This window comes from Podarcis filfolensis (assembly GCF_964270895.1).
Source record: "Podarcis filfolensis genome assembly, chromosome: 3".
NCBI lineage: Eukaryota > Metazoa > Chordata > Lepidosauria > Squamata > Lacertidae > Podarcis > Podarcis filfolensis.
In genome coordinates this window covers 49,788,024-50,016,638 of record NC_139606.1, presented here as the reverse complement: position 1 = coordinate 50,016,638, position 228,615 = coordinate 49,788,024, and the positions used below count along the sequence as shown (strand labels likewise).

Sequence of the window (228,615 nt, the reverse complement as noted above, 5' to 3'; positions counted from 1 at the left end):
GACCAGGCAGTCTACTCTACCCATTACCACTGCCAGTCAAACACTCAATGAGCAACTTTTCCTTGCAGGTCTGTAGCCTGGACACAGAACAAGCTATCCCTTCGCCACCGCCCCCCCAAAAAAAGATCCAGCGCAACCCCTAAGGGGAAAGGGAGAAATATGCTGACAGTTACTGTGGTTTCCTCCTCCAAAACTGCACCACGTTTATCTCCACAATTTGAGACATCATCTCCATGACATCACCACACTGGATATGATTGGTGGGCACTGGCAGTGTTGCCATGGACATGGGGTGAGAGGTTGTAGCTGTTGCCACTCAGCTTTTCAGAGCACTGTGACTTCCCCCACCTGTTCTGGGCTGGATGTGTGTAGGATATGGCAGCCATATTGATAGAATATCTCTCCCCTTGATGTACTGGGGTATTGGAGTGCGTGCCTGTTGCCCACCAGCTAAAAATAAGACTTCCTCCTTTTGTGAGGAATGATTATGCATTGACTGCCAGAATAGATACAATAATGCTGTGAAACAATCAACCTTAGAGCACCATTTGATCTAAAGCTGACAACAATACAACTGTGGTTTACAAGCAACTTCATTTTTATATACTGACACGATCCTTTTCTCTGCAAAATCTCAGATGTTTATCTCCATGGAAAATCTAGACCTTTCATATTTTATCTCAAAAGAAAGAAATGGATTGTTAGATCTTAATATTCAAATTTTTGGAGTATGATACTGTCTCTGGAACATCCAGGTCACTCACTAACCTCTCTAAGAAAACCAGAAAGTCACGAAATATGTTAGTGATCCAAGATACGCTACCACAAAGCACATATACAACTCTTTAACACCCAGTCCACCATCACTTATCTTGCCTTGTGACATGGTAAGGTTCTCTTTACCATTTGGTAAAAAAATTTTTTTACCATTTGGCATGATTTTTAAAAAGCCTCCAGTGGGGTCAAGGAGTTTGCTCTGGGACCAAAGGTGGGCAAACTACCCCAGAAGGAACATGGTCTCCCCGCCCCCACCAGAGCCACTGCCCCTCCCCTAGCACCTTCATACACCTCAAACAGTCATATCATAAAAACAACACTAGAAGCAGGAAACCAGCTAGGGAGGCAGTTGGATGACAAAAGAGTGAAAAGTGTGCTAAAAGAAAAGGAAATTGCCAAAATGACTACATTAATTGCTGTGTCGGTTTTGTCCTCTGGCCCTGCCCACACCAGCACGTCTCCCTCAGAAGGGAATGTGGTCACTGGGCTGAATGATGTTCCCCCACCCCTGACTTACAAAGTAGTCATTCCGTGCCTGCTGCTCTTAAGTTACCATTTGACAAATGGTGATCTCTAGCACATCCAGGCCAGCCAGCTGTGAAGAGCATTAGCCATTTGTCTTGCTACTTTACCACAAACTGAGGGAGCTTTTCAGAATGTCAGCTGGCAACACTTAAATGAAGAACAGCGCTTTCTACTTCATTACCCTTTTTACATTACTTCCTAGCATGAGCCAACTTGTCATATCGGTAGCAAATAACAAATGCTGTTTTAATGGGGTGGTGAAGATGTGTCCTTTTCTCTCCCTCCACCCCAGCATTTCCTCTCTAAAGCAACTGCCTGATATTGACGGAGTTACACTCCCTCTGAAGGAGCAGGTTCATAGCTTGAAGGGGCGGCTTCTGGATCCTTTGCTGTCAGGTGGCCTCAGTGGAACAGAGTGCCTTCCATCAGCTTTGGTTGGTGGCCCAGTTGTGCCCCTATCTGGACAGGGATCTATAAAGCCTTAAACGGTTCTTCTTAACCTAAAGAGTCCTAAATGTGCATTGGGAAGATGGAAATGGTTGTTGTTGTTGTTGTTAATAATAATAATAATTTATTTTAATTAGAGAGATTTAAATATTATTCAGAAATGCTTTTAAGTGGTATACAAAAATGCAACATAAAAACCAGTAAAGACATATTATAAAAACAGAAATGCAAGTGACAATCTTACATGTCAGAGAAATAGGTGGTGATTAGTAATAAACAACTTAGTATAATTGTGTAACTGCTATTAAACTTTAAAAACACCTTTCTTATGTGGAGGAAGCTTGGCGTGCATGAAAAACACCTGGAAATTGCGAGAACTCGGTTTATTTCTTTGCTTTTACATTTACATTCCACCTTTTCATGTGGAAAATGGGCTGACATACATGTGCTCCCATGATATTCAGGGACCAAGGCACTGTGGTGCCAAGGCAGCTTCCTTCTTGCAGCACCATGGAGAGCTCCTTGTGGGCCATGTGCTCCAAAAATGGTTTGATATGAAATAAGGTAGTTTGAGCCTCTGGCTCCCATTCACCTCTCCTATGCCCCACCTCCTTTTGAAAAACTTATTAAAGGATCAACTGTCTGACATGTCGACCATCACTTCTGTTGTGTTACCTGGCCTCCCACCTGGTGCATCCACCGTGCCATTGGAATGATGAGGTAGTATGGAGGCCCTCAGTTCCTTAGGCCCAGGGAAAGGTGCTCTTGGTCTTTGTTCTGGTCCTACATTACTCAATGCTGCAGAATTTAGTTCAATAGGTTACTGCTTGCTGGCTTCATATTTGGTGTCCTCTTCTCACCAAGACTCAGAACAAGAAACCCAGTCTGACCTGTGACATGACAGATGCCAGTTCAGTGTCCTGATCACTGCTGGACCAGCAGTGTCCAAAAGAATAAACACCATGAGAAGAATTTTTGACACTGCAGCCCACGTGGGAAAACTGCTTGTTTTTATTTTATTTATTTGTTGAATTTATATACTACCGTATACCCAGAGGTCTCAGGACGGTTCACAAAATAAAATCAAAATATAAAACCACAAATGCATAATCAAAATAAAAACAACCCAATAGCAGCATTTTAAAAGGGCATATGTTGTCAATCAAATCAACCAAAGGCCTGATTAAAAAGGAACGCTTTTGCCTGGCGTCTAAAGGTGTATAATGAAGGTGCCAGGCGAACTTCCCTGGGGAGAGCATTCCACAGATGGGGAGCCACGGCAGAGAAGGCTCGTTCTTGTATTGCCACTTCCGGACCTCTCATGGAGGAGGCACACGAAGAAGTCCCTCAGAAGATGATCTCAGAGTCCAGGTAGGTTCATATGGAGAGAAGCAGCTTGTTGCTGGCAGATCCATTCACACAATGCTTCTGTTGTCCGGTTAACAAGATATCCAAGAGTTAATAGGAACAGGCTAGTTCCTAAGCCCACTCATCCATTTTTCTATAGTCAATAAAATGCTTCTCAGATTATGGAATGTATGGAGACCAAGAGGGTTCCCCCTGTTTCTCTTCAACAGAAAGCCTGCCCACGATCCAGTCCTCAGAGCAATTTCTTTTAAGGGAATGTTTGATGGCTGACAGTAGTAGTGTGCCATTGTGCATGCCTGAGAGACGCCAGGGGGTATGATTGTCTTTTCAAGTTGGCTGCTCTGATAAGCTGTTCTCTCTCCGCTTCCTCCTTACAAAAAATAATACACCATAAGGTTCAGAGAAAGAAATACGCTCCAAGGAAAAGCTGACAACTCTTGTGTTCACTCTGAATCATATTCCCATTCACGCACAAGCCTTTTGTGTATTCATGATTGACTCTGAGTGGGAAGCCGGTTTCTCTGATGCAGACATTTTAAAACAAGTCAGTCCAAGCTGCCAGCAAAAACATAGGAAGCTGCTTTAAATGAGGTGATGCTCTTTCTTCTTCTAGCCTGGTACTGTTTTCTTTGATGGGTGGTGGGTCTCAGACAGAGAGCTCTTTCCTTCTACTGGACATGCTAAAAACAGAACCTGGAACCTGGAACATGTATTCACATCATGTTCCCTGTCTCCAAGTTATCTACCTCTTCATGGTTTTAGTATAGCTCTCCAAAACAATATGACACAGAGGTTTTGTTGCTGATTGGGGATCAGTGTTGTACACACAAGATGCACTGAATGTTCAACATGAAGCTTGGATTTGGAAGGCACTGAGTCACCAGGCCGGCTAGCTAGAAGGGGGGATGCCAGCTTGTTTAAGATAGGATACTAACAGAATGGACCAGAGCACTCCTGGACCTTAAATTGTTTGAACTGGGATAGCCATGGCTCTCTCACGTATCTAGTTTGTCCTTGAATGGTGTTGGGGGAAAGAGCAATGTTTCTCTGACACATGCAGTGCTACAATTCAGGGTCATGTAATGAACTGGAGAGCCAGGATTGCATAGGGGTTAGAGTGTTAAACTAGGGTTGGAGAGACCCAAGATCAAATCCTTAACTCAGCCATGAACCTCACCTTGGGACAGCCACTATCTCAGCCTAATAAGTCCCCCAGGGATGTTGTGAAGATAAAAAAGTGGGGGGGGGGTCATGAGCACTACCTAGAGTTTCCTGGAGGAAAGGCAATATAGAAATATAATAAATAACATTGGATTGCCAGCAGCCAAAAGAATATATTCTTCACATATTGCATAATTAACTGCATATATAGTGGTGTTGTCTATTAGCTTGGAAAGCCATTAGTAGAGCAATGGTGCCTAAGTTAAAAAAAGTTAAAGGACCCTGACAGTTAAGTCCAGTCGCGAACGACTCTGGGGTTGTGGCTCTCGCTTTACTGGCCGAGGGAGCCGATGTTTTTCCGCAGACAGTTTTTCCAGGTCATGTGGCCAGCATGACTAAGCTGCTTCTGGCGAAACCAGAGCAGCGCACGGAAATGCCGTTTACCTTCCCGCCAGAGCAGTACCTATTTATCTACTTGCACTTTGACGTGCTTTCGAACTGCTAGGTTGGCAGGAGCTGGAACCAAACAAGAGCTCACCCCGTTGCGGGGATTCGAACCGCCAACCTTCTGATCAGCAAACCCCATGCTCAGTGGTTTACACCACAGCGCCACCCATGTCTCGGTGCCTAAGTTAATCTACCCTGTTTTAAATTCTGCCTAAATTTGTCTATCCCATGATGGTTAGATAGAACTTCTATGTAAAATTGCAGCACACCTCTTAATACCAGGTAGCGAGGACAGGTTCTGTTGTAGGCAGAGCTTGAAGTCATCTGGTTGGCCAAGATTGTACACCAAATGCTGGACAAGATAACACTTGGTTCAAATCCAGAAGAGATGGATTTTTCTCTTCCCACCCCCTTCCCCTGCAGCACCTCATGACACTTTCCTCCTTGTTCTGGAGAGTCCTCTAGCACACTGGAACACATTTCTGGGAATGATGGGAGCTGGAATCAGCAAATACACCTCCCATCTTCTTCCAGTAGTGGACACCTCCGTTAGATAGAAAGCCTTCCTGTGAGTGCAAGGGTACCAACTGGACTCCACAATGTTGTTTTTAATGTTAACATTTAAATTAGTCGCTGCATGAGCTTGGCATTACTGCACTTTCCACATTGCTGCCCAAGGCATTGCTCAAAGAATCAATTGTTCTAAAGAATTCTTCTCATTTTCAAATCTCACGAATGACCAAAGGTTTGGGGTTATCACACAATATATCTCTTAATTAACATCTCAAGAGGTCTCATCTCTCTCTCTGGATGGAGATATTCCTGTAAGCACTTCACCAAAAATAAAAAAGCACCACGATCCTGCTTTTTTCCAAGTCATGCATATTCCCCAGTGTTATTTAACTTCATTTCTCACATTCTATCATTAGCCTTACCTGATTGTTTGAATCGACCTGTAGAAAAACAGGCAGTAAGTGTGCTGTTGTAAGCTATTTTGAGCTCAACAAATTGCCCTCCTTCACTTTCTCTCTCATTTGTTTTTACAACATTATCTGCTCTAATTTGTCATTCTAGTCTTCTAGCTGTTTTCACCTTGTATACACCTTGAATTATTGAGATAATTAGCACCCTGAATTTTAGAGTAGTAACTTCTTCAGATTAACCTTCTTTCACAATACATTTCTCAGTTTCCTCTTCCTTCTTCCTCATATTAGTAATTCACATATTACAATGGCAACTTCATTAACCCCAAGGCAATGTATCTATCCAGCTGTAGTAGTCAACAAAGCTGGTTTTTTTATATATCAGGATTTATCAGTGCTTTTTAATACACTTTCTTTTTCTCCTACTTTCAGTCATCTCTATGTCTTAGGGTACATTGAGATGTGGGGAATATTCTGTTAGTTTTCCTGCTTATACTGCTAGTGCTTCTCTTCAGTGCTATTTTTCCAGAAAAGGAGGTGCCGGAATTCACAATGAACGCCTCCCTTGTTGTCTTAGAATGGCAATGGTGCCCACCTGAGAGGTGCCGCAAAAAACCCTAATTCTCTCCCATTTTCTCCCATGTTCCTTTCAAACTGCAGTACCTGTTGTGTTATGAATGCTGACACTTTGACCAATATCCTAGCATGTCAAATTTCATTCACACCTTATTATTTCTGAAATTCTTAAAAACAAAAACACCCTTGTTTTTGGTTTTATCAGTCTTCATAATGCTGTTTTGCTGGGGGAGGGAAGTTAAAATACTTGTTTATTGTTTTATATTATTTTTGTACCCTGCATAGGGATTAAACATGGGGCCCTCAAGTCCTTTCTCTCTGGCCCTTGAAATTCTCCCATAGCCCACGCCCCCTCACTGACCCTGCTCCATGCCTTCTCCAAGTGCTTTCCCCATCTGGAATGTAGTCACCTGTACCAAAAGCCACAGCTATTACTCCACCCATTTTTTTGCCTCTGCCCTCCACTGGCGTGTGGCCTAAGCAAGATCACTCAGGAGAGAATGCAACCCTCAGGCTGGAAAAGGTTTGCCACCTTCGATTTAAAAGAAATGACGATCAGCTAACATGTTTAATAACACCTAAGTGATCTTCCCTGTAGATGTTTGGCTGGACTTGCAGGATTGTAAAATCATACAAGATTTGCAGGCACCTGCTACTTGGAACCTCCTGGCTTGTTTAATTCCTCTTGGCTCCTTGAGTTGGAACTAATAGTGATTTAGCTTCCTTGGCTGTCTTTTGTCATTATAATTACTTTGGCCATGGAGGCCTCTAATCTACTATGTAAACTCCTTCATTACTGCATTATCTGCAGGGACAAACAGCATTGTTTTCTATTACTTCACTTCCCACCCCCCCCCAGACAAATGAACAAAGTTTGGATCCAGCATTGATTTGGTCTCCACAACTACTAATTATCGTCATTTTTTGCTTCAGATGTGTGAAACCACCAAAATAGCCTATTGTGGGTTTCTCAATTATGCATAACTCTCTGTAGTCCTCATTATCACCTCCTTTCCAGCTGCAAAATAGAATAAATTGGCCTGATTTCTCTTTCTTAGCATCTCCCCCCACCCCACCAACAGTGGATGAATTTTTAGTCAAAGAAATATTGAATATACACTATACCAGTTTTGGTGGTACAAAACGAGTACAAAATTTTGGCATCAGTTTGGAAGGGATTCCAAATTTCAGGGTTCCTATTTAATAAAGCTCACTATACTATCAACTAATCACTAAGAGCTAACAATCACAGTGTTTCTCTTACAGTAAAAGAAATAAATACTATAGCAGCTGTGGTTTAGCAAAGGGTAATTACAGGTGACATAAGGACACAGTCAGACATCAAGGGGCTTCCAGATGGAGGCTTTGCCAAGTGACAGGCATGCTGAATCAACAGAACTGATACTGTCACTGCTTCAGTGAGCAGTGCTGAACATCAGTACCCCAAAGAGATGGGTGGGAGCAGACTAGATGACACAGCATCTGAGAGAGAGAAATAGCAGCTGTAGCATCTTACCCATGGACTAGTTGGCACCTGCTGTGGAAAGTGTTTTGGAGAGGAGCAACACACTAAAAACGCTCTTTGCGCAACACCTGCATGATCAGGAGCAGATGGTAAATGTATTGCAGAGTTCTCTCTGGATGCGACTGCCCTCTGGCATAAAAACCACTGGACATCTTATCCTGAAATTGAGGAAACGTATTTAATACAGAACTCAACTGTAACGAAACAAAAGAACAGTATTTCTCTTCTTCTGTTACTATTTAATAATGTTCTTTGATTTTCGTTGTTGGCATCTGCCTATCTCAAGAGACCATGTAATGCGCCTTCAGGGGTGAAGTCAAACTGCTGTGTTACCAGCACCAAAGTGACCTCCCCAGGGCACAAACCTGGACAGTGTGTATGGAGATGCTGAGCTGTCCAGACAACAACACTGCTCCATTTGATATGGTCCAAAGGATGGAAGATAAATATGTTTGGCACTAGCTTGGCTGCAGGAGTTGCTGGAAGGAGGCATACAAGGCACCATCCATCTTAGTGACTCCACTCCAGATTTGTGTGGGGTTTACTCCTTAGACTTTTCTTCTCCCAAAAAACATCCCACAAGGCAGTAGAGTTTTAGGATAAAAGTTTTCCTTCTCCCAGATGGGCTACCTTCCCAGGTTGATGAGATCCATCTGTCCCTCACTTCCCTCTACAGCACATGCAGAAACTGCCTTCTTGACTGTTAGACCCACTATTGGTCTCATCTGCTCAATCCCCTGGAGCCTATCTTCACAGGGGAAGTCCCTAACTCACCAAGGGTTTGAGATTCATTGGCTAACCTCAACTGGTTTAGCCGGCCAGTCAAAGCCATTACCGGGGTGTCACCACTGTCACATGCTGACAGTTTCTAGGAGCCTCAGGTGAGAGCTGAGTGCATGGTGGGGACCAAAGGTGGACAAGCTATCTCAGAAGGAGCATTATGGATCCTCTATCAGAGGTACTACCAATCCCCATACATCCCATATACCTCTTCTTTGAATAAGCTTATGTTTTTGGCTTGGGCATGATGATCATAGACAACTAGGGACTCAAACGATTAACTAATGCAACATCCTTCTGCCAACCTGGACCATTCACATACCTGCACAAGCATGTGCATGCAAGTAATCACAACATCAGACCAGGAGCATGCTCACTACAGAATATCCACAAATGATGCAAGCAACTACACCCAATCTACAAGATATGAGGCAGGTAGAAAAATTGAAATCTCACACCTATCTTACCTAACAAGCAGACAAATTAATGGAAGTTAAGACTATGAATGGCTGCTAGTCAGGGTCAGAAGTTGCATGCCTCTGAATTCTAGTCGTTGGGAAACAATCATGGATGAGAGCTGTTGCCCTCATGCCCAGCTTGTACTTTGCTTCTGTGAGAAACAAGATGCTGGATTGAAACACACCTTTCTTCTAATCGAACAGAACTGCCCTTATGTTTATATTTGTCCCGAACCCTGGCCTACCTGGTGGCAAGTCAGTATGTCAAGTCCCCATCGAGGGTCAATCCACATGTCCAAAATCCAAACCAAAGCACAGTCCCACAAACATGCTGGAGATGTCAAGCTGAGGTCTTCCAACGTGGGCAGCTGAGCAGACCTAGCCCCTCAGCTCTGTTTCCCTTTTATACTTTGCATGCTGATTGCAGCATTGGGGCTTGATGAGGCATATGACCCACACCTGTTCTGAACCTACTCCAGCTGAAGAATCACACCTTCTCCCAGAGCTAGAGAGCTGGACTGTGGGCTTCTACTCGACTTCTAGTCGAGTTTTCAATATACTACTAGGAGAAGGTCATTGCCTGTTATGCTTACAAATGAATTTTCCACCTTAAAAGCTTGCAGTAGCTCCATCAAATGAGAGGACAGCTGTCTTCCTGAAAATCATAAATTATTCCCAACTGGATATTTCAAATCCACTTACAAGTCAGTGTATATACATTGTATTTCTTTATGCTTTCAAATGTGCATGCCTGCAAGGAGTTATGAGCTTTAATGGATAATTGTATTGGTTTAAAAATAGTTACAATTTCTTCTCACATTTATGTTTTTAAGCATTAGAATGAGACTAGAGTACCCCACTCGCCTCATAGTCTGCTGTGTTCATGGAGACAAGGGCCTCTCTGGCTCTGGTGACGGGTGCTACTGCTCTGGTTCCTGTGCACTGAACTCCATCCCCTCATCATCCTCCATCACCACGTGAGTATTGCCTACACCAAACTCTCCTTCCCCATCCCCAGCTTGCCCCGGTGTGACCTAGTCCTAGCTACACCCCTCACTGGGATTCTCTTCCTGCCCATTGTCCTGCCAGTTCATGACAATATTATTTAATCTGCCTGCCCTATCCATTGGCCCTTCTGGCTGAGATTGACGGGACTTGAAACCTAAGAACATCTGGAGGGCTATAGGTTCCCACCTCTGCCCTAGATTTCAGATGTGAAGTATTTTGATAGCCCTGAATAGGTTTTGTTATGGAAATTGTTCCTGTATTCTCAGCCTATGATTTATTCCCATCATAATACTGCTAGAATCATAATATTGCCAGAGTTATATAAGCTTATGCCTGAATTACCGCATGCTTAATCAATGTCACTTAGAAGACTCTTACCAGAACCTTTGCACTCAAGATTGAAGATGCTCTCCTAAACTTCATACATAATAAATGGAAGTGCATTGACAAGGGAAGGTGGGGTGACAGTTTTAGAGGGGCCAGAGATTTCTCCAATGCTTTGCTTAGCTTGAATTCAGCTGCCATCCTATATTATGAGCATATCTAAGTGCCAGAACAGGAATACTTTCGAGCCCCAAGTTTATGGAATCGTAAATTTGCAAAGGCTCTTGATGAACTGTTCTATTACCTCTTGCACTGATTCAGCAAGGGTGATCCATGTACACACATGCTCCCATTCCCTCCTTGATCTCCATGTTCAAAAGAATAATTCCCGGTATGCCTTCTTGCTGGATCCCTGCATCCAGTACTCACAGATGCATGGATAGTTGTCATGGGTGGTGTGAGACTGTGCATAGTTTGAACACCCTCTTTGATGTGTGTGGTCGAGTTGATCCTTGCATGCAAAAGCTGTTGATTCAGAATCTATGGGTAGAAGCAAAAAGTTAGCTGAATTTTGTTCCTATTGAAATTAATGAGTCTTAACTTAAACCCTGACTTACTTGTCAAATTCATTTGAGTGAGACCTAAGTTCAGCTGATTAAGTCTGGATTTCCCTTGGCTTCTTCCTTGGAACTGCAAATTCTCTGGTGATTCTTGTTTTTTTATATTTGTATGTAAGCTGAAGACCAAAAATAGTTTTTAAAGAGTTCTGAACATAGTGTGAGAGAATAATTACTTTACAAAAGGTACGCAGGTTTGTTTGTTTTTGTTCCACTGACTAGTGTCTCTGTTTCAAAAACCTGCAAAATCAATTTACCAATTTCCAAACCTTCAAAATTCTGTTTTTTAAAATTTATAACATGAATCTTATGCTTATAAAAATCTGGCTCTCTTTTTGCAGGTGTATTGCTATCATAAAACTGACCATCAAGCACTGCCCTGTTTGTAAGCAATAAATATTTAATAGAGTGGAGAAATTCCATTTCAGATTGTTCCATACATATTATACTTTCTATTGAGCTTTGCTTGCCTCCCAACCCTAGTTCTGAAAATGGTTATGTACTTCATAATATGCCACAGTTGGAAGAAAAACTGCCCTACATAATTCTAGTCGAGTTTTCAATATACTACTAGGAGAAGGTCATTGCCTGTTATGCTTACAAATGAATTTTCCACCTTAAAAGCTTGCAGTAGCTCCATCAAATGGGAGGACAGCTGTCTTCCTGAAAATCATAAATTATTCCCAACTGGATATTTCAAATCCACTTACAAGTCAGTGTATATACATTGTATTTCTTTATGCTTTCAAATGTGCATGCCTGCAAGGAGTTATGAGCTTTAATGGATAATTGTATTGGTTTAAAAATAGTTACAATTTCTTCTCACATTTATGTTTTTAAGCATTAGAATGAGACTGGGTTTACCTGGGATTTAAATGCACATGACATTTCACCAAATAATGGATTGCGTGCTTAATTTATCAACCCAACCATCAACATCTGACCAGAAATTATTATGCAATCAGTGTGTGAGCTCAGTGGGTTTATTCTTTATATGATATATTATCTAAATATATTGTTATAGGTGATCCAGTTATCTGATGGGGCAGAAGGTCCAGGGATGCAGCGCTTATCTGGTTTTTGGTAAGTGCCGAGATCACTAGAGACCAAGGACAGATTCACAACTTGGATATTAAGGAACATCAAACATACATTGAAAGCCCATGACTTCCCCCAAAGAATCCTTGGAACTGTAATTTCCCCCTAAAAGAGCTATAATTCCCAATACCCTTAACAAACTACAGTTCCCAGGAATCTTTGGGGCCATGTGCATTGGATATGCTTTAAATGTATAGTGTGGATCTATCCTTACAAAATAATCCTACCCCCTAAGTGGGAGAGATCTGCAGTGATGTGGCAGAGCTTTTATGCTTTCTTCCTTGCCATTTTTTAAATTTTAAATCTCTCCCATTGAAGCATCCAATGGGGGAAGAATCCAGTTTCTGCTCCTGCAGAGAAGGAATTCCACAGTACCCTGAGAGCTAAGGTTTGCTCCATTATGGTGTGTTGGAATATTTGAGTTTGTTTACAAATAAAAAGGCTGTGCACAGGTGGAGGAAGAATGCTCAAATGCTCCCGCAGTCAAATCCACTGGCCAACGTCCCAGGCAAGCCCTGAGGATCAGATGGCCTCCCTCTCCCCATTCCAAGTACAGAAACTGAAACAGTTCTCAAATTACCAGTCATCCTGTGTCAGCAAGTGAAGTGCATCCAAGTGTGAACTACCATTCAATAACCAAAAGCTGAAAGTACCACAGATTCTATTGAAAAATGATGCGTCGGAAGTGCTCTGAAAGTTTCATCAGTGGTAGGCAGGGACCCACAGATTTTGGGTACAGGATGCAGTTTGTCTTCTGTGAATTTTCCATGGTGTTAATATTGCAAACTTAATAAAAACAAGGTCTATAATTTAAAATAATTGATAGGATTTAAGTGGCATTATTATGATGTTAAAATATGCATGAATTGGTAGTTGTACTTTTTGTGGGATTTTTATTGATGGCAATATTTAATTCCTTGCAGAAGGTTGCCTTTTCTTGCCTCACACCGTCACAGAGTGATGGTGAAAGTGAGGATGTGCACTGTCTCAATTTGCTGGGACTTTCTGTCAGCTGATGAGTGTGCTTCCAAATCATCTTGTGGACCAGGATGCAATCTGACCAGATATTTTGGATTGAAGTACATGCATAGTTGCTGTCTGAACTTGGGGCTGCCACCTCTTATCCCAGAGATCAGGTAACTCTAGCAGATGCAGGAGAAAAGGCTGTTGCAGTTTATTCCATTCTTTACCTTCACCGTCCTATAATCTGTCACCTGCATCAGTTGCAGTGTGGCCCACCTGGAATCCACAGGTGAGGAAAGAAATGGATGGCAGAACCATAGAGGGGAAGGGTGGGAAGAATAAAAATTATCTCCAGTTAGAAATGTAAATGACAATGTGGGGGTAAAAGGTGGCAACCCAATTCACACCTGAGTTAACTTCAGGTAGTTCAACACAGGCTCTGGCTGTCAAGAGTAGTGTTCCCAGGATACCAACCATACTGTTCAATCATCTTATCTAATAGATACACATCTTTTCATATCCCTAGATACTGCACTTCTTAGCTGTAGGACTACATAGTGAAAGTACAGGGCTATTTCACACAACAGACAGCAGCAAATCCTGATTTTACACCAAGTGTATTGTTAGATGTATACCTAAAGAAAATTCATCTGTGAAGAAGAACAGAAGACTTAACAGCTGCCACACAGTTTCTCAGATTCAGAATACAATTACAGAACCTCAGCCAATATTATATTAGCAGCAACCAGTTCCTGTCCTGATCTGCATATTGTACTTTTACTCTGAGGTTTTCCTCACAGCTGTGCTGATGGGCTATTTGCCTGCTCAATCTGCATTGGAGTGAACTGGGGGCTTTAGATTTTGGTTCCCTTCCAAACAATTAAACAGGAAAATAGATCCTTTATGAAGCGAACAGCTCACATCGGTGATATAGCTATGCAAGTGACAGATGTGTGGAGCATTATTGCCATGTTTTTGCACTATGTAAGTATTGCAAGGAAGGCCTTTTTGGATTCAATAATTTATTTAAAAATAAAGTACTGTATTTTTCGCTCTATAAGACGCACCAGACCACAAGACACACCTAAGTTTTTGGAGGAGGAAAACAAGAAAAAAAAAATCTGAATCTCAGAAGCCAGAACAGCAAGAGGGATTGCTGCGCAGCGAAAGCAGCAATCCCTCTTGCTGTTCTGGCTTCTGGGATAGCTGCGGAGCCTGCATTCGCTCCATAAGACGCACACACATTTCCCCTTACTTTTTAGGAGGGGAAAAGTGAGTCTTATAGAGCAAAAAATCCGGTAAATCCGGTCTTTAAAGCAAAGCATCTGGGGTCCAGGAATACAAAGTAATGCCTCTTTCTGCATCTGCCTATCTGGGTCCTTAGATTTAGAGCAAGGTCTTCTCACTGTACCATCACTAGGGGACTTTCATCAGGTGGTGACATGGAACAGGGCCTTCTAGGTGGTGACACTCCTTTTATAGACACGCCTTCCTCTGAGAATATGACTGGTGCGCTTAAGCTCCATCCCAATGGCAACCTGAGCTCTGGTTAACCCTTTCATGAACATATTAACTATATATTACAACAATATAAAGGACTGAACGCATGGAGACTATTTTGAACTATATGGTTTCATGAATGTTAGAGAAAATATGTTGACTAGACTTCCCATTCTCCTAAGCCTTAACTCTGCTATGCCTGGTATCTTAGTTTTGTAGCTAACCTGCTTGCTGGAACTAAGATGTTTACTATTGTTTTCAACTACCACAATGTGTGTCTAGAAACAGCTGTGAATGGAAGAAAATACATCACTGTGCCAGCTACATACAGCTCATGAGGCACCTTGTTTGGGAGTTCTCAAAAAATCACAAATCATCTTTATCATTATTTAGCTTTTTAAAAAAGCGTTATTGAAATTCAAAGGGAAAGTTTCTCAGCAGGTAAATTCATAGACATGAAAAATTCTGCTTCTTTTAAGAAGACATCCCTTCTGCTTTCTACTGATGCTTTTAAAAGATAAACTAAAAAAGATTTGTAAACTTCAAGCAAGATGCCTTATCGGCTCTATCAGCTATATATACTTGGCACTCTGGGATATTTCCTTATATCCACAACTGCTTTTTTCTGCAACCATCTGTCCCACAAGTATCAGCATGCCGAGATATTTATTCTCCATACATTTTGCAGCATCAATATTGTCATCATGAATATAAATTAAAATGCTCTCATGCTTGCTGCTCTTCACCTTCTTCCTTATGCTTCCAGATGCTCACACATAGATAATGATTATGCAGCTTGATACAGTTTACGGCAAAATGTAATTACATCAGCTTCCACTTTCCTGCATAAACAAATACCTGAAAGGATGTATCAAGAATAGTTGGGGGGGGTATGATACACTTCTGCAAAGAGAATTTATATATTTAGAATGTAACTTACCTATATAGCACAGATTGTAGAGAACACTAAATACCTTGTAAAAAATAATTGTGATGTTTGCTGCTTGATTGCTGCGAGTGTGTTTCTAACTGTGGTTTTCCCTAAAGTGATGCCTGATTGCGCTCAGGGATTCAACAAAAGAATGTTAATGTTCTCAAGGCATATAGCTAGCTCCTTGAACTTGCAATTCACATACAGAAGCGGGATCTCAGACTGGTGCTCTAGAGCAGGCTTCCTCAACCTCGGCCCTCCAGATGTTTTTGGCCTACAACTCCCATGATCCCTAGCTAGCAGGACCAGTGGTCAGGGATGATGGGGATTGTAGTCTCAAAACATCTGGAGGGCCGAGGCTGAGGAAGCCTGCTCTAGAGAGTATGGGCAGGATGTGTGTGTGAAAGAGAAGGGGGTTCTGAAGTTTTGAAATAGAGACAGATGGGCTAAGAATCATGACAATGTATAGATATATCTCCAGTCAACTCCCCCTTAAGAGAAACAGAAAGGGGAAAATTCAGTGGGGGAAAGTGAGAGGAAGCAAAAGCATGGTGCTCCATGTATTAGACTCCAACTTCCCTAGTCCTGTCAGCATGGCAGGGATGATGGGAGTTGTAGTCCAATATTATCTTGGAGGGCCACAGGTTGCACCAACCCCTGCCCTACCCTGTGGCCCTGGTCCAGTCCTCTCCCCGTCATGCCCTCACTCTGCTGCTAATAGCTGCTACAGCAGCACAGTGATTTTTCAATGAGCAATCAGTACAGGGACAAAAGGTGAAATCTCCCCTTCCACTGCGCCACAACCCTGATTCAGAATTGTTCTGCTGGCTGCCGACAATGTAAAAATAACACACACAGTGTCTCCGATATAACATCTAGTTTAACCTTGAGAGATTAGAGCAGAGGCAGCGGCAGACCTTGGGGTCTCAAATTTCAGCGCCCCCTGCCTCTTGCTCTCCATCCTAAAGAATAGTTGTGACCCCCTGAGGCTCTGCACCCAGTGAGATCGAACCAGTCATGCTTCCCTCAATCCACCTCTGGCAGAGGTGGGAAACCTTTGTCCCTCCAGGTGTTGTGAAGGACAGCTCACATCAGCCCCAGCAAGCATGGCCAATTGTAGTTCAGCAACATCTGGAGGTCTAAATGTCCCCCACTCTGGAATAAGGTTTCTAGCTAGAGATAGAAAGATGCCATGTGCATACAGCCTTGCCCTGAGGTGGGGGCTGTACAAATCGTTATTTGGAAATATGGTGCAGGCTGTGCTGCTTATAGCAGTGTATTTCCCTTCACTTGTCTCTGCTTTTATATCTGAAAACAAAGCATTTATTACAGTGTGACAATGTGTGTCCAGTGCTTTCGCATTGGAAGGAATCTAAACCCTAAACTTTGGACTATAGCCCCTGGAATTTCTCACTGATATCAGGATGACAACAGTCTGCCTATCCATGATTTTAGCTTACCAAGGATGTTGCATATTTGGTTGCTTCTATCTAATTTCTGGGATGCGGGTGGCGCTGTGGGTTAAACCACAGGGCCTAGGGCTTGCCAATCAGAAGGTCGGCGGTTCAAATCCCAGCGATGGGGTGAGCTCCCGTTGCTCGGTCCCTGCTCCTGCCAACCTAGCAGTTCAAAAGCATGTCAAAGTGCAAGCAGATAAATAGGTACCGCTCTGGCAGGAAGGTAAATGGCGTTTCCGTGCACTGCTCTGGTTCGCCAGAAGCGGCTTAGTCATGCTGGCCACATGACCCGGAAGCTGCACGCCGGCTCCCTCAGTTAATAAAGCGAGATGAGCGCCGCAACCCCAGAGTCGGCCACAACTGGACCTAACGGTCAGGGGTCCCTTTACCCTTTACCTTTATCTAATTTATATATCTAACCATCTACACCAGTGCATTACCATATTGTGGAGCTGAGGTTTGAGGTTTTTTACTCAGGTGGTGCTTTTTTGTTCAGATGATTACAATGAATGACCAAGAAAAGAAAAGGCCACTAGATTGTGTAGGAGAAATATAGAATATAGAAAACAATTATGTCTGGATTTCTAGAGGGGCAGCCATATAATCTGTTGCAATTTGTTGCAACCAAAATAGGAAAGAGTTTTGCACCTTAAAATTTATCATCAGTTTTGTGGACCGCAGTCCATTTCATCATAAGCAGGAACTTCATATGCAGGAAGTGTAACCATAAATTAATTGACAAGTGTGTGTAAACATGATTGGCATGTGTTTGTGTGCATGTTGTAGAGTGAGGTGAAACACAAAATGGACAGAGAGTGATAATTACGGTACATAAAAGCAATATTACTACAGTGGCCAATTTAAAAGGGAGTGTTGGTGATCCTGGCATCGCTAAGAAAATCAACACATATAGTATGATGACAATCTGTAAACTCAACTCAAGTCACAGGTGGCAAAACTGTCTATGAAAAGTTATAATAATTATCCCACTATTGTGCAGGATATCACATCAGTCTAAGGCTGACAGAACATGAAGAGAGAAAATCAACCATATTCCAGAACATATGTCTGATCCTATAAGATTTGGTACTGAGGCAGCGGCTCAAAGGCTCAAGTGTGCAGGATCCAGCACTAGCAGAAGAAGAAAACTCTCCCCTCCCCTCCAGCATAGGGCTCCACCAGATCAGATACAGCAATAGACACTGATGCTTCCTGTGAAATCTTTATCAAGGCAAGAAAGGGTAAAACTTAGAAGTCAGGAGGGTCAGGGATGACTTCTAACATGGAATCCTACTATATACAATTACCTCAATTCAATGCTTCATGCCCAACTAATTTCCATGTAGCTCATTTCAAAATAAGCTGAGCTGTCATCTGTGGAATTAAACTTTCGAATAAATGCCTGTATAGTGGTACCTCGGGTTAAGTACTTAATTCATTCCGGAGGTCCGTTCTTAACCTGAAACTGTTCTTAACCTGAAGCACCACTTTAGCTAATGGGGCCTCCTGCTGCCGCCATGCCGCCGGAGCACAATTTCTGTTCTCATTCTGAAGCAAAGTTCCTAACCTGAAGCACTATTTCTGGGTTAGCGGAGTCTGTAACCTGAAGCGTATGTAACCTGAAGCGTATTTAACCCGAGGTATAGGATTTGGGCAGGGCAGGGGGATGATATGATAGCATATATTTGCTGTCACAACCTCAGAATTATAAACAAGGATGGAGACTCTGAGAAAGGATGTGGAATACAACTGCTTTTTATAAGGTCAAATGCAGCTTTGGACTGCACTCACAAACGAATCATATCAAAATCAATAAGATATCGGCCAACATACTGTTCCAATGAAGGGGAGAGTTAGGGTTATATATTTACGAATTGATTAATGCACCACTTAATGCTATTAAAATAAGATTTAAAATAAAAAATGCACAATTAAAATATAATAAAATACAAGCTATAATAAATATAATAAAATATACAACAAACAATCCCATTAACAGAAATTTCCAGGTTCAATATCTGGCATCTCCAGTTAAAAAGAATCTAACTTGTCCTGCAGAGCCACTGCCAGAGTATATGGTAGAAGGCTGTTCATGTTCCTTCAGTGTTTCCAGAGAAACATGAGTCATAGCATCTCTTCAAGAAACAGTACTGTGCAACTCTGACTGGGGAATATTAAGGACCTTACTCTTCCTAGGGGTTGTAAATAAGTGCATATGTTTGGAGAGGATTGACTTCAACAGCATGAGCTAGATTGCTAGGGGTTTGCACTCATATCTATAGATCAAATACGTATACAGCTGAATTTGTAGCGCATGCAGTGAAAAGGATTCACAGTGTACAGATTGTGATTTCTATCAATGACCCTCGTTAGAAGAAGAGTTTGGATTTGATATCCCGCTTTATCACTACCCAAAGGAGTCTCAAAGCAGCTAACATTCTCTTTTCCCTTCCTCCCCCACAACAAACACTCTGTGAAGTGAGTGAGGCTGAGAGACTTCAAAGAAGTGTGACTAGCCCAAGGTCACCCAGCAGCTGCATGTGGGGGAGCGGAGACGCGAACCCGGTTCACCAGATTACAAGTCTACCGCTCTTAACTGCTACACCACTACTTTTAATCAGGGATGATGGGAATGCATAGCCCACAGCATCTGGACATCACTGCATGGGCTAACTGTTCTCTACAAAGAGTATTTTCCATCACCTCGTACCTGATCATTTTTACCTAAGGATCAAATGTCAGACCTTCTGCATTCAAAAGATGTGCTCTTCATCTGAAGTATGGTCCCTCTCCCTTCTTCATAATCCCCATTGTGCGGTGGAATCAGTCATTCTTACTCTGGGACACTATCACCTCTTCTTCATATGTTCTATGGCTGAGTTCTGAGGCTGAAATCAAACACCAGGACTGAGCTCCACCACAGTTTAACTTTTGGAGTTGCACCAACAAGCCTAATGCACATCAGCAGGTGCAGTTATAACCTCCCTTCCCCCAGTTTTTGAGACATGCAATAGTTTTGTACGAGACTGATATGGGGCACACGGCTGTTTCCAGAGGAGTAGCCCCAGTCAACAGTAGCCCCAAACAACAGAGCACTATTGTACTGGCACAGAAAACCTCAGTCAATCTGCAGTGCAACACGATATGATGTCACTTTGCCGGCACAGTAATATGGTATACCATCCTCCAAATGCATCTCACAGGATTAAGATGTTTAAATCTTCGGCACCGTCAGTGTTTTCCAAAATTGTAACACAAACTACTCCATCAGACAATAGCTTAAAGAAAAAAAGACTATAAAAGGGATCTGATGCTTGAATGTTCCTCTAACAAAAGTGTTTTTATTTTGCGTCTCAGAACAGAAGCAAAGCAGAAAATTAATCAGTAACATAGCAAGCACATTGTCTAAGAGTGATTCATTATAAAGCAGTCTCAAAGCTGTTCATTGTCTCAAAGTTAATAAATTTTATTGTTCATTAGCAGCATAATAAACCTGGTGGGCTCTTAAATGGGCTGTGTTCCTGTTTTCAGACCATTAAATTAAACACAACAATGCCATTGCTACCTGTGGATTTGTTTCCAAACTAATCTTGGGTGTTAGCTGACATTTGTGAATGCCAAAGCAATGGTGGTGTATGCACTTACTGCAAACAGCAGTCATATGTTCCAATCCAGTGAGAGTAATGAACCATGTGGAAAAAATTGAGGACCAAGCACACACATGGATCCTGCACTCATAGCTTCCAACAGTGGGCCTCTGGGTCAAGCACTGGTTACTCTTTGTGCATTGTTGTGCAGATGGAGAGGTTTTAATTCCATGCCATGGAGATATTGCAGGAGAAAAATTGCGTGAATACAGAAAACGGCACATGCTACAGTAAGAAAGAAGATTAACTCACATGTAATACACAGCAGTCCATACAAACAAGGTCCATACAAACAGTCCTGGACAGTAAAGTTCAATTCCTTTACAATCACACTTGGAATATTGTGTACAGTTCAGGTTGCTGCACTTCAAAAAGGCTATTGTAGAAGGAAGAGAATATGGCAACCAAGTGATCAATGGGCTGGAACACCTTTCTGATGGATAAAGACATTTGGGGTGTTTCTTGTTTGATTAATAGAATATACTGCCATGAGATAGCTCAGTTGGTAAAGCATGAGACTCAGAGTCATAGGTTTGAGCCCCACATTGGGCAAAACATTACAGGGGGTTGGACTAGATGACTCTTGTTTTCCCTTCCAAATCTAGGATTCTGTGATGTTGTGAAGCTTAGTTGAATTTAAGAGGGTATTCGACAAACTCATGAAGTATGTATACACCTATCAACAGCTAGTAGTCACAGTGGCTATATGGAAACTCCAGGTTTCAGGCTCAGTGTGCCTCTGAATACCCATTATTTGGGTATAACTGTAAGGAAGGGGAATTTCCACCTGTTGTGCATTGCCAAGTGCATTGTGGGAAATAGGATACTTCTGTTCCAGCAGGGCTCTTCTTATGTTCAGAACATTTACAAGAATCCTCTGAATAGTCAACTTTTGTTGAGGCTTCAGCATGATTTAAAAATGAATTATTGTGGAAATCCTCCCTTTAGAAAGAGCTGATAATACTTCCTTACAAACTGGAGCTTCATTTTAATTCCTGTCTGAAAAGGTTGAAAGGATCTGAAGAAGCCTGCAAGTCAAGGACAGGTGCCTGTTTCATACATTGTAGGATCAAAATATCATTACAAAAAAAGGGGGGCGAAGAAGCTATCTACCTCTCCACAAGCCTTCCAAGGAAATGTTTAATTTCGGAAGAAAAGAAAATGCCATCAGTTTGAGCAAGTGTGACAGCTGCTGTCGTAAAGCAGATTAGGTGTGCTAGGTTCATAATCTAAAAGATGCGAGTCAATAACAAGTGGGAACTTGGGGGACTTTGAAGAGACATAAAAGAAATAAAATGAAAATAATCATATGTTTCAAATACAGGATTAAGAATGAAATGAAAAAGAAAAAAATGAACATCTAAATAATAAAAATAGAGTAAGGATGTCAACTTTTTAGCTGTGCTTTAACAATATAGTTTCATCAGCTGTTGATTTGTTGCTTTAAATAGTTGTTTGGATTTTATCCTTTGTCAGAATACTTTGAGCAAGCAGCCTAGGAAATCCTTTAGTGAACACCTTATTCCAGTCTCCATCTGTAATGGGATTTGAGATACATATATGTATGTGTGTGTGTATATATAATTGTTAATTGCTTCAGAATAGTGATTGGACTACTGCAATGTGCTTTACGTGGGGCTACCTTTGAAGGTGACCTGGAAACTACAACTAATCCAGAATGTGGCAGCTATACTGGTGACTGGGAGCGGCCACAGATACCACATAACACCGGTCTTGAAAGACCTACATTGGCTTCCAGTACATTTCCGAGCACAATTCAAAGTGCTGTGCTGACCTTTAGAGCCCTAGGCCTAAATGGCCTGAAGGAGCGTCTCCACCCCCATCGTTCTACCCAGACACTGAGGTCCAGCGCCGAGGGCCTTCTGGCGGTTCCCTCCCTGTGAGAAGCGAAGTTACAGGGAACCAGGCAGAGGGCCTTCTCGGTAGTGGCGCCCGCCCTGTGGAACACCCTCCCATCAGATGTCAAGGCAATAAACAACTCTATGACATTTAGAAGACATCTGAAGGCTGTTTAGGGAAGTTTTTAATGATTGTTGTTTTAATGTATTTTTAATCTTTTGTTGGAAGCCACCCAGAGTGGCTGGGGAAACCATTCTGTATAAATAATATAATAATAATAATAATAATAATAATAATAATAATAATAATAATAATAGAAACCCTTAATAAAATATTGTGGAATTCCTGTATATTCCAGCTGCATGTGTGTGTGGCGGTCAAAAATGGTATTACAGAGGGGGGAAAGCATTCTGCATATGCTCCTGGGCACTCCCGTGTCCTTTCCCACTTGCCATCAACCCCACAACAGGCTTCCCGCGTCAGGCAGCCCTCCCTCCCAGTGAGGCAGTCCTCCATAGGCAGCTGCTGGGCCTTCTGGCCAATCCCCGCTCCGCGTGCATCGACGGCGCCGTCCCAGTGGCAGCAGAAGGAGCCGCCACATGCCCGGGCAGGGGCCGCCCAAGAAGTCTCCCGGCAGCAGCAGCCGTAGAAGTTGTGTCAGGAAGCCTGCGCGCTGGGGGTCGCTCTTCTCCTCAGGCGCCGCCCGCAGCCCGTCTCGTGGCGGTTCCCTCGCTGCCTATTTTAGTCAAAGCCTCGGCTTGCCTCTCTCAGCGGCGGCAGCGCTGCCAGGCGCGCGGCGGGACGGGGCTGAGGAAGGGACGGGGGCGCGTCGCCGGCGTTGGCGGGCAAACTTGGTGGCAAGGTAAGGGGACGAGAGAGGGGGAAAGGACGCGCGGAGGGATTTTCCAGACGAGGGAAGGAAACGCGAGGCGGCTCTCTCTGCGCGTGTGTCTTCGGGGTTCACTGGCGCTTCTCGGCAGAGGCGAGGAGCCTGGCGCGCTGCTTCTTCGGTCCCCTCGGCGGGTGGGTCTCGCTTGCCAGCCCAGAGCTGTAATGTGGGAAAGGCGGCCGAGGCGCGAGGCTCCCGGGAAGCCCCACCCTCTGAACTTGGCTCGCCCGAGTTCGCGCGCTGCTCTGGGACCGAGTCCCCTGGGAGGGTTTGCGGTCGCCGCCTTGAGCGCCTCAGGCGTCGAGCTCCTGCGTCCGACCTGCGGGCGAGCGCACTTTGAGGACGCCGGCGCAGCTGCCCGCTCGGCCTTTTGCCCCGGAGCGGGAAGAGGCACTGATCGGCCCCTTCCGTCTGCCGCGGGGAGATAAGAGAGCAAGGCAGTCCAGGAGCGAAGGGAAAGGAAGTGTAAGCGCGGAGGGACGGTTTTGCCCAGCTTAGGGCAGGGGATAGCACGGAGCAGGCGTTACTTTGCATGTAATGCTATTTGATAATATTTTGAAGGGGGAACAATTAAGATTCATGGGTGCCACTTCTGAGTTCACCCGGCATCTTAAATGATCCCAATCCCTATTTCTAAAATGAGGAGTGCTGGACCACAGGCCTTCCTTGAAATGATAATTTGTGCCTGCTCAACAAGGCTGAAATGGGGAGTTGAACTATCAGGGTTTCCCAAACTTGGGTCTCCAGCAGTTTTTGGACTACAACTCCCATGCTCCCTAGCTAGCAGCACCAGTGGGTCAGGGATGGTGGGAACCGTAGTCCAAAAACTGCCGGAGACCCTAGTTTGGGAAACCTTGGATTAGAAGATCTCGGAGATCCCTTCCAAGTCTAGAACTATGGTTCTGTCGCACTAACCTGACAATTACAAATTAGTGCACACCAAAAATAGTCTTTGGGCATTCCCAAATCATAACACTAAAATTTCTGTGTACCTAGTCCAAGAGCCAAACCAGCCTTTTCGCACACACTTTTGTTACTAAGACGTTTTCCTGCCACAGTTTAGAGAGGGCTTGTTGTGTTAATTTGCAGCAGGAACCACAGCCTTGCGGCACTTTTCAAAACTAACATAAGCTTCAGTGGACTAGATTCAACAAAGGTCTAGTGCAGTAATACATTTGTTAGTTTTTTAAAGTGCTAGAAGACTTTTTGTGGATTTTATTCTTTTCTTGGCCTTCTTTGACAAAGCCAAGGAGGCTCACATTAAAACAAACAGATTGTGTTGTGTTTTTGTTGAGCCATGGCCTAGATAAGAGTCACTTGCAGCCATGGGCCTAGCCAGGATTTATGTTAGGCGGGTCAGAACTAAGCCATCTGCAACATGATGGGTCAATTAGTTAAATATTTTTATTTATTTACTTGATTTGGATGGCAGCTGTCCCCTGTCCCCCTCCTTGGCTACACCCATGCTTGCAGCCCAATCTTATGCCACTCTGAAGTACCATAAGTCCCACAGAGTCCAATAGGGACTTAGAAGGAAGGGCATGGTCTGAAGGCATATGACACGCAATCAGCTGTCTGCAGCGGAGTTCCTCAGTGTGAGATCACCTGGGAAACTCATGCACACACTTGCTTGAGCTCTATGATGGAAGAAAGTCAGAATATAAATGTAGCAAATAAATAATAAGAAGCATGGCCATGTTTTCATTTTGTAGGTTGGAAGCCAACCATGAGGTAGAAATACTTACTTAGTTACTGCATTCATATCCAATCCTTTTCTCAGAGGAGCACAAGATAGAATACATGGTTCACCCCCTCCTTAATCCCCACAGCAACCCTTTGAGGTAAGTTAGTGACTGACCCAAGATCACCCAGTGAGCTTCATGGCTGAGTAGAGATCTGAACCCTAGTCTCCTGGTCTTCACCACTACACAACAGTGGCTATAATTATTTGCCCCATTGATATAAGAAAGGACTTGGGATTTTCAATTCAACTCTTTGCAGATCCGGTTCAGTTTCGTACACGGTTTATTTACAGTGGGGATAGGGAATCTGTGACCATTCAGAATTTTGTTGCCTGCGAATCCCATCATTGGCCATGCTGGTTGGGGCTGATGGGAGTTAACCACAGATTCACCACTTCCTTCAGCAAGTGGGTACAAGTGGGTAACAAGAGACAGAATAGCATTAAATGTTGCAGGGACACTGGAAACACTTGCCCATTCTCCAGGGTATGCAGAGTCTGGTTGTGGTCTAGTGAGAGAAATGTACTCTTACATAAGAACAGAGGCATTCTTTGCATCATGAATGGGTGTTGGCAATGGAAAAGGTTCTTAAGTGTCAGTGAACATGGAAAGCCCTTGGGTAGGATGCTAGCCCATAATAATAATAAATTAAATTTGTATACCAACCTGCATAGAGGGATAAAACAAGTATTTGTTTTTCTCCAAAATGTATGAACAGCTCTGAAGATACGTAACATTGTAAAACTTGGCAGGAAAATGATACATTTGATGCACCAGTGCTTTTTACTTGTTTATTTTTTTCACTTGCCACAGTTTGCTTGCTTGTAGGTTAGAAAACAAAACAAAGCACACATTCAACAGGGGAGTCTTTATAATACTGAATTCAGATCCACTTGGTAATGCTGTAAAGATGTCTGTCACTAGAGAAACCTGGGGTGCCAGCATTCTTGCGATAATGTTGATGGGATGGCAGTTGACTTGCATATGGATTCCAGGAGAGGTGTATGATTTATTTGGTTTAATAGCAGAGAGGAAGCCAGCTCCTTGCAGAGGTTATCTGCAATAGCCAAAAAAAATATCATAAAGTTTGGGTTATTGCTTTATGATGTGACAGTGGTGCATATAACATCTCCAGTCCAGCTGGATTCTTTTCAGAAAAAAAAGCTTTATGAATGGGTGTCACTAGCACATCGAGCTGAGAGAGCACAGGGCAGGGCAAGTAGTTGCCTTTTGGCTCTGCATTTCACCTGCTCCTTCTTGGGAAGCTGGAGCAGCCAAGATTTGAACTCATCGCTCCACATTACTATCCATCCTACATTGCATCCTTTCAGTTGTAGGAAATAGGTTGTGTAAATAGCTACATTTCCAGTGGTACATAGATGTGCATTTCAAGCCACCCCTTAAGCCAAGATCTAAGTCATGGGTAGGCAAACTAAGGCCCGGGGGCCAGATCCGGCCCAATCGCCTTCTAAATCTGGCCCACGAACGGTCCTGGAATCAGCATGTTTTTACATGAATAGAATGTGTCCTTTTATTTAAAATGCATCTCTGGGTTATTTGTGGGGCATAGGAATTCATTCATTTCCCCCCTTCAAAATATAGTCCAGCCCCCCACAAGGTCTGAGGGACAGTGGACTGGCCCCCTGATGAACCCTGATCTAAGTTATAATACTTCTTAGAACCATGTTGAGTTTCTGTACCAAATTTCACTAATCCTACACTCCAACGCATTCTCTCTTATCCAGACACACTGTCAGTGCAATCCTATTCATGTTTATCCAGAGGTAAACCCCACTGAGTGGGACTTACTCTCAGATAATTGTTAAAACCTCAGAAGAAAAATCATGCAGTTCCTCTTGCTATCACATGTTCACAGATTAAATCAGATGTTTGTGTTTCAATTTTTTCTGATTAGGTTTTTTTCTTTTTGGTCAGGTTTAATGCAGCATAGCAAAACTGCAAACAAAAAACATTCAGGCTTATATTATTACAGTGTTTGTCTGCTTTTTAAAAAAAGCCTTTATCTCACATGGTGAAATCTAGTTATGGTGTTCTACTTGCAAACAAGACCTACCCTTTCTCTCCTCCACACTGCGGCCCCCATGCACCTCCAAAACCTGTTCCTGAGGTGGGGGAACCCTCTGAAGCAGATTGAGGCCTGAGGGCTGCAAAAGGAAGGGGGAGAAGGCAAGTCCCATCACATCCATTGATGATATTTATTTTAAAATAATATAAGAATGCCTTTACAAAACTGATAAAAGGAAAATCTCAAGTGACTTTGCATCACATACTTTTCTTTTTTTTTAAAAAAACCCACTTTTCTTCAATAACTCAAAAGTACTTGCTTTAGAATGAATGCCATATTTTCAACGCAAACTGGGTGATTCATCACCACCACCTTTATGGATCTTCCGAGGTCACAACTGTAAGCTTCTGAGACATTTCACTTTGTTAGATCCAAGGCTGTGTGGCAGTTGCTTAAGTTACTTTGTTTGGAAGCATGAAGGCTTTAAGAACAGGGCTCTGGGAGACTAATGGACACATTTTGGAAATACTTGCTTTTTGGAAAATCTACAAGTTAAGCATGGGAGTAGAGAGAGCAGACAGGCAGCCAGTCAGGTGGTGCTCATGTGCAAACCATAGAATCGTAGAATTGTAGAGTTGGAAGGGAACCCAAGGGTCATCTAGCGCAACCCCCTGCAATGCAGGAATCTCAACAAAAGCATCCATGACAGATGGCCATTCAACCTCTGCTAAAAACATTAAAAACCTCCAAGAAAGGAGAATCCTCTTGTGGGAGTCCATTCCACTTCTAAACAGTTCTTACTGTCAGAATTTTCTTCATTATATTTAGTTGGAATCTCCTTTCTTGTAACTTGAATCCATTGGTTCAGGTCCTAGCCTCTGAAGCAGGAAGAAAACCAAGCTTGCTCCATCCTTGTGACAGCCCTTCAGATATTTGAAGATGGCTATCATATCTCCTCTGAGTTTCCTCTTTACCACGCTAAACATACCAGCTCTCTCAAGGCTTGGTTTACAGACCCTTAATCATCTTGGTCCCCTTCTCTGCATGCCAAAGCACCATCAGTTCACAAAACCAACAACCTACTCTTTCTAGTCAGCAACAGAACTCACTGGAAGGTATTCAGCATTATCTCTCCCAATGAGGAACCCAATGAAGTTAATAGACATGACTAACTTTTGTTCATTTCTTCACTTCAGTGGGTTTACTCTGAGTAGGACTTAGCTGCATTCAACCTTGAGCAGTCACTGATAGCCACCAAACACAAATGTCATTAAGCAAGCCCTTTAAACTAACAGCTGTACAGAAGACTTGAGGAAACATCATTTTGCATATCTAGAGGATGATCGTAAGAGTATCTGACACATTCTACCAAATGATTCTGAAGACGTCCTGATCAGTTTTCAAAAGTGGACTATTTCTGGGGTTCCTACCTCCTGTTTCACAGTATTTTTTAAATCTCTTTAAAAACTACCAGCTTTTTCTGTGCAATTCACATGAATATTAAACCTATTAGTTATAACTAGCATGTATATGACAGAACACAGAACACTTTTCTGTTATTTAACTTCTACTTTCCCCTGTTTTGATTAAGGCTACAGCACTATGCAAACTTACCAAACAGCAACTGTCATTGAACTCAATGTATCTTATATCTGAATAGGCATGTGTAGGATTGAACTGTAAAACATTTACAACAAACTCATACTCTACAAAGTAAACCCATCACCCACAAATTAGAATAAGAAAAGCTCCTCGTCTCTAGTTTAGAAACAGAAAAGCTTCCTGAACTTAATTTGTTGGTAAGCAAATTGCCTGGAGGAACATCATGTGGTTATGCAACATACCAGCAAAGTTATACTGTATTGAATTTACAAGGTTCAATCACAGTTCATTAGCTGACAAGCAGCTTTTAATCTTTTAATGTGTGCCAGCATGTTAAAAAAACTAAACATTACATTTGAGACATAGAGTAGTTCCTGGCAAGTTGGGGGTTGGTTTTCTTTAAAATGTAATTAAATATATATTTGCACCTATGCCATTTGAGCCAGTTAAATAAACATGATTACTTATCCCAAAAGGGATTAAATTTTATAAAGGGCTGGATAAAGGTGTGGGATGCGGGTGGAGCTGTGGGTTAAACCACAGAGCCTAGGACTTGCTGATCAGAAGGTTGGCGGTTCGAATCCCTGTGATGGGGTGAGCTCCCGTTGCTCGGTCCCTGCTCCTGCCAACCTAGCAGTTTGAAAGCATGTCAAAGTGCAAGTAGATAAATAGGTACCGCTCCGGCAGGAAGGTAAACGGTGTTTCCATGTGCTGTCTGGTTCTCCAGAAGTGGCTTAGTCATCCTGGCCACATGACCCGGAAGCTGTACGCTGGCTCCCTCGGCCAATAAAGCGAGATGAGCACTGCAACCCCAGAGTCGGTCACAACTGGACCTAATGGTCAGGGGTCCCTTTACCTTTAGATAAAGGTGTAGAAAATACCTTGCCATAATAGAAATGGGGATTTTTTGTTTTTGTTTTAAAAAATAAACCAAGTTTCCAAGGAAAGTTCAAATCATGTAATAGGACAAAGAACAGAAACAAGAAGTGGTAGAAAAAATATAAGATTGGGAATAGGAAACAGAGGTTGTGAATAGGAAGCAGGTCTGTATTCTGTTAATGCTATTTATTCTATGATAAATGAAATAATGTGTGTACAATTGAATTAGAAAACACATAATGGAAAAAGGTAATGTGTAAGTGCACTTTCTCATAATTCACTGCCATAATATGACTATATGAACCTAATGGTGGTATCCAATAGTGTCTGTCGACTGATGGAAGGAAATGGTAACAGGGAGGCAATTTTCTGCAATTCTCTATCTCTCCCTGTAGCAAGCAAACAATTCATGGACAAACTGGATGTGGCTGTTACAATTCTAGAATTACGCTATTAAAATAATTTGGAATGGATTGCAGTGCTAAAATAAATTTCAAATATTTAAGGATTTAGTCCTAAACTTGTATATGCCTGGCCCATGAAAAAGATTGCTAGCATGTTGCTATTAATTAATTCATCCTGTAAGTTTAAGAAATGCTGATCATTTCTTACATACACAGAACATTTCATACACAGAACATTTTTCATCTTACTGTTTAATATGAAAGTATATTATTGTGACCTTACTACAGATATACAAAAATGGGGTTTTGTTCTAGTAATGTTAATTTGTGCTTGATGTAGAGTATATATGTGTCAGGGAACTGTCATCGGAAGAACCGGAGGTGCAAGGGCTCCCAGAGGTTGGGAGAGACTTATCAGCGGAGGAGGGAACCAGCAGGGGGAGAGAAAGAGCTCCAAGGGAAAGTGAGTCAGAAGGATGGCTCAGAGACAATTCCAGCGAGAACAGTGGGGAGGTTTCAGGACCTCCTATAGGGACACCCACTCCTCGCCGGAAACTGTCACGCGGAGAGTCCAGAAGGCGTGTTTCCGTTAAGGAGCTTTTATGCTGGAAGAAATTCCGTAAACGCCCACTGTCGGATTCTGCCAGTGACTGACGGAGCCATGCTGATGGAGCTCCGTTACCGACAGGGGTTTGTGGACTTAGCCAAACCCTGAGGGACTAGAAACTTTACGCACAAGCAGCTCATCATCCCATCACAATATGCATGCAACTTGCACTGGTATTCAACATCTATTTAATCTTGTGAATTGCCCTGTGATCTTCGGATGAAGGGCAGTATATAAATTTAATTAATAAATAAGCAATTTGTGTTTGGTAGACTAGAGCAGCACCACAACTTATCAAATATCAGAATATCTGTGTTGAGTTTGAGCAGTACTTTCAATAAATCTCATGAAAATCAATTGTGGGGGGGTTTTCTGCAGCAAGTACCTTGAGATCTGTTCTTCATCTGACTTCACTGTTTGATTTAAGTAAAGGAAAATGGCACAAGAATTATATAACCATATTTTTATTACATTTCAGAAGTCTTTTATTTTAAAAAAAACTGTGTCAGGCTGGCAATTAACACTAGGAAAACATCATAGCTGAAATGTTCCATTGAGGTATACAGGCGAGCTCTATATATGAAAAGGAACTTGTGTTAAAAGTTGCCATGCTTTCTGGATTTTGTGAGCTGTGCAGGCAGAAACATTTTTCTGTGTTTATAAAAATACTCCTGGTACAATTAATGGGTTGTTGCGCCAGAAAATTGTAATAATTGGATAAAGATTCTAGGAAGAAATGGCTGAAACATTTATGTTATCTCTTGTTGGACAAAAGTGATTCTAATTCAGTACTGGAGGAGACAGCTGTAAATTGTTAAACTCTACTGTTAGATGTAAACCATTTAAATTAGATTGCAGCAAATTACTGGATTGGGATTTGCTTGTGCAAGTGATAGTGCAAGCAATTCAGCAGAACACTTCTCTGTCTCTCCCCCCCCATCCTGTCTATTGATTAAAAAACTCTTCAAAGCATACAAGCCCCATCCAGAGAAGTTAATCTTTCTTCAATCCTTTTAAAAGTCAGTTGGAACTAGCATGTCTTGTGAATTTCAACCTGGTCTGAGTGCAACTCAATTTCTCTGGACAAGGACAGTGCTGTTTACCATCAGCAGTACGTTGATTTCTGTACTGTGCCACATTTGATTTCCCAGAGCATACTCTACTTATGCTGACAGGAGTTGTGTTTAGATTTTTTGTTCTGAATGAAGCAATAATAAATTCTTAGCTTGCAAATTCAACTCCCAAGAACTGGGCTCCCCTTTGTGTACATTATGTCAATTATGCAGTTGGCACATGCCTCAAAATAACAAATAGTCAACACAGACAAGACCACTAAATCCATATTTCTCGCAAGCTCTGAATAATTTGGCATTCTCTCTATATATTATGGGCTTCTGTTGATTAACTGCTAGATTATTTTGTACTCTGGGAAACTGCTTAATGTGTCCTGTTTTAATCTGTTCATGGATTTCATGAGTAACTTGAGAATCTTGGGTATTTCCTCAAAATAATGCAAGAGCATCCAAGGTTTTGCTAATCAGAATATGCATTCCTGGGGATGAAAACATGTTTCATACAGCTGCTTCTCAGAAAAATGAATATAAATATATAAAAACAAAAAATACAGTACAGAGAGAAACTATGGTACGGTAATTTATATGAGCTATGAAGCTCATCAGTGTTATGATCTGCAGTGATGCCCACCACTAGGGAGGAGTGATGCCCCCCCCAAAGGGAAGGTCAGTAGTTCCTTGTTGCCCGGGCAGGCAGGATGGCAAAGCTTGGCAAAGTCTGTCCCTTGGAGGAAGAAAGAAGATGCGGTTCAGGACCACAAATAGTGCTCCTGTAGCTGAGGCAAAACATTGAACTTGTTCTGGAGCAGCTAGTTAAGTTTTATAGTAATACTAGGTAGTCATTAACTAGAGACCCCAGCTCTGAGTGCTGCACCCTGGTGAGTTAAATGGCTGGTGTATTCTGCAGACATAGTTTCCTTTGAGGTCCTGAGGTACCTGGCTGTGGGGGATCTCTTCTCAGGGCTCTCTTGATCCCCTGAGGAGTCTGTGGACTATCTATCAGAGTCTGATGGCAGATGTGGCTCATCAGGATCCAAGGGCATGAAGTTGTGCCTGTGAATGCACATGGGAAAGCCCATGGTGTGGATCCATCTCCTTCTCAGAGCTGCAGTTACCAGAGGTCTCCACCTCTGAAGGGTCCTGGTCTGCGACTATGACTCAGCCACTCGCTGTCTCTCAGTCTAACCAACATGACAGGATCATTGTGACATTAAAATGAAGGCGCAGAGTGAGAATAATTTGCACCGCCTTCAGCTCCTCGGAAGAAAGGGAGGATCTAAACGTAATAAACAAAATAATGGATAAATCACATAGTAGGATGCATCTAAGCAGGTGTAATGAATGGAAGCTAGACTCTACCTACTTTTGCTTCTGGCCCCTCACCATTAGCATGTGGCCCTTAGAATGTGGCCCAGAAATAAATGTGACACTCGGGCTGAAAATTTTGCTTCATAATACCTGTTGCTGGAAACCACAGGAGGGGAGAGTGTTATTGTGCTCAAGTCCTGTTTGAGGGCTACCATAGTGAATACAAGATGCTGCAGGCTCTTACATTCCTAAAAAAATGTTCCCTGCTCCTGGTCCAGTTTGGCCTTCAAAATGCGGCTAAGTTTTAACCATTCTAAACTTTTGTGTAACGTGCATTGGATTAAGAGCATCAGGCAACACTTGTGCAGTGTTTTTCCACTTTGAATTCTGCTAGTGGTTTAGGTTCCCACCTTAACTATCATTCTTTGATTAGTACTTGGCTGTTTTGTGATAGGACCTCTGAGATGAATACACTGAATCTGCAAAAACTGTAATAAGGAGCCTGTAAAGTATGATGAAGGATGCAATTAAAACAGACTGTTCTGGAGGCATTAACCATTTATAATGCTCTTAAAAGCTCCTCTTAGGTTTGGTCCAGTTGCTTAAAATACCTTGGTGGTCAAAAGGGATATTTGCTGATGCAGTAAGGACAGGTTTAGGTCATCCCTCTTGAAATGCACAAAATGGTGGTGGTGGGAGAATCTGATCTCATAAGATTCTATTTTCATTAAACTGAGGCTCCATGATTTAGAGGCTGGGACTACCATCAGCCACAGCCAGCATGGTCAACATCTGGAGTATCTCAGGTTACCCACCCCTCTTCTAAAGGATGGCTAGGTACACTTTAGGTATCCTTTGTAACATATATTGACTGGTCTGAACAATTCTTTATCTCTTGAATTGTTGTATACTTCCTGTGGTGTTTCCCTTTCCATAATTATTTTGTGCATTGTATTTTGAAGCAGTTTATATTTTACTCCACATTATCAAGATGCCTCCGTGCCTTTATTCTTCTGCTCTACATCCAAACTATTTGCAACACAAGCTGAAGCAGAACTGAACTCTTTGTTACACAGAGACTCTGCTTGTGTGAACATAAGCCTAGCAACAGCTTGTTCAGATCGTGCTATGAATGGTCTCTTGAGAAGCCCATAAAAGAATTAAAACATATCACCTGAGAAATGTGATATTGATAATTTTCCATGCCCTGCTTGAGCTTCTGTTTGCATTCACCACAGCAATGGCACTTCTGAAGTGCTGAATCCTCTCAGCATTCAGAGAGCAAAGTGATTGAGTGTCTGAGGAAAAATAAGCTCCATTGATTCCCCATGGAAGATAATGATTGGATGATTGGTTTCTTTAACACAGAAAAGCACTGACATTTAAAACTGCTCTATTTTCGGGGGTTTTGATGGTAATTATTTCAAAGGCAAATTGTAATTTTTGCTTTCCTGCTGTGCCTGCAGCTTGATGTCATTTTGCACAGGTGAATTTTACTCTTAGAACTGAGTCAAAGCCAGTGGGGCTTTACACTTTCAACAGAACAAGAAGAAAAACCTCAGACATTCAGCAGCTGCTCCTGAAAACTATATTTTAAAAGTATAAGAAGACTGTTGAGGTGCATGTAAATTTACAACACTGTTTATATTAAAATTTAATTCATTTGCTATACCATCCTGATGTTCTTCCAAAACAGGCAGAGAGTCTTAGATATTGTTTTCAACTACCATCCTGGCAGACAATAGGGCCAGAAACCTGCTCGACTTCAACAGCTGACTTGTTTTCATAGAACCACAGAATTGTAGAGTTGGAAGGGACCACAAGGGCCATCAGGTCCAACCTCCCTGGGTTTCACCCAATGTGCTTTGCATGCCTTCAGACTTTTGGGGAGGGGATCCCTTTGGAAAACTCCACTCACTTTTTTTCACATGCCCTGTATATTAGAACTGCCATTATTTATTGGGTTGGATCCAGTCCTTGGTTCTGCTGATAGAGCAGGGTGGGGCAGAGGGAAGGCAACTTTTGCAATTCTCCCCCTCCTTAAAAAACAAAAAAGGTCATTGGGAGCTGCAGGGGGAGGTGGATATCTGCAAAAGTCACATCTACTCTTATTTGCTTATTCGCCTATTCACTTCCATGGGCAGAAAGAGCCCCTTGGTCCAAGGAAGATAAAGTCTGGATTCAAGCCATTGTGCTTCCTTTTAATATTTACTTAACCACCTCATCGCGGGTGGCACTGTGGGTTAAACCACAGAGCTTAGGACTTGCCGATCAGAAGGTCGGCGGTTCAAATCCCCATGACGGGGTGAGCTCCTGTTGCTCGGTCCCAGCTCCTGCCCACCTAGCAGTTCGAAAGCACGTCAAAGTGCAAGTAGATAAGTAGGTACCACTCCGGCGGGAAGGTAAACGGCATTTCTGTGTGCTGCTCTGGTTTGCCAGAAGCGGCTTAGTCATCCTGGCCACATGACCGGGAAGCTGTATGCCGGCTCCCTCGGCCAATAAAGTGAGATGAGCGCTGCAACCCCAGAGTCGGTCACGACTGAACCTAATGGTCAGGGGTCCCTTTACCTTTACCTCAGGCTGGGACAAATAAGAACAATTAAAGAATAGTATTGAAGGTTGTGTACAACACTGGGACCAAGTTATTGTTGTTACCATTAACTTAAGGATGACCTGTAAATGTTGCCCACTTTGGCAGTTTTTAGCTTGCTTTAAAAAACAAATAAATAAAATACTGCTACTTATGTTGTCAGATAAGAGAGAACCAGAGTGGAGCAGTGTTAGAATGTCATACCAGGACCTGGAAGACCAGGGTTCAGATCCCTACCCATCCATGAAGATTGCTGGGTGACCCTGGGCCAGTCACTGCTTCCCAGCTTAACCTACCCCACAGGGTGATTGTAAGGATTAACTAAGAAGGGGGAGAACCATGTTTGCCACCTTCAGTCAGCTTCCTATACTTTGGATTCTTCTGTTACTTGGGAACAAGCCTCATTGAACTTGCTGATCCTTTCTTCTCTGAGTAATCATGCACAGGATTCAACAGTGAAAATACTATACAAATGAATAATAATATTGTATTGAATAAAGGCCTGTACTGAGCCTTGGAAATACATAGTTTGAGCTAAGCAAACTTTTTTTGTGGCTTAATATCAAAACAGTTGCATAAATGCTCCTTTCTGTGTTTATACTTTCCCTTCCTCTTTATTCTTTCTCTTGGACAGATCAGTCACATCATGAGCCAAGCACACGAGGAAGTCTCAGGACACAACTTGGAACAGTATGGATGTCTAAGAAGACTGTTTCCCTAGCTGAGTAACTTTGCATCTCTTTAAGCTATAAAATGCATGGACATTATGGTGACCAGCTAACGAAGGCAAAGTTGGAGAAATGATGGGCTGTTATTCAGTCAGAACCTTATTTTTTTAACAGAGTTTTTGAAATCGCAGAGACAGACGATGACAATCAATACCGATCAGTTGGATGTTCCAGCCATGGAAGACAACTCAAGTTTTTGGGACAGTTTGATATATGCACACCCAATCTGTGTCAACTGGAAGTCGGAAGCAGAAGGATCAATCTATCATTTGGCCAGCATCTTGTTCGTTGTTGGCTACATGGGTGGAAGTGGCATTTTTGGCCTGCTCTACGTCTTCTTTTTGCTTGGACTAGGTTTTCTCTGCTCGTCTGTCTGGTCATGGCTGGATGTCTGTGCAGCTGACATTTTCTCTTGGAATTTTATACTGTTTGTGATATGCTTTGTACAGTTCATTTATGTGGCCTACCAAGTCCGGAGTGTTGCCTTTGACAAAGAATTCCAGGAGCTTTACCTTGCTATGTTCCGGCCCCTGGGGATTTCAATGACAATTTTTAGAAAGATCATCCTGTGCTGTGATGAAGAAGTAGTTACACTGGAGAAGGAGCACTGTTATGCCATGCAAGGCAAAACACCAATTGATAAGCTCTCCTTGCTTCTGTCAGGAAGGTTTGTATCATTCTTACACCCTGCTTGTAAATTTAGAAATATAACAATAATCAAGAATGCTGTATTTTATTTTTTTCCCCTTTTGTTCCTGTTTAAACTGAATGCAGTAGGCTCAGCATTTCTGACACTTTAAACTTGAGTGCAAAAACATTTCTACTACCAAAGATGCCACAGCTTAAGGAGGGGAAGAAGGGTGTGTTTTAATTATCACTTGTAGTCTACAAATCTATGCAAGTGCCAAAAAACATTAACTCTGCAGCTTCTGGTAAGACTTAGCTTCCCTGGAAGAATAGCTTTCATAATTATTCTTTCTTTCTTTTTTCTATAAAAAGCACCTATATAAATAAAAAATGTAAAGAGAAATGACTGCTTGGAAGTGTGAATTGAGTTTTAGAAAATAGGATTACCAGGCAGTGTGTGTTTCTCTTTCCCCTCTTCATAGCAGATTCCCTTTTTACATTGCTCTGCCTCCCTCCTTGCCCTCAGCCATGCTTTCTGCTATGTAATGTAAAGTCTAAAAATTAACTTGGATATTTCTGAACACTAAATTCAGTAACCTTGTTCACCACTATGTATTCTCTAAAACCATTCTGCTTTACGAGTGTGCAAGGTAATGGAGGAGAGCACTGCTGCCTATGTGACCAGTTTCATCTCTTTGAAGATCTGGGAATTGAGGCATCTTTTTTTAAAAAAATTAATCCTTAAATTGGTGTGTGAGTTGTGCCTAATGTGCCACCAATCTAGGGGAAGCTCCATCTGTCACATTGTAGATAGAAAATATGGCACATTTTCTGGTCCCTGTGTGTCAGCAGGGATCTGCTGCCTGTACGTGGGAGCCCTTCTGAAACTGGCAAATGCCAATCAAGGCCACCATTTTGTTTCCAGCAGTGGTCAGCCAAGTACCTTTGGAAATTCATAAGCAGTGCTTGAAGGCGAGTCCTCTCCTGTTTGCTCATAGGCATTCTGACTCTGAATACTGGTTTCATTTATATGTTGGCCAATAGCAATGGATTGACCTACCTTCCATAATGTTGAATAATCCTTTTAAAAAAGGTTTTCTAAGCAAGCATGGTGCCACCACATCTTGATGGTAACAACATCCATCAGTTAACACCCAATGCATGAAATATATGTCCCCTCTTTGCTGCCTCCATATATAGTCGGTATCCATGCTCAGATACATATTTGGATGTGCATTCGATTCCTGATCCAGTAACTGATCTGTGAACACATCTCTTAGTTGGATCAGAGTGCGAAAACACATAATGGTTCACTTTTGTGCAGTTTTGGAAAACTTCACCAAAGGAAGGGGGATCTCAGTTATAAAATGATAAATGATAAAATGATAAAAAGGCTGGGTTAGTCCTGAAGACACATTATTCCACAATGCAGCTCCCTTAACCCTCTGGCGCTGTAGCTTATGAGTCAGGCTTATCTTTTGGGATGGATGACTCTGTTTTATACATTTTTGTGTTCTGAAAAACTCAGTGCAAAGGAGATTCAGGAACTCTTTAAGAAGACATGAATTGGAATTATTTTTTGTTCCTTGCATGTGCAAATGGTATTATTAATATATTGTCACTTGCTGCTTATAACATTTGAAAGATGAACATTTAATGTATGAAATTTATTATGCAACTTCCCAACATAATTTGGCATAAAAATGGAAAACTTTGAACTGTGTGAGATAACGTTTAATATCTGCTCTCTTTGATATCCTGCAGTATGTCTGGTATGCACCCAAAATGAAAATGAAGCTCTTTTGATTGTTATGAAATCTGTGGAAACTAAATTTTATCCATACCCAGCCGTTGCTTTTTTTAAAGAACTAATCTAATTCCTTTTCTCTGTGCTAACAATATTAATACACTGCTCTGTTTTGTTAGGATCAGAGTGACAGTGGATGGGGAATTTCTGCATTATATTTTCCCCCTCCAGTTTCTGGATTCGCCTGAATGGGATTCACTAAGACCCACAGAAGAAGGCATTTTTCAGGTAGGGGGATTTTGCAGATATGATGGATAATCTAACATCCTCTCTTTCGCAGAATCCAAGATGCAGAGACTCCAGCAACTGCTCAGCCAAAATTAAAGCTTGCTTGGGGACAAAGGTCCTTTCTAATGATGTAGAGCATTCAAACTGGAGTAAACATTTGAGGATGTTATGGATTTAGATCTTTTTTATTTCCTTCTTCCATCCAGCAGCAGTGAAATCACAGGTGCTTACAGGCAGAAACACTCAACATGAGAATTTCTGTAAATACTCGTATCTGGGATAGCTTGTAATGCCAACCAGTGAGGTTTCCCTGATATTGAGGCTCGCTCTACACAGGTGCTACAAATTCAAAGAGCCAAGCATTCTGTTACTAACATAGTGAGGCCTTTTAAAAAAATGATGATGGAAGTAAAAAGATTTCCAGATCCAGAGAGAACATTTTGAAAGCTTTCCTCTTGCTCCTCATTCCACTGTATAAGCCCATTTCTTAAGCTGATATAAATGGAAACAGATCTATTGATTTGCCATTTGTACAGAACACATGCTCCTCCTCCTGTCTGTACATGCACAGCATTCTTTAAACCAATGGTTTTCAACCAGTGTGCCGTGGCACCCTGCGGTGCCTTGGATGATGGTCAGGGGTGCTGCGGGCAACACTGTCCCTCTTTCTTTCCCTCCCTCCTCTGATGCCCCTCTTGCATCTCTGCCTCCCAGAGACTTGCACAGCTGTTTGTTGCAGCAGCCCTGGCTACAAGCTCCCCAGGTGAATGGTGCCTCTGGGGCTGGCCAGGAGGTACTTTCCAGGCCCCTGTGGGGCAGTGGGAGGAAGCACCTTTCTTTGGGGCAAGGGGGACAGCTCAGAGATCAGCGGTGGCAGCAGCCTAGAGGACTCCCAAGGAGAGGGAGAGGAGGCTGAGGGAACACTCCACAAGGGAGGGGGTTTGTAAAAGGGTGAGAGGCGGCTAGCTCTGCAAGCAAGGGGTGACTTAATTGGGTTCCTGAGCCCCACAGGGGTGCCACAGAAAGAATTTAGTCAAGGGAGACGTGAACTCAAAAAGGTTGAAAACTTCTGCTTCAAACTGTAATAATGGATCCTCTCCACAGTATAAAATGTTACAGAGTAGGGTGGAGAGTGTATGCCCTGAATTTGTCTCTCAAAAGATGTCCCCACTTGCTGCCCCCATATATAGTCGGTATCCACGCTCAGATACATATTTGGATGTGCATTCAGTTCCTGATCCAATAACTGATCTGGGAACACATCTCTTCGTTGCATCAGAATGAGAAAACACATAATGGTCCACTTTCCTTCACCAAAGGAAGGAGGATCTCAGTTATAAAGGCATCAGTGCACGGATATAATTTAAACTTTCTGTGTTCTCTCTCTCTCCCCTTCCCTCTCCCTCTCCCAATGTTTCTTTCAGGTAACCCTCACAGCAGAAACAGACTGTCGATACGTGGCCTGGAGGAGGAAAAAAATGTATTTACTCTTTGCTAAACACCGATTCATCTCACGGATATTTTCGATTCTAATTGGGAATGACATTGCCGATAAGCTCTATGCTCTGAATGACAGAGTGAACCTGGGGAAAGGATTCCGATGTGACATCCGCTTACCAAACTTCTATCATGTGTCCATTCCAGAGGCACCCAAAATGCAACCTGTAAACCAGATTCAGCAGAGTTCAAGACAACATTAACCAATATTGTAAAATGTGACTGTGTTTCAGCATGATGCATTTTGCCTTCATTGCACCTGGAATGAACTGTAGCAGTTTCATAAAAAAACAAATGGAAGATTCTCATTAAGGCAACTTTAAAATAAAAGCGATTTTTTTCCAGCGGAAAGGAAGAGAAAAAACTAGCTCAGCTCCTTTCACCGTGTCTAAGCTAGCAAGCTGCCCATTTTGACTGATCGTGCGTTATGATTAGTTTCTGTTTACTCCTTCTGCTCATCTTACTATGTTGCGGGGGATGGGGGCGCAGATATAAATTATTATGGGATAAAGCTTTGTTGTAATTGTGGTGCCTTGGATATTGTGGCCTCAAAAATGACATTTGCACAGAGCTCTTCATGTTTATTGAGGCCTCCTTGTCATCATGAATTATGCAAGCAGTTTTATCTTAGAGAACAGCAACATGCAGACCATCTCTAAAAAGTAATCTTGACTCACTTGTTACTTGGTAATTACAATGCATAAATTTGGTCTCATTGTGCAGTGCCTTTCAGAAGATGACACATGAAACAGGAAACTGCACAGCCTGTAAAACCTGAAAGAAGGCTAACAATAATTTCTTTCTTGGATACATTCATGAAGTGATGACTTGAGATTTCTCTCAGGATATTGCAGAGAGGCTATACATGAAAACAAAAGGCACTAATGTAATTACTTTGAGTACAAAGTATGTGCCAGTCACTTTAATTGCTGCAACATATGTAGCAGGGAAAGAATATTCAGGTATTTTAATTGAAAGTAGAGCAGCAGGTACCCTAGCTGTGGAGAGAGAGCAGTTTTCTAAGAATGGTAGTAGTATGATAAATGCAACATTCCCCATGGTATATACATTCATTTCTGTTGACCCACTATTGCCTCTAGTCAAATGGGTTTTGCAGGTTTTTAAGCACTGCAAAAACCTGCTGAACCTGTGAACTGAAATAGCAACATTGCTCTGTGGGCAATTACTACCATGCTACCACAAGCTCTTAGAGAGAGAGAAATACCATCAGCTTCCATGTCTATAAAGAAGATACAAAAGCAAGCCATCAGATCATATAGCAGATTTGTGAATATTCATATAAAACATGTGATGCAGGGAGACATGGTTTAGATTATAACTCCTCATCCCTACAACAGCTTTGTTTGTTATTTCCATTTGACAGAAATATCAGATTGTGATTTTCCCCAAGGTTTGAATCCAGATCCAAGCACCGCTAATGTCATTATCATATGGTACATTATAAATACTGAATGTTATCATATCAAGGGTAACTACCCCAGTTCCATGGTTATGTCATCAGGTGTGGCCACTTTGGTTAAATGGTGATAGTAAGATGGCTTGAATGCCTGTTGCCCATATGTAACGCTTTATACATCAGAGTGTTGAATGAAACAGCAAAACACTTCTGCTTGTATGCCAGAAGAGAGTCCTGCTCACCTATCTTTATGCAGGAAATCAGTGACCTAATATGGATAGTTATACCAACGCAGCAAGTGAGATTTCTGATGCAGCTGATGGTGGTGGTTTTAGTGCCTACTGATGGAAAAAATTGGTGGAGATGGGCATACTTTTCAAGGGACAGAAGATGCACTTAACTAACTAAGCCCAAATGGAAAGGCATATGATGAGCTCTTTTGAGTGCACCTAGAAGATTTGGGAGTCTAGTGGAATGTTTTACTTTGAACAGTATGCCTTCTTCCCATGCAATTTTAATTGTTTATGAAATGGTCCTCAGTTCGAAAACTTGGTGGTTGACATGGGGAATGGGGCTACTGCTTGAGAAACTGAAGTCCCAAGCCCTCTTTGTCGTGCCAAACTAGTTTGCTGCTTGTTCATTAGAACCTGGTTTACATTTATTTTTTTATAAAGATGCCACATTTTATTTTTACCATTTTATATAAAAGATCAAGGAGGAAGACAACTCCACAATATTTTATACTATAAACTTTATAGTAATGAAAAGAGAAACAATCGCATAAACATTAAGTATGTGTGAAATGACTTGATCTTATTAATGTTATGGAGCTGGATGATCTATTGTGTATGTTACTGCTCAGTTCATCCTGTAGTTACTTTTCTTTTAAGGAGGAAAAGGTGTAAAGGCTTTTCTACTTACATGTCTGATACACCAAAAAGAATGACTAGTTTTTGTGGAGCAATACTGAAGAGTCTATAATGAGAAATGCCATAATTTCTTTAACCCTGTCAGAAAGCTGGAGACTGTTTGGTGAAGGTCTGCCCCTGTAAACATTTTGAGCCAAGGCTCTTTGGAAATGAAAAAAGTGCACCATCCTGGATCTGCCTGGCACCTGGCTGTTATATGCAATTTAAATTGTTTAGTTCGTTCATGATTATTGGTTGTATCCAGTGTTAATCTCACTGAGAGATTGGTTGTATCCAGTGTTATTCCCACTAAGAGTCTACCCATTGAAATTAGTGTACATGGCTGAATTAGGTTCATTAATTTCAACGCATCTACTATGACTATATCTTAGTAGGATACAACACTCTTTTTACATTCCAACCTGTACCTTCAAGCCATATTTTTGAAAGCACTGCTGTGCCAGATCTGGATTGTCTTATTTTGTCCACACTCTTGCTTCTTGTTAGGAACTGAATTTTCTTATTAATTCAAATCAAACCCAATATACTGGACTAGGAGTAATCCAAATGGAATCACTTCCAGTGGTATAATATACCTGGTGAGATCCAGATTTGCACTCAGCACAGTCCCACTTGTGCCAGAGAAAGGAGATAGAGGAGTTATTTTATGGGAGAGTTGGTGAAGGAAGTGTTGAGGATGGTGGGGTTTGGTAAATATCTACCACTACTTCTGGTGGGAAACATCTGCCAGATCTCAGGGTCTTCTGTGACTGTCTTCAGATTCCTTGACAGATGGGACAATCTTTGGTTTGTAGTATTACGGATTTTGTTGCATTTTTTTGTTCATACTCAGGGGAAGTCAGAAATAGGCAAAGGTAATTTTATATATGTTATCAGCTTTAAATAAAATGTTCCGGTGTTTGACTTTTCTGTACTGAACTTGTTTGACCAAGATTGTAAAAATACATATTTTACAGATGTTGGGATATAATGTTCAGTGAGAATACCTTATTTTCTTAACAGTCCAGAATAGTTTTACATCATGTACTTTATATAATATGTGGCGGTGGAAAGTTTCAGAAGTAGTTTCGCAGTAACTTTATATTTCAGACCTTTAATATAAGGCAGGTCTGTTCTGCACCTATGCTATTGCCTGCACAAAATAAGTCAGATTATTTAGAACATCACTTTGAAATTTTAAGATAATAGCCATCGTGGTTGTGGTAGAGCATTTAAATCTGAAGACTAGCTATTGATTAAACTTGGTGTTTTCATTTGAACTTAGTGTGAGGACTTTGTTGACTGGGCAGTTGGGTGGTCAACAAAATAAATGTCTGGCCCACATATGCAGAAGCATCTTCCCTACATGAACTGTGTGGACAGATGATTCTTCTGTAATTCCTAATGCACAGGAACATAGGAAGCTGCCTTATTCCAAGTCAGGCCATTGGTCCATCTAGTTCAGTATTGTCTACACTGACTGGCAGCAGCTCTCCAGGGTTTCAGGTACGTGACACTTCCAACCCTACTACCTAGAAGTTTCAGGGATTGAAGCTGGGAACTTCTGCATATGTTTTGCCACCTCCCTGTGGCCCTTTCCAACATGCTGCAGCAGCTGGGTTTGTCAGTACAGTGGTACCTCGGGTTACATATGCTTCAGGTTACAGACGGTTCAGGTTACACACTCCACTAAGCCAGAAATAGTGCTTCAGGTTAAGAACTTTGCTTCAGGATGAGAACAGAAATTGTGCTCCGGCGGCAGCAGGAGGCCCCATTAGCTAAAGTGGTGCTTCAGGTTAAGAACAGTTTCAGGTTAAGTACAGACCTCCGGAACGAATTAAGTACTTAACCTGTGTTACCACTGTATTGGGTTTGTCCAAGAGACATCAGTAAATTTATCCGCAACCACTTCCATGAGGAAGTAGACGAAGATTCTCTCTTATACATTCACTATTATATATGATGTGAAATAATGTATTTTCATCTTTTGGTAGAAGACGAGATGAACAGCAAGATGCTCAGAAACGTTAGAAGAAAAATGAGCAATTGCTATAAATATTTTAATAGCTATGAAGACATAATACTTTCAAATGGTTGTTCCTTGGCTTTGAATTAATGAGATACATTGATCCTTTCTCTAGATGTATTTTTGATGCATAGCATGAATAACTATTTATTGTACACTGCTTTCCCTGGTGTAGATTTACAATTTCAATAGTTTCATGCCTGCCATTGCCTTTACAGACACTCCCGATTATTTAGAGAGTAGGGGAAAATGGAAACACCTCCCACATTTATGGGAATTACAAAATATTATTTATTATTACAGTTTAATCTAAAACATGTATACCCATTTCCTTCCTCCAAAGCATTTAAATCAGATTATTATTTTATTAGCATGTATTTAGATAGATGAGAATTGATTGAAAGTGAGAAGAGGCAATCGAGTACGTACATTGTAAGAAATGGGAAGAAGAGTAAGAAAAAATCTAGATACAATTATAGGGGGAATGAGAGAGAGGGAGCGTGGAAGCAGTGGCGTAGCATGGGGGTGCAGGGGGGGGCCGGCGGCACCGGGCGCAACATCGGGGGGGGGCGCTCGCACTCGAATGCTAAAATCCACGGGTTAGGGGGCGCAAATTACTTGCCTTGCCCCGGGTGCTGACAACCCACGCTACGCCACTGGGTGGAAGAGAAAGACATAAGGCTAGACACATGTGAACAATCAAGGAAAGGCCCTTGCAAACATCACTGGGGAGAGGGCAAAACTCTGCAAGGTTGTCTGGAACACCCCCTCTTCTTGCTCAAACTGGGCAAGAGGGAGATGTTCTGGAGAGGTTCAGTGTTGGCTGCCCTCCACTGCAAGGTGGAGGGACACTAGCACCAAAGTACAGCTGCTCTGGTGATGTCTGAAGTGGTGGGGAAGACAGGATGCTGCCTCTTGCATTTCTGCCGCCTGAAGTGGCTGCTTCACCCCGTCTCACCTGCAGGCCAGCTCTGCTGCCTAACTACTTCATCATATTTCACAGGGACATAGTAAACCATGTCAGACCATGTCCATGGGCATAGCCAGGGAGGTGCGGTGGGGGCAGCTGCTCCCCCAGTCAAGTAAATAAATAGAAATGCTTAACTGACCAATTGTGTGGCAGATAACTTGGTTCTGCACCTCCCCTAATAAATCCTGGCTACTCCCAGGGGCCCATCTACCTCAGTGTGGCCTGCACTCATTGGCAGTGGCTAGTCTTGGTTTCAGGACAGGTGTGTCTCCTAGCCTTACCTGCAGGTGCTAGGGATGGAATCTGGGACCTTTTGGAGCTACAGCCTTTCCACTTTCCTCATCGCATCCAAATCCTGCTCCCTTATCTGGGAATTGGGAGTAGGACATCTAGTCTGAGAATACGGATACCTGGTAAATGTGGGACTCATCTCGTTCTTTAATTCGTAGCTCCTCCCTCACCTGAGAAATTAGCAGGCTATTTTACACCTGTCGTGCTACTCGGGTGGCCATCGGTTCCAGAACCAAAGCACAGCAGCCTAGTACCCTCTGCAATAGAAGCATTAATTAAACCTTGTTTGATTTGATTGGTCTTTTGGGGAGGAGGAGGAGGAGGAACTGGGACCTAATATATTCTCTGCTACTCAGTGCGGAAAAGAAACACTCAACCCATGTTCAGAGGCACTCCGAATCTCGTTTCAAACGCTTCCCGACGGCGGGAGCCACAGAGCAGTTTGCATCTGCCTGAGTCCTCGCCGTCCAACAGCCGGCGAAGGGAGGGAAGGGCCCGCCTGCCCGGGGCTGTGCCTTCGCCTTCCCGGCGCTTGCGCGCTGCGTCCGCCGCCGCCGCCGCGGCTCTCGAGAGGTCGCAGCAGGCGGCGTGCTAAGGGAGAGCTGGCGCCGCCCGCAACTTGGTGGCGGCTGCCGCCCGCTGCCTATTTTAGTCAAAACCTCCGCCCCGGGGGCTCGCGCGTGCTTCGCCTCGACTCCTTCAGCAAGAGAGGGCGCCCTCGGAGGAGCTGCCGCTGGAGGAGACCCACGGCGGGACGGAGGCGCCTCAGAAGCGAGCGGCAGGTAAGGCTGCAGCCCCGACGGGAGAAGTTGGGTGAGGCGGCGGCGGCCAGCGCGCGAAACGGGAGGCGGGACGCTGCAGTTACTGTTACTCGCAAGTCCGCCGACTAACCAGCTGCGGATGCGGGAGAGGCTCCCGCGAGGGGTTTTCTCGGCAGCCTGGTGGCCCTTCGGGCTCGCCTCCCCTTGCTCAGGAGAAAGTTTCCCCGGGAGTCGGGCGCCCCTCTCGAGCGCAAGCAAACCCCCTTCGAAGAACGGCAGGAATTCCAGGCCGAGTTTCTGGAGGGGCGGCAGAAATGCACTTTGCGCCTGCTCAGAGACGCAGCTGAATCCGTTTCCCGCGCTTCCTCAGTAGAGCGCAAGGCACATAGCAGTCCCTTCTTTCCCAGACCTGGGTCAGCTTAGCAAGGTCACCTACCTGCCTAGTCTGTGCCATAGAGACAACTTAATGGAATTGGAGTGTTGGAAGGGACCCCAAGTGTCATCTAGTCCAACCCCCTGCAATGCAGGAATCTTTTGCCCAATGTGGGGCTGGAACCCACAACCCCGAGATTTTAAATGTCCCATGCTCTACTGACTGAGCTATCCCAGGGTCAATTTCATAGGCTGCCAGAGGTGAGCTCAAAGTGTGACAAGTGCAAAATAATATTTTGGTTCCCTCAATAAGTACTCAGTCATCCCTTTCTTTCTCTCTCTCTCTCTCTCTCTCTCTCTCTCTCTCTCACACACACACACACACACACACACACACACACTCTGCTGCAGTTTAAGAGTTGGAGTGTAGAGCCTCTTGCTTCCTTTCCTTGAGAGAGGCAGTCTTCACATGCTTAATTGTTCCTGCTTATTACTCCTGCAGCACCTTCTTGAATGAGTCCTGATGCTTGAAATTCAGGGGAAGCCCTAAGCTTTTCTGAGGCCTGGCTCCATTTAAGCTGAGCACCTGTTGTTTTCCCCAGCCAGGGCCTTCCTGCTTTCTGGTCCGCTTGTGCGCAAAGCTCTGTCACAGCCTGGAATGTCAAGGGACATTTCAGTGGAGACACCCCCAAGTGGTGGTCTGCTTATCTCTTTACAGCGGTCCTTTGTGAGGAGAGCCTGCTGTAATTTGGCAGTCAGGCTATATGGGCTTATCTGCCACCCGTTTCCTTGGATGCCTTCAGTCGCTTACTGAGGAGACGACTCCTGCTGTTGCTCCTTGCTTTGCTCCTTTTCATTTCAAATATATTCTTTAATAAGTATCTGCTCACAGGTATATGAAAGGTGGTGTACTTTATATTTGAAGTCCAGCAAATATAGGATGCAAAATAAATGCAAACTGAATTAATTTATACAAATAGATGCAGTCACGATCTGCTTGAAATAACCCTGCCAAATGTTTATTGTTATGATTTACAAGAGCATACTGCAAAACTGCATTAACAATAAAATGTGTTTTCATTTTGAGTCAAGAGTTTGGCTACTGTCTTTTTCTTTTTTTTAAGAATAAGTGGAATTAATGCATTACTTTGTCTGATTGCAGGTCACCAGCTATTTATAAGGACACTTGTTCTGAAGCAGCACAAAGCCAGGTGATTCAGAAAACACAGTGGTATCCCATGGGGAATTTCCCCAACAGTTTGTTTATCTGTGATGCTGTGCAGGGATCAGTATTGCATGATACCAAAAGTTCAGAGTTTATCTCTTTCCCACTCCTTCCCACTTCACACAGTTGCCCTCCATGAGTTGGAGGGCAAAGCAGAGTGGAGCTTGTGTGTGGGCTTTTCATGCTTGCAGTGTGCCCGGATAGAGCTTAGGATTTGTGTGTGTGTGTGTGGTGTGTTATATATAGCTTGCCTCTTCTCAGTGACTTGTGCTAGTGTGCAAAAATACCCTACTACTTGCAGCCCAAGCCTAGGCATGAAATTCAGTGGGATTTATTCTCTAGTAAGCACTGCAACCTTAAAGGTGTATTTCATCCTGTACTGAGCAATTTGTGTCATGTGTAAATGTTTATATGCATAAATAATCCTAATAAATTAATAGCAATAAATAAATAAGAATAAAATATTAGTGCAGGATAAAATGCAGGTGATAATAAGATTTTACATTCTAGCCCATGCCAGGTTTTACAGTAACATTGAAGGTAAAGAAGTTTGGATTCTGATATGCTTATAATGTTGAAAGCTTTTTCAATGTCTTGTTGAACGCCTGTGCTTTTAAAATTCAAAATCTAATGTGGGCCTGACTTTCAACAAATTAATTTTGATGTGCTTTCTTGCATAGTTAACGGCCACCCCACCTTTGTGCTTGCATGGTAATTTTACATATAGTTCTTGCAACTTAAAATGTTAGAATATGCAGAACTTTCAGGTTTAACCCACAGAATAAGAGCGCAAGAAGAATGTATATTTAAAGAAGAGTAAAAAATATTTATTGAATATATGGGAAATAATTGTACACAGCTGAAAACACTGGCAGCATTAAGATAAATTCAACAGAGCAAACAATATTTGATTGATGTGAAAGTGGAAAATTGATTTGAATGGTTATTGTAAAATATGCAAGAAAGTATGAGATGTAATATGAACCATGGAAGGAGAAGAAGGGAAGTCATTGGATATTTTAAAGTTTGTAAAATGTTTAATTTGAAATGTAGGAAAATGAAAACTCAATTCAAATTATTTAAAAAAGGAAATATGACTTAAGGTAAAAAATATTCCACCCTGTAAGTTGTTACATTTGTGTTCTTTTCCTTCACTGTCTTGTATGTGTTGGTGGTATTTTGACATTATTATTACCAGGCAATAAAAAGTACTTGGCTCAAGTTGAAAAGCATGAATACAAACCAGAAAAAATAATTAAAACTGAATAGGAACTGCCAAGAAAGCTACTGTTAAATCTAAACAGTGCAGAGAAGCAAACAGTTATGCCCCTGTTAAGAAGTTTTCAACTTCAATACTAGGGGCTGGTTGTGTATCTAATTAAGAAGTGCCCCTTGCTGATGCCCATGCAGGGACAGTTCTGCTCCGTGGTCAGATGCATTATCTGCCCTTCTGTCGTGTTTGGAGATAAAGTAAACCTGTTTCTGCTGCACTTAAAATTGGCTGTCAGAAAAATTGTGCAGCCTTTTGCCTCTCAAGCGTTGTAAAGTGCTATATTTAGTAGAACTATTTAATGTCGCTGCCACATGACAGTTTGATAGGTGTGGGATAGATAAGGGAGACTCACTTTATTTTTAAGCATCCCATGCCAATACTGATCTAAAGCATAGAAGCCACCTTTGGCATACACTTCATGCATGCAGAAAGCTGATACTTTGCCGTGGATAGCAAAACAGTTTGGAGCAGCTTGGATACATATGTTGTCTTTTGTTCTTATTTAAAAATAGAGTGATAGTCACACACACACACACACACACACACACACAAAAACTTTTCGGAATGTTAAATATAAGAGTTTTTAACATCTGTGAATATGGTCTCCAGTACTTTTGTATCTGTTGAAAAAGACATTGATTCAAGCTGCAAGTGTGAAACTATGTGTTGTATTTTCCAATTCTTATTTTTATGTTTTGTTGTTGTTGTTTTAAAAAAACATTTTAACAGGCAACTTCAAGATGAATCCTACAGAAGCAAATTCAATCATGGTGACCTCTTTGAGTTTCAACCCAGATGTCAACAATCCCATCTCTATGCCTTTGAATGAAACTCTTTGTGAAAACTGGAGAGAGATTCACCATCTCGTGTTTCATTTGGCCAATATTTGTTTTGCTGTTGGATTGGTTATTCCAACCACTTTTCATCTTCATATGATTGTCCTACGAGCCATGGTAATAATAGGTAGGACAAACAAATATTTAGGAATATGCAAAAGCTTTTATATGCCAAATAGATTTTCTTCTTATTGCATACTAGTACCCGCTCCCCTTCTTCCATACCACAACACAAACTGTTTTTGAAATACAAAAGTAATTTGCAGTTCAGAACAGGATTCTACAGTTTAGTATGGCATGGAAGAGTTAAAGCCAGAAGAGGTAACTCTGGCTCATACACGACTGCTCTGTTGTCATAGTGAGGGAGCATTGATTTAGAGTGTATCTGATCTATTGGGTGTCCCCACTAGTAAGGTTACACTTGGCCTCCTCAGTGGTGGCACCCAGCTTGTAGAATGCTCTCTGACAGGTTCAGGAAACACTAACACTATTGTCATTTTACATAGCTTTTAGTAATTATGTGTTTTTGTGTATATGACTTAATTGAATTCCTAATACTGCTATACTGATTGCATTAATGCATCTTTTTTTTAATTCTCTGTCTTAAATTAATGTTTTTAGTTGTCTCTGATATTGTAGTATTTTTTGTAAACTACTTTAGATATTATTTTAATAGAAAGGTGGCCTGTACATACAAACAGCTGTATGGTTCCAGTATACCTCCAGTGTACTTAGTGACACACATACATGTAAACGGCATGCACAGCGACCTTCTGCCAGCCATTATGTTTTCTGGGATTTTTTTTTAGTGTGAAGAGCTTTGCTTATTGTCCACACATGCTTATGACTGTGGCACACATTATATTGTAGTTGCAGTGGAATGCATTTGCATTCATTGCCTACGAAGGGCCAGTGTATGACTTGCAGCTTAATTGCCCTAAGGAGGAGCATTATTATTAATAATAATATTATTTGGAAGTAAACTAAACAGAATATTTTTATTCTTGGGATACATAACTGAGGAGGCTGGGAAAAACCAATTGCAGTATTCTGTTGGAATCATAGTTCTTTGGACATGTGTGTGTGTATACATAGTCATTTGACACACTTTGTTTTTGGCAGGATGTACACTATTCATCATCTGGGCAACACTATTCCGTTGTGCTGTGGATATAATGATCTGGAATACAACATTCCTTGTTATCAACCTTTTGCATTTTATATACTTGCTATATAAGAGAAGACCGGTATGTACATCAACACTAAACTATTGATAAAATGTCTAAGGTGCTACTTTAAAAGGACGATTCTCTTCCATCTTGATTCTAATAAGTCTATACTGGGCTTGTTGACTAACTTGAATACATGAATTATCATTTCTATAACTCTCAAGAGCTTTGCTTTAAGTATTTGTTTTAAACATAAAAATCCTTCGTACAGAGGCCTTTAATTCTTTATGAATTCCTATTTTTTTTAATTTATTTTTTAGTATACAGCCACCAAATTTCCATTTGTGCAACCTACCATCTTGGTTCAACTTGAATCCAATGTGCACATTATGGTGGTGGTGGTTGTTTTTCAGTTTTCAGGACACTTGATTCTTTATGATGTAGGGCATCTGGCTCATTATGACTAGGGACAAGTCTTTGAGTATTTCTTCCACTCATCTGTTAAACCAGTTACCCCGGCAGGAAAAATAGATTGGTTTAAACCAAAGTTTGTGCTGGTGACCAGTAATCACTGAACTGTATGACCTTTTTGTTGTATCAAATATTAATTTTTTTTCTGTGTAATACTGTAACCAGTTTTACAAGATACGATTGAAAGGCATCAATCAAGCAATAAGCAGGAAAATTCCTTGTACATGATTAAGGCTATGAACATTTCTTTGAGAGTAAGCCCTGTTGGAAGATACAATGCTGCAAGTCATTCAAAGTTATCTTGAGCCATCAACAAATAATTTCTTTCTTTATAGTACAGTGCAAAATTTCAGTTACTATAGATCAGTGACTTACCGTTAATTCTATAAAAGGGGATGGGTGTGCCTTGTTTCCTCAGCTATTTTGTTTTCGAGGGCAACTGTGCATCTTTCAGTGCCTAGCAATATAACCTATCAGCCCCTACTGAAGCTGTTCTCCAGCCTCTTAAGATTTTTTAAACTGATTCTGTGTTGTTCAGTATTGACTTTCCCTTTAAGTGTTGCACCTGCGCTGATGTTTTGCTGCTTTGTCATGTATGAAACTAAAAAGCTGGTTTGGCCCTCTCTTGCTACCTATGCCACATGTAAAAATGAATGTCTAATATAGGCTTTACATTCTTCATACAGCTCCTTTTAACTGTAGCCTATTTCTTAAGAACATGCTGGTTCAGAGCTCCCCGCCCCCCAACTAAAAATCTGAGACATTTTAGCCTTTTGTCATAGGGAAAGTGCTCCAGCTCCCTGCCTCCTTTGGCACCATATGTTACAGTAATACATGTGTGGTTTTCTTTTCTGGGATTGTCTGAACAAAAGCAGATTGCTGGGTGGGAAGGGGCGTGCACACTGCAGATTATTGTCCCATTCCAAATTGTTCTTGTAAACCTGCTTGTGCTCCACTTGTTGGATCCTAAACACATGTTTGATTGAGCAGCCCACATCTGGAACATGAGGTGGGTGAAGGAACCATCTTGAATGATTTGGACTGGGAAAGTTTAAGCCCTTCCTTTCTCCATCATGTTGCGCATTGGTGAAGTTGCTTTAATAAAAAAAAAGGAAAAGGAGTTTGCTTTTGGGGAGGGCAGAGGGAGGAGGGCCATGTTTTCATGGAATGAAATTTTATAGGGTTTTGTTCCATGTTGCATTTACTGTGATTGTTTGAATTGGTATATTTGGAGCATAGAATCATGGAATTGTAGAGTTGGAAGGGATCCCGAGGGTCTAACCCGCTGCAATACAGAAATCTCAACTAAAGCATCCCTGACAGACAGCCATCCAACCAACCTCTGCTTAAAAAAAACCTTCAAGGAGAGTCCACCGCCTTTTGAGGGAATCCTTTCCATTGTCAAACAACACTTACCTTCACAAAGTTCTTCCTAGTGTTTAGTCGGAATCTCCTTCCTTATAACTTGAGTCCATTTGTTTGGATCCTACCCTCTGGAGCAGGAGAAAGCAAGCTTGATCCATCCTCCATGTGACAGCCCTTTAGCTATTTGAAGGTAGCTATCATATCTCCTATCAGTGTTCTCGTATCCAGGCTAAACATAGCCAATTTCCTCAACTGTTCCTGGTCATCTTGGTCACCCTCCACTGCACACATTCCAGCATATCAATATCCTTCTTAAATTGTGGCACTCAGAACTGGACTCAGTACTCCAGATGTGGTCTGACAAAGGCACAATAGAGTGAGGCTATTACTTCCCTTGGTTAGGGTACTGTACTTTTGTTGATGCAGCCTAGAATAGCATTTTTTTTTGCTGCTGCATCACACTGTTGACTCATGTTAAGTTTGTGGTCTGCTAAGACCCTAGAACCTTTTCACATGTAAAGGTAAAGGGACCCTTGACCATTAGGTCCAGTCGCGGAAGACTCTGGGGTTGTGTGCTCATCTCACTCTATAGGCCGAGGGAGCCGGCGTTTGTCTGCAGACAGCTTCCGGGTCATGTGGCCAGCATGGCTAAGCCGCTTCTGGTGAATCAGAGCAGTGCACGGAAACGCCGTTTACCTTCCCGCCGGAGCGGTACCTATTTATCTACTTGCACTTTGATGTGCTTTCGAACTGCTAGGTTGGCAGGAGCTCACGTTGCGGGGATTCGAACTGCCGACCTTCTGGTCGGCAAGCCCTAGGCTCTGTGGTTTAACCCACAGCGCCACCCGTTTTCATATGTACTACTGTCTAATTCAGGTGTCCCTCTATCTGGTTATTGCTGCCTATATATCCCTATTAAAATTCATTTTGTTAGTTTGGGCCCAGTTCTCCAAACTGTTAAGGTCACCTTGAATCCCAATTTTGTCTTCTGTGGCATCAGCTACCCCTCCCAGTTTGGTGTCATCTGCAAATTTGATGAGCCCCTCCTCAAGTCTGTTATCCAAGTGGTTTATAAAGGCATAGAACAACAATGGGCCCAGGACAGAATCCAGTGGCGCCCCACTTGTAACTTTTTTCCAGAATGATGAACTATTAGTTCCTTTGGGCACTCTTTGGGTTCAGCCAGCCAACCAGCTACAAATCCATCTAACAGTTCCTTTATCTACAAGAATATCTTACTGAAATCAAGATACACTACGTCCACATCTTTCCCCTGATCCACCAAACTTGTAACGAGAGAGAGAGAGATTCATCTGGCATGACTTGTTTTTGAGAAACCCATGCTGGATCTTAGTAATCACAGCATCCTTTCCCAAGGGCTCGCAGACCGACCATTTATAATTATCTGTTCTAGGACCTTTTCTGGTATTAGTGTCAAGTTGACTGGTTGGTAGTTACCTGGGTATTCTTCCCCCCACTTTTGTTTTGAAGATAGGGAACAACATTTGCCTGCCTGCAGTCTGCAGGAACCTCCCCTGTTCTCCAAGAATTCTCAAAGATTATAGACAGAGGCTCTGACACTATATCTGCAAGCTTCTTTAGTTCCCTTGGGTACAGCTCACCAGGCCCTGGAGATTTGAATTCATTTAGAGTAGCTAGGTGTTCCTTTACCACCTCTTTTCCTATCTTGGGCTGCAGCTCCCTCCTTGAAATGTTGGCACGAAATATTGAAGCCACTTCTCAAAAGACTGAAGTGACTGTGATTGCTTGCCTGTTTTAGACAGTGGATTTGCTTTCTGGCTATCAATATTGTTCCTGTCTGTCTTGCTGTGTGTGTGTGTATAACTCAATAGCTCATCTGCTTTCCAATATCCTTCACAGTTTGGTTATTCATGATGAATATAAAACCCACATCAAAATTGAAATATTAAGAGTGTTTCATTTAATCCAGTTAGATTTGATTTAATATATAAATAAAAAATGAAAACAGCACAGCAAGCTAGATGACTCATTCTTACAGTCATTGCACAAAAACTTAAAATGTTTCAGGCTTTTCTCTTCCCTCCTAAGCTGAATATGTCAACAGCAGAACACCAATGCAACTGAAAGCTTTGGCATGGGAAAACAGGAACTTGATGTGCAGTTTATTAGAAGCCTTTAAAAGGCAGCCTTTAATGTTGAGTAGGGATGGTCAAATCTGTCGCTTTTGTTTCTCATTTTCCTAATACTCAGTTCTCAACATTTCCTTGCCAGTATGCATTTCTTTTTTTTAAATTCACCAGCATTTTAGTGTTAATTTCTCCTAATACACACAATTATATGCTATTTTGCACAATTTTTGCAGTGCTATCTCTCCATATATATGCACACTTAGCTTTAATTTATGCATTTTTACTTGGCTGAAGAATTGCATAGCAAAATTAAGAGAAATTCAAATTTCAAAGCATGGTTGTGTTTTGATTCAGATATTGTTTGAAAAGTGCAAGTTACATAGGTTTTATTTCCTGCTAATAAAGTCATTCTAGTTCTGCGATACATTGCATATGGGCACAGTTTATATGGAGATCCACATGATATTTGCTGCTTTACTGCTGAATAATTTTCATCTAGAGTAGTCCTCTCACACTGCACTTTCTACAGCTGTTCTGTAGCATCTGTTCACTGTGGCATGAGTGAACAGTATGAAAATGAAGCATGAAATAACACTTTGACCTAAATGAACTGAAAGGATAAGGGAGAAAATCCTCTATGTGGTTTTTACTTGGCAAAAAATTGAGAACGCAGAACAGCTTGCAAGACTCCTAGCATCTTTATGACAAATGAATACTCACATTTCTCTTTAAACCCAAGGGCAAAGCTCTTTTCCCCACAGAGCACACACCTCTTTTTCCTTTCTTATTTATTAGCAAGAAATAATCTAAACTACAGACAAACTCTCTTTCCTTGAATTATGCCTCTGTTATGCCTCCGATACTTATTTGTCTAGTGCTGAAGCCTTTCCTGTTTTTGCTCTTCATGACACCCACTTTCTCCTCTCTTTGCAAACCAATTTGGTCTCTGCTCAATCTGCTAATGTTTTTAGATACGGTAGGACACTGTGTCCTGGGTAGTAACTCTATTGATTCAGGAGCACAGCTAGATATGAGCCAGTTTTTTTCTCACCCTGTTTCCTGTTTTGGTGCATAAATGAGTGTAGAATGCTACAGATAGGTAGCTGTGTTGGTCTGCCATAGTCAAAACAAAAAAATTTTTTTCCTTCCAGTAGCACCTTAAAGACCAACTAAGTTAGTTCTTGGTATGAGCTTTTGTGTGCATGCACACTTCTTCAGACACTGTTTTCTCTTTCCTACAGCATCTTATAATGGACTGGCTTTTGCAAGCCTTTAGAGTTGTTTTCAGGGCTCTCTGGCCATCTTCCGCATCTTAGCAAAGAACCAAAATAATTATATTAGTACTTTGCTGTTGAGCATTACCTGTAGAGTGCTCAAAGTGCTTCACATAACTTGCTTTTCTCACTCTAGCCCTGTGACATTTTTTTACCCCCTTATTGCAGTTGGGAGTGTGTGGAGATATAAGGAGACATGTTGAAGGTCACCTAGCTATTTCACAGCCAAATTGAGATTTGACCTGAATGCATCCTGATTTGTAGGTCAGTCTCTTCGGCTATAAACATCTAGATGGAAGCAAGTTTCATTGAACTCAGATGCAGGTCCCACTGAGGAAACGTTTAGAGGACTGTACTCTTAGTCACTGTGCTTCACCAGCTCTATGCTACAACAGGTAGAGAAATAACTGGGAAAATAAGGAAAGATCTGATTACCTATTTTATTAGAATATAATTCTATTGCCATTTATATCTGTATTGCTGCATTGGTTACATCTGCTTGTAGCCATGAGTGTGATATCACTTTCTGGGTCATGTGGCCAGCAGGACTAAACCACATCTGGCACAACAGAGCACTGTGATGAAAGCCAGAGCACACGGAAATGCCGTTTACCTTCCTGCCGCAGCGGTACCTATTTATCTACTTGCACTGGTGTGCTTTTGAACTGCTCTGTTGGCAGAAGCTGGGACAAAGCAATGGGAGCTTACCTATCACGTGGATTCAAACTGCTGACCTTCCAATCAGCAAGCCCAAGAGGCTCCGTGGTTTAGACCACAGTGCCACCCGTGCCCTTTGAAACATTTTAAACTGTATAGGCACTTCCTAGCTTAAATGTAGGCTGGAAGAAACTGGTATTTCCACACAGAGAAAAATACAATGCAACTTCTAACTCTGATATTATTATTTAAATTTCTATGGCAAAAGTACATCTGTTTATATGTATAACTATAGTGTTAGATGTATCCCATTTGTCAGTTTCTTTGATGCTACATTGGAATAAAGTTGTCACTGGTTTGTATGTTTATGTGTTTTGGGTAAAAAGTATATTTTAGAGTCAATGCTGAGAAATACTTACTTTCTGTGTTATAGATAAAGATAGACAAGGAGCTCAACAGTCTGTATAAGAGAATGTTTGAACCACTCCATGTGCCTCCAGAGTTGTTCCAAAGACTGACAGGACAATTCTGCAACATTCAGACACTAAAAACAGGTCAAGCGTATGCTGCAGAGGACAAAACATCAGTGGATGATCGATTAAGCATCCTGTTAAAAGGAAAGTACGTGCTTGAAAAAGTTTGAACCAGGAGTAGTCCTTTTCATGGCATAATTGAAGTGTGGAAAAGTGGAAATGAAAATGGAAAGGGACTGCAATATACAATAACTTGTGTCCTCTTTTATACATAACATTAGTTTTGAATAATTTGAATGTATGCAGTAGCAATTCAATGCTGCTTTCCTCCATTGCTTTAAGATACTGCTTTGAGGTAGCAGTAACCTTTACTGATCTCTACAGTGCTTGAGCCAATTGCTTCTTGGCATCTCACCTACTTTTTTGGTGTCAGTGAGCTGTAGCACTCTCTCATGCCACCGTGATTCCTAAGTTGTTGATTCACTTTGTTTAACTATACCTTAGTGTTAAATCAGAGTTCTACCCACACAACACATTTAAAGCAATATTATACCACTTTAACAATCATAGAGAATCATGGGGAATGTTATTTGTTAAGGGTGTTGCTCTGTGACCTTTAATGAAATAGAGTTCCCATAATTCTCCATGTCTAGTTTGTTTCTACCCCACTTCATGATATGCAAGTCTACCTTCTGAAGTGAGAATCCTGCTATATTCAAAAACATATCTGTTTTTGAATCCCAACTTTCCAGGGTTCTAAACATAATAAATTATTGTATGAATTGAATTGTTGTGCCTCTGGTATTTTCATATGTTTTTCATATTTTTATCATCAGAATGAAGGTCTCCTATCGAGGGCATTTTCTGCATAATATTTACCCCTGTGCCTTTATAGATTCTCCTGAATTTCGATCAACTCAGATGCATCGAGGTGAGAAGTTCCAGGTATGGAACTGTTCTGTTGGGTGTGAATGTAATTCTTGATGAAAAAAATATGTGGTGCTATAGAGTTAACTTTTTCATATGGCCTTTTCAGATGTTAATGTTGGAGAATATAATCGTTATCATTCTAGATGCAAAAGTGGCAGTGTTGTGTTGCTTGTTGAGAGCTGTAAAATTATATAGTTTCTCTCTTTGGATTCTAAAGGTTTAACGCAAGTACCATAATAAATATTGGATAAAATATTCATATGAATCTGTTGTGGGACTAAGAAAACATAGAACTGTAGCGTTGGAAGGGACCCTGCAGGAATGCACAGCTGTCCCATATTGGGATTGAACCTGCAACCTTGGTGTTATAAGTACCACATTCTCGCCAAGTGAGCTATCCAGGATTATGCATAATGTTAATCTGAACACTAATCTACTTCAAAAGAAGCACTGAAGATAAATACGGGCAGCAATAGTACTTCCATATTCTAAAATGATTTTGAACTCCAAGGCCCCTGTTTTTTTTAATAAAAAGATGACAATTGTAAATAAAAATTTCACTACCCCTCCCCCCTTTTCTTGCTGACCTTAAACTGTACTCAACACTAAAATGTCTCGTAACAAATGTAACTGATCTGTAGAAAAGACTGTATAACCTGAAAAAAGAGATGAGGCATGTACTTTTGTAAACCAAGAAAATCTCTCTCCCTCCCTCCCTCTCTCTCACACACACACAATATACAGTGGTACCTCGGGTTAAGTACTTAACCTGAAACTGTTCTTAACCTGAAGCACCACTTTAGCTAATGGGGCCTCCAGCTGCTGCTGCGCAGCCGGAGCACGATTTCTGTTCTCATTCTAAAGCAAAGTTCTTAACCTGAAGCACTATTTCTGGGTTAGCGGAGTCTTCAACCTGAAGCGTATGTAACCTGAAGTGTATGTAACCCGAGGTACCACTGTATATATATATATGCTGACAATTGTCCATCTCCTAAGTAAAAGGGGAGGCCAGAGGAATAGTGGCTGCTCAATGGGAAAGGAAGCAGAGTAGGTATTGGCTTGAGAAGTAGGGACTTGATTCGATGGTAAGTAGATGTGTTAAAGATAGGAAACGAGGGAGGGGAGTTGAGAGAAAACCCTCCCACCTGTGGGTGTTGTATACTTTTGGTAGGAAGGCAGTATCTCAGAATGTGATATTTGGAGGCAAAGTCACTGTACATCTGGAAGTTAAGTTGTGAAGATACCTCAGTTTCCCCAAAGGTGGCTACTGTGAAGTGGGCAAGCTGAATTTCACGCATAAAATTGTACCAAGTGTTGGGAAATTCAAGCCCTTCTCATGAGAAGCTGGCAGCAATCCCAGGCACCCGGCTTGATTCCCTGTTGACCTCCCTGGCTGCATTCCCCAGCCAGGCGCAGGCAAGGTCTCGATCGGCGATTCTTCTCAAACGTGAGAAGAACACACCCCCTCTTCCCCTGGCAGGGGAAAGAGATAGACAGAAACGTATTTACATGCTTTTATTTCTGTCTTTGCAGCGTTACAAAAAAACATGACTGCTCTCTCCAAACTCCAGCAGTGTTATAACAAACACTTCCTGTACAGCTCATATTACACTCTGAGGTAATTCTGGTGCTTCGCACTGTGAAATGACTGCCCCTCTGTTCCCACAGACAGTCCCAACATTCCCATCATGTTTACTCTTCAAGCTAGGACTTTGCAGCAGCATTGCTTCATTATCGTAACACCAAGCACCCAGTTTTGGGGCTGCAGATCTTTAGTGAGTTCTTGTTTTTAACTATGACTATGCAGTATCTACTTGACCTGACTAAGCCAGGACAGAGGGTTGATACAGTGTCTAAAACTGGTAATTGATGTAATATGTTCCAGTCAAGAACTGGGCATAAAGCCAAAACGAGGTAGCTGTCAGGATATATTCATCTCTGCACTGGAAGGAAGTTATGGGATTGTTGTTTAGTTGTTTAGTTGTGTCCGACTCTTTGTGACTCCATGGACCAGAGCACGCCAGTTATGGGATACTTAACACTATTCCTAATAGATTATTTTTGGTCATTGATTTGTTCTGAGCTGAGAGGAAACCACCTAATTTTAAAGGAGTAGTTCTTTGCATCTCTCTTATTTAGATCAGGCTTTGCATTTTTTTTTTTTTACACGAAATGAAAAATGTTCATTTTATGACTGACGGGCACACATTTCCAAATTTCTGTTTCTAAATATATGCAGGGATGGAAATTGTATTGTTGTAGCCCACCAGAAGATGCTTACTTGGCAGGTGGTATATGAATAGTTTAACTAAATATGTACACCCAAGTAAAAACTGGTTCATGCTCCTGGCATGCTTTTATATTGGGCACAGATCATTTTGCTTTAACATATTTTGGGAGACAGCACATTCATAATTCACTTCCCTGTCAGGATCACTGATCATTTCTTCCCTACGAGTCTGGGGTGGGCTTTGGCTTCTGGTCTTTCTTTCTTTCGTAGTACACTGGTGCCATCTGCTGGACACATGTCAACCTTCGCAAACTAGCTACCTTTTGCTTTTACTGGATGGTGTATGTGTGAATCATCCCTTAGAACTGACCTGCAATCCTACACACATGCATCTCAATCTCATCAGTAGGGTTCCATCAGACTTCTGCATTCATACTGGTTCAGTTGTATCATTTGTCGCACTATTGATAAACTGATGTTGTTCGTTCGTTTTTAAATTTGTCGGTGCTGTCTTTCTCTAAGCCATAAAGATGGTGTGCAACAGATCGAGAGAATTAAACATTGTAATGTTTTAATATTTTATTGTCGATTTCAAACAGCAGCACTAGTAAAAAAAGAGGTCAAAAAAAGGTGATATTAATGTATTAGTTCATTTAATTTTTTTATTTTAATGTTTTCTCTTTTTTAACATTCTGTATATTATTATTGTTGGTATATATCGAGAGTAAAAATAATAATTGGTTGCTATTTTTAAATATTGCATTAGTGCATATATTTTTGTTGTTGTTGATATGACCACGACGGTAGAAGCAGCAAGACCACATACAACAGCAAAATTTTGGGCCTGCATATAGCGTGTTAATCTATGTTCCTTTATTCAAATTTGGCCTATTTAATCCCAGACATTGGTGTCCATCTTTTTCATTCCTTTTATGCAATAGATTTGTTCACATGCTGCTTTTAATTAAATGGATTTGGAAGGCAAGTTTTCAAAACGTCAGAAGAATTTTCCTTGCAAATTTCTGTGAAATTTTGGGAACCCATTGGCCATGATCTATCTATTAAGCACATTCTGTGTCAGACTGTGGATGTAGTGTTTGAAGGACAAACCACTATTGATACATTTTGTGTTAAGTCTCTTTCTGCTGAACATCCAAACTAAAATGCATTGTGGTCAGTGGCTCCCATTAAAGCAGTCCTAATTCTATGAATATACTTAATTTGCAGGTCTCCATTACTGCTGATGATAACTGCAAATTTTTATGCTGGTCCAGGGAGAGACTTACCTTTTTTCTGGAATCTGAACCATTCCTCTTTGAAATATTTAAGTACCTTATTGGAAAAGATATTACAAACAAGTTGTACTCATTAAATGATCCAACACTAAATGATAAGGTAAGGATTTCATCTCTGCTGTTGGAAACTGTGTAGCTGTTGTCCTCAATTCTTAAAAACGCATCTCCCCTTTCTATGCTACCTCTTTTTTTACATATTTGTTACATTTTGAATAATAGTATCATAGAATTGTAGAGTTGGAAAGGCCCCCAACCCCTTCAATGCAGTAATTTCAACTAGATCATTCACGACTGTCCTGAACTCTAGGCCCAAAGAAGGGCTTGTGGGAATGGTTGGGTGGAGTTTTGCTGGAGGAGGATGCCAAAAACATCAGAATGGCCAGTTCTAGTGCTTTATTAAGAAAAGTATAGACTTATGGCAAAGCAGCCTGCCAGTTTGGGTTTATGGTTCAGAACAATGATGCTCATCCAACCCCTACTTAAAAACCTCCAATGAAGGAGAGCCCACCACCTTTCAAGGGAGTGCATCTTCCCTGTGACAGCCCTTTAAATATTTGAAGATGGCTATCATCTTCTCTTATCCAGGCTAAATGTGCCCAACTACCTCAGCTTAAGACTTGGTTTCCAGACCTTTGATCATCTCGATCATCGTCCTCTGCATACATTCCAGCCCGTTAATATCCTCCTTAAATTGTGGTGCCCAGAGCTGGACACAGCATTCAAGGTGTGGTCTGACCAAGACAGAATAAAGCAAAACTATTACTTCCCTTGATCTCGACACTATAATTCTGTTGATGCAGCCTAGAGTAGTATTAGCTCTCTCTTTTTTTGCTATTGCATCACACTGTTGACTCTTGTTAAGCATGCAGTTTACTAAGAGCACAGTGATGACTGTCGTACCATTTTGAAGTGTCCGGGAAAACGGCATTTAGCATACAAATGTAGAAAGTAAGAATTCCACAAATAATTATCTCTAAAGGCCTCTTACTAGCAGAGCATCTCAAAAAATCATCTATCCAAACCATCCAATTCCTGCCCTCAGAGTGTGTGTGTGTGTGTGTGTGTGCGCGTGCACGCACACACACACACACACACACACACACACACACACACTATAAATACACTATAAATCGAGCCTGGGGGGATCTACTTAAATGAGCCCTGCTAATAGCTGATCCCAGTTCCCTGGAAAAGGTATGTATGGCCTATCACATATATGGCAAGCTCCAGTGATGTAGCAGAGTGTCAGACTTGGATCAGGAGGAAGCAATTTCAAATCCTCACAGAGCCATGGAGCTCATCAGGTGATCCTGGGATCATTCTCCAGTTCTTAGCCTAGCCCAGCTAATGGCACCAGGTGAAAATATTCCTCTTTAACCTGGCCTTTGGCTGATTGACATCTGATGCCCTTTTAAAATGTGTTGTGGAAGGGGGGTTTATTGTGTTGTCTTTATTGTGTATTTTGTTTTTTATATTGTGAACCACCCTGAGATCTATGGGTATAGGGTGGCATACAAACTATAATTGCTTTTGTGAGCAAAATTGGTGAGAATGGAAGAAATGTCTGCCATTCTGAGCTCCTTGGAGGAAGCAAGATTGGTACTGAAATGCAAATAAATATATGTTCAGGTTGATTAATGATGAATTTTTTGGTATAACTTGTTTCTCTACAGACATCCCAGAAAATAGATCGACAGCCCAGTTTGTGCTCACAACTTTCTGTGATGCAAATGAGAAACAGCATGGCTAGTTCAAGTGATGGCGAAGATGGCTTGCAACATTTTCTCCGTGGGACTTCCACTGCCTCAACCCTTCGTGAGTCATTAACCTACATTTCCAGCTAGTCAATCGCAAGTGTCATGAGGATGTGTTGTGGGGTGAAATACTTTAGCACAAGGGGAAATACCATTACACTCAGACATTAGTCTGTGGGTTCAGGCCATGATTTTTTTAAAAAAATTATGTTCTCACATTCATGCTCCTTGTGCAGTGACTGCAATCAAGCAATGATTTTCATGTGTGAATGGGACATTGCAGTTCAGACTTCACAGGCTCGTCATTCATATCTTGTATCTCATCTTTCTCAATGTGCCACAGTTTCTACATTCGGTCGCAAATTATCAAGTGCTATGCAGGTTTTACTTTAATTATTAAACTTCTATACCACCCTTTATCTGAGGATCACAGGGTGGTTTACAATATAGAAACACAAAAATACATAACATGCTAACTAATGAAAACAGTATCCCCCCCAATGTAGTTTAAAGGGCCACGAATTGTAATATTTATTGCAAGCTTTCATGCTGTGCCCCATTGTGTTAGGTGCTGATCTGAGCAAGAACTACTGTTGATTAGAGAGTACAGATTTTTTTTATAATTGAATGAATAAAGTAACACTAGCTGCTATGGATTTCATAATTCTGCTTTTTTGCATTCAGCTTTACTTTCAAACTGAATTGATAATGCTTTGTTTTTGTATGCTTGCAGCCTTTTAAGGTATTCCGCCCCCCCCCCCGAAATGTTCCTATTACATGCATTTTAGATTCCAAAAGACTGAGAAAGTGCTCACATCCTTAATAGTACTGCTCAAGATGGGGAGCAATACTGAAAATGAACTACAGATGGCACTGTTTTTTATTGTTTGCCTGGCTGGCACCAGTATTCCCTCTAAACCAGCATGTTCAGATTTAAACCGAAACACTCAATTTCCTTGAAAGGACACATACCTTCTTACTTAGAATATGGGTGGTAGTGGTGGGAGGAGTGCTGGTTTTTGTTTCCTTTTTGAAGTGTAATAATTTATTTTTAAGTTATTTCCTTTTTTCACGGTTGACAGGTCAGCCATCTCCTTGTCTAAGAACATCAGCAAAAATGAAACCAATTGAAGAAAGTGTGGAAGATGATGTCTTTCATCCCCCATCAGTCAAATCAACTAAAGTTTAGTAGTGATCTTGCTGAGCGGAATTTCAGTGAACTACTACAAGTGTGGCAGACACAGAAAACTTGCTAAACCACATAAGGTTATTTTTTGATTTTTTAAAATACATATGTATATTTGGCTACACACAGAGATGCCAGAAAAAAGACTGTGACTGAACCCCTTAACCATATTACCTGAAAAATAAATAATGCTGGTTTTAGTGGGACTTGAAGCCCCATTCTGGAGCTTTGTGTGATTAGAGGAGTAGAATGCCCTGTTTGAAGCAATAGTGTAGAAAGGTCTGTGCTTGTAATGGAACCGTCTGCACAGGAATGGCTTCTCCTTTGAAGTGAATGGGAAAATCCTCACAGCTTCGGTGGATTCTTGGACTGGAGCAAATGTGTCTGGAAATGGGGTTTTAAACAAGGTGTCAAACTTTGGTTTTCAGTTTATGTTCCAACAAATCAAATTGATTAATTTGCAAAGCTTTGCCATTAAAAACTGGTTTTAGGTTTGGCTTTTAAGCCAATCAATGCAGTACTAATACACAGATAAGCTTGACACCTGAGCCTTCTTTTGACCTCACATTTGTGGGACTTGGAAGCGCAAGAATCGGCTGTTGCTGCTACACTTGCAGTGGTGCAGGCTCCTTCCCTGCCTAGGCCACCTGTTGAGTCAGTAGGGGGAAAGCAGTCATCTGGGCTGAGGCCACTCCCATCTTCACCAGCCCTGCCTAATAATAAGACTGAGCACAGTCAAAGCTGAAATATGTAATCAATCTATTGTGTTATGTGTCACAATCACACTATATGTCTATTTGTAGGAGGGATACAGGAGTTGCTCCACATTCTCCTAGCTCCCATTTTGTGCTGATGTGCAGGTTTGGCACTCAGACATTTTGGCTCCCGAACGCTGCAAACCCGGAAGTGAGTGTTCTGGTTTGCGAACGTTCTTTGGAATCCAAATGTCAGACAGGGCTTCCGCAGCCAATCGGAAGCCACGCTTTGGAAGTCAAATGGACTTCTGGAACAGATTCTGTTTGACTTCCAAAGTATGACTGTATTCTTAATCATGGCACATGCTTTGTGAACTGGTACAAATAATATTGCAATCATAAAGATAACTTAATTGTAACCACCTTTTTTTCCCTTTCAGCCATGTGTAATGTTTATGAATGGTTCTATAATGTGATGTCTATTATAACTGGACACAAAACCTGAAGTATTAGGAGTTCAAAATACTTTTGCAACAAAATTGATTTGCGGTGTACTGTTGGGTAAATGCACCAGCATTTCATGTGGTAGGGCAGAGTCACAGTGCTTTAATTAGTCTCAAATCATTAAAATGAGTGGGCGTTTGCCATTGACCTCAGTGGGATGTTGGCCAGTGGTGGGGAATCTGTTCCCCTGCACATTGTTGTTGAACAACAATTCCCCATTATATAGCACATTTACCACACTAAGGCAAATTTGTTCTCCAATATCTGGAGGCCCACAAAGTTTTCTATCACTGCTGTAGGTTGTACTTCATTATGTGCATCAATGTTTGATATGTGCTTACATTACACTCCTTTTCTAAGAATAGAATACATCCAATGTTGCTTTTCCATTGGGCTTTGCATAAACATAGAATTATTGGCAGTAATGGTAAATTGTAATCTGTGGCATAAATGCTGATGGAGAGAATAACACAATGCCTTTTTTATTTCGATTCCAGCTGCATCGGATATGTATTTATGGTAATACAGAGATTTCTTCATCCCAAATTAAACACTTCCATAGATTAAAACTGGAAAATTTAAGGATGTGCTTAACTACCAATGAAATAATGGAAGTATATAATTTTAGCTAATTTGTTGAATGTCATCTCTGTGGTTTTTCTAAGCTGGCTGTTGCAAACATTTGTTAATTGCAAGCATCATAATGAAAAGGCTACAAGAGTGGGATGTCATTAGCAGAAGTCTCTGGAAAGAGAACCTCATTTAAATAGCAAAGAACTCTTACATGGGAGGGGAGAAGTAGTTGTCATGGTGGGCAAACCACAGTCCTGCTGGACTTCTGCCAGCAGGAAATGAAGGAGTCCTTTCCCCACCCCCCTTGCTGGCATGTTTTTGGTTTTTTAAAAATCCATACCCATTAGTCCCAGTAGGAAGACAATAACCATACTAGCCCTAGGCACGGCTGTCAAACTTTCAGCTCTATTTCAGAAATGGATCCAGAAAACAGCAGCGTTTTGCATCCAGCAGATCCCAAACTACCTCCAATCCTCCCTCATAACATTTTTTTTTTTTTTGCCTTTAGCTATTGGAACACAGGCAATGATTGAATAATATTCCTTGGTCCCAGAGACCACCCACCCAGGGACTATAGGACTGCACCATACAGATATTTACTAGACTATATATCCCTTACGTAACTGAAGATTTTGAGGGCTAGGAAGTGCAGCATTGAGATCTCTTCTCCAGTTTTTCAAATAACCCCATGGTCATCAGGAGCTGGCTTAAGGATCTGGCTTATTCACACTTGTAGGTGTTTCCCTTTATGTAAAGTAGCTAGAATTGCACCTTTGCTGGATTTATCCTTCAGAGAAATACTGCTTTCCAGTATAGTTGTTATTGATGTTTTAAAAAATGAATATGACTGGACTAGACTATACAAGTTTATAGTGTGATGCAGCTATAATTCACTGCTATATTGACGCTGCACATATGGCACAATGTTACTAACTGGAATAAAGCTTTTTGAAAAGCGTATATGAGAGAGATTTAATTTTTCTGTACAATAATACAATAAATACATATTACATACCTGCATTTCTTTAGACCTCTTCTTTATCCGCCAGCTAATATGAAATACTAGCAGCATAGGGAATTTGTTATGTCCTGTTGTAATGTACAACCACATTCTTAGGCATCCTCAACAGTATCCTTGACTTATTAATGACCTGATGCTGAGATTTGAAGACTTAATCTTCTGTAGGACTTGTACCTTCCATGAGGAGGTGCCCTGAGGGGATCTTTTTGGGTTCTAACTCTGCAGCCCCAACCAGCATAGCCAATTTCTCTGGGAGTTGTTACCTGCCTGAACAGCAACATATTCCACCCCCATGCCTAAGGGGTTTTGTGGCAAGCATGGAACTGCCCCACTTCATTGCGAGACCTGCAAAGTAGTCCCAAACAATGAAAAGAGGCGTCTAGTGGTCCTTTATTACCAAATTGTGGTCACCAGGCTATGGTATGAAATCTAGTTGAGAAGTTTTCCCAATATGCTTATCAAATTTTATATATTTGTGTGGATCATGCACATTTCATATTTTAAAGCCCGCCCCCCCAATAAGTATCATGCAAGTTGGTTTCAAAATATTAGTCATAAGAAGCATGAGTTGGATTGAATCAAATGCTTTTTCTGACTTTCATATCATGCTAGTCACAGCTGTGAAAAGGAATGGACTTGTGCTCCTGAAAAAGTTAATAGGGAAAATAAAACAATTTCAGCTTTCTGACAGAAGAATTATTACAGATGTCAGATTGGAAATAATTGGGGGGGGGCAGATACTACCCTACATTTAAACATTTTAATAGCTTTCTTTCAGAATAGGAAAAGTTACAAAGAGTCATACTAGTTCAAGTATTCAGTAAATATACTATTTTATATAAAAGGTAACAAATTTAGCTGTATTTATTATGGTTAAAATATGCCTGAAATGCCTAACTTTGCAAATTATCAGATTACTTTTATGTCATCTGGCATCCAAAATTCTTGCCCGCCTATCTGCATTTGGCATTCTTTTTTACACTGGAATAGAAAGCTGTCAGAACATGCACTGGAAATGGAAATATTAATCCTACAACAACAATGAATTTTCCTAAGCAGTAGGTAAGCCTCCTTCAAAAGCTTCAAGGCTACTAAGGATACAGAGACAGAAGCATTTCTTCCGTTGTAAGAATTGGGCAGTAAAAGTGCACTTGGGAAAATCTTGTATGTACTAGAACCTCCCCCACAAACAAGCTTATAAGCAGAGTATTCTGCTAAATACCATCCGGTTCTAGTAACTGAGCACTTATGCCTCTCCTTAATTTCCTCCTTGGAGATTAATAAAATATTAAGACCACATCCTGCTTTCCTGTACAAACTACTCTTGGGACATGAATTCCCCTTCATCCTCTATAGTAAAAGGTGATGCAGAAATGAAATTTCAGCTACTGATTGACTTAAGCTAAAACAATCAGCCCAGCCACCTATGACACAAAAAGCATGCAAAGCAGAGGTTGCTCTGTTCACAGACATTGCTACACTTAAAAAAAGGTAGATAAAATATATAGACAATATTCTTCTTGAAAATACTCTAGTCACCAGCCCAGACCTGGCAACTGAGCAAGGAGCCTGTACATTATGAACAATATTATACAGAGCCACCAACATTAAATCAAAGTGTTAATGCATCTGTATGTGTAAAACAAATGCAGTAATCCCATTGAGTACATGCATTAATATCTGAGAGATGGGATTTCATTACTCCCTGTAATTAAACTAGAAAAAGGCCATTGGTCTGCTGCATCCCACTTACTCAAAACTAAAGGCATAGAAGTTGATCACTAATCCAGTATCTGCTTGCTATTGCCGCTCAACTGTGCCTTCTGTTTGCAAAGCAGATTTGGATACTATGCACCCCAAACACTGAACAGACAAGCCACTAAAAGGTGCTTTAAGAGAGAGTGGAGAACTGGACCATTAAGTACCCATCTGAAAAATTGAGTAAAAGGCAATATTTGGTCAGAGGCTTCTCTGATCACTGCAGCATGGGGTTGTCTTTGATTTCTATGCAATTCTTCAAAATGACAGATATTACTTAAGAGTTTGGAGTCTGCAGCGCTAGTTCCAAATGACACCACATGCATTTTTTTTTAAGTGTCTAATTCAGGGGCAGGTGACCTGAAGACCTCTGACCTCTTGCTCTCCAGGCAACCATGTGGAGAAAACTTCCTCTTCCATATTGTGTGTGACAGAGTGAAGGAGAGAGAAGACATGGTTGCTACATGATGAAACCATTAAAAAAAGGGGGTGGCTCACCCACTTTTGGATGCTCCTCCATCCACAGCAAGTATGCAACTGCCAACAGATTTCCCCTGAAAGAATGCAGCCCTTGATTGGGGGGAGCAGGGAGAGAACGGTTCTTGATCCACATTCCTGGTCTAAAACATCATTCTGAATGCTGAAGATCTGAGAGCAGAAAAATCACAGGAAGTTAATTCCACGTATTACATGTACAGCGAATTGTGGGATTTGGGGGGGGGGGGTTGATTACAGTTTCAATGAGTTTTATGGGATTTGTTCCTATGCATAAGATTGGGGCGTTACTGCTGAGTGCATAGGATTAGACGGTAAATCCCATTGAGTTCAGTGATGTTCATTCTCTTTATCCTGCCTTTTGACAAAGGAGCTGTGTGTTTGTGTTAAAAAACCAAGGCAGAAGGAGTGGGGATACTTTTTGAGTTCAAACAGTAAAAATCATTCAATGTATTCTTTGTACATGGGGCGTTTTGCATCAGTACTCAAAACAGAATAAACCACTGAATCAAAGACCAAGCTAGCATGCTGTTAACTGCTGTGCTTGCCTGCATCTATTGGGGATCAAACAGTAATAGAGTATCAAGGACCACTATAAAATAGTCACAGGTATTGCACGCCAGTTTCAGGAGTACCAGTGCATGAGCAGTTAACACCTTAGTGACTAAAAAGGCCATTGACAGTAGATTCTAGTGGGAACCTGAAATTATAGGTATAAAGCATATAACATCAAACCTCAGTTTGTTCCATTAACTGGATCTTTTATTTCAGGGTAGAGAGGTTACCTTTTTAAAAAATATGGAAGGACTCCTCAGTAGCTATGTGATTTTAACAGTTGCATTCGTGGGAAAGCTTCCTCTATGGAACCTCTGCCTGTCACGGATGTTAAAGGCACAGGAATCTTGCTTGTAATTGGAGAAATTATTTGTTTCATTTCATTTATGAATCATTTCCCCTGAAACAATAAAAAAGAGAAAAGCATCAACAATAAAAACAACAATATGTAACAACAATTCCAAATTGATATTAGTCTAATCATGTATAGTAGCAGTGGGTTTTTCTGGGGGGGGGTACTCAAGGGTACGCAGTACTTCAATTTCCCCATCTAAGATGCATCTGTTACTTGCCCAGAAGCTATCCGCAATTTGTAGTATTTGTATATTTGTATTGTCAGGACCAAACTGCGGGAGGCAGTGGAAGACAGGAGTGCCTGGCATGCTCTGGTCCATGGGGTCACGAAGAGTCGGACATGACTAAACGACTAAACAACAACAAATTGTCAGGGCTGGGCCATGGGCAACAGTGTTGCATGAGCCAACGGTCATGGGACAGGCTAGTAGTCAAGACCTAAGCGTAAAAGCAGAGGAATGCAGGGGGTCGGGGCTAAGAAATAAGCCAAGATTGATGAGCAGGTTCCCACCAGCTGAATCATACGCATAACCCCCTTGTTGCACAAGCAAGGCTCAACAGGAAGCCCTCTTACAACTCTTTTCTGGTCAGGAAGATACAACGGCCACGTTGTGTGGGCAGAGTTGGTCTAGGCTAGGGTCTGGAGATCCTTTTCTGAGAAGCTGCCACCTACAGCTCCATGAAGGAGAACTCAACAAATTTCAGCGGCCTCTCATACTCCATTCTACAGCATTGTTGTGGCACCCCCCTGTGGCTGAACTGGTCATGGTACCCTAAAACCATATCTGGCATGGTCAATAAACAGGTCATCTGGAAGCACCTTTAGCCTAGGCAATAAGAAGCTGGGTAGAACAGCAACACAGAATCAACATGAATCTCATATTATATTATTATTATTATTATTATTATTATTATTATTAGAATTTATACACAGCCCTATACCCAGGGGTTTCAGGGCGATTCACAGAATAAAATCAAGATATAAAACCACAATCAAATGTAGTGTAAAACTCTGAAGCTCAGTGTATTATACAGCAGGCAGGTGGAAAATTGTCCATCTCATAATTGCTACACACCCAGTCTAATTTAAGAATCATCCCACCATCGTAGGGCACCATTTCTGGTTGGAGAGACTAAATGAATCCCCAGCACCTTCAACTAAGCAGTGCTTTTGCACTGAAGTTATTGCCACTGTCTGCCAACACTATACTGCAAACCTATTGTGCAGGGCTGTCCTTGTAGCTATTGTGAACTGGGCTTAGTTTCTTAGGCATTCGCAAATGAAATATTGGGCGAGATTCAGTTGTGGCAGCTTGCTTGCGCAATGGAAGGTTTACTTGTGGAACTTTCAGAGTCCCCTCTCTCTTCCACCTTTGCACAGCCTGAAAATCTGCCCTGGACCACTGGGGCATATTGAGGGGGGGGGGCCTGTATGGTGGTGATGGTGGCAGGGCTGCTACAGGGAGAAGAAAAATAAGACAGCTGCTATGCTTATAACCACACAAAAAAAATTATTAGTACTTTTAAAAGACTAGAATCAGAGTGAGCCATACAGTGGGGTGTATGACAGTCAACAGATTTGGACAGCTGACTAAATGGTCGTGCTACATTTTTGCTCTTATTTTAAAAAAGCTATTGTTGTTGCTGAATTGGCACGCTACATTTTTGCTCTTATGAAGTTACTTTGTGTTATGAATGGTTTATGCTACATCCCTGCATTGAAGTCACAACTACTCTGTTAAGATAACAATAAATTTATTTTATGGATGCCAGAACAATTAGATTGGCATATACACAAGCATAAATTTGTCATGTAGAGGTAAGCACATAGGAAAGCAGCTCCCGTCCGGAACAGATCACTAACTGTGCCTTAGAATCGGGTGAGGATTCCAGAGAGTCACACACGCCTTGGATTAGAGTAGCCATTATAGCTGAAGATATATGAACTACCCCTTATTTGTAGTGTGACTTGACATGCGGATAAACTGATTATTTCTCTGCCTCACCCCCATTATTTCAGATCTCCTTTTTAAAGCCATTTGCAGTGATGTGAAGAAGCCATTTATCAATTTGATTAGCCCTGCACATGAATGACTCTCCAGGTGGCAATATTCATCCCAGGGACTGCTTTATGTGGTTCCTCTGTGCACACAAACAGCGGCACTGTAGACCTCTTTATGGCTTTTAAGCAGAGAACAAGCATTATTGCTTAACCAATGAGAATTGATAAGGTAAGAGGAAACCTGCTTATGAAATTCACATCACTGGAAGAACTCTATTTTCTTCTGCTGAAACGGATAATCTTTAATTCTTAGTATTTAAAAGACTTGTCATTCTTATCTCCTTTTGCAACTACTGGAATTGCAATTTAGGAAACTCACCCTATTTTTAATAAATATGCTTTGTTTTGTTGTTGCTGGCATCTGTCGGTCTTCAGAGACAATGGAGTGCACCTCTGGAGGTGAAGTCAAACAGTTGTGTTTGCAGCAGTGACGTGACCTCCCCAGGTCACAAGCCTGGGCAGTGTGTATGGAGGTCCTGGACTGGCTAGACAATAAGACTCAGCCTCATTCATGTGGCCCAAAGGAAAGCAGACCAATACATTTGGCGCAAATCTGTTAAGGATGAGAAAAATATTGTGGCACATTATCCTTGAAATTCACATTCAAATGACAAGATCCGATGGTCTCTGAATTGCTTTGGTGATCTTTCCTCTTTTTTTTCTTTTTCTTTTTCTTTTTTTTTTTGAACCAATAAGACTTTGATATGAGAGAAGATATCAGAACAGATTAAGGAGGAGTTTGTTTGTAAGCCTCTTCATAAGAAGGCCAGCATTTGAAAATTTTAGCATGGGTCTGTCAGAAATAAATCCTGCCAGACTAACCTTTATCTCTTTTGTCTGGGTTACTAGCTTATTGGATTGTGGAAAAGCCAGAGACAAAAATTATCACAATTTCAGCAAAGCATTGGCTAAAAGTCCCCCATGGTATTTTGGTTTGCAAATCTGTTAAGTGAGGGAAAATGATAGTAACATCAGGTCAATTCACAGCTGACTGGAACACAGTACTCAAGATGTTCATCAAGGTTGTTCTCATCAACTGGAGGGAGATTTTCAGTGGGATGCCACCCGTGGCAGATACTTTTCAATATTTTAATCAATGACTAAGATAGGGATGGCTCGCTTTCTTTAGCCGAGGGTCACACTCACCTATTGTCAACTCTTTGGGGGCTACATATCAAAGTGGGCATGAGCAAAATGTAAAAGTGGCCAAGGGCTTCTTTTTTAAAAAGTCATGTTTGGTTGCGGGGGGGGGGGGTCTTGTGTTGCAAAACATTTGGGGATCACAGCACAGGACTTGGTCAGTAAGACAAAAAGTATTTTATTTAAAAACCAGACACTGGAGAGAATCTCAAATTTGCAGAGAACACAAAACACAAATAGACAACCAACATTTCAGAAGACAGTAATATAATTCAAATTGACCTTGATAGACAGGAAAACTGGGCTGAGAACAAGAATATATATATTTTTAGGAAAGACAATTGCAAAGTCTTGCTCTTATGTGCACGTACACCCCCCCCCAAATGCACAGTATTGGATAAGGAATACCTGGCTTGGCAGCAGTATATGTGGAAATGATATTGAGACTGCGGATGATCACAAGTCTAATCTGCAAGGTAATGCATACAACTGCCCAAAAATGTTAATGCAGTTGTAGGCTACATTTCATACATTATTTAAAGTGTATACTCGATTTATTAAGCAATTATAATGTATGCATATGCTTTTAAATAATAATAATAATGCCACCCATCTGACTGGGTTGCCCCAGTCACTCTGGGCAGCTCCCAACAAAAAGAGTAAAACATAATACAACACAACATTGTGCTCACCTCCTCACCGTTGCTTCTTCTCCAAGCCTTTGGCAGCCAGAGACACCCAAGCAGCTCCCAGCTCTCGTACCAGCCTCACCGCTAGCTTTTCCTCCCCACTGGAGTCCAGGAGAGGAAAAACTGGAACAAGACTTCTGGCACTTGTCTGGGTCCAAAAGCACTGTGCTGGGCCCCACACCTTGTTGGGGAATGTGCAGAGTGCCCATTCAACACGCCTGCAGAGTGTGCCAATGGAACAGAAAAACTCCAGACAGTTCTAGGTAAGGTCGGTCCCTTTACTGACTGTCTAGAGCAGTTCCACAGATTGTAGGTTACCTATAGCTGTAATATAGTGCCCTTCCACAGCAGCATACAGTCTCTTTGCATTGTTCCAACACAGACTAGGCTAAGGGCAGGGGCCAAGTGCAAGCTTGCTTCAAACACAGGTGTAGTTATACTTGAGATTGTACTGACTCACTCTCACATGCTTAACTAGCTGCAGGTGCAGGAAAAACACACCCAAAATGAACCAGCAGTGCCCATCTAACTTAACCCTTTCATGTCCCTTTCCTTCTGCATGCACAAACCTTTGTCCATTAACGAGTGATCAGTTTTGGACTGGGACCTGGGAGGCCAGCCAGCATTCAAATCCCCACTGAGCCATGAACTGGGTGATCTTAGGTCAGTCACTGCCCTTCAGCCTAACCTATCTCACAGGGTGGAGAGACAGAACCATGTACACCACCTGGTGTTCCACGAAGGAAAAGATGGGACATAAATGTAATAATAAAGAAAATAAGAAGCCACAGTGGTTCATCCAAGCACTCATTTTTCTTTTTCTCTTAACATCCCTTGGTTACTATTTCCTTACCGTTCTCAAAGCCAAAGCATTCAATTAGTATTTCTAAAGTGTTAACCATCTCAAACTTGCTTTGTCTTTCCTCTAGTTAACTGAGCGTTAAGGAGGATGAATTCACATCAAGAAAATCTTCAGAAAACACAGGGAATTTAAGATAATGCAAATGTTTTTTTTAAAAAAAGAGATAAACACGCTCTCTCTTTCCCATCCTTCATGCACGTCATAACAAAATTTCAGAAACTATTGGTAAATGCCAACGTTATATGTTTTATTTTTCATCATGTAATCTTTTTAAACCTCAGTCACAAATCGATGATTGATAGAAATAATAACAGTAGGCAATAGGCATTAAACAAAAATATATAAAATACAGGATATGTAGAAAGGCAATCAGTGCTTCAGTCCAATGAGACAGAGACAGTAAACATGTGAAAAATGGCCTTTAAAAAATCAACAACTCCCTGTCTTTTCTTTTAAAAGACTCAAACGATTCAAGTGATTTTTTTTAAAAAAATTATACCTTGTAAACAAAATATGAATCAAAATGGACCATAAGGTAATCTATATACTACAGAGGATAGTTTTAAAAACACTAGATAAAAAGACAATATTCAAGACGCATAGATATCTGTGTTCACTTTGGTCTCTGGCTATGGGTTTACCATTAGCAACATACAGATTCAAGCTACTCTGGTAATACTTGTGAAACCAGTTTGTTAGTTAAAAAGTAGTAAAATGCAAGAGGTAGTCAAAACCATCATCATGTTCTTCCTTAGTTAGTCTGCCCATTTTAGGTTAGCAACAATTGTAGCAAGTGTCCAAATACTTTCTAATATGCAGTTTATTGTAGTGGCTGTATCCTCAAAATGAACGTCAGAAAAGCCTAGTTGGCAACTAGTTTTATTCAAGGGGCACCAAGTGGATTAGGGCACCCTCAAAATGTTCAGTTGTTAGGCCCTGATGCTACTGAATCTGCTCCTCCACACCCCAGGTTTGTGTCTGGGCTTGGCAGTTGGGGGGCGGCAGAGACAGATCCTACTACCTCCAGGTGGCTGAATTTGGCCAAGGGATTGCAAATTGTTTTCCCCAACAAATACTGCTTAACAGAGCCACTGAACTACACACAGCTCCATGATCACAATAAAGACTTTCCAGTGCCAACATCTTGTTACTAACCAGTCATGATGACAGAAGTAACACAACCAGGCTGTTCATATAAAACAGAAAAAAGACACATTTAACAAGTCTTCAAAAGCGAGCAAAGACAAAATAATCAAATCTCATTAAAGACATCTAGTAAAATTAAATTCAGTGCATCCGCACACACTTACACCTTTTCCCAAATTACTTTTATAACCATAACGCATGGGGAAGAAAAACACACACACATATATTTTTATGATAAACATTTCTTAGAGATAAATTAATTTAAATTAGCTTTAAGACTTAATGAGATCTTCCCATGTTCTTTATCATTTTTCTTACAAAGAAGGTCACAAGGTCTATAAACACTTTCATAGGTCTCCATCCACAAAACTACATACTAGAAGTAACTTTGGGATAGCACTAGCACAAATGAAAGAAAGTTTTAAAAAATTGAGTAGCCTTTATTTGGCAAAATATCACATTTTTAGAGCCAATTTTAGTGCCCAAAGAGCACATAAGTGATCATCCTGTTGTCTTTTCCCTTCCAGAATGGTCTTTCCAAGAGATGCCATGCAAGTGTGCACATAGTATTTGGGGTCAGTCAGTGACACGACCCCTGCTGACTTCAATCTTGTGTCTGGAGAGGCTCTCTGGGTCTATCTATCACTTTATCGAAGATCAATTATGATATGTTTGTGGAGGGGAGGAGGGGCTCCATTCCTGGGGTCAGGGGAGACATGTGCTGGTTGGGAGCCCCACTTCATCTAATTTGACAAGCTTGTTGCTTGAAACATTGGCCCAGGGGTGCTGTTCAAAGTTCATGCTGTTTAATGAAGTGGAATTTCAACAGAAGCTCAGGATACCATCCAGAATGAGAGTACAATAGATTTCCTTAACATGATACTCAAATGGAAAACTGACCATTTGAATTTTGCACATAAATATTTCAGGATGTTGACACCAATCTTAAGATCATTATTTTGGCCTGATTCAGATGCAACAGTCATGGTCCAAGAACAAGCCTTGCCCCTTCCCACCATGAGACCAGCTTCAAAGAAGATATTAGCCCTGTTTGTCAGTGCATTTGGGAAGAATGCTCAAGCACATGAGAGGGAGAGCAGGTCATTGTCTGCTGGCCATGCTCCTGTGCTGCCATCCAGAGAGGTGAGGTCTGAAGAAGGAAGTGCACTCTATATATGCAAGCTTCCCTTCAGGATTTAAAATCCAGATTGCACAGGGTTCTCAGTCAAAAGGGGAACCAACAGATGTAGAACCTACATATGGAAGCTACATACGTACATAGAACCAGTGCTTATATTCCTCAAAGATGTTTAGGGATGCTCTCATTTTCCTACTCATATTGAAATACTGTCCCTTAATGAGGCCAAACTTAAGAGTCACAAAATGTTTAGGGGTATGCGTACCCCAGAAAATAAGGACTGCATAGAACCTACACAGGGTTGGCAGTGGCTACAACCAATGTTAGAAATTAGCCAGCTGCAAGGAATGTTTTGTGACTGGTGTGGGTCCAATTGTGACCACGTGGAGATCTCTGGATGCCAAGCTGGCAACTGGGGAAAGCAAACTATCAGTTAGAGAAGGATCTAGATTTTTTCCCTTGAAGCTTGATTTTGTTTTATTCTGGATTGTTTTATTTGACGTTTTAATGTTTTGTAAACCACTTTGAGATATTGGTCTAGATATTAAATTAATAATGATAATGATAATGATAATAAACTCCATTACAAAAACAGGGAGAAAGGCACCTAGACATTGCTTTGTGGTGACTGTAACATAGGTTTAAAGTGCCAATTGGTGATTAGATTATATATCTGAGTTTCTAGCACTGGCTACAACAGGAGCTGTAGCTACAGTCTTGCTCTTCCACTCTATGCAGCCATAACTGTATGAAACAGAATGTTTGAATGGGGCTAATGTGGTTTCTTAAACCAGTCTCTTAGTTAAAGCACTGCTTATAAACAAAGATCTGATCCTGGTTTGATCTTTAAACCAGTTTCCTGGTTCAACAAATCATGGTATCTTCTTCAAAGCTGAGCATAAAAGTGGAAGAGGGAAGGGAGAGTACAGGGACAAGGTTCATTCTCAAGTCTGACAAAACATGGCCTATTTGTCTGAAATTGTTATGTTTAAAGCTGGTTATTCAGATCTGGACCAGGTACTGACTGCTTACTTGGGCTTGCCCATAGTCAAAATACTAAAAGCCAGGAGTGCATATTTTCAAGAGTTGCTTCAAAGCAACTAGAATTTTTGGTGTGGCACAGCTGGGTGGCAAATTACTTCACCAACTGAAGTGGGGTATGAGTGGAAATGTAATATTCCTTACATTTAGGAGTACGCCCAAGTGTTGTGTGTGTGTGTGTATGCTGCTATATTTATTTAAAGCAGATAATTTGAGTAATTGTTGGCCCAAACCAACAACAACATGTTTGTAATTTAATTGTAATCCAGGGATACTCAATTAATTGCCACATGTTGTTTCTTCCCCAGAAAATCAGTTACCTTCACATGTGGCGTTTGTGTGTGAAACAGCCCCCTTTCCCCTTTGAGGCAGAAAAGCAAATCTAAACGTTAGACTCTCACATCATTTCAAATGGACACATCGTGTTTAAATCACATACATATTTGCCCTAACATTTTGTAGTGAAAGCTGTATTAATTGCAGAATAATTTCAAAAACAACAACTGGTATGTACCATAGGATCAACAGCCACCTTTAAGTCCTAAACAGCATAAAGGTGTTGCTTCTGTGGCAAGTATGAGGTAGTTGTTTGCTTGTAAACAGAATAACTTTACTATCCCCAATGCAAACAATGTGGCTTGGAATTTCAGAAATGGTGAGAAGCTGCTCTGCTCACAATTCTGAAAGTCAGCTGCACTTGTGAATGCCAAGTCACAAACGTTCACTTAAAAACAGGAATACCACTGTACTTCTGTTTTAACGGGAAAGCATAATGCAAAAGGTTGATATTTTGAGTTATCAGAAACTCCTTTATATGTAAACAGAGGTAGCTACTATCATCAGCACATAACATGTATATATTATAAAAGGTCTCTTTTTGGTTTGTTTTGAGCAAGCAAGTAAAAGCAAGTGATCTGTAAAACAAAAATAAAAGAAGATTAACATGGCATTTTCCCTGAGCAAGGTCCTTTGTCCTGAGAAGGCTATTTTGTAATAATGACCATCCTCCGATATATAAAAATAAAATGTAAACTTTTTAATAATAAGATAGGTTTGATAGGCTCTCAGCAATTCGGTCTGTGGCTGCTAGAATTTATTCATTTCATATTAATTTCTGGTCTGGAATTTTAAAGTATGTAAACAGAGGAATGGCCAGTTTTCAAATCCACCATTTCCATCTTACTATATGCAATGGTCAAGGAACTTTGGTTTACATTTTCAAAGTGACCTAAGTTTAGCATTGTTGCTGTTTAACCCAGTTATCATACCTGCTAAAAGGTTATGCAATGCCACTTTGATTTGTCTACATAACTTAAATAAGTTTACAATCCTTACATAAGGCAAGGAAGTACTCCTCTATACATATAATCACATTCAGTATCGTCAAAAAAACAAACAAAAAACTTTTCATCGTAGCAAACCAATAACTTCAGTATAAACCATTGAGATTCCCGCCCTCCCCCTCAAACACTGTCATGGAATTCAAGCAAAGGGACATAGGTTTTGTGCCTGTTACTGAGGTCACTGAAACATATACATTTTCTGCGGTGAGGTGAGGGGCGGGGAGAGAGGTGGCAGCAGCAGCAGCAGCAGCAGGAGGAATAATTCAGGGTTTGGGTCCTCCAGCAAGCAACAAATGTCTTCTCTGCGTAACTCCGATGCAGCGAATGGAGTTACATCAGACTTGACTGGAGGCCTATCAAAACAAGTCATATTGCTGTCAGTGAAACAACAGATAAAACAGTGCTTGGAAGATTCTGGTCAAAGCATTTCACAGCGCAATCCTACACAGGTCTAATCACAAGGAAGTCCCACTGAGTTTGCATGGGCTTACTCTCAGGCAGGTGAGCAATGGGTTGAGGGAAAATGTTCCGGAAAGATTTTCATGGGAATTATTTTACACACAACCAAGGTTTCATTGGATTGCTCCTACAGCAGCTGCCACTGTCTAGGAGGCAAATAACTTAAAAAGAAAAAACAACAACATGCTTGCATCTTTCAGAATGGCAAAAAATGCAGCAAACACCTCAAAGAAAATGCTGGCAGTGCACATGGTACCTTTATGCATAATGATGTGTGACAATTTAGTAATGTGGCTTTATAGAAACCAAACTCCAGCTAGTTACAAGCACTGGCTACAGGTCCAAGGTCATTAACCGTGAGTAGCCTTAATGAATATTCCAGAGCCCATATGTCTATTAATATTAACACAGGGGATTGGTTGCAAAGTATTTAAAAAGAACACTTTATGTTCAATAGGATAAAGAAATATTCTAATGATCAACAGTTGAGTAGAAGAAACATATCTATGATGGACACAGGATTATTTTGGGGTTAGTAATGAAATAATAGGCAGTTGATTGATTGGCTTTCTAATCTCACTATAAATTGGGGTTTTCAACATCAAATCAGTTTGGCAACTCCTTAAGAAACTGCTAATAATCTAGTGTGCATGAAGATTACAATTTTAGTATTAATAAATTTTGAATTTTTAAAAAGGCTGCATTGCTACGCTCAATTTCCATGAGAGTAGGCCCCACTGAACTCAATGCAACTTACTTCTAAATAAACCTGCTTCAAAAATCCCATTGCACTGTAAATATTAAAGCTTGACATTTGTAACATTAAAAGGCCAAGTGGTCTGAGTCCAGTCTCTCAAAATAGAATCAAGACGCAAAAAGGAAATCTTACCTGTGTTCACTTTTCAAAAGATGTAAAAATCTATTCACTTATATAGCATGTAATTAGTAAAAATGGAGTCAGAAGAAAATGCTAATTGCTACTGCTGCCTTCATAACGCCTCAAGATTTGCACAAAATAAAGATTCAAGGTGTTATCTCAATACAACTCTAAACAATCATATCAATGTATACATTCTGCCTCAAAGTCACCTCACCTGCATTTAAACCATATTAATTTAATACAATATTTGAGATACCAGCACAGAAAACTACACATTCATAGTCTTTGGGGGAGGGGAAAGAGAGGGGAATACCTTTATTCTTTAAACATTTGTAGCAATTCTGAGGGTTATTTAAACCAAGTCATTACCCTTCCAAGGTGAGAAGTTTATAAAAAGCAATGCTATCCTGGATAATGGGAGCAAGAAATTATTATTTTTCAAAAGCCTTACCCTGAACCCTACAGGGATGTCTTAATATCTTCAGTACCATGACCATGGCAATGGCAATTTTAAGTAGCAAAAATTCTTTGGGCTTCCATGAAATAACAGTTGTGATCTCTTCCCCACCCTTTCTTTTTCTTCCATAATAGCAATGACACATTAAAGAAAAATTCCAGGAATGCCTATTCAAAAATTATTCAGACTATTGCTTTCCAATGGGTATCCAAGGAAACAGAGTGTTGCATGTATACATTCAAGACATGCACAGAGTCAGAGATGGTTTATGAGGACAGAAATGAACTGCAGGTTGCCTGCATCTCCCACCCCCACCTCCCCTTCTGGCAAGGCTGCAATTCTAATGTTTGATTAACTCCAGGTTCAGCTGTATGTCCTGTGGTTTAAACTTGTACTATTTATAATCTTTTGTTCTGCTTGTAAGCGGCTTTGAATGGGCATTCGCCCATAAATGCAGTCGAAAAACATTTTAAATTACAAAAAAAATAAACAAATGGCGGTTAATCTTAACTATGGTTTACTGAAATTAGCAGCTCATAACCCTCAATCTGAATTTGTTTCATTTCAAACAAGCCAGTTAAGATTAACCCCAGTTTGTCAGTGTGGACAAAACATCAAGCTGCAAATAATCAAGAAGAAAACCAGAAGCTTCCCAGCTCCTTGCAGCTGTGCTGGACAGGGAGGGAGGTCGCAGGGAATTGGGGGAAGTGTGTGATCCTAAGGCTTGCTGCAGCTTAGCCTCATCACAGTAAGTCATGGTTTCTTGTGGCGTCTGAAGCAGCTGAATAATATAGAGGAAACTCAGTTCAAATGAAGTTTGCTTGGAGTGATTGGTCTGGTTGTTTTCAGAATGACCACCGTTTTCTCAGCAGTAGTGAAAAGTTGAAGTGGGTTGCATGATATGTGGAATTATTCTCCTTGTGCTTGAATGAGGTAGACGTCCCAAGAGGGTAAAGGAGATGAAAGACAAAAGCTCTAAGTCTTTTTCCTTTTTTGAACAGAAGGCCCCTTCCGGCTCTGTTCTTCGGGCGATGGAGATAATTTACTCGATGCTCCAGCTTCTTGCGGTGACCTGCCTGAGCGTTCTAAGACATCTGCTCTTCCCTCCTGAGAATAGGATGGAGATGTGTAGCCATAAGCCCCGGAGGGCTGGGGATCTGCTTCGTATCTTCCCTGATAACTAGTGGGCTGCTGCAGAACAGTTTTATGTGGGCAGTTCGCCACCATGTGCATGATACTCTGACAGTAATGGCACTTCTTTGGCTGTGGAGGTAGTGTACATTCCTTAGCATGATGATCGAGGCCACCACAATTGTAGCATCTGCAAAAGATAAATATTTTCTTAAACCATAAGAGGCTTAACAGGTGCATTTTTTTGCTCTATGCATCAAAAAATGGGGGAGGGGGATGCCTTATCTGCAATTGTTCGGGTGACCCAAGATGTTTAAGAATTATTTTAGAAAGGAAATGATTTCTTCGTTATTCAAAGGTGTCCTCAAATAAAAAAAAAAGGCTTTATGGGTCATTGTACATGCTTGTGCAATTTGGGAGTAGAATGAGAACGACCAGCGCAGGCCCTGCGCTTCATGCCACCAAAGAGATTTCGATAACTCTCACACATCTGTGGCTTGTTCTAATTACTCATAATCTGGTAAGAAGTGTGCCACTTTCCTGCTCCTTTCCAATACAAACAAAAGTGACCTGCACAGCTAGGTAGATGTCCATTACAGTTGCAGGTGAACAGCCAGGCACTGTCTGCTGAGTGTGTTTGAGGCTGACATATGTGAGCATACATTCATACAAGAATCCTACTGGATCAAACCAAAGTCCCATCTATTCCAGCATCCTTTCCTCACAGTGGCCTATGAGAAGACTGAAAGCAGGACATGAACAGGACCAGCAACTGGTATTCAAAGACATGCCATCTCCAATCTACCAGAGCAATGTCTGTCAATGGAGATTTGCCAATTCTCTTAGTGTTTACCTTAGTCCATAAGAAACAAGCCAATGACATAATGAATTAAATGAAGAACTGGCAGTAACTAACTCTTTACAAAGTCCCAATTCAAAGATACTGTCAAGAAAACCACCTCACGGTCTACAAATAATATAAAATTCAGAATATACAATGAATCATGAAATGGATGGTGGTCAGCAAAGAACCGTAGGCATATTAGAAAAATGAACTGATCAATGAAGTTTATCTTTCCTACATGTTATTTTACAGACCAATATGGGCAGGGGAAGAAGCGTAGAAGATTCAAGCAACATTTTAACTGAGCTAGGCAGGGAAAGACAAATGACAGAGGAGCAAGGAAGGGACCAGCAAAGATAAGATTGGGGAGGGGGGGGAAGGAGAGGGAAAGATAACAAGGGTTCATGGGAGCAAATGATACTACAAGTATTGAGTCTTTTAATTGTTTATTTCTTTACACTATCTGTATGCATCATCAGGAAGGAGAAGATCAATGTACCAGCAGGAATGCTGGAATGGCTCCACTGGTGTGTTTGCACTGCACTTCACGGCCCGCTGTTTCACCTCTCCCCCTTCCCCTCTCCATCCTGGTATTCAGCAGCAACCCAAGTGACTGGAGGTCAGATGAGCACTGCTGCCTCCCTGTGCTGCCATCTGTATGCCACCAACAATCTCATACTCTGGATAGCTTCCAACAGTGAAACATTGAAACAGCACAAAAGTCAGCAATTGTCAAAAGCAGCAAAGATTTCAGCAGCAGCAGCAAATTAAAACAGTATCACCTAAAGCACAAAGATCATATAAAAGTCAATGGATTAAAAGTATCTTGTGGACCACCCTGAAACCTGTGGGTATAAGGGAGGCGTATAAATTTAATTAATTAATAACAGATGTATCTAAAAAGCATGAGGATATAAAAAGGTCTTCGCTTGGTGTGTGGGGAAAAATAAAGTTTCTAGAGAGCCTGCCTAGGGAGGGTGATAACCCAGGTAGGTGCCACCACAGAAAAGCCTCTTTCTCCTGTTGTTACACTTCACCTGGCTGGGGCACCCAGAGTAGAGCTTCCTAAAATAAAGGGATAGGTACATGTGGGAGAAGACTATCCTTCCAGTTCCCTGGTCCCAATCCATTAGGACTTTTAAGGTCAAAATTGGAACTATGAATTGAGCTTGGAAATGGGCAAAGGACTTGTACAGATGATAAACCACTAGCATATGTCTAGATCATCTGGTCCCCAATGATAAAATTGCTATAATAATACTGTTCTGGACCACTTGAAATTTATGGGCAACCCAATGTATACAGCAGTTCCAAACAGGAACAAACAGTTACTGCCACTGAGCAATTGCCATAGTATAATGTATAATGCTTTGTTAAAGCATCCAATATACTGCAATAATTTTGAAACAAACTATACCAAAGGAACTTTGCACGAACAGCACTAAGTTATAGGATAACAATAATGCCAGTATAAACTCTCACACAAATGTATTAAACAATGTTACACATTGTATTGCATTATACATTCAAATAATTTTGAGTGTGAATAGGCCTCCACTGAACAAGAGAAAGTGCACCAGGGGGTCAGAAATAAAAGAAACAACGGAAATCTTTGGCCAGAAGTTACTGAGATAAAGATACTTTATGTGTTTAATCTTTTTGAATGTTTAAACATACTCCACTAGAGGGCAGCAAGAATCTAAACAATTGCCTCTCTTGCAGTTTTAAAATCATCATTATAGTATTGGCACACGTTGGAGGGTTCGGATTAATTTTATCTATTCATATGCTTGTTCAGTGATTTAAAATATGCCTAGGCCACTCTGCTAGAGAGCAAGTGGTGGAAATATCACACCAAAGCTTTCCAAACATTGGTTGGAGCACATATACAGTAATTATTCCCAGCACCTTACAGTGAAGGCATCGTTTGCTGCCTGCGTTGCATCTGTTGCTAGCAGTCCAGCGGAGTTCTTCAGAGTGGTTTGGAGGTTACTGGCCCCCAAGGGAGTAAAGTTTTTGGAAGCATTCTAGGGTAAAATTGCTGGGCACTGTGATACCATAGCTAGTGCATAACCACATGAGAGGTCAACCCACATTTAACCAAGTTTTATGGGAACAATCTCTTGGTAGCTCGGTCGGCAGAGCATGAGACTCTTAATTGCAGGGTCATTGAGCCCCATGTTGGACAAAAGATTCCTGCATTGCACGGGGTTGGACTAGATGACCCTTGTGGTCCATTCCAACTCTACAATTATGTGATTCTATGACAAGCTGCTTGTGACTATGCATCTGACCACATGCCTGTTTCTTATGGTTAATATAAACTATCAAGCAGAGCATGACTAGATGAGTCCAAAGTGTTAATTTATCATTATTCGATGGAGTGGTGCCTTCTGCTTTGAATCCACTAGTATGTGATAGTTGGGTTTTCACTGGTTACTAATATGCATTTTCTTGGGAAGGAGACTGAGAGCGCTGGAGCAGCTGCAATCCTTCCTACTTGAAACTGATTATCTAGACCTATTTCAGTGGCTTGAATTGCCTTTGTTGCCATGGGTGTAGCCAAGGTGGCCAGAGGGGCAGCTTCCCCCCTGAATCAAGTAAATTAATAAAAATACTTGACAGAGGTTCTGCCTCCCCAACACGAAGTCTGCCCCCCTAACATAACCCCTGGCTATGCCTATGTTTGTTGCCTTTGTCTTTCCTTCATCGGGAGAGGGACGAGGGGAGTGAGACCTTGCTTCTATTCAGTCTCTCCATGTTTTGATACCATTGACCATGGTATCCTCTTGAACTAGCTCTACAGGATGGGCGTCCAGGGCACTGTTTTTATATTGATTCCAATCTTACATGGAGAGTCTGTTCCAGAGAACAGCATTGAGGAAATGATCTTTGGCTCCCTGGTATCTGCGTTATGGGTTGCGTCAGGACACTATTTTGTCTCCGATGCTACTTAATATCTATATGAAGCCACTGATCATTAAAGGATTTAGAGCAAAGTGTCACTTGTATGCGGATGATACGCCACTCTCTTTCTCTGTAAGCACCACCCCACTGTGTAATGATAAATTCATCCTAGTTCTGCAGCAATAAAACTGCTAGCACATTTGCAAAGGAAAGCATGGTCTGGCATGGCTTCAATCTGATTGGGGGATTGCATGTGGAGGGGGGTTGGGCTAGATGACTCTGCTTAGCTTTGCAAATGTGCTAGCAGTTTTAATGCTGTACCACCTGCTTAACAACACTACTCCTCTGACAGGGTTCGTACTACAAGCCAGGCTTTTAGTGTTACAGCTCCAGCCCCCTGGAATCAGTTGCCAGCTGAAATTAGACAGACAATTAACATCCTGTTGTTTAGACAGCTACTGAAAATATTTGTTTATAGTCTTTCCCTGAACTGTGAAACACTTAATAGGTTTATAAAATAAACAGAAAAGATAGAAGGACAAGAAGTGCAACCGTCCCACACATTTTGATTAGCATAGTGGTGTTATAGTAGCATCATGTGATTGACAAGTGGGTTGATCCACCCACCTGCCCAAGTTGGCCCATGGGATGGGGCCAAGCCAAAAAAGTTCCCCACCCCGGGCTATAACATGGTTAGGAGCCCTCTTTAAATTGGATTTAGTAGCTGTCCCCTACTGAACATGCCGAGTCCTACTGATCCATTAAGAAAACCAGAACTGAAGATAAGTCTACCTTCTCTGATAGATGTTCCCCTTCAATTTCAGTAAATTTGTTAAGCTTCCTTCACCTTTTAATGAACAAAGGCAGAGAGATTAAATTTCTGCTCAGCAAAGGAACCCAAGATCTCTCTGCAATTAGAAGTAGTTTTGGAGTTGTTTCTCAAGGCTTGCTTTTTGTACTGACCACATTGCCCTACTGGGGAACTTAGCAGCTGGTGGGGGGCATTTCCTTTTCACAGAAGGAACAAACCTTATCATAACACTTAGACAACTGTTGCAATCTTCATATGATGCAGAGTTGCATGGTCCACTTTGTCAGGAGGGACCATTGCTAACTTCATACAGTTTTATACATTCTTGAGGGAAACTGAATTTGTAAAGGGAGGAATGGATAACTAGTCCAATCCAATTAAACTTTTTATTGCACTAGCCATAGGCCATGGCACCATTCAGAAGGAGAACAACAACAGAAAACAACAACAATAACCATAAAAATCATAGGGCACCACACATACAATAAAACCACATACAATAAAACCATGTCTACTAAAATTATTTGTTGCATTAAATAGAATAGAGTAGCAAAAGATTCTCAGGTAAGATGTGGACAACTACAGTAGTACCTCGGGTTACGTACTTAATTAAAGCCTGATCTATTTCAGCTGCTCAAATTAAACCAATGCCACTGTTATCAATTACAGTAGTCCTTATTTTAAATGGGGGGGATTTATACCAGATATTTTGGAAGGACTACTCTGAAGAACTTTCTTTTTTTTTTTTTTTTTTTTTTTTTTGAGGAATCATGCAACACAAATATATGCTTGTACACATGTGTGTGTGGGAGAGAGATTGAGCTTGGGGAAGATGAGAGATGGAGAATCAAAATACTGACACTTTCCACATGGCAAGTAGCACTCTTTACATGACAAGTGGGGCATTAACTATCCATTATGCTGCCTGTTGGCCTTTGTTATGTAACAGAACAAGGACTTTGGTGGTGTGGTGAGCCACCCACTTCCCTCCCTCCCTTTTTCAGACTTCCAAAGGTTTTTGGGAACATATAGATGCCTGGCTCACTGTGTAGCGAGAGACCATGTACCTTCTATGCAGCCCCACAACTCTCTGTGTAGTGAGGAATTTTAGGATCAGAGTTGCACCTCCAAACAGGAGGGAATTTAGTCAGTTGCCATATTGTAGTAGGCTCCCTGGTGGCTATAATACTTTCAGAAAGCCTTGTCGATAAAATTGTCCTCAATCCTGCTCTCCAAACCACCAAGATTTCACAATGCACAACAAACTTGAAGTAATGCTGTGGAATAACACCTTATAGACTAGTGTGAACCAAATTGCATATTTGTCTGCCTAGAAGCTCATGAGCTAAGGCAATAAATCTACTTTATATGACATAGCAGAATTTTTTTTGATGTGATACAGGAACTGAATTTGGCAGACCATGGTCCTTTTGCTTAATAAAATAAAATAAAACCACATTCACCTGTGCATATTCAAAGTAATCCATATTCTGTGTTACTGCTTCCCAACTAATATTTGCTCAAAATCTTTGTTTTCCAAATACTAGAAACCAAATAAATAACTGCTCTTTGAGTTTGGAGTGGAACCCAAAATAGGCAAAATTCATTTCTAGACTATACCATTTTAAATTTGCTCATATATCTTTACTCCATGCAGCATTAATATCTAAGTAAATATATTTGCTAGATTTTCCTCAGTAATTTCATTTGTTTGTTTAAATAAGGATTCATGCCTGCCCTCCCTGCTTTCTCAACCAAACATTCAGCTATTACTTGGGCTTCTGTGTCTATTTGGTTACAGCGAGACAACTTAAAACCATCCGCTTCACCCCAGCAAACAGACCCATTTCTTAAGGGTTGTTAAGGTAGGAAATATAAACGTCTAGGTTGAAATGTACGAGGAAAGAATTAGTTCAGTCAATATCATTACCCTCATTTTTCTTCCTGTGCTAGAGAAGATGGGACTCAAAGTATTACCTTTACTAGGGAAGCAAATTCATTCTGAAAAATCTATAAACTCCAGTTAAATGACAAAATAAAGTTAACATTTTTATGAGAACACATATTTAGGTCAGCTGCTTTTGTTTAGGTTCATATACACCCAGAAGCACAGTACAGCCCCCACTCTTTTCTTTGAGAGTTCTAAAGTAGGCTAAAGTGTTTCAGCAGCAGAAAAGAGGTAGGCAGCAGCCATGGACAAATCAATTTAATCAGTCACTATGGTATGTACTGCCGTTATCCAATTCACTGAACCATTTCACCTTCCCAATTGGCCAGCTGTCAGGGCTCTTGATTCTACTCAAGGGGGCCTCATCAACCTTTGCAGATCACATGGGTTTACCCTTGACAGATAAATAAAAATAAAGTTTGAGGTGTAGGGGTTTATTTATCATTTGCAAATATATGCAGCTTGAATTTTAGACTCTCCACTTCCCTTCTAGATAAAACACTTTGTAATTAAGATTCAGTACTTCTTGTTTGTCACTTAGCAAACATACTTTGTGGTTGAAAGCCTGCATTGTGTCACACATTCACCAATTTAAAGACGTTAGGATGTATTTTCCTATCAGTTCACAGCCATTTCCTGAAATATCTCCATTCTCTAGGAATTTAACCAAAATGAAAATGGGTAACTGCTTTGAATGCACAAGTGATGCATCATAGCATCACCTGTGAATTAATAAAATTGGGCAAGGGTGGAAATAAAGGTTCAAAACAACTGAACTCTTTTTAGACAGTGTTCCTTAACTATATACACTGCAGCTTCAGAAACTTACTCTGTTGCAGCACATAAAATACTCAGTTTAACTTTTCATGTGGTATATACAAGGTTATATTGAGTATTTTATGCACTATAATGGGACTGACATGTGTAGAAACATCAGAGTAAACCCTGCTCTTAAAAATAGCAATTTAATGGTTTATGTAGCAGAGAAACTCAAAGTCATTTGACTTGTATTTTACACTAAACGTTTCTAAAATAAAAAGGGGGAAATTATTTCTCTTATTGTTTCACTGGGAGAAAAAACTCCAGCTAAGAGATGCAGCCCTTTTCCCCAAAACATTCAGAATATAAAGTATACAAAGAGATGGCAGGTATCTTAAAAAGCATTTAAAAACTGGTTCATCAGACCTAAAGCCATGACCCTAATTCAAAGTTGCCTTTCATATCCAAAGAAAATACTGCAGAAAATGAACAGAACCACTCATATATTTACACTGTTGCTGATTTGCCCCAGATCTCTAAATATATCCCTTCAAAATGTACCTATTAGTGTATACAAAGAAGTGAATACAGTACTAGTTTGTTTTCTTTGACACAAAAATTAACATGTTGGCTGATTCTGAATGCTACAATGAGGCATCTTCATTATTTGTATAAATAATTGCAAGTAAATGTAAAAGATATCCATATTTCAAAGTGGAGAGGAACAGGTTCTATTTTCTTTCTTTCTTTTATTATTATTTTATTATTTAGTTATTATTTTCGATTATAACAAAAAAAAAATTCACAAGTCATTCAACAGTAATTCTAACATTTTGAACCACGACTTCCCTCCCCCTCTTTCTGAGGTTCCTTAAAATTGTTTTCATCTTTCCCTGCATAAGAACAGGTTGAATTTTCTGTCCTCAGTACATGACTGTGAGCTACTGAATCCAAACATTTAAGGAATTCTTACACACAACAATAAAAAAGTTCTCAATAATTTTCATATCACAGAACTCATCATATCTCCAGTTCCTAGAGATAATAGAATTGATACACATTTTGAAACTATTTTAAAACCATTTTGAAACTTGTCAACCACTGGACCAAAGAAGTTGCTTGTCTATCAAGTCAGGTAAGAAAAACGAATTCATTCATGAAATGTGATAAAGTTTTATGCTGTTGAGCTGGGAAGATGCTTCTATTTCCTACCCTGAGCTGTTGACAATTGGGCAGTGGAAAATTTAAGAGAAAGCAAAGTCAATATAAATTATTACGAAAAAGCTGAACTTGAAGCTGAAAGTGGATTGCACATAGCTAACATTTGTTTCCAGCATAAAGATGACATTTATTTTGTCTTTTACATCACCTCTGGCCTATATTTTCCAGTGCAAAGGGACTTGTAAATAGTTGGCTTTAATTACTGCTCAGCTGATTTAAGCAACAAGGAAAGCAAGCACTATAGTCTTTTTCAAGCTGATCTATAATACGATTTGGACCATTAATCCAATATACATGGCAAACAGCCTTATCATTTGTGTGGTTTTACAATACTATTTGTTGCCAGATTTATTTATTTTTGCCAGAATTATCCACTAGTGACAGTATGCAGACAGCTTTGAATTACTCACTTAATAGTGTTCTCCAACAAAAACTCTTTTCTCCTCTTTAAATGCTAGCAGATCACAAAATGGAATCTGGGGGAACTGATCTGTAAAAAGTTTCTGCTGTTAAGAGTTTTAAAAGCTTTGTCAAAATGTGTATAAGGAGTACAAATTGGATGTTCAGAAAATGTGTCATGTGTTCTAAAAAGCTGGGGGAAATTAAGAAGTTGAATAAATTAAAAACTAAAAAGAAAGTTACTATCCTATGCACACTTATTCAGGAGTAACTAATAAAAATAAAGATATGTGTTAAGCCACCAACTCCACAATTTCATCTGAAGGAAATTTAGTGTTTGAGAAAGCAAAACACAGGAACATTTATATAATTATCCTCTTCTGGTTCCAGACATACATTACTAAAGATGGAATGACAAAATAGATTATAATATTAAAAACAACAACAACAGCCATTAGTGTGTTCAGTGTTGCTTAGAAGTAAAAATTTAGGTAAGCAAATTTCATAAATAACAGTGTATCTCTGTCGAATGTAATCAGTTAGCACCAAAAACAACTTTGTTTTTCATTTTTTAAAAAGAAATGCTACTGTGCAAGTATCGCTAATATGACATTTGATAATATTAAGATGATTACAGCTTAGTTAATGGGGTTCTCAATAAAAAAAACACTGGAAAATAACACCCACACACTATGATCTTTTAAATCAGGAAATCTGACATGCAGTTTCCTGGACCTGCACCTTAACACATTATACAAAAACAAAACTCTTTGTTATAATGAGAAGGCAAGTTTATGCTTTAAAGAAATTGATCGTTTTAATTGCTTATATTAGGAAATAACTTTTAGTATTATGGCCCATGCCTCTTAATCTAAAAGACACAAAGTACATGTAACAGAGCCTTAAAAAAATTGTTCTGCATATTTACATAATTGTTTTAATTGTAAATCCCATTTGCATTTAGAGCAAGTGCAATGGGGATTAATATTAATAGTTCAAACACTACAACACTGAAAAAGAAAATCTGAAAGCCAGTTTTACAACAAGCAGAAAACAGACAAATGCTGCTACTTAAGCACAAATACTTTTTGTCGGTTCCCCCCACCCCCAAGTAAACAAAACAAGTTTTATGTGAACAATTGAGAAGCCTCAGAAGAGACACGCATGATGGAACCTTACAATGAGATGGGGGAAGGGGGAAGAAAAGAGAGGAATTCATGTTGGCTCCAGATTCTGTATGACATTCAGTTTGGCTTCTTTATCTTCCTCCTTTTCCATAAAGACATTTAGAATACTATAAAGGAAAGTGGTGTTGTTGTTGTTGTTTAAAAACGCCCTTTAAGAAAGTGTAATGCATTTCACAAGAAACAATTGTATAAAATACTGCCTTCACCTGTATTTAAAAAGAACACAGGGATTTTGAAAAATAGAAATTCAAGAGACATGAAGCTTGTTTGCAGTTAATCAGGATTATTCCCATGTTTTCTTAAACAGAAAACTGAATTGTTTTAACCATTATAATAGTTGAATATATAATTGATGCAACAAATAAAAGAACTGAAGTGAACACTAATCATCTCTGTTTTATTGATTTACACCTAGGCAAAAACACTTGAGTGAAGAATGTTCAGATATCTTAGCATCTTAATTTGTTGTTAACATGCAGATTACCTCTGCTAAAGTTTGTCATCAATTTCTATATTGCTTTGGTTGTCAACTGCACATGACAAGTTCAAATAAAATGTTGCATGTGCCTACAAGCCTTTTGCCTTTCATTCACAAGGTGCACAAGTTTCTGGATGTGGAATTGCAAACTAGAGGCTTTCAATGACCCCCCCCCCTCAAAGTAAATATAAGGGACTTCATTTCATACATATTTCCTCAGACATTTCCACCATACACACATCTTATAATCCTTCTTTGCATTTTAATAATATTGGATGACATTAAATCATATCATAATAGTGCCAAATTCCATTTTAATTAAAATTATGCATGTGCCAAGTGTTTTTTTGATAATAGCCATTCAGTGGAACACATGCATTGGCTGAAGATATAGCCATCTTTATGTTCTTCTGGGAAATGGCTTCTTGGTGATATACTCATGGTGTCTACATGGAAACATGCTGGTAAATAAAGTTTTAAAGATATGCAAAGAAGAAGAGAGATTCAGCACCTGAGTCAATGATTGAATTTATGAAGCATCTGTATGGCAGTTGGGAAGAAATACAATTGCAGGAAGAAAAAGCAAGTGAAAGAAGATGGCTTCTCTACTATTAAAAGAGTTGGGGCAAAAAATAAAAATCTGCATGTTTTAGTATTACTTTTCTGTCACTATGCAGAAACAACTACTATGTTAGAAGAAATTGTTACAATAGCAGCATGAAATGTCTGTTTTCTAGTTTTAAAAGTTTTTTACATTAAGGTTTTTTTAAAAATAGTAAGCAGTATTCTTACACTGCTTTCTATTACAAATAAATTCCAAAGCAGTTTACAGAGAAAAATATATTATAATCATTTCAATAAAGAAATGAAGACAGTTCTCTCTGTATTAAATAATGAGAGATAGGACCTTACAAAGACAGAATAAAGAACCTATTTTATTTGCTGATAAACAGTTTGTGAATAACACTCAATGATATTTTGTCATCTTCTGTAACCTTTTATGAGAAAGGAGGCACACACGTGAAAAAAGTTTGTTTTCCCGGTGAGAATTTGAAAAATAAGCATTATACATGTAAAGATGTGATAACCCTATGAAATAGGTGATGGAAAATAATAACTCTAGTATTTTATAGTAAAAAGGGGATAGCTTTTAGGGCAACACATTTTATAAAGATTTGTTTCCTAATATAGATATGTTAATTCATATAAATTATTATTATGTATTTTTGTGTTGGAGTAATGTGAGAAAGAGCAACAAGCCTGACTTAGCGCATCTGATAACCCAGTTTTATTTTGAACCTTTGGGAACTCCCTCCCTTTTCATGTGAATTGGTGCAGCTCTCTTGTTTTCTGGTATTCAGAAAACAGCACTTGGCATCACAGAATTGTAGCACTGGAAGGGACCACAAGGATCATCTAGTCCAACCCCCTACAATGCAGGAATCTTTTACCAAACGTGGGGCTTGAATCCATGAAGAGTCTCACACTCTAGGAACTGAGCTTTACCAGCACTTCCCATTTGCCAACACTTCCAGGGGCTCAAAGAACTGCACATGCATTCTTTAGTTTTAATGCTTGTATACAACCATGCAAATTTGTATAATCAGTTATTACTTTTCCCCACATTGCAGATGGGAAAGTCGGAGAGGGTGGCTTGCCTAATGCCATCCAGTGATCCTGTTCCTGTAAAAACACTAAGCCAAGCCAGGATTTGGCATGAATGAATGTATAGGTTCCTGGACAGAAAACTGTTACTCCTCCATCAGTCCAGCTACTGTGAGCTAGGGCTACCTAGTCAGTTCATAGCAGAGGTGAGATTTAAACCTGCAACTTCCTGATTTGTAACCTGGCCTCTAAGCCACTGTGTTACACTAGCGCTCATAAAACAAAAAGGTTGAAGGGGTCATTTCATATACATCTTTGTACAAATCTTTGAACTATACACAATTTTTTGAAGCTTGAAAATTAAATCGCATTGTTTTTGAAAGGGATGGTTAAGAAACCATAATAAACGCAGATAACAAAAGCACCCGTGTTTATATCTCTTCAAATTCTAACAACAAAACGTAGTATTTTCCTATAGTCCTTAGTTCTTAAATGGCTCTTAAATGGAACTGAGATGAAGGCTGTGAAGTAGCCACAGAAAATGAAGTTACAATTTGGAATGTAAGCTTGGATTTTATGTAAAGTATAAGATGAAAAAGGCAATTACTTTAAATCAGGCATGGCCAAACTTGGCCCTCCAGATGTTTTTGGGACTAGAACTCCCATCATCCCTAGCTAACAGGACCAGTGGTCAGGGATGATGGGAATTGTAGTCCCAAACATCTGGAGGGCCGAGTTTGACCATGCCTGCTTTAAATCAATGACTGTATGAAAAGGTGCTTTCATACAAGAGGAAAGCATTCCTCTAAGGCAGGTCTCCCAATTTCACTCTCTATCTATTGAACTCCCTGCACGACCTCCCAGAATTACAGAGAATCCTACAAATCTTAAGAGCAGTTGAAGGCTTCTAGTGTGTAGGAGAGGGCTGATGAACAACTGCTAGACTTCCATGAACAGAAGGTATCTTTCAATTCAACCTAGCATTCAGCTAATATTCAGTTTAAAATTTGTAGGAATGACTACACATTAGTCAGTTTAATACTAATAATGATTACTGACCACTGGAAAAGAAATGATGATTGTTTTGAACAGTTGTAAAGCGTTTGCAACATTTTGGACTGTCTGAACTGGCACAATTACAATTACCAGTATTTAAGGTATGGCATTATTCTTCCATTAGGATCTAATTTTCAGTTCAGCTGTACTGAAACAACTGCATCAAGAAAAACGATACATGAATAAGGGCGGGTGTTGACTTAATTTCTATATATTTGGGCTTGGATCCAGAGTTCCTATGTGCAGAATCCCACTTGTGCAATAGCAGGAAGGGGGGGGAGCGGAACAGTGTGAGAGGTGGTATGGAGAGGAGAAGTGAATGAAAATTGCCTCTCATGATCACAGTTCCTTCTGCAAATGAAAGAAGCCCTTCCATTCACAGAAGGAACATTCTGAATTTTATATATCTATATAAAATGTCATCATGACAGCAGGCCACACGAATAACTGTCAGTACTTCACAGGCCACCAAGAAGAGTTTGAAGCACTTTCCAATATTAAAATTAAAGCCACAGGACATCAACATTAGTCCAAAATACAACAACACTACCATAAATAAATAAATAAGCAAGCAAACAAGCAAGCAAGCAAGCATGCATCCCACAACAGATCTACTGGTCTTGGATATTAATATAATCTAATGCAGCATGAAAATGATGCGAATTTGATTCACAATTACCTAATCCAACCCTAGGCATGTGCAACTAGTTATATATAATGGCAGCTTCATATGCATCAAAGCAGCACAACTGGACTCATGTGAGCACTGCAGTGCAGGTGAACATGCATTTAAGATACACACCCATGTGCCTTTTGTACACAGAATTCTGCTTCTCCTGGTTGCCTCACATAATGGGTTCGGGGAGATAATGTTAAATACATGAAACAACAACATAAGTTTAAGTAGGCTACGCTTGGGTAGCTATCTTGCCAAGTTAAAAGGTCTACTGTTCTCCTCATTTTTATCAATGACTATCAAATGTCACCACTGAAGCAAGAAACTGAATGTTATTGTGATGCCAAAACCTTATTCCAGCCTTGCAATAAGGCAGTTGCCTGTCTGGTCACCTGCTCAGTCTTGCACCTGCTGCTTCTCAGTTACCTCAATTTATCCTGGGATTAGACCAATACAAGTAAGGATAGGGCAGCCGCAGCTGCCACACCATACATGCATGTATATTCAGGCAAAAGTGAAATAAAGTATTCGTGTAAATCAATGACGCCTCCTGATCTTTTCATGCATCCTTGCCACCATTGCGTAAGTGCATTCACACAGGTGGGACAGCCACAGCAATAAGACCTAATAGCCAGAGAAAGTAGCAGGCAGGTAACCCCATCTCAATCCTTATCTGCAGGCTGCTTTATTCAATGACCATAGAAATAAACACATCTTTCTAGCCTATGTGCCCAGAACTGTGGTAGATTCAGCTACTGTTGCATTTAAGCCATAAATATGTGCAAAACTTCTAAACATTTTTTTTAAAACAAAGTGACAACCAGGTAGCTGCTTTTAAACTGAAACAGTATCTCAATCAGTTTTATTTTACCAAAACATTTAATGAATAATAGCATAAGGAAAAGACAAGCTTTAGAAATTCTGAAAATTATTCCTTTGTTTCTAATTTCAAGAATCAATGCAACTGGTTTCTTTTAAACTTTTGCTACTTTTTTATGTCTGAGAGATTAAAATGGGCTTGGAACCAGTTGCAACAAAAAATTAAGGCTGCACAACTGGTTTGCAGGATAGGTAGGTCAGTTGTGTCTTAGCTATAATCGCTGCAAGCACCCCTCTTCTTACAGCTCCCAGATTGGAGGTGATTTGGTATAAGGAATAATGGACTGTAGCCAATGGCTCCATGGTGCCTCCCTCTTTGCACAGGGCTGGTTAGAGAACTCTGCCAGAGTTTAGCGTTACTGAACTCTGAATCAGCATTACATTCAACCCAGGGGTCCTGGTTTAAAAAAAACCTCAACACAGTGGGTTAATTTAATAAGCTAGTTTCATAATAACACATGTTATCTCCTTGTTATGAAACTTAAGAGAGTTTGCTGTATAAACCAGGGTCCCTGGAACACAAAAGTGAAACTAAGCTCTGAAACAGTACTCCTCCCAGCCTTGCAGGAGAATCAGAGGAATGAAATTCTTGAAATTTAAGTGTGTTAACTGGCTTGTTCTTCCTTATCACAGAATTGGAAGGGACCCTAAAGATCTCATCTAGTCCAACCTCCTGCAATGCAGGAATATGTAGCTGTCCCTTTACAGGGATTGAACCTGCAACCTTGGCGTTATCAGCACCATACTCTAACCAACTGAGCTAAACGGATGTCACTTTGATAATCAAACTAGTAAGAATATATTGAATTTGGGAGCGTCTGGCCTTGATCTAAATATAAGAGTAGGCAACAGTGTGTGTGTGTGTGTGTGTGTGTGTGTGTGTGTGTAATCTTGTGAAAATAGATTAGCTAAATGAAATAAAAACTTAATAGTAAGGATTTTGGCATAGATCCCCCAAAACAGCTAAACATGCACCCAACTGATGGGCATCTCTCTCTCTCTCTCTCTCTCTCTGTCACACACACACGCAGCATGCAAGCCTCTGCTATCTAAACAGGTTGTACAAATGCTGCCCTTGCTAAAAGGTTGAGCAATCCCTTTTCTCATGAATGTTTTTCTCCAAAAAAAAAAAATTTCTACCCACAAACTAGTGGATGTTCATAAATTAACCGATCTTGTGGTAACCACATAATGAAGGCAGGCTGACTTTAAGCGAGTGGGTTTTAAAACCTGTCTATAAACCAGAATATTCCTAAGAGAAAATGGCTTTATTACTTTGACTGTAGTAAAACTTGGAAGAAAGAGAGAAAAGGGTTTGGGAACAGACTTGGAATCAAAAGGCTGGCCAAAAGGTAGGAACAGCAGCCCTGACTGTGGTGCAGAGCATTATCTGAGGCACCTCGAGGGGACCAAAATGTGAAAGACAGATGCTGGCCTGCTCAAGCTGATTCTGGAGGATTAGTTTCTGGGTGTTTTAAGTGGAAGCAGCTGGGATCCTCTGCAGGAGACTCCCTTGAACGGAAAATGCAGTTTGCAGAATGACAAGTCGATCTTGAATGTTGGCGAGACAGAGAGGCCAATGCCAATAAATTGGAGAGAATAAGCAGCACGGAAAGGTGGGGGGCAGGGTGGAAATGCTGCTTGCCACAGGTTTCCTGAACACATAATGAATAGCCAGCATCTATAAATGGCAGGGCAAGGAATCCTGAAACAATGGTGAACAGAGGAGTGCAGCTATCCTATAGGCAACACGACCAACAGAAGGCTTGGTGAGATCCCATCAGGAAACAGAGGACAAGATTTCAGGGACCCAAGAAGAATTCCATCTTTCATATTTAAAGACAGACACAAGAGTAAATTTAAAAACCATTTGACTGCTTTCTCCATTATCTCCCTTCTTCCAGAAACATTTATGTACTATCTGGAAAGTGACCAATGGGTTGTCAAAGAATAGTGTATTTTAATTCTGTTCTGCCAACTTGACAATACAAGGGTGGCAATAATGGGTTTCCTGATGGGATCTCACCAAGCCTTCTGTTGGTCGTGTTGCCTATAGGATAGCTGCACTCCTCTGTTCACCATTGTTTCAGGATTCCTTGCCCTGCCATTTATAGATGCTGGCTATTCATTATGTGTTCAGGAAACCTGTGAAGATGATACAACTGGCTGCAAAGCAATTACGCATGCCAAGTTCTATAATCCTCAAAGACTGCCTCTCCCCATATGAACCAACCTGGAGCCTGCACAACCATCATCTGAGGTCCTTCTTCGTGAGCTTTCTCTGTGAGAGGTCCTGAGGGTGACAACATGAGAACAGGCCTTTTCTGTGATGGTTCCCCAAATGTGGGGTGCTCACCCAAAGTAAGGCTTGCTGGCTTTTGCAAGTCAAAATGCACCACCGACAGCTTTCTATACACTTAGATATTATATACTTTAAAATAATATTTGTTTCTGTAATATAAAATAACTTCTGATTTTAACAAATCTTGATGTAGGCATAGGAATAATGTCAGGAAGGGATAAGTTCTATCCACCTGCTTGGTTTGAGGTTTGTTTATTTATTGGTTACCTGTGTCATGCTTTTCAAACTAGTTTCCATAAACATGCTGGTTCGAAGCTGTTTTTAAAAGTTCAAAAATAAGAACAATTAGTTTCTGGATACCAATGACAATTTGTAGTAGGACAGAGAGATGCTAGTGCGAACCAGCCATCTATGCATGCTACAACTAGCCAGAGTTTCTCTTTTGCAACCACAAGACACCTATATATGTACCAAACACACACACAAAGCTGTGGTTCTTGAAGGAGCTATTATTATAGGATAGTGCACAACAGTTTTAATGGGACAATGATTTAATGAAATAACATGAAATTATATTATTACCATCAGCAAAATAGTGTGGTTCTTTTAAAGAGCAAGCAATAGATGAATAGCTAAACTTATGAAACTGATCAAATTTAAGTAAAATGCTCTCAAGTTCTCTCAAGAATTCGAGTTCTTCATCTTTTCAACCATCCCAGCATCCTTATACATCAAATAAAATATATGTTGTTGAAAGCAATGCTTTGGTTTCACATAGCAGTTGCTAAAAAGGACTCATATTTACTATTTTAATTATATGCCACCTTTCTCCCAAAGGAGCCCAGGACAGCAAACATGTAAGTGATAAAACAAAATACCTAAAATGTTTCTGAAATTGATGTGTGTGGGAACACCAGTCTTATTTTAATAAATTTTCCTTTTTCATATATTCTACTAAGCATTTGGCAAATCTTGGTTTCCCTATATTTACTAACTTGTTTTCAGTAAGTGCTGTTACCATTACATCCAAAGAAAACATCTGAATAATCTCTCTCAGGATACTAGTGGTGAGTCAGACTGAACCACCAAGAGTCACTCATTGTTCAAGCTTTGCCTTTTTCCATAATGTTGGGATATAGGTCCATAGGGCATCATGAATTCTCATCCCTTGAATATATTGTTTGTCTGAAAAGGATCAAGCTCTGTTCTCTGACAAACTGGCTTTTTATCTTTCTTGAATGGTTGTAAGCAGCAATATTTTTCCTCACCTGCATCTGATGAGAACAACCTTTTACAGCATCTTGTCAATCACATAGTAAGTCAAATACTTTTGTACCATCACCTTTGTATAAAAAAGAAACCATATTGTTCACATGATGTTCTTTTCCTCTTCCCTCTAGTCCTGTAAGAACTCAGGGCTTGCAACTAAAAACTACTCTAGAATTACTGTTTAGGACAGTGGTTCCCAGTCTTTTAGGTATAGCAATCTACAAGTCCAGGTTCACTAGGTTTAATGTCCCATCCATTTATTGTCACGTGAGTTTTGGACCTTCCAAACTGCTGACTTCCCTCAACAGCCATCAGCTTCATGCCTTTTAATGGCAACATTGACTGTTTTATAACCTATACTTGAAGCATCCCAGCAAAAAAAAGGACATATCACCCCTATTAATGTGCAATTTGTTGAAACATTTAGAGTACTTCTAAATATTTAAGAGTTATTCACAGTTTTGTTACAGGAATGTTAAGAACACCAATCATCTGATTGTAGGATATTGCTTCGCAAGGTCTAAAAAAATTATTCTACAAAGCATCCAATTACTCAAGGAGCATTAGATACTCCCCCCCCCAAAAAAAATCTAATCACTCCTGGTCACACTGTTAACGAACACTAGCAGCAGATCCAGTGGTGGTTCACTGCGGGTGTTTGTACAAGGAGTTGGTCTTAGTGACTGTTGCAGCTTGTCTCTGATGCGCAGGTGCTGAAGGTCTTTTATCAGAGGCAAGCTGTGGGGGACACTCCGGGGGGGGGGGTGTCCCTGTGCAAGCACCTTGTGGTGCAACAGTGATTGGAACCATCACTAGCTGCCAGAGAGTGGTTCTCAAGTGTCAAAATGTAAGACTTTTCCAGTGTTCAGTTGCAAGGGCCAAAACATGCCAACATAACAAAAAAGTTGTAAGAGGTATTCATCATACCAGTTAAAGACTGTAAGCAATAATTATTTCAGGTTTACATATGAAGCCCATGGGCCACAGGTTCAGAAACAGTGCTTTAGGGACCACCTCCCAGTGTGTTTTCTTAGTTTACAACTGCTGTCAGAGACAATTTATGTGCATTTAAATAGCTAAGCATATACAAAGGCAAGAACCACTGGTGCCCTTTCTCCAGATGCACAGGCTAGAGGAAACAGCCAACCAATTTGCAAAGGCAGAATTAAGAAGTTAGGGTTTTGTTTTGTTTTTTTAGACTTCTATAATAGAATAATTCGTTATTAGAACACCCTCCATTTAGGAAACAAGTCACACATATTCTCCTTTTTTATGTGCACATCCAAACCCGAAGGTTATTCAGTCACTGGTAGTTAAGGGCACAATTCCAAAAGGTTCACCATGTTAGTCTGTTGAAACAAAACACAATATAGCACCTTAGATGGATCTACAAAAGGGCTGCAAATACAAGCAAGTTCTTCAATTTACACAAGCTCTTGTGAAAAACTATGCACAAACTTACTCTCAAACATTTTATGGGCCAACAGAATTTATACATGATAAACTATATTTTCCTTATTCACAGCTCCTTATAAACTACCCTTTGCATATGAAGAGGCACTGGGTGCGGGGGGGGGGGGGGGCTTTGGGTGCTGCTGGCCCTGCCAGCACCATGTATAGCTGTCTCAGGAGAAAGGAGGATTCTACCGAACATGAGTTATTTATACAGAAACGTTTTCTCCTGCAGCTGCCCATGCATTGTTTGAGACAGGGGAAGCCATGTGATTACAGGGACAGTGGCAAAACCTCTATATATATATACATTTCCCAACAGTAGTTTAAGCTATTTAAATTTGAAATCTTTTTTGGTGGCAGAGTAACAATCAGAAAACCGACAAAGTCTATAAAGATATCAATCATATTCTGAATGATAGAAGAAACAGTACTTTTCCATAAAATTTGCTTATACATTGAAGGCACAATTTCCTCCTTTTTCCATGAAAGAACAAAGCGTATTTTCTGCCCATGTGAGATTTATATTTTAAAAACAGCAACGGCAAAGAAACCACTAGCAGCCTGCATTTTGTTCATTAAAAACACTGCTTCTACAACTGATATTGGAGTCTATGTACATGTGCATATACAAACTCATGCACATAATGCATGTGCCTTAAACACACTTATGCAGATGGAGGACCAATATTTCATGTAATGGCACATACATTGTTACCAATGTATTGGTTGGGGTTGATTTCTTTATGTAATGGACAATGCCACTACACAGAGAACATTTGCATTTGTAAAGAAACGGCACAAGAGGCACTGGTTTAATAATTAAACTTTAATTAGGAAACATACTAGCAATTTCAGCACACGATCTCAGGAGTCACTGGGTACACAATCGTGGTTAGATCCTTACACAGGAAATTTGTGTTACTGGTGTCAGTGTTGCAGTTAATGAGAATGAGAAGTAATTGGGCAAAGAAGTTGCAAGACCAGATTCCAAGTTATATTGCAAACTGCTAAAGACTCTTTACGGTACGTGTAACACAATATGCTTGCTATATTTAATGCACAACAAAAATTCTTCCATGATGGTCCTCTTAATTCCAGACATATATTTGCCAAGCACAGTATAATTAATTAACTTGTTACTCTTAAACTACATTGAAAAATAAGTAAATGGTTTGGAGACTTTGATGTTTTGCAACCAAAATAGGCTGGCTAATTTTTCCATTCCAGTTCCCATTCCAGTCTTTAAACTATCTTAATCTCCTGCCCTCAGATGTTGACCTTGTAGGAACAAGGGTCATAGGTTAGAAGAGACAGACCGCAAAAGATCTGGACTATCAATTCATGCCTGAAAGATTTCTCTCCTACAAAAGAAACCACTAAAAAGCAAATTCCAAAATCTGACAAAACAAGTCTTAGAAAGCACAAGCCCACTACAACATTTATTGAAACTTGCTGAAATTCTGCTATTTTTAAAATGCCTAAAATGGCTAGCACTTTTTAAGCAGTATTTCAACATATTCATTATAAAATATTACCAAAATCTGCCTTTATACCAGGGGTGGGAGAGGGGGAACTGCAATTGTGCTTTAATAATTCTGAAATCTAATTAAGGTCACTTAATGGGTTTACATGTTTTATTTTCTTCTACCCTGTTTACTGAGGTTTTCAGTTGTCGATGATGTGTCTTTAGAGCTATTTATTTCTAAACAATGGATTCCTTTAAAATGTTGGGGCATTGGGTCAGTCTGCTTATCAGTGACAATGCAACCAGTTTCATTTTAGCTGCATTTTAACAATTATGCAGCTTCTCTTTGGATTGCTTGCAGAAAAACAAAGTGTCTCTCTCTTCAAAACACTTCACCATACTTTACTTGCACAAATTAAGCACTCCTTCAAAAGAGGCTTAATAAATCATTATAATGCTTATGTTTAAAAATGTAAGACTAGAAATCAATCCTGCTTGGCTCAAGCTAACCCAGCAATCAACTTTCTGGTCTCCAAATTATGAAGAGTTAATTCTGCATCTTGCCTGTCTACTGTGGAGCTCAAAGTAGTGTTTTGGCATTTTTTGACGTAGGTCAGGCTGATCGATAGGAGCAAGCTAGCCAGGCCACCTAGTGAATGGGGACTGGAATACAGGTTTTCCACATCAAAACCCAGCATTCTATTTTTCTAATTAAAAATAAGAAAGCAAAAAGCAACTCCACTCACACTTTAACCCTTCCACAGCAATTTTGCAAGTCCTCAACACTACGCTTACTCAGTTCACAGATATAACAGACTAGCGTGTTAGAGAACAGGGTTCACATAACCAGCCCCATCAACAGAAGGCCATTTGTGTGATGGGACTTTCCAACCTCTCTTGTTCCCCAGTATCAGCTCTCAGAGGGTCAGGGGAACCCCCAGAACAGTGGGGCAAAAGAGAGGGGGATTGTTCCATCTAGCAAGCTAAAATGCTGGAACAGGGAATGATTGGAAGAGTGAGACATTTAATTCTTCCCAGAGTTGGGTCCTCACTACTACCATGTGCTAAAATTATGAGACAAAGACAACCAAATCCACACAAGTAGTTGAATTCCTGAGAGCTACTCCCAATTCTAGCAAAGCAACCTCTTTTCATAGCCTTCTTAAGGAGCCAATTCCCATCTGTTGCTTTTAACTGAGGTATAAGGAACTGGTGGCCCCACAAGATGTTAATGGGCTACAACTCCTATCATCCCTTTTTAAAGTCCCCCACCCCTAAGTATCAACATGGCATTGAAATCTAAAGCCAAAACAGAAAGTGTTTGTGGACATGGATGATTCTAAATTTATATGCAACAAGCCTGCAACAAGTTCCCCAGAAAGCCTCATTTTCTCGCAATGATCTCGGGTGTTCGGTTATTTTTTTCCTATTAGTTCATTTTGTTGCAGCCAAGCTTCTATGCAGACATTGTCTAAAGCTTTCCATTTACGAGCTATAACAAGTCTTACTATAACCAGGATCAGAGTTATAGTGTTATTTATACTTCAGCTCTTTTAAGCTTCCCTCAAGCAGAGTTAACAGTGCTAACTGAGAGACATGTGGGACCGTCTGTCCTGTGATTATTACACTAATCTTCCAGGATACCATGACCCAAAACCACAGTAATTGATATGTCACATGACCACCACATATGGTAAAAGGTGCCCGAATTTGATCATATTCCCTCCGACATTAGGACTCGCCCAGTAACTCCTATTATCCTTAATCACGGGCCATGCTATTTGGGTCTGGTGGGGAGTCCAACAACATCCAGAGGATGACAAGGTATTCATCCTGTCTCAAGAATTGTTTCTTCCCTTTTATTCATGGCACATGTGGAGAGAAGAGGCTCTCAGCTTTAAACTAGGACTGTTTCTCTAAGTCTTAATGGGCACTGTGTAATGTGTTTTGACCTTTGTATTGCAATGTACACTGGCATGCATATGAAGGGAGAAGTTTTCTGTCTAGTGCGTTTTAGGGTCCAGTTTAACTGTCAATGTGGGACCTGACAGCAGTGAAGTTGCTGAAGCTTAAGGGGCATGGAGACAAAAAACAGGCAATTTGGCTAAAGGGTTTTTAATATACAGTCGTACCTTGGAAGTCGAAGGGAATCCATTCCGCAAGTCCGTTCGACTTCCAAAATGTTCAGAAACCAAAGCATGGCTTCTGGTTGGCTGCAGAAAGCTCCTGCAGCCAATCGGAAGCTGCAGAAGCCCCATCGGATGTTCAGCTTCCAAAAACAGTTCGCAAACCTGAACAGTTTGCGGCATTCGGGAGCCAAAACATTCGGGATCCAAGGTACGACTGTAGTAGGTAACTTCTCCTTTAAAGCCAAGCCATTTTAGTAAACATTAATAGCTGAATATACGTTGTGTGAAGCGACAGTGTGAAGCCATTGAAGTGTAAAAAAACACTGTACTGTTAACCAGATCAACTTGCGTACCTAATAATCTTGTGATAAATAAATGTAAATGGCTGAATGGTGGCAGGAAGGTTTATAGAGCCAATGGGAATGGTAGTTTAGTTTTGTTAGTATAGAATAAATAAATATCTGCTTTCACCCCACAAGGAGTATTAACTGAACAGGACTTTTGCCACCGGCACAGGGATGTGGATTGTGGCTACTCTATCCAACATAAATGTTGGCAGATGCAGCTCTATAATTTTGTGATAATTCTAAATAAGATTTTTTTTAAAAAAATCATCTTTCAACATGCAAGCCATTTAAAGCACATGTATCAGACATATCAATATGACAGACGAAATCAAAGTAGCCCAGTTAACTTTGATGTAAAGGGTACTGCAGCATTAATGGCAGGCAATGAAACGAGAGCAGTCTGTGGTTTACTATTGTTTGCCAACCTGTCTGAACTCCATTACATTGATCAGCATTTAAACTGTCCGAAACCTAAAGGGTGGAAAGCAATTCTACCCACCTCTAAAGCCACCGAAGACTATTCTTTGAAAAACTGGATGTAATTTTAATCACTTCTCATACCCTTCTCTGAATGCACTTCTTGACAAAGGCTCCACGCTATGAGAACAAATACTAAATACTATAAATGTGACTCAAAGAGAAGAATTTGCTTAACTCAGGGGTCCTCAAACTACAGTCCGCAGGCCAGATCCGGCCCACCAGGGTCCTAAATCTGGCCCGCCCGGCCATTGCAGAACCCGCCACTAAGCCGGTTAGGACTAATGGACTATTTGGGGTGGAAGAAGATAACTAGGTGGATGAATGGATGATGCAGACAGACAAAGACAAAAGACTGGGAGTAAATGGGCACTGTGGGTAGTGTCTGCATCAACATGCACATAGGAAAGGAGGAAATTCCTACATTTATGAGCAAACATACATAAAATTATCCTTTGCAATAGTATGACTCTGTTTAAACCAGAAATAGGGAACATGTGGTCTTCCAGATACTGTTGGCTAGTTGTCAGGGATTCATAGTCAGCTGAAGTCTACAAACAACGGGAAGCCCACAGTGTAGACACTCTGTTCTGGAAAACAGGTTTAGTTACATATTATAGGTCAGAGCTATAGCTTCTTATGATGGGAAACAAGAGACCTCTAGAAAGACTAAGTGCATCTCTGCACCCGTCAAACCCCTGTCAGGCGAGGCCAGGTTTTCTTGTGCTAGTGGTGGGTCCTTTCATTTTCTTCCACATAATTTCATAGGGTGACTTGGTTTTGTATGTTTTGTGGTATTTTATGCATTGTGATTTTCTATTATTTTTATTGATTATGGATTAGTAATTCTTTATTGTAATTGTAAACTGTTTAATTATTATTTGTTGATGTTTAATTTTACTGTTTACTATTATTTTCTAACAGGTTATTGAATATTGCTTTATTTGATATAAATTGTTTAATTTAAAGTTCTTCTGACTTTTTATATTGGATATCAGATTGTTACTATTAATGTTTGATGTTTTATTTTTATTTTTATTTATGTTGGAAGCCACCCAGAGTGGCTGGGGCAACCCAGACAGATGGGCGGGGTATAAATAAAAAATTATAACATATATATTATTATAATTTTAACTTAAAATGGATAAAACACACTACATTAAAGTTTAGTGAAACCAACCATAAACCATCCTAGATCTCTATATTTTCTGTTTTGGCTGTTCCTTGATCTTAATAATAGCGCCAGAAGACATTTTCAGATTTCAACACACACAAACGCTCTGCCCGTAACACCGCAACAGCTGACATTATCTGAATAATTATTACAGAAAACTACACAGTATAGGCTTCTCAATAGGTTCCATTCTCAGTTGAGCATTTTTTCACCACACCTGCCTCTGGTAGGAGCTCTTTCTCTCTCTGCCCTGTCCCCTTCTATCTCTATTCTTAGCCCGCCTGAAGTCCTGAAATACTTAGGACCTGTCATTATTCTCTTGCATAATACGAAAGAAATTTTTTAACCAACATGAGCTAGCAGAACAAGCTGACCTCTGCATGTAACACTAAAATTACTTTATGAACGAAAGACATATGGCAGGACATATATACAGCGCAGTACATGTATGTGAGGAAAACTAGAACCCATTTCCAGTACCAGAACCTAATGTGAAATGCAACAAATCATCATGGCAAGAGTGCTCTTACACATATGTAAAGTCCCACAGAGCAAACACATGCTGTACATCTGGGACAGATTGGTCCTTCTTGATAATTATTATCAACACTGCCTGGAACTGGCTCTCCCGAGTTTCAGATCAGGCCTCACCCAGTCCTACCTAGAGAGGCCAAGGATTGAGCTCAAAAGCTTCTGCATGCAAACCACCAAGCTACAGCTCTTCCTCATGGAAGGAATCAGAATATGCCATTTCCAGAATCACAAGTTAAACCATTCACATCCTTATCATTGCATGACTGCATCTGAGTCTGCAGAGAAGCACCGCGAATAAAAGTTTTCCAAAAGATGTAAAAATAGGGGGAAAAATATTTACCTATCTCCCTTTGGTTTTCTTTTCTGTACTGTTTTTCCTTTGGGTCGTCTCTCACTTCCTAAACAGGGAATCCCACCTGGACCTGTTACCCGTATTGATTCAAGTCCTTTGGAAGATTTCTTAAAAGTAAATTCCACTGGTTCTCCTTCTTTTAGGCTTCTAAATCCTTCCATGTAAAGCTTGCTCTGTGAACAGGAAACATATTCTTAGTTACCATAAGCTTAGGGAAAATAGAACAATACTGAAGTATGTAAAAAAAACAAAACCCAAAACAAAACCTGACAACATAATTATATTTCTGAAATATAAAAACTGACTCCTTTTATGAACATACTTAGGCACATTTAATTATCTTTTTTGCTTAATTCATTTAAATGAACTTCTAGCAGAACAAAGCGTACCTAGGACACTACACTACAATTAGTACCATTTCATTGTGTCTACAGATTAGATGTGGATTTCAGCAGGGCTTCATGGTGGATGTAACTAAGAATTATTATGGATTTTTTTTTATGAACAACTGAGTACCTGCTGGTGAAAAACTGGTTCATAAGCTCTAAATATATACACAGAGAAACTCTTGGAAAACACTGGCTAGCTAAAGTGCACTTTAAAGTGTTGCTAAAAAAAAGTTCTGTTTCATATTATCATATTATTTATTTTGATAAACAAACAAGTGAAAAGACTTCCTAAAATGGAATGTGAACAGTGGAAAAGGTTCACTTTTGAATCTTTCTTATCTAGACATTGAACAGCACTTTCAGAACAAAGGCAAAGGGGTGGAAATATCAATTTTTCAAACCAGCACAACTTCCATACACATCCATAACAGAAGTGGGAAAACCTCTCATGAAAATGGCAAATAAAATCACATTACAATTAATCACCAGTAAATCTATTATGCTACCATGAGTTCAGTATAGATTTTTTTCTTTTTGCTTGATCCATAAAAGCATACATTTTAAACTTATTACTCTTAAGGTTATGAAGCGGAACAGCAATTTCAATGACTTTCTAGGATTTATTTTCATTACGAACCCTGTCAGTTTTCTGAGAATACAAGACTTACGGCAACTTCTAAATGAAGAGAATAAATAGCTGGAATGCCATTTACAAACTAAAAAGAATGCAACCTTTAAGCACTGTGCCCCAGTTCTCACACAACACTAAACCATACCTTAGCATTGCAGGAAGAATCAAATGCTTCCCCTTCTCCTCCCTCCTGCATGGCCAGGGAAAGGACTTTGCCAGAATTTAGTTTCACTTTCCCTGTATGTCATCCAACTTCTCCCCTAACCTAGACCGGGGATCATGGCTTAAAAACAAACTGGTTAAGTTTAACAAGACAGCTTCAGAAACCAGTGTTTGAAGTTCACGGTTTTTTTGTTCTGTTCTGATCAGAGTTTTGTTTTTAACCCATAATCCCTGGATAATTCAAGGAAAGCGTTTCTCCTGGATATGTGAGAGACGGAGAGGGAAGTGGGCAGCATATGAGCACAAGGTTTCAAGGCAGTTCTTTCCTGTTTGTGCAAGTAGCGCTATAAACCAGGGTTTAATGGCCATATGAAGTGGTGGGTGGGCATTTGGGGGGGGGATGTCTGCCAGTGCTGTGGCCTTGACACATGTGTACCCTTTGCAAGCAGGAATAATGCTTGTGATCGCACAATCTTTGCTTTCAAAGTCTTTTCCTGCCAGGGTAATGTCTCTCCATGCACCACAAAAGAGAGAAGTGTTTGGTGACTGAGGAGCACAGTTTACATGGGGATAAATATAACATAGTATTTTTTTAAAAGATATATAGTATTTATTTGCAGTTACCTTATTTAACAGCACTTTGAGAACTGCTTCAATAGGTAACAGTTACTTTTAATCTGTTGCATTCACTTTAAAAGATGTGACCGTTGCCTTAAAACTGCTAATTCTTGCTTCCGGAGAGCCCTAGTTCTCACGCCTTATGCAAAACTAGGAACCCAATTCTCAGTTTCGCTTCCCTCAGTTAGCTCACAGATACCTAGGTGAGTGAAGGCCTCTCTCTGATCAGGGCTCACTGAAAGATTACAAGGTAGGACAGTCCCTTAGCCGTCACTCACTGGACTCCGCCACTTGAGGCTGCTACTTTCTCCCTGACAGGCTTGCTTCTGCTTTCCTCTGAAGTCCCTATTCAGGTCAGGTGCTGGAAAATCAGCCACACAGATGTCACAGTTGTGTCTCTGAAGTCTTTCCTGCTTCCTGTGACCAACTGACAGCTGCTGTCATTCTGGCCAGCAGCTCTCCTGGGCAACTGCTTTGGAATCTCCTGCCTGGCTTCCCTCAGCGATTCTCTGGTCCCATCTGCCTCTTCCTATACTCTTCATTCTCTTCAGCCTCTGACCAAATGACTGACTACCAACTCCCCACTATTCACCCTGTGCCTGCACTCTACTCAGAACCCTCTAGCCAATCATCAGGCTCTTCCTGGAAATCCAAATCCTTTTTGGCCTATAACCAGACCAATGATTTCAAATGGAACGTCTGCTAAAGGACCTAGCAGAATTCAACTCCTTTTCAATTGCCATATACAGTGGTACCTCGAGTTACAAACGCCTCAGGTTACAAACACTTCAGGTTACAAACTCCGCTAACCTGAAAGAGTTATCTCGAGTTGAGAACTTTGCCCCAGGATGAAAACGGAAATTGTGTGCTGGCAGAGCAGTGGCAGCAAGAGGCCCCATTAACAAAAGCACGCCTCAGGATGAGACCAGTTTCAGGTTAAAACAGACCTTATGAATTAAGTTCATAACTAGAGGTACCACTATAATACTCATATAAAAGCTAGTATATCAGGTTAAGTGCCGTAACTGAAATACTCACAAATATGTGAGCAAAACACATCTTTTGAAATTGCAACAACCTATTTGTTTCTTGGCAGACTGCCAGCTGAACTACATATATTGCATCTGTTCTGGCTTTATAGTCAGGGGTAAACAACCACACAGTCAGCCATTTTTTAAATGTCAAAAAGCTTTCATATCCTAACAACATTCTTGCATTTGAATTTACCTCATAAAAATACAGTTTTGTCACAAGTTCACTGCTGGCCTTTTAGCAATGCACCTCAAGCCTGGCTTTTCAGGTATGAATTTGGACTGATGATTTACAGTGACCTGAGGGATTTTTGGCTGCTGTGACTATTTTTGCTTAAGTGTTACCCAAGCTCTGACTGAGCCATTCTTAGCTCTAATATCCCGACTGACAAACCATGGTTTGCATAGGATCTGTAAGCCATGCTTTGTGTGCTGTAGCTCAATGCAATGTCTGAACTGAGATAGCATTGGTAGTGGATGATATAGTGCAGGCACTCTGGTCAGTTGCACTGTTGCTACTTCCTGGGATGGAGAGGGAAGAGAGGCCAGGTGGCAGTAAGGTCAGCGCAGCGCAAACATGCTGGCAGAGGAAATCCAACCAGTGCACTGGCATCACCTCCTCCTCTACCTCCTTGTAAGCAGCAGTAAGATCAGTAAACATCAGGACCGCAATCAAATATGAGTTTATTGCATTAGTTTAACTAATTACAAGGCTAGTGCTTCTGTCTTATTTTCTAATGTTCTGTTTACACTGCACTCAGCTATTTTGTCATGTCTCAGACACCGTGTGGTCACGTTGCACTAAATGACATTTGCACTGCAACAATGAGCATCAAATGACCACAAATGTCAGCCAAGATGCTGGTTCTGCCCACCTGTATGCACATGCACACTACTGTTCTCCCCATACATCAGGGCATCCCTCTCCCTCTACAGCCTGCAAATCTTCTAGCACACTTTACTCGTTGGGCAAAATAACCCCAAAAAAGTGAGCCTTGAAATGGGGGGGGGGCAGGAGGAAAGAGAGAGCCCAGTGCATGCCAGTATATTGCCTTAAGGCTCATCATGTGAGTGGCTGTGGCATTGACCCATTTAAACTGGAAGTACAAAACTCTCACTATTTTCTGGGTTAAGGGGGCTACAAACAAGTTATTTCTATAATCATATAACATGGAAATGCCACTAAAAATTTTATAGCTAGGAAAATGGCAGGAAAACTGAAGCTGCCCAGAGTGACTACTGGGGCAACCCAGCCAGATGTGATGAGTATAAATAATAAAATTATTGTTGTTGTTGTTATTACTACTACTGCTACTACTAGCCATTCACCTGGGCCACATTCACATGTCAATATCCCACAATACTGTCTGCTACTGCATACCATCTAGCAGGGGTGTGGGAGCTGAGGCTCTCCAGGTTCTGATAAACTACAGTCCCCGTTATTCCTTGCAATTGACCATGCTGCCAGGGGCAGATGGGAGACGGAGCTCACATAAAATCAATCAAAAACATAACTGGCCAGTAAAATTTCATAATAAAGAAATAAATATACAACCCTGCACAGAGCCTCAAAACAAAAGACACAATAAAATAAACAATACAAATCACATAGGCTAAAAACAACTAGCAAATACAAGAGCTGAAGCCCCCAGCCATACACCAGAGCAACTAAAACAACTTACATTACATTTAAGCCAATGGAAAACAACAAAAGGACAATAATAAAGGGTATCTGTGACCTCCCAAAACTTGCCTGCTAGGGTAGAACTGAAAATCTTGTACAGATCTGCCGTTCAACAGATTTAGCTTCAGAGCTATAAGTTATTACAGGATTTAGCTCCTGTGCCCTTATTAGTTTAAGCTGATGCTTTAATTAACTAAATAATTAGATAAATGAGTGTTACTTACCCTCTGGTCGATTGGCTGCTTAAGCTTAACTCACCAGTTAGCTACTGTAGCAATAATTGCTAATTGAGCAAGAAACAATGCCTGATAAAATTATCCCTTAGTGTTTTGTTGTTTTGTTTTTAAAAAGTGTTGCCTTACATATTCTACCAGGAGCATCCTCTGCACAAATTCCATCCTTCTGAGAGTCCCATTAATTTCAGTGGTCTTGTACAGAAGACGTTTCTGATGCATTGTGCCCAGTGTCAGTGGGTGCTTCAGAATCTAACTTAAATTCACAAAAGGAAGGAAACTCCAAGTTGGGGCTCTTTATGGCTATCTATTCTCCTCTTTATATGCCTGTGTTACTCCTATTAGCATACAAGCATGGGAGGGAGAAAGGGCTCCCATAATGAGCCTTAATTCAGAATTTCCTCTCTTTTGTGGGCTTCCAGTCAGGGTCCGAACACCTGCTGATGCACCATGCAAAGCTCTGGAGAAAACACACACACATTTCGCTTATAGAAATTCACCTTGCACGCAATATTTTCCTTGCATTTCATTTCATTGGTTTGAGAAGCACAAGCTTATATCATTAAATTAGCATCACAGCCAGCCTTAAATATAAATTTTAATTATTAAAAATAAGCCAGTAATGCCTAAATATTTCTTCATAGTTTATACCGGCCATTTTTTCTGTGCATGGGAGATTTCTCTCCATATCTGTCTACAGCCACACAGGCAATATAACATATGCGGAGGAGAGATTCATGGCGTGGCATTTTTCTGCAGATCTCAAAAACATATTTCATTGGCACTGGGAGGACACAGAGCTTGTTACTGCCAAGATATCGGAGTTTCCTAATCACATGCCACACTGCTTTTCTGTGGAAGTGGATCACAATGCCTGCCTGCCTCCCTGCTTACCATACACACCTTCTGAAAAAGACAGTAGCATCCCCAAAAAAACAAGCAAACTGCAGCTGGCAGCATACTAAGACTTATGAATCCACATAGCTTAACTATTAACATGTTTTTTTTTCTGTCCAATACTGAAGGATCTTCTGAATGCAAAGGTAATGAATCAGCAAACTATTTTCATCAAAAGAAGTACATTTATGGCTCAGGCTCCTGGAAAAACATCTTTATTTACAGCACACATACAAAGACACATTCTGTTGTTGTTTTGGGCTTTGCTACTGCTAATGATGATGGTAATGATTCAGTTTCCAAACTAGTCTACCCAGACATCAGACCTAAACTGGAGCTCTACATGTGCTTGTGGAAAAAGAACGAACTTGCAAATATTATGCAGCAAAGACGAAGCCAAACACTCCTTGTGCCGTGAACTGCGCTTTTGCTTCTTCTACAGCACAAGCCTTTTCAGAGGCTTCACAAGAGAAATTACTTGTACATTATGGCCACATCTGTCAGTGCACATGAAACAGCTGGGATTCTGCTCCTCTTTAAAGTCCACTTGATAGAGATTCTAGTCTATTAAAGCCCAGGTCTGCATAAAACCAATAAATTACGTGAGAAACTAAAGAGGTAGCAAATTATATTAGGTTAGTATATTTACTATTTTTAAAAGAAAGAAAAGAAAGAAAGAAATTCCATGTTTTAAAATAGTATATTCTCAGTGAAAATAATTCTCAATTATGATGGAAGAATTTTTTAAAAAACATCTTGGATAAATAGTCTCTAACTGAGAATTTTGTGTCGTGCAGCTAGCAATATTTTCAGACCAAATTTGTTTTCCTGAAATATTAAATACGGCAGTAAAATTATAAACATGAAACAGATGCATGTTGTTTATGTTACAGTAATAATTGTTTTTAAAAAAGACAAGCTGAATACCCATTAATTTTATATCCCAGCTTACACTTTATCAACATTATGAAATGTAGAAACATTTGTGACTGAAAGTGCATATGAAGCACAGGAGATAGATAAATAGATAGATAGGTAGATAGGTAGATGATAGATAGATGATAGATAGATAGATAGACAGACAGACAGATTCACTGCTTTCTATAGCATTAATAGTGATGCTTCTGGCCAAAGCAATTTTTACTAATTATGTATTTAGTTCAGAGATAATGGTTTTACAGAAACTGCAGATAATTGGTTCTTTCAGAAGTTTAACTAAATTAGTAGTAGAAATATATTACATTTTTAGAAACAATGTAATATATACTTTAGCCTGAGCCAACTGCCTGATAGAAATGGCATATCACTTAAAATATTTAACAGGTATCTGAACACAGGGAGCTTATAATAGTGACTAACCATCTCTGGAAATGTGTTGCAGTACAGGAATTAATTTACGAGTAATTCAAACTCATAAACAGAAGTCTAAGATGTAATGCCAAATTTTGCATAAGAACTGTAGACAAGTAAAAAGAAATCCTATCTACCTATCTATTACTAAGGCTGTAATGTTCTGCACCTTTCACGCCATCACAGGGCATGGCATTTCTCCCTATGCTCATGTGTATCAACATTTTTCAAGTAATGATTAACTTTTTCCTCATTTGAAGCTGTTGCCGAATAAGTACATAGTGTATTAGGCTTGCTGGTTAATGCCAAGCCAAGCTGATAATTTGCATAATATTTTCATTTATGATCATAGTTTGCAACCAATGTGTTTTTTTATAAAGCCAGTTCTGAGGAAGTTGCCTGCACTATTCTTCCATTCTAACTGAGAATATTGTATTGCCGGCAATGAAATAAATACATTGCATGAATAGAAGATCACTGCTTACAGCTCAGTCTGTGAATGAAAATGGTCATAAGGGACCTTTAGAGCAGAGTTCGCCGCTGTTGTCATTTACTACTAGGCTTAAAAATGGCAGTTGCTATAGATAATAATAATAATAATAATAATAATAATAATAATAATAATAATAAATGTATCCAACAGATAGATACAAAGAAAGGCCCTATGAGGTTATATTCCAACAGGAAAGATTCCCACCTAATGATCACATATGCAATGATGCATCAGATTTGGACGAATCCTGAAAGTAAGTCAAGGATTTTTGGTTTGCAAAAGGCAATGTGGGGATGTGGACAATGTGGCCTAAGTTGAAGCCAGGTCCCCTGAAGCGCTTTGTGGCACCTTGGTAACCCAGACGCTAAAAGATGCTGCAGACAAGCAACCGCTGAAAGAGAAAGTAATCTCTCTAAGCTGGTCATAACACCAAGGTATGTATCATAACAGAGGGAGAGCAACACCACAGTGGGGACAGAGAAGAGGAAGAACTCCATTGAGCCCAACAGGGCACACTTGTATTCAGTGTGTTTACTTTTATCTGGGAAGCAAATCCCTTGCAGTTCTTTCCATCTCAAAATTAAATATGCCTAGCAAAAAAGCACCTGGATCAATATGTCTGCAATCTGCCATTTTTCTTCTGCAGGAGCATTTATCTCACATCTGTAATTTTCAGGCCAACCATCCACATAAAACTAAGGGAGATTAAGTGATTTTTTTTAAACCAACTGAAAGCTAACAGCTGCCATTCCAAGAAAATCACTGTACCTATCCTAGAATTAGGGAAGAATTATGTTCTCAGAAGGGCTAACATTTCTTTTTTATTTCTTTCTAAAATAAGATGTTAAATGCTGTCTAGAATAAAAATTCCTGGACCTATGTCATAGGCTTTATCCATTTTGGAGAGGTTAGGATGCTTGCAAATTTCATTCATTTTTATCAAATGGGAAAAAGGGTTTTATATAAAATTTCTGAATAGTGGGGGGAAACAACTAAGCAGATCTGAATGGGTCCCAAGCCAAATATAGTGGTACCTCGGTTTAAGAACAGCCCAGTTTACGAACTATTTGGTATAGGAACTCCGCAAAACCGGAAGTAGTGTTCTGGTTAGCGAACTTTATCTTGGTCTACGAACGGAATCCGAATGGTGGAAGGGCACCGGCAGTGGTTCCCTCATTAGGGAAAGTGCGCCTCAGTTTAAGAATGGCTTTGGTTTAAGAACGGACTTCCAGAATGGATTAAGTTCGTAAACCAAGGTACCACTGTATGTGAACTGCAAAGTGCCTCAGAGTGAGGCAGGCTGCTTTCCACAGCCACAAATCAGGATCCAAACCAAGACTTGCTGTCAGTGTACACCCCTACCAAGAAGCCCCAATACATTCTGTTCACACAAACAGTTCACACATCGCTTAAACTATAGTTTAGAATAAACTATGACATGTTATTCAAAAAAATGAGCATTTAAGCTCATCCACCACTCCTACGTGTTCTCAACCAGGGGTAAACAAACCAGAGACTGGCTTCATGGATCATGCTAATCTGCTCTCATGGTTCTCCCCACCACCACCAAACAAACCATGAGCTAGCTGCTGTGAAGAAGCAAGCTTGGCTCACACTTCTTGTGGTTTGGTTGGGGAAAAGAAACCAAGATTTCTGGTTCCCATAGAACCTGAAGTCAGTCTCTGCTTTGTTTCCTCCATGAAGCTCTGAAGGAAGTAACAGGGTAAAAGGAAAGCACATTATTTTGAGTAGCTATGATTTAAAATTATACGGGACATTGGTAACTTTACTGTGATGTGTGGGTTGTGGATTTAAATTCTGTTATCATATAGGATTACCATTTAAAAAAGAAATCAGATAAAACCATAAATATAATTGAGGCATCAACAAACCTAAACATAATTTCCCCATGAATTCTAGGCCCTTCACACTAGTTTAGAAGCATAGTCTCTAAATTCTGCATGTGTGCAAACAGTGTTATAAATACGCTAATTTCGTCTTATCGAGAATGACTCTACAGTATTTGAGTAGTTTAAAATGATTTCTTATTAACCCTGATGCTTCTCTTCATTTTCCATTGAGTTTCTCATTTTCAGTTCCAAGTCTGGCTTACATTTTACTATGTTTGCATATAGTTACAATTCAGTTCAGTAACCTAAAGCTTCAAGGGTTCCATAAACTCGAAAAGTATTTAAAAGCAAAGCTCTCTCCTTTCTGCCACTGACAACAATACAGCTCCAAGGCAAGGCTTGACCTGACCACAACACAGGATACCATATCCACATTGCATAAATAACACATCCACTACAGGCGTAACCAGCTGCACTTTACCCGCATTTTGGAGCTTGGGCATACATGGGAGAGCCATTGGCATATGTTTAACTGAATGGTTTTTGTTAAATGAATACAGGCATACCACTTGTGAAACTGTTTCCACTTAAAACAGTTAAAGATGCTGTGTCAAGGCAATGATGACTGAAAAAGCATTCCCTTCTTGCTGCCATCAATGCCACAACAGACTGTGAAGACTCTACTTGCGTATGACTTGGTCATCTGCTTCCCTTCTAGCCATCTTCCCAGCTGCTTCTGTGCTCCAAGCTCCCTCATATAACCAAGGAGCTGACTGGCTTCAATTCCCCAGGAGAGGGCACTTAGGAGCAATAATATATACCCGGCATGTCCAACTCCCAAGAGACTGTGATCTACTCCCAGTATAAAAAAAGCTGGCAGTGATCTATCCATTGTCATTGGAGGGAGGAGGAGCGTGGGTGGGGTGGGTGGATTTCCCAGAGTTGTTGAGCTTTTTGGGGGGAGGATTGCACAGAGTTTTAAAGCTTTCTTCCTGTAACTTTTTGTACATGGTAAGGATCCTGTGATCTACCAGGATCAGCCAGGGATCTACCAGTAGATTGCGATCTACTGGCTGGACATCCCTGATATATACCACCAGAATCATTTCTGCATTCCACAGCTAACTACAACAGGAACATCAGCCATACCAACTGCAAACTCCCTCTGCCTGAATCCATGGATCGCCAAGACAGACCAACCCCACTTGCCTCATTTGCTCTTTGCAAAATGTCAAGGCCACTGAGTCTAAAAATCACCCAAATGATCTATTTATGGCAACTTGATTATTGAAAATCCTTCCAAGTATAGATCACCAAACTGCCTTGTGAAGAGCATTTAGTCCAGCGTATGTCTTGCTATGTGTAGTAAGTCAATATTAATTTTTATTAAATTTCTATACTGCCCTTCATCCAAGGATCACAGGGTGGTTTACAATACAAAATTATAAAAAATATATACTACAGAAACAAATAAAAAACAAAAAACAAAACACACACACACAGAGATTGCCAAAGAGGAACATGTTTGCCTGGCATCTAAAGATATGTAACTAAGGTGCCAGGCAAACCTTTCTAGCAAGAGCATTCCAGAAACAGGGAGCCACCACAGAAAACTTTTGTGTTGCCACCTCCTATTATGGAGGAGGCATATGAAGAACTGCCTCAGATGATAATCATAGTCAGGGTCAGTTTATATAGGGATAGGTGGTCATTGAGGCACTGCGGTCCTGATTTTTATCAATATTTATTGCTTTTATTATTGAGTAGTTTGTTAGAAAGGTAGGATTCAAATGCTGTAAATTGCTTTGAGATGATGGACCAGCCCAGTGAATGATAGTCATATGGTAGCCCTGAAAGCCTGAACCATTCCTTGTCCTACTCTCTATTCCTCCACTTTCATAATTTATCTCCCCCTGCCACAAATTAAACAACCAATTAAACCACACACCTCACCCCTGTCTTTGCCAAATCTGATTGGGCACATTATAACAGTAAGCAAGATTTAATATTTTAAAACATTAGAGGAGTTTGAGTTGTCTAAACAACAATAGGGCAACTATTGTGGCACACCTATTCAATATGGAGATTGCCCAGAAACCCATTCACAATCACCAGCCATCCCCAAGACTCTCTCAAGTGGCACTCTAGCAAGACAAGTTGCTGACCAGCTATTATTTTTTCTCCTAATTGTTTGACTTTAGCCATTGTTCTGTATATTTCAAGTTTCCATCTTCTGCATATTTTAAGATCAAGAACAGTCCTCTGTCCTTTGCTGGACTTTTCCAATTTTCACTCTCTGTACTATTTCTTGTATTTCTGAAATTCTACAACATCTTGTCTGTCTTTTCTTGATGATTAGTTACTAGCTGGCCTGTTCAGTCAGTTTTCTATGCCTGCCACTCCACTAAATCTGCTTTGACTCATCACTAGTAATATATTACTGGTGATAATTTCAGAGTCCTTTAGAATTATCTGATTTTTACACAAATGATCTTACCATTTTATTGTCTATTTTATCGTCCATTAGTTTTTCAAGTAACATTTATATGGGTTGCTTTTGTATGCAATCTGGTTGCTCTTTACTCATTCCCCCCCCCCTTTTATTTCTGGCTCATATTCTTTATTTCCTCCCTTCTCCTGCTGTCCTTCCAAGGGTCAGTCCTAGGACTTTTGCTTATTTGTGTTTATTTTTTTATCCTTTTGGCTACTACTATACATTCATGTGGGATTATTAATTTTTCCACAGATGAATTGCAAGTCGTTTTTTGGCCCATATCCCTCTGCTTTGTTGTTTAATCTTGTGTTATGTCTTGTTGCTGCTTAATCTTGTCTTCCTCACATTTTTCTTAGATTAAGCACATCTAAAAATGAACTTCTCAACTGTCTTCCTGATTTTTCTGGCAGCAGCTCCTTCTCTTATTTGATTTATTGGCCCTGCTATCATCTATCCTTTTACTCAGGTGTACAGTCTTGATCCTCACCCCTGAAACCTTTAGCCTACTGCAATACAGTATTATTGCACTCTAAAACATTTCTAGACTTCATCCTTTGCCAAGACATTACTATATGATTCTCTCTCAACTTGACTACTGCAATTCACTTTTTTCATCTTCCAGTTTTCTCACTTCCATCCAGTTATATCTCCATCCTGCTACTCACGTTATTCTTTATTTTTTTTTACACTGACTATGCATTTCCTTTATTGTATAACCTTTGTCTTCCCTTTTCCCAGTTTGCATGTCATGCTAAGCCACACTATGGCTTAGCATGAATGTGCAGCTTCCTAGAGATCAGACTGTGGCTGTTTTGCTCTTCCTGCTGCTACTGCTGCCCACTAAGCCATGCTTAAGCTTAATGCGTTGTCCCTTCCAGACAGGCAATGAGCTGTAAACAAAGGAAAAGCTATGGCTTGGCTTAGAATTATATGTTGACTGACCTGGTGCCTTCAATTTAAACTCCTTTTTATTTAAAAGTGATCACATTCCTTTTACACTTACCATTCTTTCCTTGATTCTCTGTGACTCTCCTCAGTTCTTTCCTTTTAGTGCCAAGTTTCTATTTTCTCAGCCAAGGATCGCTTTCTTTTTCACCTGCCTACAACTTTTATCTCAATCTTCCTTTCTGAAACTCCCACTCATGCATCTCCCTTTCCCACCTTTTTATCATCAACCCCTGAAATGTCTCTTCATATCTGCTTTATTTTTGCACAACACTGGGATGCTAAGTGCTACAAAAATAATACACATTATTATTCATCTAATGAGGGAACATTGCTATACACTGTCTCCATTAAAGGAGAAATATTTATACCTCAACAACCCACATTCCCTGATGAAACATTAGCCAAGTAAAACTATATGCTGGGGTGGAGAACCTTTCGCCCTCTAGATGCTGGGACTCCATGCCCCATCAGCCCCAGAGTGCATGCCCAGGGAAGTTGGCTGGAGTCCAGCTACATCTGGAGGGCCACAGGTACCATGTGCAGGAAAGGAGGAAAAGGTATGGAGAAAGTGGATAAAGATTTCCACTGAGATGGCCAGGCTAATCTAGATGGCCATAAGTCAGGCTCAGCATTATTAACTGGACTTAGAGAAGCCATGGTTCCCCTTCCTACCCTCCTCTGAGGCTCGCTTTAAAGCAGCAAAGCGGACAGGAGCCGCCCGCTTTGCTGCTTTAAATAGTTTAGTGCAACATTTGATTCAGAATATTTTTTTTGTGTTTTCCTCCTCTAAAAACTAGGTGTGCCCTATGGTCAGGTGCGCCCTATGGAGCGAAAAATACAGTACCTCCTCATGCAGTGCAAAGTTAAAACTATGGCACTCACTTCCATAGGAGGCAGTGATGGCCCCCGACATAGATGGCTTTAAAACACTGGACATGTTCCTGGAGAAGACTATCAATGGCTATTGGCCATGATGACTATGCTCTGCCTCTACAGTTGGAGACAGCATCGCTTCTGAATGCCAGTTGCTGGAAACCACAACAGGGTGGGGAGTGCTCTTGTAATAGAATCCTGCTTTCGAGGTTTCTCACAGGCATCTGTGTGGTCACTGTGAGAACAGGATGCTGGACTAGATGGGCCATTGGCCTGATCCAGCAGGTTCATTCTATGTTCTTTTCTAAGCTATTGGGTGGGGGACACACCCATGCCTTCATGTGCAAACAATTCCAGCTTTGCCTTACTGTAAACAAATGTTATATGCAGCATTTCCATATGGCTGTACACTAATTTAACCATATGGAACAAAACAGTCAGCCACTCTAACACCATTGAGATGGTTAAATAAGTTAACCTAAAAAAATAATAATCAGTTGGTGCATATTCAATAAAAACAGAGCTTTCTATGCAACTTAGTTTATAAAAATGCTATTCCCATGTGAGGTGTGTGTGTTAGAGAGGGGTGGGGGACTGAGGGCTACAGGAGCCGAATCTGATTTTCTGTAAGATTCAGAAAAGTGAAGATGCACAGTTAACATTTAATGTACCCAGTATTCCATCAGTTTGACAAAGTTGTAGAATTTTCAGATGTAACAAAAACCAAGGATTTCAAATCTGAAGTTGCACATATAAATACACAATCTACGCACTTTTTTAAAAAATGGTTGCCACTGAAATTTTTAAAATCCAGGGTTTTATTCCACAGGAAAAGTTGAAAGAATGAAAAACACATGTACACTTAACATCTCCTGACATAAACCAGATTTGAACCATTGACCTTCAAATCTCCTTTGCAAAGGCCTAACAGGAGCAACAGTTGGTTGAATTCTAAGCAAGTCACTGGCAAAGGACTTCACAGATTGCAGAGTCAATTAAGCAGCTATTTGTTAGTTTGCTGCACCAGAGGGAACAACTTGGCAACAACTAGGATCTGGGGCTGCCATTTTAAAACTGCATTCTATTTTATTGTGATCTTGTATTTTCATTGTAATAGTGTAACAATTCTGGAAACAGGAAACTATTCAGATCTACTTATATTTACAAGGTTATCATGTGTGAATGACAGAAGGGGGTGGGGGGGGGAGGGAGATTTAAAGATTCAAATTTCGCTCCTTGTATTATTTCTCAAAGCTAACAACAATCTCTTACTTTGACTTAGGTGTAACTAAGATGTTGCCATTACCAGACTGTGTAAACAACGAGGGAAATATATTATTTTCTAAAATTTAAATACTTAGTTGGTACAAAATGTCTCTCACTGATTAGTTGGTTTTTGTTTTTTTAAGATTCCTATTTCATAAAGAAAATCCGAACCACACAGAAAAACCTTTAAGAGTCATATCAACAAACCTCCTGGATCTATATTTTGTTTACAACAGTCATCTGGGCAGGATGCTTAAAGATAATATAGAATGGCAGATAGGTGCTCAAAGCCAAGCAGTTTCTTTCACCCTTGGCAAAAGGATGTATGTGCTAATACAGATATTCTTGTCTTTATGAAGCTCATTTGAGAACCGATTTATATTGCCTCACACCCCAACAGTAAATTTCATTGCTTCTTTTTTTAAAACACAACTGTAACCTTGGGCTGGGGGAGGAAATCTTAATATGTTGAAATCCTGTGGAACATTTCTTCAGGTGTTCTCTGAGTCACAGAGTCCACTTCTCCCCCCCCCTCCCCGGGTTTCCTTTTCAAAAAGAAAAAGAGCAAACTTTAAAAACTAAAATAAAACTCAGCGATGTTCAGTGCTGGTTTCCACTGAATACCTCTGTCCACTGGGGTGTGCATTAGTTTTGAATGGGGGCAGAATAACAAGGTGAATTGGAATGATTTGGGGTCTCTCCCCAAGGTTAAATCATGGTGTCAATACCTCCCCAAGTCAGGGCCTGCAGAATGTCTCATGTTGCTTTTTTGTTGTTTCGTTCTATGTTTCCTTATATCTCTGTGTTTCTGTAGGTCCATGGGCTTTTTCAAGGCTGTCTTGAATGTGGCCTGCAGATACTGAAGAGTTCTGTATTTATTTTTATTACTGAACAGCCACAAAGGATTTTTTGAAAGGTAAAAGCTTCATTTAAAAACAAAAACCCTACACTGCTCCGCTTTAATAAACAATCCCTCAGCTGCTGCTGCTGCCCCTGCCCCAGAGCTCTTCAGAATTTCAAAGGGAGCATTCCAGATAGAACTCCAGGCTTACAACATGAGGCTATCTTGAAGGAACCAAGAAGTATCAGAAAGTTTTAAAAAATATACAAGCAATAATATACACCACTCAACCACACCTTATCTTAAGATAAGAAAGAGAAAGGCAAACTGTTGCAACTCCATTGAAAATATGAAACTAATATAAATTTAGGAATTTTTGTCAGTCTAATAAAGATATTGCCCTAATATGAATTATGGAAGGAACACTTTCCCCAAATCCCAGACACTTTGGAAGGGCTTCCTGTGGTTGTAAACGTCATCCATTTCTGCCAAAAGGGGAAAAAGTTGGAGCTGTTCTTTTGATTCCCCATTACAATGACTGGGAGAATACAAAATGTCTTGAAAGCCAAAATTGACATGGAAATGGAGAATGTACAGAGCATCTTAGAAATAAATCAGCATTTTAAAAATAAACAGATGCAAGGTGAATCTTGAGGCCCATGCGCACACACCTAACTTTACTTACTTATATAGTAGGAATTATACATGAGTGACAAAATACCCTCAAAGTGGTTTACAAAAAAGATAAAACAACAAAATAGATAAAAATTTACAACCATACTTTAAAACATACAAATGTTAAAATACTGGAACAGATTATTGAATAAATTAATAAACAATCAATTTTGATTGCTGAAACAGAAAATCCTCCCTTTTATTATTAATTTGCTGTTATCGCTATTTAAAACAAGCAAACTGGACAGCGTGTTCATTTTTTTCTGCCTCATTTTAAACGTGATTGAACCATGTGACTTAGATGGATTTGTTTCAAGGCAATATAGACAAATATGTGGAGAATATTCTTATCAATGGCTATCAGCCATTATAGATATACAGAACCTTCAAATTTAGAGGAAACATGTCCCTGAATACCATTTGGTGGGGAAGTGCTGCTGCCTTCATAGCCTGTCCTTGGAGTTCCCAAAGACATCAGGTTAGCAAGTAAAAAAAAAAAAAAGCAAGCACAATGTCTTATATTCTTATGTTTATTATTCTATGTTTTAAAATAAAATACATATGGGAAGATAAAGAGTTAAACAGAATACTGATCATCATGTAACTCCAGGGCTCACTTGAATATCTACAGTTTTCAGAAAAATTGAACAGAGTAATACACAGGTGTAGTCAAGCCCTTAAACTTCATCCTGCTTTTCAAAACACCCTTCACACACAAACACACACCGCTTCAGATTTCTGCAGATTTATCTTTGCTGCCATCTCCTTCCGTCTTCCCACTGATACATTATCACAATGGCTCTCTTTATCACAGTTAGCCTTGTCATGTTTGCAACGCTATTATTCCTCAAAGCTACACTGATTCCAGTTCAACATGCAAAAAATCCCAAACTGACACTGGAACTTGTGACCCTGTTCATATATAATTATAAGTCATTGTTAAGCATTAAGAGGATGCGCCTCAGGTACATGCATTCCTTCTCCAGAACGGCTATAAACAACGACAGTTTAGCCTTGTTTCTGAACTCTAAACCATGGTTAACGTTAACTATGGTTAGTAAAAACAGGTGAGCTTCACAAGTACTGGCCTGAAGTTGGCTTGTCTCCATCAACTCTTGTTAAAATTATCTGCTTTGTCTGGGTTTAGATGACACAGCAAGCTGTAGTTAACTGAAAATGCAAAAATGAGCCTAGGCTTTGCTATGACGCTAAACTTTAGTGTTACACTTGAACCATCCAACTGTGTTTGAAAAACATGAGTGAAAAAGAATCCTCACAGAACCCTGATTATAAAATACATTTCAAATATTATTATTCCTAAATAAGTTAGAAAGTTCAGTGTTGCCACAGATGAATAGAGAAAAATACTTTAAGACTTAATTCACACTTTAGAATAAATACATACATACATAAGATCATGCCCATCTTCATCATACATTTTAGAATTTTTATATACTATACATTGTACTTTAAATTAGGAATGATTTGCTAAAACTATTGTCACTAAAAGCTTTATCCAGCTTCTCCTTAAAAGCCTCTAGCAAATGAGGTAAAGATTTTCCATTGTGCACCTGCTCTGAGTGTTTAACCTAAAACTACCTTCTCACAGCTCAAATCTATTGCTTCCGTTCTCTGTCTTTGCAATATGGACACCAGATACCAGTTATGTCCCTAACACAGCGTTATTTGATGACATTAGACTATTCCACTTCCTTTCACCTTTGGTGTTTGCCATCTCGGGATTCATTTTGAGAGAAAAGACAGGGTTATACATGCCATGAAATTAATTGGCAATTTCATTCTCAGTGAAGCAGGATATTGGAGAAGACATGGGAAAATTCACAGACCAGATCTACCAACACACTATATAGCAAAACATGAACTTCACTATCCATCTTCTTACTAAAGATGGACATCACAGTTTCAAAGTTACCATAGAAATGTTTACTCCTAACAATCAACAAAAGAGTCAATATCCTGTGGTCAAAAACACAAAATTAAGGATGGGTTTTCAGGATCTTATTAAATATACCTCTGTTGTTTCTCTAATAAACAAAAGCTTGATGTTCCTAACTCTGTCGATCTCATGAAGCCTTAATTAAAGGAGTTGTCATATTGACTTCCCTGGATTTATGTGAGAAAAGATTAGTCAGGAGACGCCATGATTTCACCTTTGACTTCAATATACGGTAAATGTTGCCTTGTGCGGTATCATGGTGGTGCTGACGTGTACCCATTATGGATTTGGCTATAATGCCTGCAAAGCTTTAGATCTGACAACACCACTATCTCAGTAGGACTAACTTCTAAGATCAAAGGAGAAATGGGATAGTTTTGCCAGTTTGAGGAGAGAAAAAAAACCACTACAAACTATAATGTGGTTCAAAGTAGTATTACAAGACGTAAACTACATCCCAAATGCAGGCTTGATAAGTTTCCCTATCTAACACTCAATTTTAAAACAGGCATCAATCAGATGCTGTGGAACTGGGCACTGAAGACTTAGACCATGGAGGCCTAGGTTGAAAATCCTTACTCAGTAAAGTTCCCTTTGAGACTTTGGCAAGTCAGGGTCTTGCCTGACATTCAAAGTTGTTGCAAGGATGAACATGATGGGGAAAACCATTGATGCTGCTCTTAGAATGCAAGAGGGAGAATGGAATACACTGAAATGGAGAGATAGACAGCAAACTCTTTCTCTCTCTTTATCTCTCTCTCTCCCCTCTCTACTACTCTGAAAATTTCCTGACTTTGCCTTTGTTCTAATCAGCTTCCCCCTCATTCTGGGTTGCTAAGCAATATAAAAGTAAAGTGTTCTGAGGGCTAATCAGATAGTGCTAAAATGAAGGAGGCCAAAGTTAAAACACACACAGCTGAACTTTTCTGCAAGCTATACAGCTTGTTTACTTGTTAAGATCTGCTTACAATGTTGCACTTGAATTAAGCATTCTGGCTGCCCAGGTTTAGCAAAGTATAACCATTAATTCTGGAATGCACCCTCCATTCAAGACATGTTTGTGTGATTAGACTGACTCACACAGTAAATTTAGTATAAACATTATGCATTACCACATGAAGAATTTTTGGAGACCTACATCCAAAAGAAGTAATTACCACTCCCCACCATACTAAAATATACAGTTATTTTTAACTTAGTCACAAACATTACTGTCATTAAAACTGGTACAGGTCTTATTTACTTTTTATATTTCTTAGCTGCCTAATAATTAATGCTTCTGGGTGAAAGATATCTTTATAAAGAACAACAAAACACAGAATTAAAATCCTAAGAAGCTGCATTAAACAATCAATATAAAACAGAGAAAGAACAAAAACCATACCAGTAGCGTTGTTCCACTTAAAAACATCCCAGGAAAGAAAATAGGGGTAAAAATATCACATTTTTAAAACCAAAATGATCTTCATGGCACAGTTTTTCCTTTGTTTTCTAATTCATTCATGAACTCTTAATGAGGAACAAATTATTTGAACTCTTTTTTAAAAAGAGCTTTCCTTAAACACAGGCACACCCCACAGACTCAGTTTGTTTCAACTGCTAGTTTCCACAAATGCATGCCTCCAATCTGAAAACAAGTTAGCAAATATTTATCGTCTACTCCCCTCCCCCTCCACCACGTCATTGGTGTTGACAGTTATGACAGGGCTTAATCACCTGCTGCAAAATGGGATGCCGCAAAACTATATTCACTTCCACCCTGCTCCAAGATTATCAGAGTTGACAGTGCCTACCAACTGCTTTGGAGTATAGTATATACAGAAGTCTAGAAGGGTAATTTGAGCATAGAAATACATGAACCCCCCCCAATCAGGTACATAATTAAATCTTTGCTGAACTTCAGCAAAAATATTTATGGGAAAATGTTCAAAGGTGATTTAGATCTAAAATAATTCTGTACCATAACACAGTCGCTTATTGACTTGACTTATACTTAGCTAGGCACAAACGTTTAAACAATCAGCCTGTCTCATCATCAATCAATCCGATTAGCTTTATCATACAAGATAAGACCTTCAAAACCAAGACAAACAAAACTAAACACACAAACCAAGAAAAAATGAATGGAGGGTTCTGGCAGAGATCTTTCAATGTTTTGATGTTGAAATATGACCAACTGCTCTTTTTTAAAAAAGCAAGACAGAAAACACCCAATCACAAACTAGCCACCCTCAAAATGAGCCTTTAACTAGGATTCTAACCTACAACAGCGCCATGATTTTAGATGACATAAGTACTTAATTAGACTAGGAAATAACATTTCCTTTAAGGGGGGGGGGAGAAACAGCTAACCAAACCAAATTATCAATAATGAGCAAAACAACAAGATCTAGAGGCTGCAATGCTGTCGGTCAAACATTTTTTGTCTTCAGATTTCAGTCTGACATAAAATCCACCACCAGCTAGGTGGGTGGGTTGCTGCCCCTCCCCCACCTCAGCATCCATGTACATTCTAAGAAAATATGGTATCATTCAGTAACCTCAAGTTATCCAGAAACAGGAAACATTTCTCCTTCTCCCTCCATGCGCCACCCCCACATACATGTGTATACTTGAAAGAATTCAGTTTCTCCCTCCCCACCTCCCTTTGAACTCTTATTGAGTTCTACAGCTTAAGCCTTATTAAAATAAAAGAAGCAGTAGATTTATATTTCTCTCTCCCTTAAAAATAATATGTTGGTATTTCAGCATAAGCATCAATTAAGGTAAGTGTGTGTCTGTGTCTCTCTGTGTGTGTGTCTATTAGTCTGTTGTTATGAATTCAATTACAAGCCTTTTCGGCCCAAATTTGTTATAAATGTCAAAATAGGATTTCTGATCTCTGAATCATTCTCTGATTCACCTTCAACCCCTAGCCATGACTCACAGGGTGGTGGGGGGGGGGAGAGAAGGGAAGTCACATGACCAAAGGCACTGAAAGGGAAAGAGCTGTTTTCTTTCCTTTCTGGGGGAGGGGATATTTATAAAACACCCTTCCAGCAAAAGAAACAAAGGCATGGTATTAGCAGCACAGGGCTATTCATGGGTGGGGCCTGAATGCCAAGGAGCTATAATGGAGCAGAGTTAATCTTATCGGGAGGCCCCACTTTAACCTTTTGAATGCACCCAATTTTTAAAAAAACAAAACAAAAAAGTGAAACGGCATCTTCCCCAGGCCCACTGCAAGAGCAATTATTCAGGCATTTTATCTAAAGCCAGAGCTACAATCAAAAGACTTTGGTTGGGACATCAATTCATCATTTCCAAACAAAACAACCTCTTTACTTCTTGAGAGTCACCTCAACTTGTTCTGCCATTTAAAAAAAAAATAATGCATTTTTTTTTAAAAAAAAGCTCTTCCCTGTTCCAACCCCATGTGTGTGCTTCAAAGGCTTCTTGAATAAATAAGAGTATCCGATAACTAGGCAGACCTGTGGTCCAAAAAGTTTTGCACCAAAGCTGTGTTTGGGATGCAGAGATAAGAACAAAACATTGGACATTTGTTTCAATCTGGGTTCGGTTTACAGTATTTGCGACTTTAATACCAAATCATGTAAACAACCCTTTATTGGGAAGTGCCAGGACAAATATTAAATAGAGAGGGGGCAGGTAAATTAATCAGCTGAACAGCCTTTTCCTCAATATGGCAATTTTCTCAAAGCAGAGGGCACAATTTAGCAAGTGTTAATCATGCTGAGCAGCACTGATTTCAATGGTAGTTAGGCACATGCTTAAAATGCCTCCTAATAATTTCATTTATTCATTAAATTGAAACCAAGGAAATTTTCACATTTTTAACTTTTGCAACATTGTGTCTAGTGTTATCAACCTAGTAACATTACCAAATTAAAAAGCCTATGGTTGTCTTATGCTATTATTTACACTACAGAGAGATTTTAATTTTCCTCACAATAGCCCTGTGGAGAGGAATATCGATACGCATTGAGCTTTACCATCCTTGTGATAGGCTTCTAACAACTCTATAAAATTCAGTTCCTTGTTGGGTCAATGCTCCCATCTTAAACATAGGGAGCATGCAGCACAATCTTATCTACATTCGTACTCAGAAGTCTCACTGATTGCTATGGGGTATAAGTAAGTGTGTATAGGATTGCGGTCAAAGTCTGATTTGCTTTAATATAGACACACCTCTTTTCCAAAGTTGTGCTCAAAATGGCTCAGCCAAAACGAAACATTAAAGATCATGCTCATCTATACAATACTGAGTCATATCCAAGGCAAAATGCCATATAGCCACAGCAAAGGCAGGTTTTGAACCTAGATTTCCTAGATCAGGGTGGCCACTCAGAGGCCCTCCATATATTACTGGACTACAGTCCCTGTCACTTCTGACCACTGGCTGTGCTGGTGGGGGTTGGTGGGAGCTGGGAATCCAACAACACATGGATTAGCCATCTCTGTCCCAGTTCCTGTTTCAACTTCCTGTCTATTATATCCTATTGGAAATAGTGTGCTATAATAATTTACTTTGATCCAAAAGATACACCATGCTTATATTTATGTACACAGCTTTAATGCAACTTACTTTTTATTTATTTTTTTAAAAGTCATGTATTTTAGATGCATTTGCAGTGACATGAAAAGCAGGATGATATTAAGAATTGCTGCGCTTTTTTTTTTTACACACAATGAACATCATAATAGGCTAACAAAAATGGAATTCTAAAATCTGCTGTAGACCAATAGCAAAGAAAAGTTCTGACAACTCGCAGAGCAATGGAATGCCTGTGGAAATAATAGGCAATGAATAGCTGTGACCTCTCGGCTTCCCTGGTTTTACCAAGAGGATCTGCAACCTGAGTCAAGAGGGTGCAAATTCCTCACCATTTCTAAATCTTGAGTAGAGTGGGGGAGGGAACCCGCAAGGCAGGCTGCAGCTTTCAACTCAGCACTTACAAATTTACATCCACTGCAATTTAACCACAAGGTTGTTTGTTTTTGTTTTCAAATGCAAGTATTTCAATTTCTTAAATAGGAAATGGTTTAATATGGCCTTTCCAGATTTTTTTTTTTATCACTTTAAAAAAAAACCACACCAAACCTTGACATTATGCTTAGTACTACAATACTGCCTAAACAGAGATATCCTATCTCCACAAAATGGAGGAGGGGAAAGCCTTGCTGGAAAGTGGATGGCCATGCCACTCATTGCAACAAGGAGGGGAGGGGGTGGGAGAGGGGGGAGAGAAAGAAAGAAAGAAAGAAAGAAAGAAAGAAAGAAAGAAAGAAAGAAAGAAAAGCCTGACTGGATGAGAAAGACCAGTGCTGACTTTGCACAAATGGTGAAGCACTTGGTCAGCAGAGAAACTTTTAAATTAAAGCAGGACAGCAAGGAGAGTTGGGTAGACTTGCTTACTTGCTAGCATGTGTTAAGAAAGCTGTATACAACAAAAGGGGAGGGGCACCCAAAACAGTAAACAGCAACAATGCATCAATATCATCATTATATGAATATGAAGTCATTTATTTTTCTGAATAAAATCATTCCTCTTAGAACATCTGTGGATCATTAGGCTTTAGCACTGCATTACGGAACAGTGAGGGCTGGTTTGCAATTATAAGGGTTGGCATTTTATAAATGAACTTCAGAGGCCTCTTATGCCCTCCCTCATTTTTCCAGGAAAAACAATGGTTTGTCCTTTTGTCCGATCAGGGAAACTGTTTCTACTTGCCCTGAAGATCAGGATTGGACACCACAGTGCGCTCCCAATTTCCAACCCTGTTTTGCAGGATAAGCAGAAATCACATTCAACAGCAAACTATGGTGCACAAAACCCAAAGAGGATAGAGGGAATCCCAGCGCAATTTGAGCAGGGAAGAGACCATCAGGAATAAAAAGCTCATTCACATAGTGCTGGTGTGGTTTAGCATGTTGTCTGGTATAGGTATATGTAGGTACAATTGCTATAAAACAGTCAATACAGATTTATTTTCAACATTTTAGTTAGTGATTCAATGAAGCTATATCAGACAGAGCTGTTTGTGTGCTGATGCTTCAGAGGTTTTTTAAAAAAGTTGTCAGAGACTGTCACCCTAAGCATGCATACATGGAACAGAGTTTCATTTAAATTAACAGAACATGCCTCCAAGTGAATTTGATTAGAGCCCAATTCTAGGCACCATCTACAAGCAAGTTCAAGTATCACCAATGTGTCTTGTATTGTGAGTACAACTCAGAAAGAATGCTGGAATTCATTGTGGATAAGAGAGCAACTCAGCATTTTGATCCTAAACGCTTTCACCTGGAAGTAGATCCCAGCAATTGTAATGCTCTACAAGGATTGTCCAAGCAATATGGGAGTGCAAAAAGTTCTACTAAAATTAATGGGCCCAACTCTCAAGTAAATATTAGGATTACAGAACCACCAGCTATTTGTTATGGTAATCAGAAATACTGCAGGGCTGAAAATAATATCCTAGCTGTTCGTGCTGTTTGAGAGTATTCAGTTCTTTATATAGGTCAGATAATTTCTGTTGGAGAAGTCCAGGGAGCCTGAAGAAATAAAAGATTGAGCATACATGGGAGAGTCTTTAATGCACAGCACACCCCTGACATAGCACACAATTTGCTTCCAGACAAAGTTGACCAACTTTAATGTAACTAACTGCCTAGTAAGGTTGCAACCCTAAGCATATTTGCTTTTATGGAAGACAAAGTACCTATCACCTAAAGCTGTAGGCACATACTACTTAGAATCTAAGCCCTACTTCAGGAAGAATGTGGGGGATTAAGGACAGGAACCTAGACAATAGCAAGGCGTACAGAGATATATGCTATACTCCTAAAAGGCAACTATATCAACCTCTAACAACTTACTTTTGAGGCAGGCCTATATTTGCAGTGAAAAGTTTGAGGATTCCTCCCTGAATGCTTTGAGGGCTGCAGTATTAAAGTAATGATGCCTCCACTTGATGCCAATATGAATAAAGATGATCTCAACTAAAGTTTTATGGATCTATAATGCAAGATGGAAGCAAACAGAGAAAAACCACTAATGGGTTTTTTTTTCAGGCTTCTGTTACAGTCAGGTAGGTAAGAATAGACAATTGTTTAATAATTGTTTTTCATTGTTGAGAATTGTTGATCTTATTAAATGTCTCTAAAATCAACCTGGTTTAAAATGAAATCTGTGATAATTATTATTGGAACTTGATAGTCGCTTATTACACTCCCCCCCTTCCTGACGAACAAAAGGTATCCAATTGACATGCAACATTTTAAAGAGCACACACAAATATAAGCACACACAATTTATAAAAATCCCCAAACAATGCCCAGGAACAGCAACAGAATGCTTTAGCAGCACAGCTAATAGCAAACAATATCATTGTATTCCACCAAAAGCCTGGGAAAGGATGTAAAATTTTACCTGCAGCCCAAAAACATCTCAGTGAAGGCACCAGGCAAATCTCACTGGGGAGAACGTTCCAAAAACTGAGAATAGCCTCTCCCTTATAATCCAACAAACCTCTCTCAGGGGACAGACCCTTAGATTGAAGGATATTGTGGTCCTGAGACATAAATAGCTTTGTGGGTCAAAACCAGCACTCTGAATTGAGTTCATCAGAAGTGTACAAGCAACCAGTGCAGATGTGACAGAGTTTGTATTATATTATCTGTCCTGATAGGTTTGTAACATGGCCATCAGCCTAAGCTTGTGGAAGGCACGCTGCACCACCATCTGTCACCTGTGCCTCAAATGAAAGCAAGGAATCCAGGAAAATTCCCAAATTATGAACCTGTTTAGAAGCAATGTGATCCCATCTAGAGCTTCACACCACTCAAGTCAGACAGAAGAACCACTCACTAACAGCATCTCAGTCTTGTTTGGATTGAGAGTCAGATTAGTTGCCCTCATGATGTCTGTTATTGCCATCAAGCATCAATTCAGCTCATCCACTGCCTCACCTGCAGAAGATGAAAAAGAGAAACCGAGTGGTGTATCATCAGCATACTGATGACAAAGCACTCCAAAATTCCATACAACCCCACTGGGTGGTTGCATGTAGATGCTGAAACAAAATGACGGCCGGAATGAACCCCCATGGTGAATACCCATCAGAGGTCTTCCAACCCTCAAGAGATCTGCATCCTCATTGCACGTAAGAAGAGTGCCACCAACTTTCTATGTGAAAGTGGCTACCCAATATTGACAACAAAACTGAAAATGTGCATTTTGGAAGCAAATGACAACCAAAAGCATTACCCAAAGAGGTGCATCAATGCTGCCCTGGCAACATTCCCCTGCAACAATTGGACAATAAATTCCTATCTATGTACTGCAATTTCACAGGTGTTCAGAGACTCCTTGATAGAAGGTGAAATTGATTTAAATGGGTTGCTTTCTCCATTTTCCTTCCCTTTTTCCTTTACTTATTTCTATACCCATGTCTGCCTCCCACACGATCTTGATGTGTGCTATATTGACTTCATAAGATAGCTTTAAGCAAATGTTCATCCCTCCCTCTGAAATTGATGAAATGAAGAGCTTTAGTGTTGGCTGGAATATATCCTATGCTTCTGAACAGTAGACAAATGACAAATGACAACTTTATACTTTTTAGTCTTAAGTTTAAATGCTACAAATATTTTGTTTCATATCCACAAAACAAGAAAAGGATGCATTTTTAAATTCATGCTATTTTCAAAATGGAGTTGAGGTGAAGGAACAAGAAATCCAAAAAGTCTTACCACATCATGCCAACAAGGTATAAGCTGTGGCTGCATCTTTCTGTCTCCGCCCCTTCTGTTTCATCCACATTCCCCACCCCTTCCCATTGGTCCCTTCAGTGGGCGGGGAAGCATATTAGTGTTGACATGTATGAAATTCCTATACCAACATGTTTTTGCACCTTTCCACTTGACCCAGCATAGGCAACCTATGCACAGCTCATATTTCTAAATCAGACCCACACACATGGAAAACCTGTTTAATGCATATTACAGACGTGCACATCCTTTTCTAGAGCAGGTAACTCAGTAGCTCCCAACATAGATAAGTTCGCATTTCCAGACATAACTTAGTAAGATACATTTATTAAGGCTTATCTACCTCTTTTCTCAACCTGCATCATATTTTATCCCAACATATAATGACTTAATGGAATAATACATCATGTAACTGGGGCTCTGCCAATGAGAAATTATGAGCCAATGAAATCAAGCAAACTCACTGTGCATTGTAGAACAATCAAAATATTAAAGCACATCATGTTAGATCAAAAGTCATAGCAGTCTCCTTTCTGAACTTCTACCTTCTAAATCAGAATCACATTGCACTGTTGAATTTTAAACTTAACAGCACATACATTTACATCCAACAGGAATGCAGACCAAGATTCAAAAAGAGAATGGGGCAATTACATTAAAAGTCCTATTTCACAGGATTAAATCCCCACAGACCTTTGCATAAAGGCTGAAAGCGGATTTCATTAAGCATTCACAAATAATTTAAAATTTACATACAGAATGGCTGTGCTTGCATGTAACACTAAGTCACAAAGTACAGTTTAGTCAGCCTTAAGGTGTGCATGCTGCATGTTGGTGCACAAAGCTCTGGTGCCCTCCAGACATTGTAGATCTATCATCATCCTTGACCAAGGGGTGATATGATAGCCATGTTCAAATATATAAAAGGGTGTCACATAGAGGAGGGAGAAAGGTTGTTTTCTGCTGCTCCAGAGAAGCGGACACGGAGCAATGGATCCAAACTACAAGAAAGAAGATTCCACCTAAACATTAGGAAGAACTCCCTGACAGTAAGAGCTGTTCGACGGTGGAATTTGCTGCCAAGGAGTGTGGTGGAGTCTCCTTCTTTGGAGGTCTTTAAGCAGAGGCTTGACACCCATATGTCAGGAGTGCTCTGATGGTGTTTCCTGCTTGGCAGGGGGTTGGACTCAACGGCCCTTGTGGTCTTTTCCAACTCTATGATTCTATGATTCTATGCCTAGTCTCAAAATGTCTGCGTTCCCATTGCTATATGCAACACAAATTAACAATGAATAAAGATTCAGGTAGGCAGCTGTGTTGGTTTGACACAGGCGAAATAAATTTAAAAATTTAAAAATTGTACAGTAGCACCTTAAAGACCAACTAAGTTTGTTCTGGGTATAAGCTTTTGCGTGTATGCACCTTCTTTTTTCGTATCTGAAGAAGTGTGCATGCACACGAAAGCTTATACCCAGAATAAACTTAGTTGGTCTCTAAGGTGCTACTGGACAAATTTTTTTTAAAATTTATTTTAACAATGAATAGACTAGAGTTTGGAGGGCCCAGCATACAGGAGGGTCCAGTCAATAGAAAGCACCTTAAGAGTTCTGTTAATTCTCATTTGTAAAACAAATAAAAATTAAATTGCATCTTTTAAGCAGCTGTTATTTAACCCCTAAAAGCAAAAAATGCTTATGATTTTCTGACAATGCTTGAGAATGATCACACTTAAGGAATTTAATGATATTATGCATACAGTTGTGTGATGCTGTCCCTATACTTAAAGGGGGGCAGCTTATAAACATGGGGAAATGAACAAAAATAGCTTAACGACATCATCACTTTTCTTACTTGCCTCCCCAAGCCGGTATTTTTTCTAATTAAAAAAAAATGTAATGGGCTCCTTTACAAATGTTAGCACATGCATATTCTGAATCAGACAATAGTCATCATATACAACCTTATTACATTACAATTGGCAAAACCTTGGAATGCTTTGTTATTCAACCGGTAGAATGTAGGCTTATGCTTGTTTGCACCTGTGAAAAATCTATTTTCAAATATCACTCTTGTTGGTCAACCAAAAAGGCAATGGACCAAATCCAGATTGGCCATCCAGTGACCAAGGCACCAAGATACAGCAAAAGCTTTGGCGCTGGACTAGGGCAGGAAGTCATATTTGCCAATCCTTCCTCCCCTGTGCCTCCTCTCGTGGTGCTCTGGAAGACCCTGCAGTGTTTTGAAACAAAATTTTAGGAGGGGCAAGGAGCTGCAGGAGGTATTGGCAAAGACTGCACCCCTGCCTCCTGCCTCCATTGTGAGTGGAACACTTCACTGAATACTACTGTGGATCCAGCCCACAACCATTTGACTGTCACTTGGGGAAACTGAGAGGCAAGCATTCCATCAGCAGAATCATTTCAGCTCGCCAGCTGGAAGGTTTCCTTGCTCTCATCCCACATGCTTGCTCTAGTAGTTCTCTGCCTACCCCCAAGCCAATATGGTGAATGAAGAAAGGTTGCATTAGTGGAAGTTCTTGCACAGGTTTCCATTAGTGGATCTCATTAGCTGAATCTCACCCACTGAAAACCAAATCCAAGCTCAACACTGAATTCAAGCTCACACACTTTTTCTGGATAGCTACTTTTCTCACCAACAGGAGGTTTTAAACATACATCCACCTTACTTTTGTTACTCTTGTAAAACTAAGTAAAATATTCATTAGTGAATGAATCTATTTACGATTTTGTTTTGGAAATGTATTGAAGAGCTATGCCAATATTGTAGTTTTTGCAATCCTTTTCTTTTCATGCTTTGCATATTTGAAAAATATTTTAATTGGGTACTTTGTATAGAAACACTACGGAAATGTGAATATTTTTCCAGCTCTGAAAGAAAGCCATATTCCCTTCCCCCCACACCATCTTGGAGAGGCCTCTCTAATGCGAAATCTGTGTTGCATTAGAGAGAGAGAGAGAGAGAGAGAGAGAGGAAACTGAGGATGTGTTTTGCACTGAGCTTTTAGCCTGATGCAGTGTTTAGTGTTGAAAGGGCAGCAAGTTCTGAACTGTTCACACATGTGTAGTGCTAAGGAAGTGCTAAAAGCATACTAACCAGTACTGGAAGAGCCCAGTTAGCAACCATTCTTACTCAATGTGTCTTGCTGATTTCAGAGGACTGGTTCCTCTCCCTCACCCAACTAGGAAGCTGCTTAACGGCCAGTATGTATTGCAAATAATTATTCAGAGAGAAAATATCTCACACTTTGTGCTAATCTGTTTTGTGGCCCATGCCATTTACCCTATGCAGGAGAGATAAAGCCAGCCCTTAGATTGGCCTTCTTTGCTATGTGAAAACTGAGCACAGGGCTGGTTTCCCCTTTCTGATCCCAGGTTCCAGAAATTTGAAGGAAAAGAACCCTGTGCCTATGCAGCCTCCATAATGTACAGATCTGTGCTGCCAGGGCTGATTCCCACCACTTTTTGAACTTTAAAAATGCTAGAAGGTTGCTAGGCAATTAGGAAGGGGTAGGCAAGGAAGTGTGATCCACTGGAAGTAATTTTATTCACCAGAAGTCATCAATATTGATTGGCTGTAAGGTTTGTAACTGAAAGTAATTTCACAGAATACAAAATCCCTGAGTGCAGAATCTGATACTGAGTGCAGAATTTAGCTTTCTGAGAAACACAGTTCTGGAGAAAGAAGTGGTGTTGCAGCTTGAAAGTGCAGCCAATGTCATTTTAAATTAAAGAAGGGAAACGTGACTGAACATAACAATGCTCTCTCCTCATGCTTGTCAAAACCAAAATAAACCATGCAAAGTTACAAATAGAGTACAGAATTCATGCAGGACACAAAACCCACTTTTTCTTGGTTTAATTTTTTTCCAGTACACAATACGCTGGTCATTAGTCATGATGGCTTAGAACAGAATCTTTATTTATATTCATAGAGGTAGTGTTCCTCTGGTTACCAAAACAGGATGTAGCTACCTCCAGCTTAAAATTCAGCTCTGACTTCTTCCTGTCCACCACCACCTCCCCAGCTATTCTGCTTAACCTTCATTGTTGTTCCTGGAAGGCTTTGCTCAGACCAACCACAAGTGTGTCACAAGTGTGACCAGGGGTAGTGAGACATTTTCAGCCAATGGACCTTCCCTTCCAGGAGCACCATGTGAGCAGAGCCAGAGGCAAAAGTGCACAAGGCAACAAATGCACCTCTCTATCCTATATTATCAAAGTTCAAGGACACATGAGGAGGGTGAAAGTAAGGGATGTGATGTGGGGAGAATTCTGAGGACCAGACAGAGAAGACTGGAGGGCTGCCCCAAGATTCCCCATCTCTGATCTAGAGCCTGCCCCTCAAAAAGAGCCATAGAGGTCAATGGTCTAATGACTGATAGGAGGGAGAGTGTCCTGCATGCTCTCTTTCCCATCCATCTTTGTGGTTAATGAAGGTATGGAAGGGCAAAGCAAGGGTCAAGTTCTGGAATCTCTCTCCCGTCTTTGTCCTAAGCCACCAAAGTAGCACTCACTTTTAAGCCTATGTAAACTTTCCCCCTATCTATTTCGGGGGGTGGAGTGGGGAACTAAAAATATAATTTTGTACCAGTTTATACACATAGTATTACATTGCAAAGCAGGCAGCACAGGAATGAAAAATGTTAGGACTTCATTATGGTCTTGATAAGTAGCCTATTAAAAATCAATAAACAGACTCCTCCACTGTAAATCTTTAAGCATTTGTGTAGTCACACTTTTAAGTGTACAAGTAAGCATTCTTGATAAATTGCTGTGCAGTAAATACTTTACAAGGGCAGCATATCAGCCAATAGGTTAATATTGATGAAATTAGCCAATAAAATCTCAAGAGACCTTTGAGTTAAGAACTTGCCAAATGATGTCGTAAAAATGAAATAACAGTTGCTGCTTGGGTGTGCAAAGCCAATGCAATTCAGGGTAGTTTGATTTTGTTGGTTTTCAAGAAGGACTCCTCTACTATACACAACCAAGTTATTTTAGTTTTTAGAAAATCAGAGTACAGTACAATACCAAAGAACTGTCTAGCTGGATATCTGGGAATAATTAAGAAATCCACAGTTCTCTTATTGGGATGAAATAAGAGGCTTTAAGAGAAACCCCTTGCCCTTCCTATCTGAAACATTAATGATAAAGTACACATTGATCAGCAACATTCCTGCTGCAGTACCAAGTGCTGTCAAATTAAAGCTTTACAAATTCCTGGAAGTTGACAGGGTTCCTGTTTCATTCCTTAGTTAACTCGTTTTTCTCTGCATCTTCAGCAACCCATCAACCATTATAGCAACTGATGTGTAAGCATCTAATGTACTCCATGCAGCATAAACGGCAATACATACAATTTTAAACTGCATTAAAATTAGGAAACTCTATTAAAACAAATAGTGCAAGGTAAACAGAAACATTATTTTTTTTAAAGCCACTTAAGAAAGCAAATGTCTTTTTTAAAGGAAAATGCATCTGATTGTTAGTAAAATAGAAAACGTGGGTTCTGTGCAATGCTGTTTCAATACATGCAAGGCAACTTTTGCACTCCAACATGTCTACCCAAAATATACTCCAGAGGGAAACCTTCTGGAGCAGCTTTTGAGCACACATGGAGGGCTGCAGTGGTGGGTGGGGGTGGAGAGAGATGAAGGTGCATAACTGAAAGTTGGCTGGTGTCCCATCGGATTATGCTCCTTCTCTTTTAAATGATACGTGAATTAAAATTTAGGAAGTTTTGGGATAAATCTAAATATAGTTGGTTGCAAACAGCAATGGATGGATCCAAGATAAAATTTTCAAAACTCTAATATCTGATCATATTGCTTCACCGCAAGCATGATTAAATAGATTTTAATGACTACACCTACTGCAATGGGATGCGGGTGGCGCTGTGGTCTAAACCACAGAGCCTAGGGCTTACCAATCAGAAGGTCAGTGGTTCGAATCCCCACGATGGGGTAAGCTCCCGTTGCTCAGTCCCTGCTCCTACCAACCTAGCAGTTCGAAAGCACGTCAAAGTGCAAGTAGATAAATAGGTACCACTCCGGAGGGAAGGTAAATGGCATTTCCATGCGCTGCTCTGGTTCACTAGAAGCGGCTTAGTCATGCTGGCCACATGACCCAGAAGCTGTACACCGGCTCCCTCGGCCAATAAAGTGAGATGAGCGCCACAACCCCAGAATCGTCCGCAACTGGACCTAACGGTCAGGGGTCCCTTTACCTTTTCCTGCACAAAATAAAGCATTGCATATGCATTGCCCTAGCACAGGATACAGTCTCTCCCCCCCATAGGCAACAGCTTGTAAATAACCCCACTTCCCACAATAAAAATAACACCATGTGTAACATCTTTCTGCAGGTGGATTGATAATGCAGAAACAGATTAATCCATTGGCAATCCTACTACTTTCAGTGCAAGGCACTTACAAAAGAAAAGTTTAGAATTTCAGCCCACTATTTTATCTCTTGATTGCCTAAGCCAGGGGTCAGCAAACTTCTTCAGCATGGGGCCCTCAGACCTTGTGTGTGGGGGGGGGTGGACGGACTATATTTTGAAAAAAAAATAATGAACAAATTCCTATGCCCCACAAATAACCCAGAGATGCATTTAAAATAAAAGCACACAATCTACTCATGTAAAAACACGCTGATTCCCGGACCGTCCGCAGGCCAGATTTAGAAGGCGATTGGGCCAGATCCGCCCCCGGGCCTTAGTTTGCCTACCCATGGCCTAAGCTTTATTACCCCTATTGAGCATAATCTAACAACTAGTATAAAGTACCTAAAAAGATACTAGCACATACTAGCTAGCAACATGGAAGATAGAAAACAGTAATTTCACAACAGGAACAACTACTTCTAATCAGACTGAGTGCCATTAAATTGAACCCAGGACAAGAGATGGTGTGGGCTGACAGTTCTCAGATCTGGGAATCAGGCAGATGGCCTGTTCTGGATGATGATGCAGTGCCCTTGAAAGAACAGGTCTATAGTGTGAGGGGACTCCTGAATTCAGTTTTGTTATGGAAAGCCCAAATAACTTCCATAGAAATAAGTGTCTATTACCAGCTTCAACCCAAGCTTTGATAACCCGAGCGGATTACTGCAGTGCACACATGGTTAATGCATAGCGACAGCAAACCGAAATATGAAAAAACAAAGTCAATATCAAAAGCTAAATTTCAATTTATATTGTGACTTAGTAGAACAAGCTGCAAGTTTCTAACTATATAACTTGAGGTATTAAGTTACATAGAGATGATACTAAATATCTGTGGTTATTATGCAGCCGTGTGTCTAAAGGCACAAGCAAATTTGGTTGAGGAATCTGCTCTCATGTTTCAAGGAGACAGTTAACAATCAGATGTACAAGTAGGCTTTACTGCATTGTGAGATAATGAGCTTCTCTTGCTTAAATCAGAGTTCTCCACCTAAGTGAGCTGTGGACTGGGTCATCCAGTGTCGGAATTTTTGAAAAGTAGATGAGACATAAAATTGTTTTGTTTCACTGATCTTTGCTTCATGCTTTTGGACCACCAATTTACATATGTACATTTCCACTTTGCTGTCATTTTCAATAGATTTTCCTTTTACATTTTTTATGTTCAAATCATTTAAATACATTTGCAAACTGTTTAAAAATAATTTTCTATTTGCAGTTCAGCAACTTTTAAGCAGATCAAGAAGACAGACCAGTGCTAAATTAAGTAAAAAGAGATGGTCATGCACGCCTGATTTGGAAATTACTTGTTCTTATATCAATGCACATAAAGTGGATCTCTTAGTGGTACAGAAGCAATGATGCCAAACTTTATATATGTGTATGTGTGTGTGTGTGTGTGTGTGTGTGTGTATGAGACATCAGAAGCTCAACAAAGGGCCCACAACATGGAAGATATTAAATTTCCATATTCAATTATGTCAACTTGCATAGTTCTTAAAATACATTGTTCAAATAATCCTCTGTTTTAAGAGCACTTGTTTTCAGATGTACGGTTTTCAGAAAGTAGTTTTGCACCCAGCATTGCTTCTGCACCTCCAGGAAGAAAGAGACAGACAAAAAGAATGCATATGGGAGGTCCCAACAGCTACCGTAATTCTTCTCTGACTTCAACCATACATTCTGATAGTATGGTGAGCCCCATAATGTCACACATGCTAATTAAGAAAATTCTAACAAAATCAGCAGTAGCCGTATATCCTTAATAGTCAGGATCATTCCACCAACTGGCTTGCTTTATTTTTTCAAATAAATATTTCAGGTACCAGGGATGCTCACTTATTACCAACTGGATTCATGGTGGACCAACAACTCTATTCAAAGAGCTGACTATGAGTTTTCAAACTTCAGCTGTTATAATATGCTATTGAAGCTGGAATCACCATGGCTACTAGCACCAGAGTTGCTAGCAAATCTCCAATGAATCCTTGCTAAATAGTGTAATGTTTTCTCTTTCCAGTAATAGGACCTTGAAAAAAATCCTGTATTATTTTCCACCTTGGGAAGGAAGATAGGGATGAGAATGGGCAATATGCACAAGTGCTTCCTTCTTTGGATGTCCTAGGCATTTTCCAAGATTCTTATTGAAAACCAAGCTCAGATTCCCAATTCCCAAATGTAAACACAGGTTAATATGTATTGAGAAGTCATGGTTTAACGGTGGTGGTAGAGGAGGAGGAGAGATAATATGGTGTTTGCTTAAGTAAATAACCAGCAGATACTTGTAATCTACCAACATGAAAATGGAGGTGACATAGCTGGATGGGAAGAAAGTGCACAATTATCAGAGAAACACCATTGTTACATGCACTAATTTATCATTATTGACTATTTTAGTCAATAATTTAGGGGTGGGGGGGCTCTTTTTGGTCCTTATTATCCCAGTTATCCAAACCAAGCTGTCATGCACTACAACAGCTCCTCAGAAGGAATCTTCAATACAGAGCTATATGGTTGGGGTTTGGGTGAGATCATGAGGTATGAAGATTGTCCTGGAAGAATACCAAGGCTGGTTAGGATGTTCATCTGTAGAGCAGGAGGGCCTGGGTTCTAGTGGACCAGATCCAATATTGTGGCTGAACTATAAAATATTTTCAAATGAAGTGAAAACTGTGGCTGAGTCTCCTCTTCTGCAAAAAGAGGGAGAGAGGGAAAGGCAGCACATAATAAACCCAAATTATAATTTGTGGTTATGTTTGGATGAAGTGAGTTTAATACACAGAATTATCTGTTTGACATCTAGGAGACTTGAATAGTTATTCTCTTGACTTGAGCAAACCACCACTGGCAAAGCGAAGCTGGCCAATCAATGTGAAATAAGTGAAACTTTTCCTTTTAATGGGAAATAAGTGATTATTATATTTTAAAGCCCTTATCCCAATGTGGATCTTCCAAGTGAAGTGCTCCTGAGTACATTTATCTGGCCATGGGTGAGATTTAGTCCCATTATAAAGGAGAGAGAAAGATAAAAGAAGTTGACATCTCTCACTTTTAGCATATTTAAAAAGGAACTTTGTGGTAAAGCTCATGAGTTGTGGGTGTTGAAACGGTTTGCACATTTCCCCCCATGAAAACTTCTCTTCAATAGTTACCTCAAAAAATATGTTAAGAAATTAGTCTGATGTTTCTTGTCACCTCTTTAGACTATCTGGTCATTCTAAATTACAGACAAAACATGTTCCAAATCTGGGTATAAATTATGTAGGCAAAAAAAATTACAGCCATGTCTCAACTGCAATGTTAGCAAATATTCCAATATTTCAGAATACTTCAGACCAACATTTGTGCAGCTTATAATATGAAAAAAGCCAAACCTACAAGGTTTAATCAACCTATTGTGCAAAACTATACATGTCCATTAAGACGCAGTGTAATTGAGTTCAATGATGTGCAATTCCAGGTAAATGGAATTTAGAACTGCAGTCTAAATTGGTGCAATTATTAAGGGTTGCGTTCAATAGCATTGTTTTGTTCATCAAAAGATTCTGGATGAAGGTGGCAACGAGTAAGGTTGTTTGTTCTTGAGCTCCACTGTCTGTCTGTTTTTGTTTTTATTTTATTTTTAATAGTTTCAATAGTTTTATTTTGAACTGTCAGTTGGCTCAGATGTTGATGTTAATTGCAGTGCACAGACAAGAATTAAATCTGTTTTACTTTTACATGGAAAGCTGTTTGATGCAGGAATGGCTTCCAGAGATAGGAGAAAGATGATTTGTACAAATTCATCTCTCTCTCTCTCTCTCTCTCTCTCTTTTTCCTTAAAGCACCTTCCATGCTGTTCCAGTGGATCACCCAACCTTCTAAAGCAAATTGGGAGAGGTGCAAAGTGAAGGGAGAAGAAATGAAAATAATAATAATAATAATAATAATAATAATAATAATAATAATAATAATTTATTTATACCCTGCCCATCTGGCTGGGTTTCCTCAGCCACTCTGAGTGGCTTCCAACAAAATATTAAAATACAATAGTCTGTTAAACATTAAAATCATCTCCCTTTCCTTTCCATTCATGGAAGCCACTGCTGGATCAAAGAGCTTTCAGTGAACAGAATGACACAATAGGCTGCAACCATAAATCTTTAATTGTAGATAAAGCCCAATTCAACATAACTATTAACAAGCAAAGAAGAAGCAGCTCTAGGACATTTAAGACTTCCTCTTCTCTGTCTCAGGATTCATCGATGGCAAAAGATACATTGCTCTTCCATCCATTTATCAAAGAGAGCATATTGTTCTCATATTGTGCTTCTCACAATAGGAGCTACAAATAAGCTAAGCTGCAATCTGCAGTCACAAGTATATATACTAGATGTAACCAACACACCTTGATGCAGCTAAGCTTACATTCAAAGAATTCCATTCCTGCTTCTGCTAACAGATTTTGAACTCTCCCACCCCCACAGCAGCCCTAAACAATTTGCTCTGAATAATTGGAGGGAAGTGTGTGGGAAGGTGGTGGAAAAGATTGCAGGGGGAGAGGGAATGAGAGGGTCACTTCCACTCATCCATTGATTGGAACTTCTACCAACCTTAAAAGCCCAGCAGAAGGACTCATTTGGTCAATGGCACAGGCTCTTGGGATCCAACTTGTTTCTCAATAAGCATGCTTAGGATTGTATTGTAAAGATGGATGTTTTCCTCAAGCATCAATACTTTAAAAAATCTGGATTGGTCATAATATTTTTGGGCCTCGAATGATTTTTTTAAAAAATTAAACATGCCACATTTCTAAAAGTTAGGAATACTGAAGATAGTAAAAATACTGCTAGAAGGAAGTGCAGTTTTAACAGTGTCATCTTATGCAGGTCTACTCAAAACTCAAATCATATTGTATTGAATAGGACCTGTATTAATGCAAGTATATATAGGAAATATGATTGTGTCAATCTGTAGGATAACTTCAGGTAAATGTGAAAAGCAAGCATAGAAGCCATTCTATTTTTAAAAAAAGAAATCACAATGTCTATCCATTAATTTTTTTAAACCACTGCACAGAATTAAATTCAGCTAGCATCAATAGGATTTACCACCAAGTAATAAATTTGGAATAAGTAGGATAAGCAGGAAAAAACCCAACAATCTCATTGCTCCCATCCTTCGAGATTAAGCACTTGATGCCACAATAAATGAAGACATGCACAATGTTTAGTTCAAGTATGGGTTATTTGGAACTATAGTGGATAAATTATACCATTCCAAGCATCCCATTTAGAAAGAAGCATCATATAATTCGTTCCAATTTTGCTGAAATTAAGATTATATCTTAAATAATATAGCCCTCTTTATGAATTCAGGTCAAAGAAATGTGGGATTAAGGTGGGGAGGTTCCACAATGTCCACACATGCAAACGATGTTGCATGCATTCATCATGAATATCTGAATTAGCATGTTCACCCAGGCATACTTAGAATCCTCTTTCAGACCTTGACATTGAATGTAGGAAGGTCTGAAGTGGAGATGATGTAGGCATGGATAAATGGGGGTATGGGCTGCATGCAAGCTTCATTCCCCCACCACTTTAAACTCACTTGTGTTTGCTCCAAAACATATGAATAGTTAATGTGTACAAATTGTCTCTTTCCCTCCTCCAAAATTATCCTCCTTTTGACCAATTCAGCATGTTTACTTCAATACCTCAGTACTGTTTTGTCCCTGTTTATGCTGGCAAAACATACTTTCTGTTAAACCATGGCAATGCAGGAACATTATTTCCAACTATTGCCATTATTTCCAAACATTTTTCCACAAGCAAAAAATATCTCCAAATGCCAACTAAAACCTACACAATTATAAGCAGTTAATTTCTTAAATACTTCCAGACATGCTGCTAAACACAACTGAAAACAACTTTTCCATCTATTCAATATTTTCTCAAAACAATCCCTTGGTAGCACAGAACTGCTACAGCAAAATCATGAAGACAGTCCATTATGAACATTCACAATACACATACAGTGGTACCTCAGGTTAAGAACTTAATTCATTCTGGAGGTCTGTTCTTAACCTGAAACTGTTCTTAACCTGAAGCACCACTTTAGCTAATGGGGCCTCCTGCTGCCACTGCCTCGTGATTTCTGTTCTTATCCTGAAGCAAAGTTCTTAACCTGAGGTACTATTTCTGGGTTAGTGGAGTCTGTAACCTGAACCGTCTGTAGCCCGAGGTACCACTGTACAGTATTCAAGAGATGCTATTGTTGACTTAGATGACAATGCTAGTAACACATATTATAGAGAGTTAACATATTCCTTCACATTTATATTTATCTCTTGGTTTTGGCTTTGCTTTCCTTACTGCATACTATAAATGTTTGCAACAAATAAATATCTTTTCTAGCAGGTTTATTTACTTACCTTCTTCCTTATAGCCACCATGGTTCAGTGCATGGAGAAGGGATCATTGAAAAAGAAGAGGGAGTTTGGACTTGATATCCCCTTAAGGAGTCTCAAAGCGGCTAACAATCTCCTTTTCCTTCCTCCCCCACAACAAACACTCTATGAGGTGAGTGAGGCTGAGAGACTTCAGAGAAGTGTGACTGGCCCAAGGTCACCCAGCAGCTGCATGTGGAGCAGTGGGGATGCGAACCAGGTTCACCAGATTACGAGTCCACCGCTCTTAACCACTATACCACACTGGCTCCATATATGGATTCATATACTCCACTTACTACAAAATTATTGGGTGCCAGGTCACATATGCACCTACACCACTTGAAAATGTATCACTTGACAAGCAGTAGTGTGTGTGTTTCAATGGAGATTGTCGTTAAAGTGATAGAAAATCTCTAACTGTGGCATTTGATTCCATGATTGCTCTTTCACATACAATTGTGATTGTTGCAGCTATCATGTGATGACTGAGTGAGTGAGCGAGACACAGGGAGAGTAAACACAGGGTATTTATCTCAGTTCCATTTTTATATAGTGGGTTTGACTATGACTTGCATCACTGTATCTGCAAGAGAACATACGAGATAAAAAAAATTGCCTTCAGTCTTAGTGATAAGGTGGGATATCAAATGCACTCTTCTAAAAAAAATTCCTTTTTACCAAAGTCTGTTTTAAAATGTATACCAACAGCCAGTAGTATATTCTACCTCCAAACATAACACTTTGTTCAGAATAAAAAAAAAACCAACAAAAAAACACATGGAAGAGGGCTGTGTGTGACATCAGTCTTGCCACTGCAGTTCTCAAAGCCAAATGAATGGTCCACCACAAACAGATATTATTCTAGCAGTAGAATAGTAGCACTGAAGTCAGAAAGCACCGATCCAGCTGCATGATCAGCTCAATGAGTGATCTTATCAAAAGCAGTTATGCTGTAAGCGTTTATGATTCCCATGCTGAAGAGCAAAGAAAATAATACTGCATATGATGAGAAAAACATTCCTTCATATATACCATGATAAGCATGTAGGATTGTAAACCTCAATACAGTGACCTAAAGAAAGGTCAAGGTGGCAGGGAAGAACAGGAGCAAAGCTCAGAAGCTGCTAGCAATCAACACTGACAACAGCTTCAGTACTTATATTTCAGAAAGACACATAAGAAAAGGAGCAGCTTTCATGTGCTAATGTCAAACTGAAAGTTTAAAATTATACGGAAGTAACACTTCTAGATTACAAAACAGATACCCAATCTCAGGAGATCATTATCCAATTTTATTGTTAGAAATAGAAATTATAAAGTCACTAACTCCAGAGCAGTTTCACTGAATATTGCAACAGTAAGTGGTTTTAAAACTGAGGTCACGTGTCCTTATTTTTCAGTTACCTTAAAGTCTGCTCTATTATTATAAATAGGACCCACAAAATAGATGAGGGGGACTCCCAAACTGTGCAGTGCTTGGACCAAACTAGGGTTTCAGGACCGATATATATACACACAGATTAAAGGCAAGCACAAAAATGTGTTAGTTTGCTGGAAAAGGACTCCCACCATTACAAAACTCAAGGCTGTTTTTAGCAGTTCTCATGTGGTCACAACTCAAACATTATCCATGTTCTGAAAACAAACTATAAGCACATATGGGGTTAAGGGCTTCCATTTAAATCAATTTGAAGTTTAGCAAAATATATTTAGGCTTAAGGGTATTTCATTCTATGAGTAACCCAATAATTTACCCTTTTGAGATTACTGCAATAAAAAGAACACTACAATTCAGATTTGAACTACTGCTTTTCAGGGCTCAGAAAATCAAGGGGTAAAGAAGACACACACATGCCACAGGTTTTTTGTTTTGTTTTCTTACATTCCCACTATTACTGTAATGATTTTATAGTAAATATCAACATTAGCTTGGTCTTGCTTTTATACACACATATATGAGGACAATAGCCACCTCTTGTACTTTGGCTTTTGAGCCCTCTGCCCTTAAGGAGACAAGGGCCTTATACATGTCAGGAAAATGTTTTCCAGCCAGAAGACCTTCACACACACAAAAACACAAAACACCAGTGATCCTTTGATGTATCATAGTCCACCATACGAACTCTTTCAATATCCACACTACACCGCAGCAAAACAAATACAAGTTGTGCACTACTGTTTGATCTGAACGTATGCATCATAAAAACAAACTACAACACTACCTAGCTCTTTTAAGAGAAAGAAAGAGCCCACAACACTTAAAAGGATCTTAATTTTCACTGTGGGGAAAGTTATCAGCACCATCCTGTGCATGTTTACTGAAACATTAAGTCCCACTGTTAACTCTGATAAGTATGCACAGAGCTGCAGCCTGGGAGTCATTTAGGCGACTTGCTTTTTTTTCTACTATCATTTTAGCAGAGAAGAATCTATTCCATCACGAAAAACAACTAAAACGCAATCCACCCACAAACAAAGCCAGAGAACGCAAAACAAAAGCAAGACTTTGTACTAAAAAACAACAACTGTTGAGATGGTACACTTTTCTTTCTGCAGGACCATCAAAGTCATGGATACTGATCTCATTTGTGGGGGGGGGGCGGTTGGATGGCAAACAGAAACTGCTATCTGATGCTGGCTTTAAGCAGAGCTCACAAACATCTACGAGAGCATTTAGAGAAGGGGTTTTTAGACCACATAAAACGAAGGCATGGGTTAGAGGGAAATGGGTGGGGGGGCTGAGATTCGACTAAAACAACAAAACGGGCTTACTTGGTGTACAAAGACATCAACCGGAGTCTCCAAGGGGCTTCCCTCGCGGTTGAGCATGGAAATAAATCCGAACCCCATTCGCACATTAAACCACTTGCAATGGCCTGTTCCGTGCAAAACCTGGGATTCTTCTTCCTCCTCCTCCTCCTCCTCTTCTTCTTCTTGTTCCGGCAATTTCCCGGGCTCATCTCCACCTTTACGCGCCCCCGCTGATTTGAAGAGGAGATTGCGGGAGAACAAGGACGTACGTACACACACACACACACAAAAAGGGAAAGAATTAAATTCTAGTAACATCTCCTTGGCGCTTGTACAAGAACGATTGCTACAGATGACACACAAAAACACATGCACGCACGAACAAACATTACGAAACCAACCTTTGTTTTTCCCCTACCCACAAAAACATAAAGTACACTAAAGTCACAGAGGAAGTAGTAAAAAAAAAATTTTTTTACACACACACACACATCAATAACCTCCAAAGCTTCAGGGCACTGTCGAAGGAAAGGCAGCATCTGCTGTGACTCACTCCGCTTCTATTTCTCACACTCCCCCCACACGCAGCAGCCCAGCCCACGTTTGCTCTGTACATACGTGCGATCCTGCCCTTTAACTCCATCTTTCAGCCACATAAACCACCCCAGAAAGCGATACTTTACTTGGGTACTGCTGGTTGAGCACCGATCCCATCCCTCCCCAGAGGAATTCGCAGGCGAATGAGCCCTGCCTGGCCAGGCGAGGTGGGAGGAGGAGGGGAGGGGAAGGGAGGGGAGGGGGCCGAGCCGAGAGAGAGAGGAGGCGATTGCGCAAGCACTTGGAGCGGCCCATCCAGCCGCGAGCGGCGTGTTTCTCCTTCTTCTCCAAGCGCGCTCCGCGCCTTTCCCTAGCTTTCCTCCGCCGAATCCCCCCTCCCACTCCGGAATCACTTTAATCTGGACTCGAGGAGAGGAAGGAGGGGGGCAGGTGTACAAAAGTTTCCTCGTTGCCCCCCCTTCTTTTCCCCCTCCTGGCCACTGCTTGCTCAATCGCACAGGAACAATTCGAACAGAAGCCCCCTCGGAAAGCTTTTCAAGTTGGGTGAATCGAAGGGGGCGGGGCAGAGCACTGGGGAAAGCTCGCCCACAATAGGTTCTCCCACCCACAACCACAGAAGTCCCCCCCTCCACGTCCTTGATTTTATTTTTTTAAAAAAACACCAGCGATCATTTTTTATTATTTTTATTTTTCAGTAGTACATTCCTTCTCTTGTATGTATGTTTAAGGAAACGGTAAAACCCAGCACAACAAAAAGCCTAGGCAAAACAGGAGCTGGGCTGGCCGGGGATTGTGGTGGGGGAATAACCTTCGGCCATGTTGCCCCACCGGCCCTCCTCTCCCCCTGGCCGACTCGCGGGAGTCTTTTGACTCAGCTTAACATCTTGATTTCGAGCGCTCGCCCGCTCCGCTCTCCTGCGCTTTGCCCTCTCGTGATCCCCCGCCCTTGGCCGCGCTCTCGCTCAGTTTCTGGGCCCCTGCGCGCACGTGACTCCGTCAATTACATGCCTGCTTGCTACTAATTTCACCTCGGCTGCTCGGAGGGGGTTCGGCAAGGAGGAGGAGCAGCAGCCAATCGGCACCTCGAGCGGGCTTGACACACCGCAATAATTTATGAATGAACGGCGGAATTTCAAAACACCCTCGCCCGGCCGCGGCTGGGCACGTTTCGCTACGTAGATCCGGGCGCCGGTTGGAGGAGCGGGGCGTGTCTCTTCGAGAGAGATTCTCGGGCACTAAAGCTCCGGCGCTGCCTATATAGCGGCGGATCTTTCGCTGCCCACGTGCAAATGCCAATAATGGCCCTCGGTTTGGAGCACTTGCGCGGCGGGCGCGCGCCTCGTTGGCCGGCAAGCGCGCCTGAAGATCGCATATTTGAAGGCTGATCCGCAAAGTAGTCGATAGAATTACCTAGCCTGAAACCGGGGAAAGGGGCAATCCTAAATGCGCTATTTGTTTCATCTATTTACAGCGCAATCCTAGCCATCATCTCTGCTCGGAAGTAAGTCCTACTCAATTTACTGGGCTTACTCCCAGGTAAGTGGGTTGAGGACCGCAGCCTTAGGCGTAAGGATGCAAGTTATATCCCGTTGAAAGGAACTCCGTGGATTATGGGATGTATGAGGCCGCGATTTAATCCTATGCACATTTACCTGATGAATGCTAATAAAAGAGAAACCTCACTGAACACAGTGGGAGTTATTTTAGCAGGGCCATGCACAATAATTTTATTTATTTATTTCCAAGCATAGCATCGGTATCTTAATAGGTTGACAGCGTAATCCTATATGTTTTCTCAAAAGTAAGCCCCACCGAATTTAATGGAGCGTCCCGCCCCATAAGGGTGCGAGGGAGCATTACAAATTAAAGCGTGCCTGTTGGTGGGAAAGCACCCCCTACCACTGTCAATGTAGGTACACCAGTGTGGTGCAGTGGTTAGGAGCGGTAGTCTCGTAATCTGGGGAACCGGGTTCGCGTCTCGCTCCTCCACATGCAGCTGCTGGGTGACCTTGGGCCAGTCACACTTCTTTGAAGTCTCTCAGCCCCACTCACCTCACAGAGTGTTTGTTGTGGGGGAGGAAGGGAAAGGAGAACGTTAGCCGCTTTGAGACTCCTGAAGGGGAGTGAAAGGCGGGATATCAAATCCAAACTCCTCCTCCTCTTCTACACAAAATCCGCTAATGGGTTGAGGGCATATATCATACATAGAAGAAAAAACCACGTCAAACTGACACAGCATCGGATAGTGTAGGCGGTAGGTTCTCTTTCCTTGGAGGTTTCTAAGCAGTGGTTTGATATCTGCTTTAGTCGAGATTCCTACATTGCAATGGGGGTTGGACTAGATGACCCTCGGGTTCCCTTCCAATTCTACGGCCCAGTGGCGTAGCGTGGGTTGTCAGTACCCGGGGCAAGGCAAGTAATTTGCGCCCCCTAACCTGTGGATTTGCGCCCCCTAACCCTAATCCCCAGATGTTGCGCCCGGTGCGGCCGCCCCCCCTGCACCCCCCACGCTACGCCACTGCTACGGCCCATATCCGCCCCATTAAGATCACACATACTGCTGAAAAGACCCATACCGCGTGAACTAAAAGAGGGGGAGGAAAGCGACTGCTTTTAAGCAGCTTTGAACTGACATACAAATTATAGGCGCTAAACATAAATGGTATGTGAAGCATATTCCTAATGGCATGTAGGCATAGTATATAGGCATGATCCACGGTGAAAGCCGCCTCCTCCCCCTCCCCCCAGCTCATTACCTATTCAATTCTGAAACGCCCACCGGAAACGCGATAGCACCTCCGTTCGCCTTTCGCGTTCCGAAGCCTTTAAGGGCGGCCATCAGGGGGCGGGGAGGCGCCCGGGGGTTGCGCTGCGCTGCGCAGGTTCCTCGGCCATCGCGTTCCGGGGGAAGGGGATGTGATTAATGACTTCCTAAATAAGAGGCCAGCTTGCAAGCCGAGCGGTGCAGGGAGCGGAGCCTCCATCAGCAACGATTGTTCTCCAGGAGGCCGGGGGGGGGGGAGACCCTAGAAAAGCGCAGACGGGGGGGGGGGCGGAGAAAATTTGCCAGAAATGAGGAAGCAAAGCGCGGGGGTGGGTGGGGGGATCCCGAGGAAACGAGCGAGCGAGGAGTGAGAAAACAAAGGGAAGAGGAATAAGCTGGGCCTGCGAGCGGCGCTTGGACGCACACCCCGTTTCTTGGCGTTTATGACACTACTCGTAGCACTTTCCCTGTGCGGTCCAAAATTTATCCCTTTTCCAAAATAAAAGACCGAACCACCATTAACAGGAATTACGCGCGCTCAGTCTCCATTATAATATTCATTTCACCACTTGGAACAATTAAGTGGTAAAAATTGGTATCTTGATCGATATATTTTATTTCAGAAAAATTAATGGAAGTGTTGTTCCAGAGTCCCCCCCTCCCGCTCCACTGCGAGTTCCCCCCCAATTTTAAAGCACATGGATCTAGAGCCTCCCCCCCCCCCATTTATTTCCTCGGCGTTTCTACCCGAATAAAGTGCTCTCAGGCCCCCGGTCTCACCACTCAAGCCAAGTAAGAAAACAAAAATTTTCTCGTGCTCTACCAGCCTAAAGTTTGGACGGTTGCGGCTTGACAGGTTGCAAGATAGATTTTCTCCTTCCTCTTCTGCCCACCCTCCCTCCCTCCGCCCAGTTTGCTGATCTGCCCTGAATATGCTTTTATGCGTTTGCAAGGTTGCCCGCCGTTGTTTTAGAACTGGCGACAGGCAGTCTGAACAAACACAGAAGGCCTCCGGACTGGCTAAAAGAGCCTATTTACTCTTCCCTCTCCCGTTTTTGGTTGTTTTGCGGGGCAGGGGCATTCTTTCCGCGATTTTATTTTTTGGCACCGAGCTGATCCCCTCTTAACATTCGTGCCACGAGGGCGGTTTTCTGCTTGAATGAAAGAAATGCACGCGTCGCGGGCTTCAGTGGAGCAGGAGCCCGAGATCAGGACATTCCTTCGCCGTCTTCAGCTGTAAATTTCCTCTTGGTTATTTCAAGAGTGGCGCTCGACCGGCCTCCCTCCGCCCAGTGGTGTCGGCTTCGACTGCCGCCCCTCCCCCGGCCCCTCCTCCTCGCCCTGCGCTGAATCCACGGAGCCTGCCCTTGCCAGGTACAGAATCGGTCTGCGCGCTTCATTGAAATCCATGGCCTCTGCAGCCCGGCCTTGCGCGTGTAATTGGACAGATAGGTGCATTCTCCATTTTCAGGAAGGGGGACAGTCAGATCTTTGTTTTATGCAAAGTGCTATATGCTTGTCGATATGGGCGGGGCGGAGATGCGCGCTGGTGGAGTATGGTTTGTTTGGGGGACAGAGGGGAGCAAATACTGTAGTTATTTCCTACACGCTTCTAGCAACAGCGGGATAAGACAAATGGATCTGTCTGCCTTCTCTTCCGGATGCTGTTTTGCGAAATTCGAACGACAGGCTTTCACGTCCCTCAAAGTCTGGTGTCACTGAATCTTCGTCACTAAAGACTTGCACATTTATAGCATGAGGTTTCCTAGAGACATCAAGTCCACGAACGAATGTCTCATAATAAACAAGACTGGTTTTTGCCTTTAGGAAAGTGATGAATATACTTATGTTTCAGAGTACCTTTAGACAGGTCAAACGATTTCCATAAAGTTATGCAGCAACACTCTTGCTTTCTCACTTTATGCAGTTCTGTTGCCTACAACGGCAACAGCCCGGCTTCCATTGACTCAGAAGCCAATGCAATGTGTGCTTCCTTTGGCTAGGGGATGGTAAGGAAAAAACGTAATTGTCGGGTAATATTTTGCAAACTCATTTCAAAATATTCCTCAGCATTCTCTCTCTCTCTCTCTCTCTCTCTCTGTGTGTGTGTGTGTGTGTGTGTGTGTGTGAAATGACAACCTGTGCAATGAGTGGCGCCTTTAACTGCAATCCTAACCACACTTTCAGGACAGTAAGTCCCACTGAATACAGTGCAACTTACTTAAGAGTAAGCATGCAGGAACTCTAGGAATTCTCTCAAAATGAAACTCCAAGACATGTTGAGAGAGAGAGAGAGAGAGAGAGAGAGAGAGAGAGAGAAGTTTGAACTGTGGACATTTAGCGTCTGATTCAGCAACGATGACTAATTTCTGAAGAGTAGCTTTCCCTTTTAACTCAGGAAATAATTACAAAGTGTGCAACAGTAAGACGTAGGAAACCATAAGGAGCAGTATCTGAAAAGCAGAGGCGGCGCTATTCGACGAAAGGCGCGCTTGCCCAAATTTGGAGGCCTCCAGTCTTAGCGGAATTAAGGCTGGGGGTCAGCGGACTGGTCACTGGTGTCAGATGTTATCGGCTCATTCATTTCCTGCCACGGACCTCGGCCTTTTAAGTTCCGTGGAAGGTAGAGAGCCGGAACCAGCTGGGAACTCTCGCAAACTTCCTAAATCGAAACGCGGTGGGGAAAGGAGAGAGCAGAGAAATCAAGCGGAGAAAGAGTGCGCAGAACCAGCAAAAATTCGGAAGTGTGTGTGTGTAGAAACCCAAGAAGTTTTTACGTTACTTCCACCAGACTGACCCGCCTGGCCTGGACAAGAGCTTTCCAAAGCGCAGGGGCGCCTCTGTCTGCAAGGGATCGGGTTGGGTTGCCCAGCGGCGTCCACTGGGTTCCTTCTTTCGTTTCCAGTCTCCACCCCCCCCCCCGTCCTTCCTAAGCGAGGCTTCCCTGGGAATGCACGTGCTCAGATCAAAGAGAGAAAACTTCGACGCCCGTCTTTCGGGCCAGCATCTCGCTGCATCCTCGGGTGGCGGCGCAGCATGAACCGGTTTGGAGGGGGGTCGAAGCAAAGCGGGGATAAGCCTGTAACTAAAGCGCCCCCAACCCCCAATGCTGTCGCAGCGGTCCTGAGAGAGGAAACCGAGCATCCCGGGTTTTTATTATTTATTATTATTTTGCCCCTGGTTTCTATTAAAAGCAGACCCGGAGCGGCAAAATCTCGGGGAGAGGGCGCTTCTCTCTTGCCCGCAGGCTTCCTACAAACCGGAACTGTTCCATAGCTGACCTCTGAGACTTGCCGGCGCCCAGCAAAGCCACCCTTCCCTGGAAAAGGCTTCCCTCTCCCACCCCTCCTCTGCGCTCCTCCAGAAAACATTACTGCAAGGAAAGTGTCCATCCAAGTTAGGTTAATGGAAAGCAATCGGCACATGTTCAGAGGCACTCTTGTTTTGCACACACCGATTTTCAGTTTCCCCTCTTCAATTCCCTTTGCTGCTGGCTGTTCCGCATTCACCGCTCTCCTTTAGTGACCTGAAAGCATGAACCGCTCTCTTTCTCTGCACCCCAGACCCCACTATATATTATCCAGGTCTACGTCGATGAATTTTCACAACGCATAGAACCTCTGCAGCATTTTTAAAAGACATTTTCCTTTGAATAAATTATTATTAATAATAATTACACTGTCCGACTATCACCATATTTAACACCTGGTAGAATCTCTCCTAAAGTAGCCTTGGGATACCAAGTTCCGTCGCTCGCTTGTTCGTCCGCTTTTGTATGCGCCTCTAATTACAGATAAATTTGTCCGTATCCATAGTTTGGACTTTCCAAGGGGGCGGGGGGAGGCTGAAGCTGTACGAGGAAACGGCTTCTCCCTCCAATGACAGTTGACAGAGGAGGGCAGTTTAAATACCACAGGGAAGACTAATTTGTGCCTGTACGTTACGCTGACGCCCAAGGCAAGTTTCAAAAAGAAGAAGAAAAGAGGCCACACGAAATTGGCTTCCGCTCCACCCCGCTCACACCAAACGCGCAAGCAAAAGCGCCCTCGACCTACGCACAGTTGTTTCCTGAAGTTACCAGTCCCTCTCTCTCAAAATTTAAGTCTTAATGTGCCGTGCGAAGGAAGGCATAGGAACCATCTCCAGTCTTCATTAGCCTTTGCTGAATTAGGGCCATCATCGGCTCAATTTTTTGGGTGTGTGGGAGCGCGCGTCCTATTCTCCTCCTTTCCTGGTTTATATTTGACTGCCACCCCCCAAACAACAACAACAAAGTCCCGACGTTTCTGAAATGACCCGATTCCTGGAACCACCCATTGCGAGAGCCGCTTCTTTACCGTGTTACGCACGGTAAGGTAGCTTTAAGGGGGCTGCGTCTTCATATTGCCAAAGACGTTCAGAAAACTAGGAACGGATCTTTCATCTGCGCAAAGTCCGCGGAAATGCACAAGAGGCGCGAAAGACACGTGCTTTCGTACGCGGCTCCGATTCCCTACGAGAGAAGTGTGGCGACACAGCCACCCCACGTCGGACAAAGCAAAAACTTCAAAGCAACGAGTACCCTGAAGAATGTTGGGAGAATTCTCCTTTTCCTTATATTTTAGCTTGGCAACAAGACAACCTTCCTTATCTGGAGCGTAAGAAAAGCAAAGGGGGGGAAACCAATTGCCCCCTTTCCGCAATTTCTACTTTCCCTCGACTCCCACCAAACACACACAAAACAGGTGCGTATATATTAGGGTAAATCCGTTAAGCAACAAGGAACCATTCGATTCAGAAGGTATCGGAGATGTAGGCACGTTGTCTCACAGCGAGACCCAAGAGTCCTTCTGCAGCGCCTTTAAATCTAACAAAACCTTTGGTCTATTTAGCAAAACTGCGCTGAAAACTTTAATCACGTTGACTTAGGAGTAGGATAATGGGATCCTAAGTAAACATGCCTGAGTTTGCAGGCTGATATTCTCGAGAAATCGATGCCATACTAATAAGCACCACGACCACCACCGTTTCTAATTTAACCTCACGAGCTGTGGTTACTCCGGTTGACGTGGCACCTTTCGAAAGATAATTTAGTCCCCAAGCCCAAAGTGAGGGGAAGAGAGACAGTTTCGGGGCTCCTATTGCCCGCCTACCCCGCGAAGTGTCATATTTCAAATACATCAGAGTTCAGGGAGCCGCGTGGCTCCAGCCAAAGGCGACAACTGAGCACATGGGGATATGCATTCAGAGATCAGTAAATGAATATTCGCAAAGTTTACTTCCTTAGCTATGGCTAAGGAACAAAAAGGGGAAAAGCAGCATTGCTACATCACGGCATCAATCCTATGCATGGGCATACAACTGAAGGACGCTTACTCCTGAGTAATTTATGTATAATCTTAGTTGCAACACTACACATACGTGTGAGGGCGGAGGAACCAACGATGTCACCCTCTCTAGAACTACCACCATCCTTGACAGTAACCATTGGTCACACCGGCTAGAGCTGACGAGAGTTGGCGTTCAAGAGCCACTGAAAGGAAGGCAGTATGTTGGCAAGCCCCGTTAACTCAGTGGCATTTGCTTCGGATTGAACATGCCCCAGACATGGTAGAGAGGGCGAAAGAGCCGGGGAAATGCGATGCTGGAAAAATGCCGTGCGAGAAGGGAGCATTCGTGTTCATCCAGCGATGACAAGCAGGTGAGGGAAAGCAACAAACCGCAACACCACAATGCATTCATCGCCTGTCCCACTGCGTTGTGCGGCGGAGCCTGTTCACACGTTCAAGCTGCATTCGTAGCTTTCACCTCCTAAGCCGAAGCGATCGATGCGGTCACCCTGTTTCAATAGGTAAGTCCGGGGCAGTGGAGACGACGGCGCTAGGGCGCTTTGACTACTCGGAGCTCCACCAGGGTGGCTCCGCGTACGTCGGCAGCCTTTACTTTTGCCTTTTCAAGCAGGGGAGCAGGAGGTCCTTTTAGGAGGCTCACCGTCGAGGCATCGAAGATGAATTTCGCTAAGAGTAACTGGGAAGAGTGATCGGCGCTAAGAGGCGGCTGCAGAAAGTTCAGGACTCACAGGGCAAGCCAGGGCACTGTCTACTCGGAAGTAAACGCCACTCTGGCGGAGGGAGGCTTGCTCCCAGGTAAGCGCGCGCAGAGTTCCACCCACCCGTCGACCAGAAAGTTAGCTGGCCGGCCGGCCGGGAGATTCTTCCGTGCTTTATGGGCCAATAAATTCAGAAAACAGATGAGCGAGAATGAGTTTGACCCTGTAAACTAGTTTCGGGAAGAACGCAATAAAGGAACCACCACTTGGCCTGCGGCGACATGGAAGATAGCTAGCTTTAAAAAAAGGGCGGGGGGAGTCGTGTTGATGCCTTCCGGCTGGCAAGCACTAGGAACAGGGGTTGGAGATGGAAAGAGGCAGAGTCAAGAGGCGGGTCAGGGGAAAGGTAGGCTAGCACTGGCTGGGAGGGGTGGTCCCCCAACCCGTCCTGGTCTGTGATTAATCCGCGTAGATCAGAGATTCTCTGGAAATAAGATGGTGTGGGCTCTATACAGTTAAAACCTCTAAGGTTTTGTTTTAACTTAATCTACTTGATTTTGCAAGCGCCTAATACAATCTGCAAGACAGCAGTAGAATTAACTCCAGCAGCCCCATGGCCAGCAAATGAAAAAGCAAACTCTTGGAACTACGGTAATCTACACCCCCACCCAGCTTCCTTTTCCTTCACTAGTTGAAGGAAATGGAGTGGAGTTGGTGTCTATGGTTGATATCAATCTCAACAGGCTATGTTGTATCAGAATTCCTAAAGGGAGAGTATGCAGAACACTGGGGGTGGGAATACAGAATAAAATTGGGGTGGGAAGCCTGTTAGGTTGCAGTCCTACAAACATACACTGGGCATCAACTTACTTCTGCATAAGCATGCATGGGCCAAGGGGGGCAGGAAGGGGCAGCTGCCCCCCAATCAATACAAATCAATAAAAATACATAGCTGACTGAGGTTCCGCCTACCTAACAAAAGGCCTGTCCCCCTAACAAAAATCCTGGCTAGGCCCATGTAAGCATGTACAAGTCTGTGATGTTCGGATGGCACTTTTGAACCCAACAGCAGGATCTGAAAGGCTGTGCCAGAAATAGGAGTATAAGATAAAAGGTTTTCTGAAATAGGACACCCTCAGCAAGCCACTATTGACACTTCTTATGTTGTATTTTATTAGTGCTAATGTTGGGCTGGCAACAAATTATTCTCGTGAAGATTACAGAATCGTAGAACTGTGGAGCTGGAAGGGACCACAAAGGTCATCTAGTCCAACCCCCTGCAATGCAGAAATCTTTTTGCCCAATGTGGGGCTTGAACTCACCACCTTGAGACTCTCATGCTCTACTGACAGAGCTATCCCAGTTTTTCAATAAGCATACACTACGTTAGACTTATGTGTAAGGCTGTGAACCTCAATACACCTACAAGAGATTAACCCTATTGACCAGTGGGATTTTTAAGGATGCTGAGAAGGAGATTGTGATGGCTTCTCAAGTTTGGCTCTGCCTCTTCTTCTTCCGAGGGGGCGTGGTACTGTGCATCTTTAAATACTTCCTGGGAAGTAATTATTGGTAAAACGAAAGAAGCGTATGTTAAACTAGGCTACAGAAATTACTGGCTATTATGATTAACTTTTATTTGGATTCAGCTGGCACCTAATTTAGGTAACTGGCTGCCAAGCCTTGGAAAAACCAGGGTACATTTTAATGATGCGTTTCCTTAGGGAAACTAGGCTCAATCAGTTTAGGAAAGATGTTCTCAGTTCCAGTCACCCATGGGCAAACTAGCACAGTCACAAAATGGGGTGGCGAGAGGAATAAAGAGGACTAACCTGGACTTGAAGAGGCTTCCCAGAATGATTTCATAGTCTTCTGAGGCACCTGGAAATCAGAGAGCTGCAGTCACTACTATGTTAATTCTACCAGAGCACTGTATTTAATTATCTGTTCTCCAGTTTAATGGCTCATTAGAAGGCCATAAAATGTCTGTTCTTGACTCTATGAAGTGACCTGTAAACTTTTAACAGGTTGCGATTTACCTAGCTCATCCCAACCACAATGGGATAACCAGGTGGTGTTCTAATCAGTCTAATGCACTGAGGGGAGAAAGACACCCACATTTTTATGAAAAGTGTTCTTTAACTGATCTCTTCCGCAAGCAAGATACCTAATGGTAACTGGATAACACAATGCATTGTTCAATTAATAATGGCAGAAGCAGCTCAAAGTCTATGGCTTGCTGGATGTAGCATTCAGGCAGCACATGTTATATGCAATATAAAATTAATGTCATTGTTTAGCCACAGTCATGATGAACATATATAAAATAACCCAGACAAATGCAAATAAACCTTAGTAGTAACAAACTTAAAGGCATGTCACATTTCTCTGTTGCAAATGAAAATCCTATCAGCCATTTTCCTTCAGAGCTTGTTCCTACAGACGTTAAGCAAAAACTTTACTTCGATAAACTGAAGGTGTCACATTTTGTTTTTAAACTGTTTAGTGCTTGCATGTTGGGTGTCTAAAAAGAGCGAACTTATTACCTGGGTTATGCATGTAGATTAGGTTACATTCCAACAATCCATTTCTGAGTTTTCTGGACTGTCCAGAAGCTAGCTATGTAATGACTACTCCAATAACTGTGTCTCCCTTACAACTGATAGTTTAACACATGCCGAAAGCACTTCACCACTTCCTTTTGTTTTATTACAGCTTTCTTATCAGCACCTGCCCACCCCACTCCCGGCAAAATTCCAGAGTCACTCCACATTTGAAAGATAAGTCACGCAAAATACTGCAAGCTACAAGAATTCATGTAGTAATTAAGATTTAATTTTGTATAAGCTTGTTGAAAATTTTCTAGTCCATCAGGCTTATGAAGTCAATTAAGAATACATTTTTTCCATTATAGCTATCTGCTTTCTAATTTTTAATTATTTTATATTGTTTTCACTGTATGTTCTAATGCATAATTGTTATATGCATTTTATGATGTTTTTATGAATAGCAACATATATAGTTATTGAAATATATACATTTATAATTAAATTACACTGTAATACTATATTGAGATAAAGTACCGCACCATATAAATGATTCTTAGTACAACTACAACACTGGAACACCTTTAAAATTCACATGATACAAATAAAATACCTTTTGTTTCTTTAACAGATGACAGCCATCTTGGACTGGAGCATATTTCAGTGATATAATAGTTACTCAAGAGTGGAGAGCATTTCCCTGCCCCCTCTTACTGTTACAAGATTGACACTGTACAGCACATTTCTTCAGTGCCTTGTGATTTTCTTTAAGCCACCATTTTTATTATTCTTAGAACCAAAAGGACTGATTCTTCTTCACTATATAACATTTACAAGGCAAACATACAGTACTTGGCTTTTACCTTGATGAATTCAATGCAAGCTCCCATTTCTCATGAAAAATACCTTGGTTTCATGTAGCAGGTAGGAAGTCCATTTTTCCATAATTAAAAGGGAATCAAAACATCAAGAAACAGAAAGTTTGCTAAATAATAATGGATACTTACAGAATTTTGGGGCTGCTGAGTTTCTTTTAATTGTGAGCTAACCCTCCCAGTGTAATTTACCTGAGGGAAAATACAATTCCTGAGGTAATGATTTTACCAAGTTTCACCCAAAGCTTCTGGTCCAGGCAAATTCCATCTGCCCTCTTGCACCTGCATTATCCTTTGCATGCAGCAGTATGCTTTGGTATTGCATGATATTATGTAGATCAATAGGCTAGCATAATCCCCAGCACTAGCACAGGAGTTTCAGAGAGCAAGTCAATAAGGTGGGGGTGGTACAAAAGAGATGTGTGTTGGCAAATGCAGATTCCTTGGTCTCAGCAAGTGCTGCACCACAATAGGATGGATCTACTGCAATTTCTTATTGTTTCTCCAGCTGTTTAGTGAGAATTAGTTTCTCACAGAAACTAATAACCTAGAAAGGATAATGAACAAAGATCTTCATTGTATTATTGGGCAATGCAGAACTAGGCAACCTATTCAGACAAGCACATCCACAGCTTTCCTGAAAAATCCAAGCTATATTCTGTTAAGTAGTATAGTAATAATACTACTTTGGGGAAATTCAAATTCAAGATATTGATGATATTATACATTTTGCTTAAGACAACCCAGAGCTTTTTCAGCAAAATGTTTCCCTGACACTTGGACAAGAGATGGTAAAGTGTGACATCAAATCGTGTCATATGTTTAGATGCTTTGCCATTTCAATTATACATATTTGAAACTTCATTTTTATGTCATTTTAATCTGATATTTTTGAAACTTGTCTATTAAGCACCTGTATTAGGCACTTTTCCTCTGCCACCAAAGGCAATTGAAAAATAGAAAGTTATGGTTTTTAATAGATGCTCTGCCCTAAAATTTAATTCGACATGAGACAACATGAACAATGTAATATTATATATGAGTTCTGAAAAGCTATTCTTCTTTAATTTTCCTAAAAATATGTGCTAAAGAAAAAGTTTAATTGTTCACATTTTAAAAATTGAGATGGGTAAGAATCAAATGAGACAAATAAAACAGTTATGAAAAGTGAGGAAAGAATGTGCATTTATTTAAATACATCATAATACACACACCCCGGTCCGTGTTTCAGACCTTGTTTTAGTTACTTATGGTCATGTTATATAGTATTTGTCTTGCAGCTCATTTCCCCCCACTTCTACTCATAGATGGAAATTCTTCAGTTAAGCTATCTAAAATGCACATAAACACTTATTATTTCTATTATTTGTATGAATGTAATTCTTCTTTTAAAGGCTAAAATGAAAGCTGGAAGGTTTCCTTTTAAAAATACATTTCATTGAAAATGAATTTTAGTGCTTGAATAAATTCTGCTACGAGGAATTTGAACTACATGAAAATATTTGTTTAGGTCTTTAGATTAAAATGGAAAATAAACTTCAGTTGTAAAATGTTTAGAATAACATGCAGTAAAGCCACCCCAAACTGGAAACTATTTGTTACTTTTGTTTTCTAAAGCATTTTTTTAAAGAAAAGAAAAAGAAAACTGTCTTCTAATGAACGATAGTAATAGAAGCAACATTACAGGTTCAAGGACCTGGTTTTATTATATGCAGTACAATCTTATATATGTTGACTCAAACATATGCCCCACTAAATTAAATGAAAGTTACTCATAGGGAAGTATGTACTTTATAGAACTGAAGCCTTAATGATCCGCGTAACTAAGCAAATATGCATTTTACCAACTGCATTTTAAAGCAGCTTTCCACAAATCAGATAACTAAAAAAGAAGTTATGGGATTATTTTACCCTTTAATTATATTACGGTCCTATGAAAAGAAATTAAAGCCTATTCAAAACTGACAAAATAGGTGAAAAATATATAATTTTTTTGCTTATTTTTTCTCTAAACATTGAGAAATCATTGTAGGCCAGTTTATGATTAAGGCAAACATGTGGTTTAAATAACAGAGATAGTTATGCTAATGCTTAAATATTCCTTTTTCAATTATAATAGAATTTAAACATACTTCATTTAAACTGGATTGTACTGTAACCTTTGTTCAGATCAGAATCCATGGGATTTCCTTTACCAAAATTAATCAGGGTAAGATTTTAGGTTTTATCTTTTTCTTGAGTTTGATTTTTTGTCACCTCTCTTTCTTGTTAAGGTATTAAAATTATTCAGATAGATTAAGCCAAGTGAAACTACAGTTTGAAATTAGCATAGTTAAGAGAACCAATCCATTTATAAAGTTCATTAATTTCAATATATATGCAGTCAAATACAATCTGTTTTATTGATATTGAGAGATCCATATCTCAGGAATATATGCACTAGCATCAATGAGACTATTTATACCACCAGAGCCAAAAGGGTGACTTAATTTATTTATCAAATCAACATTTGTTAGCATTACATAGTTTAGTCCATTTATAGCACTCCATTCCAATTTACTTAATGAGAGGCTAAAACTGGATTCAGTTATATTAGTGTAGCTGCATGGTCACAAACACAGATTGCTATTTTAAAGTAGAACTCAATGAGCAACAACTTACCCCTCTCTTTATCTCTTTTCCAATGTCTATTCAAAACATACACCTAAATTTCTTGGATACCTTAATGAAAATAAATCAAGGGCCTTCCACTTTTTAATGATTTTCTAAACAGCCTTTAAACTAACATTTAACAATTAGTCAATCAAATACATAACTGCATTAAGTTTCCATCTGATTTTACAAGAACTGAACCAATTTTATTTAAGCCCATAGCATAGTCTCAAGAGAAGACACATTTAAGAAGAGTTGCTTCTGGTATTTTAATATTAGTAAATGGTTGTATTTATATTGACTTAGTATGCATGTGCAGTAAACCCAAACATATGAAGAATAATATTGATTTCTTGTCTAATCAGCTAGGCATGATAATTAAAAGACCTGGCTTATCTTGTAATTACAGTATATTCAAATGTTATTACCCATGATTAGAAAATGAGCCTATTATTATCTTGATAACTGTATATTTTTGTACTCTTGTGAACCTTTGTCTATGTGGCCTGCCACAAATATTGTTAACACATTTATTTCAGAAGTTAAACATCAAGCTATTTTTTTTTAAAGTTATCCTAGCACTTGATGACTGTTCCAGGTATTAACAAGCGAACAAACTCAACAAAAACATGCTGATTTTTATGTATATTCATTAACCAAGTGGCAACTTTTTAACAAGGTTAGGTAATATTGTATAAATGCAGAATTAAGATGTCTCCATTAAATTTACACATTTTCAGTTGTCATGAACAAAAATGAAGCCACTGAAAAGAAAAATTAGTAACTTACATTCACATAGTTTAAGTTTAATGCAGATCTTGCAAACAACTGAAGTTCATATTTAAAAATTCTTTTTAATGCAAACTATTATAAATAAAAACACATCCTGCCCCCCCCCCCCAGTTTAGTGATAGGTGGTTGGTGTGTTTTACAAAACACATACTCCCATTATTCTGTGCAGATTTTTAATTTGTTTAATGATACTGTATTTATAATCTGACAATTAAAGGTGAGCAATGAGAGACTAAGTTTAGAAAGTAATTCAAGTCATAGTGGATGGCATTATTCAGTAATAATGGGAATCTTTTATTTGACTGAAGGAAAACAGCAAATTTGAGAGGTGTACCAGTGTTTTAGCAGGCTCACAAAGTCTGTGGCACTCAAAGACTAACAGATTGATTGAGGCCCAAGCTTTTGTGGACAAGGACCTATTTTAATCCTGAAGCTACCAATTAGGGGTAAAACATAACAATGTTAAATTCATTCAACAAAACATTTTTTTTTTAGTACTAGTGTACTAAAAGTTTAAGATCTTAGTTCAGCTTGTTTAAATTGTGACAAGACATGTGCTGTAATGATGAAATCAGTAAAGACATGGTTGCATTAACATTTAGAGATTGTATCTACTTAGAGGTAATTTACCATTAAAATAGCAATACTAAAGCTCACACGCTGCTATGTAAGATATGAACAAGTTCATTACACTTAGCCTTGAGTTGTAAATGCCTATTACTTCAAAACCTGTAAAACAACCTGCATTTCTCATTTAAGGGTGACATGATACATTTCTTTTCTGTATAGTTAAGTTTTTGTTCTAGCATGAGGCAAAGTTAAATCTGATTGCTTGAAAATGAGCTGTGTGACCTTTGTCTTGGTTTGTCACCTTTGGCCTTTAATTTGAGGACTCTGAATATCAATTCATTCTATTTTTAGAAACATGATTTGAAGCAGTCATGTGTTAAATATTAATATTTTAAAATGGAAAGATAACACAAACTGTAGTGAACTGCATGGAGTGTTTTTCATGGAAAAAATGAAATACCCCATTTATTCATTTATTCTGCTTGTTTCTCTAAGAGCTTCTCCACCAAAATACATTATGCTCTGCTTCACAATATTTAAGCTAATAATAATAATACACGTAATTCTGCTCAAACTTTTACGTAGACCTTACCCAATGGGTTTGTTAAGGATCAGACCTGCAATGTAAGCTTTCATGATAGACTAAGTTTTGAGAGTTTGAAAGGCTATCTACCCTCCCTAAAATCTATTGCCACCATAGGGCTTTAGTTTGCTAGATTAAAACAATTCTAAGCTGTCCGTTCTTATGATAAGTTATTATCACTACAGAAGGGTCACAGTATTCAACACCCAAGTATAAAGCACAATACACCAGGCAGACATACCTGCTTTTTGCAAAACTAGCCTTATACAATTTGTTAAATATATAATAAGGGAATAAAATGAAAGATACAGTGACTTACTCTAATAATGCTATCATTTCAGAACTTGAGGATGTTTGCAATTGGATTTCATAATGATCAAGATGGCTGTCTTGCTTCAGCACTCCGGTCAGCGACATCATACAGCGTCATGTCACAGGAGGGGCTATTGTGTAAATGCATATCCTCCAATATTTTTGCAAACCATAACTAGCTTTATAAATTTGGTGAAGTAACATAGAAGTCCAACAATAAATATATTGGGGAAACTGTAATAATGTTTCTGCTTAATTCATTGGGAGCAATTGCATACTAGGACAGCTTTAAAATGGCTCCAGAAACTGCCATCTAGTAACAAATACTGTATATAGTGAGATCCTCTGGTATGTATCAAAGCGATCAGGCAAAATGATGACTTTGCCACATTTTCCTAAACCATACAATTTAAAACTAAACCAAAGAATTATGTGCAATGCTTAGCTTTTTATACCTCATTTTTCCACTCAAGAGATGTGCTCTGAAGACACTGTTTACATGGGAGCACTTCATTCTGTCAGTAGCAATAGTGAAGGATTTTAATCCTGGCACAAGCCTTTTTTTATTTTAATACATCACATTTCTATTCTAGCCTTTTAGATCATTAAAAAAAATATCCTTTTTTAATATGCACTTCTCAAGCATGTTAAGACGCTCATTTCTGCAGATTTGGTTTTCACACCTTGTAGTATGGCTGCAAGGGGGTAATATTAAGCAGGAAAATATAAAAAGCCTTTCTATTAAGACAGTTCTTTCACAGTAAATTACGAGAGCCAAAAATATAAGATCACAACAGTGTTTTTAATGCACATGGCTACTCTTGTAGAGACAATGCATTTAAGTGACATTGGCTCCAGATTCAATATAACTAAAAATGAGTAATTTCCTAAATAGTGTCAGGTGTCCCTGCTTCATTAAATAATAATAGAATGGCCCAACCACCTGATTTCTATGTACTGTAGTGCTAACTACTTGACATTTTATCAGTAGCTTATTCTCAGTGCCCAATGGCTTTGCTTGGTTAAAATTAATTTGTTTGATTGACATTTCTGAAATTAAGCAGAACTGTTCCTGAAGACTATTTAGACAACGCAAATTTAAGGTGCCCCTAATTTTGATAATAGCCCTTTTAGGCTTCTTTTTAATGGGCAATATAGCTCTTCTGAAAGGGGAAGATATTTTGATAAAAGGATATGTATATTAGGCTGTATCTGGTTTTAAAAAGAAAAGAGTAAAGCATATGTAAAACTCTACTAAACTCCATCAATCATTCATCTTATATTTTCTTATAATCTAGATAAATATATATTATTGCTGCTGCGTGTCTTGAAACATATTAGCTAAAATACCCTAAGACGGCAGTTCAAATTCAGTTTTGACTTGATTTTGTTGTTTTTCAGGTTTACTAGAACTTACCTTTACACGACTTTAATAGCCAGGGAACTTTTAATTAGAGTCTCTCAGGAGCCTGAACCACTGAGACAGAAGACAGCCTACTTAAATACTTTAAATGTATTGTGGGATATATTAAGTTACCTTCTGTTTCCAAATGGGAAAGCAAACCTTTTCCTGACTAGAGGAATACAGAAATCCAGCGCACCCTACCCCTAGCACAAAGCACTCCCGTTTATGCCCACCAGACCAATTTAACTAGATTTCTTTTTTTCAGTATGAGAAAAGCAGGCAACAGAGCTTATATAATTTTAGGTTCTTTATTTTCCCTTTCATTACATGCCATCAATACATCCAGTTTCACAAGGAGTTTAGAATCATTGCTACATAGTACTGCAACAACTTAACAGAAGAAGAAGAAGAAAAAATAGCAACACTGGGAGCGATGGGGGCAGGCGCGGCGGGGGGGGGGGGAGGAAGGAAGGAATTAAGGGGGGGTGAGCAACAAAGAAACAACGTAAGACCAAGGATTTCATTTTCTACTGCATGAAACAGTTCAAAATGGCGGCCTATTACTTACATTTTACAATCCTAGTGAGGACCCCGATTTACACAAATGATCAAGCATCGACCTGCCTTTCACCCTCACTTCCCCTATAAAAGCCACAAAGGGTAGGCTAGTTACGAAGGTGCATTTGTTTTGCTTTTTTTTTTTAAAAAAAGAACCAAAACCAACAAGACTCTTTGGGCACAAAGTCGATGCAAAGGCCAGTCCCATCCTCTCTGCTCTTGCAGTCAGTTTTTAAAAGGCTCACGCCCTGCGGTGCTTAGCAAAACAATATAAGCTGCTGCCCATCTCGCTTCTCTTCCTCCGCTTGCATCCCCACCACCTTCGCAGCATAAGGCTCTCTCCTCCGAAGGGCTGGGCTGCGGTTCTTCCCTTAGCATCCCACCCCCCCTCCCACCCCGCTCAGATTATGTCCTTGGTGGCTTTTTGGAGATACAAAGAAGATCTACTTGCAACAAGGGGGAGAGGGGAGTGGCGAGGCAAAGGGACGGCGGGGTTGAGGGGGGAGAAGAGAGAGAGGAGGAGGAGAAGACGCGGCGCCCCCTGGCGTTCACTTGCGGCACTATTACCTGGCTTCCAAAGAGAAACCTTGGCGCAAGCGAGTTAATACATTCAAATGCACGTTGGTGATACAGGCTTTGGCTTCGTGGCTGCAGACCACACATATATATAATGTGTGTGTGTATAATGTGTGTATATATAATGTGTGTGTGTGTGTGTCTGTGCGTATAAACAGTGCCGACTTTACGTATAAGCTAAACAAGCTATAGCTTAGGGCCTCACTCTCTTGGCCCACCCCCCCAAAAAAAAAATTAAAGGGGGAAAAAACCTGGATGTACATTTCCAAAATATAAGATAAAAAAAATAAAATGAAAACTACATACAGCAACAGTGCTTTGTGTTGCGTAGGCTCCTATTATGTGCAAATGGTTTTTAGATACCTATTAGGTCCATAAATTACCATATATTCAATACACAAAAAACAGCGACAATTTGTTGTTGACAAAGGATAGCTGGACGTGTAAAGGGCCCCATTACCTTCAGTAGCTTAGGGCCTCATCCAACCTAAATCCGGCCCTGGTGTGGATGGGTGTAATTATTTTTTATATATGGTTCATATATATTCTCTCTGCTTGGTCTTTACACACACACACGAGTCCAAGCAGGACTCCACGACTGACTTCAGGGCGTTTGAGCGCTGACAGGAGAAGTCCTATGATAAATCATCTAATATAGGTGTGAACCCGGAAGTGCACCCACCTCTCCAGCATCCCAGTGGCCACCCAGGAACACAAGGCTCGCTCCTGCCAACAACTTTTCTTTCCAAGGAGGGGGGGCACACACCGCCTCGCGCGCACCCTCCTTCCCTCCCTCCCTCTCTCCCTTGTCCCCGCCCCCTTGCCGTGTGAGGGGCGCCGGGGAGGCGAAGGGCTTGCTTACCTCCCGCGCGCCATGGTTGCTCGGCCGAGTAGGGATGGGCTTCTGCTGCTTCGCCGTGAAAGATGGAAGAGAGGAGGAGGAGGAGGAGGAGCAGCAGCAGCAGCGAGGGGAGGGGAGGAGGAGGCCGAGAGGAAAGAGCGGCGCTCCCTGGCTGCAGCCGAGCGGGAGCGACGACGCTGAGGCGGCGCAGCTGCAGCAGCCGCTGATTTGCCGCCGCCGCCGCGGGCGCACACCTGCTGAAGCCCTCCCGCGCGCGCGCGCCCCCCGGCCTCGCTGACGAGAGCGGAGGCGCACCTCGCCCGGCCGCGCATCTTGCCTGCGCTACCTCCGGGCACCACGCCTCCCCCCCTGCCCCCCAAGGCAGCTTGCCCTCTAGTTGGCCCGTGGCCCGGCTCGGGGGCAAGGGGCTTAGTTTAGACCCCACGTTTAGGGAAATGTTTAATGTTTAATGCTGTATTGTGTTTTTAATATTGGGTTGGGAGCCGCCCAGAGTGGCTGGGTATAAATAATAAATTGTTATTGTTATTCTTAGACTCCTCCTTCATCTTAAGGTGGTCCTTGTGAATTACTTCGGAATGGGGTCAGGCAACCCCTCTGAGGAGGTTCTGGACTTGTACCTGGGACATAGGCATAGCCAGGATTTATGCTGGGGGAGCAGGCTTTATGTTGGGGGGAGGAGTGTAACAATAACAATAACAATAACAATAACAATTTATTATTTATACCCAGCCCATCTGGCTGGGTTTCCCCAGCCACTCTGGGCGGCTCCCAACCAAATATTAAAAACACAATACACAACCTCAGTTAAGTATCTTGTATTGCTTTACTTGATTCTTTTTTTGGCTACACCCATGGTAGCTACTTGAGCATCGCTTTCCACTTAAGTAGAAATTAGCCTTGGGGACAGTGCTATACTTAGTATAGATAGATGTTTTTATTTGGAGTAGCCTTTCCCAACCTGGTGTCCTCCAGATGTTTAGTAGTACTCCTCTGTTCAGCCGCCTCCAGTGCTGGCTGGGGTTGATGGAAGATGTAGTACAAAACACCTGGAGGGCGCCAAGTTGGTAAAAGGTGATTCAGAGATATGTGGGTGGCGCTGTGGTCTAAACCACAGAGCCTAGGGCTTGCCGATCAGAAGGTCAGCAGTTCGAATCCCCACAATGGGGTGAGCTCTCATTGCTCAGTCCCTGCTCCTACCCACCTAGCAGTTCGAAAGCATGAAGTGTAAGTAGATAAATAGGTACTGCTCCGGTGGGAAGGTAAACAGTGTTTCTGTGCGCTGCTCTGGTTCACCATAAGCGGCTGAGTCATGGTGGCCACATGTACGCCAGCTCCCTTGGCCAATAAAGCAAGATGAGCGCCACAACCCCAGAGTCATCTGCAACTGGTCAGGGTTCCCTTTACTTTTGCATGTGTAATATCACCAAGTTACAACTCCCCCCAGTTGAAATCCATGACTCCCTTGCAATTTCTGATAATTGGTCTTTATCTCCAGTCCCTGGAATGGCATTCCTGGACCTGGTAGTTTCCAAGCATGGCTGGAATAGAAATGCAACACCAAGCATGCATCTAGTATGCTTTCCCCTGATTTCTCAAAGCATGTAATGTGCTTTCCTCAGTTCTCATTCTTGCCTCTGCTTATGTTTGGAGGATTAGATCCTGTTGACCACAGAGAAATGAGGGGTGCTGGGATGCCTCATCAGCACTGAGCTTGACTATGCAATTTAAGGCTATATTTACTATCTCCATGCAGTGGCAGACCTACCTTTTTGTGGCCCTGAGGCTTAAAATGTCAAGGGGGTCCCTTCACAACCAGTAATGAGGTCTGGGTAACCAACGTTACCTTCTTCAATGGGGTTGTTTGCAACATCTGTTTTACTGACTCTCAAACTTTGGGACATACAACAAAAAATCAATTTGAGTTGTGTGACTCAGATTGGGTCTACTAAACCCAAAATGTTAAGCAACGTGTACTAAAGTTGCTTCTGGGCTCCTCTGAGATTAGGGGCCTTGAATATGAAGCTTCAGTAGTTTCATAGTAGATCCACCCCTCTCTCCAGGGACAACATTTAGAGAAGGCAATAAAGGATTACCTTTGATTATTTATCAGGATTTTATTATTTCATAGGGCTGGAACCAGATTGTCTCTTCTATGCACAGAAGGGCTTTTTGTGTCCACAGAACTAAAAATCATCAAAGGCAAAAAGGAGAGGAGTCCATTTCCATGGATTTCCCCTTGCAGCAAGCACCACTTCCCACACTGCTCTGGGCAAACTACTAACCCTTTGGAAAAACGGCAGGTGAAAAGAGGGATCAACAAAAATCACCTCTGTACTTTTTTAAGGTGGCTTCTGTTTGCAAGAACTCTGCATCCATCTCATGGTCTCTTATTAAGTGACCACATCAAATGTTCTTGATGTACACTTGAGTTTGTATTTAAATCAGGAGCAGGGCCTTGAACTAGCTTGAGAATCTTGCCCTCTGCCCTATTGAAATTACTGTGCCAACTCTCTATGGTGATCTGAAATCCTACATATCTGAGCTGATCGCCCCCCCCCAGCAACTCTTCACAATTAATAAAGTCATAAATTCAAGTCATAAAACACAGGCTTGATGATGCCCCATGCCACTTCAGTCAAGGGATTCTAGGTATCAGAGTCTGAAAGAGATCAGAATAACTTCCACTGCTAGTTTCTCATGCTTTGTGCTGGTACAAAGCTGGTTACATATAGACTCATAGTTTCAGCCATAATAGCAATCACTTGTAACTAGTGATGCCTTGGGGGGGAAGGCATGGCAATGGAGAAGACAACTTGCACACAAATGTGCCATGAAGGATTTGCCTTTCATTGATCCAGAATGTGATGGATGGAAGGTCATATCCACACCATGGGTGCTGGAGATTGCAGCTCTGTGACAAACAGACTACATTCTCTGGGATTCTTTGGGGGAAGCCATGACTTTAGAGGCACTCACTGGAGCAAAACATTTTTACTGATTTCCCTTGCAGCCTCAAGCGTCATGTACCCCACTGTTCTGGAAGGTACACTATCCCTGAGATCATATTCTTAAGGGGTTGCAGATGGGAAAAGGAATAATGGAAAATTTCTTTCTTCTCATTCTCCCTGTTAAAGGTGGAATCTGCACACATTAAAAACGTTGTGAAAATGCTTTTTAAAAAATCATTTTGAAAAATGCATTGAATTTGCTATAGCTCACAGTTGCTATCTAGTGTCACAATTGTATATTGCACTTTGCAACATATTCAAAACATTTTATTTGGAGCTGAATAGCTGAGTCCAGAGTGGACTTCCTCTGCAGGTAGGTATGGATCTAACCTATGGCTAGGCAAACTAAGACCCGGGGGTGAGATCCAGCCCAACTGCCTTCTAAATCCGGTCCATGGATGGTTCAGGAATCAGCATGTTTTTACATGCGTAGAATGTGTCCTTTTATTTAAAATGCAACTCTGGGTTATTTATTGGGCATAGGAATTTGTTCTTTTTTCTTTTCTTTTTTCAAAATATAGTCCAGCCTCCCACAAGGTCTGAGGGACAGTGGACCGGATCACTGCTGAAAAGGTTTGCTGACCCCTAGATTCTAACCCAATTAAGATATCTAAAATTCTGTGTATAGTTCCTTAAAACTTGCTGATATACAGAGTAGGCAAGCTTTGGTTATACTTAGTAGCCATGTGAAAATGTTGGCTTACTAAAACTAATTAATTTAATGTTCTATAATTTATATTTTTAAATAATTTTATTATATAAGAATAATAAAACTGTTTCATGCAGACAGCTTTACAGCCTGATTCAAGCAGTACAAGTGACTTGCCTTGGGGAACTTCCTGCTCAAAAATGGCTACATTGTTAGTTGGCGAGGAAAATGCATTTCAGAGCACTCAGTAATTAAGATGGGAAGTGATTATTGGGGGGTTGGGGAGAGACAGAAGGTGCCTTCTTAAGTGTCTGTGGGTGGCACACCATTGCTGGTCAATAGAATTGGCTTTGCTTTTTGTCTGAGTCATCTGCAACAGTCATTTTCATCACTCCAAAATTATTGCAGCCATTTAAGTCAGCAGTTCTCTTCTATCTAGAGGAGTTTCCAAGGAAGATGGATGAGATGTAACAACCTTTCTTATGTCTAACTTAGCTGAAATATCACAATTCTGTAACAACAGCCTGCACACGAAACGGATGGTGCCAATTAAAGAGAACAAATAAGTTTAGTTAGGTGCTCATAAATTCAAGGCATTGATAAACAATACATGGTAGAATAAAACTTCTTTTGGTCAGTTTTGAGGACTAATAGCCAGGGCTCACAATAATGTAAAGGCTGTATTTTTGGGGGGGGGGGATATCGAATAAATTGTAGCGCAACTGCTGCACAATTTCCATAAAAACCTTGAGTGCTGCTTGATCATGTGCATGCTACTTTGCACCTTTAACAGCTGTGCGGATGGCACAGATAAACAGGGTAAACCGTTTTCTAGTGTGGAATATCATTATGGGGGAAGCTGCTGGCATCTAGTCAGATATCTTATTACTTCTGTGTGTCCCCTGATTTATTTTTAGACCCCATAGATTTGCACAGCAACTTGTAATATTCTGAGTGCTGATTTCTTTTTGTTAAAAATGATTGTTTTATGAACTATAATGTTAATTTGGATGAACTTGAACTGAACTAGTTCAGAATGGTTCCTTTTGATACAGGATTTTTTAAAAAAACCTAGTTCCTTTAAAAAAAGAACTTTCCAACTACTTCCTGAATTACAAAGTAAAATACTATTTCAGATGTTAACGACAAGTTATAGTTTGTCATTGTGAGAACAATCCTATTGAAACCTCAGGCTCATTCTGATTGTCTTCTGCCTTATTTGAAAGTTTTCACTTCTGAATTAGCCAGTGTCAGGGAACCATGGTTTGTTCAGCATGAGGTTAGCGTAGTTACCAAAACAGGAACTCAAACCATGATTTGGTCCTGGTTTGTTTTCTAACCATATTTATAACGAACCGAGCCATATAACTATAATTAACACTATGGTGTGCTAAATATATATAATATTATTGGGCTTTGTGCGATATATATATCACAGAGTACTTTATATAGAATGAGTGAGTACCTTTATATTTAAATGATACCTATATGAAAACTGAAGGGGACACTTTCACATACAGTAGCTTTTCATAAACCTGCATTAATCACATCTTTTTAGGAGTAACATGAATGATGCTTCATGTGTGAGTACTATTTTTCCACCTGAAATAAAGAAATAGCATGCATGAAGTAATCTTATCTTATTTGCTATCCAAAATGCCAGATTATTTACACAGATGGGATTATGTATGTATCTGTACTGAAGCACTTACGTGTATATCTGAATCAATGTTGACTTTAATCAACCAATATACATGCATATTTTCTACAGTGCCTGGCCTTTAATGATCATTGGACACAAGCCACTAGTATGCTATTCTATACAAGCAGCAAAATGATTTGTATGTGTCTGTCTGTCTATGCCACAATGCAACATAGATGTGAAGTGTTCTTAAATCATAAATATATTTAGACATTGGATTATGGATGGCTATTGTTTAAAAGCCTGGGTAAGTATGCTTTGCATTTTTTTTAAATCATGTATTATTATTATTGGTCTTATCCTAGCTTGAACTTTTTAAAAAGAATTTTGTATACATAACTGAATCAAAAGGATCACATCATTTATTAAACATTGGATAATGATTAGAGGTTCAAGAAAAGAGATTTTGAGAAATTGTAGAGCATAAATAAATTTAAGTTGTTGGGGGCAAGTTGAAGATAGTGATAATGAGATGAATTTCAGTGCTCCTTGTTTTTACATATCATTTTACACTATATATCTATATCTATAATTACTAACTTATTACTTTTTTTAAAAAAGCAAGGGAGACATAGGAAGGGGGGAATGTTACTAATAAGCCAAAGTTCTCTGGCCTTGAGCAAAGTATAACCCTAAAATGAAGGGCACAATAATCTAGTTTTAATTGTTTTAATAAAACTACATTCCTGGTTCATTTCAGTCATTTTCATATTCGATATTGGCAGTGTCAGTTATGACCCTCATTTAAGCTAATACTAGCAGGTCACCCTGTATTAATGGAAGAGTGATCATTTCCTGTGGCCCACTTTTATGAATGCATTATCCTCATTTGAACATGGATTTATTCAATGATAACAATAACACCCCTTGGCTGTCTAATGGAATCAGACTCAATTATCATGACCTCTAACTCCTAAAGAGTTTGCTTCCATGGTTAATTATAATTAATTGTAGTAAGTTTAAAGGAGAATAGTTTGATTATTCATAGTATAAGAAACCTCCGACTCATCATCGGATTGGTGTAGAAGTGAACTTGCAGCCTTGGGAATGGTGTAAACTAAACAAAAACATTAACAAAAGGGACTGAATTTGTGTGAAATTAAAAATATTTTAGAGCTACCGACTGATGTACACCCGTGAAGATTAACGAAAGAGTAATCAACAGTGAGGGTAAGAAACTGCTTATCATTAAGTCAGATACACAGTTATCAGCATTATCTGTCTGTCTTCTGCCCCAAAAGTTAAATATTGAGGATGGAATGTATGTAGTTAAGGGTCACAACAGTGCAATGTCACAAACTATTCTACTAATCTGGTGTTGCAGATAGGTAAACCAATGTAAATGTTGCAGCACAAGTGAGTGAATTCAATAAAGCACCATACAATTTGTCAAGATGCTTGATTATATTGCTTTAGTTTGTAAGCTGGCTTGCTTTCACATCAGAGAACATACACCCAGCTGATAATGGGGATCCAGCTACATTAACTGGGAACATTAGGAAGCTGCCTTATAGTTAGGCAGACCATCTCAGTACTGTCTAAACTGCAAAGGTTCTCTATGAATTCAGACCAGAGTCTTTCCCAGCCCTACAGGGAGATGCCTAGGACTGAATCTGAGAATATTTGCTTGCAAAGCACATGCTGACCTACAGTCCTTCTCCTTAGCCTAATGCTACAAGGAAATACTTCATCTTGATGTTAATGTTTTGCTAATAAAATTTGACAGCCCTTGAAAAATTGAGTTTTATGAAGCTACTGAAACTCTTGTCAGCACTTGCTGGTAAATATTTTCCAGATTTGACTTGGAAGTAACTATAGAAGTGACAGAATATTACTATTACTATCAGTGCTATTTTTCTAGAAAAAGAGGTGCTGGAACTTAAAATGAATGCCTCCCTTATTCTTTTATAATGGCAATGGCACCTATCTGAGAGGTGACAAAACTGAGTTCCGGCAAGTTTTGTCTGAAAAAAAGCCCTGATTACGATTATTCATTAAATTAGGTATACCAATACATTTTGCATCAGACAGAATGTTTTCCACACTTTATAATCCTAGTCATAGTTACCTGATGTGGGAGATTGCAGTCAAATACAGCATAGGGCTAGTTAATGCATGAGGGGGTAAAGGACCACAGTGTTGTATTCCTAGATAGACTCAGTAAGGTCATGCCTCCTCTTCCCCCAGAGAGAGAAGAAGAGAAAACTCCTCTCCCTTCAGAGAGGGAGGAACTTCCTCTGTCTCTCTCTGCATCATGTAAACAGAGATGTGTATGAACTTGCATAGCACAGGTTTGGAATTATATTCTGTACTTCCTACCCAAGAGTATTCTTGCCTGTGTTTCTCCTTGCAGCTGCATGGAACAACACATGTATCAGATGTATGAATCTGTAAGTAAAGCATTTAAAACTTACTTAGCAGTGCGTGATCTGGTCCTTGCAAAGCAAGTAGGAAGTGGGGAACATTGTAAATGGGAAAAGAAAGGTCTAACAACTTATATTCCTAACGTTACTGCTCAACTTTTATGAGTTTAATACTTTGGTACTGAAGCTCTGTGTGTGTAAGCCCTGCATTTTTAATCCAGGCACCCAGCCAATTATTTAGCTGTTCACCCACACACGTGGGTCCACAGGGATTCATATATTAAATTCCTCCGGCACCTGGAAGTAAACACCACTGAAAACAGGCTTACTTCAGAAAAAAATAGATGCATAGGATTTCACCGCTGAATACAATTATCTTGTCTATGCAAAGTATGGCTCCATGATAGTGGCAGGGGGTTTAGGATTGCCTTAATATGGATTGCTTAGAGGTTCATTAAATGCCTTTTAAATCCAGCACAAACAAGAAGGACTGATCTGCATCAATCTGACAGCATGTGATACAAGCAGTACACAACACCTCAGAGCAATGAAATGGGGGACAGATGCTTTTATACTCTCCCACCTCAGTCTTGAATAAATAGAATTACCCTCCTGAAAATCTTTCGGCACTTTACATTTCTAACACCATTTATTCGTACATACAATTCATATCATGCTTACCATTTTTATTTTTATTTTAAATATCCAAGTGGTTTGCAAGAAAAAAATACAAGCGTAAGAACACAAAGCTAAATTCTGAGAGATAGGTAAAAATGCTAAATCAGAACACTGAGTGCAATCTGAAAAACTTTTTATTTAGAATCCCTCTTGTTATTCAACCATGAACTGAAACCTATATAAGGACAGGCTTCTCAAATAATGATGATGCTCTCATCCCACTGCTGTAATAAGCAATACTAAAGGACATCCCAAGTGGCAGTTATACAGACACAGCTGTCAGTCTATAGAGAAGAGGCCCCTCTCTCTCCCCCCTCCCATTGTGTAAGTAGTCATTAAAGCATGAGGTAGGAAATGGTGAACATAAGCAGATAAAGGATTAACTATCACTTTAATTATCTGTGGGATCAAAAGGAATCTTTTCTGAAGAGATGTGAATCCCATTTGAGGCTTGATTGTAAAAGGGCTGCAGTGATGTGTCTTTCATAGCCTAGTCTTGCTTATCTAGAAGGCTAGGATTAAAATAATGAGAATTGTTGATTAGGCATCTATTTCCCTTCTTCAGTATAACTCTTGTAGAATCCTCTTACAGGGAAAAGACTCCTACAGAGAGGCTAACGCATAACCTCCCTGAACATATTATTAAGGGGAATGGGTTAATATGTATAAATACAAAAAGAGTCGCAGCTTGGCTCCCAGTGGCATGCGGTGAGATATATATATATATATATATATATATATATATATATATATATATATATATTGTAGGGGAACATTTAGGGCCAGATGTGCCAGCTTGTGAAGGCAATATGGGGGCAACGCTGCACGTGTGATGTTGTGGTATCCTGACATTGTGCGCTTGAACATTGTGTCTTGCTCCCTATGCTGGGCAGAAGCTTCCTGGGCTTTGGGAAGGAGGCGGCCAGTGTATCATTTAGTCTCCTAGCTGGCTCCTAGCATAGGTGCAAACAAACCTTCCTCTTGATCTGCTCAGCATTACTAATTTTTCCATCAGTGTCCAGAACTGGGCCATTAACTGTAGCATGACCTACAGTAAGTAACATGTCAAAACATTTATCTCCATGCTGTTAAAAGCTTCACCAGCTTATTCCTGCATATCAAATTGATGAAAAATATTCCCTAGGTCGAGGTTTGGCTTAGTGTGAAGTGTGAATCAGTTAACAGAGTTCACCTCTGTCAGAGCACTCCTGGCTTCCGCCGCAAGACAGCAGACTAACATGCCTACCCATCTGGAAGTGTCAGCTTTGCTCAGGTATAAACAGAGTTGGTAAGGATCTGTCCCCCCACCACAAAATAAGCTAAATTCTTCTTAATCCCTTGTCTTTTTGCCCTCAGTTGCTAGCAGCCGGCTCAGCTCTGAGATCAGAAATGAGCTGTTGTGGACAGAAAAATGCTTGAAGCAAAAGTAGCATAGGTGTAGCCAAGACTGTGGGAGCTTCCCCCCTAAATTAAGCAAATTAATAAAAATGTTTAACTAACTGAGATGCTGCTTCCCCAACACGAAACCTGCCCCCCTAACATAAATCCTGGCTATGCCCATGGTGGGTTAAACCACAGAGCCTAGGACTTGCCGATCAGAAGGTCAGCGGTTCGAATCCCCGCAATGGGGTGAGCTCCCGTTGCTCAGTTCCTGCTCCTGCCAACCAAGCAGTTCGAAAGCATGCCAAAGTGCAAGTAGATAAATGGGTACCGCCCCGGCGGAAAGGTAAATGGCATTTCCATGTGCTGCTCTGGTTCACCAGAAGTGGCTTAGTCATGCTGGCCACATGACCCGGAAGCTGTACGCAGACTCCCTTGGCCAATAAAGCGAGATGAGTGCTGCAACCCCAGAGTCGGCCACAACTGGACCTAATGGTCAGGGGTCCCTTTACCTTTTACCTTTATGCCCATGGTATGCAGAAAGATTACAAGATGAGTGATAAGAAAAAGATTAGCTCCCCTTTAAACATTTGCAGTAACCACACTGTTTCATATATATAACAACCACCACCCTGTGTTTCGTATATATAACAGTTGCCTGAATAGCTCTAGATCAGATGACCTCTTTATTCAAATATGTTTGTTTTCATGTACAGATGGTTCTTTTTAAAGGGGAAAAGACACAAATAGGCAATACGCACACACCACCAGCAAAAGCTTAGCCCATAATAGCAATAAATATATAAACTGGCACCTTATCGTGTAAAATATTGCATCCTTTAAAGTTATACATTGTCTACACATTGGGTACACCTATAATAAATGAACTAGCCTGGGATTACTATTATTGCTTCACATAAAAGGTACAAAGACCTAGTTGTTATTTATTTCACTTCTGTTGTAAACATAATCCCGTTTCTCTAAGGCAAAACTCTCACCTTAAACAGCCGCACAAGCTATTATTGGATATTCAGTGCTAATCCAACCCTCAGCTACTGTAGCTCTTTTATATCTCCTTAGCAATGAGCACTGAAGCTGTTCACAGAGGCTTCTGCATTGGGGTATGAGCTAGTTATCTATACTGTAGCTGTGCAAACCACAAACAAGGAGCAGAACAGGAAGACATTATTCACACATAAGTAGAAAGTAACTTGCAACAGCATGCTATAAGCAGTCACAAAGCAGTTTTTTATTGAGGTGATAAACCTGTTCCTAGGCTGTGCAGTTTCAGAATTAATGTGGCTGTTCATATGTTTATTTCTTCATGCAAAAAATGTACTCCAGGTAGAAAACTTGGTTATAAATTGTTCTTGTGTTGCCTACATGCCTCAGTGGGGTTGTTTATCTAAGAGAAGCATTTAGTCATGCAAGTCCTTTCACAGAATCAGAATGGTTAAGCTGGAATGGACCATGAGGGTCACCTAGTCCAACCCCCTGTAACACCGGAATCTTTTTGCCCAATGTGGGGCTCGAACCCAAGACCCCGAGATTAAGAATATCATGCTCTACCAACTGAGCTCCTTTCCTGCAGTTTGAAGTGATGCAGAAGTTCAGACTCAGGTTTACTGCTCATGTGAGAACTAGGCTAGAGTTTTATAAACATAAGAGGTTTATAGTTTTCCTGTTTTCTCATATATGATTTCAGATGTTTCATAAGACAGAACGTAATAAACAATATCCTATGTCCGGTTTACTGAGTTCAATGAGGCACGTAAGAATCCAATCTGTGGCTCTAGTCACTGTTGCCTCTGGCCCATCAATGGACATGTTGCCTCTGGAATGTTACCTATGAATGAATGTGGCCCTCAGGCTAAAAACGTTCCTCACCCCTAGATGATCCCAGCAAGATGTTATCACTCCCTTGTTCATAAGGGGAAAACACACCCTGTGTTATATGTTGGTATTGCTGTTAGTAAAATTGCTGTAGGAACAAAACCCATATTAATAAGGTTCTGCATCCTGAGAAATCCCATTGAGCATGAGAAGCAGAATGATGGAGATATGTACACATTGCACAAATCTATGGCATAATGTGATGATTCAGAAAACTATGCAGAAATGTGAAGCATAGCTCCTTCTAATTTTAGTATATGTGCTGCTGAAGCAAGCACAAGCATAGCTCCTTCTGAATGCATCCTATGCATAGCACCTGACTTCGAAGCTGGCTGCCTTACTTGCTTATTAATTACAAGGAATAAATATTTGTGTTCTTCTCACCAAGTATCTGTAGAATATAATATTTAGCAATATCTATCTATCTATCTATCTATCTATCTATCTATCTATCTCTATCTATCTATCTATCTATCTATCTATCTATCTATCTATTTGTGTATGTTTGAATCAAGAATTTGCAGCCCAGTACTTCATTAACACTGACATCTAGTGGCAGATTTCTGAATAAAGCTTCCATAATTATTCCTCTTTCCCTTATGAATCAAAGACCGAACTTAATTTCTGGCGTAAGTAGCAAGTGTTTACTTTAGTAATGGGATATGTGGAGAAATATTTGTGTTAGTGGACTTTAGATTATTTGTTTTATTAGTATTTATAGACAAAAATTCACATGGGTACAATGTACAAAAATCATTAATGTATCTATCAGGGTCAATGACATTCTAGGCAATCAGTTTATGGCAGACAGTTTATGTCCATGTAATCTCCATGTAGCTTTGTTTTGCTCAGTGGAAAAGGTAAGAGGGAAATGAAAGCATTGACCAACAAAGAGCATCACAACACTGACAGCCACGCCCCTTGTGACCATGGCAACAGTGCTGAAAAGCATCAGTCATAGAGAAGTGTGCCAAACTCTTGCCAGCAGCCAGCAGGCAGGCCTGGATGAACCATGGTGATCAGGATACAAGCCATGAGATTATACTTCAAACATACATCGCTAAATCTCACAGCCAGACTATGGACACTGTGGCACCAGCGGGCATAGCAGCCTCTGTGGTTACTGACAATTAGAGGGCACAAAAACTCGCTCTTGTGGCTTTGAATTGCATGCCACACTGCAGAGCAGTTCCAACTTACTTACAGTTACTCACATAATCTGCACGAGAGCATGAGGGTTCCCATCTGTAGCACAAACTGAGTAACAAATCTCAAATGTTAAGGGTCTAAACATGTGGATCTTACAATGTTTCCACAGGCTGTTCAAGCCTGGACTTTAGTGAATCTACAGTGGGAAGGTCTCCTGTAATTTAAGGGAGTGGCCACTGAGAGCTCTTCAAGTCTTTACTGATTGTACCACATACAGAGTTCTGAAGAGAAAGTCCTCAGTAGATCTTGTATATTTGAATGGGACACAAGAGAGAAGCTGCTTGAACTCTAAGGTATGTTGAGTACATATACAGTGTATTTTGAAAATAAAATAATAGCCACCTATGACAGCTGACACTATGAAAAGAACATGGCCGGTACTGTAATTCTAAAGGCCTGAGGTGGACTACTCAACCCAGAGACTTTTCGAACAGCCCCCATAGCTTAAGGGTGGCTTTTCACGAATTTAAGGTTCGATGACTGAGGCCTTGCAATGCATCAGATCAAATTGCAATTAGCAGGATCCATTGACACAAACATAGTCCATATGAATTGTTAATTGTGTAGAAAGGTCCCATTGACTTTGGAGTGAAATTGCATTGATTGTATTTCAGGCCAATCGATTTCTAGGTGGGCTAAACAAAAAGAAAAAAGAACTGAACTTGCATTTTTCAGATTGTCAATACTATTGACAGCAAGATTAAAGGCAGATTTTGAAGTAAACCCATCTGGAAGAACAAAGAATTGCATAACAATTCTGTTTATCTAGTTTATATAAAAAAAAAACACAAACTTATATAGGTCTATGAAGAAGCTTTAGAAGATAGCAACAGAAGTACCCAAACATAGTCTACTGATAGAATTCTTGCTAATATCAAGTGATCATCAGATTTTACATGCCCCTCCCTTTGAAAAGGTTTTTCATAAAATGCTGGACACACACACACGCACACACCACAGGCCAATAGATAATCCATGAATTGAAGGGGTGGAATATTCTTCCAAGACATTGTTTATGGAAGAATAGCTCACCATAAAATCAGTTTACAGATACTTAGCAAGATATCCTCTCAGTGACTTGGATAATTTTATATTTTTTCTACTGTCCTATTATTTTCCAGTGCTTAAATTTGAGTCACTGATATGAATCTGTAATTTGAGAGAGACTGTAGACTTTTCAGTCTGACAAGATTGTGTGGGTTGTGTAGATTGGTGATGCGCATAGGCAGTAAACCAAAATCAGGCTATATATAGCCTTTCTAACTCCATACCAGTCCTATTGCCAAGGCCAGATGCGGTCTTCTCTCTGAAAAATTGCTATATTAAAGGGGTAGCTCTGTAGCTTGGAGTTCTGCTCCTTGTTATTAAAATGGCAGTTCCTCATGGGGTTCAGGCAGTATTCAGTGTGATCTGGGTTTCCGCTATTGGGACCTGGTGTGGTATCAACCAAGGGGCTATTCTATATTGGGATCATATGGACAAGAGAGTGCTGTCAGATCAGATCAAAGGCCCAGATGGTTCAGGATCTTGTTTCCCACACTGGTCAACCAGGTGCCTATGGCAAACACACAACTGCACATACATTCAATGGCTCTCCCCTGTTTTTTCTCTCCAGCAACTATTATTCAGAGGCATAGTAAGGTAGTATAGAGCCATCATGACGCATAGCCCTTGATAACTTTATTCTTAGTGAATGTGTGTAAAATAAGTCATGATCATCTAAGTTTGTGGCCATTGTTGCACTGACACATTGTCGTGTCAATTAATTCCATGGTTTAATCAGCCATTGAAAGAATTTAGGGGAGGAAACTCATTCATTTTAAAGATCCAATTACTGGTAATTTCATTGTTCCTTTTCTACTGGAAAGTCAAACTAAAAGAAAATGAAATACGTCTCCTTCAACTTGCTTAATATAGGATTTTAATTTTTATTAAACTGAAACAGTGACTTTTTATAGATGTGAAGTCATCATGGGAAAAATGTGTGTTTCTGCTCTAAGTTTTGATGCAAATATTGCAGAAACAGATTCACTTTGTCTTGGTTCACCCATCCCACAACAATAATGAATAATTCACTTCCAGTGACTCTCAGTCTCATATACATTCAAAAGCCTGCCAAGTCAGGCTACATCCACTTACCTAGGATTAAGTCTCATTGAATTAATTCTTACTTCTGAGAAGACATATATAAGATTGAGCTGTTAGTTTTGTCTTTGGTATTAAATTGATAGATTGGGATCTTCTGGTAGATTTCTGTGTGATCTGAAGTACGTCAGCAAGTATTTCAAGTTGTTTTGTGTCTCCCCACCCACATACTGTGTTATACTGCTGAAGTGAAGAAATTGGAGCACGGTAACTAGGAGACAGTTTCTGTATGGCAGGACTGTGACCTCAGTTCATTTCTGATATTTAGAATTCCTTCTTTGTCTGTTGCACAGGGCTATAGTTGGTGGATCTTGGATTCTAGTAACAAATTACCGTATTTTTTGTCCCATAGGACGCTCCGTCCCATAGGACGCACCTAGTTTTTTGGGGGGGAAATAAAGGAACCGACCCCTCTCGCTCTCCAGGCTTCAGTGAAAGCCTGCATTCGCCCCATAGGACGCACCCAGATTTCCCCTTCATTTTTTTGGAGGGGAAAAAGTGCATCCTATAGGGCGAAAAATACAGCAGATAGCACAAATTTTCCCGCCCTGATCTTAATTCAGATGCTCAAAGTGAAGAAGAACTCTTTCTTTTTTCTTTTCTTTATAAATATTCAAAATTTCATAGCTATGTGTATGTTTTTAATACAGTATTCCCCAACAACAATTTCTTTTTATAAAGCAAGGGTGATCCATTACAGTAAATTTCTGCAGCTGTTAAGTCCGAATAAGGGACATACCACGAGCAAATTCCAGAGGGGTATTCATGATGGTCTGTTGTAGTAAAGACACAAGTCTTGTACCATCTTAAAGACTAACAAGTTTATTGTGGCATGAGATATCATGGACTAAGCAAACTTCATTTTCTTATGTCAAAATAAATCATAAATATTTATGATGGCATAAAGTTGTTTTTTTTACATTTTAAACATATTAGCAGATGGCAAGCACCTTCAAAATCTTAATAATTAGATTTTGGATCAGGATGTGACTGTGAATTTGCATTAGAATGGCAATGGCTTATCTACCTGTGTTATTCAAAGAGTTTTAGGTCCATTAGCAGAACTGAATTATGAAACTTATCTGCAAGGCAAGATAGAGGATTATGTATTGACATTACATTGTTCATTCTTTTTGAGCAGACTGTACAGGTTAGGATTTGCTATTTAATTCTCAACAGTACTGGATGCTTTATTGAAAGGTCACTGAATTACTTGCATGAACATGCAGTGCAATCTTTTATATATTTCAAAATTCAATAAACAAATGTGGATGAAGGCAAGTAGATTACAGTGTATAAGCATGATGATGTTTGAAATAATCAAAATATTCCTAAAAAGGAAACCTCAACCCAAATGTTAAATGTCATGTGGGTCGGATAATAGAAATAGCAGCATGAAATGGATGAAAGGGTGTGGGAAATCTACCACGGCATCATCTCTATGTTTGATTATCCTATGTGCAAGCAGAGAACTACATTGTTCTTTTGTGACCAGTAAGTTACTTTGGGATGAAGCAGCTATAATATAAAATCCCTCAGTGATACAGTGGACCCTGGCTTTCTCCTGCTTTTGCAAGTGAAATAGCAGACATGCATACCAACAAATTGAAAATTGGCAACCAATCATGCCTTTCCCCAATGGCTTTTGTAGTTTTAAAATAACCGCATGACTGCCCGTATGGTTGTCCATTTATCATTGTCTACTAATTCAAAAAGAAAAGGGAAAGCCTTTTTAAATGAACAAAACTGTTCCAAGAATAAGGAGTGGGGACAGGTTTTCTGGGTGTCGTAGGAGGATCAAGCCTATCTGTACCATGTACAGCTGCTTTCTGCTTGAAGCTAGAAGAACCCTTTCTACTCCCTCCCACCCAATCCCTCTAGTGAAGAGAACTGAATGTTTGGGTAGAGAACGCCAAAGATGTTTCCAGAGCAGCCCCACTGCTTTAGAAACATTCTTATAGGTGTGCGTACAGGGTGTGCCAGGTGAACCCAAGTACACCCTAATGTTGTATGGAGTGGCAGCCCAGCTCCCTCAGCTGCCACAACCGTATGTAGAAGGGAGGAGGATGGAAGAAGATAAGAGAGAAACACAGGCAGAATGCAAGGAGTAGATCTGCAGTCTCTGCCTGCATCTGTCTGTGGTGGTGAATGGGACATTGGGCACAAGTTGGAATAATAAGAGTGGAGGAATGTGTCTGTATTTTTTATTTTTTATGTAAAGTTTAGTTGTTAATTAAAACAATTAAGCTTTGTTTGATTAATAAAAACAATGCCCTCTTTGATCATGCTTTCAACCACTTTAAAAGAAAAAATCCCTGAGTGCACACCCTAATGAATATCAATGATGATGGTATATATTTTTAGAAATAACTGTTGAAATGCAGGACAGTACCAAGAATGTGAAACAGAAGGGTGGAGGAGAAGTCATCCAGGGGAAGGACAATCTACCTACCTACCTACCTACCTACCTACCTACCTACCTACCTACCTTTGTCAAGTCCCAACCACTGTTGTGAGTCGCAAAACAGTGGAAGAATAACAAGACTGAAACAACCCGCCCCCCCCAATGTATGGCAGCATGGGCGTAGCCAATGGGCAACTGCGCCCCCATCAAGTAAAACAATAGAAATACTCAACTAACTGACCAATCACGTCGGTTCTGCCCCTCCCCCCACAAAAGTGCTGGGTACGTCCATGTATGCAAGTTAATATTCCAATCGCCCCCGCGCACACATTCGGACCCGTTTGCAAATATAAAGCCCCTTACTCTCTGAGTAGACGTGTAATAGGATTGTGCTGTTAAAATACTTTTCAACCCAAAAATAGTTTTCTGTTGCATTGCATTGTTCTTTAAGGATACTGCAGAGTCTGGACATTTTTTAAACCCCTCCATCATATACCTGAAACATAGCTGTCAACTTTTCCCTTTTCTTGCGAGGAATCCTATTCGAAATAAGGGGATTTCCCTTATAAAAAGGGAAACGTTGACAGCTATGACCTGAAAACCGGTATATAGAGGTTAAAATAAGGAAGAAGTGCCTTCAGCAGGGCGCAATTGCGGGGTCGGGCAACGGTGGTGAGCGGGAGTGTGTTGAGGCAGTCAACACGACAGCGCAATAAAAATCAAACTCGGAAAGTATTGGCAAGCGAAGGGCAGAAACTTCCGCCGAGCGTCGTCTCCCGTCTGAGCATGCGCGCTTTCCGCGGCACTTCATGTCCGTTTCCCTCTTCGCTCTGTGGCCTGCTTCGGGAGACTGGCGCATGCGTGCTGAAGAGGAAGCGATTCATCCCCACGGTTCCAGGAGCGGGACCCGGACCGGGTGCGGCCCCGCTGCTGGGGCGATGGGCTGAGCCTGAGCTGGGGAAGTCCGCAGTTGCCGGCGGGCAACGGGCGGCCAGGCGTCGGCGGCGTCGGCGTCTCCTCCTCGTCCTCCTGTCCGAGGATGGAGAGAGCCATGGAGCAGCTCAACCGCCTCACCAGGTCCCTACGCCGCGCCCGCACCGTCGAGCTGCCCGAAGGTGAGCAGAGGGGGGCGGCAGTGGAGGGGGGCTTGGCGGAGGCCGGGGAGCGCGGAGCAAGCCGAGGGCGGGCGCTGGGTGGAAGGCGGCGAGCGGGGACCTCGATGAGGGCTGGCAGCTTGGATAGGAGGAAGCATCCCCTGGGGAGAAGAGAAAGGACGAGGGGACACTTCCTCAGTCCAGGAGCCTCGAGGCTTTACGGGGCAAAAGTTGTGGCCTCTAGCCTCGGAGCCCTGTCCTCCTAATCCCGGGTGTACATGTAGGGAGCCTACTCTCGCCGGCGTTGCTTCTTTAGGGGGGGGATGCACTCTGTGCGTGCTCAGAGGCGCTCTGGGGACTGTTCCCGGGTTCCAGCCGGTGGTGATCTCAAGAGCGAGCCCAGAGCAAAGCTGGAAGCATGTGTGTGTGTGCGCGCGCGAGGTGGATCTGTTTCCAGATCCATCTGTTTCTTCGAGAGTGGCCGGAGTGTCGCTCCAAGAATCAGGGTTTCAACAGGGGTTGTGTTTCTGTTGCCAGGTTTCAGCGCTGGGATGTGTGAAGTAGGGCTAATGACTTCAGGCATGCCAGATCTGCTTGGTTTGTTTTTGTACTAAAAACCCAGGACCTACCAAACAGAGTTAGGCGCAGAAAACAAGCAGTTCTACATAAAGAACAGAGTGCCTCTGAGCATATTCTGAACCTAGGAATTTTCTTTCCGTATCAGAACGGGACTGAGTTTAGTCCTTTCACATAAATTCCAACCCTAGTTTGTTTTCTTCATTTCAGTAGCCTAGTGAAAAAGTGTTTTATTAATGCTGCTGGGAAACAGTGTTGTTAAAGGGCTTCCTAATCTGCCTACAAAGTATAAGCGTCATCCTAGCAACTGTGAGCAACTGTTTTCCAGGGCATGCAGGGAATAGGAGTATGTAAGGATGCAGTCTGGGTTTCTTCTAGTAATCAATATTTAATAGTATGACTATTGACAAAAATGTGTGCGCAAATCTTGCTGATGTGTTCTATGAGTTACAAGCTTGAGGAATGGTCAGGTGGTGGTGTGGAATGCTGGAAGGCAAGTGAAAGGTGGAATTAAGAGTAGAATATTTTGCTAAGTTTGTGCCTCCATATGTGACATAATTATAATTTAATTTCTACACAGATAACGAAACTGCTGTTTACACTTTAATGCCAATGGTAATGGCTGACCAACATAGGTGAGTCTTCATATCTAAACAGTGGATCTACAGTAGCACCATTTTTTAATAGTGTGGTGTATATATATACACATTTGTTTAATTTTGAAATCAGGTCAGGTTTTTTTTGTCCTAATAGTACCAGGCCTGAAACTTATTGTTTTTCATGAGAAAGCATAAACAAGCTGGATGAAAGGCTTTTTGGCCAAGCTGTGTTTGGAAGAAACACACATGTTAAATCAACTGTGTTTCTTTAGTGATATTTCTCCCAAAGCAGAGCAATTTTTTCTTAGTAGCTACACACATAGGGTCAGTGTATAGCCCTTGCCCAATCCCCTAGTACAGGATACAATTTACACAAGGATGATTCGAACTCATTTCCAAATAATAAGTACCTATTCGATTTGAGGGAGAAGAAAGAAATTGAAGAAGAAAGAGGAAACTAAATGAGAAATAATAATTTTCTAGTGAATACTTATGTTGTACAAACTGACTCACTTTTTTAGGATTGATGTTTAAACTTCAGAGGCTTAACAGGTAATGCATTCAATAGTGACATGAAAATAGATTGTTTTCTTTTTAGAAAGTCAATTTACCTAATTTCTATGTGCATCTATGGGAGCATAAATTCTTTTGAAGTATTTCTACTGAAGCTATTTGAATTTGGCTGGGTACCTGTGTTTATATTGTGTAGTAGGTTGGAGTTTCTGTTTTCTTCTTCAGTGATGTGGCACACACAGCAGACATCTGCCCGCTATTACGAGTAGTTGAAAACACAGATATTTTGCTAAATAAAATGAACTTTTTGCTTTAGATCTGTTTCAGAGTTGCTGTCAAATTCAAAGTTTGATGTCAATTATGCATTTGGACGTGTGAAGAGGAGCTTGCTTCATATTGCAGCTAAGTAAGCCAACTTTCCAAAGCCCGGGGAATGTTACAGTGTAAAAGGCAGATTTACATTAGTTTTCTAGATTGCTGTTTCTTGCTTTCGGTTTATTACTATTTTTGCCTGTCATGTTGAATGTGCTTGGCTTGGCAGTAATGGTGCATATAAAACATAAGAAAGAACCCTGTTGTTGCCATAACAAATGCTTATCTAGTACAGCACTTTGTGATCCCAGCAGCTGGTATTCAGGACTAATCCAGCTATCATTCCTAGTAGCTATAGATGGTGTTACCGTCCATGGATTTGTCTAATCCCTAAAACCACAGAGCCTAGGACTTGCCAATAAGAAGGTCAGCGGTTCGAATTCCCGCGATGGGGTGAGCTCCCGTTGCTCAGTCCCTGCTCCTGCCAACCTAGCAGTTCGAAAGCACGTCAGAGTGCAAGTAGATAAATAGGTACTGCTCCGGCAGGAAGGTAAACGCCGTTTCCGTGCGCTGCTCTGGTTCGCCAGAAGCGGCTTAGTCATGCTGGCCACATGATTTGGAAGCTGTACGCCGGCTCCCTCGGCCAGTAAAGCAAGATGAGAGCCGCAACCCCAGAGTTGTCCACGACTGGACCTAACAGCCAGGGGTCCCTTTACCTTTAAGTTGGAGGCTACAGTGTGTGGTTCATCTTTTCCACTATATAGATTAGTTTCCCCCAACTTGGTGCTCTCCAGACAGTTTTGGACTATGGTCATTGATTAGAGATTATGGGAGTTGGGCTATAATTCCCATCCTCCCTCACTATTGGCCATGCTGACTGTGGTAGATGGGAATTGTAGTTCAACCTTGGCAGGGCCACAGGTTAACATTGATTCTGCTTTACATAATGCTGTTTGTATTGGAAGTTATCTTTTTCTAGTCAAGCTGCTTTAACCTTTTGTTAAAACCTTTCTAACCTCTTTCCACAGCTGTGGATCAGTTGAATGCCTAGTTCTGCTGTTAAAGAAAGGTGCAAACCCTAACTATCAAGACATTTCAGGGTGCACGTCACTTCATTTGGCTGCTAGAAATGGGTAAGAGATGCAGCTTTTTACATTTAGCTTTTTATTCCTAAATTGAATAGTCTTTCAATAATAGTAGTTCTTCTGTCGTACAGAAGCTCTGTAGCCAAGCAAAAGCCACATTTGTTTCATTGCTCCACAGACTGAATTGGGAGTCACAAGTGGCTTTTGTGGCTATGAGTGCTTATGCCCAGCTATGGTTAGCTGTTTGGACCAGGAGAGCCTGGTCTTAGTTGTTTATGCTCTAGTTATCTTTTGCCCTGATATACATTTAATAAACAACATAAGTTCAGTTTGTGTAATTTTTTTTAAAATGAAAAGAATAATGAAAGTCAGGTCTCCAGGTACACAGACCACCCTACGGAATGCCTAGCTTGCAGAATATATAATTTGCTTTTTAAGGGGACACTCGCTAATCATGCCATGTGCAATAAATTTCCAGCCCTAAGAAACTAGGGAGGAAGCTGAGAAAGTCTTGTTTTATTGGGCTTGTGGCCAATATGTAATTTGTTTTCCGCACAGCCAGAAGAAATGTATGAGCAAGCTGCTAGAGTACAGCGCTGATGTCAACATTTGTAATAATGAGGGCCTGACAGCAGTAAGTCGTGCAATTTTGTTCCTATTACCCTTCACTTAAATATTGCCGTTCTATGATCATCCCTAAACTTGCTTATTTCACTGCTTGACCTTCTTCCAATAATCAAGAAATGTAATGAGCTGTACTTACAGTCCTTGTTAGTTAATGGAAATAATACATCTTGTGTTCTGAAAATTGTATTTCTGGCTGGTGATGCTGAATTGCTGTTTAATCTGTAAAATATGTTCATGTGCGCCGGGTTGTACTATTTAAAAATGCAGTCTTCTGCAGTGACTTCTTACTGTAAAGATTTGACTTGGCATGTGATGTGAAACTAATGTCATAATATACATTGATGCATGGACTGGTGCAGCAATTTCCCCCCATCCATTATGCTCAAAATTTTGTGCTGTTTTGTTTTTTAGATCACCACCACCAAATCCTTAGTCTTTTACCTTATTTGAAGTAAAATACAACTATGAGAGGTTAATAATGGTTTTGCCATGAACACTTGAGTGCCTGTTGTTTGAAGGTGCTCTGAGTGCCTTAAGACAGTGGCCCCCAAACAAGCCACTGGCCACCAGAGGGAAGTGCCTGTGAGGAGGGGAGTGCCAGCTTAACTGCTATTGGGCAAAGGCTCTTGAAGGGGCTTTGCCCAATGATGCTTAGGCAAGAAGTTTCTCTGTGTGACTTCTCTATTACACCCTCGTCTTCAGCAGCAGTCTCTCTTGCCAGAATCCAGGAGAGAGTGGCGGAGAGGATGGGGGGGAGCAGTGGATTGGCAGAATCTTCTGGTCCCAATAAGCAGTAACACCACTGTAAGCAACAGTGCAGTGCTCAACCTCATGCATTGTGACTACAAGCGAGCCTCTCCCACTGTCCCTTTCTGGTCTGCAGCTGGGAAGGTTGATAGGTGGGCCGTTTCCTGGTTTGGCTGCCAATCTCCAGCATTCCTCCCAATCTCGGAACTGCGGAGGTGGCGGGGATAACTGTTGGAATGATTTCCATCCATTTCTGCAGCTTTAAAGTTGGGTAAAGTTTGCTCATGATGCTCACCCACCTTGCTATTAGTACTGCTAAGGAATAGAATGGTGACAGCAGTCACAAAATTAAAAGACGCCTGCTTCTTGGGAGAAAGGTGATGATAAACCTAGACAGCATCTTAAAAAGCAGAGACATCACATTGCCGACAAAGGTACGTATTGTTAAAGCTAAAGTTTTCCCAGGAGTGATGTGTGGAAGTGAGAGCTGGACCATCAAGAAGACTGATCGCCGAAGAATTGATGCTTTTGAATTATGGTGCTGGAGGAGACTCCTGAGAGTCCCATGGACTGCAAGAAGATCAATCCTATCCATTCTGCAGGAAATCAGCCCTGAGTGCTCACTGGAAGGACACATCCTGAAGCTCCAGTACTTTGGCCACCTCATGAGAAGACTCCCTGGAAAAGACCCTGATGTTGGGAAAGATTGAGGGCACAAGGAGAAGGGGATGACAGAGGACGAGATGGATGGACAGTGTTCTCAAAGCTACCAGCATGAGTTTGACCAAACTGGGAGGCAGTGGAAGACAGGAGGGCCTGGCGTGCTCTGGTCCATGGGGTCATGAAGAGTCGGACACGACTAAACGACTAAACGACTAAACAACAACAACAAAGGAATAGAATAGGCATGCTGTTGAATGTTAGTTTCCTTGGGTGGGGTGGCAAGCATTGTTGGAACAGCTGGGCTAGGTAGATGTACAGCTTTACCTGGCAAGGACTCTGTATAAAGACAGACAAAGGCAAATGCAGAAGTTGGATGTCATTAAACTCTTGCTGTTTGTTCTAGATGAAAAGAGTTTGCAATGTGAGTATGGGAGTTCAAAGAGCCAGCGTGGCATACTGGTTAGAGTGTTGGACTTGGGAGAAGCTCACTTGAAGCTCACTAGGCCAGTGATCTTAGGCTAGTCACTGTGCCAGTCTAACTTAACTCATGTTACTGTTGCGTTCATGAAATATTGTGCTTGTGTAGAGAATACCATGTACAGCAGGTTTGGAGAAAGGTGGGATATAAGTTTAAGGTAATTGGGGGGGGGGGACCCTGTAGCGTTCCTGGAGCATCCCCTTTTTCATAGGGTATGTCTTAGATTGCAACCCTCTGCATTCATGTTGGAATCTGGATGTCCTGTGTTTCTAGTATATTCGTTTTCCTAAAGGAAGAGGAAAATGTGTTCCTTGCCTGGTGCAGGTTTCTGTGAGTCCCTCTTTCATGCACAGTTGGAAATTTCAAGTTATTAAGAGTGCTTGTTTATTCAATACTCATGAATATTAAGCCATTGATTGGCACCTAAATCCCTTTTATAGGATTACAAATAACATTAATACTAATATTTCCCTTTCCCTCAAATTTCATTATTTAGATTTCTTGAATTTACTTGCTGAATGTATTTCTCTCCCTGGTCGGCGCTTTGTTTTGTTTTTCATATCCAGATCCATTGGCTTGCTGTGAATGGGCGGACAGAATTGCTTCACGATCTTGTACAGCATGTTACCAATGTAGATGTTGAAGATGCGATGGGGCAGACAGCACTTCATGTGGCTTGCCAAAATGGCCACAAGACGGTAGGCTCATGAGCAAAACTTACAGTTTTAAGGGCTTGCAGTGTAAGTATTTTGTGGCAAAGAGGCCCATTAACAGAAAACGTCAGGTGTTTGGACTCTCAACTGATGGTACTCCTAAGGAATTGCTTGTTCTTGTAGTTCTTTCGCTTCTGCTTAGAAACGGCTTTATAGTGCAGCTGGTTCCGTAGTAGGCTAATGAGTTACTTAGGAGATGACAGATTTTTCTGCAGTGTTGTTTCATGAACGCTTTTTACAAAAGTTAATTAATTGGGACCAGTCTAATAATTAGGAATACATAGTTTATTTTAATAGGCTTTGGCTGGAAACTAGATTTATACACATACTTAATGACGTATTCTACAAAGGCCCAAATTCAGTTGGGTGAAATTCAGTTGTTAATTCAGAATTGGTCCCCTTGAAATTAGTGAATAATAAATCTCTGTTAAACTTGAAAATGTAGGTGGTAGAGAAATTACCGTAGTTTTCGCCCCATAGGACGCACCTAGATTTTTTGGGGGGGAAATAAAGAAAAAAAAATTATTTCTCCCCTAGGCGCGGGGCTGGCGCGGGGGAAGCCCGAGCTTCCCCCGACCCCAGCCCCCAGAACAGGCTGCTGCCTGCAAGCCTTGCGAGCCCGGCGAGCCCGGCGCCAGGCTTGCGAACATCTGCCCGAAGCACGAGGCATGCTCTGCAGCGCGCCCCGTGCTTCGGGCTGCAGGCTGCCACCCGCAAGCCTTGCGCGCCCAGTGGGACCTCCCGCCGGGCGCGCAAGGCTTGCAGATAGCTTCCTGAAGCCTGGAGAGCGAGATGGGTCGATGCGCACCTACGCCTCTCGCTCTCCAGGCTTCAGCGAAAGCCTGCATTCGCCCCATAAGACACACACACATTTCCCCTTCATTTTTGGAGGGGAAAAAGTGCGTCCTATAGGGCGAAAAATACGATAAATCTGTAAGCTTAACTAGTTTTTTTTAAAATATGCCACTGTAAATGATATATTTTCTGCTTTTTTGGGGGGGGAGGTAACTTAAAGAAGTAACAGTACAATCCTAGATGTGTATACTTGGAAGTAAGTTGTAGTGAATTCCCCTAATCTTAAATAAATGGGATAGGAATGCAGTTCAATTGTGCATATTTGTAGATTAATTTCATTCAGGTTTTTTTTCCTTCCCAAAAGACAGTTCAATGTCTTCTGGATAGTGGTGCAGATATCAACAGGCCCAACGTTTCGGGAGCAACTCCACTCTACTTTGCTTGCAGGTATGGTTTGTTTGTTTTAAAATTACTTTATTAAATGTTGGAAGTTCATAATATCTGAGGAAATCAGGGGAATGTTGACTTAGGTTTGCAAAATCTGTTCTTCACCACGAGGATCACTGAATAACCTTGCATTAATCACTCTTTTGGCCTTCTTGAACCTATTAATCTTGCATGGTACTGAATCAGGCTGGTGGCACACATAGCCTAGTAGTGGATGCTCTGACTGACGCAGAGGTCTTTCCTGGCCTTGCTAACAGAGGTTCTTTCAAATGGAGATGCCAGGGTTTGCTGCTGGGACCTTGTACATGCCAACCAGGTGCTCTGCCACTGAGTTAACTGAACTATGGTTCTTCTTGGCTGGAGCTTAATTTTTTATTTAATGCCATAATCAAAGTATGATGTAGACCATGGGTAGACAAACTAAGGGCCGCGGCCCGGATCAGGCCCAATTGCCGTCTGGATCTGACCCATGGATGGTCCGGGAATCGCCGCGTGGCTTGCCAGTGCATGCGTTCTTTACCTCTCCCTCACGCCGGTGCCTCCTCCCTCCCTCCTCCCGGCTTCTCTCCGCCCTGCCTAGAGGAGGAAGGGGGCTGGGCTTTGTTGGTGCCAGCAGCAGCAGCGCTTGAGCAGCTGCCATTTTAAGCAGCCCCTCTCTGGAGCCCTTTCGTGAGCCGCTCATCATCCCACTGCTGCCGCAGCCCCTGCCGCTCGCAAGATACAGGTAAGCAGCCACCGGGGCTCATGATGCTCTTGCATCATCCCCCCCCCAAAATATAGTCCGCTCCCCACAAGGTTTGAGGGACAGTGGACCAGCCCCCTGCTGAAAAAGTTTGCTGACCGCTGATGTAGACCATTACACTGTACTGAGGATTTATAAATATTATAAACATTGAATCAGCACTCACTCAGTGTTTTTCATTGTATTCTCTTCAAATGCATTAAACTTCTTAGGGGCTGCAGGGGTGGAATATGGTATCTTCTTTCCCTCAGTCCAAGGTTTAAACATCCCAAGAAAATCATATCTAGGACGTCTTGAAGCTTTATGTTTTCTTCTTTTGAAAGTATTTATTTCCCCCTCCTTTTGGTTATAAGTACCATTTATATTTGAAAGCTAGACAGAATTTATAAACACCTTGCTTCTATTTGCTGATCCAAACAATTCCCTTGCTGCTTCTGATTTATATTTAGAAAATCTTGAACACCCTTCAGTCAAGTGCCTTTAATACTTCTTTCATTTTTGAAATATTGCGTGGATTCAGGAAGGAAGGCTAATAGAACATGCACTGAATGAATCTTATAACTTCTTTATGATTTATTTAGCCACGGCCAAAGAGACACTGCACAGATCCTTTTGATGAGAGGAGCCAAATATTTGCCAGACAAAAACGGGGTCACACCACTTGATCTCTGTGTACAGGTACAAATTCGCTTCAGGTTCCCATATCTTGCTTAAAACTACTGTTGAGTGCCCATTGTAACCTTTTCCTGTTAGTTGGAAGGTGTTGTTGGAGGGTGGTGTTGTAAGTGGCTGTTGTTTCTTGTTTCTGTGCAATGGTAAAAATTCTGTCTCTTCTCCGCTTTCCCCTTTGCCCAGAGGAGCATATTCATTGTACCACAGGGAGATGCATGACTTGCCCTCCATGTATTAGTTTGGGCCTGGAAACATGGAAAGAGGATTCATGAGTCACTTGTGCATCGTGTGTCAGTTCCACATCCTAATATACAAAGCCCTAATTAGATTATATGCCTCCAGTTAGAGGCTTCTGTGTTCTGTGCAGTGCCTGTGATATTACTGAATCTAAGCAGATGTTAAATTCTTATGAAGTAACTCTTAGAACTCAAATCTGAACGCCGGGAGTAATTGTGTGCAGAGTTCTGCCTTGAATGATATTTCATCTAATCCTAGTCAATGAAATAAATAATTACATGGAAATCAGGTCCCCCCACCAATGCTGAATTCAGCCATTAATGTATTCATTAAAAAATGCCACACTGCAGTTTGAAGTCCAACATTTTATATTAATTAAGCTTTTTATTATTTTAAGGCCTTTATACTGCTTTACATATACACAGTATCCAAAGTGGTGTACAGTCGTACCTTGGAAGTCGGAACAGAATCCGTTCCGGAAGTCCGTTTGACTTCCAAAACATTCGGAAATCAAAGCATGGCCTGCAAAATTAGTTCACAAACCGGAACAGTCACTCCCGGGTTTGTGGCATTCGGGAGCCAAAACGTTCGAGAACTAAGCTGTTTGAAAACCAAGGTACGACTTTATAGCACTATTAAGATGTAGCATAATCAATAAAATCATGTAAAATCTTAGTACAACCACAATCACAATAGTAATCACAATAAAACAAAATCTTCAGTATCCTCTAGTTGGCAAATGCCTGGATCAACAAGCATGTTTTTAGCATGTGTAGAAAACATAGACATCATCTGCTGTATCTCCTTAGGAAGGCTGCTCCACATTTCCTAGGTGTTCTGGAGATGAATTTCTAAGGGTTGTGGTACCACCAAGAGGGCCACACCTGCTTATCTCAGTGCGCAAGCAGGTCTATAAGTAAGGTGTGTTTTCTTTGGGGAGCCAAGTTGTTTAGCTTTCACAATAGAAAGTTCTATAAGGTAGAAGTAGAAGTTATTTATGTGGTAGGAAACAAGCACAAATTGTGCTAATGGGTCCTTGCCTCCTCTTCCCACCCTAAAATACATTATTTGATCTGAGCCTCTATATTCTCTCACACAAATGGACTTCCCCAAGAATTGAAAAGGGAGGCTTCAATATTGAGATGTGAGTTTAGAACACTTACCCCTATTTTTCATTTCTATTGGTTTTTTTAATTGATCTTGCTTCCTTGCAGCATACCCCTTTAAAATTGTATTTATGTTTGCATTTCATTTAATAATGTATTTCAGTTATGAAGGATGTAATTTAAATTATTGCTTAAATAAAAATCCTCTCTTTTTCAGGGTGGCTATGGAGAGACTTGCGAAATCCTGATACAGCATCATCCTAGACTTTTCCAAACAATTATTCAAATGACACAGAATGAAGAACTTAGAGAAAACATGGTGAATTCAGTTATCTTCTGATGTTTAGTCTCCAACCCAATGTGTTAATCAGTTAGGTTTTACAAATTACAGCAGTTTTTTTAATTAAAAAAAGGTTTAATGGTTTTTAAACAAATACAAAAACAAGAACTATTAACCACTTATCCAGCATTACATCTAATAGTGCTTGCTCTATCCATTGACTTTAGACATAAGCTTACAGATTCAGTGTCCAAACATATTACTTATTGTAACCTCTCCACCGGGAGGATTGAGCAGTTGGTATAATAGGTCTTGATTTTGGTCGTTAACATAGTTAAAGAAAGAGGTCCACAGTTCTTGGAAGATGTCTCTTTTAGTTATGCATTTAATTGCCCTCGTGTGTCTGGTGAGATGCTCAAACATTGCCGCATCCTATATAATACTTTAAAAACTATAGCAGTTTGGTGATAGCCCTACTTGTGTTAGAAATTATTGGTTGACATTGGTTGGTTGGTTTAACATTTTAAGTTACTGTCTGGTGTGTTCAAAAAATTTGTGACTGTTTCCCCCCCCCCCCCTGTATCTAGTTACGGCAAGTCCTAGAACACTTGTCTCAGCAGAATGAAAACCAGTACCTTAAAATTTTGACTAGTCTTGCTGAGGTGGCTACAACAAATGGTCACAAACTACTCAGGTAAGTTGGGCCCTCACCACAAATAATTTATTCTCTTAGGTTTCCTCTATGTGTGTGTGTGTGTGTGTGTGTGTGGTTTTTCTCCTGCGACAGAATATTTTAACTCCCACCAAAGCACATTTACTTAAACATAGGTTGAAAGGTGCTGACTAACTTGCTTAACCTTCTTAAGTCTTTGCTGCTGTCAGCCAGAAGAAACAAACCATGCCCGCCGAATGTGCAACTACATTGGTGGCATTTGTGTACGTGGATACGTAAGATGTACCGTTTATGCCTGTGTCACTCCCCCTGCCCCATGGTTATTTGGAAAGGGAAAATAGTATGGCAATTCATTGGGTGGCCTGCTCCCGTGACCTAAATTCTCTGTTTATAAAATGCGGAGTTGAGGGAACAAAACAAGACGTCTAAACAATTGATAGGCTGAAGAGCAGAGCTGTGGTGCTGTGCCAGTGGAGAATTGACGGGTCTGTGGCTGTAGCTATTTTGAAGATTTTGATTTGGGTCATAAGGAAGTCTCTCCATTATACTGAAGCATTTCGTGGCTTGTGCTTTCCAGCTTGTCAAGTAATTACGAAGCTCAAATGAAGAGCCTGCTGAGAATCGTGAGGATATTTTGTCATGTCTTTCGACTTGGGCCATCCACTCCCAATAATGGAAATGACATGGGGTACAATGGAAATAAAACTCCAAGAAGCCAAGTGTTCAAGGTCAGAAAAGTAGTTGACGTTATTAGGAAGATAGACCTTAAAGAGATGAATTTCACAAAGCATGCATTCATTAATCAGGCATCTCATGAGGAGGACGTAAGTTTATTGATACCCATTTTAAGTTGGGACCACTTGCTTTTTCTTTATAATCAATGCTTAACTTAACTGATTGCCATATATTTCAAAATGTTTCTCATTTTATTTCCCTCAAGATCATCCTGTGTAGCATGATACGGAGTGTCCTAGAAATTGCATACCCCAGTCCTAATTTTATAAATATCATTGCTTCTGCTGAAGTGTGGTTGATATGATAGCCTTACTTTAGGAAACACTTGGAATTTTGTGTGCTTGATTTTTCTGAAAACCCCTCATGTTGTGTTTATAGAGAGACTGAAGAAGTGGGTCTACTGAGGTCATGACCTTGTTGCTAAACTGTAGACCTTTTTAGTTATGGATCTCTTTTTCCCCTTTGCATAAAATCTAAGGTCGTTTTCTCGCACATGTATGAGTGGAAGGAGAGCTGCTGCTCTTTGCAGCGTCTGAGAGATGTGTGGGTACCACAGCCACATGGACAATCTTTATCACAAGAGTTTTCTTACTCAATAGGCTTCAAATACTGTCCCCATATTTGCTATGGTGGAAGTCAGTCCTCTTTTTGCCCCTTTCCCTGTTATATTTAGTGACACATAAGATACAAGTATGGCAACTGCAATATTTCTTCATACAACCGTTAATATGGATATAATTATAGGCCACCAAAACCTGTTGCCAAATTTGTCTATGGGGACTACACAGTTTTTGAGCACACTCAAAACATATGAACTGCTATGTTAGTTAGTATTACATAGGAATATGCTTATCATTGGGTCAGCAAGACTCACGGGTGGCAGATTATCTTGTCTGCGAGTTTAAAATCTTAGGGGGAAAAAGAGAAAAAACCAGCAAGGGAGGGAGAAAGTAAATGTAAAAAGTTACACCGTGCAAAACTATAGGAAAACAAGAGGAATAGGCAAAAATAACTTTCTCCTAGAAACACAAATGGATAGGAATTCGATAAAAAAATGGTCTTTTCACATAAAAAAATAGAATTTTGTTTAGGAGTGAATACCTAAGAAATCTGAAGTATAAAATAAGGAAGCTTACATTTCCCTCTAAATCTTTAAAGTAATGTTTTCTGAAATTTTGCTCTGGCATTCTTTCTGCGAAACCTCAAGCCTATTCACAGAAAAAGGGAAATATTTAAAGTGGTAGGAGTTTGTCTTGGTCATTTCTTACCTTGTGCTAACTTTAAGTTCTGGTCTGTGGTCTATTCAAGGCTATGACAGGATTCTGGCTCTCATTTGGTGCAGGGCGTGGTGTTCATAAAACCAGCATAACCCATAATGAAGACTTGATTTATACCTTTGGGGATCTCTGTAGCCCGTCTAACTGCTTAGTAGTTGTCTGCGTACTAACTATTAGTAACAATATGAAATGATTTTTTTTGGCAAAACCATAATGTCAGCATGGCTTTTAATCAAATTGACTATTTTCCTTTGCAGATGCTCCATAGAGATGGAGGATATGGGAGAAAACTTGTTTCATTTTTTAAAAATATAGCTTTACTAGAGTCCTAATAGCTTCCCTATAGTAATCTACAAATACATCTATTGGTCTGCTTTAAATTCAGTTTCTCTTGTGCTTTGCAGCCTCTGGAATTACTCTGGCACTCATTAGATGAATGGTTAGCTCTAATATCTGCAGAGCTGATGAAAAACAAAAGAGACTCTGCCAATATCACTTCTATTTTACTGAAGCAAAAGGGACCAGATCAACAAGATGGCGCTCCTACACATATATTTGATGTTGCCGCATCAGAGAAGAGCACAGCATTACCTATGGACATGGGGGACCCTAAAATGTATGAAGTTGGCAGTACGCAAGAAGCTTATGCAGATTGCCAGGATGTTATTTCCGTGACAGCAAACCGGCTGAGTGCTGTCATTCAGGCATTTTATATGTGTTGCTCCTGTCAGATGCCTCAAGGGTGAGAAGCCTCAGACTTGCACACCTTTTCTTTGACACATTCCAGATCCATAATGCTTTCTTTAAAAAAAAAAAAAGGCTGAAAGGTTGGCTGTAAACCTGAGGTTAGAAAAGGGATGGGAAGCCATGTTCTAGATTTTGTTGGACTCCAGTCCTGGCCAGTATGGCTGGTGTTCAGGGATTATTGTATTTATAGTCCAACAACATCTGGAAGGTCACAGCTTTCTCTTTCCTGGGATACAATAGGCCTTCATGAAGCTTTCAGCAATCATGGTGTAGCAATAAGTCATTTTGTGCAGGTTCTAGTAGCTTCCTACTTTTTTGGACCAGCCATTCCTAACAATTCCTACCGTCCAGCACAGCTTTCCAGATTCTAATTCTCCCCAAATTGGCTGAACCTCATTAAAGTTTTTCATTACGCTGGCTGTTGCTTCATGGACTATAGTTTTTCCAGCACAGGCACGAGACAGGACCTTTACAGAAAGTGTTGTGTAAGCTGAAACATTTGTTCTGGCTTTTTATTTGAGAAGAGAAAAAGGCACCCTCAATAAAAAGCTGGCAGTCCAGCAAGTAACAGCCCTCTTTTATGGACAGCAGGTATCTTTGACAAAAGGAGTCATCGGATAACTTAAATTATAAATTGGCTTGTGTAAACTTTTACTGTTACTACAAAGAAAATGATAGTTACACTAATTAGCCTTTCTCATGTAGGACCGATCTAGACCAATTATGAGACTAAGGAAATGCAGGCCTGACTGCATAGGAATGTGTTAGTGATTTTTCACTTCTGCAGTGCCTCAGGGAAAAGTATGTATCTTCCCATCTTTTCATGTATTGTGGAAAGCTGAGCAGATGGCCTTTCTGTTATCTATATCACTGGAATGCAAGGTCAGAAAAACATACTCTGCATATCTGCTCTGTAGATGTTAGGATTCCTGTACTTCCAGGGCCCAAATTAGAACCATCCATGTATGTTCAGTCGAATGTGATGCCAGCAGAATTCTAGAATATTGTTGGAAATAAAAACTAGCGCTCAAGGCTTTTTTGTTTCATTTTTTTGAACAACTTTCAGGGTTCAAACAGTTGGCTGGGGTGGATGGGAAGCATTTTTAAATTTTAGTGGTTTAGTGAAGGAGAGTCACTAAACCACTACAATTTCTGGTCCAAATGTCTGAAGCCATAGTAACTGAAGGCTACAGGAGACATTTGCACATTGTTTTCTCTCCAAAGAACTCAGTGTGATTTATGTGGTGTTGGTTCCCATTGCATGCTCACTATAATCCTGTGTTACTGTATTAAAGTTTGAGACTCTGTCTTGTTCAGGGTCTGATGCTTGATAAAATTATATCTTTTGTTAGATTGCTGCAGGAGGTTGAGGCCCCCCCCTATAAAAACAGCTTCTCTAATCTGAAATGAGTGATTTTAAGAAAGCTGCTGCAGACTAAATTGTTTGGATTGCCTCCTGGAAAAGATAATTCTGTGACGGGTTGTTGTCTTTAGATTTGGATACTTTGTTAATCTGATTTTTTTTTTATTGCAGAATGACATCTCCTCGCTTCATAGAGTTTGTCTGCAAACATGACAATGTTCTTAAATGCTTTGTAAACCGGTATGTCACCAGAAATTAACATTTTCATGAAATATTTCCCATGAGATTAAAAACTTCAGTCTAATGGACTGAGTTTGTGTAACTTGGTGTGTTGTATAAAACACCATGCTTCATATTCCAGTACTACTCCATACATTAGTCTGCTGATCTGAATGCTATAGTTCACCATAGGGTAGCATTGAATGTGAGAGTTATCATTTTCGTAATATGTGCACTACCATTAGATCTCTTATCACATTTGTTTTATATTCAGGACGAAACGGAAGCCAGCCACTTCCGTCTATTTCTGTGCTATTATTTCATTTGTGAGCACTTACTCTTTTGGAATCACAGGAGTGATATTTGCACACCCTCCGTAATGTGTGCATGATTAAGTGGAATCATAATTTCTTCAAAACTGGGCACGTTTCTTAATCTTAATCTTTTTTTCCAGAAATCCCAAAATTATTTTTGATCACTTCCACTTTCTTCTTGAGTGTCCTGAACTCATGTCCAGATTCATGCACATCATAAAAGCACAAGTGAGTGTTGAAAACATATTTAATGTGTATTACAATCTGTGGCTCAATTTCTAAAACATATATATTAAAGGTACATATTTCAGTTTGCAAAAAACCATGTGGGTTAGAAGCCAGAAATGAAGCTAAATTTATAAATATGCTATTCACCTTCATTTAGGTTTATACTTCAATTCAAATGAACAAAATTCTTTACGGTCCTGTCTTTCATTATAATGTTGTGTGAAAGAAAGCATTGTAAGTTACATGTTTTTCCCAGATGAGGAACCTTGGTTGAGAGAGGAAGACTTGTTATTCAGTGAATTATCCTGACCTGAGATTTTAATTGAACTGGATTCAGTGTACTGCATGCCTACGGGAGCTTTGAGCATCAGCCTGCTATACCACTAGGAAAATACCTTTGTAAACTGAGGAAGTTTTCAAAAGTATCTTTGGCCTATTGCTATCCCAAGTTGTTAAGAGAATCAGTCAAAAATTCCACTGGACTAACACAAAGAAAGGCTCTTCTGGATCCTGGCCTATTACTCGGTTTAACCCTTTAATTCCTTCCTGTTTCATGATACATCTGACACACTTGATCTTGTGTGTGTGTTTTTCCTCCACTTAGCCCTTTAAAGATCGCTGTGAATGGTTTTATGAGCACTTGCATTCAGGGCAGCCAGACTCGGACATGGTTCATAGGCCAGTGAATGAAAATGATATTCTGCTGGTCCACAGAGGTAAGGAATTTCGCTCGAGCCATCCTCTCCATTCAAAACCCTTCTGTGCAGACAAAAGTAAAGGAATTAATTGGTTTTCATATTTAGATTCTATTTTTAGGAGCAGCTGCGAAGTTGTATCTAAAGCAAATTGTGCAAAGCTGAAACAGGGAATTGCTGTCCGTTTCCATGGCGAAGAAGGCATGGTGAGTGTAATTGTATATAATGTGTAAAAGCATCGTTTTTATGAGATGCATTTTAAAATAGGATAGCAGTTCTGAAACTCTCATAGTAAGTCTAAGCTAAGTAGGGAGGAAAACCTACCTGGGCCTGTTTGCTCACTGATGGATATGCCAGGCTCTGATGTAGGTAGATCAAGACAGGAAAATGTCTGAAAGCGAAGACCTTGCAGAGTAAATGCTTATCAGAAGAATAGTGTATCACTTTTAGGGCTTTTGCTGTTGGTTGTGAACAGCACAATTGTTCGTGATAGTAGTTTGCAGACCCTTGCGAGTATTGATTCACCATTTTCTATACCAGGCACCCCCAAACTCGGCCCTCCAGATGTTTTGGGACTACGATTCCCATCATCCCTGACCACTGGTCCTGTTAGCTAGGGATGATGGGAATTGTAGTCCCAAAACAGCTGGAGGGCCGAGTTTGGGGATGCCTGTCCTATACCAAGACATACAGAAATGTGCTGGGCAGTATAACACAGTGTAAAAATTTGAGCCATGTTTCTTAAGAAGGATCACAAGACCTGATGGGCTTTTTTTCTCTTACAAAAATACATTATATGAATTGATATTTTTAACAGAAAAAATAGGACAGAAAAAATAGGACAGAAAAACGAATATACAAAACTCTATCTGAAGTATTTCACCTTGTGTTTTGCACCCAGGGTCAAGGCGTGGTACGTGAGTGGTTTGATATCTTATCCAATGAGATAGTTAACCCAGATTATGGCCTTTTTACTCAATCAGCTGATGGTAGGTTGGAATCTCCTTTCTCTTACAATAGCTCGAAGCTAATCATGAACAGCAAACCAAGACTGTGCCAGAAATAATCTAAAACTCTCAGAATTTTACATTTGGCTCTCAAAAAGTGTAAGTATGAGCCTTTTAAAAGAGTTCACTTCCTAATGTATAAAGGAGAGGGTTTTGAGATTAAACATTCATCCGTGCTAGATTTATATTTTTAAATTTTTACATGTATTCAATTATATTCCTTACTTTTTTTCTTTAAACCGCAGCCCACCACAGTTTCCCAAAAATTGCTGCTTTAACACCCTACAGTTTCAAGGTCAGATTGCCAACCTTCAGCCAAAAGCTCCATTTGGCTTATTGATCAATTTCCTGGACTATGTGTTCTCGGTCTGAAGGTGGAACAGATAGTTTTGTGTAATACCTAATAAAATAATTCTGACACTAGGATTGTTTTTGTGAAAATGGAGATGTAGGAGAAGGAATAATACGTTGGCAACAAGCAAACATTGGGTGATGTCCAACAAAGTTGTTCCATTAATGTGAGGGCTTCTGGCTAAGCAATGAAATGTCCTCTTCCTATATTTCCCCACAGTCTGTTCTGGGGTTCCCAAAATCCTCCAGTGCTAATTTGCAGAGCACATGTTGGGAGCAGATAGGGAGGAAAAGTTCTGTTGCACAAATGAAAATCATTGTACTAACATTGGATACTGCCGATTGTTTTTAATAAAAGGTATCTTCAGAGTGAAATTAAATTTACAGTAGTACCTTGGAAGTCGAACGGAATCCGTTCTGGAAGTGTTCGAAAACCAAAGTGTGGCTTCTGATTGGCTGCAGGAAGCTCCTGCGGCCAATCGGAAGCCGCAGCAGACGTTCGGCTTCCAAAAGAATGTCTGGAAACTGGAAAACTTTTTGATTGTTTGCGAGCCAAATTATTTGAGAACTAGGCTGTTTGAAAACCAAGGTATGACTGTATGATAGAAATTAAGGTTATATTTCTCAAATTTATTTTATTTAATTTTTAACTGCATTTTTTTTAAAAAGTGGAATTTTGCAGGCCACATTTTCTTTTGTACTGATGCTGAATTACAGAAAACAAATCAAATGTTAGTGTTTTAGACAGCCTGAAAGCCTGTAAGTGAAACCTAATACTTACATTTTTTTGACAATAGGAACCACTTTCCAGCCAAATAGCAACTCTTCTGTAAATCCTGATCACTTGAACTACTTCAGATTTGCTGGACAGATCTTGGGCTTAGCACTGAATCACAGACAGCTGGTCAACATTTACTTCACAAGGTCATTCTACAAGCATATTCTTGGTATGGTTCCAGCAGTCTTGAATCTTCTCGTGATGCGCAGTGTATCATGCAGTCCGGCTAAAGAGATGTCCTGCACTGTATTTCAATTTCATTCTTACCCCGTTCCTGAGCTCAGCAAGAGTTAGGTTGTTATAAAGACCCTCCTGTACTAACAGGGATGCTGTGGACCTGAGCAGCAATTTGCAACGGAACTTTTTTTTTAAAAAAAAATGAAAACATGCTTCATGTCTGCCCCCGTCCTCCTTTTAGATTTGTTTTGGCTTTTTAATTTAATTTGCTAAACTATTGGGTCAAATTCACACCTTTTGGAATGAATGGGAAAATCAGAGCAGCTGCTAAATTAACAGTTTACTAGAAAACATTTGTTTATGGATTATATGGCTGTTATATATCTGCTATCCCTGCTGTCCTGCACTGTTTCAGTGTGTCTGTAGATGGCAGTGCTTTACCACAAATAAAACAGAACACAGCAAAAACGGTTCCTGAACTAGCAGGCATGAAGGGATTTTTCTTTGCGTTTTTCCAAGGCATTCCTGTAAACTACCAAGACGTGGCATCTATTGATCCAGAGTATGGCAAGAACTTGCAGTGGATTCTAGATAATGACATCAGTGACTTGGGGCTGGAGCTGACCTTTTCTGTTGAGACGGATGTGTTTGGAGCAATGGAGGAAGTGCCTTTGAAACCAGGGGGTGCAAGTATAATTGTCACACAGGAAAACAAAGTGAGTAAGATATTTGCATTTGATGCCTCTTGACCCTTTCTAGCTGAGACCTGTGGCAAGAGGCTGGTTTTCCATGAAGTACAATGTGCCCTGAGTAAAACAGTACCTATTACTGAGATTGTCCTCCTGTCCTATTTTGACCTCTCCAGAAGACTGAAGCAAAGCAACATTGGAGGCACAGGTACACAGTATGATCTGAATTTCTTGAAGCAAGCCCACTGGATGAGCCTGTAGCAGCTTGTTCAGAAACATTTCTATACCACTTGCCACATTCATTAAAATCATCATCTGAAACTCACATGCCACAGATACAATCAGAAAATATAGGACAACTGAAGGGAATCATTGGGGGAAGTCTGAGTAAAGAGAGATGTTTATAACAAATATCAGAAGAACCCTAGCACATTCTAGAAAAGCTGCCAGTGTAGAGGGCTTAACTTCATCTGGGCCTTGCTGTGGTTTAGTTAGGGACTCTTCATGTCCTTAATGTGAATTAAGAACCTCTGAGCATGCACAGAGTATCTCTACTTCACTACTGAGTAACCATACCCAATGCACACAATCGCTCAGAAGCAAGTCCTATTGAGTTCATGGGACTTACTCCCAGGCAAAAGGGCACCATGTTTTCTGCCTAAATATCCTTCTCAGGAAGATCTCTGTGCATGGATATCCATTTTGGTTTTACATTTCCATGCTGAATCTTTTTAGAATACCACCTGACATGTTAGCCAACGGCCACTTGGTGTCACTTGGTTGTGTTTTTGGCGCTTTGGATGCTTTCATAATGCAGGACGCTAATTTCTGTTGAAACAAAAGAGAGTTTTGTGCAAGTAATACCTGTTTGTGCTATCCTGTGCCTTGATCTTTTTAACATTTTATGGTAGCCAAGTAGACTACTATTCCCCACATTGTGCATGAAGATGAATATTCCAGTCGTTGAAGAGTTACGTTGTAGAGTACCTGGGGAAAAAGGCAAATATTGTCCTTGCTTCCAGTATTTATAAGACTGCATGTTTGTGAGGAAGGGTGAATGTGGTGCATCAAACTACCACTACTAGCCGCTGCCCGTGATGTCTATGCTCTACCTCCACTGTCAGAATTAGTCTGCTTCTGAATATTGGTTGCTGAGCATCATAGGTGTGTAGAGTGCTGTCGCGCTCAGGTCTTGCTTGCTCACTTCCCAAAGGCATCTGGTTGGCCTCTGTGAGAACAGGATGCTGGACGAGTGGGGCTATTGACTTGGCTTCTGTTCTTAACAACTGGACTTCAGTGTTGCCCTTAAATTCTAAGGGTGGAATCAGGGGGGGAGGAAGGGGGGTGCGGTGGGTGCGGTTCGCCCCAGGTGTCACCACTGAGGGGGGTGACAAAATGCCAGGCAGCACTCACCGCGGCGCCTGCAGCGAGCCTGAGCCATGTGTCTCTCCTGGGAGAGACGCGGTGGCTTGGGCGTGCTCAGGCTCCGCGCTGCGAAAACTGCCCGCTGCCTCCCCCCCAGCTATAGGGTGGCTGAGTGGGAGGAGGCAGGCAGACACTGGAGGCCCTGCAGTGTGCCCCACCCCTATGGGTCCCTGGCACCTGAGTGGCTTCCTCCGCCACTGGGCAGAATCCAGTGAACTTCTTCTCTTACTGCAAGGATTTTCACTTGGGCAGTGGGACATTGTCTCCCCGCATGCAGCCTGTGCCCTGTGCCCTCCTCAGATCTGCTCTGGAGGGTTGGGGGAGCCTCTTGAACAGATTTAGGGAATGTGTGGGTAGGGGAAAGGATGTAAATTCCTTTGTGCAAGTGGAAATTCTTGCTGGGACAGAATGCGTCTGTTGGATACCAACCTTAGGGTCTGTATAGTTGTTGGGACCTGTTAGTAATGTGACTCTCAGCACTGAAAGACTTCTGGAAATGGCCTTTATATATCCCTACAAACATCCCTTCCTGTTTAGGGAAGTTTTTAATGTTTGATGTTTTATTCTGTTTTTAATCTGTTGGGAGCCGCCCAGAGTGGCTGGGGAAACCCAGCCGGATGTGTGAGGTATAAATAATAGATTATTATTATTATTATTATTATTATTAATCTCACTGCAGATTTGAAGATTCATATCTTGCTGTTCCGCATGGGTGATGGCCTCCAGTAATAACTTTCGTGCTGTTTGGATCTGTGGTCGCTGACTATGGTGGTTGTAGGCACACCAGATTTGTATAATGTTCAGTCTGAACGCAGTAAAATCCTAAGCACGCCATTTGCATTTTAGCAGTAGGAACCTCTGTACAATTTTTGTCTCATGCTCTTTTGTAATTAGCTGTTGGACCAAGCTACTGGGGGTTGTTGCTATGTCACTGCCTGATAAAGACATCGGTAGTTACATTCACAATACTTGAGAAAGCTTAAATTGCAATGACTTGTAAAACTGCAACACGAGGAAGAGAGGTGTTACGTGCATTATGCAGCAGTAGCAGAATAGATGAGGAATACTTGTCTCTGTTTCAGTATTTGCTTTCCCCTGAAGAACCTGCCTCATATATAGGTCAGATGCAGCAAAAACGCAGCATTAAGTTCGGCATGGACCCCCATAGCTTTAGTTCAGCACTTTTGGCTCTGTCTTTATCCTGCCTCGTGATTCTTTTCCTTTGGAACTTATTTTGGGCATGGTAAAAAGGAGTAAAATATTTTAAAAGTATAAGCCAGAATTGTATGACTTCAGGGATTTTCATATCTTTTCAAATTAGGTCCTGCATACCTTCAAATAGCTTGCCTCATCACCTGTTAAGCTGTTCAAATATTTTTTCAAAAGTGTTCGCATTTTTAACAGGTTTGAAATACAGATGTTCTTAAAATGTGAACATCCTGTTGATTATAGAACTGGGCCTCTAGGGATCTCCACAAATGTTCAGAACACGGTATACTTTTATGACAAAACAGATAGTGGTAGAGTCTTACAAAAATGCAAATAGGTATATGTGAGCTTGCATGTACAGTACATGCACCTTTGAGCTGCCAATGCATTTATCTGGGTCTATGGATAAATGTTACATCTTACTAGAATTTTGTATGCCTTTCCTGCTGTATGTGATTAATTGGTTTGTTTGGGGGTAGGCGGGGTTGGAAGATAATTTGGCTCATCTGAAGAATAGGGTAGAAAATATGCTGCTCAAAAAAAGGAGAGAGTAATATTTGGGGTTCCATGCAGGTGTTTGTGCGGATAAATCCTTTCATGAGTTGATAGGGGAAAGGGTGAACCAATTATATGAGTGCAACTTGCCTAAATTCACATTCAGAGGATGGGCACAGAACCCTGAGACTGGTGACTGGGCCTCCAGGACCATATAACACTGTTCCTTAAGGATATTCACTGGTTCCCAGTACGTTTCTGAGCACAATTCAAAGTGTTAGTGCTGACCTTTAAATCCCTAAATGGCCTTGGCCCAGTATTCCTGAATGAGTGTCTCCACGCCCATCGCTCAGCCCGGACACTGAGGTCCACCTCTGAGGGTCTTCTGGCAGTTCTCTCACTGCGAGAAGTTACAAGCATTGCTTTTTCTCTTAAAAAAATGTTTAGAGGTACTCTCATTTTGACTCAAGAAAATCACCATTTTATACTGTAGTTCAAATCGGGAAAAGTAAATAAAGTAAATGGACAAAAGTACAGAGATTCACAAAATGTTTAGGGGCATGCGTACCCCTGCGTCCCCCCAGAAAAAAGCACTGGTTACAGGGATCCAGGCAGAAGGCCTTCTCGGCAGTGGCGCCCGCCCTGTAGAACACCATCCCATAAGTTGTCAAGGAGATAAAGAACTACACAACTTTTAGAAGACATCTGAAGGCAGCCCTGTATTGGGAAGTTTTTGATGTTTGACGTTTTATTACGTTTCATATGTGCTGTAAGCTGCTCAGTGGCTTGGGAAACCCAGCCAGATGGGCAGGGTATAGATAATAAAATCAATAATAATAATAATAATAATAATAATAATAATAATAATTCTATACTACCTGTACAATGGAATTATTTCTGAAAAAGCCAGCTTACACATCTCTCTCCGTTATGCTTTGGTTGCCTGTTCCTTCCATCTCCTCTGTTGGAGCTTGGGCAGTAAGCTCTTTTAATGCAGCTGCCTTTTAAAGCTTACGCTGCTTTGTAAGCTCCCCATACATTGCTGTTATTATTACAGTGCCGTCAGAGTTACTGTGCTTTGTGACAAGCGTAAATGTTCATGAGGGCACAGTAAACCTCCTTAAATTGATATAATTCTGCTTGCTTCAAATCAAGCGCTTTCCAGGTTTATTAACAACAAAGACCCTTATAGAAGAAAGGGAAGAACCGCCCGTTCATTAGGCACTGGGGGCCAATCTGCCCACATCAAGCTAGGCTTCAGTGCTGGGTTTCCGCCTGGTCACTGAGAAACTTTCTACTCTAAGACCCATCAGGCAGTGGTGAGAGGTTTGAGCAGAGGGGAAGAGAGAATTGGGAAGTGTACAAATGGAACTTGGTAGAAAACAGTGCGAAAAACGATTTAATGGCGTCTGTGCAACTGAAGCTCTACACATGTGCAGAGAGAGAAGTATAATAGAACCATAAGTATGCTAACAATCATAGGTATGCAATACACTCACCAAAGTTTTCCCTTCAGTATTCTGATAATTGGATCATAACTGCTATGTACAGTGGTACTTTGGTTTAAGAACAGCTTAGTTTATGAACAACTTGGATTAAGAACGCTGCAAACCTGGAAGAAGGTGTTTTGTTTTGTGAACTTTGCCTTGGAAGCAGAATATGTTCCACTTCCTGTTGAGTGTAAATTGAGTCCCCCGCTGCTATGGGAAAGCACGCCTTGGTTTAAGAACGCTTTGGTTTTAGAACAGGCTTCCGGAACGGATTAAGTTTCTAAACCAAGGTACCATTGTAGTTCATTGTAATTTTTTCTAAATAAAATTCTAAGCTATATATATATATATAAATATAAAAAACTATATAAAGTTATCACTTATGTACACAGATGAAATCAGCAAAATATATAAAAAAACTAAATTGCATCTTGAAAGTCTTCAAATAAAAGTTTTTAGCAGGCATCTAAAACAGTATAATAAATGTTACTGTCTAAATAGTTGCTAACCATGTTGTTCAATAAGTTAATGTTTTAATTCCAAAACAGTTATAATTCCAAAGAAGTCTGTAAATACATGTCAAATAAATGGGCTTCACAAGACTTTGTCCCCCAGTATTTAACGGCCTTCTTTGGAAACCTTGTACCAAACACATTCTTAATTTTTTCCTCTAACTTTTTCGCCTTTCTAGATTACAGATTGACCAGAACTGGTTTCAGATGAGCGAATAAAGCACTGAAATTCTGGTCAAATTGGATTTGATTTGTATGTGTCACATAACTATATACCTTTTCAGGCAGAATACGTTCAACTTGTTACTGAACTTCGAATGACAAGAGCCATTCAGCCTCAAATAAATGCATTTCTCCAAGGCTTCCATATGTTCATTCCACCTTCTCTGATACAGTTATTTGATGAATATGAACTGGTAAGTAAAATGGTCCATCTAAGTCGTGTCAGATAGCATTCAGTGTGATAGAACAGCCATAATGTCTGTAATTGGATGGTATTGAAGCTATCTGGTTTCAGGATTGCATCCAGCCGTGTCACTCAGCTGGTAGCAAGGCTTCTGTTCGTAGAATGGGGAAGAGAGCAGTTTTAATCTATTTCCCTCTGCTCGTGCACTGCAAGGTTCCCAACCCACTCACCTGATAATGCAGGGGGCTGGCATCAGCTGACTGACCATTGAAGAAAAGCATGGTTCAGCATTTCACTTAATTTTGTTAGAGATGGGTACAGTGTTTTATGCAACTCGGTTTTTCTTTAAACCCTCAAAATCTGGTTCAGTTCATGTGACTCTGAACTTCTGTATCCACTAATGGAAACATTTATTTGTTTGCAATGCCCCCTATTTTGGATCATAGTAACAATATTTGAAATAGTATTGGAGCTCTTTTTTATATAAAAAAAACCCCTCACCCAGCTTAAAATTGTATCAGGTTAACACCAGCTGTTTTCAAATTAAAATTGCCTGGCAAATTCACAATTTTGGTTTGGTTATCTTCTTTTTTTTGAAGGAACTGCTGCTTTCAGGCATGCCAGAAATTGATGTCAGTGACTGGATCAAAAATACAGAATATACAAGTGGTTATGAAAGAGATGACACTGTTATTCAGGTAAGATCTCCATGAACTGGATACGGGCAATTAGATAACAATTGTGTGTTTCAGAGACTAACTTCTGGGTTAAAATAGTATTGTGAGAATGATGCATAACCGAGTTATTTGAATCAAGCAGTTATTAATTTCCATAACTTAAAACATCAAATGTATAAGCATGTCCATCTTTTGGCTAGTGTACAGTTGAAAAAGAAACCAGCTTAGATTTTTTAAAATATGTTTTCTTCATCTAGTGGTTTTGGGAAGTTGTAGAAGAACTGAGTCAGGAGGAGCGAGTATTGTTGTTGCAGTTTGTCACTGGGAGGTGAGTACCCTTTTGTAACATTTATTGGTAATATTTCAGATAGTCATTCATTGAAGATACTTTATAATACAGAGTTGTGTCATATAATTCATTCAGTCATATCTACTCAATGGCATATTGATTGTCTGAAATGTCCACCATCTTACTTACGTGCCAACATCATGGCAGATTAATCCGTAGTCAAGTGGTTGAAAATTTTCTGCCATCAACTTTTGTAACCCCCATGGATTAATTCTGCATCATATGCATACTTAACAGCTTTTCTCTTTTTTGGAGTTATTACCAATCCTGTTTCAACAAAACCAAGTTCTAGTTTTAGTATTCTGGCAACTGAATAAATGTGCTTTGGGGCCTCTTCCTTGAGGAACAACCAAATATTTGGTTGATAACATGCTTTTCACATAGCACTGAAATCCTCACCATGTCTGCTCAGACATAACTCCTATTTACTTTAATGAGGCTTATGCCCAGGTAAGTAATATTAGTGTTGCAGCCTGTGTTACCTGCTCTTGTAGCAGTAAGAAAGGCCTTGTGAAAATTTTTCTAGACTTTGTGGCTGAAGTTGTTTCACTGCTGTTAATAGGGAAAACTGTTCTTTCAGTCTTTCGTCTTCTTGGTTTCTCTCCAACCCATAAAGCTCCATTTTTATTAATTCATATAACTCCTCTTCCTTTGGTTCAGTGGTCCACTTGCTAGCATGAAATCAAGCTTTACATTGTTTTTGTTGTTGTTGTTGATGATGTTATTACACAAGCTTATTCACATTTGATGGAAAAGACTACAACTGACTAAAGAGGCCAACCAGGTTTTAGCAGAGTGAGAAATCACTGGACCTTGGAGCCGCTGAATGTGAAATAACTATTAGGGTTGCTAGGTGATATTGAAATGCATTATTACATTTCTCGTTTCCGGTCTCCTCCTCTCCTGTTGCTTTATTAAGGAGCAACTATGAGAGGGCCCATTTAAGATCACTTAATGCAACTTCCTTTCTGTGGAATATAGCAGCAGGGGGCTGGAATTTTGTAGGTTGTTGTTGTTTGCAGTTTTGTTGAGTGAGGGAAAAGAGTTAACCTCCCTTTCTTGCGATAGCCCTGGTTCTTATATACTTAAACCCACCCCATGTAGAGTCTATTGGTGAAATCATGTATTTCACATATTGTCTTCTTGGGTCCTTGGTCTACTATAATTGCCTATAAAAAGCTATTTTTAAAACACGTTCTTTTGTTATACATTTGGTATCTGAAATGTGTTAGGCATCTGTTTTCGTTTAAGACAACAGGACCAAGAGATCAAAAAGGGGATTGTCATATTTCATGTTTCAAACATGAAATGTAGATCTGATTAATGTTGAGCAAGCTTTCTGTGAGGTCATTAATAAATTGACTGTTTATAAAGCATATTTATGAATCTACTTATGAACAGTGAGTTATGGCTTCATTATCAATGAGGAATGAAGTTACACCCCCTATCCTAAAAATATTCTAAGCTTCCACTACGTTGAATTTGTCTGTGAAGGGGTTTGGCTTATTTTCAGTATAAGCAAAATCCCATTTGTAAATCCTGTGTGTTGTGTGTGACAAGTCTTTCTTGATGTTTGTCAAGCCTGTCTTTCTGTAACCCATTTAAATTGCTTTCTAAAAGCTGTGTATGTGCATGTTTAACTATGAATTGTGTCCAGATCTGCTATTAGCTGCTTGGCTCTCTCTGTTCAGCATCTGGATCGTAAGTTTATCCTAAAACCTGAGTAAACGTTTAGTGCCACTTGAGAGAACAATCAAATTTCCTTTTGCAGCCAGAAACCATCAAATTAATTTTATTGATCTATGATAATAACAATGATAGGAATTATTTTGCAGAAGTGTCCTAAGCATATCTTGTGCTTCTCTTTCTTTTAATTTTTGTTACATCATGCGTAATAAGAGTGTAATTCTACTGTGGATATAATCATATCAGGGGGATGCATTTGACTTTCGTGTTTTAGAAAGCTGCTCTGTTTCGTATGCATTCTGGCATAAGTTTGCTTCCTCCCTATAAATGGCAGCAGAAGATATCTGGTAGCCTTTGGTTATTTAATGGTCTTTGGGATTTTATTAGTACCAACTAGTTGCCTAGTTGTAATGGTATTGTGGGTTTTTTCTTCAACATGGTGCTACAAACTCAGGTTTCCTTTTGCATAGCTATGTGTTAACAGTTGGTGCATTTAGCTATGAAGTGGAATTTTACAAAAAAAAACCCCACCTTGATCAGTGACAGGTGAAAGAAACTGTGTACCTGGCCAGGTGATTTGGCTTATGGTTTCATTCTCTCAAGCCCTCTGCCTATTGCAACCCATCTATTAAACAACAGAAAAATCAAAACATTATATATATATATATATATATAGTTGCAAATTTAGGCTGTCTTTCAGAGGGGGAAAAACCTTCTCTTGGGTTTACTCTGAGCTATGCTGAGTCACCTGGATTGTTTGGGCCCAGTAAACTGTGTGTGGATTGGCCCCTCAAACCGACCAGTGATGTGTTGAAAAGAATGACAGCTTATGTACAATTTAAAACTAAAACAAGTGTCTCTGGATGAATTAGAATTGCAGGTTGTCTTACCAGCACTGTAGTTTGTAGCATGCCTAATTACCCTGGTTGTTTTTTTTAAAGAAATAGTTTTACAGTGGGGAAGGGTTAGGGTTGGAGATGTGGGGCATGGAACAAAAGACCCATGGCTTAGTTTCCATAGACCATCCTCTAACAATGACCTGCTGTTTGTACATGACTTCTAATGTATGAAATAGGAACCTGATTGAACTTCTACTACTAGGTCACAATGCAATCCAGTGTGGGATGCTGCTGCTGCACCACCACCACCATGCAAATATGTGGTAAAAAAAAAAATTAAGAAAAGGGCACCCAAATGCTTGTTTGCATTAAAAATGAAATGCTTAAGGATTATTATAATAGACCATTGCCTAATAATCCCCCCACCCAAGTGTTGTGACTCTTTAAGCATCTGTATAGCCAGCAGAGAAAAAAAAGGAAGAATAAGGTAATTGCTTCTAGACAAAAATAGCATTAAAAGTGTGAAATAAGCAAGGCTTGTAGAACTGGGGATGAGGAATCTTTGTCATAGTGGAAAGATTTTATTGGGTTATGCTGTAGAACAGGAACGGAAAAACTTTTCCCCTTCCATGTCAGGGCCCATATTCTCTTGAGGGTATTCTGTCAAGGGCTGAAATTGGCAGTGGGGTGTCTTCTACCTCTTTCTTTCATTTCTCCATCCCTTTATTTCACTTCAGGTTTCCCCTATTTGCTTGAAAAATTTCATGAGGACCACAGGTTCCCTGGGCCTGTCTTAGAAAGTGTAAGGAGGTGTTTTAGAAAAGAAGCAAAACTCTCTCTCTCTCTCTCTCTCTCTCCCCCTCTCTCCCTCTCTCCCTCTCTCCCTCCCACACACAAACACACACACACCTTCAGCTCCTTATCAGATTTCGGCATCATCCAGAACAGATAAACTTGCGGAATATATTTTTGCTGGCACTTCTCAAGAGAAGGAATGCTTGAATATGTTACTGTTTTAGAATGAATATATTATGTGGTGAATTGGAGCTGTTTATTGGGAAAGGCTGTGGAGGTTATTTAAAGTGCCTGAAATAAAGGTTGAGATAAGAGAGACTTTTATCCCAATTAGGAATGCACACACACATCCATATCCATAAGGGGATGCCAGAATGGTGATGAAGCTGTAAAACCGTTTCAAAGTGAACATCTTCCAAATGGGGATTAAACAACGGCACATATGGCAACCAACTTTTTCTCAGATGCAACGTAAGCCAGGAAGGAATTGAAAAAGCAAATTCATGTGGATCATCTTTTTTAAAAACCTCATGATTGGAAGCAAGAAACCAGACAGATAGGAAATAAAAGCTTTTTATGACAACAGGTATAAAAGGGAGTACCGAAGGAAAATGAGGAGATTGTAGGAAAGCACAGATGATGCTTGGCTTCATTCTTTACTAAAAAAAGATACTTGTAGTGTATCCACAACTGAATTGTTGCTTTCTGGCAGTATAACTAAAAGGGTAATCAAACAGACAAAACAGGAAGTTCTGGGACTAAATCATGTTCAGTTTGGAACTAAACTAAACCTTGCTGTATTGTTTTATTTCAGGTTTTATGTGAGTGTTTTCAAACATTTTATTTTGCTACTGTGTTGGATTGTATGTGTGTTTCCCTGGGCTCCCTTTGGGAGGATGGAAGGACCACAAACATAACAAATAAATGTTGGTTGTGCTGTGGGTTCTGATCCTGTCATTCTGTGCATATCGGACAGTGATGAAAAATAATCCTATGTTTTATCTGTGAGCCAACATTTGAAAAAGTGGCACAGACATGTTTTTAAATAAATACAAAACCCTTTGTGATGTGTCAATTAAGGTAACATCTCTAGGAGCCCTGGGCTCCTAGAGTGAATGATGTAAAAATACCGTAATTAAAAGCATCTATGAGATGCATCTGTAAAACTAAATATACAAAAGCAATACCAGCTGCTGAAATTCCAACTCTTCAAGAGTTCAGATATGAAACCATTGCTGAACTTAACTAAAATAAGTCATAGGAGGAGAAAACTTCAGGATGCCTAATGCAACATTTTTCTTAAAAGAAGACTTTGTTGATGATTAAGGGTGAAATATTTCTAAATATTTCTTGTGAGGAAAACAAATACCCAGTTTTTATGTTTAATTCTGTATGTTCCTAAATGCATCTATGAGGTGAAAATGAAATCCGTTTTCAGTCCTGCCTTGTGAACTCTCTTGCAAAGTTTATTGCTTTGCTGCGTTTTTTAAAAGCAAGCTCATGTTAAAATTTAGTTTTGAAGCCTGGAAATCTTGTATTCCAGTTTCTATTTCATGTGAAACCTTTGCATTGGATACTAGTTAGTACTTCACTTCGGGGGTATTTGAAGGTCTTATTTGTTTGCTTGCAGTGATATAACAGGATGCTTAGCTAACTTTCGTAGTTCCGCTGGAAGCTAAAATGTGAATTTTATCTCTGTACAAAACTGAGGCCTTTGTACAGACAAAAATCTAACAGCTGTTGAAAGGGAAAAGTTCCAGAGTGAAACTGGTTTAATAATAGCAAAGAAGGTGAAATACCTGGGGATTAATTTGACATCTAAGAATGTGAATCTTTTTAAAGATAACTATGAGAAATGCTGGACAGAAATTAAGAAAGACCTAGAAGTATGGTCAAATTTGAGACTTTCCTTGTTAGGCCGTATTGCTGTTATTAAGATGAATGTCTTGCCTAGAATGTTGTTTTTGTTTCAAACATTGCAGATTTTAGACAAAATGGATTGTTTCAAGAAGTGGCAAAAAGACATATCTAGATTTGTCTGGCAGGGCAAAAAGCCCAGAATAAAGTTTAAGATATTAACTGATGCAAAAGAAAGAGGGGGGTTTGCCCTGCCGGACTTAAAGCTGTACTATGAATCAGCGGCGTTTTGCTGGCTGAAAAGTTGGCTGCTTCTTGAAGACACAGACACTTTGGATTTGGAAGGGTTTAACAACAGATTTGGTTGGCATGCATACATATGGTATGACAAGGTAAAAATCCATCAAGGTTTTAAGAACCATATTGTTAGGAAAGCATTGTATAAGGTTTGGACTCGATACAAAGATTTGCTGGAAAACAAAACCCCCAGGTGGTTGTCACCAATGGAAGCTAAGGAAGTGAAAAAACTTAATATGGAATCTAAATGGCCAAAGTATTGGGAAATTATAGAACATGAGGAGGGGAAAGTGAGATTACAGAGTTATGAGAAGTTGAAGTCTAAAGTAAGAGACTGGCTACATTACCACCAGATAAATGAAGTTTTTAAACAGGACAGGAAAATTGGCTTCCAGGTGGAGAGGTCAAAATTAGAAACAGAGCTTTTGGAACCCAATACTAAGAATTTGTCAAGAATGTATAACTTGCTGTTGAAATGGAATACACAGGATGAGATGGTTAAATCAGCTATGATTAAATGGGCACAAGACATTGGCCATGACATTATGCTTGCTGACTGGGAACGGTTATGGACTACCGGTATAAAGTTTACGGCATGTAATGCCTTAAGAGAGAACATCATGAAAATGATCTATAGGTGGTACATGACCCCAGTCAAGCTAGCAAAAATTTATCACATGCCCGATAATAAATGTTGGAAATGTAAGGAAACTGAAGGTACTTTCTACCACCTTTGGTGGACGTGCCCAAGGATCAAGGTTTTCTGGGAAATGATTTATAATGAAATGAAAAAGGTGCTTAAATGCACGTTCGTGAAGAAACCAGAAGCCTTCCTCCTGGGTATGGTAGGCCAATTGGTGTCAAGGAAAGACAGGACGTTTTTTATGTACGCTACAACAGCAGCAAGAGTATTATTAGCAAAGTATTGGAAGACACAAGAACTACCCACACTGGAAGAATGGCAGACTAAGGTAATAGACTATATGGGACTGGCTGAGATGACCGGCAGAATCCGCGACCAAGGGAAAGAGACGGTGGAAGAAGATTGGAAGAAGTTTAAAATCTATCTTAAGAACTGTTGTAAAATTAATGAATGCTAAAATGTTTTGGGTAATGCAAAACAGAATTGCAGCGACTAGCAATTGGATATGAGAAATAAGATCTAAAGAAAGTCTTATATGGAAATTAGGGGATGCTGAAAAGATTGATAACAGGGATGCAGAAAGGGGAGGTATGGGGAAGTCGCCGAAAGAAGGTTAAGGAAAAAATGTTAAGAAAGTATACGTGTTTATATGTTTGTTTGTTTATGTATTGTCTTGTATTGTCTTTTATTATGTGTTTAAAACCTAATAAAAATTTTATAAAAAAAAAAACAAAACTGAGGCCTTTGCATAGGAAATTATTAGGAATCTGTTGACTGGTTTTAGTATAATGAGGGAATGATAATAGGTTGACCTGCATATGATAAGGAACACAGGGTTGCCAGCAAAAAATAGCAATCTCTGTAAGGTTCCCTCTCCTGGGACATTATGTTCCCCACCCCCACATTCCTGAAGGCTACTGAGAAATATAGCTACGCATTAGTTTGACATCAGCTTGCTATTTTTGCCTCAGCTAAAGATGTACTCAGGCATTTGCTCTAATTTATTGGGGATCCTAATTTCACAGAGGACTCTACTCATGTTCAAGCGCTTTGCACATCTCCTTTTTTAAAAAAGGGGAAAGTTAGGATCTGAGTTGAGGGAGTAGGAGCCCAGTGAATGTAAGACATATGGGGCAGGGCTTCTGCATATGACCTTGCCTCCATCCTAACTTTGAGCACCCTTCTGCGCACCTTTCTGTCTAGTTCTCCTCTTAGCGGCCTTGATCCAGGCTAGCCTTCCCCAGTTTGGTGCCCTGCAGATGCTACAACTCTCTGTCTCCAGCCATTTTGGGGGGAGCAGCAGTTTGGGAAGGCTGACCCACACACTGTAACTTGTATTGCAGAAACAGGCTGCAATTGACAGAATTTTAATACATACTGATAGTATATCTAACATGCATACTCGTAACTGCAGTAAATAAAATTTTAACATCAATTTTAATGCCTTATTTGTGTTTCTAGTTCCAGGGTGCCCCATGGTGGCTTTGCCCACATAATGGGTGGTAGTGGATTGCAAAATTTCACAATTGCTGCTGTGCCATATACCCCAAATCTTCTACCAACATCAAGCACATGGTAGGTTAAATAGCCTCATTTAAATGCATTGAGAACATCCCTTTGTTTTTCATTTGTTTTCCTTTGGTTGAGAGGGGCAAGAATTCTTCAAGATCAGAATTATATCTTCGTATAAGCTCATCAGAGAAATGCCTCTGGTCAGTATCATTAGCCAAAGCAGATCTGGTTGTTCTAGTCATAAGCTATAGGTGTTTCAATTATTTCTTCCACACTGTTGAAGAAAGAAATCAAACTTGTTGTATAGTTTTAATGGGCAGCAGTACAATCTCACTAAAGGATACTTCATGTTAAATTGCTATATTGCTTTTCTTTTTCTTTTAAGCTAAGAGAAATGTCTTTCCCCCCACCTGGAGAACATCTGAATACTAAGGGGGACTGCAATGCAGCAGCGCGTTTTCTCCCTGTAAACTTCATTTTCAAGGCTTTGGGATCTGAATGCAGATTTGAGAGTGCGGTGTTTAGCGTTGATTATCTTGTGCAAGACAAATGTTTCCTTCCAGATTGCATATTCTTAAAGGGATGCTTTCCTCTTTCGTTTTAGTATCAACATGCTGAAGTTGCCCGAGTACCCCCAAAAAGAGATCCTTAAGGACAGGCTTCTTGTGGCGTTACACTGCGGAAGCTACGGTTATACGATGGCATAATGAAGTCAGACAACCCCTCTGATTACCGATGTGGAATTCAGAGTGGCAGAAATTAATCTAACAGCCTGTCAATAAGAAGATGATGTTGATTGGAAAACAACTTGATTTCGCAGTCCGTGAGCGGGATTGACTTCCATTGCAATTCATCCAGTTTTCCCTCTTCCTGTATCTCATCCTGATCTTGAGATAGCTGTTTCATGGTATACCGAGTACATTCTAGCTTCAGTTTTTAAATGGGAGTTCTGTATTAAGCATGTCATACTTTTCCCTTTCATCTCTCAAATATGAGGTTTCCCCCATTATGATTCTGCCTGCTCTTTATCAGATCTTTCAACTTGGTGCTTTCCCTCCTACTCAAAGGCCAATTACTCATGAGGGCTGCAGTCTGGTATATACTTGGTGGGTCAGGATTTCTCAGACGTGGCCACCAGGAACTTTCAATGCTGCCACTCAGTCACTAGTTTGCGCCATAGATTTGTATTGGATATGTACTTCCTGTGGCCTTGTCTATGGGTCACAGTTAAAGGGCAGTTTGAAAGCCAATGCATTAAGCCCAATCTATTTCATTGAAATAAAAATAATAAGCACGGGGGGAACTGGTGCAAAATCTCAGCCGCTGCCTTTGACCATGCATTATCTTGCATGGAAAAAAAAAATGCCATTTATTTATTTTTCTCTAGGGAGCATTGTACAGAAAGTTCAAAAAACTATGATGCAAAATACCAAATCTGATGTATTTTTTGTTCTGTTTACCTTAATGAAACTGTCACAAAAAAAGTTTTTTAGCTTTATAGTATTTTAATACCGATCTAAACATTTTTAAAAGTCTGTTCTGTTGTCAGCAAAGAAGTTTAACTTCTGGGGGGGGGGAAATATAATTTATATTCTACACTTCAGATGTACAACACTATTCAAGCACCACTGAAGCGTCAGTGACTTCATGCCCCTCCAGAGTTTGTATATATTTTAAAGGAATGAATCCTTTTATTTGGACGATACATTTCTCAGGCCTGAGCTGTGTGAAAAGTATGCATTAAAGTTAAATATTTTATTGTAACTTACTACTGATTGGTCATGTTTGTGAGTCTGTCCATGCTTATTTAGATGCTCTTCAAAGTTTCATATCTGCTTATTTAAATAATCAGACAGGTTTTGAGTAGTTTCTATAGCAGAGCACAAAATAAATAAAGGCCTAGGACCTAACAAGTGTTTGACACCTTTCTCCTGATATCTTAAACATATTAACCAGGAAGCACATTGCCTTTGTGTCAGTGGAATTTACTTTCCAATAAATGACTTGGGGTATAAATGGTGCTGTTAAGTCAGGACTTTGGGGCAGGTGACCAAGACTGCACTTGGAAGAATGAGTAGGATGGTTCCCAAGTACAGTCGTACCTCCGTTTATGTAACCCTCTGGTTATGTAAACTTTGGGATGCGCGCGCGGCAAACCCAGAAGTATTTTACCGGGTTTCGCCCTGCACGC

General features: G+C 40.6%; 4 protein-coding genes and 2 long non-coding RNA genes across 14 annotated transcripts; 4 read left to right on the top strand and 2 right to left on the bottom strand.

Moving 5' to 3' along the window:
- The first annotated feature begins 22,958 nt into the window (after positions 1-22,958).
- On the top strand, positions 22,959-44,004 carry POPDC3 (popeye domain cAMP effector 3). Of its 2 annotated transcripts, none has more exons than XM_083608432.1 (4): positions 22,959-23,254; positions 36,147-36,907; positions 38,794-38,902; positions 40,327-44,004. In XM_083608432.1, the coding sequence occupies exons 2-4, from the start codon at positions 36,381-36,383 to the stop codon at positions 40,600-40,602; spliced, it is 912 nt and encodes a 303-aa protein (XP_083464558.1). In that variant the 5' UTR covers positions 22,959-23,254; positions 36,147-36,380; the 3' UTR covers positions 40,603-44,004. The 2 variants fall into 2 exon arrangements, with proteins under 2 accessions (XP_083464558.1, XP_083464559.1); XM_083608433.1 differs by lacking the exon at positions 22,959-23,254 and adding an exon at positions 23,364-23,746.
- Positions 44,005-46,351: 2,347 nt separating this feature from the next.
- On the top strand, positions 46,352-73,632 carry POPDC1 (popeye domain cAMP effector 1). Of its 2 annotated transcripts, XR_014546841.1 has the most exons (10): positions 46,553-46,793; positions 48,307-48,355; positions 50,372-50,605; positions 51,601-51,725; positions 57,959-58,146; positions 58,835-58,943; positions 62,386-62,553; positions 64,127-64,268; positions 65,290-65,473; positions 73,369-73,632. XR_014546841.1 is itself a non-coding variant. In XM_083608422.1 (9 exons), exons 3-9 carry the CDS (start codon positions 50,383-50,385, stop codon positions 65,394-65,396), a joined length of 1,062 nt encoding a protein of 353 aa, XP_083464548.1. In that variant the 5' UTR covers positions 46,352-46,793; positions 48,307-48,355; positions 50,372-50,382; the 3' UTR covers positions 65,397-68,185. The 2 variants fall into 2 exon arrangements, 1 of the variants encoding a protein (XP_083464548.1); XM_083608422.1 differs by lacking the exon at positions 73,369-73,632 and having other exon boundaries at positions 46,352-46,793; positions 65,290-68,185.
- LOC310760265 lies at positions 65,886-74,069 on the bottom strand. 2 transcript variants are annotated; one of them, XR_014546869.1, is made up of 3 exons: positions 73,730-74,069; positions 70,443-70,592; positions 65,886-68,482 (listed from the first exon to the last, which is right to left on the bottom strand). It is a non-coding gene; the product is annotated as an uncharacterized lncRNA (long non-coding RNA). The 2 variants fall into 2 exon arrangements; XR_014546870.1 differs by lacking the exon at positions 73,730-74,069 and having other exon boundaries at positions 70,443-71,083.
- Positions 74,070-76,327: 2,258 nt separating this feature from the next.
- LIN28B (lin-28 homolog B) lies at positions 76,328-173,933 on the bottom strand. 4 transcript variants are annotated; one of them, XM_083608435.1, is made up of 5 exons: positions 173,863-173,933; positions 163,964-164,012; positions 152,803-153,011; positions 109,959-110,143; positions 76,328-83,886 (listed from the first exon to the last, which is right to left on the bottom strand). In XM_083608435.1, the coding sequence occupies exons 2-5, from the start codon at positions 163,995-163,997 to the stop codon at positions 83,541-83,543; spliced, it is 774 nt and encodes a 257-aa protein (XP_083464561.1). In that variant the 5' UTR covers positions 163,998-164,012; positions 173,863-173,933; the 3' UTR covers positions 76,328-83,540. The 4 variants fall into 4 exon arrangements, with proteins under 4 accessions (XP_083464561.1, XP_083464562.1, XP_083464560.1 ...); XM_083608436.1 differs by lacking the exon at positions 173,863-173,933 and adding an exon at positions 172,435-172,815; XM_083608434.1 differs by lacking the exons at positions 163,964-164,012; positions 173,863-173,933 and adding an exon at positions 153,465-153,842.
- On the top strand, positions 162,044-166,711 carry LOC310760271. Its single transcript, XR_014546878.1, has 2 exons — positions 162,044-162,228; positions 164,847-166,711. It is a non-coding gene; the product is annotated as an uncharacterized lncRNA (long non-coding RNA).
- Positions 173,934-192,080: 18,147 nt separating the features above from the next.
- HACE1 (HECT domain and ankyrin repeat containing E3 ubiquitin protein ligase 1) lies at positions 192,081-228,188 on the top strand. 3 transcript variants are annotated; one of them, XM_083608277.1, is made up of 24 exons: positions 192,081-192,408; positions 193,544-193,598; positions 194,392-194,481; positions 195,416-195,520; positions 196,031-196,106; positions 198,554-198,685; positions 199,860-199,942; positions 201,266-201,362; positions 202,917-203,018; positions 203,567-203,673; positions 204,230-204,380; positions 206,069-206,406; positions 207,946-208,014; positions 208,448-208,535; positions 209,140-209,251; positions 209,339-209,436; positions 210,132-210,219; positions 211,386-211,535; positions 212,063-212,259; positions 217,648-217,779; positions 218,369-218,467; positions 218,704-218,774; positions 226,374-226,487; positions 227,029-228,188. In XM_083608277.1, the coding sequence occupies exons 1-24, from the start codon at positions 192,333-192,335 to the stop codon at positions 227,129-227,131; spliced, it is 2,733 nt and encodes a 910-aa protein (XP_083464403.1). In that variant the 5' UTR covers positions 192,081-192,332; the 3' UTR covers positions 227,132-228,188. The 3 variants fall into 3 exon arrangements, with proteins under 3 accessions (XP_083464403.1, XP_083464402.1, XP_083464401.1); XM_083608276.1 differs by having other exon boundaries at positions 192,131-192,408; positions 204,230-204,476; XM_083608275.1 differs by having other exon boundaries at positions 192,143-192,408; positions 204,230-204,476; positions 209,140-209,436.
- The last annotated feature ends 427 nt before the right edge of the window (positions 228,189-228,615 follow it).

What these genes read in the sequence shown, in the direction of transcription:
- HACE1 (XM_083608275.1), top strand. Translation starts at nt 192,333, where the DNA reads ATGGAGAGAGCCATGGAGCAGCTCAACCGCCTCACCAGGTCCCTACGC. An exon ending in AAGAACTTAGAGAAAACATG is followed by an intron (nt 203,019 to 203,566) that starts GTGAATTCAGTT and finishes CCCTGTATCTAG; the next exon opens with TTACGGCAAGTCCTAGAACA. An exon ending in GAGATGACACTGTTATTCAG is followed by an intron (nt 218,468 to 218,703) that starts GTAAGATCTCCA and finishes TTCTTCATCTAG; the next exon opens with TGGTTTTGGGAAGTTGTAGA.
- LIN28B (XM_083608434.1), bottom strand. Translation starts at nt 153,633, where the DNA reads ATGGGCCGCTCCAAGTGCTTGCGCAATCGCCTCCTCTCTCTCTCGGCT. An exon ending in GCTCAACCAGCAGTACCCAA is followed by an intron (nt 153,012 to 153,464) that starts GTAAAGTATCGC and finishes TCTTCAAATCAG; the next exon opens with CGGGGGCGCGTAAAGGTGGA. An exon ending in TTGATGTCTTTGTACACCAA is followed by an intron (nt 110,144 to 152,802) that starts GTAAGCCCGTTT and finishes TCCTGTTCACAG; the next exon opens with AGCAAGCTTTACATGGAAGG.
- POPDC3 (XM_083608432.1), top strand. Translation starts at nt 36,381, where the DNA reads ATGACAATCAATACCGATCAGTTGGATGTTCCAGCCATGGAAGACAAC. An exon ending in TCCTTGCTTCTGTCAGGAAG is followed by an intron (nt 36,908 to 38,793) that starts GTTTGTATCATT and finishes CTGTTTTGTTAG; the next exon opens with GATCAGAGTGACAGTGGATG. An exon ending in CAGAAGAAGGCATTTTTCAG is followed by an intron (nt 38,903 to 40,326) that starts GTAGGGGGATTT and finishes TGTTTCTTTCAG; the next exon opens with GTAACCCTCACAGCAGAAAC.
- POPDC1 (XM_083608422.1), top strand. Translation starts at nt 50,383, where the DNA reads ATGAATCCTACAGAAGCAAATTCAATCATGGTGACCTCTTTGAGTTTC. An exon ending in ACGAGCCATGGTAATAATAG is followed by an intron (nt 50,606 to 51,600) that starts GTAGGACAAACA and finishes TGTTTTTGGCAG; the next exon opens with GATGTACACTATTCATCATC. An exon ending in ATCGAGGTGAGAAGTTCCAG is followed by an intron (nt 58,944 to 62,385) that starts GTATGGAACTGT and finishes CTTAATTTGCAG; the next exon opens with GTCTCCATTACTGCTGATGA.